At 44.0% G+C, this 243,793-nt stretch overlaps 2 protein-coding genes across 4 annotated transcripts; both read left to right on the plus strand.

Moving 5' to 3' along the window:
• Window positions 1–24,036: 24,036 nt before the first annotated feature.
• LOC122442469 (nascent polypeptide-associated complex subunit alpha, muscle-specific form-like) lies at window positions 24,037–25,216 on the plus strand. Its single transcript, XM_043470342.1, has 3 exons — window positions 24,037–24,147; window positions 24,625–24,847; window positions 24,933–25,216. The coding sequence occupies exons 1-3, from the start codon at window positions 24,037–24,039 to the stop codon at window positions 25,214–25,216; spliced, it is 618 nt and encodes a 205-aa protein (XP_043326277.1).
• SPTBN1 (spectrin beta, non-erythrocytic 1) lies at window positions 24,982–226,066 on the plus strand. 3 transcript variants are annotated; one of them, XM_043468564.1, is made up of 36 exons: window positions 24,982–25,212; window positions 83,405–83,601; window positions 158,318–158,469; window positions 169,498–169,671; window positions 173,355–173,446; window positions 174,885–174,965; window positions 175,328–175,443; window positions 178,616–178,728; window positions 179,852–180,039; window positions 181,015–181,132; window positions 182,149–182,307; window positions 182,924–183,226; window positions 185,003–185,156; window positions 185,766–186,636; window positions 186,736–186,873; window positions 187,643–188,399; window positions 189,211–189,413; window positions 194,168–194,258; window positions 199,248–199,394; window positions 200,231–200,494; window positions 201,697–201,921; window positions 202,537–202,626; window positions 202,779–203,057; window positions 203,699–203,829; window positions 205,248–205,452; window positions 205,825–206,199; window positions 210,122–210,366; window positions 211,468–211,606; window positions 212,428–212,512; window positions 214,273–214,469; window positions 215,574–215,686; window positions 216,371–216,434; window positions 220,762–221,000; window positions 222,211–222,384; window positions 223,929–223,971; window positions 224,735–226,066. In XM_043468564.1, the coding sequence occupies exons 2-36, from the start codon at window positions 83,454–83,456 to the stop codon at window positions 224,951–224,953; spliced, it is 7,092 nt and encodes a 2,363-aa protein (XP_043324499.1). In that variant the 5' UTR covers window positions 24,982–25,212; window positions 83,405–83,453; the 3' UTR covers window positions 224,954–226,066. The 3 variants fall into 3 exon arrangements, with proteins under 3 accessions (XP_043324499.1, XP_043324501.1, XP_043324500.1); XM_043468565.1 differs by lacking the exons at window positions 24,982–25,212; window positions 83,405–83,601 and adding an exon at window positions 115,511–116,071; XM_043468566.1 differs by lacking the exons at window positions 24,982–25,212; window positions 83,405–83,601; window positions 220,762–221,000; ... (1 more) ...; window positions 223,929–223,971; window positions 224,735–226,066 and adding an exon at window positions 115,501–116,071 and having other exon boundaries at window positions 216,371–218,691.
• Window positions 226,067–243,793: the final 17,727 nt, after the last annotated feature.

Below are 243,793 nucleotides of genomic sequence, written 5' to 3' on the forward strand. Positions count from 1 at the left end.
TACTGGGAGGAGCCCTTGGCTCCTCATTTTCAGCAGCATCCTTTCCCCAAATGTTCATTGCAGGCAGGTTCTTCCTATATCCTTGAGCTCTGTGTACACTTATCTCAGCAACATGCTATTCTTTATTCATATTAAGAGATGAGTAACTCAGAACAGCATACAATATTATACCTATCTCAAGTATTTTCATTTTAGAAAGACTTAAGAATGCCCTAAGCCAAAGAAATAAGGCGATTTCAGACAGCAGTTAGCAGTTAGAGAGGGTTATTATCACATTAGTGGTCCCAGGGAACCACAGGCCTATTCCAAAGTCCTTCTCATCTCAGGATCCATTTATTCAGCCTTGGTGCTTTTTTATTTGAACTTTCAGGTATTATATTAGGGTTCAGTGCCACAAGATCACTGGCATCACTGTGGTTATGGGCAGTATTACAACTATTTCCCAGGGCCTATGAGCTGTGACCAGTGGCCATGGTTTCCAGCAAGGTCTTTGCTTTGAACTTCGCTTCACATTATGGTCAACAACTTTGAGTTCCATGGACAGTCATGGAATGGTGCCTAGACCACCTTTGATTGTGTTGGTGGTTCTGACCACGTACACGCACTGCTATATCATAGGAATGGGATTATTTGAACATCTTAGAAAATGCTAGAGTGAGGTACAGCAGAGCTATGGCATTGCCAATGGAAGTACCTGATTTGATTGGCTTAAGCAGTGTATTTAAGATCCTATTTGAAGCTGGATGTAAATATGTAAGTTGATTTGCATGCCATGCTGAACGAGTCCAGCAGTAAATTATAAGCATCTTTGTGACATTTCTTAAAGGAAGTAGTTGCTATGTGTGACTAGTTACCACTTTTTCAAGAGTCAAACATCTGAGCTATTTAAATTGCTCCGCAAAGTATGAAAAGCAAATTAAGTCATCATGGCACAATCACTCAAATCACAAGGATGAGGAGTGCAGTCGATTTGGGGTTTTTGTGGTTTTTTTCTCCTTCTTTTAACTGGTGAGGTGATAGGGGGACATCGAATCTGATTGTCAAAATTCAGTCTCAAAATCTCTGACAATTAAAAGTTTTTAAGAGATAAAATCCCCAAAAGAGTACTAGCTAGGATGCATGTCTTTGTGGCACAATCACAGCAACATGTATTTGATTGTTGACGCTGTATACCACAGAGTGTGTGTAAGGCCAGGGCATGGGGAGACCATTGTACGAGTATGTTGTGGGTGTGTCTGTGAAGCAGCAGGATTATTTTTCTCAACATTCTGTTTATGAAGCCTAATTTGTTGAACAGCTGCTGAGAAGTCCGACCAAAGGATATGATCATTAGCATGTTTCATCCATAAGACCCAATTAGAGTAAATTTAATAATAGTACTATAAGCTATATATTATGCCAGCTCTTTTCTGTTAAAAAAAAAAAAACAACACAGAGATATTGCTAGTTTATTTCCCATGAAGGAAAAGTTTTGATTCCATCCTGAATGTACCTTTGTTTATTTGTAAAGCAATTTCCTTTTTTTCTTATCAAAATATTTCAGCTGTAGCTTAAACTGAGAACGTATTGGAGGCTCTATCCCAACAGAGTCAGATGAATGTGTTTAATTACAGCCCTGAAGCTATGTTAGCAAGTAGAACACTTACAAAAAAATTAAAGGGAAAAATATTTTTATTTCAGTATCTCCCATGGGAAAAAAGGCAGATGGGAAGAATAGCAGTGTTGAGACAAAATTAATATATCCATATTATATAACAACCGAAAAGGCTGCTATGTAACATTTCCATATTCCTTTCTACAAATAATGTGCATTTTTTCTTTGAATATGTGTTTAGGCTTGAGTGGACAGTAGTCAAGCCTTAAAGGCATAGGCTAGATAAGTGATTTCTCTTCCTTTAAGGAGATTTTACTGTCTCGGCCCAGTGCCATTATGTGTTGATTTCATAGTTTATCACTCAGAAAGTATGTTTTTTCCTTATTTCCTATTGCTTGGCTGTATGTATTTATTTCTCTATTTCCTATTTTGTGGCTGTATTGGGGGTGGGGGATGGTTTTCTTACTTTTGCCCTCATGAACCTCCTCAGTTCAGGTCAGTTGCTCAGTCATGTCCGAGTCTTTGCCACCCCATGAACTGCCTACATGTGTGAAATCAAATTCTGAAGCAACGCATTCTAACTCCCTCTAGATGACATACAAAAATGTTTTACTGTTGGAGACTGAATGTATTTCTGATTGCTGACAAACCCAGCTCTGAGCTATCCAAAGTTGGAGATTTTCCCCCCTCTGTTTCTTTCTATAGAGGAGTCAATAGTATTGAACAAGAAAGAAATGCATTACTTTTAGGGCAGAAAAGGGCAGGCAGCACTTAGGAGAGGTAAGAGTGAATCACGTGTCCTAAATGGAGCTGGCGGCCATGTGCCTAGTGCATCCAGTTAACTAATCTTTAATTTGTGTACTGGGCACAGAGCCAGCACCTCCAGTGGACCGGGAGAGATGATTAGGGAGAACATTGTGAAAACTGCTGACCATAATTCACTATCCCAAATATAGGCATCTCTGAAGCTAACATTCTTATTCACAGGAAATGCAATGACATGATCCAAATTGTGAGAAAAGGATTCCAACTTGATTGGGATAGGAAAGTCAAAATGAAAACAACAAAACTTTGGTCCACAAGTCCTTTCTGTTTGGAAAGATTTCTAAAGATTAATCTTAGGCCTACAGTGCACCTAACAGCAAGATCTGCAGGCTGCTATAACGCCACCCCAGAACCAAACCCAGCAGAAAATTAAATGGACAGAGTCTACCTTCTGAAGATGCTTTCATTTTCTTTTTTTTTTATTTTCTTGAGGATGCTCATCTTATCAGAGCTTCCTGAGACCTTCCATAGTGATGGTTTCCAAACTATGTCCAGCTGTTACAGGGGGGTGGGGGGAAGGGGGAAAGGGGAGATTTGTCCAGCTGTGGACATTGGATTCAATTCCTTGCATCCTTTTTTCAGCTTCAGATCAATTTCTGCTTCTACCTTATAACCCACCACAGCACGATTTTAAAGAATCTAAAGTCATTCATTTTTTTGACAGAAAATGACCACAGATAAACCATAAAAAAAAACCCACTTTCAATTATACATATAATATATGTATGTGTATAAATACATAGTGAAAAGTGAAAATGTTAGTCACTCAGTCATGTCCAATTCTTTGTGACTCCACAGACTGTAGGTCATCAGGCTCCTCTGTCCACGGGGTTCTCCAGGCAAGAATGCTGGAGTGAGTTGCCATTCCCTTCTTCAGAAGAATACATAACATTTATTTTATTCACACTAGAGATTTAAATCAAGTGGCTGTTCAGGCTCTTTTCCCTATGTGGAGAGTTCAAAGAGAAGGACCTAAACATGGTATCTTCCTAAGTTAGGCATATTCTTTGGAGTACGTTTCATAAGATGTTACTGAAGTTGTCTAATTAGCTGGACAAAATAATTATCTATACATACAGAAAACAAATGGTTAATTTCCTTAGTATAAAAATGAGTCTTAGAAATCAATAAGTAGCAGAAACAGTTCAGTAGGGAAATAGGCAAAGGATATATACAGATCATTCAGGGAAAGGAACAAAAACAGGAAATAAGCATGTAAAAATATTTACTTAACTTCACTCATAGTTTAAAAATTCAAATGATGAGATAGCAATTTTTACTTCCCATTAACAAAGATTAAAAAGAGTAGTAATACCAGGATGAGATGTGAGGAAACAGTCACTCTCCTGCACTGTTGGTGAAAGTATTGATTGAGGTAATGTTTTTGTGGTGACAAGTTTGCAATATCAAAGTGGACCCAGAAATTTTACTCCTAGGAAGGTAACCAGAAATACTCACATAAGTACACAAATATACATGAATGATGATTGCAGCATAGTTCCTTATAACCAGAAGCTGGAAACAAACCACAAAGAAAAAATGAGGTATATGTATATGTACTCACACAGAAAGTATTCTAAGATATGGCAACCAGTAAAAAGAGAAAGTTACAAAAATGATATAGAAATGGTTCCATTTTTGTTATAGCCAAAGGAAAGAAATCTAATGGCATATATACTAAAATATAAATACTGGTTATTTCTAGGGGTGGCATTTTGTAGCACCTTCCATTACTCCTTATATATTTCTGTAATATTTGATCTCATCTAAAAGGTAAAATAAAAAAGTTTCAAAAATAACAGTATGAACATCACTGAAGTCATTTTTCTGCCAAATATTAAATCTGAATCTCAACTTGAGGAGACAATCCCGTAAATTCAGATTATGTAGTATTCTACAAGACATCCAGCCCAGACTCCTCAAATTTATCAGTGTTATGAAAAATAGGAAGAAACTGTTTCTAGATTAAGAATAAAGAGAACTAACAACTAAGTGCAATTTGTGATTTTTGATTGGCTCCTTCATGCATAAAATATATTATAAAAGACCTTTTAGGACACCATTGCTGTGGTGAATCTAAGTGAAAGAATAGGATTTCTAGAATTATATTTGGGGAAATATTAGTATAGGAGATGCCCCTTTAACTGAAATGTATTGGTGGCCTATAAATGCTAGATGGTCCCATGGATATATTATCTTGCAAGAGAGGAAGATGACTTCCTATTGGAGCTAGAACTCTAATTATTACTATTACTGCTGAGGGATACCAATAGATTCAATTCTAGAATATAGTAACTGGTTTACAGATTTCCAATTAGTGCCTAGATGCCAGTTAGGATTTACTACAAAGTTGTTCAGTGGTAAAGAATCTGCCTGCTAATGCAGGAGCTGCAGGAGATGCAGGTTTGATCCCTGAGTCAGGAAGACTTCCTGTAGGAGGAAATGGCAACCCACTCCAGTTTTCTTGCTAGGATAATCCCATGGACAGAGGAGCCTGGTAGGCTACAGTCCATGGGGTTGGAAAGTGGAACACTACTGAGAAAGCAGACTTGGGGAGTTTCAGAGCTAGAAGGTGTCTTTCAGATGACATGGGCCAACTTTCATGATTTTTAAGGATGAAAAAAAGGGACCCATTTGGGCTATGAGGTACCCATGGTCAGAAGGAAAACTAGGTTTGCAAATCTTGCCTTAATTGAGTACACTTAAATAAAACCCTGTAGAATTATTGAATCCTTGCTGAAACATCAACAACGGACTAGGAATCATAATGGTCCATCCTGAGATGGGCCTCTTCTGCAGAGAAAGAGGCTTAACACTTAGAAAGAAACTGCATGATAATCCTCAAGGCGCATAGAGCCTCTACCTCCCAGTACTTGTGATATTGTCGGCAGAGTCCAAGACGAACCAAGACATGCCCTTTGCTTGACTTTTAAGACTTGCCCTTTGCTTGACTTTTTTATTACATAAGAAAGCACATGGAGTTCAACCCAACACTTTTTTTCCTCCATAAAAAAATACAAAAGCAAAAAGAAGTGCTTGCTTACAGAAGGTGGATAACAAAATAATCCTAAATCCTTTACTATCCTCCTGATAAATGTTTCCCTCGCAACATTCCCAGAGGACTTCATTCCATCTGGCAGAATGATAGGAGAGAGATTAAGTCACTTTTTCTTTATAAAATGTTTGTTCCTCCTTCTTGACTAGACCAAGACTCCAGATTTACATCCCCTATTTTATATTTCCTTCTGAGAATAATCTCCCAACCTACATGGTGAATTAAAGAAAATAAAAACACTCCTCTCTGTAAAATGATTTCCCTGACTGGCTTATCCTCCCCAGGAGTCCTCCAATGGGACGGTGACTTCTTGTAGCGGGGAAGGTGCTGGGGGTGAGTCAGGCAAAAGTCTCTCGGTGACACAGAGGGCACACAGGTGCACCAGGCTAACAACTGGAGAGGGAAGTCCAAGTCAAGTAACTGGAAGACCACATACAAAGTCAAGTCAGGAGTCTACTGAGGCTGGGTCTGCTGCCTCAAGGGTTTGGAACTGAATGGAAGTGGGCTTGTAGGACAAACAGTTCAGAACCAGGCAAAGTTTCTTGGAAGACAGTCCCAGGTTTGAGCTGGCATGCATGGCTCACCAGCTGTGACTGCCGGGGCCTGGTGTCTTGAAACAGGATCAGGTGGACTTGGAAGAATCACTGGTCAGCGAACAATAGTGAGAAGCACCAGGGCCTGCAGTGGGGTCTGGAGTGAAAACTGGATCCCCACAGGAAAGGGGATCAGCAGGATGTAAACTCAAGGATAAACCCATTGTTGCTCTAATAATCGAATCAGAGGAGGAGCAGGAATGGAAGCAGAAAGCCCTGATGGGAAGCAGCCAAGGTTGTCAGTGTTGGAGATGTCCATGTGGTGCTGGGGTGGGACGGGTTAGAGTGATGCCAGGATCAATGTCATCCTCAGTATATGTCATCCTCAGTCTTCTAATTTACCCCTCCTCTCTTATACCCTGATAACCAGGTGGACGGTACGGACACTCTCCGTTCTGTTCCTACTGCTCTGAACGTTGTTCGTCTTGTGCCATCAAAAGTTCTACCAGAATATTTGTTTCCTCTGTTTCCTGGCAATTAACTGGGAGTATGAAGGAGAAAGGAAATGTTTGCTTATGGGGAAGGGTATGTTAGCGTTGACAAGAAGTTTGTCTCAAAAGGAACTCCAGAATTTCGATCCTGTAGGCATTGCTATTGGAATCTGCTGGGACAGCAGGAAGTGGGGAGTAAGGCCAGAAGGACTGCCCCGTGATCAGCTTCACTGAGTTCTCCAGCTAACTAGTTGGGGATCCGTGAGTCAAGTCGAGGTGTTCTCTTTAGAAAAACTCTGTGAGAACGCTCTTGCTCTGGGAAGGGTGGAGAACATCAGCACACACTCAAGAGCTTTAACAGCTCAGCCAAGAGACAGTCATGCAGAAGCCTAGAGAGAATGCAATGGAGGAAGCTAGGGTTCCAAGGAAGGCAAAGTTTCCAGCACGGCAGCCTGAGAATAGAAGGCGCCAACAAGGCAGAGGGCAGAGGGGGGCTGTACCCTAGGGGTGCTCCAGGGCTTGCTTGGAGGGGTGGGAGAGTGGAGCGAGCAGAACGGGTGCCAAAGTACCCACCTTTACCTCCACTTCTAGCACAGGAGGTCAACCTGAGTCTGTTTTGCACCCTGAGTTTCTGTGCAAACTCATTTGGCTTTAGATCACCCGAAAAGCACCCCTTAACACCAACAGTGCGAAGTGTCGTCTATGCTCTCAGCTCTGTGTCAGATGCTATCTTAGTTATTCATGTAGAACCCTCTCCTCCAAGAGTTTATAGTCCCCCTGGAAATGCCCGTTTTCTCTAACGGCAAAAAGGAGAGAGCACTCTAGGGTAGCACGTAAATGCTAGGTGTTAGGGTCTAGAAGTGATTCATAGGTACAAGGAAAAAAAAGAGATCTCTGGCTTATGGAGGTGAGGGGCCATGTCAAAAAGGTACCCCCTCAAAAGTGGCATCTGACCTTTAAAGGAGAAGAGGAGGAAAAGTGGGGAGGGTATTCTAAGCTGTGAGAACAGCACGAGCAAAGGTGCAGGGTTAGGAACTCTCAGGGCCAGCTTGGAAAATAGTAGATGAAGAAAACATATGGATGACTGACTGTTTTCCATTTTTTAAATTACTTATTCAGACTGTATCCTGAGCAAGAACAATTTCCTGTGGTTTATAAATAGGTCTCAGTTATTTTAGTAGAATGTAATGCTGATGATCATTCATGGAATGTTCCACAGAGACTTCAGTTTTCCAAGAGCCAAGAGAAAATGTATAAATGGATAAGACATAAGGCAGTATATGAAACATCATTCATTACCATAAGGTCATCAAACCTAGCATAAAGTTCATGCAGAAACCAGGTACTGGTCTCTGTCTCATTCTCTCTCTTGGATTTGTTCCTGATTTACTATGCAAAGTGCCGAAGGCTTCAGGTGACATGTACCTCTGGATACAAAAGAACAAGAAGAGAAATTGGGAGATTAAAAAAAAAAACAAAAACAGGCACAAGAAATAAAGTCACTTGTTTGAGCTCACAGGGAGGGTGGTGTCAAGGTTACAATTCAGGATGACATGTCAAGTTTCCTTTCATCTAATATCTTGAAAACAGCCTACCCACCTCCATAACAAGAAATCATTAGAATTGTACAGAGTTCCAATTCCTATTAATTCCCAAAATAAGGACTCTTTTTTTTTTTTTTTTACTAGGCTGGTATGTTTCTTGGTTTGTGGATCCCAATAGCCTATACTTGAGAAACATTCCAATGCATATGTACATGTTATATGGTATCCGAGAGAAAGAAGATATTTACAGTGGTAATTAATTAGGTTAGGGATGGATCTGTATTCTGTTGCAATTAGCACTATCCTCAGTGTTCCTGTTCTGTTTTCCAATCTGCTTCACTAGCATTTGCTTTACTATATACTATTCACTTTGGCCTAAGAAAGATTATGAATGAACACATTTAATTTGAATTTTCCTTTGGGCTCCTCTTCTCATATAGACTAAGGATAAAAACTGAACTGATGATAAACCTCAATATCCGACCTTCTCGTCATAATGCAGTTGGTAAAAGAGGGAGCCTAGACTTCACAGCTTTGAGTGATGAAAACTAAGTTTTAGTGGCAGTAGCAGCAGCAGCAGTAAACTACTTATAACAAAAAAATTTCTTAGGACAAAAAGAACACTCAGTTCTGCCTTGGGGCTTCCTAGGTGGTTCAGTGATGAAGAATCTGTCTGCCAGGCAGGAGACATAAGAGACGTGGGTTCAGTCCCTCAGTCAGAAAGATCCCCTGGAGGAGAAAATGGCAACCTGTTCCAATATCCTTGCCTAGAAAATCCCATGGACAGAGGAGCCTGGCGGTCTACAGTCCATGGGGTTGTGAAGAGTTGGACACGACTGAGTGACTAAGAACGCACACATGCACAGTTCTTATATCTAAAGTGATCACTCTCAAACATCTCCTAGACTACAAAATAACACTGCAAGTGATTCTAGAAGTTTTTGCAAAAATTTGAAACCTTCACCCACACGCCAGCTTTCTAAATAAGAACAAATGTTATTAAGTAGCCTTTTTATTCTTAAAATTAGGTCAGCTTATTGGTAACAAGGGCTTCCCAGGCTGTGCTAGTAGTAAAAGAACCTGTCTGCCAATGCAGGAGACATAAGAGATGTGGGTTCAATCCCTCAGTTGGAAAGATCCTCTGGAGGAGGAAATGGCAACCCACTCCAGTATTCTTGCCTGGAGAACCCCATGGACTGAGGAGCCTGGCAGACTATGGTCCCTAGGGTCACAAAGAGTCAGACACGACTGAAGCGATTTGGCATTCATGCACATTGGGTAATAAAACTACCATCAATAGCATTTTGGTCATTCCAATAACCCTTCCCCAAATTCTTAAAATACTATCATAATTGAAAAGGAAATTCCACCCAACTTACCAAATATATTAACAGTTGCCTACAAAAATGTCCTTTGACAGGTAGAATGTGTAGCCAGTCAAAGAGTGTTTAAGATTTACAGAATCCTTTCTTAATGCCTAAGAGTTTGCTTAGTTCAGTCACGCCATGTGTAAATTTTATACTTTATGTGAATTTTCAGAAGGGAGAGGGTGAAGGTATTCTTTTTTGGACATACTATCATATCACTAGTGATATGTCAGCAACAGTGGATTACATATTAAACCACCAGCTAATTGAAAATTAAGTTCACAGGGATAACCCAGTCCAGCATGACCTACATATTTTTTTGGTTTCTGACATCCAAACACCTTTACTTTAGATTATGAAAAAACTAGACTAGGAATTGGGAGATTTCTATCATAGAAATCATATCAAGTTTTTCCATTTTGATCCCTAAAGCAAACAATTAAACAAAGACAAAAACAAAACCAAACATACTGGTTTTCTGAGATGTGGAAGTTTAGATAAGGTCTGTTCTGTGCAGTTCTCAGGAAGTAAGATTCAAGTGCCCTTTGTATTTCAGTGTTGTGTATCTACGAAGAGAGGCCACAGACGCAGGTGATCAGGAAACACACCTTTCCTTCCTTTCTCCGGGATGCTCTGTGTAGGCTTTCCCAGACTAGTCAGTTCCCTCCCAGGGCCATTTTCACTGAAGGTGATCTGAACAAAGGGCTTGGGAGTGGTGGGAGAGGAGGCCATCATGATAAAATTAGCTTCGGAAATGTGAGATATTTACCTTATGAAGTATGGTAGTATATTGACGTCTGAGAAAATCTGCAGTTATACTAAGGTCTGATTTGGATTATCTGAGTGTTTCCCAAGACAGGCTCACCCCAGAAACCCATTCCCCACTAGGCCCTGCACTAGCTTTCTGTGGGCTATGTTTAGATGAGCAAGAGCACTGGCTTTTGCTGGTACATGGGGGTCCTCAAAGGCTTTCTCTGCCCCTTGGCAACACTGAGAATTTGAATAAGTCATACTCTCAGGGGTTTCCCAGGTGGCGCTAGTGGTAAAGAACCCACCTGCAAGGCAGGAGACATAAGAGACGCGGGTTCGAACCCTGGCTCGGGAAGATCTACTGGAGCAGGGCATGGCAACCCAGTTCAGTATTCTTGCCTGGAGAATTCCATGGACAGAGGAGCCTGGTGGGCTACCGTCCATGGGTTGCACATGAGGGTCAGAGTCAGACATGACTGAAGTGACTTAGCATGAATGCACCCTCTCAGGGTCCTAGTTTTCTCATTAAATTATCTAGAAAATAAATCTAGCTCTGCCCACCTGCCCTTGGCTCCACCACAGTGCCAAGGAGCAAGCTGGGGACCCCCACGCTGGTAGACACCCAGTGGAGCCGGCACCAGCTGCCTTCAGACACCCCAATGCCTAAGTAGCACAGGATTCCAAGTCTGTGGAAGACAAAAACAACCTCCTGCCTGCCCTTCTGCCCTACTCTCTGACCTTGCTGGTCTCTCAGGATCTGAGATGCTGACCTTCACTGCTCAGTTAAGGGCTCAAGAACCTGACTTTCTCTAAACCCATCCAGCTGAGTAAACCTGGGATGTTGTTACACCTGAGGGAATTGAGGAGTGGGTGGTCAAGGCACCAGAGCAAGAGCCCTCTGTGACTTAGGCAGAGGAGTGAACCTGTAACCAAAGGGGAGCCTGAGTGAACCTGGGGACAAACTGGGCTGACATAAGTAGAGAAACCCCTGCTGAAGAAGAGGAGGCAACAGATTGACTGTACCATGGTTGATGAACCAATGAACTTTGTGCGCCTGACTCACGTTGGGTCCTTGGAGGTGGCGCCAGAGATGGACTTGCCACGACAGGGGCAGCTCAGGAGCAGACGAGATCCAGGCGAAGATGAGATCCAGGCGAAGATGAGATCCAGGTGAAGCTGAGACAGGCTGGGGAGCAATTCTGGATGCTCCAGACACAAAGGTTCTGCTTTGTGTCTGGCCTTCACTCTGTGTAGCCAGAAGAGTTGCTACCCACCCCGGTTTCCCTCCTCGAATCAGTGCCTCCCAGGTTCCTCTTTCCTGTCTGTCTAATAGAACCTCAAAAGGCTCGGGGGCTGGGCTCCCTGTACTCACTCTGGCTAAAGCCCCTCCTGGAAATGGGGTCACAGTCACAGGACTGACCGAGTGACTGCTGGTTGGCTGGAGGAGCTCTGTTGTAGCCCTGGACACTCTCAGATCTGAGGTAGGAGATTTCTGGGAATCTGGAATGAGTTCCCTTCTCCTGAATGACGGACTAGGTGCCCTGTGTTGTTAAACTCTTAACCTGGAACTCGTTAAATGGGGTGGGTAGTGAGATGACCAGAGCTGAAGCCAGCTCTGCTGAGAAGCCCCCTACCTCCCTGCCCTTCTCTTTCCTCCTGGAATGAACCCAGGCAGAGGTCAAGCATGTGCTGGGAGGGTAACCCCTGGCTAGCCTACTCTTTTCTCTTTAGATCTCAGACTTTAAGCTCACAGTCTCTCTAATCTCTCTGCCAGTACTAGGGTCTTTCTCCAGGTAAGCCTTTAATCCTGTATTTCTGTAGCATTGCTGGCTCCCTAGCATCTTTCCTTTTAAATTAATTAAAAATTTAATTTAAAAAAGAAAATAAATCTGTCATATTTTAAAGATATAGTATCTATTTAATAAACATTTACCTCCTTTTCTTTGCAATTCATGATAGAATAAATCTATGTTTCAACAAGAGTTCCAATATCCTTTCTAAAACAACCACTTTCTTGTCCAGTTTCATTTCCCAGTAACAGGAAGAAATATTAACACTCTTTTAAAGCCAGACTTTCTAGAATGTAAACTTACTAGCTGCGTGAATTGTGATTTAAGGCCTGTTACCTACCCTGTCTTTGCTTGTGTGTTCCCACCTAGAAAATGGAGCTAATAATGGTAACTGCTTCAAAGCATTGTGAAGATTAAAGCACATTGATAAAGCACTCAGAATAATACTTTGTGTAAGGCGCTTATTACTTTGCCAACAAAAGTCTGTCTAGTCAAAACTATGGTTTTTCCAGTAGGCCTGTATGGATGTGAGAGTTGGACCATATAGAAAGCTAAGCACCAAAGAATTGATGCTTTTGAACTGTGGTGTTGGAGAAGACTCTTGAGAGTCCCTTGGACTGCAAGGAGATCCAACCAGTCAGTCCTAAAGGAAATCAGTCCTGAATGTTCATTGGAGGGACTGATGCTGAAGCTGAAGCTCCAATACTTTGGCCACCTGATGAGAAGAGCTGACTCGTTAGAAAAGCCCCTGATGCTGGGAAAGACTGAAGGCTGGAGGAGAAGGGGATGACAGACGACAAGATGGTTGGATGGCATCACTGACTCAATGGACATGAGTTTGAACAACCTCCAGGAGTTGGTGATAAACAGAGATACCTGATGTGCTGCAGTCCATGGGGTCACAAAGAGATGGAAACAACTGAGTGACTGATCTGAACTGAAGTGCCCAATAATCTCATTCATAAAGCTACAGTAGTGTTATCTTCTAATTATATTTTATACTCCAGACATATGTGGCTCTTGGCTACCCAAACTTAACACCTGATGCTTTCCCACATCCAGATCTTTGCTCTTGCTGATCTTTTCACCTGGAACATCCTTCTTCACCTGTTCTACTTGTTGAAATCCTACCCATTCTTCCAGACCCAACCATGAACACCACCTTCTTGATGAAGCCTTGCCAGATTTCCCTTAACCTGGTATCTTCCTCTTCAAAGAAATCCATCAGGGCTTCATAGCTCTCTACTGGCTCTTATCATGTTCACTTTGGATCCAATGAGTTTTATGCTCCTGGAGGAGCAACACACACATACACAGAGCCCTAAGCAGTATGATCTATCAGGAACAACTTCAGGATGGGAATCCGGAAATCTGGAATCTGGTCCCAGAACAACCACTCTGTAATCTTGGGCAAGTCTTATTTATACACACCTAAAGAGACCCTGGTCTCTGGCTGGTAAAATATCCATCTGCAATGCAGGAGACCCCAGTTTGATTCCTAGGTAGGGAAGATTCCCTGGAGAAGGGATAGTCCACCGACTCCAGTATTCTTGGGCTTTCCTGGTGGCTCAGATGGTAAAGAATCTGCCTGCAATGTGGGAGCCTGGGTTCGATCCCTGAGTTGGGAAGATCCCCTGGAGGAGGGCATGGCAACCTACTCTAGTATTCTTGCTTGGAGAATCCCCACGGACAGAGGAGCCTGGCGGACTACAGTCCACGGGGTCACGAAGAGTCAGACATGACTGAGTGACTAAACACAGCACAAAGAGACGCTAGGCAGGTATCTCTTTTAGAGAGAGAGAGAGGCCGTGTTACAATACACAGGAATTTATTTACTTATTTATTTGGCTGCACTGAGTCTGAGTTGCAGGATCTGTAGTTAAGGCATGCAGGATCTAGTTCCCTGACTGGGGATTGAACCCATGCTTCCTGCACTGGAAGCATGGAGTCTCAGCCACTGGAGCACCAAGGAAATCCCTAGAGTACATAGACATTTTAAAAGTGGTTACCTATGGGAAATGGAGGTGGGGCTGTGAGATGAGTGGGAGAGTGAGAGAGAGAATTTCAATACCGTTTTATACCTTTCAATACCATTTTGTTTATTTTAAAATGTGAATGTAGTGCCTTGGCAAAGAAAAAGCTAAAGTTAAAAGAGAAGCCTCTGACTGTGACAGGATTTTAAACAAAACCAGATATTTATCTTGTTGATTTTCAGTTTTCATTGAGCCTAGGAAAGAACTAAGGAATGATTTACCAGTTTATTTCTGCAGCTTTGTACTGGAGTATAAATCCCTATGGCAAGCTTGTCACTGGAAAGATGAAACTTTGGCAGTTGTTATGTTCCTGGAGTTTTCTTCTCAAATGAGCCACATTTGATGTGTCCAGTTTCTGACACAGACGCTCAGAAACCAGAGGCCTTCAACTGTCTGGGATGTGGCCAGTGATGGTGTGAAAGGCCCCTGACTACAGTATCAGCACCCCTACCCTTTATGGAGGATGTGGGAGAATTCAGTTAAGGATGGGGACAGGGTCCATCTAAGCAAATTCTCAGATCCACGTGGAGGGCAAATTAATAGGAATTTATGACTGGAGTCGGCTCTGATTCTTCTCTCACGGATGGGAGACAGTTGCACCTACCTGCCGATAACCAAGATATAATTTAGAGAAAGCTTTTGGATAACCTCCTGATAGAATCTACCTCTCCACATAAATCTTCCCACCAACTGGGTAAATCCTCAGTTCTCAAATTCAGTTAGCCCACCACCGTAAGAAACTTAGACCTCAAAATATTTTTGTTCCTACTGGAGTCCCGCAGCAATTAGAAATCCAATATATGATTTTTCTCAGCTTGCTTTGGTTTCAGGTCCTTTTTGGAGAGACTCCTGAGTGTCAATTACTTGCAGCTGAGAAGGGCCCATACTGACCCAGCAGGTACCGTATCAAACCCCAGCATCCCGCCTGGCTGCTCCTGGGAAGGCTTCAGAAGAGCTTTTCAAAGCAGACCTCATAAAAACAAACACTCCTACCTCTACCCCATCTCCTGTCCCCTTCAAAAAACAAACAACAATACAGCTCTGTTCACTAAACACAGGGGGGTTTTCTGTTTCAAGTATTTTTTTCTTATTCCACATTGGCAGCACTTATTAAGGAACGGATGACTTTCAAGTTGGGTGAACTTTGAAACATAAGCACAAGAATCCAGGTGCTTAACATTTTTTCAAACGTAGACACATCCTGACAGTCCTTGCCTGAAAAATATCTTTTTAACATTTTATTAGAACTATGTCATTTTTTTTTTAAAAGATGACTTTGACCACATATCTCTAATCATTATGTTTGCTTTTAAAGCTTGTAGTAAAATGACTAAGATCCTATTTCTCTTTTCAAACTTTTGGAAACAGCTTTGGTGTCAGATGGGCCTGGGTTTGAATTCTGTTTTCATCACCTGTTAGTTGTAAGACCTCAGGCAACTAACCCAACCTCTTTGTGCTTCAGTTTCTTCATCAATAAGATGGAGACAATTAGTATACACCATATAGATTACCTGTGAGGGTTAAATAAGTACATATAAAGTACTTAACAGAGTGCCTATAAATTGTTGTTGTTGTTGTTCAGTTACTAAAAAAAGACTCTGATTCTTTTGTGACCCAGTGGACTGTAGCCTGCCAGGCTCCTCTGTCCATGGGATTTCTCAGGCAAGAGTACTGGGGTGGGTTGCTATTTCCTTCTCCAGGGGACCTTCCTGACCCAAGGATCAAATCCACATCTCCTGCAAGTCTCCTGCATTGCAGGTGGATACTTTACTGCTGAGCCACCAGGGAAGCCCATGCCTATAAATACATTGTAAAAATAATAATGTTAAAGTAATAACAAAAAATTATTATACCTTTAATCTCATTTGAGGAAAATGCATATTAACTGAAATTTAGCAAATATTTCTCTTTTTTGTGATTTTTAAGAGCCTCAATTTCAGTCTTAAATGAAGGTTTATTATTAAAATTGAACTCATATTTCCAACACGTGTGTAAAAGAAAGAACCCAGAACCAGTCGGCACACCATGAAGAGCAGGCAAGGGCAGAATTTCAATGCCTCTAAGGCAAATGTTCAGATACTGTTTTTGTCATGTTCTGAGAATGAGATGTAACATTTGTGCTGTAACCTCACATCCCCACTCACCCAGTATCTGAGGGCAGAGGATGGGAAATAAGGATGCCCCGATGTCAGAAGTGTGATTAGGGGGACAAGATCCAATCACACAATCCAAACCAAAGGGTTTCCCCTCAGACCAGCTACATGTTAGACTTCTCTGATCTCTGGAAGGAAGTGTTTTTTCTCTCTGTTTCTCTTCGTTCCTCACCCATCAGTTCAGTTCAGGCACTCAGTCATGTCTGACTTTTTACAACCCCATGAACTGTAGCACGCCAAGATCCTCTCTCCATGGGGATTCTCCAGGCAAGAATACTGGAATGGTTTGCTATGCCCTCCTCCAGGGGATCTTCCCAACCTAGGGATTGAACCCAGGTCTCCTGCATTGCAGGATGATTCTTTACCATCTGAGCCACCAGGAAAGCCCAAGAACACTGGAGTGGGTAGCCTATCCCTTCTTCAGGGGAACTTCCCGACCCAAGAATCCTCATCCATCAGCCTATGAATTTTTGCCTTTTTTTTTTTTTTTTTTTTTGCCATTTCTTGAATGAATTCTAGGCATGAATCTAGCCCACTTCTGGAATCCATTACATTGGCTGGTACAATATGTCAAATTGGGGTGGGTGGGTGGTTTATCTTGAGGCAATGGCATGATGTCATTGCCAAGATCATCTTCGGACTTTCCAAAAGAATGACACCAGTCATGAAAACATTAGCCATGCCTACCTTCTGCTTTCAAAAAGAATCATGGCTTGCTGCCCACAGATACCAAGGCCGTTGTGATGGAGGCACTACAGGAAGCCTGGGAGTTGGAAACAACCTCACTTTGGAGTCTTTGTTTTGTGGCATATTCCAAATTCTAGTTGCTTTTCTTCAGTTTCCCAAACCTAAATAGTCAGGATGCCAGTGATTGAAGTCCCTATTGAAAATGTCTGGAACAGAGTTACTCAATAGAATTATAACATGAGTCATATACATTATTTTAAAATTTTGCTACAGTTATATTTGAAAAGAAATAAAAAAGAAAAGGTGAATTTAAAAAACTTTAATCCATTATACCTGAAATGCTTCCCAGGTAGCTCAGCTGATAAAGAATCCGCCTGTAATGCAGGAGGTCCCAGTTCAATTTCTGGGTTCAGAAGTTCCCCTGGAGAAGGGATAGGCTACCCACTCCAGTGTTCCAGGGTTCCATGGTAAAGAATCTGCTTGCAATGTGGGAGACGTGGGCTCAGTCTCTGGGTTGGGAAGATCCCCTGGAGGAGGGCATGGCAACCCATTCCAGTATTCTTGCCTGGAGAATCTCCATGGACAGAGGAGCTTGGTGGGCTATTGTCCATGGGGTTGCAAAAAGTCGGACACAACTGAGCGACTAAGCACAGCACATATCCAAGATAGTATCACTACAACATACAACTGATATTTTTAAAACAGAGATGTTTCCACTTTTTAAAAACTAAGTCTCTGAGTTTAGTATGTATACAAATTTCATAAAATGTAAGTCCTCACCAGCCATGTGTGGTAGGTGGCTATTGTACTGGACAGTGCAGGTTGAGGAGAAGAAGAAAAGTACATGTTGTTACCCGGAGCCTTTGTACTCTGCGCTCTTCCCCTCCTCATTCTCAGCTGCTACTGACCAAAGGGAGATTCCAAGAAATCCTTTTCTAAAATTTCTAGTTTTATTCCAGCAATAAGGACGCAGAATCGCTTTTTATATTCCTGTGATGGGATAATTACAATCAAGCTGCCTGAAAATATGCAAGTGGAATAACTAGCTTACATCTGAGAGGTTAACTGTGATAAACCCTTTCTCAAGAGGAGCATGCAGGAAAGTGTTAAAGAATGTGCAGAAGCCCATTCACCTGATGTGACAAGTGGTTGGTTGGTTGTTAAAAATGATGCTAAATGGGGAATAAAATTTTTTTTCAATTTTTATTTACATTTTAAAATTGAATGAAATTCAAATAATATAAAGGTATCCATTTTAAAGCAACCGTTTCAGTGATATTTAGTATAGTCACTGTTATGCAATTATTGCCTCTATATAGTTCTAAAACATTTTCATGACTCCAAAATAGAACTCCATACCCATTAAACAGTTATATCCCATTCTCATTCCCACACCTCCACCAGGCCCTGGCAACCACAACCTGTTTTCTCTCTGTATGGATTTACCCATTCTGAATATTCTACATAAATGGAATCATAAAATATATGACTTTTGGGTCTGGCCTTTTCCATTTTATGCTAAGTGTTCATATGCTAAGTGTACAATGTACCAAAACACTGTAGCATGTATCAGCATTTCATTTTTCATGACTGAGTAGTATTCCACTGTATGTATCCAACACAGTTTATCAATCCATTGATGAACTTTTGCATTGTTTCCACCTTTTGGCTATTGTGAATAGTGCTACTATGAATATTTATATTCAGGTGTTTGAGTACCTTTTTTCAATTCTTTCGGGAAGATAGCTAGGAGTGGAATTATTTAGTTTAACTTTTTGAAGGACTGCCAAACTGTTTCCCACAGCAGCTGTACCACTTTATATTCCCACCAACAATGCATGGGATTCCAATTTCTCCACATTCTCACCAGTAATAAGTATTTTCTGTTCCCTCCCCCTAATTTTGTTGAGATATAATTGACATATAGCACTGTATAGGTTTAAGGTATACAGCGTAATGACTTGACTTACATGTATCCTGAAATGATTACATAAACAGTAAGTTTAGTTAATATCCATCATCTCTTAAAGATACAAAATCAAAAAAAATTTTTTTGTCTTATGATGAGAACTCTTAGGATTTACTGTCTCAAAAACTTTCACACACATCCTGGAGCAGTGTTAACTGTTGTCATCATGTTGTACATTATTTATTTTATAGTTGGAAATTTGTACCTTTTGATCATCTTCATCTACCTCCCCCACCTCCAACATCTCTGGTGACCACAAATTTCATCGCTTTCATTTTGTTTTACTTTTTATTTTAATTAAGGCTACCCTCAACCCTAATGGTTACATTTCCCTATGACTAATAATATTGAACATATTTTCACAGGCTTGTTGATCATTTGTGTATCTTCTTTGGAGAAAATTCTATTCTTTTGCCCATTTTTTAATTGGGTTGTCATTTTGTTGTTGAGTTGTGAAAGGTTTTTATATATTCTGAATACTAGATCCTTATCAGATATATGATTTGCAAATATTTTCTCCTGTAGATTTTTTCAATTTCTTGATACACCCTTTGGTGCACAAAAGTTTCCATTTTGTCTATTTTTTATAAAATCAGTTTTGTCTATTTTTGTTTTTTGTTCATATTTTTGGTGTCATAGGTGGTACAGTGGTAATGAATTCGGATGCCAGTGCAGGAGATGTAGGTTTGATCCCTGGGTAGGGAAAATCCCCTGTAGGAGGGCATAGCAACCGACTCCAATATTCTTACCTGGGAAATTCCTGGGACAGGGGAGCCTAGAGGGCTGCAGTCCATGGGGTCGCTAAGCATCGGACATGACTGAGCAACTGAACTGAACGGAACTGACCACACATAATCTGATGGTAATATTTTTAGCCTTTCATCAGACATTTCAAAAATACACAACTTCGTTTTCACTGAAAGAACTCTTTCATACTCATATTTAATTGGTTTATATAATGCTTAATTATAATAAATGTAATTATTAGGTATAAGAAGTATAACTGGCATAAACAAGTTTGAGGAGAGACATAACTGCCTTGGTAAATATATAACACAACTGGTGGGAACTGAAATACACAGATATAGAAGAGTATAGTCTTCCAGCAGAGTGTGTTTGTTGTACCACAGACATCAGTGTGCATACAACACAGCAAGTAAACAGTGTGATCCAACATGTGGGTTAAGTGAAGAATTGTTGAGAACATCTAATCTACTATTCCAGAGGTCTAAATTCAGAATTACTTTAACAACTTAAAAAAAAAATGTAGTAATATATACATAGTATTTACCATCTTAGCCATTTTTATTTTATTTTTTGATATGTTATTTTTGTTATATTTTGTTATATGTTATTTTTGATATCTGTTTATTGACAGTCAATTCACAAAAGATTCTATAAAGTACTAGAAATAATTTTAAACATTTTAAAAAATACTGCTTTTTGTTTTTTAATTGGAGAAAAAATTGCTTTACAATGTTGTGTCGGTTTCTGCCATACAACTTGAGTCGACCATAATCATACAAATATCCTCTCCCTGGGAGCCTCCCTCCCCTCCCCCCATCCTACCCCTCGAGGTCATCACAGAGCACCAGGCTGGGGTGCCTGTGTTATTCAGCAACTTCCCACCAGCTATCTCTTTTATACATGATAGTTTATATATGTCAATGCCACTTTTTTCATTTGTCCCACCCTCTCCTTCCCCTACCATGTCTACAAGTCCATTTTCTATGTCTGCATCATTCCTTCCCTGCATCAGCACTATTTTTCTCGATTCCATAGGTATGCATTAGTATATAATATTTATTTTTCTCTTTCTGACTTACTTCACTATGTATAACAGGCTCTAGGTTCATCCACCTCACTACCACTGACTCAAATTCGTTCCTTTTCATGGCTGAGTAATATTTCATTGTATATAGGTACCACATCTTTATCCATTTATCAGAATTTTAATCATTTTCAAATGTACAGTTGAAGGGCATCAGTTCAGTCACACTGATGTGCAGCCATCACCACCATCCATCTCTAGAACTTTTTTCATCTGGAAAAGTGAACTACTTTTTAATAATTAATATGCAATGCTCAAGCACACGGCTCTGATGTACTAGTTTCTAAGTAGATATCACTGTCACTTAGTAGTTGTATAAACTTAGAAACTCAAATTATCTGTCTCAGTTTTCTCATTTATAAAATGGGGTTAATATCCACCTCACAGAACTGACAAAAGGACAAGAAGGTATGTTATTTGCTAAAACACTGTAAAAAACTGGAAAGTACTTTATAGTTGCTACTTACTGGGCTTCCCAGGTGGCGCTAGTGATAAAGAGCCCACTTGCCAGTGCAGGAAACATAAGAGAGGTGGGTTTCATCCTTGGGTCAGGAAGATCCCCTGGAAGAGGGCATGGCAACAGTATCCTTGTCTGGAGAATCCCATGGACAGAGGAGCCTGGTGGGCTGCAGTCCATAGGGTTGCAAAGAGTGGGACACCACTGAGGCGACTTAGCATGCACACACATGATCTTTACCACTGTTAACAGAAAATTTTGAAGATCCTATATAGAAAGCTGAGACTATCTATTCTGACCATGTTATAAATATTATTTCTAAACTTTATATTACCATATAGTCAGATTAATCATCATACACATATTGTACTTGTTTATTGATCATACCCCCTTCTACAATGGAAGCTCCACGAAGGCAGTGATTTTTTTTTTACTGTTTTGCCCATTGCTCTATTTCACAGCCTAGAACAGATTAAGGCATACATATTTCTTGAATAATTGAAAGAATGAATTATTTTACTGAGCAATAAATGTGCTATTGGTGCTCAGAAACTATTCATTCGTGGTAACGATACTTTAAACATGTAAGTCTGTAGGTTTCCCCAGTGCAAAATAAATATGTGTAAATCACCAGATGGAACATTTCTAATATGAGGAGACTTCCCAGACTAGTTCAGCATTAAAAGGAAGTCAAGTTTAAAAATATTAGAAATGAAAAGAATTTATTCAAGTTTTCAAAATGTGTCCTCATTTTAAAATTTTAGCATGTTAATCAGTACAATAAAAGATGGGCTTTCTTTTTCTAAATTTTTATTGTGGTAAAATATATACAACTTAAAATTTATAATCTTAATAATTTTTTTGTTATTTTAAAATATTGTCCGTATTCTCTATGTTGTACAATATATCTTAGTAGCTTATTTTATACATGATAGTTTGTAGGTATACAGGTATTAATTGGGCTAATATAATCAAGTAAATAAAGTACCATTTCCTCTTTTCTAAATAAAACAAATGGTGGCAGACATCACTATTGTTCATCAATCTTTGATTTTAGTTGTAGTCACCTAACAAAGCAAGTCATGTGAAATGCAAGTGGAGAAAACTTTGTGCCATTTCTGGGCAGAAGTATTTCTGATATGAAGGTACCATAGCATCTAAGTATTCCAGAATGCTGAGCTGACATTTGGAAGACAGCTTCCTCAGAGAGTTTCTTGGAACCACAGTTGACTGTGTATAAGCAACCAAGTTTTTGTTGATTTGTAACTAGCATATTATACTGAGATTTGGGAACTGGTGTTACAGCATCATAACCTAGTCTATAGTGACTAATAAGTAGGTTGACAAGATTTCCACCTACATTTCAAATGGAAAATTAAAGTAACTATATATATCTGTAAAAAAAAATTGAAATAAAGTGTTATCTCCAACTTTATTGGAGACAAATCATGCCTGGAGACAAAGCCATATATACTCACAAGGTTTTGAAAACGGAGAGTAGGAAGTTAGAGAGGACACTGATGAGTTTTAGGTTCCTTTAAATCAACTTTGATTCTAATGTGAGGGAAAACGTCAGCAAAGCTACATCTGAGATACTTAAGAATAATCCTTTTGAGTTACCTTTATTATTGCCTAAATGTTTTTTTCTTTTTCTCGGTTCTGTCCTTCTACAGAGATATGTGCCTTCTTCAATGACCTCTCCAGATTGACTTTTTTGGGGATGGGGGACATGTTAATTTTTCCTGGTCAGTGACACCCTGGGCTCTCCTGGGTGATGCTTTTTTTTTTCCCCCCCACCAAAGGGTAAGAATTTGAAATTGCTAGTCAGGTATTCACAGTGAAACTCTGAATCCTTGTCTTTCACATTTTTTGAATACTTGCTGCCACTTTACTGGAGTACCTTGCTAAAGATATGCGTGGCTTCCCTTTCTGAAGGAAAAATTTTAAAAGTAAGGGGGAGTAGACTGGGGTAGGGCAGGTGACTCATCCATCAAATGAAGATTTATTCGAATACTGTTATCTGTGGTAAAGGAAACAGTTAAGAGTCACAATTTCAGAATAACCCTGAAAGAATTTAAACAGACATTTCTCAGTACTGCCATTGTTTTCTTTGGTATTTCATTAACATTGTGGTGGGGGAGGGGCTAGGGGCTCTGGCACAAAATAAGTGAAAGGGAAACAACTTTTATTTCTAGTTGGATTTCGCCTTACCTAATAAGGGCAGCCACAAACATGTTGATTCTGTTCAATTCAACAAATATTTTTTGAGTACATTTTAAATGCCTACTATGTACAAACAATGGACAAAGAAACCTGCCCTTTGAGAGTTCACCTGGCTGTGGTGATCAGCCTTGTGAGAAAAATTTTAAATTATTTGCCTTCCTCAATTTTTTTCATACAGTTCAAATATAAACTTTGGTCAAACATTCAAACATATGGTGAAGGCCTGAAAGGAAGTATCATCTTCACTTTGCTGGGATGATTTGGTTTAGTTTTATTTTTAAATATTCATTAAAACTACATACAAAAATATAGTAAATCTACCAGGTCCACTGATTTGAGATCGCAAATCAGTGGACCTGGTTGATTTATAGATCTCTCATGGTCTATTATTATTGTTATCATTTACTAAAAAAAATTTTTTTTTAAATTTAGGGTTTGAGGGTCATATCTTCAAGAGAAAAGCCTTAGGGCTTTAAAAACAAACAACGGAGAAAGGCCTTTTCCCTCTGAAGGCTTACACTGCCGCCTTGGGCACTTACAGAGCAGGCAGAAAAGTCAGTTTCTCCAGACTGTTTTCTGAAGAGCGTTTCTATTTGTGGTCCTGGTGATGACACCATCTTTTCTCCTCAATAGTGGCGGTTCCAGAATTTCTACATAGCCTGAGGGATTGACAGGGTGAGCAAGCTGGTTGAGAACCGGCTAGCGCACTTGGCGTCCGGTGTCCGTCTCCCGGTATGTGGGTAGGGGGAGAAGCCAGCCCTCCAGCCATCGCGGGGTCGCCAGTGCACCGGGGACGCCCCCACGCCCCGGGAGCGGCTCGGGAAGGGCACCCGAACCAGGCTAAAGTGGGCGTTGGGGCGTTAGGCGAGGGAGGCAAGAGTCGCACGAACCACTTGTGGGGTCTATTACAGCTACCGCGAGGGAAAGGGTGAAAAATCACTCATGAAGGACGAAGAGCTTGACTTCGCCGAGCAACAACCGCCCTCCTTCCATCATCCAGGTTCCGCGCCGGGGGTCACCATCGCTCTTCATCAGGCCGGGCAGAACCTACAAGGCATCACCACCTAGATCTAAAAACTAAACCAACCAAACGGACTTTCCAAAGCCTCCCTCCACACGCTCTCTCCATCGGGTTCCAAACGCTAACGTCGCGGGCAAAAAGAGGCTGCACAAGTCACGTAGAAAATTAGGCTGCCCCTTTCCATGGCGATAATCGAATTAGCCTCAAATGAAACGTGAAATTGGACCTCGCCGGCTGTGGGGACAAAGCCCCCACCGTCCCTTGGCTCGGAGAGCGCGGCGGCTGTGCCCACCCTGCCCAGGCCAGCCCTGGCCAGTCCCGGCGGCAGGGGACAAGGTCGGCGCTGGGCCAGGGCAGAGCCTCCGCGGGGAGAGCGTGGACGCGCCCGAGGTTCGGGTCGCGCGCGGAACAGGCGCCGGGTGGGCGACTGCGGGGCTCTGGACGAGCGGGGAGGGCCGGCGCTAGCGAGCCACCGAGGAGGGAGGAGCGCAGGGGCGGGGTGGAGGCTGTGCGGGAGAGAGCGTGTGAGCGCGCGTGTGTGCGCGCGCCCGGCGCCCGCCCGTCCGCGTCCGCGCGCTCTTCTCCCCGCCCCTCGCCCCCTCCCTGCAGCTCCCTCCCCTCCTCCCCCCGCCCCGCGCTCCAGCCCAGCCCCCGGAATCCGTGCAGCTGTTGCCGTGCAGGCTGCGGATTCCTCCAGTCCCTCCCTCGGCCGCCTCTCCGCCCGGAGCGAGCGCGCAGCCCCGCGCAGCAGCGCCCACCGGTCCCGTCCTGTGAGCCCCGGCCCCAGCCGCGGACAGCCCTGCGGAGTCGCCTCCCGGCCCACCCGCCCGGCCGCCGAGGAGCGGGAGGAGGACGGGACCCCGGCGCCCCCACCCCCTATCCGCGAGAGGTAGGTAGGGGGCCGGAGGCTGGAAGATGCCAACTCACTGGGGCTGCCTCCCGGGCTGGCTTCGGGGCGGCGGGAGGAGGGGCGCGGGCCCAGGCCGGGAGGACGCCGCTGCCCCGCCGCTGTCCTGCGCCCGGGGAGCGGCGTGGGGGCAGGGAAGCTGCAGAACCCGGGCGGAGGCGGCGCGGGAGCCGGGTCCCCAGTGCTTCTGAGTACGCGGGCGGTGCGGGGCGGGGGTCGGCGGGCTTCGCAGTGAGGCAGCTGCACAGCCACGGTGCGCACCGCGGCCGCCCAGCCTCATCACCGGACGCATCGGGGCCGATTCCTCGTTCCTCCCTCCGCCGCCTCTTCCCTCTAGCTGGGGGCCGCTGCACGGGGATGGTTGCGGAGTGGGCAGACGCAAGGATATATTTTCAGGTGCCCTCCCTCTAGCCCCGGCTGGTGGCGAGCGGGGGCGGCGTTGACAGGGCCCGGCTCTGAGCCTAACGGTACGGGGGATGCGGCCAGGCGTGGTCCCGGCTGCGCCGCGCTGCAGCTGAACCGGAGGCGGCGGCCCGGCGCCCCCACTCCCGCCCATCCTCGCTCCCGCCCCCCGCCCTCCCTGCGGTCCCTGCTCTCCCAGGGCTGGGCGGGAGCCGCCTCGGGGCGCGGAGCTGCCTCTGCGCCCGCCCTTCAGCTCCTGCCACCCTCTCTTCAACAGGTTTGTGCCAACGCAAGGACCCTCCGGGCCTGACTTTGGGGAGGTGGGCTGGAAGCCCTTCTGGTCATCAGCCCTCACACCACGCCCGCGGCCCTCTTTTGCGAGGAGCCTTCCCTTTGTTTTTGTGATAGGAAAGATGCCAAGTGCCTGCCATCACATAGGGGTGGGGGGTGGGGGAGGAGTGTTGTGGGGCTCGGTACACAAGATGTGCTCGTTATTTTTCCAGTCAAAAGCCGGGCGAGATAGTGAGTGAGGAGAGGGCGAGTGTGGGGGGTGCTTCGGCGGAGGAGGAAGATGGATTCAGTAGGATTTATCTGGACGGGGATGTGATTTTTTTGGCAAGATGGATGGCTCCCGTTGCCTTCGCCGTGATGCAGCACAATGCAGCAGTATCGCAGCCTCCCCTGCTTTTCGCTGGCGGGGCTTGGCACGGCCACTGGGCGCCTGCAGCCCCCGCCCGGCCCCACCCAGGCCCAGGGCTGCCCTTGGCTGAGACCCGGAGCCGCTTCTACCTTGTCATGCTGCTTCAGCTGGATGGGGCGTCAGAAGGACCAGGTCACCTAGCTGTGAGGCGGGGAGGTTCTCTTGGGGTGACCCCCGGCTGCCTCGCCTGTTGGCCGTTCTGGGATGAAGGGGTGTCCTGCAGTGCTAATGCGGGGCAGAGGGAGTCGGCCTGCGGCTGCGGACCAGAATCTAATCTCTAACCGAGGGACCTGAGCCACCGTAGGGAGGGGCTGCGGGGAGGACCCGGCCCAGCGGTGCGCGGAGGCCATGGTGCAGTCTGAATTGGGAGTCGCAGCGTCTTTTTGTGGATCACCTGTAATCCGTAAACCACAACCCAACTCTCCATCAATTTCATCATATGTGGAAAGTTGATGTTTATTAATTGAAGCGTTACAGCTACGGCATTACAGTACCTCTGTCTTTGATCAACACTGAGTATGAATTTTTCCTATAGGAAACCATTTTTTGAAATGAAACAATTGATATATTTTAGTTCATATGTCCCTGAGATGTTTTTAAAAAATATTAACATGCAGTAGATTGTTTTAAAAGGAATTTACATATGCTTTTGACGGATGGTAAATGATTTCTTTATCCTGTATTTGCTTTGTTTTAGTCGTTTGCTTTTTCTGTATTCAAATGCAATGACATATTTGGATTCTTTATTAAGGATTATTTAGTAAATGAGTGTTATGATTGATGGTAAATTGGTGTTCAGGTTGGTTTTGATAGACGGGTTAAGTCTCCCGTCATGAATAGTGGGATTGTGGTAGTAACTGACTGCGTTTGTTTATATGTATGTATATTTTTATACACACTTTTTTTTTTGCAGATGGGGAGCGGGTGGAGAAGGGCAGACCACCAAGGCCTATGTGGCTGTATCTGGTTAGAAGGAGACGTTCCAGCGTCCTTGTCTATTTAGTCTGGGGTGGTACACAAGGAATTTCCCTTCTAAATGCCACTTCTGCAGATCAGTGTGGGATGGCCAATGGGATACATTTCAGATTGCACCCCCAGGCTCTTCTAGAATGTAGAGGTGAAAAGGGAATTTCAGTATGCTAACTGGAGGGGAAGATTGGTGTTTCAAAGCAAGGGTGTGTCTGCTTTTATTTTTTAGATCTCTAATTAATCCAGGCTAATGGCATTTAATTTTCTGTAGATCGGCCACAGAAGTAGAATCTATTGCAGATTGTGTGGTTTTTATGCCTCATTTTGAGTTTCAGTAATAGAAGCCCATTAAAATATAGAACTTTTTAGATTTGGACTTGATTGTTGTGCTGGTTTTATAAAATCACGATGCATTGAAATGTTTGGGAGTATTGTTTCCATGGATTATCCAAACATTTTGGATTTACTATGTTGTAAGAATATATCCTGTGTCGATGTCACCAGAGGTTTAGCTGTTCTGACTTAACCAGGTGCAGAATTCCATTAGGTCAAGCTGTTTGTAGCTCTGTCGGCTCTGGTCTGACCAGAACCTTCATCAGAGAGAATGAGAAGCATCAGGCCATTGAAGAAAATGTTGTCCCTTGGTCGTCTCCTGCTGTGCAGGCTTTCAGCAAAGAGCATCCCTTGGATGAGAGTAGTAATAACTGTCTGTGATGTTGTTGGAGCAGGGGACAAGACCTGGCTCCCCTTGTGACAGACACATCCTTAGCAGAGACTTCCCAGTGGTAGAGTTTCCCTGGAAGAGTATTGGAGTGGTTATTTTGCCTTGGCTGTACGAACGGATGACTTTTCATGTAGAAGCGCTATTTTGAGATGGGAGGATTTCAAGTACTACTAAACAAACATAGACATGACAAGTGGAAATTATTTGATATTTTTATTGAGATAGTAAACTTTTCATTTTAAAAGCATACTCTTAGAATTTTAAAGCCCAATGTATATATTTTTTACATGCAGTGATGTGATGCTCCATAATTATGTTGTTCTCGCCACCACTCTCTGCATTATAATCAAGGCTTAATTAATGCTCTGTGAATATCGTTTATGGTTGTCCTGGTTTCTTCTATTGAGACTGTTGGGAATGTAAACCATTATTCCATAAGAAAAGAGCTAATGCCTAGGCTGGAAGAGCTACTTCTTTAGATCTGTGGAGGTGAGTAAAACCTCTCGTGGAGTTCTCTTGTAAATTTTCAGTCTTTGCTGTTTTCCCGAAGCACCTTTTCTTTGCAAAAGACCTAGTTAAGCATTCTTGATTTTTCTGATAACAGGTGTCTTGTATCCAAGTTTTTATAGTGTAGGAATAATGTCATCAGTCTCTACTTTGGGGGCAGAATTAAACTACCTCTACTCTTATATTTATATTTTTAAACATCACCAGAGAAGGCGTTTTCATGATGTCTCGCTGTCATCCTGAGGTTCAGCACAGGATCATTTACGAAGTGGGAGCTTGTTGTGTATGCAAATTCTTAGAGGCCCAGTCCTCCTAAACAGCATTTGCATATTAACATGACCCCTAAGTGATTTGTATGCACATTAAATCAAAAAACCGCTCTACACCTTCAGCTAAGGGACCTCCATATCAAAAGTTTCCTTCTAGTATCTTACTTTTGTTTTTTGCTGAAGTATCAGCACATTTTTCCCCCTTGCATCATTAAGAAATTGATGCACATACTATATTTAATACAGAAATACTTTTTAAAGTTCTTCTGTAACTTTTAGGTGGAGGAGTTCTATTTATTAATATTATGTTATTTAGACTAGTCAATTTCTTTAGGTTCTTTTCTAAAATACCTCTAAAGTTGAAAAAACAATCTTCCCCTCCTTCTCCAGAAGATGGTGTTAGCTTTGAGACAGCAAAACTGGAGTCCGGGAAGTGACATCCCTGAGCTCTACCTCTGGCATCTTGTTTTTTCTCATCAGCTGTTTTTCCTTGTATGTTCAATATCCTGACCCTCTGGCCCATTTTTGCCCGCTTACAGTTGTTTTTTATTAAGTGATTTGTATATACAGAATAATGCTCATAAAAGATGTTACTGAATCACAAACCAGTGAACACACAGGCAGTCACCACCTGGTTCAAGAAGAAGAAACTGTCATACATTCAGAGTCACCCTTGTAACCCTCTATCATCCCATCTGAAATAACCACAGCCCTGAATTTTGTGTTTATCATTCCCTTGATCTTCTTTATGGGCTATCCTTTTTAACATTCTTTTTTATTTTTGTACGTTTCTGAACTTTATATTATATAAATGAAATTATACTTTATGTATTCTGTGACTTGTCCTTTTAGATGAACATTCCTGAGACTCATTGATTTTGTTGCTGTAGTTCATTCATTTTCACTGCTGTATAGTATTCCATCATGACTTATTTATTCTTTCTACTGTAGGTGGAAGTTTGGATTGATTCTAGTTTGTTTTTTTCCCCTTTTATAAAAGGATGGCTATGAATGGGTCCTCTGCATGTCTCTTATTTAGTATGTAGGGGTACGTGCATATGCACACAAACATGTTATTTTTCTCTCCTTTTCAGGAATGAAATTTGCCAGATCATAGGGTATGTGCATCACCAACCTTACTAGATAATACCAAACCTTACTAGATAATGCCAGAGTGATTGTACTGATTACATTCCTGCTAGAAGTGTATAGCTGTTATAGTTCTACTGCCTTGTTGAGTAAGAATCAGTTTCTGAACCCAGTGCCCTGTTGCTGTGATGGAGGACCCTGCCCACCTTGAGCCAGGCTGAGGAGGTCACACGGCAGCCGGGAGGCGGGCTGGACACCTTGTGACAGTCGCCAGCCACAAAACCTGGCTCTTACAGAAGAGCAGGTTTGGACACTGGTGTTAGGGTACAGGAAGTTCCCATGATGGAATTTTCCAACAAGTACTTTGCTTTTGCATACAATAAAGTCTTCAACCTGAAAAAAAAAAATACTCTGTATGTGTAGAAGATAAAATCTTTTACTGACCAGGTATATGACTTCAGCAAGCGATTAATCCTTCTGGTCTCAGATCTAAATCTATAAAATGAAAAACTTAGGTGAAATTATGAAGAAATGAAGTGCTAGTTGCTCAGTTGTGTCCTATTCTTTGTGACCCCATGGACTGTAGCCTGCCAGGCTCCTCTGCACATGGGACTCTTCAGGCAAGAATATTGGAGTGGGTTGCCTTCCCTTTCTCCAGGGAATCTTCCATAGTGAAGGTTAAAGTCTGCCACAAGGGCACCACGCTCTGTGTCCCTGGCAGGCATAGAAAATCAGTCAGGGCACTCTTTGCACAGAGCTGATCTAGAGCCCCAGAAACTCTCCACACAGTGTTTGAATCAGGAACTACCAGCTGATCGTATCTGCTACTTAGTTTTTAAGATCCTATACATCTAAAATTCTATTTTGATAGTTGAATAACACAACACTTCAGCCATGTTCAAAACACATGGAACAGAAAGAAACTAGAAACAGGGAGACGGGAACAAGGTGACCGTGGGAGCCCAGAGGTTAAGGGAGCAAGTGATGGTGGAGGCTGAGAGAAGGAGGAGGGAAGGGCTGGGAGAAAGGTCGTGAAGACCGATCCTTTGCTGACTCTTTGTAGGGTGACTGGATGGGAGTGGACCTGAGTGGATGAGAGCTAAAATAAAGAGTTCAGATTTGAATAATGACAAAGAACATGGTCGTCATCATGATGAGAGAAATAGAAAAGTGAAGGGCATGAGTGGATGTCTCATTGGGAAGAAAATCAGTTTTGTCTTTAATCATGTTGAATTTGAGGTTTTGGAAGAACTGTTAGTGGAGGTAATGTTTGAGAAGTTAAAGGAGACAGGTCAGGACTGGAGTGACTGGGGAGAGGCTGTTGGATGCAGGGGTCCCAAGACTCAGGCCCTGGAATTCTTCCATCAGATCCCTCCATGCCCTGATCCTGGGCAAGCTGCATTGACCTGTCTTCAAGCCCCAGTATCTTCATCTGCAAAATGGTAGCATTGTGTTTCTGTCACAAAGGACTAAGAAAGTTAAGTGGAATAATCCAGTGCCCATCACAGTACATTTTAATTGTCATAAAATGTGGAAGTTTTGCTTAGTTTGTGTCACCTTTATGCTTCCTTTCAAATAAGTAGTTTAATTTATTCAGAAAAAATACATGCCCGTAACAATACCATCTTGCAGCTAAATAATACTAAGTTTAGTCTATATTAAACTTGTCCCTATGTCTAAATTATAGGAAAGGCAAACCTGATTACTACTTATTTTTAATAAACAAGAAAACGCTAAAACCCTAGTGCTTAGGGAAAGGATAGGAACATAGTTTATAAAAGAAGGTAACAACGAAGCCAGTAACCGTATTCAGTTGTTCAAACTCAGCAGTAATATGAAATATTAACTAGAACAGTTAATTTTTCACTTAAATTGGTAGATAGGTAATGCTCTCTGGGATGCTGTGAGATTGGACCTCTGCATCACCTGCTGGAAGAATATTTGGATTAATACACTTGTTAATACATTGATAATATACATGTATTTATATATATATATATATATATAACCAAAAACATAAATGTTTATACCATTTGGACTGAAATTCCCCTTGTAGTTCTGTAATATAAAGAAATAATTAAAAATAAGGACAGGTTTTTAAACAAGAATTTTCTTAGCAATATTAATAGTGAAAAAGCAAATGTGGCATAGTCAGATATATTATGGAGCAGTACATAGGATGGAATTCAATGTACTGCTTAAAAATAATGGTTTGTTAGAGTCTTATTGAAAAGGGCAAATGCTAACAATATAATACTCAGTGGAAATATCTCTATGCAAAGCTGTATAATATGGTGTAACTCCTATTTTGTTATATTAAATAAAAGCCTGGAAGGAAATACATGAAAATGTTAATGGTTTGCTTTGGATGGTAGGTTGATGGGTGATTTCCTTTCTTGTATGAAAGGAAATTCCTATGACTTAATGTTTCTCATTTGGAGTTTTAAAATATTTTACAAATGAGAGTGCAATAAATAATAGACAACCATGAGGATCATTTTTTCCATAGCCAAAAAATCAATCAACCCTTTAATTTTTTTAAAAAAAAGAAAAGAAAAAAGTAAGCCTGGCCAGTGGTAGATTATTGTTAGGGAATAGTTTAAGATTCCAAAGGATTGTCTTATCTGTCTTCTGCTCTTATGTGGATCAGTGAGAGACCATCAGCATGTATAAGGCACCCTCTGAAGTGTGAGTTTGAGAGGGCTAGAACATTCAGATATGCTGGAAGGCTAGCTTGACTTCACAGTCTGCATCAGTTTAAAGAGTGGGGAAGACCAGGTTTCTCTTACTATGTCCAAACTGCACAGTTGCTAGAAAAGAGCAGTGGAATTCTGTGACATATGTGTTCTCACTTGTAGAAGCCCAAACACTACTGCTGGAGCTAATTTTGTAACCATTAGACCATCAGGTTTCATTGGAATTGGTCAGAAATGCAGAAAAAATTCCAAGTGAAAATGTTAAAATAAATATGACTTCAGATTTAGATTTTCTTCCAATTAATGGTTTCTCGGCATTTTGGGAATATTCAGGCTAAGAGTAGGAGGAATGAATTTTAATACTATCCTTTTTTTATGAAAAGAGATTCTTATATAATGTTACATGTGATATTTATGTATGCATATAATGATATCTTTTTGTCTGTGTGTCACATAAATGAGAAAGAGATGTGTGTGATTGAAAAATCTCAGCCATAAAGGGAGACAAAGGACTATTTTAAGACTTTTTAAGTGGGGAATTTTATGGAGATAGTGGTTTGAAGGTGAATCCCAGAAATGAGTCACTTTGTCCTTAGCTGGTGAGGGAAATGTTTGAGAGGAAATAATATTATTAACGTTTTCTGTTTTATGGTCCAAGCCCTCAACCGTATTAGTACTTTGTAAAATGTAGCTTAGAAAAATGAACTTAGTTTACTTTCAGGAATTTTGTATTTTTTCCGCCTTGAACTTTAAATGGTTGGTTGAGGAGGGTTTCAGGTGAAGTGTGCTTTGAGATATGAAAGTAAGATGTTATAATTTCAAGATTGCTTTAACATTGGCCCATGTACATAGGCATCATAGTTCCATTCTTTTTGAACTCCAGACAGTGCAAGTAAACACCCAAATGGTTTTAGAACCATTTGGCATCTCTGCTGTAGAATCTGGAGTGCCTTGCTGGTTCTGATCTTTTAACATATTAACATGAAGCCATTAGCTAGACAATAAAATCTGTATCAGAATATAAATTGTAGTTATACAATACAAAAAGTTTCCACCTTTTTTTTAACCAGCAGATGAACTAGGAAATTTAAAATGATATATAATTAGAATTCATTCTTTTGAAGTGTGTATGTTCAGTGTTTAATTTGTATAATTAAATATGTCTCTGCTTAGTAAGTTCATTAGCCTAACAGTAGTTATCTCTGGGTATGGGATTGTGGAGGAATTTTAATTTCATCTCTCCATATTTTGGAAAATACTTAGCAATAAACTTTTGGCCTTTGTCAAGAACATCCTGACACTTCCTGTAACAAACCTCATTTTAGCTGGATAAAGACTAATGAGTGAAATAATTAATCGGCTAAATATACCCTATATGTTTCTACTGGGGCTTTCAGGAATGCAGCATTCATAGTACTGAAGGTGTAAAGAATGCTGAAGTTTTGAAAAGATTTTTCCATTCCTCATTTAAATATGTAGTTTGTTAGAGCCTTGCCATTTCCGTAGAGTGTGGGAAAAGATGTCGAAACTGGGCCACAGGGGAGGCTGATAGGAGCATCCTCTGGGTGGAGGCCAAGCGTTTGGTTCTGGATGAAATTTTCTTGTTGTTTTCCTACCCTCTTGGGTGGCTGTCAGGGATAAATTTTGTCCAGGTATGTTTGCTTCAAGGCCAAATATTCGTGGGCTACACATTTTTCTGGAATGTTCTTCACCAGCTACATAGAGACTTTGAGGTGGGACAATACTTATTTTTATTGTGCTCTAGGGCTTTTTCCCCCTTTTATTTAAAGGGGAAGGAAAACCTAGATTCTTCTTGAAGACAATTCTTATTTATTTTTCTCTGTGATGTTTAAACATTTTCCTTTGTATTTTTTAACCTGTAGCATGGCAGTGCTCTGATAGTACAATTGTCTTAAAAGTTAAAATATTCATTTTTTCCACCTTTTTAGAATCCTTGAATTTTCGACAGTGTCTGCTAATTTATACAGTATGCATAGTTTTTTTCTGAATAATTTATGAAGAATAAATACTTTCAAAAAATGTAAATTAACATAAAATCATCACAAAATAAAAATTTTTTAAATGTCAGGGACTTTCCTGGTGGTCCAGTGGTTAGGAATCCGCCTTGCAGTGTGGGGACATGGGTTCCATCCATGATGGGGGAACAAAGATCCCAGATGCCATGAAGCAGCTCAGCCCTTGTGCCACAACTTCTGAGCCCCAGTGCCACAACTAGAAAATCCCTGCGTGGTAACAAAACGCGGTAACAGTCTTCGTGTTGCAGTGAAGATCCATGTGCCACAGAGAAGACCTTTGCCGTTGTTGTTCAGTCGCTCAGTCATGTCCGACTCTGTGACCCCATGGACTGCAGCAGGCTAGACTTCCCTGTCCTTCACCATCTCCTGGAACTTGCTCCAACTCATGTCCATCGAGTCAGTGATGCCATCCAGCCATCTCATCCTCTGTTCTCCCCTTTTCCTCCTGTCCTCAATCTTTCCCAGCATCAGGGTCTTTTCTAATGAGTCAGCTCTTCTCATCAGGTGGCCACAGTGTTGGAACTTCAGCTTCAGCATCAGTCCGGCCAATGTGTATTCAGGACTGATTTCCTTCAGGATTTAACTGGTTTGATCTCCTTGCTGTCCAAGGGACTCTCAAGAGTCTTCTTTATTTATTTTTTTTATTAGTTGGTGGCTAATTACTTCACAACATTTCAGTGGGTTCTTTAACACCACAGTTTAAAAGCATCAATCCTTTGGTGCTCAGCCTTTTTTATGGTCCAACTCTAACATCCCTACATGACTACTGGAAAAATCATAGGTTTGACTGGACAGACATTTGTTGGTGAAGTGATATCTCTGCTTTTTAATATGCTGTCTAGGTTGGTCATAGCTTTTCTTCCAAGGAGCAAGCGTCTTAATTTCATGGCTGCAGTCACCATCTGCAGCAGTTTTGGAGCCCAAGAAATAAAGTCTGTCACTGTTTCCATTGTTTCCCCCATCTATTTGCCATGAAGTAATGCGACTGGATGCTATGAACTAATTGGACTGGATGCCATGATCTTGTTTTTTGAATGCTGAGTTTTAAGCCAGCTTTTTCACTCTACTCTTTCACTTTCATCAAGAGGCTATTTAGTTCCTTTTTACTTTCTGCCATGAGGGTAGTGTCATCTGCATATGTGAGGTTATTGATATTTCTCCTGGAAATCTTGATTCCAGCTTGTGCTTCATCCAGCCCGACATTTCTCATGATGTACTCTGCATATAAGTTAAATAAGCAGGGTGACAATATACAGCCTTGATGTACTCCTTTCCCAATTTGGAACCAGTCCATTGTTCCATGTCCGGTTCTAACTGTTGGTTCCTGACCTGCATACAGGTTTTTCAGGAGCAGGTCAGTTGGTCTGGTATTCCCACCTCTTCAAGAATTTTCCACAGTTTGTTGTAATCCACACAGTCAAAGGCTTTAGTGTAGTCAGTGAAGCAGAAGCAGATATTTTTCTGCAATTCTCTTGCTAAGACCTAATGCAGCCCAATAAATAAATGTTTTTTAAAATTTCAAAATAATATTTATTAGCAAAATAATAAATATTGTAGAGCATATGGAAAATAAACATAAACACAAAGAAGAAAATTAAAGTTACTGACTCCATTTGGTTACCCCAGAAACATGCAGTTATCATTTTGATGTTTGTCTTTTAAACCCCTTTTCCCTCTGTACATATTTGTTCATCTCATAAATGAGGATCAATTCTCAGATCTTAAGCTCAGTAAGTGAAGTTTTCACAGTCTAAATCATCCCTTGATGTTTATTACCCTTCCAGTTTGTACACAAAGCATGACAGGACATAATATCTTGTTATTACTGTTCATATTTAAAACTGTGGCTTATGGATACTGTCGGTTTCCCTGAGTTGTTTTAGTGGTGTAGGTGTTAAGGAAAATGGCAAAGATTTAGAGAACCCCAAATGTGCTTATTATAGACACTTCCTTTAAAAATTGTTTTACAGTGGAAAAGTACCAGAAATTAAGTTCTCATTAGGTAATGTGTGCTTTCTGTTTTGTTTTGAGAGGAATTCCCATCAGAGTTGCATGAATTCCCTTGAGCGAGATCCCTCTGCTTCAGACAACATCTGGTTTTATTTCTGTCTTCAGATTTCAGAGCCTGAAACAGCTACCCTAGAAAGTGTCGTGGATGGGATGGAGGTGGTTATCATAACCTTGGTTTTAAATGTAATAAATTTTACAGGGCTGGGTTTGGTGGTAACTGTTGAACGCATACAGTAGGGCTCTGATTTCCTAAGGTCTTTCTGTTAGCTGAACTCTTTGAGAATTGTCTTTGGGTCCAGGATCTATTTTTAGGAGAAAAGGCAGTATTGCATACTTGATTCTGCAGACCCGTTCCTTAAGTCGTGGGGCAGCTGACTGATGGATATGATGCAGGTGACTCACTGGTGCTTCTTTGTTGCCTTAATTTTAGTAGTTGGCCTCTTCCTGAAGAAGGTGGTAAAATGATTTCTTCATGTGCTGAGGGAATGAGGGTGTGGGAAGAGCGGAGAAATGCCCTTTCATTGTAAGAGAAAGAAAGCCTTTGCCATCAATTTCTGTGAGGTTCCTTATGGTTCTCACTTGGGTTGGTTGGCCCCAAGGAAAAGTTGCAAATGACCTTCTTCCTGTGTTTATACACTAAAGCCAATGGTAGCTCCTTGTGCAGTTTAGAGGAGAGATCTGAGCTGGGCCCAATGATGGATGGAGTGGGGCTGGGTAGATGGATGGAGCAAGTTTGGGTGATGGAACTCAGATACACTGTGTGGACTTAACTGTCTCCAAATGAGGAATTCTTTAGAAACTCCCAATCTCTTTAAGGGTGGCCAAATGCTTGATGGTAATGTGCCTGGGCCGACCGAAGTGTGGAGCTGGGAGGGATCTCCACTGACCTACAGGAAGCTACAGATGTTGAGTCTTGACACGAGGGGAGGCGTTGAGCCGAGACAGCGCCCAGAGTCTGGCCCTGGTGCCGCAGGTGAGGGAGAGCAGGAGGCTGGAATGTAGTGTTATCTGGCCCTCTTGACTGGGTGAGCACACCGGACACTGTTCTGGAAGGTGAGTGGTCAGAGGTATCAGTCGGGTGACTTCTCTGGAAGGGGTCTGGTCCTTCTCACAGTGAGGTTGACAGCTCTGCTGCCAGCTGTCCTTAAATACCCATCTTATCTCCTGGGGTGGAGTCCAGGAAGCACCCTGAGCCTGGAGCAGAGACATTCGTGTGCCATTTGAGCAGAGGAGAAACCAGGGCACGCTTTGTGTTTTATTCTCTCTTTTATTTAAGGTGGGTTCTGTGTGTGTGTGTGTGTGCGCGTGTGCGCTGGTTTTACGTATGTGTTCCTGACAGTAAGAACATCAGCTTTCATCCTAATTCTAAAAATCTCCTCTGATTCAGAAAGGATGGTAGTTTAATTAGAGAGCAGGCTAATTTATTGTCTTGTTCCTGAGGAAGACTGTTTCTTGTCTGTCAGTTGAGTTTTATATATATTTATATACATATATTTATAAATATATATTTCCAGCTCTGAAGGGTGATTTTGTTAGTATACATTTACATGAATATTTTAATCTAAATTATAGTATATATTTCCTTTGGACTACACCCTTGTTGAAATGAACTTGTTCCCATGAAATAAATGTATCTTTAGTGGGTCATGCTTGAGAACTGCTTCACAGTCTTCTCAACTTTTGAAGTTAAGTAGTTATTTCATGGAGAGCGGGTGTCGATAGCTGGCCTATCACTGGAATGCTGTGCAGCTGTGCAGAGCATAAGGATCAAATGTGCTAATTAAATTTTTTTTTTTTTTTTAGCAAGAATGGAATGTAACAGCGTGTGGTTAACCATTCCAGTTTGTTTTTGAAGAGGACTCTTTTTTTGGCCAAATATTAACAATTAGAGAGTACACTGACTTAGAGGATGTAATGCTGTGTTAAACCATTCTTTTCATGGAGGTAATGGGACACATTAAATACTGATATTATCCTTTAAAATACACTCTGATTAGTAATCTGCGTCAAAATGTAGGCAGTGGCGGCACGCCTGGGGTCTAACATCTGTAGTCAGGGTTTGAACTTGCTTTTGTCCTACTGTATGTATTCTCCTCCTTGGCTGGTGTGTACTCAGCCTTCCTCAGAGCACTGTCACCCAGCATTTCCTCCCAGTTTGAATAATATTCTGATACATCTTTTGGGAACCCATGTGAATTAGATCATTTGGATTAAGATGCATCCACGCAGATGGTGGTCTGATTTTCTTTTGGTCAGACATTGTGCAAAGTGAACGGATGGGAATAAATGGCAGGTTGGTTGTGTAATGTGGCAGCATCTTACTTAGTGTGTCTTTAAAGATAAGTGGGGTGAGATTCCAGCAAAACTGTGCATAAAAAGTTGGAATGTGTTGGAGAACTGCCAAGATTGGGAGCAAGCCGTGTGATGAGCAGTGATGCAGCTTTGTCCTGTCTTAAAATAGCCACCATTTAACAAAATATCTTGAAACTTGTCATTTCACTTGAGCAAATAAGTGAAACAGAGGTGGTGGCTTTCATCTTTCGTTTAGCAAGGTTTATTTTTACTGATTTTTGTTCCAGTAATCTTAAATCTTATGATGATATGGAGGAAAATATTTCTGTGTAACATCAAATCTTGAGTGGTTTTCCCTGGACTAATGAGACCTCATGTGGAGCATCCTCTACCCCACCTATTCCACTCAATGCAAAATATGCAGTCTTTGTGGTTTGAATGAAAATTGGGACCCTGAAGTTTAAAAAAAAAAACCACTCCTATATTTTATATATCTGATAATCATTTGGGTATGAATTATTGATGGTTGGATGCTAAAACATTATAGAAGTAAAGCAAAAGGCATTGGTTACTGTCTTGCAAAATTTATTTTTTCTTTGCTTACTCACTTTTTGACTTTGTTCATTGGCCATTTGTCTGCAGTACTTGATTCTTGTGTGTATTGATGTGCTTTGTAACTGTAGCCTTTCATTTTTTTTTTTTTTATTGAAAGTCTTGTTTTTTTAAGTCAACATGATAAAAACAGGGTGGGTGTGGGCGGAGATGTGCAGTCTTGGCTGTGCAGGTCATTTGGAGCCTGATGGTGACATGAACAGCACATGGGCGGAGCTGAGGGGACTGGATGAAGGCAGGGGGCTGCCCGTGTGGATAATCTGAACAACCTATCAGTTTGGGTTCTATGAAGATGAAATTTTCTAAAATACAGTATTTGGATTACTGAGTGAAAATAAAAATGGAGGATTTAGATGTTAAATATAATATGAAAACAGTGAATGAACTTTATCTTAAAGGGCTTATATACAAACCAAGTTCTTAGTAAGAATTTTCTAAAAGTTTGTATGAACAGATATCTTAATTATTCTCTAATTTAAAATCCATTAGAAGTCTGGACTTAGAACTAATTGCAATAATTTTATAGCTTTTTAGGGGACCGTGCAAATGGCTTTATTTCTTTTGTGTTGCCATCTTCAGATTTATATTTTGAATTTTGCTTTGCCACTTTTATTATCTTACATATATTTCAGAGGGCTTCTCCTTGTATAGAGACATCATTTCTGGCTCTGTGTAGGTGCCTTATACAGAGGCAGATACTTAATAATTCTTAGGCGTTTGGTTAGTAGAGTTAGCATTACTTTTCTAGGTGTGTTTCAGAATCTTTGAAGAACATTTTTTTCTTTTTTACAACATGAAAAAGTTTTGTAGAAATTGTGGAGATATTTCTTAGAAGTATTGATCTTTTTCATTCTTCTTCTTTTTTTTTTTTATATGGCATTCCATTCCACACAGGTAGGCTTGTCCTGCAATGCTCAGGTGCTGTGGTTGCCTTCACATGCCCTGAATGTTTTTTGGTTTTTTTTTTTCATTCTTAAATGACAAATTAATTCTCTATGTGATATGGTTGACATATTTGAAAATTTATGATTTCTAAATTTTTAAAATTATGTTTTTTCATTTCCCTCCTTTTATACATTGTGTCTTTTAAAACATGCCCTTGAATAGCCATACTGGTAAGTTGAGTTCAGAAGGTGTGAAATGTGAGCCAGAGCCAGCAGCCTTCCCTTTTTACTTACACCATAGTCTGATCTGCTTGTGAGACTCCCATTTTGGGTTGTTTTCATTTCAAATCATTCCTTTAATATGGCATAAGAGTTCAATCATTCCCTGTAAATAGTGAAAAGCAAGCAAAAAGGAAAATATTTGAATATCCCTTTTCTGGGTTATGGTCTAAATTAGAAAATCATTCGTTTCAATTTTATACATGCATATTGCATTTTATCTCTCTCTGTATGCCTTGTATTGTCAGAGCTTATAAGACTAGGAACAAATAAGGTTAGCATTTAAAGTATTCCAGACATAAAAATTTACAAGAATTTGCTTATGTATGTTGGGAGATGCACAGAACAGACCCATGGTTTTAATTGGTTCTTTCTGCCCTGTGAAGGCAGATGGAAACATTACAGACATCTGCTGTAGATGGCAGTGGGGTGGACAGGTGAGGACCACATGGAGGTTCATACCAGGGGTAGGTGGAGCAGTGAGTTGGTTTATGAAATGCTAGCTGCCTTAGATGTTTCCACAGCTGTTGTCAGCTAGCTGAAAATAAAGTGAACTTGTTGAAATGGGAAGAATTTGGCTGTCTGAATAGGCTTAGATAAACTACTGCTTCAGATGCCTATAAAAATGTCTATTGTAACATTATTATATTAGAAAAAAACGGTGATAACCCAAATGTCTGTCATTGGTAAATTAGAGGAAGGAACATTATGGAGACAGTACAGCATGGTGGTTTAGAGTGCTCACTCAGAGGCTGCCTGGGTCTGGATCCCAGCTCTACCATGGATTCACTTTGTAACCTTGGGCAAGTCGTTAACCATACTCTGTCTCAGTTTCCTCATCTGTAAGGTGGGGTCAGTTGTAGTACAGAGCTTGCAGAGTTACTGTGAGGATTAAATGCGTTAATATAAGTGATTAGTCTAATACCTGGCAAATACGTAGCTATTAGTTTTTATTAGACTGATGAAAAATACTGTTATTGAAAACCTCCTAATAACATGGAAAAGTTTTTAAAATAAGGGGAAAAAAGCAGAACACGGGATTATATAAATGAAGTGATTTCAACTATACAGAAAAACAAAGAAAAAAAGGAAAAGAGATAAGAAAAATGCAAATATTAATTTTGAGGGGAGAGTGATAGGATGACTTGTGATTTTTGCTTTTGTGTCAGTGCTTTTCTGTATTTTCCAGTGTTCCACAGTGAGTACATCTTACTTTTATAATTTGAAAAAATAAACTTTTTTTGAGAAGTGCCTGTTATCCTTTGTAAGCAATTAGTATGTTGATTATAAGACCATCCCATTTATTCTTTAAAAGCTCAAGGTCTTTGATTTGGAAGTTTGCCCCTTTTTGATTCTATAATGCTTCCACATTCTTACAAGGTGCGTTAGAGTAATGACACTCCAAACTATTTTTTTTTAAAGTTTCCTGATTTAGATATTTCTACTAATTCAGACTAGCAGTATAACAAAAAGGATATAGACACCTATAGTTATATAAATACCATTTATTAGTGATATGATCTTAGGCAAATTAGTAGAGTTTTGGTTTTCTCATGTGAAAGGGAGATGATGTGGAAGGTTACCTACCAACTATCACAGAATCAAGATTAAAAGCAGTATCTGTACACTTTGTTTCTGAGTCTGGCACAGCATGGGCACGGGGTGAGTGATGCTACTGCTCTCACTGCCACCTGTGCCAACAAACTAAACTGCAGGCAAACTAAACTTGGCCACTTCAGTTTAGTCCATGCCATGGTATTTAGTTTTAGCTCACTGATCTTTCGTTCTTGACTTAAGATTCTGTAGACCAAAGTGGCCTTAAAGATGCATTCTTGTTCTATCTATCTTGTTGTATCTATCTACCTTCCCATCCTTCAAATATTTCTATCTCTATATGTATCTTGTCTCTTAAGTCAACTCATTGATTTAAGAAAATCCACCCACCACCTCCCCACAAAGCGTGTTAAGCAAGTTAACTAGTGCTGCAGTAACAAACATCTCCAAAATTTCAGTGACAGAGAGGTGCACTCCTCATTCATATTCTGTGCTCATCACAGGATGGCAGGGGGATCTCCCCCATTTTTTCTCCCTCAAGAACTCTGATTGATGGGTCCATGTCAATTAGTAGCCAGAACTAGTCACATGACCTTGCCCAGGTGCAGAGGGCACAAGGCAAGTGTAATATGGGTACCTATGTGACCAGAAAGAGAAGAGATTGGGTATGTGTGGGCATTAAAAGTTTCTGACCAATCATAGATGATAGTGTAGGTGAGTGAAGAGTGAGTGAAGTCGCTCAGTCGTGTCTGACTCTTTGCGAGTCCATGGACTGTAGCCCACCAGGCTCCTCTATACATGGGATTCTCCAGGCAAGAATACTGGAGTGGGTTGCCATTTCCTTCTCCAGGGAATCTTCCCGACCCAGGGATCGAACCCAGGTCTCCCGCATTGCAGGCAGGTGCTTTAACCTGTGAGCCACCAGGGAAGCCCGATATTGTAGGTAGTATGATCTAATTCGGCATTCCTTATCAAGTTCTTCGGAATACTAGTTTTGCAGTATGTTAACGTGTTATTTAAAAAGAGAATGCCAGGCGAAGCAGACTGTAATGGGTTTCTTTAGTAAAGAACTTCTCAGAGCCTTTATAAATAGGCATTGTAGAAAGAAGAGTGATGTGTTTCCCAGACTTTGCTGACTTTGGAATTCTTTTTTCTTTTTTTCATAGCTTCTCTTAGACTAGGGTTTCATAGGATATGCTTTGAGATGCTCTAGTCTAGTCTGTTCTCCTACAAAGCAAAGCTATTAGAATCATGTTTTAATTATTACATATGCTGAGAAGAAGCTTTGTTTTTATCGTTTGCTGGAAGAGTTGATTATTTGAAGAGTCTGGTTTCTGCTATTATGAATCAAATCACAGGCAGTGTTGTTTTAAAATTTTAGTCATTATTGATTACATGCCTGTGTTGAATCTGTAAGTTTTTGTTTTCATTTAGTTGCTTCTGTGTTCTAAACTTACCATTGAAAAGAGAAAGGTAAACAAACCACGACCACACATCTTTGTGGTGATAAAAGCCTAAATTGGTTTGAGCAGATGGCCTAAACATATATAACTGTTTATTGGTTTCTGCATTTTTCTTCATTCTTTCTGACTTTCCATTACAAATTTTCTAGAAGTTTCAACACTACTGAAATGAGGGCTCTGATGATAAGCAGAGAGACAGTTTTTGTCAAGAGGTATTACTTATTTCTCTACCAGAAGGCTTTGGTCTAGTTTAAACATAATGCTTGTTGCCAGGGATTTTATGCCTGCATATGTAACAAATCTCAACATGCAAGTTTTCACTGAAATGTAAACTTCATGTGGTAAAACTTTGGGTGAGAAGGTGCTCCTCCTGTTTCATAGCTATGCATGAGTAGAACTTTATCACTACTAAGTCCCCAGATCGTTGAGCTTATGGGTTATTTTAAGTGATGAATTCAGTTTCTGTGAAAAATCATGTGAAATCCAGGCTGAGAATTCAGTTTTCATTTTCTGTTTTTTTTTTTTTTTTCTTTTGTGAGTGACAAGATGTGAAGGGCCATTGCTGTTACGTGACAGAAAACACACTTTTAACTCTATCAGTTGAATCAACAGCCCCTGCCCCGCCCCTTTCCCACTGCTGTTAGAATCAGGACCTGACCAGTGTATGTGCCTCCTGGAGGTGACTTGTGAGGATTTGAGGCAGGAGAAAAAAAAACTTCTTTGGAGCCATGATTCCTAGTTTTGTCCTTTTTGTTGATTTTACTGTCATTGTAGAAAAAGCATTCATGACCCGTCACAAAAATAAACATTGGAAACCATTTTTCACATGGCCTGGGGATGACCGGAGTCAAACTTAATATATCAGGGAGTACGATGGACATGAGAACACAGTTGTTTACCAAAGGGCTGCTCCCGGGCCAGGTCACAGGACTGCCATCTCTTAAGGTCTTTAAGGTGTTTGACCCCCTCCGATGCTTGTGTTGGCTTTTCCCAAAGATAACTTTGGTTTAAGTCTGCTTTTAAGAGAGGAGTGTTGATTTCCTCACCTTTGGGGACTTGTGAAAAAAGGGAACGTGTTAGTCGTTCAGTCGTGTCTGACTCTTTGCAGCCCCATGGACTGTAGCCTACCAGGCTCCTCTGTCCATGGGATTCTCCGGGTGAGAATATGGAAGTGGGTAGATCCCACTTCTGCAGGGGATCTTGCCAACCCAGGGATCAAACCTGGGTCTCCTGCATTGCAGGCAGATGCTTTACTGTCTGAGCCACCAGGCAATGCTGTGCTTCCGTGGATCGTCCTTGTGGACCAGCCAGCTGAGAAGCCAGAGGTTAGGAGGGTTTGTGGTGGAGCAGAGTTTTTACATTGTAGGTTGCAGTGCACGGTCAGGAAGACTGAAGGGAGTACATAGAATTAAAAGTTTCAGAATCAGGCTGGGCCCTGTGGACCTTAGTCCATCCACTCATTTGTATAAGGAGGAGATAAGCTGGCAGAGGCCAGGTAGAGTCATACAACTTCAAGTGTAAAGGGCTGAAATTACCATATTGAGTGGGTGACAGTTTTTGTGAAGCACTTGCAACTATGTGGGAACACTCAGTCTGCTTGTGACCATTTTCTTATCCCGAGCCTTGAGAGGCATCTTACCTGTCCTTAATGGGACCACTTGTCATGCATTTCATGATTAGGTATATGAGGGGAGCCTACAGGTTATTAAAGTTCCTGTTCGCTTTCTTGATGCTGTCAAGCTAGCATTAATGTTTATTGGGAAGTATTTTTCGGGAAAATCATGTTTTATTGAAGATTTTATTAAAAAAGAATTTTTATTATTATTATTAGGGAAAGAAGGGAAGTTCATTGTATATGCAACTAAAAACCAGCACAGGGCTTCCCCAGTGTCTCAGTGGTAAAGAATCTGCCTGCAGTGTAGGAGACTTGCAGGAGATACAGGTTCCATCCCTGGGTCAGGAAGATCCCCTGGAGGAGGAAACGGCAACCCACTCCAGTGTTTGTGCCTAAACAATCCCATGGACAGAGGAGCCTGGTGGGCTACAGTCCATGTGATTTGCAGAGGAGTCAGACATGACTGAGCGACTAAACAAACAGTGTGCTCACCTTTGTTTTAATAAAAATAGCCACAACTGTGCTCTGGCTGCCTGGACCCAGCTGAAGGTAGATGAAGGTCATTCCAAAATAGAAAAAGATCTAGTTAAATATTACTCTGATTAGTTAAGTAAGTTTAAAAATTTTCAGACCCTGTGATGTGGCTATAGCTTAGCTGAGGAATTCTGTCTGCTCACAGATGATTTGTGCTGTGTATTATCAGTGACTTAAAGGCAGATAAGGGACAGATATGAAAAACATGACTCTCACCTCTCCCCTGCCTTTACCCCACGTTGACTTGTAACCATGTAGGAAGCCTAGGGTATAATGGATAGCCGTGAAAAGGTTAGTCCTATCTCATTTTGGAGTCCTCTTCCTGGAAGTTAGGACTGGGTCGCTATGTTTCAGTGGCTGGTTTCTGCTTTTGGAGCCTCACTGCCTAGATGGAGCCCCACCTTTGCTGCTTACTGACGGTGGGGCTTTGGGAAGTGACCATGTGCCCATCATCCAAACTGGGTGATTCATGAGCATTTTAATAACTGTACCAGCACAGCGGGCATAAACTGGGACTGTCTGAGGCAAGCTAGAAAATACTGTCCCCCTAGTCTTATCAAATTACCTAATCTCTGTGTCTTGGTTTCTTCACCTTGTAAAGTGGACATGATAACAGTACTCACTTCTTAGGGGATTAGAATTAAGTGCACTGACATTTGTAAGGGGTTTGGAATGTTGTTTGGCACATAGTAATTGTTCAATAGGGTTAGTTATTTTAAAAAATATTATTTAGGGTACTTAATTCACATAATAATCTCTTATATATTCAGTTTACTTTCTGTTGACTTCATATGATTTCTCCATAGCAAGTTTTGCTTTTAATTTTATCTAATAAATAATAGCATTTACTAATGACTTCTTACATTTAGGGTACCGTCATACTTAATGACTTGTTATATCTGAGCCCTTTACCCCTGGCACTGTTTTATCTTCTTAGCATCTGTGGTCCAGAGAAGCATAAAATTAGGACTCTTGTTTATCAGAAGGTGGCTAATTAGTAGCTGTACTAGAGGGCACGGTTTTCACAGTTGACCTTGAGATATAGGAATCGTTGGGTGGTTGAGTCCCCAAACTAGACTTCTTCCTTTCCTCTCTCAAATGGAATTTTCCCAGCATACTGATATGTAGGGTTGCCAGATTTAGGAAAAACAAGCAAGACTACTTAAAGTTTAAATTTCAGATAAGCAGCGTATTGTTTTTAGTGGAAGTGTGTCTCGTGCAATATATATGGGGTGTACTTGTACTCAAAGTTCATTGTTCGTCTGAAATTCACCTTTAACTTGACATCCTGCATTTATCTGGCAATTCAGTTATATAGTTGAAAAAGGTCTTTTATCCTGTAACCCACATTCAGATGTGTATACAAAAGTATAATCCCATTCCTGTTGGAAGTACTGTGTCAGCTTTCAAAACGTCCATGTTTTTTATCCTCCATTGGAAAGGAGAGTTGAGAAGTTGTTGCTGAGTGGCTGCTGCTGGGCATCCACTAAGACCAACACAAAAAGGACTTCAGTCTGGTTTGCCACAGCCTCAGGGGTTACATTTGTTCCATGAGAACTTCTTGGCTGTGAGTGTGGGTGGACTCAGTCCAGGTCTTTCTCCTTGGAGGGGAGTCCATTTGTTAAGGTGACTTACTAAAGTCTTGACTGATTTTGGAGAGTTCTTAGTTTGAGATTGAACTACTTTGGTGATAATTTGGGAAAGGGGATTTAACTTTGGATCATTTATATTTCACTTATAGAGGCAACAGCTGTTAAGAGTGACCTTCAAATACTCTTCTCATTAAAATCACTTCCTCCAATTTTTGACTTTCCCGTAGTGCTGTCTAGAAAATGCTGATGAAGTTTTTTGCATCAGCCTTGGAACTCTGTTAGCATTCAACCTGAAGGGCCCTGCATACCTCTGGGAAATGCTGATTGGAGGATTAGAGGTCACGGAAACCCGAGTGTCTTGTATTTTTTCTTTTTTGCACTCTGGATATGATGTCTCTGTTAAGCCAAGTCTCAGAGAAAAGGCTTCACCTGGTTAATGATACACTGGGTGAAATTAGTAATGGCAAGTGAAGGTTGCCACTGTCTGCTGGAGGACAGTGAGACAGAGCGAATGGGTTTTGGACCAATGCTGGCATCTTAATTGCTGCCATTTAAAAACTTTAACATACCCAGTGAAAAAGCACAGGTTTCAGATTATCTTTTGAAGAAAAATGCACAGTGGTGAGAGCTTACTCTGAGACACAGATAGTGTGTGGGTGGATTAGCCAAGGGGAAAAAATCCAATTATAGAGCTATTTGTTCAGAATATCCGATTTTGAGGTGGATTTTATTGTTAACTGGTGGCTTTCCAGAAAATAAATTATTTATATTTAAGGACTCATGCTAGCCAGGCTTTGAATGCTGATGGTTATTTGGAACAACTCTTTCTTTCCTTTCGGAGCTGGTCTCCTCATCATTACCTTTGATGGTCTTTTGCCTTTGGACAGAATTTACTACTCAGGCTACAACAAGCCTGAGGTTTATCTGACTATAGTAGAATTAATTTGCAGGATGGATTGAATATTCGGCCTAATTGTTTAAATGGTGTAGTACTTGGAGTTGTCTGATTGGATGAAGGTTGGCTCTTCATGGTAGGAATTTTCACCTTTTAGAGCAGTGATTTGCCATCTTGGCAGCACATTGGAAATCCACTTGAGATTTTAAAAATGCAGAAACCTGGGTCCCACCCTTAAAGAATTTGGTTAAATTATCTGGGGTGCAGAATGGGCACTGGGACTTTTAAGGGTTCCCCAGGTGATCCCGGGGCTTCCCTGGTGGCTCAGACAGTAAAGAATCTACTTCCAACGCAGGAGACCCAGGTTCAATCCCTGGGTTGGGAAAATCTCATGGAGAAGGGAATGACTACCCACTCCAACATTCTTGCCTGAAAAATTCCATGGACAGAAAAGCCTGGAGGGCTACAAGCCATGAGGTCACAAAGAGTCAGATGTGACTGAGCGACTTAACACTTTCAGGTGATTCTAACCAAGTTTGCACGTTATCCTTTGGTCTCCTCAGAGTTATGGCTATAATCGGTGCTGTTTGGAAGGGAAGCTAGGAGCCCTGTGTGGCTACTAATATTTAAATTAATTAAGGAAAACCAAAGCCTCAGGTCCTCAGTCACTTAGCCACGTTTCATACGACTGATAACCACTGTAATGGATTTTGCAGATACAGAATATTTGCAGCATGTAGAAAGTTCTGGTAGACATTCTGCATTTAGGCTGTCTTAGGATGTCAACAGAACTGGGGTGGGGGTGGGGAAGCTGTGAACATTTGAGAAGTCTGACACAGGAAGGACAGGGTTGGAATAGAGCTAATCCAGCAGGACTTGCCAGTACCAAATTGCCACATACATTTTTAGCAGCCTTTTTGTCAATGGTCTTTTGGCACCAGAAGCCCTGCCACAGTTGGTGCGATGGATTAGGTATCGCATCTTGCTGAAAGGCCCGGTTTAGAGCAGGCTAGCCTGAAGGGGTGTGGTAAGCTCTGAGGGCAGGAAAATGTGAACCTGGGGAGTACAGGGCCAGGGAGGGGAGAAGTAAGCTTTATTCTTGCAGAGCTAAGGAAAGGCCCTTTTGGGGACCAAAGCCTGAAATGTGGGGTAGAACTGGGTAGTAGCTTCTGTCCCCTCTGTTCAAGAGACACCTGCCTCAGTCACTTGCCTCTCCTGGCTCATCGCTAGTGTGTGGGGGAGAAGGGTGGTACTGGCACATATTTCCAGAGAAATAAAGTTCCATGTGGGCCCCTGTGTTCTTGGAGCATTGAGGAGATAGGGCTTGAGAGGATGGGGATGAACGAAATCATGTTTATTCAGACACCTCACCTAGACAGCCAAGTCGGGTAGGGTCTGGAAAAGAGAAGGGATAGAGGAAAAGAGGAGGATGCTAAAGGCTTGGATTTTCCAAACCACTCTCCCCTCGGGCAGGTCCTCTGCAGGAGTGGGAAACCCGCCAGGTGGAGAGGCTGTCAGGAGGCTGGCACTCTTGTCTGTACCCTCCAGCCTCAGCCCTCTCTCTCATGTTTCTCTGGACATTAGCACCTCCCCAGGAACAGATTTCTGTTGGTTTCTGTGAGCCCACCCAAAAGAAAATGCCAAGTATTCATGGGCACAGGGCGAGCGCTGGAAGAGCTCTGATAGCGGGAAGAGCTTTGATAACACATGAATCAAAAGAATGCAAGTGGTTCCCGGGTGTGTGTGTGTCCCAGCAGCTCAATAGGGTCTCTGAGTCACTTGAGTTTTTCCTGTGTTATTTGTCATTGTCTGCTGTTAAATCAGGGTGAAGTGTCAATGCCTGTCACAGGCCTCATTTCCTCACTTTGGGACACTTGCCAGGTAAGTGTTCTTGACATGGTTGCGTCTAAATATCTGTATTACCAAATTATAACCACACAGCACTGCCTGCTTGCCCCAGTGGAGTAAGTGGTCAGGACATTCCCCACCCCCTCACCCCCCGCCATTACTTCCACTCTGCTCCTTGGAGGAGGGGTTAATGTTTTATTGATTTTATTTATTTTTAATTTTTAGGATTTTTATTGAAGTATAGTTGGTTTACAATGTTAGTTTCTTGTGTACCGTGCAGTGATTCAGTTTTATGTATACATACACACATACATATATTCTTTTTCAGATTCTTTTTCCTTATAGGTTATTACAAAATACTGAGCATAGTTCCTTGTGTGTGCAGTAGGTCCTTGTTGGTTATCTGTTTTATCTACAGTAATGTTTATCTGTGGGCTTCCCTCGCGGCTCAGTGGTAAAGAATCTGGCTGCCAATGCAGGAGATGGGGGTTTGATCCCTGGGTTAGGAAGAGCCCCTGGAGAAGGAAATGGCAACCCACTCCAGTATTCTTGCCTGGGAAATCCCACAGACAGAGGAACCTGGCAGGTTATTGTCTTTGGGGTCACAAAAGTCGGACATGACTTAGCAACTCAACAACAACAACAGTGTGTGTGTGTTAATCCCAAACTCCTAAATCATCCCTGCCCCTGCCCCCACTTTGCCCCTGTGGTAACCGTAATTTTGTTTTCTCTATCTGTGGCTGTTTTTCTGTTTTGTAAGTAAGTTCATTTGTATGATATTTTAGATTCCACATAAAAGTGATATCATAGGATATTTGTCTTTCTCTGACTGACTTCACTTAGTAGGATAATCTCTAGATCCATCCATGTTGCTGCAAATTCATCGTTTCCTTTTTATGACTGAGTAATATTCCATCATATGTATATACCACAACTTCTTTACCCATTCCTATATCGATTGGTCGTTTCCATGTCTTGGCTTCTGTAAATGGTGCTACAGTGAAAATGGGGGTTCCCGTGTCTACTCTGCCTTTGACTGTGGGAAAAGAGGTATGTTTTCTTTTTGTCCCATTGTCAGTAGTTCATATACACTTTATTAATGCTCATCTTTTATTTTGAATTACATCCAACACCTACTTTGCCTGATTTTCTGTATTCTCTTTTCTTAAGCTCAGAGAGCTAGAAAGGAAATGTTAACTTTTTTAAAAAGCAGGAAAATGGTAGATTAGAAAGACCAAAAATAAATGCTAAATGCTGAGAAGATTAATAGAAAAGCAAGCATTGATTCATCAATATCTTGTGTAGTAGGAAGCCATTGGGTAACTCATGGAGTGCAGCTGGTCCCTTTGCTTGTGGATTTCAGACGTCTTTATAGAATTGAGCTTTAAAGGGCAAGTAGAAAACTTACCCCCAAACTACTGAAAATTTGTGTTCTGTAATGCTGTAACCTTTCAGTTCTTAGTGTACTAAGTACACTGGAAATCTTCCAGAAATAAATAGACCTGGATTCTTGAATTAAAAAGATGAGATGGTACCCCAGAGATCCTCTTGTTTGGTGGTTTCCAGACGTGTACATCAGAATCACCTGAGGAACTTATAAAAAAAAATCACAGATTTAGACCACATCACATCCCTGGTGAACAGAATTTATAGACACTGGCCCAGGAGTCTGTATTTAAAATTCCTAGGTGATTTTGGTGAGTTGCTAAGTTTGAGAACCATTTCCTTCAATTTTCAGAAGAGGAAACTGAGCACTAGGGAGGTGAACTGATTTCCTTGCTGTTAATGGCAGCCAGAAGGAGGACAAGACCAGGGACCTTCCTAAGTCTCCCCCCGACCCCGAAGAATCAGTGATTCTCCAGTTTCACCTTAGTCAGATGTGATGTCTACCTCACTCTGTAGTCTTCTTTCTGAAATTGACTTCATTTTACTTTTTAATTTTGGCTGTCTTGAATTCTGCTCCTGTTTCATCCCCAGAGTCCTATTTTTTTCCCCTTCATTTTAAAAGGTGGCATGTTACAGGTCCTTTGTGGTCACACAGCTGGTGTGAGCTTTGAGGGTGATCTCTGGGACCCCTTTTCTCAGATTTCAGTGTCATTCGTTGTCTCATCCTAGTGGCAGTGAGACACTTTGGGATTTACCATTTCTTCTCACCATTTAAAAAAAAAAAAAGCCCTATCTCCTGATATATTTTTGGCTGCAAAAATAACTCCAGATGGTATGTTTTGTATAGGGAAAAAAACAACAGAATTTTTCACACTTTCTCCATGAATTATTTTCCAGCTTTCAATTTTGATGAAGTTATTAATCTTACAAAGGACTCATTCTGTAGAGAGACTAAGCACTGAACAAACGCACTTGTATACAGCATTTAATTTCACTGGCAAAAATTAAGAGAATTGTTACTCTTGCATCTTTACATCATTTGTTACTCTTTTACATCTTTAACACCAGATGTTAAAATAACAGTCCAATTTTCTAGAGATAGAAAATTAACAAAAAATTTTAATCCTTGGATTTGTCATTGAGAAGCGAGTGCCAAAAATGGGATCAAATAAAATGACATAATTGAAAGTACCTTGAAAAATACATGGCAATATACAGATGTAAGATACTGATTTTTTAACTTTAAATTTATTTATTTTTTTTAACTGAAGAGTAATTGCTTTACAAAATTCTGTTTGGTTTCTGCCAAACATTAGTATGAAACAACCATAGGTATATATTTGTCCCCTCCCTCCCATCTCCCCAAGGTACTTATTTTTAAAAATCACAATCCTGATTTGATATTTTTCAGATGATTGAGAGCTTTTACAAAGAGCATGCATACGGAAATCACTAATTGGGGCTTTTTTGCAAAATAGTATGTGGGTTATTTATAGATAATGTTCTTTGAAGTGATCTTTTCACTGGGGTGTTTAATTAGTTGGATTTTTCTAGATCAAGGAGAGGACCTGTGATTATTCTTCAAGCCTAAAATATTTTTATTCCTAGCTGTGTGTTTCCATAGGAATATGAGAGCGCCTCAGCGTTTCTCACTCAAGATGATCTCTCAGGGCCACCTCAAATCTGTTTAATTTTGCTGGATTGATGATGCATAGAATAGAAAACAACTCTTTGGAGACTTTATAAACAGATCTTTTTAATTCTGAAAGTATTTAAGGGGTCTTCTCTGGTAATGCTTTAATTCAGGTAGGGGCCACCAAAAAGGGAAAATAGGACATTTGAACAGTCTTCAACACTGAAACGGTGATAAGAGCATTCTTTCAAAAGGCAATTTCTCCAGAAATTTTGGATTGAGAATGAGCCCTTTAAGATAACTGGATACTTTGATGAACTGACAATGTCTGGGTTCCCTCTGAGCAGCAGAGGTGTTTTCTGGGACTTGGTGGGGCCACTGCCTCACTATCAGCGATGGACGTGGAGCTTCAGTCAGAACGTTGGGTGCTCCCCTTTACAGACTCTGTACGGGCACCTGGGCACAGTGACGAGACAGTTCTGCCCTTACGGGGCGAGTGCTCAGGAAGGAACCAGTAACACGTCTTTGTCAGGATCCGTGTAAACTGCAGGCACAGAACTGCTGTATCTTGGGCAGGTAGGTGATAGATAGGGGCAGGGACACCTTTCTGAAGAAGGATGATGCCTGAGATGACTCTTGAAGAATGAATGGTGTTAGCTGGAAAAATAAGGGTGTGGGAGGTCCCAAGCAGAGGAGGATCTCCCTGCATAAAACGAGGGAGAAAGAAGATAGTGTGCTTTGGGCAAAGGGCTCTGTTACAGCCAGAACGAAGGGAATATGTTGAGGACGAAGGGAAGTGAAGCAAGACATAAGGTCATGTACACCCTGAAAGGAAGTTTTACACAAAAGATGAAAGGGGGAGGGTGTTGAAAGATTTTAGGGAAGTTTGTGTGTTTTTCAAAACTCACTTGAGCTCCAGTATGGAAGAGGATGAATTTTAGTGGGAATAATGGCAGAGCACGCAATAACTAACTCAAGAAATGCTCTAACCAAAGTCAAGGTTATAGTTCATAATTTTTGGGAGAGCCAGAGAAATTGCTAATAATAAACCTGACTGACAGGAAACACTGTATCCCAGGGCATCATGGTCCATTACTGTGAGGGTGTCGGGTTAAGATGCTTCAGTCACATCTGACTCTTTACGACTCTGGACTGTAGCCTGCCAGGCTCCTCTGTCCATGGGATTCTCCAGGCAAGAATACTAGAGTGGGTTGCCATTTCCATTTTGACCTTTTCTCCCATGTAGTCCTATATTGTGAAGAGTCTCCAGATCCATATTCAAAAGTTCAAGATTTTTTCTACATGATTAACAAGACTTTAGAATTTTCAAATGTGTTCTCTTTTGATTACTGTAGAGTTAGGTAGAAAAAAATTTTTCATCACCTACTGGATATTAAGACTTGAGCTATTGTGTAGTAGTCAACATTCTTGGTGAAGAACTGGTCATAAATTTTTAGTCATATTATGTTAGAATAATTTTTTGGAGTAACATATTCCTGAAGAGTTGTATGTGAAGTAAAATTTTGAACATTATGTTTTAAGTGCCCTCTGAACATGCAGCATTTAAATTAATCCTTTTGAAACTTCTGTGGTTTAAAGAACCACTTTTCTGTAATTTGCTTCCTATTCTCTTGTCTAAATCCAGATTTTCCAATTAGCCTTTGTTTACAGGCCCTTGAAGAAATTGACATTCGGCATCACTGGGGAACTTAGGTATTTCTTTAGATGTTTCCAGAGAAATAACATGGTACTATAAGAGCTTAAAAAAACTGGTAAAATATTTGTTTGCGGGTATATTGTAATTAAAAATAGCTTCTGATTATGACAGCAATAGAGTTATATAATCCCTTTTAACAGTTTAGTATACTTCTTCCTGGTCTTGCTTATTTGAACTTGCTCACACACACTTATGTCCTTATTTAACACTTTTTAAATTGTGCTCATCTTGTTACATTATGTGTCATATCCATGTTTAAAATGTTTTGTGAAAACTTTTTTTGTGTGACTGTAAGATCCCTTATTGGGGATTTAAGTGGTCTTCAAATTTTTTCGCCCCTATAAAAAGTACAATGATGTGAGCATCATTGCACTCAAATTTTTATCCAAATTCAGCTTTTCCCATAGATGCCTAAGAAAGGAATTGCTGAAACTGAGGAGTTTCATTGAACACCTGTTTCTAAAGCTGTGCGTTCCAGTAATCTCCTTGCACGTATCTTACTGCCCCTGTGTTGACTGACTGACTTGTGTGGCAGATGTCTTCAGACTTAAGCAGGCTGGTAACATTTATATGGGATTTGAGTTTTGTTACTTAAAGGTTTGCTTCTGGAACATTATGTAAACCAGTGATTTTCATGCTGAGGACACATGGGCAAGTGTCTTATGTCTCAAGCAAAGATACTCCTAGCCTCCAGTAGAAATGTAATTGAATTTCTACTGGGTGGGTTTCCTTTCTTTTCATGTGGAGTAAGAATGAGATTTATTGGCTTGTATCAACTAAAGCAGCAAAGTTAATAGAAATAATAAAAGCTGTCAGACTCTGTTTAGCTCTATTATGCTTTTATACACAGATTCTTTCAAAACTATGTTTAGAAAATTATTGTTCCGTTTAATGCATCTTCAGAATATTGAATACAATATTTACCAGAAAACCCAATCCTTTGAAGTTTAGATGGGGCCAAAGAGCAGTTTTCTTATAATTTTCTCTAGGCTCCATATTACTTTTATAATCTATAAACCATATGCTTATATGTGTTCTGAATTTAAATGGGTCTAAATCAAATCCCACCTAGAGCCAGACATCCTGGAATGTGAAGTCAAGTGGGCCTTAGGAAGCATCACTATGAACAAAGCTAGTGGAGGTGATGGAATTCCAATTGAGCAATTTCAAATCCTGAAAGATGATGCTGTGAAAGTGCTGCACTCAATATGCCAGCAAATTTGGAAAACTCAGCAGTGGCCACAGGACTAGAAAAGGTCAGTTTTCATTCCAATCCCAAAAAGAAGGCAATGCCAAAGAATGCTCAAACTACCGCACAGTTGCACTCATGTCACACACTAGTAAAGTAATGCTCAAAATTCTCCAAGCCAGGCTTCAGCACTACGTGAACCATGAACTTCCAGATGTTCAAGCTGGTTTTAGAAAAGGCAGAGGAACCAGAGATCAAATTCCCAGCATCCGTTGGATCATCGAAAAAGCAAGAGAGTTCCAGAAAAACATCTATTTCTGCTTTATTGACTATGCCAAAGCCTTTGACTGTGTGGATCACAATAAACTGTGGAAAATTCTGAAAGAGATGGGAATACCAGACCATCTGACCTGTTTCTTGAGAAACCTGTATGCAGGTCAGGAAGCAACAGTTAGAACTGGACATGGAACAACAGACTGGTTCCAAATTGGGAAAGGAGTACAGCAAGGCTATATATTGTCACCCTGCTTATTTAACTTATATGCAGAGTACATCATGAGAAACGCTGGGCTGGAAGAAGCACAAGCTGGAATCAGGATTGCCAGGAGAAATAGCAATAACGTCAGATATGCAGATGACACCACCCTTATGGCAGAAAGTGAAGCGGAACTAAAAAGCCTCTTGATGAAAGTGAAGGAGGAGAGTGAAAAAGTTGGCTTAAAGCTCAACATTCAGAAAACTCAGATCATGGCATCTAGTCCCATCATTCATGGCAAATAAATGGGGAAGCAGTGAAACGGTGGCTGACTTTATTTTTTGGGCTCCAAAATCACTGCAGGTGGTGATTGCAGCCATGAAATTAAAATACGCTTGCTCCTTGGAAAAAAAGCTATGACCAACCTAGACAGCATATTAAAAAGCAGAGACTTTACTTTGCCAACAAAGGTCTGTCTAGTCAAGGCTATGGTTTTTCCAGTGGTCATGTATGGATGTGAGAGTTGGACTGTAAAGAAAGCTGAGTACTGAAGAATTGATGCTTTTGAACTGTGGTGTTGGAGAAGACTCTTGAGAGTCCCTTGGACTGCAAGGAGATTCAACCAGTCCATCCTAAAGGAGATCAGTCCTGGGTGTTCATTGGAAGGACTGATGTTGAAGCTGAAACTCCAATACCTAGGCCACGTGGTGTGAAGAGCTGACTCATTTGAAAAGACCCTGATGTTGGGAAAGATTGAGGGCAGGAGGAGAAGGGGACAACAGAGGATGAGACGGTGGGATGGCATCACCGAACCAATGGGCATGATTTTGGATGAACTCCCAGAGTTGGTGATGGACAGGGAGGCCTGGCATGCTGAGGTTCATGGGGTCGCAGAGAGTCGGACACAACTGAGCAACTGAACTGAACTGAAATTGGAGATGGTCCCAGCATAAGTGCCAAGATAGGATATTTCTATGTAGAATTGCTTTCTTTTTTCAGCTTATGTTGTACTTACTGCTGAATAGGCCTCTTGCACAGAAGGCCTTTTAAATCTCCCAACTCATTTTGGGTGCTGATAGGGTGGCTGTCAAAGGCTTAGAAAGTTACTTATACTTCCCCAAAGTCACATGAGTGAGTTACTGTCTTTTCTTGGAACACATACAAAGAAGGATCCTTCTTCAAGACTGATACAGTCACCACATCATGCTCTTTCTCACAACACCGCTGTAGAGACTTCCAATGAGACAAGCAATTAAATGATGCCGTCCAAATCCTGAAAAGAATGAGGCTCAGTGTAGGGGAATTGGGCAGTGGACAGAATGCAGATTTTTATATAACTGTAATTAATATAGACATGACTCATTTGCATGGTAAAAAAGCTTCATATGTGAAGATTGAACTTTAAAAGTCACAGAGAATGTTCACACTGTAAAATGACTCATCTCTTATAAAAGGATTTATTATCTTTCTTTAAAAAGGATATTCCCCTGGTGCATTTGCTCATTGATTTCTGCTTTTTAAAAAAATTTTATTAGAATGTCCTGTCGTGCAGTTTCTTTAAAAAAAAAAAAAAAAGATCACTTGACCTATAGTATGACCCAGGGATTCCTAGGCATTTACGCAAGAGTAATGAAAGCACATTTCCACATAGTAACTTGTACACAGATGTTCATAGCAGCCTCATTTGTGGTAGCCCTAAATGGAAACAGCTCAGATGTCCATCACAGGTAAGCGGATACATAAGTGGAGTTATATCCATACAGTTGAATACTACTCGGCAATAACAAAAGAATCAGTTATTGCTGTATGCAGCACATGAGTGAACCTCAGAATAATTGTGCTGAGTGAAGAGGCCAGACAGAAAAAGAGTTCGTACTAAATTATTCTATGTATGTAGAAGATACAGACTATAATCTGCGGGGACAGAAAGCAGATTGGTGGGTATCTGGGGGTCAGGGTTTGAGGGGGGTTAGTGGAAGTGGGCTAGGAGGAGTGAAACATAGAGGGGAAAGAGAAACTTCCTGGAGTAATGAATATGCTCATTTTCTTCATGGTGGTGATGGTTTCACGGGTTGGTATATTTATATCAGAACTTACCAACTCATGTAGTTTATGTATGTGCAGTTCGTTATAGCTATTAATTGTCAACTATCCCTCAAGGAGTTCTGTCTCCATCTGCCTATTGACTCTCCCACTCTTGTATCCCTCCCAACTCACTCACAAGAAGGTGGGCAGGAATGGGCCGAGGATTGTGGTTCAGGGGTTACTGTGAAGGCCCCCTGTGGGAGGGGAGCTGAGCTGAGTGTGAGTGAGGGGTGCCTCAGTGGGCATGCAGAGTCTGGGAACTGCAAGAGGGTTGAGCTGCCGAGAATTGAGGGTGTGCAGGTTTGTGGCAGGGGCCGACACTGGGGGAAAGCAGGGGACTTGTGTGCTTATCATGTAGTTCGAAGCTTTGTTTTGAAAGCCTGGGGGCATCATTGCTGGGTAGTAAGCAGGAGAAAGACAAAATCATCTTGGGCCTTTCCCCGTGTCTAGGAGGATGGGGAGGTGGAATTGACAGCTTGGAGCTCAAGGAGCCCTGATGAGATTTCACTCCCCAGTCTGTCCAAAGAATGTTCCTGCCAGAGAGGACCTTGTTATCCAAGAGGGGCTGTCCTGCCAGACAGCTCTGCACTGTCCAAGAAGCTGGACACCACATTGGAATCCCACCTGTACAAATACTTAACATTTCTCATTTCAAAAAATGCAATGTTCTTTGCAGAAACTAAGGAGAACATGGTTTTCTTCCAAAAATAAAATTTAAATTACCTTTTATACCACCACCCAGTGCTAAGAACTACTTTTAACATTCTGGTATGTGTATTACTCCTGATTAATGTATGTTTTCAAACAGAAGTAGAATCATCATCTGCTTATTTTGTTACCTGATATTTCATCTGAGCATCGTTCCATGTCTTACACCTAAATATAAAATATTGTTTTTATTGATGCATGAAAGTCTACATATTACATACATCATGATTTATTTAACCAAACTTTGTTTTGGAATATTTTTTGTTATAAGATTTTATTATAAAGTTTTTAAAATTCTGGAAAAATACAGAATTTTATTAAAATTAAATCTAAGACTGTGCAGTTTATTAAAATTTTATTCAGATGTATTTTTTATTTATATTACAGAAAAATAGCCTTGGTCTAGTGGATATTATAACTAAATGAAGGAGAGGGAGGTCCACTGGTACAATTACATGTGGGTACATACAGTGGTTCTTTGTTATCCAGTGATAATTATTTCATCTGTGCTGTTGAGAAAAAGTAACCACCAATCTGAACTCTATTGTTTCAAAGAAAGATTTCTTCCTTATCAGAAATAAGTTAAAAAGTATAAATAGTAACAGTTATTTTTAATGTTCCATGAATTGTTTTAAGCTTTTTATATGCATTAACTCAATTCTCTAAACAGTTCTTTGAGATAGAGAATTTTATTATATTATATATTACAATATTATTATTATTATTATAAATTATTATTCCTGTTTTACAGATAAACTGAAGCATAGAGAAGTTAGTAATTTGCCCAAAGAAGTGATCAGTTTAGATAATGAAAACATATTCAAGGTCACATCATTAGTAAGCAAAGACATGCAATTAATTCTCCTTATTTCTTATCTTAACCTACTTGGTGTGATCAGGGTGAAAGGAAAACAGGCCCTCTCCTGCAGTACTGGTGGGATAAACCATTTTTCCAGGGTAGTAGGTTTCTCATCTGAAATTGACCCTAGCAAAATAATGGACACAGTTAACAATGATATTACCACGTTCATGAAAATATTTTTGATAATAGTGAACAAAACTTCCCTGGTGGCTTAGAGGATAAAGCATCTGCCCGCAATGCAGGAGACCCAGGTTTAATTCCTGGGTCGGGAAGATCCCCTGGAGAAGGAAATGGCAACCTACTTCAGTACTTTTGCCTGGAAAATCCCATGGATGAAGGAGCCTGGTAGGCCTACAGTCCATGGGGTCGCAGAGAGTCAGACATGACTGATCGAGTTCACTTAGTAGGGACTTGGTTAAAAAAGTTATGGTACATTCATATTGTACAACAGTACTCAGCAACAGTCACAAATGATGATGTAAGCACATGTCTGTGGAGATAGTTATTCAGGAAACTTGTATTCTCATCTCCCGGTATCTGGGGGCGTTGGTCCCAGGAACACTCTTCCACTCCATACAAAATTCTGCAGATGCTCTCAGGTCCCTTATGTAAAGGGGCATAGTAGAGGCGGCCCTCTGTGGCTGAACTCATGGATGCAGAGGGCCAACTGTAAATGGGGACAGACATATAGCATGGAACATGAAGATCTGATGTCTGGCCACACGTTGAACTCCTAGTTGTGGTTATTTGACAGCACCACCCCCACCCTGGGCCAGGAGGCCAGCATACCTGGCTCCGTCCTCTGTTTACTGCCAGAGAAACTTGTCATCTGTTGACCTATATGATGCATGGGTGTCAAGAAAACCCTGGAGTTTCTGTGGGGAACCCTCTGGAGTTCTCTGAAAGTAAGCATCATTAAAAAAAAAAAAAAGCCTAGTTTAGAAAAGGGAGAGAAGGAATGAGAATATAATATTTTGTTATAGATCTTTTATTGACTTCTTTTAACAAACAGAGAATTTTACAACTGGGATAGCCACAACAGAACTATGAATTCATTCTGTTTTATTTTTTTTTTCAGTCTTCCTACTTTTATTCTTCTTCCCTTGATACTCACTCCACCCAAAGAGTTTTCCTCTTTACTTCTTTATTTTCCTGGCCTTTAGTTCTGGGACTTGACTCTTTTTCTACCAAAGTTTACCCGCCCTCTGTCTCATTTCCCCTTGAGTCTTTTTGGGTTCCGATGTTATATTGAACAATGATGTGATGTGTTACCCTTCTTAGGTAATTAAACTTTCACAATTTCTATTTTGGGAGTTGTAGCTGTTTTGGGAGTTGCAGAAATAACACCCCCTCCATCCCACCCCTCAATGGCAGCCCACTCTGAATCCTCCTCTGAGATAGAATTTAAAGCTGCCTTGATACTAAAAACTTTTGCTTCCATGTTACAGAAAGAACTTTATGTGTTGTGCTTTTTGCTTTTTTTTTTTTTTAATGTCCACGAATATTTTGGGAGCTGAATTTTGGGAAGGGCTACCCTCTGGCTGAACTCTACTTACAAAATCTATAAAACAGAATTTCTGCCCTTCACAGCAGGACAGGTGCAAGTGTGCACCAGTGACCTAACAGCCAGAGACCATTTCTGCAGACATCCTGCCAGGAGAAGAATAGAGCGTAACAAAGGGAAAAACAAGCCCAGCTTCCTTGTTGAGGACATCTATCAAGAGTCAAGCTGCTGTTGACTTGTTTTTACATACTTTTGCTTGAAGAATGAGTGTTACAGAACCCCAGTTGGAAAGCCCCTCTGTGTTCTATTTTGCTGCGCTGGGAGCTCAGCATGGAGGTGGGAGTGCAAGGTCTGGAGCCACAGCCAGGTGGAGGGGCAGCAGTGGAGACCGTGCTTCCCGTGGGGCTTTCTGCTGGGGGCAGTGTTCCCCGGGCGTGGTGCAGCACTGTCGCCCCTGAACTGTGTGTGGTTCCTGAGTGCACATAGCTAGTACATTGAGGGGTTGAATTTTGATTTTCATTCAGTTTTAATTTATTTAAAGTTAAATAGCCTCATGTGATGCCTGGCAACCATATTGGACAGCAGAGGATAGACTCAGGAGCTAGACTGCTTGGTTTCAAATCCTAACTCCACTAACTTTCTTTGACCTTAGGCAAGTTCCTTAACCACTCTGTGTCACAGTTTTCTCATCTGTAAAATGTGAAAGATAAGCATGCCTGCCTCAAAAAGGACATTTTGAGGATTAAACGAGTTAGTATTTGTAAAGGTCTAAGAACTGGTAGCATATTAAAAAGCAGAGACATTACTTTGCCAACAAAGGTCTGTCTAGTCAAGGTTGTGGTTTTTCCAGTGGTCATGTATGGATGTGAGAGTTGGACTGTGAAGAAAGCTGAGCACCAAAGAATTGATGCTTTTGAACTGAGGTGTTGGAGAAGACTCTTGAGAGTCCCTTGGACTGCAAGGAGATCCAACCAGTCCATCCTAAAGGAGATCAGTCCTGGGTGTTCATTGGAAGGACTGATGCTGAAGCTGAAACTCCAATACTTTGGCCACCTGATGCAAAGAGCTGACTCATTGGAAAAGACCCTGATGCTGGGAGGGATTGGGGGCAGGAGGAGAAGGGGACAACAGAGGATGAGATGGCTGGATGGTATCACCGACTCAATGGGCATGAGTTTGAGTAAACTCCGGGAGTTGGTGATGGACAGGGAGGCCTGGCGTGCTGTGATTCATGGGGTCGCAAAGAATCGAACACGGCTGAGTGACTGAACTGAACTGAAGGCCTGACACATAGAGTTCTTAATATAAGTGTTTGTTAAGTAATGCAAATATACATACATACATGCAATTAAAAATTACAGCCAGATCCATGTTGTATTTCTTTCAGGAAGCTACCAGACATCAGTCATCAATGCATCTTTCTTAAAATCCTTGAATACTGCAGAGGTGAGAAAAGTCACTATCCAGTAAATATGGATTGAACCCTTACTTTGTGGCAACTGCTGTGCTGGGTGCTGGAGATACACACTGTGGGGCATAAGAGACATGGTTCTTATCCCTCATCTTAATAAAATAGGTAACAGTCTAGCAGACTGTTCTCATCTAATGGTTATTGGACTTCAGAACAGGAAGGGACTTCAGAAGTAATGTCCAAGTAGAGATGCAGATGCCTGGAGGAGCCTTGTGCCTGCTCCTGATCAGATGACTTGGGTTTCAGTGTTCATCATCTGCCTACCAGCTCATGCTTCCCTTTGCACCTGTGGGACCAGGTGTGTCGTGGGTCGCTCACTGCCCACTTCAGAAGCCTTGATGGAAGACCACCATTTGTCATCTTCTGCAAAGGGTATAGATCTTTCAATTTTCCGATGATAATGGTGATGATCCTTGGAGTCTATAGAGTAGTGGCAGTATCACATAGTAGTCTTTCTTATTTGTTTTAGTTTTTGTTCCTTACTTAATAGAAGTTAGAAACCTGTATTGGTCTCTCTTTTTTTTTTTTGTTTAGCTTTAGAGGTTCATGTGATTGAAAAGTCTGTACTGGACTTGTACCACTCCATTTGGCTTTTATAAACTTTTCAAGAAAATGATGCAAGCCTCAACATTTATGAAGTACTAAAAGTAAGAGACTTTTGAACCATAATTGACGTGACAAGAAATGGACATAAGGAAAGTAGGGGACTAGTTGTCGGCCTGTTGGTTTCTTTTCCGCACTTGTTAAAAAGTGGAGCAAGAGGGGAAGAGCACTGACCGGTTTGCGTTACATATGAAAAATATTAAAACGTCAGCATGGCCCAGCCACTGACATAAGAAAAATTGTTTAACGTTAAGTATCTAAGTGATGTCCTAAAAATATAACATTTGTAATTACCTAATTAAATTAATAAAGCCTCCAGGTAATAGAAGTAATGTGGGAGGCATTTTCTGGCAAATAAAACTTCAGAAACGTTCACATCTGCACACGATTATGAAGCCCCTGTTGTTACTTCGCTTTCTCCCTTCCCTAGCCCACGTTTCTCACTATGAACTAATGGTACATAATAATAAAACCCTGGATGTCAGCCAGTCCAGAGTTCTGGCTAACTTTTAGAGTGTTTGTGAAAGTCGAAAAAGCAATGCAGCTGTTACCCTGGGTACTTTCCAGAGGAGGATATGTTTTCCAGATGAAAGCGTAAATAGTGATTGAAATGTAATCAGTATTTTTGGCATCCTGGTATTATAATTCTTTTCAGTTTTTTGTTATGTTAATTGTTCATTTCTTAGGACTTTTATGTTTTTTTCTGCGGTCTGTTATCCACTGAAAGTGAGGAGATGAACGAATGCTTAAGCAGTTTTTCATTCTTTGTTTAAAAACAAATCAACAATGGCAAACAGTCTCATTTGTTAGCTGAAGACTTATTTAAAATAACCACAACATTTTCGTTGAAGGTATAGTTTATTGTGAGATTTGTGCTTCAGGCAGCAGAGGGAAAAAAATCTAAATCCCAAATACAGTGTCCACATTTCAGAGCTGATTGGAAACTTCTAGATCCTTCAGGGCGGCTGCAGCCTCCGTGCTCATTCAGTGTTCCTGGGGCCGGGATGGCTTTGACAGTAATTGCCTTTCTTAGCAATGCACTTGGTTTTTAAATCCCCATCCACTGCCCTTTAAGGGGAGGGGTGCAGATGACTTCACTGATATTTGGGGCTTAGGAATTTTTTGTTTCTGTTTAAGTTAGAAGGGGCTCTAGTTGATCCATTATTCTCAACACTTAAGTAAAGAATCCCCCTGCAATGCAGGAGACCCTGGTTTGATTCCTGAGTCGGGAAGATCCGCTGGAGAAGGGATAGGCTACCCACTCCAATATTCTTGGGCTTCCCTTGTGGCTCAGCTGGTAAAGAATCCGCCTGTAGTGCAGGGACCTGGGTTTGATTCCTGTGTTGGAAAGATCCCCTGGAGGAGGGAAAGGCTACCCCTTCCAGTATTCTGGCCTGGAGAATTCTATGGACTGTATAGTCCATGGTGTTGCAGAGTCAGGACGTGACTGAGCGACTTTTACTTTAGTTTTACAGATCTCGCTGCCTGAGTCTAATTTAATCACAGAATCACCAAAAGTGATTGTAATGTGTGCACAGGGCTGGGAACTGCTGTTCTGACCCAGTCCTCTCTATAGACAAGGCAGCCGAGGCCCGGAGCCTCTGGGTGACCTGTCCCAAGCTTTCCCCGGTTCTGACCTGAATGTGGAGTAATTGGTTTCTGGAAGGGACGACAGAGTCTCTGATTGCAGATCCCTGGTGATCTTTCCCCAGAGGCCTTTGAACTGCGCTGTGCGGAGTCAGGCCAGGAGACTTCGGAAAACAGGACCCAGTGCAGAGGACAGGGCTTGGAGCTCCCTGTCCCTTTCCCCAAGTAGAAAGCCCCTCTGTTTTCCCACTGGAGCTACCTCATTCCTCAGTGAGAGGGGAGGTGAACTGCCTCAGGTTCTTCTGCCCCCACCCTGGATCCCCACACCCCCCCCCCACCCGGATCCCCACACACACCCCCACCCCCGCCCCAGAAACAGATTTGTAATTAGCTAAATGAGATGGTAGCTTCCAGACCACTTGCTGTTTACCACCAAATAGCCGGTCCCCTCCTGCCTCTCCCAGATGCTTCCTTCTCTTTTAGGGAACAGTATGTATTAATTAGGCACAATGTTTGCTGTGACTGACCATGGCTAATGCGGTGTCTGTCCATTAAAGATAATTTAAGCCAATTAAGTGCTAACCTGCTGGACAACAGGTCCAGTGTGTGGTATCCAGTGCGAGGGGACGGCCCATGCGCACTCTGAGTTGGTCGTTTCCAGCCCTTCTCATGTCTGAGGCTTTGTCTGCGAGGCCCTCCTCACCTGCACTTCATCCTGGTGCCTACTGCTGCGGCAGGTGGGGGCTCTAGCCGCGCGGTGGGCTGTGGTGCTGGGGATGGTGACCCGGCTCACCCTGTCTCCTCACACCGGGCACCCCACCCGGGGGAAGACGCCCTGTCTTCTAGAGGAGAGGAGATCGCGAAGGAGGGGGCTGGGGAGTTGTGAGAGGAGAGGAAGCCAGGGGCGTGGAGCAGTTTATGTGCACGGAGACTTTTCTTGAGGAAAGTTTGAAGAAATTTTGGTAAGTATGTATAGCTCCCTGAAAATGTGTGCTGCAGTTGATGATTAGCATATTTTGGAATGTGTGATAGAAAAACATTTGCATTGTAAAGCAAGACTGGACTAAAGAGCTTTGGTTCATTTCCAGACCTGCCGTCTATTCTTGTAATATGACAGTTATCTGTTTCCAAATGTGGAACTCAGAGAAATGGAGCAAATGAAGGAAAGGAAAACGTGTGCGTTTTTATTCTCAGGGTGTCAGTTGGAGAATTCACACATCCTTTATTTAAAATACTCACTGGCCTCTGAAGTGACCCTGCACCCACACCCCTCTCAGGGAGACTGTGGCCGTGGTGGGGGAAGCTGGTGATTTTCTGCTTTCTGGACCTGAATGCCTTACCGCTGCTGTCATGGAGAAGCTGATGTGAAGGTTTGTGACTCTAGGAGCCGGTCACAAGGACCTGAGAATTGTAGGCTGTGCTGGGCGGCGTGCGCTGAGCTGCTGTGGGATGGTCAGGCCGCCAGAGTGGTCTGGTTTCCCTGCCTCCCACCTGCTGCTCTGTGAGGAGCTGGTTTCCATCAGAGAGGCTGCTCCTGACCTCACTGTCTATTTCTGGCAAGCGAGGCACAGCAGAGATGGAAGAGACCTCCTGCCATTTAGAGGAAGTCAGATAAAGACTCACTTCAGAGAGTGTGTCTTGAGCCAAAATGCATAAGTAGGTGACAGCTCCCAGCCCGCGTTGCCTGCACAGTCCTGGAGGTAAAGATTAACGGACTTTTAGCCCTCAGTCAGAGACGTGTTAATGAAAACTCTCCCTCAGTGCAAAATCAGGGGCAAGTGCTGGCCTTGCCGATTTTGTTTTTTTTCTTCTTCTTTTTGAAATGTACACTGGGAGCAAGGGGGAGGGGGCTCCTCATCCCTCACCTGGTAAAGCCTGTCGAGCTGGTTAGCAGGAACTTTCTGGAACTTCAGAGAGTTCCTGGAGAGTGTGTGAGTGGTGAGCAGTCAGGTTGAAGAGGGTCAAGAGGGAGCTCTGCACAGACTCCGGGGCTGACACGGCAGCCAGCTCACCCCTGAGGACAGCGCGCGTGACATCACTGCACGTTCCCTCTGTGGGCGCGAGGAAGGCGAGCCGGCCCTCCCTGCCCGCGAAGCTGGCCCTGGATTGTACACTAAGAAGGGCTTCAACAACTGAGTACATTCTTCGTCTTCTGGTAGTGATCCCTAAGTGTAAAACAAATTTTGTTCCCTTGTAGAGCTTATTCTACTGAGCTTATTGGTTTAAAAGAAGAGGCATTTTTGGACCCTGGTCATGCACTCTCCACCTGCCCCCAGAGGCTGGAGTCTCCATTCTGATGTATTTCACTCTGTTTCTTTCCATCTGGAGATAGGAGAATAATCTCGCGGGAGCTCGGCCAGTCTTTCAACACTCTGTACGCTGAACGCTAGGCGTCATGTGAGGGGCCTGTTGGCTCACTTGCTTGGTGCCTTTGCAGTCAGAGCAAACTAAGAAGACCAGCACCCTTCCTGTCACCCTTCTACAGACCAGTGTGGGGCAACGTGCATTTTAGAGGAATCTCTTCGACAGCGGCTCCCTAGTCCCTCAGAGAATCTGAGGAATTTCAAAGTATCCAAGGTGAAGATGCAAAAAGTCTCCATAAGCTTGAGAATGATCATCATTGTAGGTCACCATGTTGATCCATGCTCTCATCACTGGTCTTACAAACAGGCCTTCTCTTTCTGTTTTTGAATATACCAAGCCGTTCTTTTCAAGAAGCACATCAATGTCAGAGACCCATCTGACACTTTGTGACCCCATGGACTATACGGTCCATGGAATTCTCCAGGCCAGAATACTGGAGTGGTAGCCTTTCCCTTCTCCAGGGGATCTTCCTAACCCAGGGATCGAACCCAGGTCTCCCTCATTGCAGGTGGATTTTTTACCAGCTAAGCCACAAAGGAAGCCTCAGAGACCCATCACCATAAGACAAAACCAACCAGCTTCTGGCTTAGGAACTGCTAAGTGCCTAACTCTTCATTGTCCCATAGCTTAGTGTGATTGCAGTGAATGGCTTTCTCGTGTTTTCTTGATGCTTCCAAATATATACATTCACTTTTTTTCAGACATGCTTTGGTGGTATCATGATCTGCCTATAGAAAATGGGTGAGATAAGGATGCTTCTGGGAACTGCATTTTAAAATAGCCAAAATAAAACCAGCAGTGTGGTACCTTGGTTGTTTATTTGGTTTGTCACCAGCTCATCTTCTGAGTATCCCCATCCTTATGTCACAACTAAGCTGCAAAGTGACTGATGCTGGATATGTGAGCACCTTTAAGTGTAGTGGGTGGGACTGATGCAGTCCAGTCCCCTCTGTTAGAGCAAAACTCTGATCAGGAGAATCACACAGTAATTTCTTAGGGAAATTTGAAACACAGGTACAGTCTCCTCTGCAGACTGAAGAATCAAAGAAAGGTTTTCATATAAGCTGTATCAACAGAAGAATTATAATGCACAAGCTGTTTCATATTGTGATGTTCTGTGACTTCCTTAAATAAAAAACTTTTTACATTTTCACATCTGTTCAGATAGCAGGAATGTCTCCACTTTTTGTGAAGGACAAAATCCCTGACTCAATAATAATGCCCTCAAAAATATGTCACATCAGCATGGGCACTATTTTCTAAGGAAAAGTTTTTTTTTTTTTTTTTCAATGAACAGATGTTTTATTTGCTATCTGTGATATTAAAGAGTATAAACTTACCTAATAAAATAGTTGCAATGATAAATGTTTCCAGTGATACTCTTAAAATTAATGTTTTCATTAAAATATAAAAGGCATTCTCAAAACCTTGTGCCCACTTTTTTCCATGGGGTTGTGAAACCCAATGTGAATGTTTATAAATGTTTGCAGAAGAGTACTTTTGTTTTAAAGAGAATGCAGACATTCTCTTAATATGAAAACACCCCAACAAAAAACGGTTGTAGTTAAAGTAATAAAAGATTCAGTTAAAAATAGGAAAAACCATTCTTTTGGAATATGCTCAGCCCCACGGAAGGGGGTATGGTGCATGCCTGGGGAACCACATCGTGAGCACTGTAGTTATTACCACAGTGTGTGATCAGAAGAACGGTGAACGCTTTGTGGTTAACCAAATCACAGAGGCCTGTTAGTTGGAAGGGATGTTGGAATTCCTGCAGCCCCTCTTTGCACCCAGTACTGAGTCCACTGCGGCTGCTCTGTCAAACGATACTTCCCCACCCCGGGTGAGCCTCTGCCGGTGCTGGTGAACTCCCTTGCTCTCTGGCCAGCCCTTTGCATTTTTGGACAGCTCTAGTTGTTAGAAAGCTCCTTCTAACCCTGAGTCACTATGAATTTGTTGCTCACAGCCTGCCAAGGACTCTGTGCCAGCGCCCACATGAGAGCTCCTAAGCTACTTAAAGAGAGTTGTCTGGTGGCGCTTTTAAGAGTGTTTTCCCCTCGGGGGTCCTAAGTTTTGGCCTGGACTCCCAAGGTGTCTTACAGCCTGGCTGCCTGCTTCTGGACACTCTGAGCTGCTCAGAACCCCTGGTGATTATTTTATTTCTGACAGTTGCCCTTCCCTTCTGCTGGTGCTTCCTATTGAGCTGACCACGTTTTCTTTACACTGCTGTCAGTTTGCACCTCTTCTAACTTTGGATAGTTACAAAATCTAAATGTAGGATGTGTTCTTAAATAATTATGAGCCCCTTCTTGGTCCAGGGTCCTCTGTGTGGCTGAGTGTGCCTTCTGATGATGAGGAAGGTGTTGACCAGCCTGGGTGCTAGGCTTTGAATCTCTCCCACTACCTTTTAGTTTTGCAGGCAACCCTCTTTGAGTATTGCTATTCAGTCAGCAATAAAGACTTGACTTGGGAAATCAGCCTTTGTAATTTAGATAGAAATTTGAGGTTGCCATTTGAAGTTTTTCCTTTGGTAATTATGGGAAATCAAAAATTTTAATGTTATAGTAGAAAATGTAAAATGTAGATAATTCTTAGGGGATTTATTTCAGTTTTGTTTGAGTTTTTACTATTTATGGCTTTAATTTGAACAAAGTTACTTTTGGATAAACTGGAAATTTTTTCTTCTTGATACAGCTGCTCTGTTAGGGAAAGTGCCTCTAATACCGTTGGACGATTAAAAATTTTTCCCTATGAAGTTTATTCATTAAATGTTTACCTGTTGTCTACCATGTGCTAAGCATTATACCTAGGGATATGTTGTAAAGAGATACCTAGTAATTCATAGAGAGTATGATACATAAGGTGAGCTAATCTTTTAACAGGTAATTTTTAAAACACTCTTGGTACATGCCATGAAGAAAAGATTCCAACAAGAGCATTTAACAGGATTCCCTGGGCTGGGGGCTTCAGAAGAGCCTTCCTGCAGAAAGGAATGTTTAGGCTGACTTGGTTCTTATTTGTCTGTTTTCCCTATCTTTAAAGTCACAAATGATTGAGAGAGAACGTCTCTGCTGATAAGAGATTAGAAAGCCTTCCTGGGACTTCCCTGGTGGCCCAGTGGCTAGGCTGTGCACTTCCAGCACAGGGGGTCCCGGTTTGATCCCTGGTCGGGGTACTTGATCCCACATGCCACAACTGAGACATGTCACAGCCAAGTATATTAATCTTTAAAAAAAAAAGAAAGCCTTCCTAGTTACAGGATACTTTCTGGGTTGAAATTCGCATTTAATGCAGGAAAGACAGCTTTAGAGTTCGCTCAGACACCACTAAAAATCGAGCCACTGCTGGGGTGCCCACTCCATTTTCTCTCTGCACAGAATCAAAGGATTCTAACATAATTTGATTCCCTCCAGTTCTCTAAATTGTCCTCCTGTCCTGTTCATTCTTTACTCTGTTGCTGAGTTTGACAAAAGAAACAGCAAACTTCTTTGAAAGTGTTTGGAGGATGGAAAAACAAAGTGTGTATTATGTTGTAGATATTTGGGGAAGTAGAAAATTGGTTTATTAATAACGTATTTTAATAATATGTTATTAATAACATAACGAGATGACAGTACAGGCTTGACTCTGGTCAGATAAGTTCAAAAATACAGTTTCCAAAATCACATCACCAGGGAACTCTTAAAGAAAGAAATTGAAAGCTGTCTTGATCCTCTGGTTCTTGTTCTTTTAAGCCTTTATCCTTCTGCTGCAGGAATAGGGAAGGTTGCTGGTTTCCTTTGCATTCTCTCCTTAAAAAAAATTTTTTTTTTTTAGTTATCAATATTTTAATTTAGGTATAGTTAATTTATAGTATTATGTCAGTTTCAGGTATGTAGCATAGTGATCAGTATTTTTGTAGGTTATATACTCCATTATAGGTTTTTATACTTGTTCCTAGGAAGAAAAGGCATGACAAACTTAAACAGTGTGTTAAAAAACATAGACATCATCACTTTGCTGACAAAGGTTGGTATAGTCAAAGCTATGGCTTTTCCAGTAGTCATGAGTGGATGTGAGAGTTGGACCATCAAGAAGGCTGAGCGCCAAAAAATTAATGCTTGGACAGCAAGGAGATCAAACCAGTCAACCCTAAAAGAAATCAACCCTGAATATTCATTGGAAGGACTGATGCTGAAGCTCCAATTACCTTGACCATCTGATGTGAAGAGCTGGCTCATTGGAAAAGACCCTGACGCTGACAGAGATTGAGGGCAAGAGAAGGGGGCGACAGAGGATGAAATAGTTGGATGGTATCACTGACTCAATGGCCAAGAGTTTTAGCAAATTCTGGGAGATGCTGAAGGACAGGGAACCTTAGCGTGTTTCAGTCCATGGGGTTGCAAAGAGCTGGACACGACTGAGCAGCTGAACAACAGAAAATAAGTTATTTCAAGATAATGGCTGTAATTCCCTGTCCTGTACGGTGTATCCTTGGTGTGCTTTTGCTTTTAAACCTGAATGAGGACTTCAGCAGCCAAGACCTCATTTTCATTTTGAAGTAGTTTGAGCAATAGAGGGGGAGCCAAGCAAAACATGGACAGGCTGTGCTCGCTTCTCTGCCTTTCTGCCCAGTTTGGAGCATTGGGTTGCTGGCGTGGCTGGGTTATGGCCTGGCCCTTCAGTGGATGTGTGTGCTTGTATCTGGTCACCTGCAGTGAATGCATACTTGTGGTTCTGTATCAGAGAGATCCTCTGTGATTTTAAACTTAGGATTTTAATCAGGGTGGCTCATTTTTCTCCTATGCCATGTTAAGTCACTTGGTCGTGACTAGCTCTGCGTGACTCTATGGACTGTAGCCTGTCAGGCTCCTCTGTCCATGGGATTCTCCAGGCAAGAATACTGGAGTGGGTTGCCATGCCCTCCTCCAGGGGACCTTCCCAACCTAGGGATCGAACCTGTGTCTTATTACGTCTCGCATTGGCAGCTGAGTTGTTTACCACTAGTGCCACTTGGGAAGCCCAATATCAGTGTTTAAATATTACCAAAAGCTAAAGGGAATCTCCACATTTGCTTTAACTGACCTTTGTTACCAAGCTTGATGTTGAGGACCTTTGTAATCAAGTTTTAAACAGTAAAGTGTAGGGTTCTTACGGTTTTCAGTCTGTATTGTTAAAAGTTTTTTTTTTTTTTTAAAAGAACAAGCTTTTTTTTTTTTTTTTCCAAATTGAGAAAGTTTAAACAAATTTTAGTAGTAGAGGTTTGATCCTGTTAAAATGGTGATTATTTGAATGTTTCTTTCCGGGATTGATGTTTTCAAGTATCGTAGGCCAACCTTTACTCATTTTGTTTATTTGAAAAGTTGCAGATTTCTAAATAGTTTGGGGAACATTTACCAACCATGCAGAGGGGAGGGTTTGCTGCTAAAGTATAAATCCAAGCAGTGAGGCTTGTTTGAACTGCTCTTCAAGACAGTTGAATTCATATTATAACATTTAAACCTTTGGAAATTGGTATTATTAGACAAGCCTAAGATCTCAGCCATTTTGCAAAGGGGAATGATTCTCAGAATATGACATATTTGTGATCAGTATGTTTATTTATCCCAAATGAGATTTGTAAAATTTGTGATTATTCCATTCCTGTCCAGATAGGACCCTTCATACTCTCTGGGTTGAAAAGAAATTTCTTATAAAAATTCATTCTTTCCTAAATGAATCTTGAGTTAGGAGACTGTCACCTCTTACATAACAATTACAGTTTATCCTGATCCAGGATTCGTATAATTTAGGCAGAAGGAGGCATCATGCCCCAGCATTAGAATGTTCCATGGTGACACTGCCCACGCCTCGCTGGTGCTGAGGGTATAAAGGTTAGCAGGGCAGGGAGGACTCTAGTTCTCATGGATCTTAGTGTGTGTGCCTTGTTCATCATTTCCTGTGGCGTTGCCTTGCATTGTGGTTTTACATTTTTCTGTCATTTGATCATTATTCCAGAAAATTGAGATATGCGTTTTCACTTGATAAGATTTGCAGAGGATTTTGGCAATGGGCTGTTCTAGAAGTAGAAGTCAGCTTCCAAATAGCATGTTATTGCTCCTCTGTTGTTCAGGCATTAATACCTGATACAGTTTCCCACAGAATAAGGCTGTGAAATGCCAAGCTCACTCAAAGTCAGGATTGGCGTTTTGGTAGCAGTACCATTAGACCAACATCCTAATGTAACTTAAAACTATCTGGAAGTAAAAGTAAGACCAAAGTGGTTATTTATAGTGGCTCAGAAACTCCACGTTGGCTATAAGACCGTGATGTTAGGTCCGCATTGAGTTAATGATTTCAATTTTAATTGCCTTTCTGTGTTAATAGAACAAAAACAAGGATACCTGTAAAGTATATGAGGAAGCCTTGTATTTTAATAGGAATTATTTTTAAATGTTTTCAGTTGGTTCACATTAGGTGATTTTCAGGCTTATGGATAGATACTGGAAAAGCTGACCTTACTTTGCAAGTCTTTTTTTTTTTTTAAATAAAGCTGGTGTTAAAAAATTTTAGACCTTACAGATTTGTATTTAGAATCTAGATAGTATCATATGTAGGTAGAGAAAAGAAATAAGGTACTTTGTTTAAAATTTTAATGTATGAATAGTACATAAGGATAAATTTCTATGCAGTATATAAAAATTTTTCTTTTGTTTAAAGACACTCATAATAAATCTGTTTATAATTTCACTGTTCATTGTGAAGTTTATAAAATGGAGGGTCAGGAAGATGCCTTGTTATTCTCCCTACATTATAATTTTCCTTAGAGAATAATATTCTTGGCCATACTGTATAGTAATGATAAGTTTTTAAGCCACCTTGATGTGATATTTTAAACAGATTGTTATAAAGTGAATTATGGTCAGTGTATCTTCTGATAGTGAATCTTTTAAATATGTAATTTTCTTTATAGTAAGGGTTAATTTTGCTCCTCCAAGTAGTAGAACCTGTTTTAACTTGCCCACATTAGAAAGTAAAATTTATCTCTAGAACTTTATTCATAAAATTAGACCTGGCCTTCCAGTGGCATCTTTCATCTGGATAGTAAAGAAGTTACTTCTGAATATTGGGAATGAAAGGGTCTTAGTCTATGTGGGCTGCTGTTACAACATATTATAGTCTGGGTGGTATATAGACAACATTTATTTCTTGTAGCTCTGCAGGCTGGAAAGTCCACGATCAAAGTGCTGGCACATTTGGTGTCTGGCGAGGACCTCCTTCCTGGTCCTTAAACTGCTATCATCCTGTTGTGTCTTCACATGATGAAAGTAATGGCTACACTCTGGGGTTTCTCTTAGAATCCCATTAGGTGACTTAATCACCTCCCAAGGCCCCAACTCCAAATGCCATCACATTGGGTGTTAGGGTTTAACATGTGAATTTTGGGGGGAGGGAGCACAAACGTTCAGTCTGTAGCTGAAGGTTTGTCGTGAGTGCTTTAGTCTTTGAGTATTGTAGACAAAAGATGGCTAAACCATCACCTCTTCCCTGAATTACTTATGTTAGTGTGAGGCAGGAGTCACCTACTGTGAGTTTTTACATCAGAGACGTGATGAATGGGACCCATGGTATATGTAATCCCAGTTCTTTAGTACAAAGTAATGTGCTCTTATGTTCTTGTCTTCTAAGGCCCACCTTTAAGTCTTAATTTGCTTAAAGGTAGTACACATGCTTTTTTTAGCCTGGACAGTGGTTTCTTAACCTGTTTTTCATATTCCTTTCCTTCACCAGAAGTCTGTTACATAGTCCGAATTTTTAATACCGATGAAATTTTAATACCACAGATATACCATATCTGTGCTTACATGAAAGAAAGTTTTTTTCCCCAACCCCCAAGTGAATTTTCCTTCTTTGGGAACAATATTGTCCCCATTTGGGAATACGTGAGCTAGGACACCTGGCTACGTGGGTTGCCTGCCCTACATGGTAATTAGGCTTTGAAGGAGGCTAATCTATTTTCTTATTTATTAAAGAACTTTGGGTCCATTAGATAGTTTTCTGATATGGATCACTATTAAAGGGTTGTTCCCCAAAGCACAAGCTATTTGTTTATTCATATAGTCATAAATACTTGGTTCAAACCCTCCTGGCTTCCTCAGTTCCTTGCTCCACCACCACTGGCAGAGCAATTAATAAATTAATTAGATTAATAAATATTTATTTGATAAATTTATTAATCTGTAAAATAAGGCAATAATGGTATCTACCTCTGAAGGTTACTGGAAATGACTAAATGAAAAAGCAAATAAAGCACGATGCTCAGCATAAAGTAAGTCAGCAAAAAAATTAAGTTGTTTTTAATAGTACTAGAGTTCTCATTGATTGCTAGCCTTATCAGCTCTCTACATTTTAAAGATCAGATGATTCTAATGGCTCTAGATTCAATGGTGAGAAAAAATTACAGATATTGGGTTCATAGCCATATGATTTGATCCTATTGTTTTAGGTCTTCAGGCCCCAGTTCCCACATTTTGTTAATTAAGATAGAAAGCAAAATAATTTGGTTGAAACTTCAAATATAGCAGTAATCCTAGTAAATGTACATGGGCTATATTTGCCCACTAAATGACAGACTCTTGGATTAGAATAAAAAATAAGAGACAGACCTAAAACAAAATGACATTAAAGAGCAGAATGGGCGTGGGGAGGGACAGGCAAATATTACTATCAATAAAAGTAGAATTAATATATGCATAGGGATAAAATAGAATATTTCATAATGTTGACAACCCGCCAAGAAGATAATTATGATTTTGCATGTATCCAGAGAGCTACAAGGAAAGTCTGTTAAATCCACAATCACAGTGGTAGATTTTAATATTCTCTGTCACTGATAAGTAAAGCAGACAGAAATTAGGATGACTATAGAGTATTTGAAGACCACCTTTGTTAGTGAGATTTAAGTTTAAACAGGTCTTTGAGCACTCTCCTCTCAAGGTGGTCTGAGTGGATGAATTTTGGCTGCTTTATGTAGCCATATCATACTCTTTGTACAGTAGATGTGTTCCCATAAAAAGTTTCAAGTAAACTAGATAATTGTAAAAGTGAATGGTAAACGTTTCTAAAGGACTTTATGTGCTTTTTCTTACGTTGTCAGCTATCACGCTAGGACTTTTCCTGGGCGTCCTGGTGTTTGTGAGCAGAGCGCGTTGTAACTTAGTATGGACTTCTGGGCCTTTTTGTGGGACTGGCTTCATGAACCTGAGCAATGCTTGGTTAGCCAGATTTATTCATCACAGTGATTCTAGGTGTGGCTTCTTGCAGAGACTCCTCCCTCTTGGCTGACACGTGCTGCCCTGCAGAAAGCTTGGGGGGCAAACTGTAAACAGGGTGTGACTCTCTTGCTTTCTGGCCACTGGAGAGTTGAGACGGTTGAGGCAAAACTCTCCGAGGTCCCTTCCTGCAACCTTTCAGACTTAGTTTGGTCCCTCCAGAGTCCCTGAGCAGGATCTTTTTGTTTTTTTTTAAGATGACACCACCAGCAGTCCAGTGTATCCTTTTTTAAGTTTTTTTGTGAGTGAAATGAGAGGGTTTCTTAAATGTCTGAAGAACATTTGGATTTGTGAGTCCTGTCGAAGTAATGGTTAGCATATGGTTTTCCTCCTCAAAAAGGGTTGGCAAATGTTAAGTCACCTTTTTCTTTATTTAGTTTATTTAAGTCTTTAATTAATAGTGGGTGCTAATGAAGTATGTTTGTGCATGTATGTAGCGCCAATGGAAATTCCATTTATTCTCTCTTTGTTGCTTTGCTGTTTGATATCTGAGTAGTTGGGACAAAAAATAAATTACTTTCATGGACAAAAACTAAAAAAGGGAAACATAAATTTTAATATGTGTGTAAAAAAGCACTTTATTAAATGTATGTTCATTTTCATTAAGTGCCTAGTCTAAAAGTGTGACTGCCTTGAAAACAGAGAGCCCAGCAGATCTGTGTAGCTCAGGAGAGTGTGTGTTCTGGGCTTTATATGACTGATGGAGATGGTACCAGTGTGGCAGCTTGAATTGCCATTGCTTCTGTGGCCTCACCTTCCCACCCTCCATCCAGTCTCCCACTCACCCAGCCAGTCCATAGATAATTGGCCAGCACTTAATGCTTCCAGGTACCTTGCTGGGAGTTGAGAAATATAAGGATATTGTGATGGAGACTTGAACTTAAGAACCTGTGTCCTACTGATGGTTAGTAAATAGATGTTTTGAGATTATGAAACAGTCTTACAGAGTGATAGGGTAGAAGTATATGAGAAGTCTAGGAGGGAAGACATGGGTGGGTTGTCTAACTCAGACCAGGTGGTGGTGGTGGAGGAAGCAGGGCTGGCTCCCGGGATGAGGTAACAGCTCAGCTAGCATTTGTGGGAAGAGCAGAGAGTTGTTCTAGGCAGTAGTTTGGAGGTGAGACCGGAGTGTGACTTTTCCTTCAGGAGTTGTAGGACTTGAGGAGAAGAATACTGAAACCAGGCTGGAGAGCTGGGCTGGCCCCTCACAGACGCTCTCATTTCTCTTCCAAGGGTTCTGGACGTTATTCAGAAGGCATATGGATTTATTATTCTGAAGGTTGGGGGCATTTGGTGGATTTTAGTCGTGGGAATAAAGTGATTAGAATTACATATTAGAAAGGTCCCTCTGGCGGCAGTGTAAGGGGAGTGGATTAGGGGTTGAAATCAGAGGTGAGGCTCTGGAATGAGAAACTATTGCTTGGGCCAATTTGAGATTTTTCAGGAGGTGCAGGCAACCTGGGGGCCTGAATATGGGAGGAGAGAAAAGTGAAGGATGACTGCATGGTTTCTAGCTGAGGTCGGTGAGGAAAATGAGGTATCGTTCAGTGAAAGAGTGAGAGAGCGGTAAATGGGATTTGGAGGAAAGAATGAGTTTAGTTAGACACTGACTTGGTGATCCTTAGGAGACTCTGCCCTTAGCCATCCAGGGAGTGATTGTTGGCACAGAGTAGTGGATAACATCACCCCACAGAACAGAAGAGGGCATTGGAAGGAAACCTGGAGATAAACCATAAAGAACAAAACCCTGTGCGTTGATCTAATACCCATGTGACAGGGAAAATAGATTTTGGTACCTTGGAAAATAAACAGATCATGTTTTCCCTCTAGACTTTGCCAGGTGTTGACTTTCAAAGAAGAGGAGAACTAATAACTTAACTCCCAAAGCTGGGAGTGGTGAAGCTCCGGTTTCTTTTCTGTTGTTTGTGACCTTGTGGCCACACAGGCCAGAGCCAGAGGCACCTCTTTGCCTCGTAGGGCGACAATAATAGTTTCCTCATCTATTTCTGTCTTTGCCAGCTTGAAGGAATAAAGTTGTCTTCTTCATGAAGTAGAAAATGATAAAGCTTTGTGGAAGGTCTGTATAATTGGAGAATTCCAGTTCATAGGAATTAGAGAAGGACAGAGGACTAGAGCAGACTAATTTGTGGAGGGGGGTTGGCTTTTTAACTTATTCCTTACTTATACACACACACACACTCTCACATGTTAACAGAAGAGCAGAGCAGCCCTTCTAATTATCTCCCCAATGTCTAGCCACAGAAGACATGGGTTTTATTCATATCACATCTGGGGTATCAGTGACTTTTATTCACTCAAGGATTATTTAATGGGTTCCTGCTGTGGTGATCAAGTCGGAATTCAGGCCCTCACCGAGCCAGGGAGGCAGTGAGACCCCTTCTCAGCAGTGGAGGTGGTTTTATCTCATGCCAGCCTTAAACAGTCCTCTCCAGCTTTTCTGATGGCAGACCCACCACCAGGCAGAGTTCCAAGATGGGCAGCCCTCCTCTCGTCTCTCCTCCTAATCTTCCCACAGCCATTGAAGTACAGATTGCTTCACTGGCCCTTGGGACACATGACTGATAGCACCTTGGGAAAATCTAGCCCTTTATAGATAACCTCCTGGGGACATCTGTATGTGTGCTGTGAGTTGGCCTTGCAGCTGACACCATTGTCCCTTATTGAAGTGGGTTATAGGATAGTGATGTGTGTTGCTTGCTGGGCTTTCTGGAATCCCTGTGTCATGGATATGTGCTCATCCATGCTCTTGCCTTGTCTCTGATGTTCCCTCACCATCAGGTTCCTGCGTCGTTGCTCTTGAATACCTAGAAGCACCTTTTCCCTACGGCCCTGATGGGGAGGTGGGATTTTCAGCTGTGACATACCCCTGAAGTTTTTTTAAAAAATTTATCATCATGAACACTCTATAGTTTGGGGCGGGTATTGTCTTTGGACAGAGAACGTTGAGGAAAAAAATGCCCCTGGTATCCAGGTTCTTAGGAGCTCGAGTGAAACAATCAAAAATAATATGATCGTATTTCTTTTGTTTATAGACTCATAAGAACTCTTGCTTCCCAGTCCCCTCTTGAGGTTTTGAGGAGCAATGGCATTATTAAAGAACACCATTAAAGAAGAAAACTTAGAGGGACTTCCCTGGTGGTCTAGTGGTTAAGACTTAGCCTTTTAATGCAGGGAGTGCAGTTTGATCCCCGGTCGAGGAGCTAAGATCCCACATGCCTTGTGGCCAAAAAACTAAAACATAAAACAGAAGCAATATTGTCATAAATTCAATAAAGACTTTTAAAATTGTCCACATTAAAAAAAAAAGAAGAAGAAGAAAATGTAGAAAACCTATGCTTGTATTCTTGACATTACTTATTTTAAACTTGCGTCAAGGACCCAATACTTGCTTGTTGAGAAATTTGTGGATAAGTCAGTGGTTGGAAGATTCATGGGTTGTAGTTGGTTTTACTCTACAGTCAGAGGTTGAGGGGGGGCGGCGGTTGGTGGAGCAGAGGTTGGTCACTGCCCTGGAGTGCTGTGGCTTGTTCTTATTGGTCAGCAGGTGGCACCAAATAGCCAAAACAAAACTGGAAAGAGGTACGTGGTAGTCAGATTTCACCTTGGGTTGGCTTAAACATTTTGAAATCAATAGTACTTTCACATTTTTCCCCTTAGAGATGGCATCCTCCAAGGCTAAATTTTGTAGAAATCTTTGGTTTTAATGGAGTCCTAAAAATTAACATCTCCAAGGTTAAATGGTACATAACAATATTGATTTTCTTTTTGAAGAGATTATGAGTGTGGATGTTGAAAGCAACAGTAAGATTCCTCTATAGATACTCTCATGGGCTTAAGTGTCTGAATTTTACTGTTTTTATGAAATCTTTTAAATACATTGCTAATGGAGGTGTTAAAATTAATCTTCTGATAGATTTATGTTGTTGACATGATAATGTCTGCCTTGATGGGAATCTAGGAGTGTACTGCCATCCAAGAAGTGTCTGTCTGAGCAGAGGTGGCCGACTCTGTGCCTTACAGCTGTTGTGACTCAGTTGGAGGTGGACACGGTACTTCTCACTTAGGAACATGGAGGATGTGCTGGTGATGTTCTTGGACAGCTTGTGAGAAAACAGCTAATGACGAGAGGGGGTGTCTGTGCTTTTGCCACCAACTGTTACACGGCTTGAGGTGCAGTTCAATTTATTGTCCACAGAAGCCTGGTTGCATGGGCCATGTGTGGTTCTGTGCTGCAACTGGAGAAAAGCTACCTTTTGAAGAACAGTAAGAGGAATGTTTCTTTTCCGCGTTTGTGGCTTTGTTTATTTTCTTTGTTCCGTGCCACGTGCGGGGAAGAATCAGCTCCAGTGGTCCCTTTGTGATTGCCAGGTGGTGTCTGGTTTGATTAGTGCATGAGCTCCAGCAATTGGGTCTGCTAACCCTGGTCTCTGCACACTGAGTGAGGTTTTCATGAAATGAGCGTCCAGGTACAAAATCTTATAATTTTTGAATCTTAAGATGGGGCAGGTGGGGCAGGATGGGGGGGAGATGACAGACACCTTTTCCCTGAGGACAGTTTCCCACAACTAAGTGGGGGACGGTATGCATCTTTCTTCCTCTTCCCTTTTTTAATTTACTCAGATCGTTTTGTATATAAAACATGCAGGAATTTGACTACACCGATACAACGTAAGCACAGATTCTTGCCTCCTACAATCTGTTTTTCACACAGTACCAGGATTGATCTTTTGAAAACATTCGTCCAGTGACGTCAGTTGTTAGGTTAAAAGCCTGCTGTGTCTTCCATCACACTTAACGGCCCTTCGTGTCTGGCCCCACCTGCTGTTCTATCCTCATCTCCTTGTCTCTCACTCTGGCCACAGAGCTCTTCATTCCTCCAACAAGCTGAGCTGGTCTCACTGTAGGGCCTTTACACGTGTGGTTTCCTCTGCCGAGAACATTATTCCTCTTGATCTAAGTGTGCAAGATCATTGAGGTCTCAGTTTAGATACTGACTCAGGCCTTTCCTGACCCACCACCAGCTCTAAAATAGCCATTCATCCATTCTTCTCTGTTTTATTTTTAAATTAAGATATAACTGACATATAAGTTTAAGCTTGTAAGTTTAAAGTGTAAGATACATTGATTTGATATGTTTATATATTACAGTATGATTACCACTGTAGCATTGGCTAAGAGCTCTATCACTTCACATAATTATCATTTCCTTTTTGTGGTAAGTAAGAATGATTAAGTCTAGCTTCTGAGCAGCTTTGAACTTTATAACAGCATTATTGATGTCATCCTCTGTCACATCACTCTAGCTTCATTTTATTTTTTTTCAGCTGTCTTGGACACACAATGCTGTTTGTCCAGCTCAGCCTACTAGTTCGTAAGCTCCACTAGTGCTGGGTCCTTAGCTTGTTTACAGTTATCCCCGGCATCTGGAACAGTGCTGAGCATGTACTGGGTCCTCAGTACATTTTGGTTCCGTGAATGAATAATAGCTATATTGAAGGGAGAAGCTATATATTTACAGCTAAATGTGTTTCTCCTAACTCTCTTGAGGGCCCTGTGATAAAGCAAAGATGGCAGTGGGCCAAACATTGAGACCAAAGTTCTGAGAATTCCCATTTATCCCTGTAAAACACTGTGGCTGTCGTTGGGTCCCTGAGGTGGGGTTATTGGGGTTGGTAGTAGAATTTGTAATAACACAGTCATATGCATAATTTCAGTCATCACTTAGTCATTTTTTTGATGTCTGTTAAACACCACCAGTACTGTCATTACTGCTGTATATTTACTATGTCATTTAATATTAGGCATCAGTTTTCTAACATGAAAATGAGATGGTTAGATAAGGTGATGTTAGTTCTCTCACATCACGTTGTATGAATTTCTGGGAGAAGCTAAAAGCTTATAGTTTATGGTGACACACAGTAGAAATAAATTTTTTCATTCGGAAGCCTAAGGGAGGTGTTCATCCAGCTCCAATGAAATTCTTAAATTACAAAGTTTAAACATTAGAAAGAAGGAAGAACCCACCCTTTTTTGGGCATCTATCATTTCATTCAGTCTTCTCAACAATCTGTAGAGTATCATCCCCCTCTAATGTCTGGGGGAAACGGAGTCTCTGAGATGTTAAGTGCTGTGGCCAAGGTCACACTCGTGTTATGAGGCATTGCTGACGTTCCAAACCAGCTCTGACGGACCCCCGAGACCTACTCTTGGCACGTAGAACCTGTGTGATGTTCTGCTCACCTTTGCCCAGTAGGTTTGTAGGGATCAACGGCTTAGACATCTGACTAGGGTTTTCGTTTTCTTTCTCAGAGACCTCTAAGAAGGCGCTGATGTGGAGGAGCAGCTGAGACGGTCCAAGATGACAACCACAGTAGCCACAGACTACGACAACATTGAGATCCAGCAGCAGTACAGCGATGTCAACAACCGCTGGGATGTGGACGACTGGGACAACGAGAACAGCTCCGCGCGGCTCTTTGAGCGGTCACGCATCAAGGCTCTGGCAGGTAGGTCTCCCTCCTGCCTGTCATCGAGGCCTGGGATGCCTTACAGATCCCTTTGAAATGAGTCATTCTGTTGCCCTCGCACGATAGACTCGTATCTACTTGAACATGTCCTACGAGAGTAAGCTGACCATTTCAGAAGATGGCCAGTCTCCTATTTGGAGAATGGTCGGTCTCAAGGCCAGAATGATTCCACAGGGTGTTTGTATAGCCCTTCAGAAAGAGTTGCCCTGTGTTTGTCAGATTGTTTTATTTTTAGCACATCTTGCATTTGAAAAATATTGAAGTGTACTGTACCTTAGACATAAAAATACAGTTGACCCTGGAATGACGTGGGGGTTAGGGACACTGACCTGCTGCACGTTTGCAAATCCACATTTAACTTTTGACTCCCCCAGAACTTAACTTCTAGTAGCTCACTGTCAGAACTTAATACTAATAGCCCACTGTTGACCTGAAACCTTATCGATAATATAAACAGTTGATGAATACATATTTTGTAAGTTAAATGTATTACATACTATACTCTTGCCATAAAGTAAGCCGGAGAAAAGAAGAAAATGTTAGTTAGAAAATCATAAGGAAATACATTTACTGTGTATCTGTATATTTATTGAAAAAAATTGGCGTGCAAGTGTACCTGCACAGTTCAAACTCATGTGTGAGGTGGGGGTCCCCAGCCTCTGGGCCATGGACTGGTACTTCCTGTCAGATCAGCGGCAGCTCTAGATTAGAAATAGAGTGCACAACAAATGTACTGCACTTGAATCATCCCAAAACCATCCCCCACCACTCCTGGTCCATGGAAAAATAGTCTTCCATGACAGTGACCCCTGGTGCCAGCAAGGTTGGGGACCGCTGGTGTAAGGGTCAACAGAATACAAATAAACATGTTTACTTACGGACTGTGGTATATGAATTAACCAGACGTGTTGCAGTACTTCCTTTGAGTGGCTAACCCTTTGAGTGACTAAGGTTAGTTAGTATCACGTGCAGAAGTTTTTGATCTGAAGAGCAGTAGCTTAATCTGGTGAAGGCACATTTAATGCAGGTAAGTCTGCCATTGATCAAATTAGCAGGCACGTGTCCCCTACGTTGTGATTTCTCATGCCCTCGTTGCTGTTCATTTCTTAAAACACACTTTTACCAGGGCCCTAGGTGGGCAGGGCGTGTGTCCTGAGATGGCCCTGAAGATCAGGAAGGGGCTCAGTCACAGTGAAAAGTCAGCAGTGCTGAATACGTGTAAACCATGTGGAGTTTATTCACAACCTTGCCTCTGTACTTTGAGATTTCAGATAAAATGATTTCTGAGTGATAAAATTAGGTTTATGTATTTTTTCCTAATATCTTTAATTATGACCTATAAATTGAAGTCACAGCTTAAAAAGGTAAGTTTACTGTTAATTGTGACGATCACTCACTTTTTTGTTACCTTTACAGTATAATGTGATTAAGAGGCATGTACTGCTTAGAGGAGAAACTTAATCCAGAATGGTTTAAATGACAAAGGGAAGTGACAGAGTAGACAAATTCACCTTTAAGCTTAAATGGTATGACCAGGATCCATTTCCTGTCTCTCTACATTTTGGCTTTGCTTGCTGGTGTAGACTCCATGATCAGGTAGGTGTTTGGGTCCTGGAGTCCCAGGATGGCTGCCCCAGGTTCCGGATCTGTCTGAAAGGACATCCAGCAGAGAAATGCACCTCTGATTGCCCAGTGCTGTGCTTTCACCGAGGCCCTAGGTTCAGTCTCACCAGCTTAATTGATTATGCTCGTTTCAGTGCCTCTCTCGGAACCTTTCTCCACTGGCGTCACAAGAGGTTATGCTGGTTGACATCAGCTAATCAGGGTGCACCTTGGAGTGCAGGGAATGGGGAATGGTGGGGTTGATGAGGGGTCAGTCCCACCCAGACAGCTTGGCTAGAAAGTGTGGAATATAATGGGAAAAGAGGAAGAGGGAAATGGATGTTGGGGGTGAAGTCAACTGAATGCTGTGGGAAAATTGTTCAGTTGCCCTTAGGAGAGTCTGTTTCTTGAGTGGTGGTGACTTAAAGATCTTTCTTGAACTTACCTGATTTGAGGGTACAAATAAATGATTAACCAGATCGTCACTCTAGAATTGGAGCGTTATTTTCTAGCTTATTCACTAACATGGAACCTCATGGAAACCATGATCCTGTCTTGTGTTAGTGGCTTGATCTGCACTTCAATCTCTTACCTCATTTTATTGTGGAGAAAGCAGTGGCACCCCACTCCAGTACTCTTGCCTGGAAAATCCCATGGACGGAGGAGCCTGGTAGGCTGCAGTCCATGGGGTCGCTGAGTCAGACCCTACTGAGCAACTTCACTTTCACTTTTCACTGTCATGCTTTGGAGAAGGAAATGGCAACCCACTCCAGTGTTCTTGCCTAGAGAATCCCAGGGACAGGGCAGCCTGGTAGGCTGCCATCTATGGGCTCGCACAGAGTCGGACACGACTGAAGCGACTTAGCAGCAGCAGCATTTTCTTGAGTTTTCATTTGAGCCTTTAGACTAGTGTGATACTATAATGACCAGTTATCTTTGATCACCAGTCAGTTGCTTTCTGGTTCCAGACGGCTGTGTACAGTTGACCTTGAACAATGGGGATTTTTAACTGTATAGAGAATTGGTGTTCCTCACCCATGTTGTTCAAGGGTCCACTGTAGTATTTCTTTTTACTTGCCGATTGCAGAGCAGATCCTTATTCTTTGTTTCTGTAGTTCCAGAGAACTACAGAATCCCAGCTGTTCCTAGGATTGATCAGTTGTCCTTATACTTCCTAAGATGTCTTTACTTCTGTGTTATCCAGGTCCTTGAACAAATGATAATGGAAGTAAGCATGCTTACTGTGTGTCAGGCACTGCTCATGGCATATTTTAACAGTTAATCCCATAGCAGTTGTCGGGGAGGTTATTATTACCTGCAGGGTAAGCCCATGGTATTGTGGAGTCAGACACGACTGAGCGACTGAACTGATTGAACTGAAAGGTGAGGAAACTGAGGCACAGGCAGATTAAGTAGTTTGCCAAGGTCACACTGCTGACAAGTGGCTGAAGGCAGACCAGCTCTGAAGTATATAGCCTACTATTTTTTTATATTCAGTAAAATGCAAAATGATTCAGAGCCCATGGGTGAGAGGAATGATAATGGGTAATTCAGACGTGTTAGATCTTTAGAAGGTTCAGGAATGCATCCTGTGGCTTGAAGAAGCCATGAGTAACTGTGAGGAGTCATTGAAAGGAAAACATGATGCCTCCAGGATATATAACGTGAAAAGAAAAAAGAAATTATTTTTAGTGAATCCAGAAGATGCCAGGAAAGCCATCTGTTTATGGAGGAAACTATCTTGCTTATTTTCTGACTTCCCAGGTCTGTGTGACAAAACAATCTCTGAGCTCTCCAGAAAGCCTAACATGCTAATGGCAGGAATAACAGTCCAGTCCAGCAGTGTCTAGAACCGTGGTTCTGGAATTTGAGTGGGCTTCAGAATCTTGTGGAGATCTTGTCAAAGCACAGATTATGGGCCCATTCCCAGAGTTTCTGACTCAGTAAGCCCCGGATGGTACTTGATGATTTACGTTCCTAACAGTTTCCCATGTGATGCTACTGCGGCTGGTCTGGGGAACCGTGGGCTGAGACTGGTGTAGAGGACTGATGGTCGTCTGGTCTACTTTGTCAGGTGTCTGAGGCCATTTCATCTAGAAGCAAAACAAATGAACAAATAAACCAGAAACAAACTCACAGAGATCAGATTAGTGGTTACCATAGGGAAAGGGGGGTGAGAGTGGGTAATGGGGGTGAAGGGTGTCCACTGGTGGACGGATGGTAACTAGAATTGTGCTGGCAATCACTTTGTAGTGTATATAGATGAGGAATTCTACTGCTGTGAGCCTGAAACTTACATGCTTTTTTAAAAAAACCTTTTACCCTTTTAAAGAGATGTAAAAGGTAAACATTTTCTTTTTACAAGTGATGGGTGTTTATGGTTTAGGTTATATTTTGTGGAATCAACACCAATTAAGGCAGGTAGAAAAAGTAATCTTTTTAAAAGTGTAACATTTAGCTTGATGCAGTAATTAGAATTAATATCATTATATCAATACTCATAAACGGTGAATTAAAAAAAATAGGCTGTGTACCAAAATATTCCATGTTTCTTTCTGAGTGATTTTTTTTGTATCTGTATTTGAACTTTTTCCTGAAATAAATCTGAACAGTTTGGTAATTAGGGAAAAAGCATAAAAACATCTTAACCTCTATTATCACATCCCAAAGTTTTGATTAATTCCCACCCCCAATATAATGGCACAGCAAAGTAGTAGGAGAAAGCCTGTGTACGAATGAACATTTCAAAAAATGTCAGAAATTAAAAACAAAATGACTTTGGGAGTTGTCACTCATCAGCATTTATGAGCTAAAATGTTGCAGGAGAGCCTTTCTGTGAAGCTGTGGGAATGACAAAAGAAATTGACCTTGAGTTTATGTGGTTGTGGAGAATCAAGGAAGCTGAGAAAATGAGGTGAAAGCACCTAATTGTATCTTTTACATTACATGGATAGAGTAAATAACACTTATTTAGTAACTGTATGTATCAACTAGATTTCCTTTAAACATAAGTTTTCATTGGAGTGACCAGGCATTTCTTGCTGAAATCCCTGCCCTCATTATAGGCCCCTTCAGGGTGGATCCTCCTCCAGGAGGTGATTGAGGTTCTCCCCAACCCCCACTCCTACTCCCAGGCCCTGTGGTTGTATGGGTCTTTTAATTTGTAATCTCCAGGAGAGCAGGAAATTTCTTAAGGCACTAAATGAGCTCTCTAGTGCTAATTAAAATTAGTGGGGACATTTCAAAAGTATATCCTAAAAACACTGCAGTTACAGATAAAAAATTCAGGCCGAGGTTTTCTCCAGAAGACCCGGATTCTGTACAGTGAGAGTTAGAGCAGAACTTGCCTCTACTTTCTGCCCGTTGATTGCAAATTTCAAGCTATCCTTAAGGTTACATACTTATATGATTTAGTATACTTAATCCGCAAACGGATAGACCTGCACAGATGGTGGAAACTTATTTTGAAACTGTAGAAGAGGAGATTTCCCTGGTGGTCCAGCAGCTGACTCTGAGCTCCCAGTGTAGGGGCCTGGGTTCGATCCCTTGCCAGGGAACTAGGTCCCACATGTGTGTGCTAAGTCACTTTAGTTGTGTCCAACTCTTCGAGACGCGATGGACCCTAGCCCACCAGGCTTCTCTATCCAAAGAATTCTCCAAGCAGGAAGACTGGAGTAGGTTGCTATGCCCTCCTCCAGGGGATTTTCCCAACTAAGAGGCTGAACTTGTATGTCTCCTGCATTGGCAGGCAGGGTTTTTTTTTTTTTTACCACTAGCTCTACCTATGAAGCCCAAATCACATATATCATAACTAAAAATCCTGCATGCTGAAACTGAGACCCAGTACAGCCAAATAAATAAATTAATTAAAAGCAAAAAAAATCAAAAAGAAAAACAGTAACTCTTTTTTTTTTTTTTTAAAGGTAAAAGATTTTTTAATTTACCTTTTTTGAGAGAGATGTCCTATTGTTCTTTCTACCAATAATAATGAATTTTTTAATTAGATGGTTTAGATACTGGCTTCATATTTTTTAAGATCTCCTGTACTACAGTGGTTTTACATAGAATTCTACTTCCCAGAATACGCCTGTTAATTTACAATCCATCTCCCCTGCCAGGATGAATACACAAACAAACAAATATATATAAAATATTTTACTTCCTTCTAGTGAAAGTATGGCGCCAGCTTGCTATTGAATATGCAAAGAGATCTATAAAACATGGTCTGGAATGATCCAATTAGGAAGATAAAAGCCTGTTTATTTGTATGCCAGTGCCAAGAAAGTAGTGCAGGCAACTAGCACTCTAGTAATTTAGAGGGAAAGATTGATTGCAAGAGGGAGAAAAACCAAAACCATTTTTAAGAGTCTGAGTCGAGTAATGTAAAACCCCTTGGAACTTGGAGAGAGACTGAGTCTTGGACCTTGGTGCGGTTGCTTCCATTTCCACTGCAGCAAAAGAGAAGAGGCTGGGCTGTAGGTCTCTGAGGATCCCTTTCATGAAAATAGAAAGCACTTTGGGCTTTCCAAGATGGTACGCCACCTTGAGCTCGGACTCATTCCTTGAAAATTAAGCTAGAGCTTTTCTTATTCACGTGCTCACCACCCTGTTCAGATGGAATACTTTTATGCCCCAAGAGAAAGGCTTTTTGCATGGTGGAGTTGGGGCTTCTCTGGTAGCTCAGTTGGTAAAGAAACTACCTGCAGTGCAGGAGACATGGGTTTAATCCCTGGGTCAGGAAGATTCCCTGTAGAAGGAAATGACAACCCACTCCAATATTCTTGCCTGGAGAACCCCATGGACAGAGGAGCCTGGCAGACTACAGTCCATGGGGTTGCAAGAGTCGGACAGGACTTAGTGACTAAATCACCAATCTCTGTCCTCATCTACTCTTGAAGCTGTTTGCCTAAATTATGCATTATTTGGGATTATTTCTGAGAGCAGCATGGTCCCTAGTGCCCAGTAAATACACTACCCATTTTTTGTGAAATCTGAATCTGGAAGAATATTTCATATCAAAGGGGTTTATGCAAAACTATTGAGAGAAAGTCTGTTTAGGTCATTACATGCAGTCCTGGATTATATCCCCAATTTATTTTCTGTACACATAAAGCTTCAGTAGTGTCCCAGCCATAGGACTACAGGAATCTTTTCTTTGTCTTTTAAGTACAGGTTCCTCAGATTTCCCTCCCCTCTCTTTCTCCTTGCTGCTGTAGATGACCCCCTCCTGACTTTTGAAATCAGCTTGTATTTGTGCTCCTGATCCTGATAGTCTTCAAATTCTCTCTCATCTCAGCAGTGGCTGGAACTCCATAGTAGCTGAGCTGAACGATCCTGCCTGGGAGCACCAGCCTCTCCTTTATCAAACCTCTTAACCACACACCATTCCTCTTCCTAACCCAGCCCACACTCCTGCCCCTCAGTCACTTTCAAGTTTTATTCCTTTGGCAGAGAACTTCTCGATCCTAATTCCCTTATCATCTCTTGCTGCATCCTTGCTGGCTCAGATGGTAAAGAATCTGCCTGCAATTCAGGAGACCTGGGTTCGATCCCTGGGTTGGGAAGATCCCCTGGAGAAGGGAATGGCTCCATACTCCAGTATTCTTGCCTGGAGAATGCCATGGATGGAGGAGCCTGGAGGGCTACAGCCTATAGGGTCGCAAAGAGTAGGACATAACTGAATTCCGATCACCATTTTTAGGGGAAAATTCCATATATTTTATGGTTGATTTATGATTTAACTTAGGGAATGTGACCTGTCTTTTGTTGGAAACTATCTAGGTAAGCAGAAGAGGAAAACATGATTTTTATCCAGTCTTCTGCTTTTCCTACTCTCTCTGCATATGTACACCCCTAACCCACAGCCATCTGTCTGTCTGTTAAGTATCAGCTTTACTGAGATATTACTTCAGTTCAGTCGCTCAGTCGTGTCTGACTCTTTGTGACCCCATGGCCTGTAGTACGCCAGGCCTCCCTGTCCATCACCAGCTCCCGGAGCTTACTCAAATTCATGTCTATCGAGTCTGTGATGCCATCCAACCATCTCATCCTCTGTTGTCCCCTTCTCCAGCCTTCAATCTTTCCCAGCATCAGGGTCTTTTCCAGTGAGTCAGTTCTTTGCATCAGATGGCCAAAGTATTGGAGTTTCAGCTTCAGCATCAGTCCTTCCAGTGAATATTCAGGACTGATTTCCTTAAGGATTGACTGGTTGGATCTCCTTGCAGTCCAAGGAGATATTACTTACATATTGTAAAATTTACCCCTGTAAAGTATGCAGTTCAGTGGTTTTTAATACACTCACAGTTATATCTAATAACACTAATCTCAGAACATTTTTATCACCCCCAAAAGAAGTCGCATACACGTTAACAGTCACTTCCCATTTTCATTCTTCTCCATCTCCAGGCAGCCACTAATCTAGTTTCTGACTATGGATCTGTCTATTCTGGACATTTCAACTAAATTGAATCCTACAATATGTGGCTATTTGTGACCAATTTCTTTTATGTAGCAAAATATTTTCAGGGTTCATCCATGTTGTAGCATGTGTCAGTACTTCATTTCTCCCTGTGTTCTCTTATGTAAGTAATAGTAGTAGATTAGTGGGAAAGAACAGAAAAAATTCTGTAAAAGTTACTAACACCATAATACTGTGATTTTATTTGGCAGTTGCCTTGGAACAGATGGCAGATCCCTCATAGGCATCTGATAGGATAGCACTGTGGAGTTAAGTACTTCTTCACTTACTTGGATGTGGTCACCAGAAAAACCTACTGGTGGGTGTTTGGTCATCTTGTATGGTCATCTTTGTTCCCTCTGTTGAATTCACTTATACCGTTCAACTCTAGCCAATTTTCTCCCAAAGTGGACCCATGAGCAAGTAGAGAAGAAAATATAAGAAAGTAAGAAGATAATATATCATTTATATGCAAGGCATTTATAGAGTCCCTGTCCACTTAAAAAACACGTCCCACAATGAGAAGAAACTAAAAATATCACTGAGTCAATTCTACAATGAAATTCAGATAGCTAAGGTTTTTATTTAACTACCATTTTCAGCAGTACCATTCAGTTTAGTATTTTAATTTGTAGAGAAAACTGATCGGGGGAGATGTTAAATAGTTTCTTGAATTACGGTTTTGATGTTTGACACCAAGCTGATTTAAGATGGCTTTGGTTATTAAACTGTGTATCTGTCATGAGTTTTGACATAATCACATTCAGTATAGTAATCCGGTGGGAGGTTTCTGGGTACCACGGTAACAAGCATTTGGTTTATGCCTGCTGATGGGCTTCTCTGGAAAGAATTTTGCATTCAGAATTTTTCTGGCTTCGCCCTTTCTGGTTGTCAGAAACAGGGACTCACTTAAGTATCTGAATAAAAAAAGGTAGAGTGTGGTGAAGTAGGGGGGCAGGTTACTGCGAAGCTTCCAGCTTGGGAGACCCAGAAATTCATTAGTGACTGAGGCTGCAGTAGGGCTGGAGGTGATCTTCATCTTTCAGGTGGGGTGGGTGCCTCGCTGACGGGCGCCCTTTGCACAGTGCTGGTGTCTGCTCACCATACGTCAGCTCACACGTGGCTTTGGTGTGTTGTAGTTCCAACTCCACCTACTGCCAGTCTTTTCTGACCTCATTGCTAAATGACTCAATATCCTGGCTTCTCTAGTCCACATCTCTGTGAGGTTGTGTATGGAGATGGGGCTCCAGTTGGCCCAGAGAATCTTTTTATACCAGATCATGACCAACTGATTACTTACAAATGACTGTCTTTAGGAGCGGTATCCAAAACATTGGTAAAGAGTAGGAAGCTATATGGATAAAACACACCTGCCTCATCCATCCATGGCTTAGAGAGAATTCAGCTGGCAGTTGGAGGCTGTGGTTGGCATTTCTCATGCAAAATTGTGGTGTGGTGGGGGAAGGCACTTTATGTTAGGACTTTGGAGGAAAGATACTGGTGTATTTTGTGTGACCAAGGGAAGAGCCAAACAGCCAATCAGAAGAGAAGGCAAGGTGCAGACAGGCCCCAGAACAACAGAAAGTAAGGGTTTCTCTCCCTCAGTCTCTTGATTTTAGCTTCTATTTCTGCTCCTGCAGGTGGTCTTCCAGGTAGCAGGGACTGTGTCTGTCATGTGCCCCTGAACTTTGCTATCCACCTCTTGCCTCATTTTTCTAGCTTCAGTTGGAAACATTGGTGGCTGTTTGATAAGGAGGCTGTAATTTACTAGACTTTGGTCAAGGGGTAACTCCTGAATGGGTGAACTGTGATGTGGGGGTGCAGAGGGATGTAAAAACGTGGTAGCTCTCCCTGGAACCACATGGAACTCTTCCTACAAAAGGGGGTGGGTGCTGGGCAGATGGCAGTGCATAACAGTGGATGCTCATGGCCTGTTTTCAGATAGATTGATGTTCTTGATTCAGAGATAAAACTATCTTATAAAATGGCACGGTGACTTTCGCCATTGACTAACTGCTTCTTTTAAAACAAAGCATCCAGTAACCTTATAGCTTCCTTTTTGTTAGTCGCTTAGTCATGTCTGACTCTTTGCAACCCCATAGACTGTAGCCCACCAGGCTCCTGTGTCCGTGGGATTTTCCAGGCAAGAATACTGGAGTGGGTAGCCATTCCCTTCTCCAGGGAATCTTCCTGACCCAGGGATCGAACCAGATCTCCTGAATTGCAGGTAGATTCCTTACTGTCTGAGCCTCCAGGGAAGGCTCAACAGCTTCCTTTAATACCTTTGAAAAAATATAGAGAAATGAGCATTAGCGTGTCAGTCTTTAGAGTGTGCCTTATTAGAGTTAGCTGTTCAGTTTGTACCTAAGTTAACTTGTGAATTTGCTTGGCGATTTAGTGACTTGTCTAGACTGTTGTTTCTTTTGGGGCCTCAACGACCAGGAATGTGTGACAGGTGCCTGGTAATAGCATGTCACTCCATATTTCTTAGCAGTATAGTGACGTAAGTACATTAGCATGTTCCTTACCAATATGTTTTCTATTTTTGGGAAATAGGCTATATAATATAAGACAGTCAGTTCATGGGACTGTTATATAAAGGTGTCACAGTTTCCCAAAACCTGAATCCTAGTCTCCATTTTCTGATTGATAAACAGGCCCATTTTCCACAATTCTGATTTCAGATCATCATTACTTAATTTTCAAGGGAAGTTTTGATCTCTTTTCTGTAGACCTGTGAATTTTCAGAACCCTAAGGTAGTGATGTGTTACTGGGTGAGGCTGATAAAAATTTTGCCGCACACATTTAAATGTCTTCAGAGTCCTTTGGTTTTTTGAACCTGTATGTGAAATGGCTTTATTAGCCACATGCTTGTGTCCGTAGGCATCGTGAGAAACAGAGGGCTGAAGTCAGGGAGATGCTGGGCTGTTTGCCAGGTCCCCAGGCACTCCCTGTATTGCACACTACCATTTGGGTCGCCTTCTTAAGTCTTCGGGAATCCCAGGCTCTCACCTGAGTCTTATTAATTTTGTGTGTGTGCTCAAGGTGGATGTATCTGTGCTTTGGCTCTCTGGCTGCTTTCTAAAAAGTCCTCAAAGACAGAAACAGTGCATCATGTTTTTTCAGCATTCTTTGCATAAGTCAGAATGTGATCATGTGTTAACACTTCTACTGGTTGCGCTGAACAACTGGTTCATGGTCAGAACTACTAAGTGTCACTTCATTGGGGAAAATTTCTCCCTAATTTCTGTAATACCCATTGAAAAATTAGTTCTATGTATTTAAGACTGTTAGCTTAAAATATATTATAAAATATTAACATTGCACTGTATATCATACTTTACAATGCATGCACTGTAAAAAAAAAAAAGAAAATCCAAACTCTATGGAAGTAGACAGTGAATGTTCCCCTCCCCCAAGCCTGTCTCTACTCCTAAAGATAATTCCTTTTGAAAGTTTGATGTATGTCTTGATGACTGTTTTATACAGTCCATTTCCTCAAAACAGATTCCATGTTGATGAGGAACATGCTGATGTTGTGCTTAATGTCACCATACTGGGGAAAAATCTGGAATGGCACTTTCTTATGGGGCACCTGTCATATTCTAAAAGTTTGAAATATTTTCCATGTAAATTATTGTGAACAGTAGCAGGACCAGTTGATGGTTAGAATCGGGAGTTTAGTCTTCCCCCACCAAAGAGTATTGCTTTAGACTTCTGTCCTTGCAGGATCTGATCTCCCTACTGCATTGTTAATTGACAGTGAGGCTTCTGGGGGTTTGGGGCATTGTTTGGAAGCTGGTACAGACCATTATACAGTGGATCAGACATTCTTCCACGATACCGTCAGTGTGGCCCCTGCCTCCTTTTGTGCTGCACAGGTCTGCCCCTAGGTTTTTTGTCTGTTTGTTTATTTGTTTTTTGGCCAGAAGAGTTAAAGCTGAAGATTTCTTGTTTTGTCTGCTCCTCCTTCAGGTCACTGCAGTGTTTCTGGACCTCTTTCCTCTTTGTCTCTCTTTCTTCCATGTTTCTGGGATACTATAGATGCTTGAAGTGAAGTGAAGCCACTCAGTTGTGTCTGACTCTTTGTGACCCTGTGGACTGTAGCCCACCAGGCTCCTCCGTCCGTGGGTTTCTCCAGGCAAGAATACTGGAGTGGGTTGCCATTTCCTTCTCCAGGGATCTTCCCAACCCCGGGATCGAACCCAGGTCTCCCGCATTGCAGCAGACGCTTTAACCTCTGAGCCACCAGGGAAGCCCAAATAGATGCTTAATGGGGGGCATCTCTAAAGAGGCAGGCACTCCTGGATGGGCCTGAAGTTTGCCTGTGTTCTCCTGTGTGTCATTGTTAACCTCAAGTGGGTGCCAGCAACTGGCGTTTGATAATTTAATGGTTTATCACAAATTTGTATGTCAGCCACAGTTTTCCTCCTGGAATACTGTATCCTGACTTTAAGGACATAGGGAATTTGGCAAATGTGGTGAACATGCATGACTGAGAAGGGAATGCTGTCATTGTAGTGTATGGCTCCTAGGTTACCTCCCAATTTGCTGCAGTGGCTTAGATAGTAAAGCATCTGCCTGCAATGTGGGAGACCCGGGTTCTATCCCTGGATTGGGAAGATCCCCTGGAGAAGGAAATGGCAACCCACTCCAGTATTCTTGCCTGGAAAATCTCATGGATGGAGGACCCTGGTAGTCTGTTGTCCATGGGGTCAAAAAGAGTCAGACACAACTGAGTGACTTCACTTTGGCTGCGACAGCCAAGGACCACGCCTCTGTCCCCGAGACTAGGCTCCAAGTGAACTTGAGTGCTGTTGTCATGGTGGTTGTTTTCACTGTTGTGTAATTTAAGCCTTTTTTTCCCGGTGGTTAGCAACAACAGAAACAATCTAGTAACTTTCTAAATCCACAGGGCTAGTGGCCTGTCATTTAGCCATCTTGCCCCACCCCCGAAAGTCAGTTTTACCTTTCCTCTAGCCAGTATGTGGGTTTGATAGTTCCATGGATTGATAGTCCCAAAGCTGTGTTATATACTGATGTTGGAGAAATAAGAGTAGAGATGAAATCTGTTAACCTCTGTGTGACTCTGCGGTGAAGATACAGACTTTTGTATCTGGAACTGGTCACTCTGCAGAGGATCAGTGTATGCCTCCGGCGTTTGCCCCGAGCACACCATCCCTGGAACTGCCTCCAAGCATATGAGGGAAAGCCCATGTTTGTAGGATGCTTGTAAATAATGGAGAAGTATTTAAGACTGCCTTGAGAAATACAGGATGGCGAGGAGGCCACGCTGCAGGAGGCACTTGATACTAATTTGAAACCCCAAACCCCTGGCACTGAATTAACAGGTGTGCTTGCTTGTGCCTTCTTTGTGCATTTAATTAGCCATAATCTTCAGGTGCACCCACATGTAGGTTTTTTTTTTTTTTCTTTTTAACTCTTTCACATTCAGGGAGCCATTTTAATTGGCACCCTTAACACCATTATTATCTGAACTCAATTTTATCATGAAGCATGTAGTTTCTATGTTTTAAAAACTGAATGGAGGACCTTAGAGTAATCACGTTGATCTAACCTATAACTGACTTAATATTTTGAAACAAAAAATTTGAGGGAAATAATCAGTAAGAACTGAATTTTTGTAGCAGCCCAGTATGCACATAAATTTATGTCCAGATCTTCAACGAAGTTTTGTCCTGATAAACCCATCAGCAAGTTGAATATGTCACAAGTCAAAAATGCATTTAATACACCTAACCTACCGAGCACCATAGCTTAGCCTAGCCTATCTTAAATGTGCTCAGAACCACTTAATATTAGTCTGAATCTAATAAAGCCCATTTTATAATAAAGTGTTGTCTGTTTCATGTAATGTATGGGTGTATGCTATACTGAAAGTGAAAACCAGAAGGGCTGTAAGTATATTTACCCTCTTGATCACCTGGCTGACTGGAGCTGCTGCTCAGCATCACGAGACAATATCATCAAATGATCAAAATTCACAGACTGAAGTATGGTTTCTACCTCATGCATATTGCTTTTGCAAAATCGAGTTGAACCGTCCTGAGGGACTATATATGGGTATATGTGTGTGTGTGTCCACCCACATTTGAATTTTGCGAAGTAGTGTTTACATGTATTTCATGCGTTGCTCTGATATTTTCAGTTCCTCTTTTTTAATGCTAGTATTGATTTCCTAGTTAGAGTTTATAACAAACAAGTGTTGGAAGATCCTGTGGTGACAGGTTCATTTGAAAGTACATCTGCGTGGTCTCTGTTTTGAAGCTTTATGAATCACGATGATTAGAGTGATTATTTCATGTTTTGTTTCATTCACTCATTAGTGAATGAATGAATGAAATAGTTATTGAGCATCCATTATGTGTCAGGCACTGAGAATAGCGTTAGAAATACAATTGATCCTTCCAACAATATGGGGGGTAGTGATGCTGACCCTCCATGCAGTAGAAAATCCGGGTGTAACTGTATAGTCAGCCTTCTGTATCGTGGTTCCTCTGTATGTGTGGTTTTTGCATCTGCTGGATTCAGCCAACCATGAATCATGTAGCACTGTAGCATCTACTGTTGAAAGAAATCCACGTATAATTGGGCCTGCACAATTCAGACCCATGTTGTTCAAGGGTCAACTGTATAGAGATAGATGATGAAGTGGAAAGAAGCCTGTGGTCAGCAGAAAAGATTTTCTGTAGTTCTCGCAGAGGAGAGGCAGTGTCAGTAGATGCAGCAGAGTTTCAGGGTGAGCAGGTGGCGCCCTGAATGGCATGATGGTGCCCAGCTCCCTCGGGGAGACACCAGAAGTGAGAAGGAGCTCAAGTGAGAGCCGTAAGAGTAAACGAGGAGGGCCTCGAATGTCATGCCAAGGAGTTCAGTCCTTCGTCCTTTGGGCTAGTGGTTTTCTACACTTGAATTCGGGAGAGTTTTTATTTTTAAGTAGAATCACATTTGTTATTTCAGTATGTATAATGGCAAGCCTGGAGCCACTCTGCATGAAACAGAATGCCTCACCTGGTTTTTTTAGCCCCAGGGATCCTGAACCTTCTAGTGACTTAACCTGAGGACACTGGTAGGTGGGACTTGAGCCTTCCTGGGGACACCATGGAGGAAGGCCAAGGAGAACAGCTAGATGGAGGGAAGCCATTTAAGGAGACTGTCCTGTTTGTCTGGAGACGAGGAGGAGGCCCTGAAACTGGGGCGATGGCCAAGGGTTTGAGAAAGCAAGGATTTAAACTGAATCTCTAGGCCTTGCTCTCCAGTGGACTGTTGGGGGCGGGGGTGGGAAAGGGCAGCTGGAGGAGTGGGAGCTTGGTTCTGGTTATATGAAGCCTCATGCTAAGTTGTTTGCTCTGGGTGCTAGAAGCTGGGGTATCTTCAGAGTTGTGTGGGGTATTTTGGTCACGAATATGCAAGGCTGGTCACTGTTAATTTTTATTTGTTTTTGCTCTATCCTGTGGCCTCCAGTTTTCAGGACTGTATTATGTTTTCCTTAGTTTGCATTTGCCTACATTCTCCCTGGCTTTTGGGAACCATATGGGGGGCTTTCTCATCTGCTTCCCCACACACCCATGCACAGGTCCTTCTAGGGCCTGAGCACCTGGCTATTCCTAGATTTGAATTCAGGCATCCAGGACTGTCCATCTCAGTTCTGATGCTGAGAAAGGAGAGTGGCTTTCGAGGCCTGGAGTCTGGGACTAAATGTCTATTCTGTCCCTTACCAGCTATAAGGTAGTGGACAAAGTTACTTCTATAGGATGAGAACCATAATATCCTCCCTATGGGAGTGTTGACAGAACTTTAACATGGAAGGTGCCAAGCTCAGCATTTGTACACGGTAGGCATACAGTAGGGGCTGCTAATTATAACAATGCAGTAGGAGGAAGGGCATGGCAACCCACTTCAGTATTCTTGCCTGGAAAATTCCATGGACAGAGGAGTCTGGGGGCTACAGTCCATGGGGTTGCAAAGAGTCGGACACAACTGAGCAACTAAGAACACACACACATTTGGGAGATCAATCTTGTGAAGAGAGGGCTCCTCTCTCCTCCTGCAAGGAGGGCTTCCATATTGAGAAATGATACATGAGTGCACGGTGGGTGGATCAGAAGTCAGGTGGAAAAGCAGGAACATGGGCATATGTCTGATGGCCTAAAGATGGGGCTGACCTGTGGCCTTTTGTGCTGTGGTGTTCACAGGGCTTTTGTGACTCCAGGTCTTCTCCTGGGAGTGGGGGTGAGGGTGGGGGGAGGGCATTGGAAAAACCTCATTTTTTTAATTAAAAAAAACTCTTAAGACATTCTTCACATTTGTGTCTTCTCTTGCTGCGTTTTCCTATTTTGGGGTTTTTGCACTCAGTGCACATTACGATGATCAGAACCCTGAACATTTATTGGGACAATGATTTAAGGAAAGCGTGTCATAAAAAATATTTTAAAGCTTTTCTTGGAGTGGAGGTTGAGAAAGAAATTTTTTTTTTCCTCTGCAAATAGCCAAGATTGGAGGGAGCAGGAGGGATGGAGATGTAAGTGGGAGACTCGTGTTCCTCGGAGGGAGACAGATGAGCTTAGCATAGAACATGCAAGTCAAGGGACTTCCTGGCCATCCAGGGATTAAGACTCTGCCGTCCAATGCAGGGGGCATGGGTTCAATCCCTGGTTAGGGAACTAAGGTCCCACATGCTGTGGGGCACAGCCAAAAAAACAAAAAAGAACATCCAAGTCAAGTTGCCTGCACTTGCTGGGAGAGGGTTGGTCCTCTGTGGGGGTTATTAGCTTTAGGGCCCTGTTCCCTCTTGTTGAGACAGCTGTAGTTTGGTATCAGGGGATAGTAAAGAAGAAATATTGCTAGATTTTCAGGGGGATTGTTTGTAATATTTAAAATTTGTGTATCACTTTCATCTTGGGCAAGATTATAAAAATATTACTATAATATTAAGAGCAGTCTTCAGTAGGGGGCATTAGCCCCTGTTTCACAGATTTCAGTCTGAGATTTTCTAAATTAGGTTGTTATTTGCCCAGCCTGCCTGCTTTAGTGGTGGTATAAATACTGCATTCCAAGGCAGTAATTGAAAGCCTCTGATGTCTATCTGTAACCCAGCTTCTCTAACTCCCTTGGAAATTGTCCTCCTTCCCATAAGTATTCGTTGGCCTCTGAACACCCTTTAATTCATGGAAAAAGAATATTGTACCTCTCCCCGTGATTACCCCATGTTAGAGAATTATGAGTAAGACTTTGAGATACCTTCAGTAAACTTAGAAGATTAGAACTGCTGGAGGAACAGATATTAGAACAAAGCTTTTTGATTTTTTTTTTTGAAAGTAATGAATACTCATTTGTGACATCAGTGGTGATTAAGCTGACTTTATTTATTTTAAATTAAGCTGACTTTAAAACCTTTCCTGATACAGCCAAACATCACCTGTGTTTAATAGGAAAGCTGAATAAAGAATCAGATATTATAAGCATTCTTTCTTCTGGTTGTCAAGCACAAGAGAAGTGTGACCAGTTTTAAAAGGGAGACCTAAGTGACCTATTTTTTTTAAAAAAAGGTCAAACATTTGTGTTAAGTAGTATACTAAAAAGGTATGATGGTATGAATTACCTTATAAGGTATGGAGGTGTAAAATATATCCTAGATATGACTGTTGGTAGGTTGTAGAAACAACTTGGAAAACATCTTTTGAAAAGCGGTAAGTTTTATTTAAGGAAGGATGAAATTAAATTAGTAAAGGTATCCTAGGATTCTGCAAAGTGACAAATACTAAGTGGGCACTTTATTTAAATACCTACTGTCCCACTCCTGTTCTACTGTTATAGAAAAGCCAGACATTAAAGATGGGCATTAAAGTCTAGGGAAAATTTTTTTAGGTCCCAAAGCTGTTTATGGCATTGACGAAAGTGCTGCTGTCAATACTGTTACTGCAGTCCGGAGATTGGGATGCTGCTGGGCTTGGCTAATTGAGACTTTAGAGAAATCATCTAGCCTCTCTCAGCTTCACTGTCCTCATTTGAAAAATAAGGAGGTGGACTGGTTAGATATACTAAGGTCCATAGACCTCCATAGGCTTGTGGTGCTGGAGAAGACTCTTGAGAGTCCCTTGGAGATCAAACCAGTCAATCCTAAAGGAAATCAACCCTGAATATTCATTGGAAGGACTGATGCTGAAGCTGAAGGTCCAATACTTTGGCCATCTAATGTAGCCAAAGAGCCAAAATGTGAAGAGCCAACTCATTGGAAAAGACCCTGGTGCTGGGAAAGACTGAGGGCAGGAGGAGAAGGGGGCGACAGAGGATGAGATAGTTGGATGGCATCACCGACTCAATGGACATGAGTTGGAGCAAACTCTAGGAGATAGTGAGAGACAGGGAAGCCTGGCATGCTGCAGTCCATGGGGTCACAAAGAGTCGGACACAATTTAGTGACTGAACAACAATAATAGGCCTCCAAGAGTGTGTGTGGGCCCCTGAGGAGTTAGCAGACTGCCTTCCTGCGGTTGCCAGGGTGAGTTAGGGCCTCTTTTCCCAGTGGTTTCTGTGTACACGGTGAGATGTAGACTGTGTATGGTGATGATAGCAACCTTTGTCCTTCTCCAGGAAATACTAAATGCCATGTGACTCTGACTCAAGTCCTAGACTCTTGTTAATTTTTTGTAAACTTTTTATGTTTGATGAGTCAGAAATGCAGGCTCTTATAGAGTGTTAACAAGACTTTGAGTATAATCACTTCAAATTACAGGCCCTTCTTCTATGTAATGATTTTTGCCATTTGCCCTTCCATAATCTTACATAGGCAGGATGGAGGACACTTTAATCAGTCAGAGCTGTGATCCATTGCTTCATGGGCCCTTTTTACACGGAAATTATTCTTGACAGAAAACTATGGATATACCCACACTTAAGAGGGTATCAGTGAGTCTGAATATTTCAGGAGAGTTGATGATGGAGTATCACAAAACCTTAGGAGTATGGAAAGCCTTTCTGTTCATTATCTACCAATGTGATCCTGTGCACCTGTGGGATGGAGACTCTCACCCACATCTGTACCCACACCCAGATTGTGTGGGTGTGTGCGTGCCTGCCTAACTATGATGTGTTGCCACTGATTCTTCCTAACATACCAAAAACTGCTATTACAAATTTGTGATGTGGGGATTCGACCTCAAAGAGGCTGACTGAAAAAATAATTTTTGAACAATTTCATGAAAGTTGGGCGTGTAGAGATCAGAAGGCCTGACATTAGGGGTAACTGGGGTGAATGGAAGTGACTCTGGAGCACTATGTACAGAGACAGACTTGGAAGCAATTTGGAGTCAATAAGTAATTTATTGGGACTTTTGTTGTAAAAATGGGAGTTGGCAGAATTCTCATCCAGTTTTTTCTTTTTTTCCTTCTTAAGGGTTAAAGAGAGGACTTGAAGGAATCAGTGTGTTGGTTGATAGCGTTTGAGAATGTTTTGTTCAAGTTGAGAGTCTAAGCACGAAACTTGGCCTTAGATCTGCTCTTATAGCCATGCCCAGGAGTGGATTCCCCCTGAGACTGTACCAGACCTTTTTAATTTTAATTGTGGTTAAAAAAACTCATTACATAGAGTTTACCATGTTAACCATTTTTAAGTGGACAGTTCAATAGTGTTAACTATATTGACATTGTCTTGCAGTAAATCTCTAGAACATTTTTATCTTGCAAAACTGAAACTCTATTCCCGTTAAACAACAGCTCCCAGGTTCCCCCTCTCCCAACTCCTGGCAACCTCCATTCTACTTTCTGTTTCCTTGAGTTTGACTGCTCTAGTTACCTCATGTAAGTGGAATCATACAATACCCATCTTTTATTTTTAACTTTTTTATTTTGTATTGGGGTATAGGTGATTGACAATGTCATGATAGTTTCAGGTGAATAGTGAAGGGACTTAGCCACATGTATACATGTATCCGTTCACCTCCAAACTCCCCTCCCATCCAGCCTGCCACATAACATTGAGCAGAGTTCCATGAACTGTAAGTACCCATCTTTTTTATGACTGGCTTATTGCATAATGTCCTTGTAATGACAGCATACTGTCCTCAGGGTTCATCCATGTAGAAACATGTGACAGGATTTCCTTCTTTTTTAATGCTGAATAGTAGCCCATTGTATGTATATACCACATTTTCTTTATCCATTCACTCATTCATAGACATTTGGATTACTTCCACCTCTTGGCTGCTGTGAATAATGCTGTAGTGAACATGGGTGTGCAGATATCACTTTGAGATTCTGCTTTCAGTTGTCTAGGGTAAACCCAGAATTGAGATTTTTGGATCATCTATAATTCTATTTTTAATTCTTTGAGAAGCGATCATATTGTTTTCCATAGCAGCTGCACCATTTTACATTCCCACTAGCAGTACACAAGGGTTCCAGTTTCTACCCATCCTTTATTGAAGCGTTTATTGTTATTAAGTTAAAGGTGCAGTGGAAAAAAGGTACCGTCATGGTCACAATGCCTGGTTTTCCTGGTAGATGGTAATTTTAAAAAGTGATAGAAATGGTAGCAGAAGATGAGTGGAGAGGTGGTTATAAGTGAGCATAGCTGCTGCTAAGTCACGTCAGTCGTGTCCAACTCTGTGCGACCCCATCCCTGGGACTCTCCAGGCAAGAACACTGGAGTGGGTTGCCATTTCCTTCTCCAATGCATAAAAGTGAAAAGTGAAAGTGAAGTCGCTCAGTCATGTCTGACTCTTCGCGACCCCATGGACTGCAGCCTACCAGGCTCCTCCGTCCATGGGATTTTCCAGGCAAGAGTACTGGAGTGGGGTGCCATTGCCTTCTCCAAAGTGAGCATAGCAGGTTTTAGAAAAGAACCTAGTCTCTCTCCTCTCTCTCATTCTTTACCTGTCATTGAAGTGCTGGCTATAGTGAAGAAATCCATTGGTCAGATTAAAAAAAAAAAAAGCCTCCTGAGTAAACTGTTCCCCCTGAACATCATAAGAGCAATAGAGGAAAGTCCAGTGAAGAAAACTGAGAGAAGGGGGGTCTTTGCACAACAGGCCTTGGGATTCAGGTTTCTGATAGCTGACTGCGTCCGGGTCTCTACTAGGCTGGGAGGGTGGTATCAAAGAGGCCAGTACCATAGTCCAGGGCCTCCTTGTCTCTCTGCTGGTACAAGTTGGATATCAGAGAATACTCGGAAAGATATGGACCATCTGCCACTTAGTACCTGCCTGTAGGCTCCGTAGGCTTGGTGTTGGATGCTGGACAGGAGGCAGGTTGGATGCTAGAAGGGAGGCAGGTTGGATGCTGCAGAGGAGGCAGGTTGGATGCTGGAAGGGAGGTAGGAGAGGGGATGAGGGTGCCCCTTCTCTGATTTCAAGCCCTGGACCCACTTCCCTGACTACAAGGCACAAGAAATGCGTGCCACTGCCTTTGTCCTCAGCCCCTGATGCCTTCAGGTGTTCCCTGGAATGAGAGAGCAGCGAAGATTCAGAAGGCATGCTGATTGCTGGTGTGCAGTAACCACCCGTGTCTCTGGGCACACTGCTCTGGGCCTCGTTTTCCTTCTCTGTCGATGAGATGGTTGGCTCAGATGGGTGCATGTTGAGGAGGCCCTTTTTGACCCCTGTTTGGAGCTCTAGCTCTCATCCTCTTGTGAAAGATTAAGGTACGGACTAGGGAGTGCTACATAAGGTGGACAGGCCCTGCAGTTCACCTTCATGGAAGGTCAATTCCCTTCACAGAGCCCTGGCTCTGTTCTGTGTTCAGGCTTCTGACATGGCTATATCGCTTTTGAACAGTTGTTTCTTAGAGGATACTGGACTAGGTGTGGAGTGAAGACTATGTAAGACGTGCATCTTTCCTAAAACAGATCATGATGTATGTCCAAGAGCATTGTATCGATAGGACCCTAGAGCTTTATTGCTTCAGATCCATTGGTTTTTAGGGAGAACATTGTTAGCAGCCAAGGGACTTGAGTCGGGTCAGCAAGGCCAGTCAGCGTCAGAGACTGCAGCCCACTTTTCATTTCTCTGTAGCTGGTGCATTCTCCATTATTTTAATTAGGTAGATAAGACCAGTGCCTAGGAAGAGATAAGCAGTCCTCTAGGGCAGCAGCAGCCCATGAAAGGTGCCAGACAAGGGGGGCTGACAGTGCCAGTGTAGGGTTTCTGAGAAAGAGCCAGAATCCCAGCTAGGATAGTCTGGGAAGCCTTCCTGGAGGAGGGAAGTTTTGAGCTGGGCTTGAAGGATGGGTGGACTTCAGACAGAGGGAGAGGAGAGGGGAGCGCCAGGACTGGAGGCGTGGAGATGGGAAAGCCTGAGACAGGTGGTGGGGCAGGGACCGGTCTGGCTGGAGCAGACAGACAGGTAGGAGGAGGGACAAGGACTGACATTTATGGAGCGTCTGTCTGGTGTCAGGCACAGGGTCGGGCCCTTTACCTGTGTGTCTCAGCATGCCGAGCAGGGGAATGACACCCTGACCAAGTGCTCGTTTGAGGATGTTGTTCCCCCGCCACTCCACACCATCTATACTTGGGACCCCGTCCTCCTTAGAGTAAAAGTCAGCTATGCTTTGATCTGGTGGAAAAGTACATGGTTTCACTTGAGGAGAAAAAGAGCATGGGGAAGGATTGTCGGTTCCTGTAAAGAAGGTCTCCGAGGTAGTTGATAGTGTTTCATTCTTTCACCGTAGGCCTGGAGCCTGCCTCCCAGTTAATGGCAGCTGGCGGGCCTTGGCACTGCTGAGTGACTGGGCGGACCATGAATTATTCAGGGCCTGTGCCCAGCGGGTGGCTGCCTGGCCAGGCCCTGTGGGAAGGAGGCTGTGCTATCTCCTTGAGAGATCGGCTGAGGCTCAGGTGCTGAGGATGAAGAATGACTGCTCCCTTAAAGTATTTCACGCTTCATCATGCTGGGGCTGTGAGCACTGTTCCATGGCCTTGCAACTGGGTTATCGGGGCCTGTTTTTCCAACAGCAAGAAATCACGTTTCTGCACCCCCCCTCCCCCCCGCAATTAATAAACGCACTTACACTCGTGTTCATATGGCACACGTTGGCAGAGATTTGGTGAGAAGCCACATTAAAACTGCCGACAGGATGGTGTGGCAACAGAGAGCATTTGGGTGGAAGGAACCCCGCTCTGCTCTGTTCTTTTCTCAGCCAGGGAGAAAAGTACTGTTGTTGATCCATTCAGAGTGGCCCTCACTGTGACTGTCACTAACCTCACTGTTATACATTACCACATCTTTGCATTTGTGTGTGTATGTGTGTGTTCTGAAAGTGCCTGCAGAGAAGAAATCACTTATAACGCTGTAGGTCCCTCCAATGGCCGGAGGTGAGCACATGGGGGGGCCGAGAACTTGCTGGAGGGGATGGCTTTTGCCCTCCCCAGACCAGACCAGGAGGGGCAGGGCCTATGTCTTAAATGCAGTTTGCACCCCCCCTCCCTTTTCCTCCTTTCCTCTCCAGGTGCCTGTTCAGCCTGCTGTATTCATCTTATTACAGCCTGGTCTGTGTTAAGCTCCTGGAAAAGATAAACTGGGTGTGAATACCGGTGGGCAGGGTCCAAAGGTCTATTTTCAATATTTCCTCTTTTCCCGGGTCTTTCCCATGAGCTGTGCCACCAGGAAGCAGCGTCTTGTCACTGTCCCTTCTGCCCCTTTGTGAAACGCTGGTCTGATGGCTCTGAACACCTGTGTGTCAGCCTTTCCTCTCCAATTTGGAGGTGGGGAGCAGAACCAGAAATCCTGGGCAAGAGCAGGCCTGGCCCCAACTGCATTCCTCAGATGTTCTTTCCTTTGAACCACTCTGCCTGTGTACAGGGGCCTTGGCTCTGCCTGGCGTTGTATATTCACAGGCATAGCAACACCTGTTTGCCAAAGGTGGGGCCTCTGGACCCGGGCATTCTTTTGCGTGTATGGGGAAGCTTTGCATGTACAGATAACAGATGCGATAAGAATGCAGGATTAGCTTTGGCTGGGTTAGAAGATTCAATAAACTGCATTCCTTCCTTCTCCAGGACCTTGGGTGCTTGTTACTGAGTGTAACTTGCCATTTTTTCTCCTTCTCAGCAGAGATGTTGGTCCTTTGTATTCAGTTCTGCTGTGACCAGTCAAACAAGAAACAGGAAAAGGATATAAATAAAAATTAGGTTTGCCCTCTTATTTCAGCCATATATAACTAGATGATTTTGTGGGAGGGGTGAGTGAGATGTGTGTAAAGAGAGAGATCCATCCATCCATCCATCCATCCATCCATCATCTTCAAGGCACAGAGACAGCAACTGTTGTGGATGCAGAATACCTTTAGCCCTCCCTTTAATCTTTGTTCTAGTTACTCTTAGTCTTGAAGTATCATATCTGATGTGTGTGTGTGCTCACTCGTGTCCGACTCTTTGTGACTGCATGGACTGTAGCCTGCCAGGCTCCTCTATCCATGGAATTTTCCAGGCGAGAATACTGGAGTGGGTTGCCATTTCCTTCTCCAGGAGATCTTCCCGACCCAGGAGATCTTCCCGACCCAGGGATCAAACCCATGTGTCTTGGGACTCCTGCATTGGCAGGTGGGTTCTTTACCACTGCACCACCCAGGAAGCATCAGCCCCACCTCAAATGAACATTGGCCTTTCTAAAAACATAGGCCTTTTGTAACTTGTTTTATAGTGAGTACTGTGTTCTTGCTATCTCTGAGATATTATTACTTTGACTATAAAATATGATTTTGAATATGCCTTTCCCGGTGCATAATAGGGTGAGTTAAAAGGGAATGGGGTTTGTGAGTACTTCCCAGGTGGAGGACTGGTCTTGCTCTTCCAAATTGCCCTTGTCCCCACATCCAAAGGGATTCCCAGCCCGAGGACAATGGTTCCACAGGGAGCCTGCAGCACCCTCCAGCTGGGAGCCGCCTTGGTGAAGAGGTGGGGCAGATTTAGTTTTGAGATTTCCTCCATGAGATGTTTAAAGACTATTACTCATAGCTGCTATGATGGTGCTAAGATCTCTAAACATTTAACTCACTTAATTATACTCGCTCAGTGAGGTTGGTACCATTTTTGTACCAGTTTTTCAGGCTGAGAATCACGACAGTTAGAAAGTGGCAGAGCCAGCTGCCTAGATTCCAAGTCTGTCTTTAACCACTTTTCCCTCCTCTAGCTTTGCATTTCCAAGCCCTGACCCAGACCCTCAGTGGGCTGTGCTCCAGGGGGAAGTGTGGGGGTGTTCTCAGCCCTGATCCAGGAGTCCTGTGGGTTGTGAGGGAAGGGGAAGTGCTGCTGACTGCTTGCAGCTGCCCAGGCCCTGAAAATGGAGACATTCTGGAGAGGCTGGCAGGCAGGAAGCGATGGCACAGAAATGCCAGCGTCATAGATGTGTCTGCCAGTGGGACTTTGTGAGAATTGCTCTTTGGGGTGGGAAGAGGAGGTTTCAGATAATTTCTTGTTTCAGGGTTTTGGCTGGATTAAGGTTGTATGCTTGGTTGGTTGGTTGGTTGAGTTTTCTTCTAAGTGAGGCCCTTTTGACTGAGAAAAGGGATGGTTTTTTTGTTTTTTTTTTCTGAGAGCAGCTGCTTGCTGAGCAGGCTATGGGGAGTAAGGGCAGCGATAATAGGTAGTTATTGTGTGGGAGGCTCTCCAGGCATTATGTATGGAAATAGAAGAAGAATGAAGACTGGAGGAGGTGGGGAGGAGGCACCTGGAGGAGGGAGTGGCTGGACCAGAGAGGTAAGACAGACTGAGAATCAGGCAGATGAGACAGAAAGATAATATAAGCTTCAATCTCACAGAGCATAAACACAGTAGCATGATTGGGAGCTCGCTGGTCTGTCTGGGCATACGCTTGGAAGAGGATTATTTTTGTAGTAGTATTTTGGTTTCCTGTAAAGAAACGCTTGGGAGAAATTGGCTGTGGTTGTCCAACTGTCAAGAGATTTGACAGCAATGAACACGAAAGACAGATCTGGAAACCACAGAAGAAAGTGGCAGAGAATTTGGCAAAACAGTTTGTATGTGAAACCTTGTTGTTTTCTGTCACTCCCTGTCCCTACCACTTCTTTCCCAGCTCTTTGGGTTGGCTTTTCAAGTCCTTGAATGTGTACAGATCCCATCACAGCTTAGCATTTTGGCCATCCTTCCCAGACATTTCAATCTCGCTAATGTTTTGATGTTCAGGAAATGAACACCCCGTGGTTTACCCTGTCAAGCTTGCTGTGATGCAGGAAAAGCATTCCTTTTTTTTTTTTTCTTCCTTTTGACCTCCCAGACTACGTAAAGCCTTTTGGCACAAACAGAGGTTTAATCTCACCCCCCTCCCCCGCCTAATGTTCTCACATGCTCCATGCTAAATCATACAGAATGTTAGTTACAGGTCCACCAATTATGAGAAAAGGAAGAAAAACAAGACCAAACAAAACCTGTTCACAACAAGAGGACCCTCCAAGTAGCAACTTCTGTGTGAACCAGCAGAGAATGTGCCTGATCTTGACCCAAACTGAGTGTTGTCTAGGTGTGTGGAGGCTGTCTTGGGTTTTAGGTTCACCTTAATACCATTTTCCAGAATCTTAGGGCTTCCCCCATGGCTCAGCAGTAAAGATTCACCTGCCAATGCAGGGGATGCAGGTTCAATCCCTGGGTTAGGAAGATCTCCCAGAGGAGGAAATGCAACCCACTCCAGTATTCTTGCCTGGGAAATCCCATGGACAGAGGAGCCTAGCGGGCTATAGTCTGTGGGGTCGCAAAGAGTTGAATGTGACTTAGCAACTAAACAACAACAACAGGGTTTTTCTGAGAAGTGCAGACACCATTAGTAAGCTGATATTGCACTCTGAATACCTAGGAGAAGCAGTGCTAGACCAGTAGGTCTGCTGTCCAGGTGCTGTCTGCTGTCTCAGCACCTGTGGGCCCTGGGCCCACTATATCTCTGAACCTTAGTTCCCTTGTCTGCAAAATGGGCACCATACCTACCTTACTTGGGAAAATGCATGTGAAGGCTACAAGGTGCTATAATAATGTGATGTTGTTGTTATTATGGCCACTCATTTTATGTGGAGATTGAACCCAAGTCACTCATAACTTTTAGAACCAGAAGGAGTTTTTATGACTATAGATTCCAACCTGTTTGATTTGGGGGCGAGGATGGCAAGGTCCAGGGTGGTAAGGCACCCATGCAATTACTTAGCTCCTTGGGGGACCCTCAGGAGTTGAGGTGATCCTGAGTACCTGTCTGTGGACTTGAGTCTTTCCACCACACCCTAGCACTTCTGATTTGTGCTGTCTGCAGATATCCATAGCGACTGGGCTTTCCCTTTCTGTCATCACAAGGATAGCAGATACATGTTACTTGGGCTTCAGTAGCTTTAGTCCCATAGCTGACTTGACCAGTTGTATCCATTCATTACACCTTGGAACCCCCCCCCCCGCCTTTTTTTTTTCTTGGCAGCACCATAAGGCTTGTAGGATCTTAGTACCCTGACCAGGGATCGAACCTGTGCCCTCAGTAGTGAAAACGACGAGTTCTAATCACTGGACCACCAGGGAATTCTCACACCTTGAAATCTTGATGCAATCTGAAGGCAGGCACAACCAGTTCTCAGGGATGGCCACATGTGTTGATATCTTTGGCATGGGGGAGGGACAGTAATTTTTTAAGTTGGAGAAGATTGGGCGGGGGCATGGATAGGCCAAAATGGCAGGGGCTGTTTCTGTGGACAGCTTGACTGTTGAGCGTTTTGACCCCCCCATCTGATGCTCCCATTCACATGCTGCATGGTTCTGCCATAGAGGTGTGTCCTCAGGATTCTTTTTTTTAGGTCACTATAAATAAAACTGCGACTTGGACCCTTGATTTCTTGCTTTATCAAGTTAGAGTTGGGTAGAGAAACTGAAAGTGAAGTCGCTCAGTCGTGTCCGACTTGGCGACACCATCGACTGTAGCCCGCCAGTCTCCTCTGTGCATGGGGTTTTCCAGTCAGGAGCTGGAGTGGGTAGCCTTTCCCTTCTCCAGGGGATCTTCCTGACCCAGGGATCAAACCTGGGTCTCCCACGTAGCAGGCAGAGTCTTTACCATCTGAGCCACCTTAAAGAGCCTTAGAGATGGGCAGACTCCTGGCAAGCTCGTTTAAATTCCTCCTTTCCTCCTCAGAATGTCTCTAGCCCTCTGGCCTCTGAAGGTAAGGGGGCCTCCTCTTGGCTAAGGCAGCCTGTTCTGTCCACACCTGTGAGCCGTTTCCCATCAGCTTTTTCCTGCCTACAGCAGCTCAAGGTTGAAGCAAAGGACATACCAGCCAGACCAGCCCTAGAACCCTTTCCTAGTCCTGAAGCTCTCTTCCCTCATCTTAATTTCACCATAGCTACCTTATTGTCCTCCATCTTCCCTCTTGTTCTCCAACTCCCTGTGGCCTTGCTTCAGCTCGTATTATCCCCATGACCTAATTCACACACTGGACCACCTGTTCTTTGTTCCTTGCGCTTTCTGCAGCACGTGCTGCCGTCCGTCTGCCGCCTTTCCTGCTTGAGTATCTCTTCCCCTCTCCGATTCCCTTGGTATCTCCACTGTTGTTTCTCCTTCCTCCCAGACACCAGCCTTCCCCAGGACTCCCTGCTTGGCCCCTTGCCTCTTATGCCCTTTCCTAGACTTCAGCTACTGCAGTCTCCACTCTGACTCTGTACATGGGCTTTATCTTCAGCCTTGAGCTCTCTTTCCACATCCCTGACCGCGTCTGGACTTATCACCCTGTGGAGCTGCAGCCTGTCTGGAAGGAAGTGTTCAACCCACCCTGCACACCATGGCCATCTCTAAAATCCCCAGAGTCTGAAGTTCAGCCCTGTCCTTTGAACCTCCCAAAGACTTTGAAGTCCTATAGGACTTGAGTTGGTTACTAAAGTCCTGTGGATTAACTCTTGCATCAGCCCATTCCTTTCTGCTCCTATTGCCACATGCTGACTAGCCTTTTGACCTGGACAACTGCAGTGATCACGTAAGTGACCTTGCTGCCTTCAGTCTCTGCTTTCTATTCATTCTACCTATCCTACCCTGCCAAGTAATCATCCCTACAGCCCAACCCAGACCCTGTCCACCTCAGGTTCACAAATCTCCGTGGTTCCAAGCCTGACTCTCTTGGCTTCCCTCTTGCCCTATCCTCGTTCCTTATGCTTAAGTTAAATGGTTGCGTCCGCTGGTGCAGTTCCTCTGACAGTGCAGCTGGTACTTTACCTGGGCTGCTTCCCCCCACAACTAGGAGAGGGGCTTCCCCCTCATCTCATTCTGTAGAGGGTCTGCCTGTGCTTCAGGGTCTGGCCAGATGCCTGTCTGTCCTGGAGTTGTTCCTCCCCGCCTCCCTAGGCAGATGTGCCCTTGTCTTCTGAACTCTAGAAGGTCCCCTGCCTTCTGTTCTTCTGGTTTCAGACTATTGGCATATGTATCTGTCCCATTTCCTTTGGCCACCAGCTCTCCCAGTCATCTCTGATGCCTCCAAAAACACCAGGCAGCATGCCCTGCACACAGTTGCTGTCTAGGAGATACTGCACGGAATAAAGACTGAGCGCCTCTGGCCTGCCTTTCCCTGCTGAGGTGGAGGTGGTCACGTGAGCCATTAGGGTTGGGTTCTTTCTTCCTTGGCCTCTACACACCAGACATTCTCACGTTTCACGTCTTGCCCCTGGGGGGTTATTTAACCCTTTCTAGCCTCAAAACCTTTCTGATATATACATATGTTCACTCTGCCTGGCTTGTTCTAAGTCTGCTCTTTAGGATCAAATGTGGCTACACTAGTCCCAGCCACCCCCTCCGCCACATCACATGTAACCTGGCTAATTAGAAAGCTTATTTTACCTAGTTCCCTATATCAGAGGGAACTGAAAGGGAGACTAAGAATGGTGACTCATACTCGATTCACTAAGTGGCTTAAAGATTTAAAATGTGTTGTAAATTGGCAAGCACTTTGCAGTCTTTTTCTGTACCGGTAGCTAGACACTTAAGAGACTTACCACATCACCAGTATATTTAATAGTGAAGAGGGGCCTGTTAGGAGGACATTTTCACTTCTGCCCTCTGTAGCTTTGATGTGATATGTAGGGGGCAAAATCAAGTTTGCAAAAAGTACTCCTAATTGTGAATACTATGATTACTTTTAGGGCATTTTCACATCATTCCCTCGGTAATCTTGTGGGTAGGCATTAATTATCCCTGTCTGACAGTGGAGGTTTATAAAGAATCCAGGGTTTCTTTTAAGGTCATAAGTGATTAAGCGCCTTGGCCAGGACTAGAAACTCAAGTCTTGGGAATCCTCCTCAAGTGCTTCTTCCAGGATCCCACATTTTGCCACCTTGCTGTCAGTGTTTTGAACTACAGTAAAGTGGCTTTAGAAAATGCTCTACCTCTTGAGGAGGAATAGCTTCGAATCCTGGGCCTGGGTTTAGCACGCTAAAGGTTGACACTGGATGTATTAAAAACCCAGCAGTGTGGATGGGAGGAATGGGGGTTGTTCCAAGTTAAGCAGTTAGCTGGATGCTGGGTTTGTTTTAACTTTAGCCCTGAATAGGATGCAGTTGCTTGAATTACAAGTGCCCTGGGACTGAAGTAAACCTGTGGTGGAGGTCCACCTCTTTAGTGCAGATTGGAATCACTTAGGAATGAAATTACCTTCTTCAGCAAGTATGGCTGCAAGGCTCCACGCTTACAAACCCTAAGTTTGTAATTTGTTGTCTGCCTGTAGTTACTAAAAAAGGGGGTGGCTGGGCGCGGGGTAATTAGGGTCAGTTATTTTCCAAGAACACATTTTGATCACTGTTCTATGTTGGGGGCTTCCCTGGTGGCTCAGGCAGTAAAGAAGCTGCCTGCAGTGCGGGAGACCCGGGTTCCATCGCTGGGCCAGGAAGATCCCCTGGAGGAAGGAATGGCAACCCACCCAAGTTTTCTTGTCTGGAGAATTCCATGGACAGAGGAGCCTGGTGGGCGACAGCCCATCGGGTCGCAGAATCGGACACAACTGAGCACCTAACACAGACACAGACATTTTCTATGTAGAGGATTTTATTTTGGGTTGAGATTGGTGGGAGAGGCTGGGGAGGAGAGTTTTAAATTCCTGAAGAACTCAAAAATTGAAAGGTTTCATTTTAAAAATCACAATAGGATTTGAGCGGGGTTTCTTTTATCTCCTCACTGGTTCCTCAGCTCATCCAGGTCAGTGATCCCGGAGGTGTTTACCTGTGTACCCTTCTCCCACAATGCCTTGCAACACGGTGCTCCCAGAAATCTTGCGTCGAGTTACTGTTACGGGGCTGGTGTTACCCAGAGACCCTCCGCTTAACATGGCGTGCTGGCAGCAGAAGCCTGCCGAGAAGATCCTTTCGTGAGACTGAACTTACAGCGCTCCCCCCACCCCCTCGCTGTATCCCTACCCGGAGCCCAGAGGGAGTTTGTTTTACTTTCACCCGCCGCCGCGTGGTCGGCGCCCGCGCGCTGAGGACGCCGAGCGCCCAGGTGCGCGGTCCGCGTGGCCTCCTCAGACGCTGCCTAGTGGATGAGCCGCCGCGGCCCGGGACCTGCGCGGCTCCTGACCCTCCAGGGCCGCCTTCTTTTCCTGTGATAGTAATCGGAGACTTTTCCGTTACGTGAGGCTCTCAACAAAAGATTGTAATTCCAGCAGCTTTGTTCGGGAAGGTACCACCGCGGCAGGCGCGTCCTGGGCCCGGCCTGGGGGTCGGCGGCTCCGCGGCGGCCGGTGGGTGGGGGGCCGCGGCCCGCCGGCCTCCCCCGCGCCCCTCGTGGTACAGCCTGCGTTTCCTCTACAATGCTGTTATGCTAATCAGGTGACATCACCGCCCAGCGCACGGCGAGTGGCTCCTGATTAAATTACAAACCGGCGGCCGCCACGGGCTGCGGGGAGGAGGTGTGTGCGCTGCGCCCGCGAGCTCCCGGGCTCGGCGACTAGGGCATGCTCAGGATTGGCCGTATTTTAAAAAAATTTTAAGTGGGACTTGCGGCCTCCCTCCCTCCGCCCTCCCGCCCCTTCTCGGTAATTTATTTCAAGCCTAGAGCCAAGGGCCACAAAAGGAAGGAAAGCCACAGGAATTGGATGCGTGAGTGACCGGGCTAAGGTGGACTCTCCTGCGGCCAGCTTCCTATCAGGTCACGCTGCTGGACTTTCACACCGGCATGGGGCTTGCCTAAGGTCCAGCCCTTTTCGCCGGGGCCGAGAGCCAGGCGTTGCGGAAGCCGCTGCGTGCTGAATGGGGGTAGGAGGGGGCCGGAGCGGGATTTCCACCGTTCAGCCCGCCGGGGCGTTACGTTGGGCATAATGGAATTGCAGAGGACGTCTAGCATCTCCGGGCCGCTGTCGCCGGCTTATACGGGGCAGGTGCCTTACAACTTCAACCAGCTGGAAGGGAGATTCAAGCAGCTCCAAGGTAAGCTCCGCACTCTTAAGGCCGGGCCTGCCCTGGAGCCGTGCCTCCGTGGGTTCTGAAGCTTTATTTGTGCCATATGGTACGTGACCCTGCTGAAGCCCGGCGGCCGCACGCCCAGCCCCAAAGCCTCTGGTTGGCTGCAAGCAGCCCATGCACTACTTAAAGGAGACGGTTTCTCACTCGACTCCAGAGAAGCCACCATTTGGAGTCTACCTCTCCAGTTTCCTTTGGGCTCTCTCGGTTGTCAGGTATCTACTACCCACAGCACACACATTTTCTTCCTTTTTAACTGTCCTTGCATTTCAGTAGACCAATGCTAATAGGCCTACTAGTATGCAAGTATTTGATTCCAGGACGCCTGTATCTCCCAGTCCCCAGCCTCTTACCTCTGGGAACCTAAAGGTGTAAAGTGCACTGCTGGACACCCTGTAGCACAATGGCAAAGGGGAGGAGGGAGTGGTCTTTTTGTTCCTAAGCCTTGGGTAAATTACAGTTTTGATTCCGGAGCTTAATTTTAACTCTTTTGATGTTTTGTGTTGGGATAGAGCCTTCCCATCAATTTAGTGGGCTATGTAATTTATAATGAAAACCAGTTATTGTCATTCCAGCGCTATTGGGTTGGATTAGTTGGATCAATTGCAGGTTTCTTGGAGTCTTTATTAGTCTCAAACAGTTGAATGAATCTAATATTTTACTGCACATATTTTTATGGGCAGCACTTTGTGGGGCTGATGGGCCTGCAGCCTGCGGCTGGGGTGGGCCTTGCCCTTGGCGGTCCCTGCCCTGCCAGCAGGCCTGGCTGGTGGAGTCTCCTAGTTGATGCATGAAAAAGGATTCATAACTGAAAACACAACTCCTTCCATTAGGAAGCCCCCGGAATCAGCAGTAGACTGGAAATGACTCTGGTGCTCTGAAAAGTAGCCTTTGCAGACCTCCTTTGTGTTTCTTATTTTAACTCCTCTCAGTGCCACAAATGTGGTTCCTGTGAGGAGGAGGAAGGAAGGAAGCAGCCCAGTCTTCCAATGTTTTCACTGGAAGGAGCGGGGAGGATATATTTCATTCACAGGTTTATTTGTCTTGTGAAATAGTTGACAGTAATGACACTCTTCTGGAAAACAAGAGGCAGAACAGGACGTGATTTTAAACATTAGCTAGGCTGTGCTGCATTCCTCTGGCAGTTAGCTAAGAGGAAGCTCCATCCCCCCTAGGGAACAGTTGTGGGTCTTTGCCTCCTTCCTCTCCAGCTCTTCGAAGGTAGAATTTGCTTTTGGGTGCAAACTTAGCGGGGCAGAGCTGGAACTTGCAGGTGGAGACTGGAGGGGTTGGGTGTGTCCGTTATCTTCTGGGTGTGTGATCAAAGGCCCCAGTTTGAAGTTTGAGGTTCTGAGAATTCAGAATGCACCTCTTCTTCAAATGACCCTTTCTCCCCACTTCATTGTGTCATACTGCTCAGGAGAAAACACCACAGGGTGTCCTCGACTTGAAAACCTGTTACTAAAAAAAAAAAAATAAAAAAAAAATAAAAAAAAAAAAGAAAACCTGTTACTAAGGTCCAGTCAGCACCCTCCTGTAGTCTCAGGAGAAATACAGAACCAAGGTGAAAATATACAGACGTGTGGGGAGGAGTGTGCCCACAGGGCCACCCATAACAAAAGGCTGTTATTCTGAAAGGTTTGAGGACGGTTGTAAAACTGCTCTCTGAAGAGGGTGGAGCTAACACACAGGAAATGTCTTAAACTGTCCTCTCTAGAAAAGTAAAATTTAAAGTTAAAAAAAAAAATCAGTGTCCCTTTGATAGTTTATCTCATAAGTGTTTGCCAAGGAAATTCCTTCAAAAGGGATGAGCTTCACATTTTGTGTGGTGATTTTTAAAAAAAAAAAAAATGACCTTTGTCCCCTAATTTAGTTCCAGATAGCTTTCTTATTTCTAAATATCGTGGTTTAGAAGTTGCACAAGTTTAGTGTTGGTATTTCTATAACAGAAAACCACTCGTGTTGAGGAACTGAGAAAGGGTGAATTAACTCCCAAGTGTGGTGAATCCCAGGAGAATTACAGTTGGCATCGTCTTTCGTTCCCCAAATGGGATTGATTGCATTTTAAGCAACTTGAGGAATTTTTTTGATAAAACTTTTCCCCATCCCCATCTGCATCCCCTGTGTGGTGTATATTACTAGTTTTTTAGTATTTGTAGTTCTTCCTATCATCACATCTTTGATAACATATAGATTTTGTCTGCTGATTTAATTTTGTTCATGCCTATTAAGCAACCGTTTCCCTCTTTTTAATCTTTCCTAGTACTTCCAACCCAATACTAGCAAACAGTGCCTCTGAATCCATATTGATTTTTTTTTTCCAGTGCCTTTTGTACTAACTTATTCATTTAGCATCTATACCTGAGAGTACTGTGATCTTGTAGGAGATATTTCTGCATTTTTGTTGATTTCAAATATTTTCACACTGGATCCTAAAAATCTCAGGAGGGACTGACTTTTTATGTTCTCACATAGGGAAATACAGTGTTATAAAATGAGCTGGGTTTTTTAGATAAAGTAGTTTATAGAGATTTATCATAAGTAAATAAGTACGATTAGAAACAAAACCTCACTGACTTAAGGGACTGAGATCTCTGTCACACTGATGCTCCTGACAGAGGCAGGCCCTTCCACCTGTAATGGCTTCAAACATTAACCACCAGCACACACCTGACAGACACAGCACTGCACACTGAGATCTCTTTTGAATTTTTCACCTGTAAGATCTAGTTACCACCTTTCTCAGAATTTGTTCATGTAGCTTATACAGTTGGATTTGTTGTGTTCTTTTTCTTTGTTAAGTAAGAGAGGACTGCTGAAACACAACAAAACTCAGCCTCACATGTTTTTCAAAAATGTGTTTGTAGTAGCAGAGAAGTTCATGATGATACCTTTTCTCCAGTTTCACATCAGCTAGCTTCCCTTCTTATCAGCTGGATACTCCTGCTCCTCCCCTACTCAGAACCTGTCTCGCCTGCCTCTTGCATAAATTAAATTCCAGACTCCTTAGCCTGGCATTCAGGACCTTTCTCCAAATGGCCCCAGACCACGAAATTCCTATACCAGCTCTTACATTCCTACCGAATAAATCTTCCAGGTGGGCGGCCTGCAACTCTTCATGAAACCCAGCCCTGGGTTTTGCCTTCATCATCTACTTTCTGCCTCAAAGGCCCCACCCTTCCATTTACCAATAGAAATCCTTCCTACAGTTATGTTTTTTAAGACTGTGCTTACATTCTATTATTCCAGAAAGCTGCTCCTTGTCTCCTCTGTTGAGTTGGTGGGAAAAAGATTTCATGGAGTGCTCACCATGCATCAGACACGTTAGTAGGAGCTTTGTCTATATCTTATCTTGTGTGCACACCTGTAAGGTTTTTTTTTAAATTGAAGTATAGTTGATGTACAGTATAAGTCACTGAGTCGTGTCCGACTCTTTGCGACCCCATGGACTGTATAGTCCATGGAATTCTTCAGGCCAGAATATTGGAGTGGGTAGCCTCTCCCTTCTCCAGGGCATCTTCCCAACCCAGGGATTGAACCCAGGTCTCCCTCATTGCAGGCGGATTCTTTACCAGCTGAGCCACAAGGGAAGGCCCGTATATAAGTTACAAGTGTGTATGGTGTAGTGATTTGCAGTTTTTAAAGGTTATTCTCCAATTATAACTACTATGAAATATTGGTTCTGTTTTCTGTGTGTTACAGTACATCCTTGTAGCCTTCATCCCTTATCCCTATATTGCCCATCCCTCTGAGGTTTTAAAGGTAGAGTGAAATTGCTTATTCCAGGTACCAGGCCATAGTAAGCTCAGGCTGCATATTGTTATTCTCAAACTTTCTCCTCCCAGACTTCTAGATACTTAGATAAATTAATACTTAATTTCTGCAAAAAAAAGAAGAGACAAGGTGACCTTGTGAAGTGCTTCCCTCTTCTTCCTACCTGCCTGCCCCCTCAGAGCTCTGATCCTATCAGTTCTGGCTGTGGAGTTGTAACGAGGACAGAATCTAGTTGAAAAACATCAGAATGAACTTTTTTCTGCCTCTTCATCGCGTCCTGACCCTGACGTCCAGCGCCTGACGTTTCTGGAGAAGGTACTTTGTCTTAGCGGCCTTGGTTCGTGAATGTTTCCGACTTTCTGGAAGGAGAAATGGAGAAATCCCGCACCTGCCTCTGTGCCATGATGGGGCGCAGGCGCAGCTGCGGCCGTCGGAGCGCGCCACTCTCAGGTTTAGTGCCTGCTGTCTCAGGGTTGCCTCCTTGAATTTCTTCGTCTTTTGGTGTTGATTTCTAAGCTGCTAGGGAAAGAATATTGCTGCTTTATGCCCAAGGGTCATGAGGCAAACGCATTCTTAAGTTTCTAAAAAGAACTTTCTAGTTTGTTATGGTACCTAGTTGTTTGTCTTGTGTGATTTCATAAAGCTTATAGAGAGATGATTGCTAGGTTTACAGCTGCTTGTCATGAAGAAAACTTTTAAGTTCTTAGATATAAAGTAGTAGCCTTCAAATACTTCTCATTGTAACAGTGAAGAGAGTTGGTGACAAATGATAACCCTGGTTGGTGGGTGGGTGGGGAGCAGCAAAGATTTATAAGAACATTTCTGTGTTTACTGAAAGCATAAAAGATTGGGGTTTTGGTCTGGATACCTTCCAATATTGTACTATTATACTATAGATTTTCTAAGCCCAGATAACTATGTGGGACAAGTCATCAGTTAAAATTATTTTCACCAGTTTGCTAGAGTTTCAGCTTAAAATTTAGAAGTTCCTAACAGATTCATGAATTTTAATCCTTTTTGAGTGATGTGCTGCTACTGCTAATTATTAATTTTTATAGCACTTTAATATGTACCATCTTGCTTAATTAACTAAATGAGATTATTCAGAGTACCCAGCATGGGATCTAGTACTTTGTTGTAAATAAGTGGGCGTTTCCTTGGTACTAGTAATAATCCTGTGGGGTATTCTTTTCCTTTTTATAAAGAAATTGATAATTGGGTTAATCAACCAGTATGACGCTGCCTCTCCCAGAATCCAGGTTTTCTTTTTTGTTTGTTTCTTTATTTTTTAATTGGAGTATAATGGCTTTACGTAGAATCCAGGTTTTCTGACTCCAAGTTCAGTCTCATTCTGTAGGACCATAGATATTGTGAATATGTTCTGGTGGCATGGGAAATTAACAAGTCCAGAACCGCTCAGATTTCCGAACATGTGACACCCTTAAATTTTGATGAGCTTGAAACACTGATTCTTTTAGCTTAAGTCCAGTGTTTGACTGGGATGACTGTTAAAAGGACTCTTGGAGACTAGTTAGGAAAAAGGAGGGACATAGATATTCCCTTTGAGGAAAAGATACCTCTTCTCTTAAGGGAGTAAAAGAATGGGACTGTAAGCATTGTGGCTCAAGGAAGCTTTTTGGGTGACTGTTGTTAAGTTGTCTCCTCTTATACTTTGAACCTAGAAAGGGGTTTGTCTACAGCCCTGCTGCCTCCTGCTCTGTGTTCATCCCTTTTTGTGATTTCCTTTTGCCCAGTTGGCCCCATGCAGCTGCCCTAGGCTCCCCAGAGTCAGGCCCTGATAAGAGATCTCCCTGCACAAACATGTGGGATTTGACTCTAGCCACCCTTCCCACCTCCAGCTTTTCCTACTCCTTGCTCCACAGTATTCACGATTCCCTAAAATTTCCCTGCATTTTCCTGGCTTTGAGACCCTGCTCACCTGGTCTCTTCCCCTAAGAATTATTTCTTGTGTCAGGATCTTTTTTTTTTTTTTTGAGGTTCCATTCAGATGCCACTAAATTCTAAGTATTCCTCAACGGAGAGGTGATCAGAATCTCTTCTTGGGTTCTTTTCCTTTAAGATTTAAAGTCTAAGTACTTGGTAATTCTTTTGGGATTTTCACATCCTGCCTTTGGTTACAGTTTGAGGATCTGCCTCTGCTTGCTTTACATTTAATGAAGGCTGGGAGGGTAAAGATGAAAGTCAGCCTGTCTTACCCGTAGCAGTCACTAAATATTTGTTAAAGGAGTAAATGAATGAAGATAGTATTATGAACTACATTATGGCAGTGGTTTTCAAAATGAGGTTCCTAGACCAGCAGCAGCATCATGACCTGGGAACTTGCTAGAAATGTAAATTCTCAGGCCCTGCTTCTGACCTAGTGAACCAGAAACTCTCAGGGTGGGGCCTGTTCATAGGTTTTTTAAAAAATTATTATTAATTTATTTTTAATTGAAGGATAATTGCATTACAATATTGTATTGGTTTCTGCTATACATCAAAAGAAATCAGCCATAGGTATACATATGTCTCCTCTTTCTTGAACCTCTCTCCCACTTCTTAGCCCTCCGCATCCCTCTATGTTGTTACAGAGCCCGGATTTGAATTCCCTGAGTCATACAGCAAATGCCATGGAAAATACACTACCATACCTTCAGAGGTTTTTTTTTTTTTTTTAATTAATTAATTTATTTATTTATTTTCAGTGGGTTTTGTCATACATTGACACGAACCAGCAATAGATTTACACGTATTCCCCATCCCCATCCCCCCTCCCACCCCCCTCTCCACCCGACTCCTCTGGGTCTTCCCAGTGCACCAGGCTCGAGCACTCTTCAGAGGTTTTTAACTAGCCTGCCAGGTGACTGTGATGCACACTCAGGTTTGAGAAACACCTTCTTACTGGATCATGTGTACCCTCTTTGCAGTTTGGGGGTGGAAGGCTTTGGGAAGAACAGGCTGCATGATTTGTTCCTAGATATCAGTAAATATTGTTATCTGATTTGTTACCAAAGAATGAAGAGTTGGGAGAAAGTATGTTTTAGAACAAAATTGTGTAGTAGCGGAAAAATATTTAGCTAGTCAGGAATGAGCTCTACCGTGCTCAACTAGAGGAGCTGTTTAGCATCTGCAGGCCTCAGCCACCTCATGACTGCCAAATGGGTTCAATCATGTATCAAGGCTTCAGTTTTCAGGGAACCAGAGCTTCACAGCCATTCATCTGTTCCTTCTAGAATCACACTTATGCACATTATCAAAAATACACCAGGTAGATCCCAGCTGTTTTTAGATCTTAGTGCCTGGGCTTCCCTTGTGGCTCAGCTGGTAAAGAATCCACCTGCAATGCTGGGAGACCTGTGTTCGATCCCTGGGTTGGGATGATCCCCTGGAGAAGGGAAAGGCTATCCACTCCAGTATTCTGGCCTAGACAATTCCATGGGGTCGCAAAGAGTCGGGCACGACTGAGCAACTTTCACTTCACTTCTTTCTCCCTTTTGCCTGACAAGCTTCTATCAACTCCTTGAAGCCTCAGCTATGAAAAAACTAATAAGGGGGGGAGATAAGTGATAGAGGCATTGTAATGCCTTTTTTACACTTCAGTATTTTTTGCTTAATTGGCTTAATTAAAAATCTGGCAGTTGTTTGTATATTATGGGTGCAAAGGACTTGTCATTTAAAAGCAAAGTTGTTTAGTTGCTAAATTGTGATTGACTCTTTTGTGACCCCATGGACTGTGGCCCACCTGGCTCCTCTGTCCATGGTAGTATTCTCCAGGCAAGAATACTGGAGTGGGTTGCCATCCTCTTCTCCAGGGGATCTTCTCAACCCAGGGATTGAACCCGCGTCTCCTGCATTGGCAGGCATGTTCTTTACCACTGAGCCACCAGGCAAGCCCATAAAAGGCCAGTAGTTGGTTACTAATCTACGCTTTTTTTAAGCAAGAAGACTCCTAAGAAGTAAAATGATAAAACTGATTTAAATAATATAGGGCTTGCTTTTGGTTCTGTTTATTAATGCGTAATACTTATTGATTGCCTGCTTTTCAGTAAGCTGCTTTCTCTGGTTAGGAAGCCTGTGAGAAAGCATGGTTCAGCTATGCTGGAAATGCCGGCCGAGCTGACTGATGAGTAGAAGCAAGTGGAGGAATAAACATGTTCTGGTGAGAGCCCAGGTAGGCAAAGCTCAGAGTACAGAGTGAGGGAGGATTGTTAAGAGGGGTTCTAGAGGCCAGAGGATGCATGGTGCTGTAAGTCCAGTCAGGAAACTGGGAAGTCAGGAAGGCAGTGGGAGACTGCTGAAGGATTTTAAGTGAGTGACTTGTTCTGATTTCTTTCTCCTTAAGGGAAGGCTGGTCTGCTTCCTGAGTGTAATAATTGTCTTGGAGGGTGGGTGATGGTCAGGTGAGGATGTCGAAAACCGCTTAAGCTATTGCATTTGCTGTGAGGAGAAACAGGAACAACATAACCTCCCTGAATTTTGAACTGCAAGGTATTTAGAACCTTATTACTCAGTGTGGTCTGTAGATGGGAATTTGTTAGAAATGCAGAATCTCAAGCTCACACCCCAAACTCACTGAGTCATAATTTCATTCTAACAAAATCCCCAAGTGGTTTGTAGGCACAGCCAAGTCTTCTAAGAAACAATGTCTTGGAAATAAACTCTGCCTGCTCCTCTAGCCCTTGAGCTGGGAAGGACGTTGCCTAAAGAGGCTGTGACCCTTCTAAGGTTTAACGTTTGTGTTTCATACAGAGTCTGCTTTAAAGGAAGGAGTTTTGGGGGTGTGTGTTTTAAGTAAACTGGATTATTTTTACTTAACTGTAAAAATAATATAGTATCTAGATAAATAATAGTTGATTAAAGCAATTTATTATTATCCTAGGAGATTACAGGGCTTTAAAGCATGGTTGGTTAATTCCTAACTTTATAAATCTTTGTAGAATTTGGCTAGGATTCTCTTACTTGACAATCCTGCAGTTCTAGACATTTGTGAGATTTTTTAAAAATCCCGCAAGTTTCTTTTCATTTATCCATTTGGTGTTAATGGAGAATTAAAAACATACTCTGGGCTACCTTCTCTAAGTTCTTCCAAAATTTCAACATGGTGTCCTAGGAAGTAGAAGCTTATTAAGACCATTCTTGCTTCATGACTTAAACCTTTTATATATTTTTAAACTATTTTTTTAAGCAAAAATACCCCCTCTCTCCCACACTCCATCTTAATAAAATAATCCTAATTAAATGAATGTAAGTGTTCTTATAGTTGGTTAGACTTCAGTCCAGTTTCATATATATCAGACTTACCTAGCAGTGCCTTTAGGTTTTGGTGTTAAAGGTGGATTTGAAATACATTAAATATCTGTTACTTGATAAGTGCTTATTTCCTGTGAGCCTGCAGGTGAAGCTTTAAAATGACTGGTTATTGATTAGGTAGAGGAGAAAAAGCACCTGCTGAAACTTGTCGGCCAGAATTTTTCCCTCTTAGAAGAAAGAAAAGGGGTGGGGAGAAAAGTGACTTCTGTTCTTGACTGGCTTCCGTCCAGAACCTTTGTGACCAGGGAAGGGGCGTGGGTACTGAGAGAGCAGTAGTCAGGAGGTGACTCAGATGGTGTTCTTTCAAAGGCAGGGTTGAAAGTTATTAATAGACAAAGCTTAAAATGTTTAGTTGTTCTTTGTATTACTTCAAAAACTTTTTTTATATTTATTATTTCATATCCATATTAGGTCACCTCCAAAAGGAATACAAATGAAAGAGTAATCCTGTAGTCCCAACAGATCTTAACTTTTTGAGAGTTCTTATCTACATACAGTTTAACAGTTATAGTCATTATGTTTTGATTTTTTACTTATCATTATATCATACACTTTTCATATGTGGTTATTTCTATGCCTCTTGCCAAATTGCTTTCCAAACCAGGGCAATTTATCTAACAACCCAAGCCTACTGTCTCTGCTATGGGGTGGGGTTAATACAAGTTCTTTGTAACAGGATTGTAGGAAGAATAAGGGAGATTGTCCATGGAAACTGTCCCGGCACATAGTGGGCCCTCAGTAGTCAGTGACAGCCTTTATTATTACAGGTCTAGGTGGGAAGGCAAAGCAGTACCCAGCAGGGGCGAGTCTTTTGAACCTGAGTGCCTCAACCCCCACCTCCACCCCGAAACCTGCTCTGGGTGTGGCTTCCTTTACCAGGTTTAGAAAAGTGTCAAGTTTGCCTGAAAATGCACCCAGCCGAAACACAGCCTTTTATGTTCCCCTTTAGAAAGTACACGGGGTTGGCAGCAGTCTCTTGAACCTGGTGACTTTTGATGTAGGTTGAAGACACAGTAGTGGGGCCTCTTCCGAGTTCATAAAAAGCATGCAGGGCAGCTAATGCTGCGGCCAGAGCGTCCACCCCATCGTCAGAAGAGACTACTGTAGCCAAACTCACATTAACCGCCCTCTGTGGATTGTTGAATGCCTCTTCTGTGTTTGCTTTTGAAAGGCCTTTCTTAGCCTTTCTCTCTCTCTCCCCCAACCTTGTTTTCAAGCAGTATAGGACCTTTAAGTCGCAAATCCAGTAATCACACACAGTAGCATGGAGACACAGGCTGGCCTATATTTGGTCTCACAAAGGCCCTATGAAAGCTCTGGCCTTAAAGTCTTTTTTTAATGCTTAAATGATGCAAGTGGAAAGTTAATTTGAGGATCACTGAGGCACGCTTCATTCATGAAGAATGTGAGCAAAACATAAAAAGTCTGGAGGCTCTGTTCTTCTCTGGTGGCAAGGAAATGAAAAAGGCTGTGTCATTACTTGGGTGAATTTTACGCCCCTGCTGAGGGTGCAGTTGTGTTGGAATTTTGGAATGAGAGCTGTGGGTTTAAGCACAACCAGTTGCAAAAGTGTGTGTGTGTGTGTGTGTGTGTGTGTGTGTACTGCCTGAAATCCTTATGCAAACCATAGACATTATTTTGGCCACACTGACAGGACTGACAGGCAAAAATCATGGTTATCCCTTGGAATGTGGCCTTGGCATTTTGAATTAGGTTTTCTTTTTTGCTTTTTTTAAAGAGAAACTTTGAAGGTCTGTTTTAAAGTGGATGGAGCCTTTGAAAATCTGCCTAGTCTGTTTGAACTGTTAAATGCCAATGAGTTTCTGTACATTGCTAGCTTGAATGTATAGTGGTTGAGAGGTGAATACAACTTGAGTGCAAAGTATGTTTTTGGTGCTTGAAACATACTTTTCCTGATTCCTATTGAGGGAGACGTTTATTCCTACAGAGGTTTAAACGACTTGCTATTAAAAAAAAATCCAGCCTTACAGTGGTAGAGGGAGATTACGTGTTATCTGCGAACAACTGCCAAGCAGATGAAATCCCAGCTGCACTCAGCCTGTGGTGGAAGGTGGGCAGCAGCAGCCAGGGGAGAGCGCTCAGGGAAAGTGGTCAGAACCTGGAGGTGGAGAGAAAGGCTGTCGTGTTCAGAAGTAGAACATTTTCTCTGTCATTTCAGAAACACAAGGGTGGTGGAGAGCACACGGGCTGTGGATTCATAGAAGCCAGTATTCACATTCTGGCTCCACTAGGGACCTCACTGAGCCCCATTTTCTTCATCTATAAAAACTGTGAAGAATAAGTAGCCCCCGGAGTGGTTGGGAAGCTTGAATTAGTATTTTGTCTAAACGGTGACGACTCATCCTGGTTTGACAGACCCTCCCAGTTTAGCACTGGGTGTTCCACATCCAGGGCATCACCCCAAGTCCCAGGCAGGCTGGGCGCTGGGTCACCCTAACTGTGTATGAAGGCACCTGTTATTATGTATGGAGGACAGGGATGATGTCTCTGTGTGTATGTGTTAGTTCATCCCTGCATTCCTTCCTGGTGCTTGGCACATAAACAGATGTTTCACGAATGAAGGAACGTATGAATGGATGAGTAAAGGAAGGAAGGCAGTGATACCTATGGAGTTGTTCTAAAGTGAGTTAGCAGCTTTTCTTCTGTGTTGCCTCTTATTCCCTAAGAAGAGGTGGCCTCATGGGCCACATGGTGAATAATGTGTTGAATGAAAGAATGAATCACTCACAGTAATGACTTTAGCTCTATGACATGCCTAAATTATAACTTCAGGAAGGGCTTATCTGGATCTTTCTCCTTTTTTGATAAAGTGAATTTTGGTAAGATGCTCGGGATCTCCCTTAAGTAGCCCCCGTACCCTGCAGGGCGCCTGGAGACTGACTGAGCTTTGCTGGGGAGGAGAGGAGAAGGGTGCCCACAAGCACTACTACAGTGCTTGCAGAGAGAGGAACTGGTGCCTGGAAATTAATGTAGGCATGAGGCTGTCTCTTCCTCTTGTGGTTTTTCTCTTTCCTTGACTGGGCAGCTGAGAGTAGTTGGACCAGGAGAAAAGTTTAAGAGTGACACTAATACACAGCAGAAGAGGTAAAAGCGCACCCTGAGAGACCGCCATCCATTCTTCTAGGTGTGGCAGCCACTCAGAGTTTTACATTGTATGGCTGTAAATAAAACTCATGAAATGTCTTTCTGGGAGTGATGTTGCATGAGTAATGTTTTTCTAGAAGACAGGCGGTTAGTAATACTCTGAGCAAATAAAGGCAGAGCCTCAGAAATTTAGATACCAGATAATATGCAAGCTTGGCCTCTGAAACGGAAGAAACAGCCGTGGAGAAAAGTCGTTTTGGCCCAAGAACTACTACTTCCCAACCCTCAGTGCCTTCCAGTTTCTACCCACCCCCCACCTCCCCACCCCCCCCCACCCCCCGCCGAAAAGAAAGAAAGGCACAGTTTTCCCCTGTAAATATATATGATTTTGATTTTGAGATAGGTTATTTTTTCACTGGACACACAAGGAAGCAATTTTTAAAAGTCATACTTATTCTGCAGTGGGCTTGACTGTAGCTGGGCTTAACTAGGAGTTAAGTCCTTGGCCCCAGAACCACACGCACTCTTCATCAGGGTAGTAAATTCACATGGCCCTTGAAGGGAGAGGGTTGCAACGGAGGGAGGGACACTGGACCCGACTGCCTCTGTGAGGATTTGCCCCCACCCCCCGGTGTGCTGGTGGTCAGAGGAGAGGGCAGGCCCAGATGTTCATCCCAGCCATTGTCACCAAGGGATTCTGAAATGACCTCTCTTACCTCATTTTCCTATGAGCTCATAGTTGTCTGCACACATAAATTGTGTCCTGGGTCCTGGCTCCCCCTTTGTTTGATCAGGAGCCGCTCTGATGCTCACTGCTTTTTGGGAGAGGAACGTGAGGCCTAGGTGATGCATCAGTTGATTTGGGATCCTCTCTCTTTTTCTCCCCACCCCCACCATGGAAATTCACACTATAAGTCATCTGCTAAGGTTCCATGCATGAAAAACCCACAAACAAACTCCTATTGGAGCTGGAAACCTGCTTATTAGAATAATGAATGGCGTTACTCAACCACGGTTGAGCTTTCTGCCTGATTCGGGCCTCTGTCTGTAGTTCCTTGCTAGGCAGTGGGGTATGGTTTCCATCCGTGTCCTCAAGAAGCTCAGAACGAGAGACAGGAACACCGTCTTCGTAATAGGATTTGATTGGGTGTCTGTGAGGAAGGGGAGTTGCTTTGTCCACCTGCCTAGTGGAGAACACCAGCCCTCCCCAAGCTTCCGGGGTTGCTGTAAGAATCAGTTCACATGGTAATGTACAAACTCCGTGTGAAAAATGCAAATTCATAATCGATTCTAAGAAGTTTTGGGTGAGAAAACAAATGGCGAGACTCTCATGCTCAGATCTACTCAACTGGCCTGGTGTCCCTGGAGGACAGAAGCAGAGACCTTTCAGTAACAGTAACCTAACCGTGCCATTTATCATACACATTACCTCATTGCGCTCGTGAGAGAACGCAAGAGATGGGCACAGATGTTATCTCTGTGCACAGGTGAGGAAAGCAAGCCTTGGAGAGATGAAGCAACTTGCTCAGCGGCAGACAGCTAGTATGCAGTGGGCCTGGCAATCACACCTGGCTGTGTGTCCACAGAGCCCTCCTCCTCACCGCCTCTCCAAGATCGTTATCATCCCGAGAGGATCTAGGTGTGGCAAGGTGTGGAGGGAGCAGTTGGACCACATCTTCCAGAAACAGCCCACATGGTTTCTTGTCTGCTTTGAAGCATCTCTCTCAACACTGGCTCCTCAGAAAGCGTCCTCCCCTCTGGGAGTGAGATTTATGATGTGGTTTCCTGCCTCCTGCCTTCGGAGGTCAGCGCTTCTGCCCCAGGGTCAGGAAGCCCCTCTGCTGCTGGAGTCACTGCCCACCCTGTGTTCAGTATGGGTCATGCCTGTGTCACCCTGCGGTGAGCTGGGGTGCTGTGAGTGCTGTATCGGTGTGGTCTGGTTTGGAATTGGAGCTCACACCCTTTCCCTCATGTTGTTCATGAGCCTGCTAATGCCGGTGATAGAGAACTTCAACCACAAGCTGCTTTCTCTTGCCCTGAATGTAACTTTAAAAAAAACGTTTTTGTGGGCTTTCTAGCCTAAGGTCTAGGTATAAATTAGGTGCCGTCACCTACAAAGGATTTACCTGTCCAGTAGCCCTGTGAGATAGGTGGTATCACACCTGCTGAGCAGATTGAAGAGCCTGAGGATCAAAAAGGTGCAACGAGGTGGCAAGGTTCTTATCCAGCATGTGGCAAAATGAGTGACTTTGGGAAATTCTGTAGCAGGAAGGAACCCTTTTCAGCATTTCTTTGAGCTTAAAGCATATGCTTTTTCTAAATAGGCGGAGGCCAATAGCACGGCTTGTGTACATGTCTGTCAGCACAGAGGTGGACTGCATTGATTTTTATTATTGTTTTTAATTTTGTTTGAAGCCTGTATTCAGTCATTTTTATTTGAGATCTCGCCCAATTTACAGGTGTTTAAAAGTGTACCATTTAACCTAGCAACAAATTGAACACACTGCTTGAAAACGGAAGGCTCACTAATAGTTTTCTCATGTGTCAATTTCTGATAAGACTATTGTTATTGCTGAGTAAATCCTTCCATTAAAAACAGTGTAATCTGCTGATTTGCTTATCATTAATATTTCAAGGGGCATAACATTCTGGGGACGGGTAATGTGTCTGCCTGTCTTAAAGTAATGGTCCTCAACTCTTTTGGCACCAGGGACAGAATTTGTAGAAGACAGTTTTTTCACAGACTGGGGTTAGGGGAAGGTTTCAGGATGATTCAATTACATTTATCACACACTTTATTTCTATTGTTTTTACATCAACTCTACCTCAGATCATTAGGTATTAGATCCCAGAGATTGGGGACCCCTGTCTTAAAGGACAGAGCTAATGCTCACCCACATATGGATACAGTGTTTGGTAAATGCAGTTAGGCTCTTTGTGGGGTATTGAGCCATGTAATAGCATAAATTCAGGTGATTTTTCAGCCTTGGCATATCAGGGTCCTTTTGAATGTAGTTACAGACATGGATATAGATCCACTGCTAGTACTGTAGGGCATTGGATCCTGAGTTGTTGGCCATGAAATACCTGCAGCCAAGCCTCTCTTGTGATACAGTGGTGTGGTGGTGACTCAGTGGCAACCAGACTGCTCAGCTTCCTATATACCAGCAGCTCACTTGAACCTGCCCACAAACCTCTGAACAGAAGGGAGAAGGAAAAACATGCTCACCTACATTTGGAAAACTGGGTCCCAACACGCCTCTGCTTAGGCCGTCATGGAAACCTTGTATTTCTTCTTCTTCTAGGTGAGATAGGAATCGACCTGTAGCACTAGAGAAACATGTCTGGGTGGGTGCTTAGGACAGCTTCCAGAGCCTGGTTCAGTTCAGGTTATGGCAGCAGAGTTGGAGGGAAAGGTGGATATGTTGATGGCCTTTGTTAATTCCTGTCATCACCCAGATCTGTCTTTTTTCTGCTGCTCCCTTGGCTCAAATAATGACTTAAAGCTAGAACATTGATGGGAGGTTTTGAAGATCAGAAAAATTGCTCTTGGCTCTAGTTTCTTTATTTTGGTGGTAAATATTATTATCTAGAATTTGTCTTGAAAATTCAGCTGAAAGTCAGTTGCTTAGAATGCACTCTAGTTGTTTTCCCAGTTCATACTGGTGGTTGTAATAGAATAGCCTGCGCCTCTTAATTAATAAGAATAAGGGCTATGGAGGGCTTCCCTAGTGGCTTAGTGGTAAAGAATCCGCCTGCCAATGCAGGAGATGCAGGTTCCATCTATCAGTGGAGAAGATCCCCTGGAGAAGGAAATGTCACTCCACTTCAGTATTCTTGCCTGGGAAATGGACAGAGAAGTCTGTTGGGCTATAATCCATGGGGTCACAAGAGAGTCAGACGCGACTTAGCGACCAAACAAGAAGTTCTGTGGATGAAGGCGGTTAAGTGTTTAGAACACCTTTATAGGTCTGAAATCGCTAAAGGAGCCATTGAATCCATTTACCCATTCAGTCTGTAGCAAGCACAAATGAACAAGTTACAGTACTAATAAGCAAACACTAGAGACACAGGACTCAATGGACATGAGTTTGAGCAAGCTCTGGGAGTTGGTGATGGACAAGGAAGCCTGGTATGCTGCAGTCCATTGGGTCGCAAAGAATCAGACATGACTGAGCAACTGAACTGAGAGACACAGAGGTATAAGAAGGTAGCCACTGTCTGAAATTATGTTCTGAAAGAGACTACTTGGTGGAAAGTGGCATGTGTTCAGAGACATGCAGGTAACATCCCTGGGTTGTGGGATCTGAGAGAAGCTTTTTGTAGGAGTTGTCATTTGAGCTCATGACCGGGATCAGGTAATGAGGTGGTGGGTGCCTAGGGGTGGGAATGGGGGTTCAGAACCTTGAGGTATGTTGGAGAGCCTGGACCTCTGCCTCAGATATGATGTATACATTTCAGTTATTAATGCTTATTATTTTTAGTTGGGATTTTTGCCTCCTTTTTGTTAGCCAGCATTCAGCTGATGTTGGCACAGGTACAGGGAATCAGGTGCCTAGCAGCTGATGTTGGTGAAATGACCTTGCACATGCAATTTGCATCTCACTTCTCTCACCTCTTGGGAAGGGTTATTACATCATCATTGAGTGCAGATTTAAGGGCCCCTGCAAGTAGATGCATGGAAGGTGCTACTGGTCATCCATGATAACTTTCATTTCACCAAAAGCTCCTTTGAGGTCCCGCCAGGTAGATGCCCACTGCCAAAAACATGCAAGCGTTTCTCACTACTCTGTTCCCTGGCTCACAGGATCAGTCCAGTAGTGGAACATACAGGCTAGTGAAGAAAGGGAAAGCAAAACCAGCTATATATCCTGTTGCAAAGAGAGAAGAAAAGTAGGTCCCTCCTTACAGTCTAGCCTAGCAGTGGTTGTGGCTGTAATGGTAATACAGCTAAAACCTCTTGATCTGTAACCCTGGGCCAGCACAGTTCTACAGTAAGTCCACTGCATGTGTTGATTCACAGGCTCCTTCCAGCATCCCTGTGAGATGAGAATCATCTCCGTTGTAGAGGTGAGGAAACCGAGGTGTAAGAGACCCTTAGCCCAAGGACACATAGCTAGTGAGTGGTAGAGTCTGCATCCCAACCCAGGCAGGCTGCTTCTGGACTCTGAATCCTTAGCCCTGAGCTGTGCGGCCTCTCAAGAGTATTTCCCACATGATGAGTGAGGCCTGTGCCTGTGTAGGTAGATCTTGGATTAGCATTTGTTAAGACCTGGGAAACCTTGATGTGGTGAAAGTCATTGCCAACAAGTTGAAATTCCTGATCCTATTCCAACTGGTAAGGATTTGCTGCCTTTTGCTCTTCATTGGCAGCAATAGTGAGGGGCAGCATGATAGATGTGATACAAAATTCAAGCCTTGCTTAATCTTGAAAGACTTTGTTTCCTTTTCTTTGATGGTAGTTTACTTTGGCCATTCTGTCAGAGTAAGAGGAACTGAGCTGACAGTGCAGACTCTGAATTTTTTCCCCAGTGGTACAAGTTATTCATCACCGTATCATAAACTCACCATTTCTATTCTTGCAGTATTGAGTTTTTGTTGTTTAGATATTTTGGTTTGGGTAGTGGTGTTTTTTGTTTGTTTGTGCCTGGTATCTTGCTAGTATACAAAATTATTTGTAAAGGAACTTTGAGAACATAGAATGGACACCAGCCCTTAAGTATTACTGATAGAATTTTGGAGTTTAACACCTGATATGGACTCCTTGGTGCAGGCTGTACAGAAGGTAATCCTGGAGCAATTTTCAACAGCAATGGCATTACCTAGGAGCATGAAATTGAGCCCAGACCTACATTTTAAGTTCAGATTCTTGAAGTTGGCAGATTTTTCTTGACTTTAAACATTTTCAGCTGCTGAAGCATTTGTGGGTATATTTGGGCTAGGTTAGTTACCTTTTGTTCTGTGATTTCCAACGTGTGAATGAAGTAGATAATCCCTGTTTCTGGTTTGCTTGCTGCCAAGTGTATGTGAAGACTTCCAGCTGCTGTTCAGATATTTTTTTCCCCAGGCCACCTTTTGAGTTTCTCTGTAGTAGATAGAAAAGTAGGTTTTTAAGAGGGCCACTTGTTCATCCTTACTTGTTCTACCCTAAAAACACAAGTTTGATTTTGTTTACCATCTATTGTGAATTTAGCATAAAGGAAGCAAGTAATTTGTTTGTTTATACCCCACCTAGTTCAAGAAATTATTTAATTTGGCCTGGGCAAGTGTCTCTTGATGGTCGTGTGCTTGTGTGTGTGTGTGTGTGTGTGTGTGTGTGTGTGTGTGAGATGATAATTCTACTGCTGGAGAATCTAGAATCACAAGACTTGTCGTGGGATCATTGGTTTGGTGAATACTAGGTTTGTTCTCTCCCTGGACACCTCTATCCAGAAAAATGTGAACGTCTTTCATCTTTCTTGGCAAGGTCTGACATTATTAAACTGAACGGTGCCGTGTCCCTGCTCCACGTTTTCCCCAAGAAATTTTCTGTTGAGAGTGCCATGGAAAATTCTCATATGGCAAGTGTGTGTGTTGTCAACACCCATTTTGATCTGAGAGTAAAGCTTATTTTATGGATTTTTATATAGTTCAAGTGATCTCTTTTTACCTTATCTCTGCAGAGATGTGGTGTACTTCAGATGTGGAAGGAGCATGCAGTCAGAAACAAGCATGCAGTCAGAATGAATGATAACAGCTTCCCTGAAGCCTGTGGTACCCCACAGGTGAAAGAATGTCACCCAAAGAGGCAGAATACATGATTATCAGTTACAGTTTTTTTTTAATTTTGTAGAGATGACAGCCAGTGTGTTTGTGATATTATGTGATATATGGGTAAACCATATAATAGCACAAACCAGATGTTTCTGAAACAACCTAAATTCGTATTCTTTCACATTTCACATAGAGGGACTGTAGCACCCAGTAAGGGTTCCTTCTGATCTGTGTCGTAGAGAGAGCACAGGAGACAGGAAGCTGCTGCTGTCTTAATACCAGCGCTCTGGGCGGACCAGATCCTCACTGGCTGAGGTGCATGTCCAGAGCGGGCACGTCAAGGGAGCTGAGCACCGCTGCTGGCCCTGCTTTTGAATGGGGAACACGTATCTGCCATGTTCAGTTCTGAGTGTTGACCTTTGGGTTTAGATTAAAGTCAGTCTTAGAGGATTGATGAGAATGTCGGAACCGGTTCTAGCCACCGCGTGAGGACTGGAATGACTGTATTGTTTGTCAGATCTTTCGAGAAAGTACTGTGTGACAGTGATCCTAAAACTGTAAAATTAAATACCCTCCAGCAGTTAATTATATTTACTTTGGAAGCAGGTTATAAATTTGAATCTCTGCTGAACTAATGAGTGTTTCTTTTCTCTTCTCCCAGAGTCAGAAAGCTGTTGGCGAGAACTGCTCTCTGGTGTTGCTAGGACAAACGTGTATGACCTTTTTTATGTCAATAATTAACAGGGGAATAATTTCATTTACATTAAAGCCATCTAAGAAAGTGTTCTCCAGGCTGGCTCTGACAGCCTCTGGTCCTCGTGGGGAAGGAAGCAAATGCTGAAAAAATTCAGGCTTCCCCCTAGAATACCCACTTAATGGCAATGATGGCTGCAAGGCTGTTTTTCTTTAAAGTAAAAACCCAGTGTGTCAAGGTTACTCTGGGGTGACTATTGTTACATAAGGAGGAGATTTTGTTTCTTGCTGATATGCTGAGTGGTGGAGGTTAAAGGTAGAACTAACTATGTGTAGAACTAAAATAAAGCACCTGAAACTTTTAGGAAACCAGCAACATTTAGAGGCTCCTGACCCACTTTGGCCATGCACTTTTCAGTTTTAAGGCCCACACTGGTGCTTCACAGACTGTTTCTTAAAAATACAAAGAGCAGATTCATCCACATTATTGAGAAGGCAATTGGAAGCACAGGCCTTGTCAGCTAGGAAGATAACTAGTATTGCCATCAGGGCTGTGTGTGTGTGTTAGGGGGAGTGTGTGTGTGTGTGTGTGTGTGTGTGTGTGTTAGGGGGAGTGTGTGTGTGTGTGTGTGTTAGGGGGAGAAGATTATATCCCAGTATAGTCAGATTCTCCTTGAACAAAAAAAAACTGTCCCTCCCTTGTTGTTTCTTGATAAAAGGAGAAACTTGCTGCTTGTTATTCAGCCGCTTAGTCGTCTCTAACTCTGTGACCCATAGACTGCAGCATGCCAGGCATCCCTGTCTTTCACTGTCTCCCAGAGTTTGCTCAAATTATGTCTGTTGAGTTGGCGATGCCATCCAACCATCTCATGTGTGCTGTCGCCCCTTCTCCATTTGCCTTCAGTTTTTCCCAGCGTCACCATCAGGGTCTTTTCCAGTGAGTCTGCTCTTCACATCAGGTGGCCAAAGTATTGGAGCTTCAGCTTTACCATCAGTCCTTCCAGTGAATATTCAGGGTTGATTTCCTTTAGGATTGACTGGTTGGATCTCCTTGCAGTCCAAGGGACTCTCAAGAGTCTTCTCCAACACCACAGTTCAAAAGCATCAATTCTTCAGCACTCAGCCTTTTTTATAGTCCAGCTCTCAGATCTGTGCATGACTCGTGGAAAAACTATAGCTTTGACTAGATGGACCTTTGTTGGTAAAGTAATGTCTCTGCTTTTTAATATGCTGTCTAGGTTTGTCTTGCTTTTTTTCCAAAGAGCAAGTGTCTTATAATTTTGTGGCTGCAGTCACTGTCCACAGTGATTTTGGAGCACAGGAAAATAAAGTCTGCCACAGTTTCCACTTTTTCCTGATCTATTTGCCATGAAGTGATGGGATTGGATGCCATGATCTTAGTTTTTTCCAAGTTCAGTTTCAAGCCAGCTTTTTCACTCTCTTCTTTCATCTTCATCAAGAGGCTCTTTAGTTCCTCTTCACTTTGTGCCATTAGAGTGATATCATCTACATACCTGAGGTTGTTGATATTTCTCCTGGCAATCTTGATTCCAGCTTATGATTCATCCAGCCTGGAATTTCGCATGTTGTACTCTGCATATAAATTAAATAAGAGGGTGACAGTATACAGCCTTGACGTACTCCTTTCCCAGTTTTGAACAAGTTTGTTGAATGTCCAGTTCTAACTGTTGCTTCTTGACCTGCATACAGGTTTCTCAGGAAACAGTAAGGTGGTGTGGTACTCCCATTTCTTTAAGAATTTTCTACTTGTTGTGATCCACACAGTCAAAGGCTTTATGTAGTCAGTGAATCAGAAGTAGATGTTTTTCTGGAATTCCCTTGCTTTCTCTATGATCCAATGAATGTTGATAATTTGATCTCTGGTTCCTCTGCCTTTTCTAAACTCAGCTTGTACATCTGGAAGTTCTGGTTCACATACTTTTGAAGCCTAAACTTGAAGGATTTTGAGCATAATCTTGCCAACATGTGAAATGAGCGCAATTGTATGACAGTCTAAACATTCTTTGGCATTGTCCTTCTTTGGGATTGGAATGAAACTGACTTTTTCCAGTCCTATAGCCACTGCTGAGTTTTCTAAATTTGCAGGCATATTGAGTGCAGGACTTTAACAACATCATCTTTTAGGATTTTAAGTAGCTTAGCTGGAATCCCATCACCTCAACTGCTTTGTTCCTAGTGATGCTTCCTAAGGCTCACTTGACTTCATACTTTAGGATGTTTGGCTGTAGGTCAATAATCACACCATCGTGGTTATCCAGGTCATTAAGACCTTTTTGTACAGTTCTTCTGTATATTCTTGCCACCTCTTTTTAATCTCCTCTGCTTCTTTAAGGTCCTTGCAGTTTCTGTCCTTTATTATGCCCGTCTTTGCATAAAATTTACCCTTTGTATCTCCCAATTTTCTTGAAGAAATAACTAGTCTTTCCCATTCTGTTGTTTTCCTCTGTTTCTTTGCATTGTTCATATAAGAAGGCCTTCTTATCTCTCCATCCTGTTCTCTGGAACTCTGCATTCAGTTGGGTATTTCTTTACCTTTGTCCCTTGCCTTTTGCTTCTCTTCTTGCCTCAGCTATTTGTGAAGCCTCCTCAGACAACCACTTCTCCTTCTTGCATTTCATTTTTTATGGGATTGTTTTGGTCATTGCCTCCTGCACAGTGTTAATGAACCTCTGACCTTGGTTCTTCAGGCACTCTTGTCTACCACATCTAATCCCTTGAAACTATTGGTCACCTCCACTGTATAATCCTAAGGGATTTCATTTAGGTCATACCTGAATGGTTTTGTGGTTTTCCCCATTTTCTTCAACTTATGAATTTTGCAATAAGGAACTGATAATATGAGCCATAGTCAGCCCCAGGTCTTGTTTTTGCTGACTGCTTAGAGCCTCTCCATCTCCGGCTGCAAAATACATAATCAGTCTGATTTTGATATTAACTATCTGGTGATGTCAATGTGTAAAATCATTTCTTGGGTTGTGGAAAAGAGTATTTGTTATGACCAGAATGTTCTCTTGACAAAAACTCCATTGACCTTTGCCCTGCTTCATTTTGTACTCCTAGGCCAAACTTGCCTATTATTAAGAGTATCTATTGACTTCCTACTTCTGCATTCTAGTCCCCTATGATGATGAGGGCATCTTTTTGGTGTTAGTTCTAGAAAGTGTTGAGGGTTTTCATAGAACTGGTGAACTTCAGCTTTTTCAGCATTAGTGGTTGGGCATAGACTTTGATTACTGTGATGTTGAATGGTTTGCCTTGGAAACAAACCAAGATCATTCTGTCATTTTTGAGATTATACCCAGGTAGTGCATTTTGGACTCTCTTATTGACTGTCAGGGCTACTCCATGTCTTCTAAGGGATTCTTGCCCACAGTAGTAGATAATAATGGTTATCTGAATTAAATTAGCCTATTATTGTCCGTTTTAGTTCACTGATTCCTGAGACATTAATGTTCACTCTTCCCATCTCCTGCTTGACCATGTCCAATTTATCTTAATTAATGGACCAAACATTTCAGATTCCTATGCAGTATTGTTCTTTACTGCAAAGAACTTTACTTTCACCACCAGACAAAACTGAGTGTCATTTCTGCTTTGGTCTAGCCACCTCTTTCTAGAGCTATTTGTCTTAGCTCCAGAAAAAATGGAGCTCTTTCCCATTGGCATACTGGACACCTTCCAACTTGGGGGGCCCCTCTTCTGGTGTCCTATCTTTTTGCCTTTTCCTACAGTTCATGGGGTTCTCTAGGCAAGAATACTGAAGGGGTTGGCCATTCCTTCCTCCAGTGGACCACGGTCTGTCAGAACTCTCCACCATGACCCGTCCGTCTTGGATGGCTCTGCACAGCATGGTTCATGGCATCATTGAGTTATGTAAGCCCTTTCGCCACGACAAGGCTGTGATCCATGAAGGGGAATTTGCTGCTAGTAACTAGTTAGTTCTGAAAGGATTTGGGTTCCTGCTGTGCAGTTTTTAAAATGATGATCCAAGCACAGGATGGAGAGCAGAAGAGTTTCCCATTGTTATTAAGTGCTGCTTCTTCATAATTAATAGGCTTTTATATATTCTTAGTTTTGGGGAGGAAGGGATGCTCAGAGTTGAGGATTCTCTGTAAGATCTTCAGTGAGACATAAGATGGTGACTGTCCAGTTTTCCCAGGGCGTGGTCACTCTTTGATGTTGACAAAATTTGGTGCCGCTCCTCAGGGAACTGTGGCTGCCGCTGAGCTGCCACAGCCTCTGGGCTCCCATAGCCACTCCTCCTCAGCTGGTGAACCAGCTCTGGGGAAGCCAGCATTCATGCTTTGGTTTCTTTGCCTTTAAAAAAGGAAAAAAATTTTAATATGCCCTGGGACTACTTTGAGGTTTTCAGGAATTTTCCTGGGGTTATAGCCTCACAGTTGAGGAGAACTGTCCAAGGCCTGGGCTCGTAACAGGAATAAAAGCCCCTTTCCCTTGTCATTACTACTTTCCTCTTCACTGACTAATTAGCCAGCTGCTGTGGGTCTCATTAAACTTCATTAATCCTGAGCATCTGTCTATTGGAACTGCCTCAAGATGAAAAGGGAAAACTCAGCTAAACATTTTTGTTGCTCCTGCTAATTACCCCGAGCTATATATTTTTATTAATTAATTGCTCTACTTACTTTCAAATCTGAATGAAGACCTTTCCCCACGCCAGACAGCAGGCGTTTCTCTCTCCCCTGGCTGAGGAGGCACTGCTCTGTGGTTTGGTATGTGGAGTGCCTGTAGTTATCAGGGCCAAAAATAGGATGGTTCTGGAAACCAAGCTAAAAGGAACACACACCTGGAGTCTGGCTGTGTGTAACCTAGGCCTGTTCAAAGTTTTGAGTTGATATGGATGCTTTAAAAAAAAAAAAAAAACAGGTGCAATGTTAAATGATCTAATCTCTGAAAAAATACATGATGGCAAAACAATCACAAAGCTATTTTCTTGACTCAGTGGTTCCAGAATCTAAAAAATAATTTAAATGGGGTTTGGGATAGGGGAGAATCATGACATTTCTGGGTAGTAGCTAAAGGTGATGTCAGAAAGGAAGGTGGTGATCTTGGGTTTGGATTGGTGGTGACTGAGGGCACGGTGAATTACACCCCTCCCCAGCGGGAGGCAGGGAGAAGAGCATCTCCCTGATGCACCTTGAAGAGACCCTGGTGAAAGGGAGAGAACAGTTGACAATACGGAGGGCTTTCTGATGAGGACCTCTGCCATCATTGAATTATAAGTAACAGTTTTGGTTTTGGAATTGTCAAAAATTAAGGTGGATGGAACTAAGAGAATTAGTTCTACGTGGTCCCTGTCAGTCGGGAATAAACTAATTGATCATTGAGACTTGAGCCTAATTCCATATTAATTGTGCTGGTAAGGTCTTTGCTAATGTAGAATTCTGTTTGGAGTAGTGAGGGCTGTGGCCCCAGTCCTTGGGTCTGGCTTCTGTGACTGTGCTTGCTTTGTGACTGTGGGCAAGCCACTGAACCTCTCGGAGCCTTATAGTTTACTCCTAGGCAAAATATGTCTGATGATAAGAGTACCTGCTGCACAGTGTGGTTGTGAGAATTAAATAAGTTTGGGTGAAGTGCTTAGAAGGGTGTGTGGCCCTTCTGATAAGTGCTCCATAAACTCATAAGTATGGAGGTGGATATGGGAGATTCCCGATTGTTCAGGATCACGTCCATGGAACTTCCCACTTGCATGACTGGAGTGCTGGTAGATCAACCCCAGTGGGCTCTGATCCTCTCCTTGCTGCTGATTCGTGATGTCATCTTGAGTCAAATCTCAATTGTGAAGCTTTGACCTCTTGACTCATGTCTGATCAGTTAATCTCTCTCCCGTGCGTTGCTTGTTCCTCATTGCCGTTCAGTGTAATTACCTGTCATCGAGGCTGGTGTGTCATTAAACAGTAAACTGCACAACATCTCTCTTTATTTCCCGTTGCTTAGTACAGCAGTTTGCAAATACCTTTTAAAAATGGAATTTGTTTTTCCCATAAATTAAATCTGAGGTGGAACTCCGGTAAATACAGGGTGTGAAATGGAGTGTTTCTGACCAAAGTACGGGTGAGAAAGTGTGCTTGGACATGCCCTTGGGGATCCTGGTTTGAAAACTAGTGTTTCTTCAGTGATTGTCACTTACTTTTGTGTTATAATAATATCCTCAGTTCCCTATTGAAAGGGAGTATTAACATTTGTTTGCCTTATTTTGCTTATAAGTGTTGTATAAGGTTAAATACTGATTTAGTAGTGTCCAGAAGAAGGACATGGAAATTCAGGTTGGTGTTTTATTTATTTAGGAGTGCTCACTGAAGACAGCATTTCACATTTGACCTTTTGTGGTGCCCAGGGAGAATTTGTTTTTCTCTGGTGAGTGCCTCTTTTTTTCCCCCCATACTCATCAATCTCAGACCCACTGGTGAACCTTAGTTCTCTTATCAAATAAAAATGAGTTACGTGTTTTTCTCTTCAAATGGAAATGCCCTTAACATGTTTGAAAAATGGTATGTGCTTATTAACAACAACAAAAAAACCAGTGCAGAAAATACAGAAACAGATGCCTTCCACATCCGCTTCTGCTCTCTTGGGATAATTAGAGTTAATGGTTTGAGAAGTGTCTACCTGTACCATTTTATATACTTACACTTAAATAAATACTCATAGGATCATGCAAAATATATATATGATTCTGTAACTCTTCATTCATTTCCCTTACTCTATTTTGGCATGTATATAGTGTTCTTTTATATGAATGAATCATAGTTTAATTAATCAGTCTTTTAATATACAAAGTATGTAGAGGTGTGATTGGTAGATGGAGGAAATGCATTTAAAATTTTTTTATATTGTCCACTTACCCTCCCACCCAGTACATACTCGTATGTCCATTTCTCTGTGTCTTTGGACAAGATTTGTTTTTCAAGTTCAAGGAACAGAGTTCATTTTCACCTACTTTCACCTAGTCCTGGAAGTGGAATTTCTGCTGTCTACCACCCCAATGGAACCTCTCTGAGCCTCCAGCCCTTCCCACCCAGTTCCAAGATTATTATCTTTATAGAGTCTGTTGAGGAGAAACGGTCTGTTGAGGAGAAACAGCCAAGGTCTTTATTAAGCAATAAAATGTCCCAAAGACCAAGTCAGCTATAGCAGTAGAGTTCCCAGGCCACGTCTAGGTAACCAGGAGTCAAGCTTCTCCTGTGACAGGCCCATTCCCTCACAGATGGGTAAAACCGCAGCAGCCAGGTCAACACACCTGTCATAAGCCCTTGATGTTGTGAAGTGAGAGTTAACATCTTGCTTGTAGTGATGGGAGGGGAAAGGGATGGGTGAGGGCCTGCATGTGGGGTGTGTACTTGGGGACGTTGTAAAAGTTCTATGGGGAGACTTCCCTAGTGGTCCAGTGGCTAAGACTCTGTGCTCTCAATTCAGAGGGCCTGGGTTCAATCCCTGGCCAGGGAACCAGGATCTCAGGAACTCAGTTCTCACATGCTGCGACTAAGAGTTTGCATGCTACAGGTAAAGATCCAGCATGTCCCAATTAAGACCAGGTTCAGTTCAGTTCAGTTCAGTTCAGTTGCTCAATCGTGTCTGACTCCTTGCGACCCCATGAACTGCAGCACACCAGACTTCCCTGTCCATCACCAACTCTTGGAGCCTACTCAAACTCACATCCATTGAGTCGGTGATGCCATCCAACCATCTCATCCTCTCTCGTCCCCTTCTCCTTCTGCCTTCAATCTTTCCCAGCATCAGGGTCTTTTCAGATGAGTCAGTTCTTCACATCAGGTGGCCAGAGTATTGGAGCTTCAGCTTCAGCATCAGTCCTTCCAGTGAATACTCAGGATTGATCTCCTTTAGGATGGACTGGTTGAATCTCCTTGCAGTCCAAGGGACTCTCAAGAGTCTTCTCCAACACCACAGTTCAAAAGCATCAATTCTTTGGTGCTCAGCTTTCTTTATAGTCCAACTCTCACATCCATACATGACCACTGGAAAGACCATAGCTTTGACTAGATGGACCTTTGTTGGCAAAGTAATGTCTCTGCTTTTTAATATGCTGTCTAGGTTGGTCATAACTTTTCTTCCAAGGATAAATAAATATAAATAAATAACATAAATATAAATAAAAGATACGTAAATATAAAAAAAACAAGATTCTGTGGGAAGACACTTGCATTTAAGTTATGCAACACTGTGCAACAGATTTAAGTTTCTAAGACAAGTAGAATAGCAAAAAAACTAATCTTCCTATTTACGCCCCTCCTATTTATGCCCCCTTTTTGTTACTTTTTTCATTTGAAGAAATTAAGGTAAATGACCAGTGGTAAGCTAGGATGATTCCACCAGATCCAAGGCATACCTGATGCATTGTCTTCTGTAAAACTTTACTTAAAGCTTTGATGAGGGTTCCCATCAATGAGAGAAAGATACTGATTTTAAAAAAAAAGAACTAGTTAACTGTCCTGCTCTCCTTTGATTAGAGTGAGGGCCTGTTCAGGGACACCCTCCGCCTAGCTGTTTGACTAGGTCATTAGAGGAGTTGACTGTGAGGCCATCTCTTCCTCCAGTTTTTCTGTCCTCCTTTATTAAAGCAAGGTACTGTACATTGTGTACTTATAGAATCTGCCCACCAGAACTGTACAGTTTGGCTTTGTAAGAAATCTGTGTGACCACTTATTCTATGTGTGGGGTTGAGGAAAACCACAGAGGAAGTTAGCAGAATTGTTAAGTGTTTGACCCTCTGAGTGATAATTTTCTCTTTTTCATTTGGACACCTAAAAAATAACTAAATGGTGGTTGAGCGTGGGCATCAGTTATCTAGTGCTATGAATTGAATTCTTAAGGAATTGAAAATTGCTGGTAAGCTTTTTAAAATTGAAATGCAGTTGATGTAAAGTATTACCAGTTTCAGGTGTTCTACATAATGATTTAATATCTGCATGTATTAGGAAATAATCACCATAAGGTAAGAACTCAGGACTTTTAAGTGTTCTTTCCAATGTCTTCATAGCACTTACTCAATAATTTGTTGCTCATTGGTTGATAGATTGACCCAATATGGGGGAAAAAAAAAATGACCCTAGACCTGTATGACTGAATGTCAGATACTAGAGTGTAGAGTGCTGTTCTACGTGGAGTCAATTTCCAGCAAAATAGTTGGCTGAGTTAAATATATAATCGAAGATTGGGTCAGAATTTATCATTCAGTTACTGCTTCTTGGATGAAGACTATACAGTAAGAAGTGAAATTTGAGTTTGATGCATTATGATATCATGTAGAAAATAGTGCTAAGCTCTAAAATTATTTAGTGCAGTCCAGAGAGCAGCTTATCTTTATAGCATTATGCATTTTGTATCTTCGTCTTGGCACAACTGCTAGTTACTTCTGAAATCCAAGTATAGTTTGGAAGTCTTTCCCCAAACACACATGAAAGCTTGGGCTTATTTAATTTTGAAGTTTGGCACTGAAGTTGAGACAGCCTTACCTAATTTATTATTCTGCCACTTCCTCCCTGATAGTTTCTGCCGTGCATCATGGTTATTGGCAAGAAGGGGTTTAGGTGACTAATTTGTAATGCTCTTCAGGAAAGAAGCCAGTTTTAAAATTCTTTTGTTTCATTTGTTTTTATATATAACTTCTCACTAAGTGAAACCTTGTCATCATTATATAGATACAAGTGATAACAGGCATCACTGTGGCTTCTTTGTTTCAAAATGCCAGTTCTTTTTAGATTAAATCTACACACATAGCCTTCTTTGGAGGCCTTCCATGGCACCTTAGATTTTTGTTACATGGGTGCTTCCATAGTCAGTTCATTCAGAGATGATTATTTTAGTAAACACTATTGTTGTTTTTGTCATTTAGGTGCTAAGTCATGTCTGACTCTTTTGGGACCCCATGGACTGTAGCCCACCAGGCCTCTCTGTGCATGGGATTTCCTAGCCAAGAACACCGGTGGGCTGCCGTTTCCTTCTCCAGGGGATCTTCCCGACCCAGGGATGGAACCCGTGTCTCCCGCACTGGTGGGTGGATTCCTTACCAGTGAGCCACTGGGAAGCCCAGTGAACACTGTGCATACATCCTAAGTAGCTTCAGTTGTGTCCAACTCTTTGCGACCCCATGGACCGTAGCCCGCCAGGCTCCTCTGTCAGTGGGATTCTCCAGGCAAGAATACTGAAGTGGGTTGCCTGCCATGCCTTCCCCCTCCCTCCAGGGGATCTTCCCTGTCCAGGTGTCAAACCCACGGCTCTTACATCTCCTGCATTGGCAGGCTGGTTCTTTACCATTAGCGCCACCTGGGTTTTCTTGTTGCCTCTGACAGTAAACACTATACTATTTATGAAAAGCAGACAGCTTTAGGGTGACTTTTAGGTCTTTGCTCCTTCCTTCTTGTTTGTGTGGTTTAAAACAAGAGTCTTTTGGTTCTGAGCTTTTTGTCTTCAGTGCATTGCAGTTAATTTGGACGTCCTCGTTGTATAGACCAGCTCTCAGTAACTGTACTGAGAGGCTGGAGTTGGTGCAGTCATCTTGTTGGCAGCATCAGCCTCTGAAAACACCAAGTAGCAAGTATCCTTTTGTATCTTGAGTATCTGACAATGTGACTCTAGTGTATGAAAGACATTTCTATTTTACTCCCTGCACCATTGACCTGAAGAATTCTGGAAAACTAGAGAAGATAGAAAAATCATCAAGAGCCAGGGCACATGCTATTTGATTTTCAATGTACTGTTCAGAATGGCTCCCTTTTTTGCTTATTACATGAAAAAAGATGCATAGCAAACTCCTGTCTTACCACATGTACCTGAGAGTTCTGTGATACAAACTTCCCTTTAAGCCCTTGAAAATGAATTGCAGGAAAAGCCCTTGACAGTCAGTTGCAGAATTTTACCTTTACCTGTGAATTTGTGCCACATAGTAGTCTGGTTTAGAATATATTATTCACTGTTTCTTTAGTTGTTACTTAGAAAAAGTAATACCACACAGACACACACCTTCATATATTGCAATTAAATTACCTTTATAAATTCTTACTATCTTTAGTGTACCTATTATGTTTACCCCTTAAAAAATTCTCTCCTAGTTAGTCTGTATTAATGTGAGCATTCTGCATAAAAGTTTAATAATTAAGGATGTACCATCTTTTTAGATCCAAACCTGCTCCATCTTTTGAGTATATTACAAGTTACCCTCAGTTCACCTTGACCTAATATTTTGTCATATCCCAGGAAGGATTGGGGAGGAGAGGTGATGGTGAATAAAATGTCCTTCAGGGTAAGAATCGAGGACCTGAGGTGTGTGTGTGTGCACGTGTGCAGGGGGCAGGAGGCGGGGGGTGTGGAATCTGGGCCCAGCCTCCTGGTCCTTCCTCACCCTTTGAACAGGAAGTGAAGGTATGGCCCTGAGTTCCAGCGTGCGGTGCTCACCATGCCTTGTCTCTCCTGACAGCTGGGATAGCGCTGTTAATCCTATTGTGTCGTGGTAACCAGATAAATGCTCCTCAGCTGAGAGGGTCCCCCCACCTCCCCACCCCGCCCCTGCCTGACCTGACGTGTGGGCAGAGTCCTAGTAAAATAACTTAAAAAAGAAAGTGCATGTGGCTATAGCATGTCAGCCTAGCTGCATGTCCTTGAAAACAGAAGCTAGCAAATGGGGTGTAGGACCAAGGATATTCTAAAAGATGTTTCAAGCCTGGACTCAACAAACCTTTTCTGTGAAGGTCAGATAGAAACTATGTTAGGCTTTGCTGCAGGGTCTCTATCTTGTCTCCTCATCCTCCTACAGTGACCCTTCCCAACCCTTAGTTCAGTTCAGTCACTTAGTTGTGTCCGACTCTCTGTGACCCCATGAATCGCAACATGCCAGGCCTCCCTGTCCATCACCAACTCCCGGAGTCCACACAAACCCATGTCCATCGAGTCCGTGATGCCATCCAACCATTTCATCCTCTGTCGTCCCCTTCTCCTCCTACCCTCAATCCCTCCCAGCATCAGGGTCTTTTCAAATGAGTCAACTCTTCACATCAGGTAGCCAAAGTATTGGAGTTTCAGCTTCAACTTTAGTCCTTCCAATGAACACCCAGGACTGATCTCCTTTAGGATGGACTGGTTGGATCTCCTTGCAGTCCAAGGGACTCTCAAGAGTCTTCTCCAACACCACAGTTCAAAAGCATCAAATATTTGGTGCTTAGCTTTCTTTATAGTCCAACTCTCACATCCATACATGACCACTGGAAAAACCATAGCCTTGACTAGACAGACCTTTGTTGGCAAAGTAATGTCTCTGCTTTTTTAAGATGCTGTCTAGGTTGGCCATAACTTTCCTTCCAAGGAGTAAGCATCTTTTAATTTCATGGCTGCAGTCACCATCTGCAGTGATTTTGGAGCCCAGAAAAATAAGGTCAGCCATTATTTCCACTTTTTCCCATCTATTTGCCATGAAGTGATGGGACCAGATGCTGTAATCTTAGTTTTCTGAATGTTGAGCTTTAAGCCAACTTTTTCACTCTCCTCTTTCACTTTCATCAAGAGGCTCTTCAGTTCCTCTTCACTTTCTGCCATAAGGGTGGTGTCATCTGCATATATGAGGTTATGGATATTTCTCCTGGCAATCTTGATTTCCAGCTTGTGCTTCCTCCAGCCCAGCGTTTCTCGTGATGTACTCTGCATATAAGTTAAATGAGCAGGGTGACAATATACAGCCTTGACATACTCCTTTTCCTCTTTGGAACCAGTCTGTTGTTCCATGTCCAGTTCTAACTGTTGCTTCCTGACCTGCATACAGGTTTCTCAAGAGGCAGGTCAGGTGGTCTGGTAGTCCCATCTCTTTCAGAATTTTCCACAGTTTATTGTGATCCACACAGTCAAAGGCTTTGGCATAGTCAATAAAGCAGAAATAGATGTTTTCCTGGAACTCTCTTGCTTTTTTCTATGATCCAGCGGATGTTGGCAATTTGACCTCTGGTTCCTCTGTCATTTCTAAAACCAGCTTGAACATCTGGAAGTTCACGGTTCACGTATTGCTAAAGCCTGGCTTGGAGAATTTTAAGCATTACTTTACTAGCGTGTGAGATGAGTGCATTTGTGCGGTAGTTTGAGTGTTCTTTGGCATCGCCTTTCTTTGGGATTGGAATGAAAATGAACCCTTTCCAGTCCTGTGGCCACTGCTGAGTTTTCCAAATTTGCTGGCGTATTGAGTGCAGCACTTTCACAGCATCATCTTTCAGGATTTGAAATAGCTCAGCTGGAAAGAATGAAAAAGCTCTCTAGCTCCCAGGCTGTACAGAAACAGACTCTAAGGCCAGAGTTTGCTAATGCCTGTTTTAAATCTTGGTCGTGAAGAAACTGAGCTGAGACAGATGGCTGAGGTTTTTGTGTTGTTTGGGGCGATGACGTGTTTTCCGCAAGCGCCATGGGAGGGGATGTGAGTGGGAGCTTCAGGATTCCTTTAGGTTCTGATCCTGGGTGTGCCTTTGCTAGCTGGATGCCCTCAGCAGAATCCCCAGAACCTTTCTGGGCCTTGTCTAGTCAGAACTGGCAGCTTATAATAAACAAGGTACTGCTGCAGCGTCTACCAGTGCATAGGAGTGGAGGAGGACTCACTACATCCCTTACCCTCTTGATTTCCCTGGCTCCAGTTTCAGGCTGGTTCCTGCTGACCTGACCCACAGAGATGGAGAGTAGCAGAGCCAGTGGAATGGTTTTCTGTCTATGAAGGTGTTTTGAAGCATGCCACAAATTTTCTAGGCAGGTTGAGCAGATGATTTCTGAATATTTCTTCCTGAGGTTGTGTCTCTGTGTTTCAAGGCACTCACTCGTCCCTTCTGGTTTGGTGGTGTTCACCCTGGTTCTCATCTCAGGGGAGTCAGAGCTACTGTTCTGCCTTGGTTTCAGAGTTGGCCCCCACCATCACCTCTGGCTCCTCCACAGCCTCGGCTTTCGGTGTTTGTGACTTTAAGGGACTCACCTTAAAGTGAGTCCGGCAGGGCCGGAGCCCTGGAACATGGCCTGCTTTCTCAGTTCATCACTGCAGCCTCCTCCAGAGCTTCCCTCTGTGTGCCTTGGTTTCCACCCTGGCAGAGCTGGGGTATGCTGCTCACAAGAAAGACCCTCAGGAAGCTGCAAGCCCTGCTCCCTGACATAAACTGTAGGCGCCAGGTTACGGGGAGTTCACAGTTGTTTTATAGTCTGCACATCAGAGTGTTAAGTGTTAGCAGAGAATTTCATATTTACTACACATGCATTTAGAACAGATGTTTACATGTTTTTTATCCATGAAGCTGGTTAAACTGTTGGGAAAGTATTTTAACTCAAGTTCTATTTATATACAAATCAGCAAACATAAATTAAAGGCCCCCAGACTAATCCGTCACAGGGCCTTCAGTCAAAAGATTAGTTTCCTTCCTTTTGCTGCCTCAAGATAACAGTTTGATTCTCTATTATCAATTCAGCCAGTTGCCTGTTTCCGGTTTCCTGCTCTGTGTATTTTGCATGTCACTCTTGGGAAATGATTTATTTATTTTTTCAAGCCAAGGCACATATGGGGCCTCCACCCTACTGTATTCTTTTGTTTTGAGTTAGAATTCTTTAAAAAGGAAAAAAAAAAAAAAAAAAAAACACCTCAAGAATTGGGCTTTAATGGCTAAATTGTTAAAGTTAGTATAAATTAAGTCTTGTAACTTTTGGCTTGTTTGGGTCATGTTGAAATAGTGTTATAATTATACCCTTCTGTGTTTTGCAGCTTCACTCTTATTGTATGGGCATGTGGTGGCAATTGTCCCCAAACAAAGCAGAAAAAAACAAAATTCTGTGAAACTACTTTTTAGATTAGCTTTTGGACCCCTTCCTATCTGAAAGACAATATCACAAAAATGCATTTTTATCATTTATCAGACTCTGAAGAACAGTTGCAATTCAATTTTCTTCATGAACAGTTGGAACCAGCAGCGGAAGCCACAAGACTTGACTTGAAAGCTTATTTGTTGGGCACTGGATTTCAGCAAACGTTTATTGTGCATCCTCTACCCCCCAGTCTCCAGGCACATGCTAAGGCTCTAAGCAGATATGGAGTTGGGTCCTTGCCCTGGGTGCAGTTACAGGCTAGTTAAGGAGACAGGACACAGAGTACATAATAAACAGAGAGACAGAGACTTCATCCCATCAAGTACATTCCTCTTGGAAGAACTAATCTTGGCCTGGGTCTTCAAAGAAGTACTTTCCGGGTTAGGAGAATGGTGTAAGCACAGGTGGAGGAAAGGAATGTGCAAAGTGAGTGTCGAGAACATGATGAGTAAGGACCTTTTGGGTGGGATTTGAGCAGGGAGATTGGTGGGTATTGGGAAGGATCCCAGAGAAAGCAGGCGTCCTGCTAGAGGCTGTTTAGGACCCTTGAATGCCAGGCTCAGATTCAGACTGTCTTGTCGTTGGCTGGGGGACATTGAAGGTGCTGGTGCAGTGGCGTACTTTGAAACACCACTGTTTGGAGGAGACAATTCTGCCACTGATGTTTAAGAAGGGTAAGGATAGGAAAGGCACGAGGCAAGGGATTTCAGTAACTGTTGGAGGATGGGGCCTGAACCCATCCTAACTGTAGTGGGTTTTACCTTCCAAACACCCAAAAAATACATTGCTGAGATCATCCTCATGGCAGCTGTACTGCTTTGTGATATTTTTTGTTATTTTTTAACATTTCCTGTAGTTTCCCCAGCTAGACTTTCAGTTCATCAAAGGCAAGTCTTACATAGAGAGTTCTGCATGAAGTATGCACTTTGTAAATACTGGAGCTTATTAATACTCTCAACTTCAGATGAGTCCTTTTTCAGCTTGCAGTACAGTATTGTTGATTTAAGTAGCTACCTATGGGATGTATTCGTGGAGTGATTGTCTTGTCTCCTTTTGATTTCTGCTTCCATTCTGTACCTCATTTCCTTCTCTGAACCCAAGGCTATACCTAACTTGACTGTGTGTTTATATGGAGAAAAATTACATGGTTGCCAACTCTTGCTTAAGATAGGCAACTATCTTAGCACAACTGAGGAAGATCCTGATAGAAAATACTGGGTTACACCAACAGGTTCTGACTGTTTGAAAAGTAGAAGAAAGATTTCCCCTCTTTCAGTCAGGTATAAATTCAGTCATTGAGAGAATAATAAATGGAGTCATTTGTCAGTCCTTGTTTCTGTGTTTCGCTTATTTTTCCATCCAGAGATGGTTTCATGCCTCCAGGCCTTTCTTCATCCCTGGCTGCCATCCGTCTCATTCCATAGCTGGAGCTGAAGCATATGGTGAATGTGGTTATGTTTAGCTTTCTGTACAGAGGGTGTTGTGGAAAGATACTATACGATCATTTCCATAACACAATGCCCTTCTGTTTGTCAAAGCTATTTCTATAACCTGTAGCTTAACTCGTGCTAACACAGTGTTCATTTTTCCAGTTAGAGCCAGTTCTCCAGAGTAAGTTAGTTTTAAAAAGTGTTCCAGCCTTCCAGTACTGATCACAGTTATTCCCTAAAAAGAAAGTCAGTTGTGTGCTTCTAAAAGGGGATGATGAAGAGGATATTCACAGCCCTTTGGTTGAAATTAAGAAGTATGTGTTTCTCTGTTCTACATATCTCGTCCTCCTTCTGTGAGACACCTTCTGAAAATTTCAGATTAGGCTATAGTCCATGGGGTCACAAAGAGTTGGACACGACTGAGCAGCTAAGCACGTACACACACACACACACCCCAAAAACAAAAGACAGTCACACACACACACCCCAAAAACAAAAGACAGTGAATCTAGATACTCAGAGGAAAAGATCCTAATCCTTCGTGACCTAAACAGTGGAAGAGAGAGAAGGACACCTAAGGACACCCAGTCCAGCCAGTGTCACTGGTGTCTGGTGACACTGAACAGCCCACCACCCCGCACGCCTTGGGCTTTACTGGAGAGTACGCTGGTGTCCCACGTCCCTGACTGGGTTAGTCTTCTGAGTTAGTGAGCTTTGAGAAAGTGTAAATTATTGTTCAGAGGCATGATAGTGTCATCTTGTAAAATTCTATTTTCAGGAAAGAGCGCCATGCTAGAAAGTCACATGTAATTCACCCATTCCAATCAGAGGCCAGTGCAGATGTTGCTACTCACTCAAGGTTGGGTTTCTTACTTGCTTCCCAGTGGTCCCCACTGACCTAGTGGTTGGCTAGTTCATGTCTGAGCCTGTGGAGCTAAGAAGACTTAGCTGGTTGGATCTTTGTGTTTGGAACCACTTTTTGGTTCTAGGTTCTCAGGGTTCCACGGTAGAATTTGTGGTCCTGGCAAACTTATTTTTGAGAGCAACCTTACAAGTCCTTTCTGACTGCCATCCCTGCACCTACACGCTGACTGCCTCACCAGACTCTCCCCCTCAGAGGGCTAGGGCTTCATTTTGCCCTTTCCTCATGTGGTTCCCCACTTTCCTTGAATCTGAGGGTTGCTCCTCTAATATGTTTGTTGTTGTTCAGTCACTCTTTTGTGACCCCATGGACTGTAGCCCTCTAGGATCCTCTGTCCATGGGATTCTCCAGGCAAGACTACTGGAGTGGGTTGCCGTGCCCTCCTCCAGCGGATCTTTCCGACCCAGGGATCAAAGATCCCCACTTAGGCTTCTGGACTGCTGGTGCTGTAGCTGCCACAAGTCTGAGCTTGTGTTGGTAGGTGTGCGGTGATGTTTAGGTCACCAAGAGGTGGTTAAGTCTTCAGGTACCATCTTGGGTTTCAATCTGTGCACCACATTGTGACCGTCATGCAAAAAGGGATCAATGAGGAGTGTTCAGACCTGAAGGCTTTTACGTGAAGGAGTGAGGAGATCTATTTTCCATAGCATCAGAGGTGGAGCAGGCTTCCTCGGCAGGCCACAGAGCCATCTAGTCTTGATGGAGACAGCACCCCAATAGTTGGAGCTGCTCAGTGATGGAGTGGACCCTTTAACAAAGTAAAGACTTGGATTACAATGATGAGATTAGGGTGATTCTCATGATATTATCATTGAAACTTTTTTTTTTTTAATGTTGTGGTAGAGGCTCATTGCATAGTGATTGAGAACTGGGCTTTGGAGCCAGCCTGTCTTGGAGAGTTAATAGGTCCCATGTCTTGGAGTAGTTAGGGGAATAAAGCACACAGATCGGTACCAGGGACACAGTAAGTATGTGGTGAATGGTATTGTTATTTTAAAGAGAAAGAACAAGTTGTTTTCTTTCTGTACAACTATTAGCCTCCTGCTCTACTGTATACACACAGTTCCCCCCTTTTAAAAAATTTTTTTAAATGGCTGGTCCAGGTGCAGTAGAAGGGAGTTTTTGCTTTTGAAAGAAAGTCGACTCAGGGACTGCCCCAGTGGTCCAGTGATTTTGACTTTGCCTTCCAGTGCAGGGGGTGCGGGTTTAATTCCTGACCAATAAAAAAATAAAACGGAAGCAATACTGTAACAAATTCAGTAAAGACTTAAAGAAAAGAAAGTTGACTCAGTTGACTTGCAAGGCCTTGTTGTACACTGAGATATGATTCCATGATCCTTGGTAAGTTACTTGAATGGTTGGAGTTGTTGAACAGGCTACTTTGCTGGGAAAGGGAGAGGGTGAGAGAAAAGTGTGAGAGTTAGAACGTGCCAGGCACTTTGATGTCCTCTCATTGAGTGCCAGAACAACCTTCAGGTGGGCCCCTCTGCGTAAGCGTAAGGCTGGAGGTGCAGGGCAAGCATGGCTGAGATACATTCACAGGGAGCAGCTGTGGGGTACCTGTTCCTTGCAGACAGCTCTGCTGAGTTTGGGGCAGAGATGGATGGGAACTTGCCACAATGTCAGGCTCCTCAGGGTGAATTCTTAGGCGGAGATACAGGTGTGATTTGGATCGAGTAACAGCAGTACGTGGCCCTGAAAGGGCAAAGAAGGGTGCAGATGGCGTGGGGGACAGAAATGCCCATGCCACACTGGCCGCCACTAAGCCCACTGCCTGTCCTTCTGCCAGAAAGTGGCAGCTCGTTGTGGAATTGAATGGACAGGGAGATTCTGTTGCCATCAGCCAACAAGTACACTATCCAGGTCAAAAAGCCTTTGACATGAGCAGAGGGAGTAATGACGGAATAGTATCCGGCTGGGGTGTCTTAGTGTCAGCCCAGAGGTCTAAACCAGGGTTTCTCAACCCAGCTTAGGCACCGCTGTCATTTGGGGCTGGATAATTCCTTGGTGCAGGGGCTGCCCTGTGCCCTGGAGGATGTTTAACAGCATCTCTTAATCCACGAACTCGATTCCCGATATTGCCTTATGTACTCTCAGGAGGAGAGTGGCGAGAGTGGCCCCCAGTTGAGAACCACTGATCTCAATAAGCAGATCAAGTGGTGCTTGTAAGGGCTCCCTTTTCCAGAGCTGCTCCTACTTGTAGAACCAGAAGTAGGTGCTCTTTTTTTCTAGTGCTCTGGCTGCCTCTTTACTCAGCTCAGGCCCAGCGAAAGCAAGTTTGAAGTGGGGAACACGCCTCTGAACTGTCTTCCATTGTCTGCCTCTAGGGCCCCCAGCTCCTCCTCGGGCAGGCGTCTGGCCAGGTCTGCCCTGGCCTTGCTGGGTTGGGAGTGCAAGGGTGATGTCATTGCACCTTCCTGGGAAGAGCAGAACAAAGGATGGAGTCCCCAAAGACAGGAGACCTCATCCTCAGCTGGCCTGCTGGGGAGATTTTTTTCCCCCTCCCTTTCCCTCCTTCCGGCTTCAGAAGTGTTTGTTGTTCACCAAGTACTCCATTGTAAGAGGACACGCTAAGCTGGCCCGGCTCTGTGTCTCTCGGCTGAGCCCATTTCCTGCCCCTCGTGTGTCGTAAGGGCGTTGGTTCTGGACCAGTCCCTGGATGGAATCTTCCATGCCTTTTCCAGTGAGTGGTGCAAGCCTGAGGAACTTGAACCCTCTGGTTTTTGCTAGCAGGCTCATGCCACGCAGAGCTTGCTCTTGAGGCTGGAGGCAGAGGAGAGAGCAAGATGTGGGAGAGAGGGCTAGAGAGCAGGTTCTCCTTTCTGTTTAGATTTGGTTTTGAACTTCTCGTCCTCTTCTTTCCCTGCTTCTTCCTGGAGGTCCTGAAGACCACAGCCGCCCTGGGGAGCCTTCCCCTCACAGAGCCTCAGCCTCTTCTCTTCCCACTCAGCTCCCTGTGTTCCACCCCCGTGACCTCGTTGTTTGCATCTTCCCAGGGAAGGGTTTGGGATGGGCTCTGACCCCTCAGGACAGGGTGCTATAGGGCTGGCTGGCTGTCTCTGGAAGGAGATCCTCGGAGTCTCCTTGTAAAGGAACCTATTTGTTCAGAACCTGAAAGAAGCCGGAGGTGTTGCTATAAGGTGAGATTCACCCGAAGGAGTGACAGTTGGCTGGGGACACATGTGGTACTTGTTTATTTAGGAATAACTTTACCCAAGCAGGTTTTCATTTCCATCTTGTTCCCATGAGAGGCTGGGTGTGGCAGTGGCATGGAGCCCCAGACCCTTTCATTACAGCCTAGGATACCATCAAGAGCTTTATTAAAGACATTTCCAACCATGTAGCACATAAAAGATACATAATTTAGAAAGAAATTAGCTGACCCTGAACACCTCTGAACCACAAGTCACTCTCCATCTGTGGCATGCGCCTAGGGGAAGCCTCATGTGTCTGTGTGCTCTGCTCTGGACCTGCTCTTTCAGAACAGCCAACCTAAGGCCAGAAAATGCAGCTACCATGTCCCTGTTGTAAAGATACCAGCCATCAGGATGATTATGTGATTAATAATGCATGGGGTTTTTTCTCTGCCACCGATCATGATGTTATTGGCGCAGCTCCTTTTTTAGTCTCCACTTTGGCCCTCACTGCCTTTTTCCTTGTTCCCTGAGTCCTGCCCTCTTTGATCTTTTGTGTCTTTTCAGTAGGCCTTTGTCGTGGGGGAAGGCCCTCTTTTCCTCTGGTGGGCTGTTCTCTCAGGGGAGGTTGGAGCCAGGCGAGCTGTTGGCTGTGCAGATGGGCGCCTGTCTTGGAAGGTGCCCCAGTGGTCTCACCTGCCTGGTTGGCAGCAGTAAAGGCTCATCTCTTTGTCTCAGATGGTAAAGAATCTGCCTGCAATGCGAAAGACCCAGGCTTGATCAGGTCAGGAAGATCCCCTCGAGAAGGAAATGGCAACCCACTCTAGTATTCTTGCCTGGAGAATCCTGTGGACAGAGGAGCCTGGTGGGGTATAGTCCATGGGGTCGCAAAGAGTCGGACACGACTGAGTGATTGACTCAGACTTGTCTCTGTCTAGCTTCCTCCCTGTGGTGGGTGGAGGCCTTAGCAGAACCTTCCAGGCAGATATTCCCAGGGCCCCCTGGCCATCCTGGGAACCCAGAACACCCAGGCCACCAAGTACACACCCCATCAGCAAGGCTGCTTTTTACCTGTCACTCTGTACAGAGATACAGAAAAAGTTGTTGGGGTCTCCTCCCTTTCTTGTAGTTTCTTCTTGCTTGGCTTGGGCCTCACACAGGAAGGAGGAAGTCTTGGGTCCTTTCAGGACTAATTCATGCTGATGGCAGTGGGGTGAGTATGTGATTAAAGGGTAGCTTGGTAGAGAACAGTCAGGGAGTTTGAATCAGTGGCTTGGGCACACCTCCATGGCTCTCCACTGAAGATCTGCAATGGCCTGTGTTTAAAACACTCGGCAGAGCAAGGAGATGGGAAACCTGTTTGTATGGGGTGCGAAGGGCCTGTTCTAGGTAGCTGGGTCTAGAGTTTCTGGCTTTGGCTTGGACAGACCTTGATCGCTGAGGCTTGAAAAGCTTAATCTTTTTTCCTTGATGATTTAGATGTACAACTGATTTAGATGTACAGCCACCCCACTTTAGACCGTAAACCAGCAGTGGCCTTTTCCACGAATGCTTGAAGCTTGGAAATGATGGTCGTCCACTCATTCTATGGAAGGGGATGCTGAGCCCAGAGTCTCAGCACATATTTGACAAAGTCTCCTCAGGCCCATGCCCTGGGCTTCCAGGCTTGGCCAGCGCTCCTTGTACTCTGCCACATTGCCCACCATCTTCTCTGTTCACTGAACATCCAGCTAAGCAGGCGAAAGGGTCATAGCAGATCAAGGTCACGGGTGAATTTATCTTGTCAGGTGATGCCTGGTCCTTTGTATGTGAGAGAAGCAGTTTCTAGCTGTCTCCTGAGCTTTTCTGCCCCGTGTCCTTCGGCACACTGTGTGCCTCTCCTACACTTGCCTCTGGAGGAGTAACAGCTGTGACACACATGTTAGAAACTTTACCAGCCGAGTATTATATTAGTGGGCAGGACTGCCCACTGTGACCCACATCCTGCTGCCTCAGCAGAGGTGGGAGAAAATGAAATGAGTGCAAGCAAAGGGTGCTCTGCTGGTGGTTATCTTAGGGGCTCAGACAGTCAAGGACTGTCCAGTTCTTCTGTTTCCGAGTTGTTGACTATGAGGTTCATTACAGTTGAGCTTTGCTCTTCTTCCTTTGGCTGGCATCTCATGCCCTTCACCCACTGCCCCCCAGGCTGTGATTGGTGGTAAAGCAAGTTCTCCTTTGCTTACAGATGAACGTGAAGCTGTGCAAAAGAAGACCTTCACCAAGTGGGTCAACTCCCACCTTGCCCGGGTGTCCTGCCGGATCACAGATCTGTACACTGACCTTCGGGATGGACGGATGCTCATCAAGCTACTGGAGGTCCTCTCTGGAGAGAGACTGGTAAGGGGGGGGTGGAGGGGAAGCGGCTGTGAAGTGTCTTGTACCGTAGGTGGGGAAATGGTTTTGAAAAATCAAGTGTGGGCTTGTCTCTTGTAGATTTATGCAGTTAATGGCTGATACTTCTGAGGCGCAGAGGCTTGATGAGTTGATGAGCACGGTGTGGAAAGCTCCAGGGTAGCATTCTGAATCTGGATGATTTTCTTGAATTGTAATGAAGTGGCCTTGTTCTGGTTATTGGCGAAGTTATTGTCTTTGGTCAGAAAGATCCTGGCTGGTGTCCCTGTTAAATAGCATGATGCTGGAAATTTAAGGACTAGGCTTGGGCGCTGGCCTCTGGGATGAATCTGTATCCCTTGAGATCATGGAATAATTCTAAACTTGTGTCTTAGTGATTCTCTGGAAAATCTGAGCTGCTGTTTTAAGGTAGCAGGAACTGAGTTCAGTGGTCTCTGGCGTTTTTTTGTTTCTTCCACACACACTTTTTATTCTGGGATGGAAGGAGAGGCTGGTGTTTTGTCTCCTTGGAAATGTGGAGCTTCTGATGAACTCACCCAGCCTTTTGGGGCAGAGGAGTTGTCAGCCTACTGTGAAAATGTTCTCCCCATTCTGTTTCCCCAGAGCTCCCACGGCTGTCTCTGATGTGACTTTTGTTTGTGAACCTTAGACCCAAGAATCTTAACGCAGTCACTGTAACAGGCCCAACAGGTTTTGTCTGGCTTTGGTGCAGAGATGGATGCCGTCTTCTACCGGAGTATAGACAGTTCCATAGGTGGCGGTGGGGCTGAGCCACAGGCTGACGCCCAGGGATCGAGCCCACATCTGCAGTGACATCACCAGGAAAATATGATGCTGGTGGTTGGCAGGGCTGCCAGAAAGCCTTATTTTTAACTTGATCTCCACCCTGCAACTTGACAGCCGCAGTGGGTCTGTATGCAGACCAACCCACACACCTCTGACCATAGGCAGAGGTTGTCCCCTGTCCTAACATTATACCACAGACAGAACTGCCTCTTTGAACCCAGGTAGTAATAGTCAGGTTTCTGTCTCCTGACCCCTCCGTTCAGGAACAGGGTCCCCCAAACAGAGCAAAGCCCCGTCTCTTCAGCACCTCTGGTCCACGTTCTTTGTTCCTGAGCATGCACGTCTTGCTGCCTCATTTTCTTTGAGAGGTTATGGGTCAAACTGGACAAACCAAATAGACAAAGGAGGCTCCTGCCTCTGGCCGTGATGCCTCCTTGAAGGCAGTCTGTGATGTGGGAGTCGGGGCAGTTGGTTCACACGGGGAGGGCTGATCATTTACTGCATTTTGATTTGTTTTTTGACAGTGAGTCTAGACCAGAAATATTGTGATATGCACCTTTAAATATAATTGTTGTAACCAGACTTTCTTACCAACACCACCCCCTCCCCCTATTTTTCCCTCTTAATGTTTAACTGAGTATAATTGTATTGATTTGGGGTGGGGGAGTGATGTTTTGAAAGTAGCTAAAAAAATCATTAAAGGTTATGTGAAAATTAGTTTGAACATTTATTTTTGTCCCAGTAGGGTCTCATGGGGAGCAAATGGTTCACCCTGGAAGGCCTGTAGTTCTTTTATACCAAGAAGATTGTTGTCTGTGATAATGTCCACATAATAAATGGGGTCAAGCCCATTGCCCTTCATTCTGAACAGGGCAACAAAAATATGAGAAGAAAAAAGCAGCCAACAAGGCATAATTCTTGGTGGTTTGTAGAAACCTCCCATTCCTGTCTTTATTTGCTGCCAGCAGTATATGTGTTACCCTTTTTTTTGCAGTGACCCAGAGGCCTGGGGGAGCAGGGGTGAAGGAACACGAGGGGGCTGCTGTCTGCGTCCTCTCAGGCAGTCAGGGGCAGAGGTTGTCTTTAGCAATGCCCTACCGCTTCATAAAACCCTGAGTGCCTGGACTTCTTTTATTATCCATTCCTCCCAGCCATCTCTAACTGTTGGCTGGGGAGTCTGATCAGTCTTCTTATTCCAAAAGTGAAGATACCATGGGGAGTTCCCTGGTGGTCCAGGTGGCAGGGCTCTGAGCTCTCACTAAGGAGAGCCCTGGTTCCATCCTTGGTCGGGGAACTGAGATCCTACAGACTCTACCACGGGGCAAAAAAAAGTAATAATGTTTAAAAAAAAAAAGTAAGGATACTGTAGATAGGCTTCCCTAGTGACTCAGATGATATAGAATCTGCCAGTATGCAGGAGACCCAGGTTTGATCCCTAGGTTGGGAAGATCCTCTGGAGAAGGACATGGCAACCCTCTCCAGTTTTCTTGCCAAGAGTATTCCATGGATAGAGGACCCTGGCAGGCTACAGTCCATGGGATCTGGAAAGAGTCAGACATGACTGAGTGACTAACACCATGGAGAGAGCGAGCTACAGCTCTTATTCCTTTGTACTGGAGATTTTTGGCTCTTTTGGCCCTGTGGCTTATCTGGTTCATGGAGTCTTCTGGAAAAGACACAGACCACACTCTGCTGTTGGCCACAGATGCTGCCAGGAACTCATGTTAGAGATGCTCCCCAAGGAAGAGAAGATTCATCCGTGAGGGCTTGCCCCAAATGATCCTTGAATCTTCAGATTCCAAAATGAGTGCTGTTGCTAGAACTTACAGGCCTAGGTAAATTAATGTCCACAGATAAATGTGTATCATCAGATAACATTCAGTCAGCTCTGGGCTTTCTGCACCAGTGATCCGAATCCCTGGGTTACACAAACATTTGCACTCCATCTGCAGCTGTGTCTCCGGCAGCATTTCAGCACAAGCACGCACCACCAACTTGGCAGTGGGTAGGACATAGATGTTTGAGGGACTGGAGTATCTAAATTTATTTTATTAGCAGATTCTTGAAGCCAGCTCATCCTTCTTCACAGAGGAGGAAGTTTTCTTGATTTTTACTGCGCAAAGTTCAAAAAAACGCATTCACTTAATGATCCACATCATTTCACCCCAATCCCACCCTGCATTTAGACTTAATAAAATCTGGGTTAGATTTGAGCAGGTTTGCGGTAGATGTTGGAGTTATCAAGACACTTGATTCTTACGTACTGTGGAACATGAGAAGGCAGGAATCCCCCCCCCACCCACCCACTCCTAGTCATGACTTGGGTTGGCTCCATGTCGCTATCTTTGCCTCAAGGTGTGTTAGCTTATGGGGCAGTGAGGCATCTCTGAGGCTGAGCCCGGAAGCTGCTGCAGACTGGGATTGGGTTAATGACAAAACCATTCCTTTCCAGTGTGTTACTCTGAAATTACCATGGGCTATAACTTCATAAATATCTGACTTTAAAGTTCCATAAAGAATATAGACCACCCCTTACATATATACAATGGAATATTACTCATCCCATTATAAAGGATGAAATAATGCCATTTGCAGCAACATGGATGGGCCCGGAGAGTGTCATACTGAGTGAAGTAAGTCAGAGAAGTAGAAATATCGTATGACATCCCTTATATAAGCAACCTCAAAGGAAATGGTGCAAATGAACTAACAAAATAGAGACGCACAGACTTAGAAGACTGACTTACGGTTGTCAGGGAGAAGGGCCAGTCAGGGAGTTTGGGATGGACGTGTGCACACTGCTGTGTTTTCAATGCATAACCAGCAGGGACCTGCTGCACGGCACATGGGTACATGGATACATGTATGTATGGATATGGATGGATATCCATGGATACATGGATATGTATGGCTCAGCCCCTTCACTGTTCACCTGAAACTGTCACAGCATTGTTTATCACCTGTACCCAATACAAAACAAAAACTTAAAAGATAAAGAAGGCCCCCCCAAAAAGAATATAGACCACCTTTGACTTTGGTGTCAACTGACCACATAGAGGCGGTGAGTACAGAATCTGTGCTGGTCACTTTGTCATTAATCGCAGGTCCCAAGCCAGATTAGAAATGGGACTTGAAGGGTTGAGGTTGCATGACCCACTGATATTTGGAAAGAGTGGGGCCTCTGGACTTTGGGAGTGAAGTAGAGCCCACAGGTCCTCATCCATTAGAAGCTGGCCTGTGCCCCCTTCCCTCTGTGGGCCTTGGCGTGAAGAATGGTTCTGTGTGAGATGGTTTCCTGCCTTGCTTCTGCCAGACTGAGCCCTCTCCTCTGACCGAGAGGACAAGGTTTTCTGAACACCTCTATTCTCCCCCAGCTCCCACCATTACCAGTAACAGGTATCACTGATTTCTGCCTGCCTGTTGTTTTCCTAATATTCTGTCTTCTTATTCTGTTAATCAATCTCAAAGAAGACAAAGCAACAAAAACAGGATTTTTTTTTTAAACCACCGTTAATTCCAAAACAGGCTAAACTAGGTGGAGAAGATAGACTTACCATAAGATTTGCTAAGCCTTAAAGAAATCCCATGTTGAACTACCCTGAGTGCATTTTATATAAAACCTTTGTTAGGAGAGCCGTGCTGGCATGTATTGTTGTAGAGACAGGATTTTATGGACTGGCCACAGAACCTGCCTGTTTTTTATATCTCTTGTGAGGGAGAATTTGCTTTGGTTCTAAACAACCAGCCAGAGGAGAATGTCCCCGTTAAATTCAAGTCTAATTGCACAGATACGAAAAAATGAATTAATAGTAACAGGTAATAGTAATACCATGTGATAAAGAGCTGAATGAATGGCCCCAAAGCACTGGCATTCAGAAAAGGAAGTGGCCTTCTGGATGGAGTGTCAAGAAACCATACCCGGTGTGTGGGGTTGCAACTGGATTCAAGAGGAGAGGCTCAGGTGTGGATGCCATAGAATAGAGGGGTCGTGTGTCAGCGTGAGGAAGAGTGAAGAGAGCACATGGAGTGGCCGTCAGGAGGAAACCGGTGTAGGAAGAGCACCCTGGCTGAGTTGGAGTGTGTTTTCAGAAGGAGTGGTGACAGTCAGCACTTTCAGTGTTTGCTGTCACACACACGATCTGTTTAATTCTCACAGTCTGATGGAGTGGACAGCTTACACTTCAGAGAAGAAGCACTGTCGCCACTGAGGAGCATGACTTAGATTCCAGCCACTCCCCTGGAGTTGGGCCCCTCCTTTCTCATTGAGCCCTATTGAAGGAGAAGATTGTCCTGGGGAGTGGGTCCCCACCAGGAAGGAAATGGGCAGGAATTAATGAGACGCGGTATGTTATTTCCCCTTCAATTTTAATTGGGCAAGAATCATTTTATACTCTTCTTAAAACTCAAGAGTGTGATGTGTAGGGAGGTGTTTGGGAACTTAATGTGAAATAAGTTTGACTGTTGTATCAGAGAAGATTTTGGAATTAGTGTTTCCATCCTACTCTCTGTATTAAGCAGAGGCATGCATGTGTGTGTAGCAGACATTGATTTTTTATTAAAAGGCAAAGACATAAGCAAGTGTCCATCACTCTGGCACACTGTGACCAGTAGTGTCTTTTTCTCTATTTCTTCTCCACCTAAATGAGAGATGAGCAGGCAGTTTAGACTTCACCTGGTGTGCTAGTGAGTCTTTCACCCTCCAGCTCACAGACTGTGTTTTATAGCTGGAAGGGACTCGGGACCCCGAAGCTAGATCCCTTGATTTCACAGATGCTGAAACAGAGAGTAAGCAGCCAGCAAAGCCATCCAGCTGGTGTTCAGCAGTCAGCTTCTCCCAGCTCCCAGGATTGGCCTTCTGTCCCCCTGCAGCCCTGGAGATCTATTGCTCTAGGTGGCTTCAAGGTGGCTTTGGACACACATGGAGAAAAGTCAGAGGGAGCGGGGCTTAGCAGGGTGGAAGAGTGGCCCAGCTCCCCTGGGTCCTCCCAAAATACCCTGCCAGGAGTCCTCCTTAAGGTCATCCTCCTCTATTCACGGAAGCTAAAAATAGCTCCAGGAAACATTTGCTTTGTCTTTTCCATCTCTAGGCTCTGACAAAAATCCTGCCATTGTAGTCACTCCACCTTTCTGCAAACCCAGATGCCTCACAGCGTGTAATTGGTCTAAACTCAGGACTGAGTCCACTGTGGACCTGGGAGGGGCCATCCAGCTCCCTTTTCCCTTTCTAAGGCGAATTTGCCCAGGACCACCCCACTTCTCAGGGGTGGGGCTTGAACTGGCTGCTCTACTAAGCAGTTTAAAATTACCTTGTCAGTTGCTGGAGGTTGGTTACTTAGCCATGTCATTCCCACACCTTTGGAGCTGGAAAGACAATGTTTCTGAAGCCGGCCCAGATAAGTTGGAGCTGTGGTTGATAGAGATTTGGGACCAGAAGGGACTAAGGAAGGGAAACAGGAAAAGCGACCACAAAGCAGAGGAACACGGCCCTGGTGTGGAAGAGCAGGAACCCTTGTTAGGATTTAAAGGAGGAGCCATAAATATAGGCATTTCCTCAGAGGAACCCAAGCCTGCAGAGCACCCCACTTTGTTTGAGTTGCATGTGAGTCTGGTATTGATCCTTGACTCCACATTCATGGCATCTCAAACTGCCCCATCAGGAAGGACAACAGAAGACAGAAATGTGCATGTTGCCGTGGGAACGGACCTTGGTCCACTAGGAATTTGACAATAATTAATGCAGACAAGACGGGGAATGTTCCTCCTCTTGGCAGAAAGAGCCACTCTTGGGGTGAGGCTTCAGAAAGTGTTTATTACTAAGAGATGCACCCCTCCCCCAGATTCTGTGTGTTCAGTTTTCTCCATTGTTATCTCTTCTTTCTTTTGAGAAGGTGGAAGTTGAATAAAATAAAAATAGCTCTTCTGAAAAAAAAAAAAACGAAAACTGTCTGCCAGGTGGGAACCCAAGCCTCGTTATTTTCTTTCACATACTAATGTGTTTGTACCGCACTTGGTTCCTGGTGTAGCCTGAAGGGGGCGCATCATGGAATCCCAGCTCACCACACCAGCCAGCCATGCCATCACCTCACCCCTCTAAACAGACATGTTCTCATCTGTACAATGACAAGAATAATAATCGTTACTACTATGTAGTGTTAGTGTGAAGATTAAATGTGATAAGATAGAAACCACCTAACAGGTTTAAAAAAATAACATAGTTGCCCAGAAAATGGAAGCTAGGAATTCTTAGATATTGAGAGCTTTGCTATTTTCATGACCTAATATATGTTTCTGTGTATAGGTCTGTGCAATCATTAACCCTTCTAAAATTAATTCCCTGTGATGATTCTCCCTAAACCTGCCTGAATACCATTTAAAGCATTAAAATACTTCAGAGACCCTCTCTGAACACCTCTTAGGAGTTGCTATTCTTGAGTTTTAGTCTTAATTCCTACTCCTCCTTGTGACACCAGTACATCATCTAACCTCGCCACATCTGGTTTGTTCTTTTGGTTTAAAGGAGATTCATGTGCCACTGAAGCTGATTGAGTTTCAATTAAGACGAAATGTGGGAAAGGTTTGAAAAACATGGAGAGAGGTGTAGTGAGGCGATGAAGCAACTTTCACTGCCTAACAGTTAACCTAGTTTGAATTACTAGCTGCACAGCATAATAGTAATATTTAAGCTATCTCTGTAAATCATGCTCTCTAGCCTTGTTTCCTAATGTACTTTGAATTGCAGAGGTCTCACTATGTCTAGACGGCCCAAATGCCAAGGTTTGGGTGAAGATTCACATCCTCGCCCTTCCCTCCTTCCATGTCCTCTTCCCTCTAGATACCAGCTAGTCATAAGTTTTCTCTACCACCATTTCCTTTTATTCCTGTTCAGAGTACCATTTAGGGTGTCAGGATTAGAAGAGTAATATCATTACCATCATTTGGAGGCACATTCCACTCTGGTATTAAATTTGTCTTTCAGTTGACGTGTATCAGCTTCTCTGGCTCTCAGTGGGAGAGTTCTATCTAGACCCTGAACATTTCCTGTTTGTCTACAGAGAAGTGTGTTATTTCTAAACAATTTGAAATTCAGGTGGGGCATGCTCCCCCCGCCACCCCCCCCTACAACTTTAAGAATAATTGTTGGGAGGAAAATCCTTGAAGTGCCTCTGTTTGTAGATACATTTTGTGGGTTTGAGAACACAGTGATGATTAGTTCACCATTTCATTTATGGAGCAGCCCTTTAGGATTATTACTGATATTATCCTCATGTTATAGGTAAAAGTTGAGAAACAAGGCGCCAATTCACTAGAAAGTGGGGTAATTGTAACTTAAATTGTGGATATTTTAACATTAGCAGCGTCCTCTATACTGAATTGCCCAGCAGAAGCATACTCATGGATCTGGTTTGTTCGTGTTTGATGTTTTAAAAGATGTAATGGCCAGGAGCAGTAAAAAAATTAAAAATAAAACAACTTTAGGGAGAGAAGAGCAGAGTATCAACCCCTGCCCAAATCTTGGTTTGATTTTTAGAAGAATTGCAAAAATATAAAACCAAAGTGGGGTGAGGGGCCTCCTGAAAACTTTCCATTTCCTCTGAGTTTTGGAAATTGGTGAGGTTTGTTTTTTTAACTATTTGAAGAAGTCTAATCGTTTACCCAACTGAAGAGGTTTCTCTGTCATTATTATTTCAGTTCCTTCCCTTGTGTTCCATGCAGTAGTGTTTCTGATGGCTGGTATTAACAGGAACTTGCGTTGCATTTGGATCAGGGTGAACCATCCTTAGCGCTCACCTGGCATGGCCAGTCAGCATCAGCCTGGGGTTCCTGCCACTTGACGATGGGCTTCTCCAACCTGCTGGAAAGCATTTGGAACCCTCCCATACTTCCCCCTCCCAGACCCCTGCACCCCATATTCATACGGAAATGAACACGCAGTCCACTGGGATTTTGTAGCAGAGAACAGAGGCTTGAGAGGTCTCCTGTGTGTTTGAGGTTGTTTTTCAAGATCAGGTCAAAAAGAACTGTAGTTATACCTGGAGCAGCCTGGAAAGGTCCTGACAGCCCCCAACCTATTCCCTGTCTTGCCGCTCAGATTCTGTCAGATGACAGAACTAAAACAGTTTGGTAGAGAGTTTGATGTCCTCTATTCAAGGGGACACAGTCCATGGATGGGGCAGTGCTGCCTCCCAAGCAGTGGTGGAGCGCTCTTCCCAAGGGAGCGACCCTTGTGTGTTCAGGCTCCTTGACAGGCGTTTCTCTCCAGAACAGGCTGACTTAGGTTTGTGATGTGGGCGACCTCTGTTTTGGGAGTCCTGATCCTGGTGGCTAAGATACTAAAGAATCTGCCTGCAGTGTGGGAGACGTGGGTTCGATTCTTGAGTTGGGAAGATCCCCTGGAGGAGGGCATTGGCAACCCACTTCAGTCTTCTTGCCTGATGAATCCCATGGGCAGAGGACATGTCCATGTCCCATGGACAGAGGATCCTGGTGCGCTCCAGTCCATGGGGTCACTGGCTGAGCAACAAACACTTACACTTGACTTTGTACACAAGTTAACTTTACAAATGCTAATTCCACCCACACTGTTTCTCTCACAATGAGTTAGGATGCAGCCTTTTCTGGCCACTCAGAGGTGAACTTGGGAAACTATCTGCCAGTGTTAGCACAATATTTGCATCCTTGCCACTCTGCAGCTCCAGGCCCAACCTGCAGTGTGTGGTCATGGGCTCGCTGGTCAGGGCACAGGCCGCAAAGAGGAAGAGGCCTCAGAACAGCCCTGAAAAATGCCAGGAGCCCTCCGCCCAGAATTTACACACTTTCTTCGAGGCAGTGAGTCCACACCCCTCGATGTTGGTCAAGTTTCAGCAGAAACCTCCCTTGTCCACCTTGACAGGAGAACAGGGGGTCACTGTAGGAATCTTAGATGGAGTTCACCCACTTTAATGGACATTTTAGATCAGACCTTTTTCTTACCTCACCAGATTACTTGATTTTCCTGTAACATTGTCACTTGACCTAACATGAGTCATGGATCCTAGCATTCCTGACATTCCTGGAATGTAAGTTGTGAGTATAAAGCATCATCCATGCTCCCAAACCAGTAGTCGGGTTGAAAGTGATAAGAACAATACATGTGAAGTAACAGCACAAATGTAAGATACTTGATGAGTTCCTGAACCCTGCGGTCCAGACCACAAATGTATAGGTTTGGGGGGAAGGGAGTCCTGTGACAGTTGAAGTGGTTGGAAATGACTTCTTGAAGGAAAGATGTGCCTTGACCTGAACCTCAGTGGTGGGTGGGGTATGATGAGATGTCTCAGGAGAGAGGATGGCAGCCAGATAGGTACATCTCTGGGCTAGGATGGGTGTGCGCAACCTGGTGGCAGCTTTGTGGGCTTGTGAGATCAGCTCGAGGTGCAGCCTCTGTAGAGGGGGGAGTGATGGGTGATAAGAGGGGTAGGAAGGGTGGAGCCAGGCAGTGGAAGCATGAGCTTGCTCTAGACACACAGGAGGTGATAGTGACCCATTGAAGATTTTTGAGTGTGTATCTTTATATAGTGCTTTGTTTATTTAAAATGTTCACCTTGAAAGGGCCTTTTTTGGATTTTAATATGACTAAATAAAAGGAACAGACATTTTGGGGTATTCCAACTAGACCACTGTTGTATTTTCTTTCCTTTGTCTTTCCAGCAAGTCACCCCCTTTTACTCAACCCCCTCCATCATCCTCACAAACCACCACTTGAAAATTCTCCTGATTTTGTAGCATGTCCTCCCTTTCTCATTTTGAGCCAACTTTAGGAAACAACCCAAACCAGCAGGTGGCAAACCTGTTTTTTACATTTAAAGCAGCCAGAAAATCCTCAGCGGTGTTCTGCCATGCATCCGCAAAAAGCCCATGAATGGCAGTGGTAGCTATGAAATTCTTTGTGAAAATTGGGCTCCTTTTTCTCTGAACTTCCAGCTTCCATGCTCACGTAAATTATGTCACTTCCATGATAAAACAAACCTCTGAAGAGTGATCAGTTATCATCCCTTAAGTAAATTTTCTCTTTTAAGACTGTTAGATAAACACTGTCCTTGGACTGAATGAACATATGTTTTTTAACGTTGTGGTGTGGGTTGGAGAGCGCTGCATGAATGGGCCCGTGTGAACTCTCTGGGCTGTAGCTCTGAGCTGGTTTATGCCCTCCTGGATGATCTGTTTCTACCTTCTGCTCTTCTCTTTTAGCCTAAACCCACCAAGGGACGAATGCGCATCCACTGTCTGGAGAATGTGGACAAGGCCCTTCAGTTCCTGAAGGAGCAGAGAGTCCATCTTGAGAACATGGGGTCCCACGACATCGTGGATGGGAACCACCGGCTGACCCTCGGCCTCATCTGGACCATTATCCTGCGCTTCCAGGTGAGGGACTTGACCTGGCCACCGGGCCTCCCTGCCGAGTGTGAGCATCCCTGCAAAACTGGGCTCCCCTTCCAAGGGGACCAGAAGGACCAGGTTGAAATGGCATCTCAGAGTCAGGTGTGCTGCACATCACATTCAGCTGCCCTCTGGGCATGTGGCAGCTGCCCCTAAAAGTCTTGACTCTCTTGGCGGTTAAGGGGATTTCTGGGCCTAGTCTCAGCCCACCACTGGTGTCTGCTACTCAGCTTTCAGGAGCAGAGGTGTAAAGATGTAGTCAACGCTAGGTTACTACTAGTAGACTATCTGAACTTTGACAGATCGTGGCGTGCATCGCAGAATATTTTAGGCAAAGCTGCATAGAACCGTGACACCTGTGTGGGCTGTTTTCACCTTCTCATTCTCCTTCAGGTGTAAGGAAGCAGTTTTCAGGGGGGTGTGCGGAGGCCTTATGCATGTTTGAATTGACGAATTTATGGGTTTGTTATGCCCAGGGGTAAGGTTATAAGCATAGAAACACTCTCAAGGTCATTCTGTCAATTTGCTTCACCTTGTGAGGGGAGGGAGGAGCCTTGCAAGGATCACGAGGCCAGTCAGGGCTGCCATGCTTGCTTCTGACCCCTAAGGAGAGAGCTCAGCCTTTCCTGTCTGTAGCACCTCCGGCCTGATGGCTGGTTCTTTCTCCAGGCTGTTGCTTCATGCTTCTGCTTTTCAATTAAAATCTGAAATGCAGGAAACGCTTCTTACCTAGCATCAGGTTACTTCGCAAACAAAAGTCCTCTAACAGTTCTCTCTCCTCAGAAACTGCTTTCTGTGCCTTCCCTCTTTGTTAAGTCCCTCTGATGAAGTTTGATTGATTTTTTTTCCCCCTAGGTAAATAAAAATCTCACCAACAAAGGGCCACACCAGAAATCATATTATATACCTCCCTTTATATTCTTACTAAAATGCTGAAATCACCCTCTAACCCGTCATTTTCCTTCTCATTTCCCTTGGGATTGGACTCTAGCTTAGTGGTGTCGGTGGGTATGTGGTGTCGGTGGGTATGTGGAAGGAGGCTAGGGGTCTAACGCAGAGCTGTTCAGAGACACTCCCTGAATGGGGGTTCCTAAACCTGGACCGATCGATCATCTGACTTCTTGGGAAAGCTTTTTACTCACTCAGGTTCCCAGGTTCCAGCCCCCAGTGCTTCTGATTAAATAGGTCTGAACGGAACTGAACTGAGGCCAGGAACCATTGTTGAAGATGATATTATTAATGGAGTGACTTGATTTTGCAAACAGAACTCTTCTATAGGTTTCTGTCATTTGGTTCCTGAATGATTTGAAAATGGAGTGTGTAACACCATTAAATTTACTGATCACTGCTCTTGGCCTTAGGCCAACAGAGGTGAAATGAGCAGGCCCCTCCTCAAGCCTTGCCTCGATTCCCTAGAGTAAGAAGTTCTATTTCTCTTGCCTTTGGCCTATAATCAGAGCATGGAAGGACATCCTGACAATGGCCTCCCTTGACAGCAGGTTGGTGCCCATAGCCCTTGGGTTGTGAATTGGGTTGAGTCACTGACTCATTAATTTCCTGCCAGCTTGCCTTTTTCTGTGCTTGAACCTGTAAATGCCAATATGCACTTTCTCCCTTTCCTCTGAGGAAAGAAACACAGGCTTATGTCACTTTGTGGCCTGCGGGGGTTGGGGGTTGGTGTCTGCCATGCCCCTGCCTCCCGAAGCAGCTTTATCAGTCCATCCCCTGCTTTGCAAACACTTACTGACTCCGCTCCAGCCAAGGCCCAGCTCACATTCTGCCTCCTCTGTGAGGCTTCCCCACGTACCTGCAGAGACCTGTCTCTCCACTGCCTCCCAGCTCCTGAATGTACAAACCTCGTCTTACATTACCTGTGTGTGTGTGTGTGTATGTGTGTGTCCCAGAGCCCCCAAGGTGTGGCCAGCCCTGATGTGTGTAGCAGGTGTGCATTAAATACCAATGGTGACAGACAGGTTTTATGCTGCTTTCCCTTTAAAAGAGAGTAAAAGATGATGTGAGAAACTGGAATAAAGGTCTTCGAGTTTGCTTGGTCCACATAGGGAGATGTCTTCATTTCAGAAGGGTAGGTTCTGTTTCTGAAAGACCATGTCTGAAAACAGATTCCATTCCCAAGATAGAGGAAAGCTGATAGGGGTTAATGTGTAAAATTCCACCTGCTTTCCTGATAAGTCTGTGTCTTACCCCTTGAGCGAGGGTTACTCTTGCATACTCTGTAGTTTAGAATTTATGCAAACTCAAGATTTCTCTTGGAGAATTTTTTTAAAAGCGTAATAATTTCAATTTCTAGGTGTTTTTCCTAGTTGAAAGTTTCTAACTTTTTAATCTTACACATGTCTCTGTTTTATCCTCTTCCTACCTCTTTTTCTTAGAAAGAATTCCGGGGTATGTTTCTAGATTAGATGGAAAGACCTTTGACAGGGGCCATGACTGGGAAGCTTGGAATGGTTAGAACTGAGAGAGAATGGATGGCTTTCTAGGCTGATACCATTGTCCCCAACTCTGTTCCACATGTTATTAGTATAGTCAAGGAAACTGAAGACAGAAGGGCATTTAGAACATTTGTCTAAAAACCACATAACTGGTAGGCAGCCTGTGATCCAAAGAGCTGACATGTAGATTTCCTTACTAAGAGCCCAGCCCTCCATATTTTGCATTTCTTCAAATGTACAGCAGTGCTCTGAGATAGCCACTCCTCAGAGGGGAAGCCAAGGAGCTCACCCAAGGACACAAAGTATGTGGGGGAACCTGGATTCAAACCTAGAAGTCTGACTTTGGTCCCAGTGAACCAGGCTCTATGTCCTGTTGAGAATCAGCAGACTGTGAGTGACTTACGAATATAGGCTGTCGTCGTCCGTTCAGGTTGCTAAACAAAGTACCCCAGGCTGGGTGGCTTCCAAGCAATAGACATTTATTGTTTACGGTTCTGGGACTAGAGTGCCAGCATGGTCAAAGGAGGGCCCACTTCCAGGTCGCAGATTTCTCATTGTACCCTCACTTGGTGGAGGGCTCTAGGAAGCTCTCTGGAGCCTCTTTTATAAAGCATGCATCCCATTCATGAGACCCAGGACTCCCAAAGTCCCCACCTCTTCATAATCACTTTCTGGGGGGATTAGGATTTGAGCATAAGAATTAATGAGAGTTGGGAGCACAAATATTCAGACCATGTAGCACAGAGCATGGAAGCACAGCATTTAAGGGCACTGTTTCTCTGAGAGTTTGGGTCAGTTTTCAGGAAATGGTGCATACACAGTCCTCATCAACAAAGGACTCACTGACTCTGGTGTGGAAAATCTTTGGTTGTGCAAAAACAGTATTTTCCTCGAGTCTGCTGGGATTCAAAGTGTACCATACCAACCACCATTCTAGCCTGTCGTTGAGAAAGATGGGCTATGCTGGGAGTAGAAATAACCCCTAATAGGTTCTAGGAAATCATGGCAGGTAACTAGTCTTCACTTTACTCTTTGTGCAAAGTAGAGAACCTAGTTCTGGTCATTATTTCCAAGAAGTGAACCCTGGCTTCAGAAAGCAGTTTTCATTGACCCTCAGAGTAGACATTCTGCAAGGCTAGGTGTTGACCTAAAGTTTACTCATTATGTACATGCAGACCTCACATGTCTGTTCATCTAATATTTCTCTGTAAACCTTAGATCCAGGATATCAGTGTAGAAACTGAAGACAACAAAGAGAAGAAGTCTGCCAAGGACGCTTTGCTCTTGTGGTGCCAGATGAAGACTGCTGGGTGAGTATGAACCCAAGGGTTTAGGGGCTGCTTCTCCCCAGACTCAGTTTTACCAGTCATCACTTGATCAGTGTTGACAAGTATCTTTTCCATTGCTTCCACTGAGATGTCTTGTTAACTTGTAAGCAGTTGAGACGCTGACATTTCAGCTAGCTCTTGGGATGGAATGAGTTGATTTATATTCTGGACCTGTCATCTGCACAATCAATTTCCTTCTATTTGTTTTTAAGGAAGTTCCAGAGAGAAGTTTATCTTGAATTTTAAAACCCTGAAACTGTGTTTAAAAATCTCATCCATGGTATTTGTAAAAGTTGTGGGCTTTCTCCTCTCTAAGTTCTGTGCTTTGGGAAGCTTTGTGCAGTAAACTTAAGTGGACAAATGTAATGTACAAATGTACATTGTACAAATGTACAATGTTATCTGAGTTTGCCTGCTTTTTTTTCTTTGATTGAAATTTCAGTGAAGATATTTTTTAGAGAACTGCATCTTATTTGTTGCTCACTGAAACTATTGAAACTCTCAGGTAATAATTGAGAACTGATTTTGTCCCAGGTTGATTTTTTAAGTTTCTATTGAATTTGTTACCATATTTCTTTTGTTGTTTATGTTCTGGGTTTTTGGCCATGAGGCATCTGAGTTCTTAGGTCCCCAACTGATCAGGGATGCAGGGATTGAACCCGCATCCCCTGAATTGGAAGACAAAGTCCTAACCCCTGGGCCATCAGGGAAGTCCCCCCAAGTTAATCTTGTAGGTCAGGGCTACATGGAGGACAGTTGTAACTGTAAGGGGTGTGATCAGTCAGTGATAACTGTGGAAACCATGAAGAGTGTAAGGCTTAGTAAGGGGATCAAGTTAGAAATGAACTTTTAATCAACCATGGGTAGAAAGTTATTAATAATCAATGTGGTGTAGAGTAGCTGATTGATTATTGGTTAGTGTTATAGGGAAGTGTTTCAGGAAGGTACTTGATTTATGAAACTTCATCCAGTTCAGTGATATAAGGAAGAAGGAAAGCTGAGTGTTTGAACAGGTAACCCCAGCTACTTCCTCTCCCAAAGTGATGTGTGCACTCAGGTATCCGTGTTTGCAGGCTTCTCATAGCTGCACTGGGGGTATGGAAAGCCATTGAAGCAAGGAAGCCTTGGAGGCATCTAGTCAGGGTTGCCTTTTTCTCAGTAAGCATGGTGTTTTCAATCGAGGACACAGATCACAGGTTGAAATTACCAAGAAAGAAAGCCATGTGACACATATATGTGTTTGTTTTTATTTTTCAACAAGCAGAAGTTTAGGCGATCTTAGCTTCAGCTTGATTGTCTTCAATGTCTTTATTTTGTTATTATCTCACATTTTCGCAGTACCAACAGGCTTTTCTTTAAACACTGCATTTAGCAAAGCACAGACCTTTATCTGGTAATTGCCTTGCATTGTATTTCTTAGGTACCCCAACGTCAACATTCACAATTTCACCACCAGCTGGAGGGATGGCATGGCCTTCAACGCACTAATACACAAACACCGGTGAGTCCTTCGCGGTCACGCTGACCACGTGGGGGGAGGACATTGACACCCTTGTATAGCCGACCTGGGTGATGTTCCATCCTCACATTCGTTGCCTTAGATGTTGCACCACGGTGGAAATCCCTGCCTTCCACTTGAGGAGAGTGGGAGAGAGAGTGTAAAGTGTCCCAAACAAAGGAAACGAGTCTGCCAATTCTCTTCAGTTCTCTTAATAAACTTTGAGGTTGTTTATTAAAAAATTGGGTTTCGTTGTTTGATGGTTAAATAATATCGTAGGCTTTTACTCCTAAGTGGACACCATTGGTCTCACAGTGTGTTTTCAAGCTGCAGTTTCCGTTGTGTTCCACTGTTGTTCTCCACAGGCCTGACCTGATAGACTTTGACAAACTAAAGAAATCCAATGCACACTACAATCTGCAGAACGCCTTTAACCTGGCAGAGCAACACCTTGGCCTCACTAAACTCTTGGACCCCGAAGGTAAGGAGCTGAGGGGTAAGAGGAGTAAATAGAAAATCTGCTTCATGTCAGTTTGTTTATGGGCTCCATGTGCTTTGGGAATTATCTAAGGAAGAGGAGCTTAATGTTGGTATATGAATTACTTGAGGATTTGTGTAAAGGATTATACCTGAAATGGCCTTGAAAGATGAGTATGATTTAAACATGTTGTAAAGGAGAGGTCGTGGTAGGCAGAGGGATTTATATGAGTAAAGGAACCAGGAAAGAGGAAGGCGTAACAGGGGACTAACAGTTCATTAGGGGTGGTGTTAGCTTAACAGTAGGAAACATACAACCAGAAAGGTGAGTGGGGCCCAACAGGTAACAGTTTTTCGAGGTTATTTAGCAGGCAGTGGGGAGTCACCATAGGTGCTTAGACTCTGTGTTTAAGGAAGAGGGCATGAGCAGGCTCTTGCTGGTTGATAGTGAGTCTGGCAAGAGTGTGGTTTGGCCTGGGGGCAGGAAGGTTTAGGAGCCTCCTTAGCAGACTGTGCAGTCTTTGCTTCTGAGTAAGAAGAGCTTAAATGAGGACAGTGCACCAGGAGCCTGTGGGTGGCAGAAAGAGTAACACGCAGTCCCTCCTTGTGGCCTGCTGCTTGGCGGCACAGCACCCTACTCTGTGCATAACCAACCTCTGTCTGCCCCGCAGATCCCTGCAGCAGAACCTCAGAGATTGACTGTGGACGGCACAGAGCAGACCTGTGGGGGGCAATCCAATGGGCTGTAACTCCTTTATTAACAAAATCCTAATTGTAGGCTTCATCTTAGCATGAGCTATCATAATGTTTTCTAATGTGGAGAAGTATTCAAAATGCGAAAGAATTTGTTTGTAGGGCTGGAGCTTTTTAGACCCTCTCAGCTGTGAGCAGATACTGAGAAAAAGCTGCATGTGAGTGAAAGTTTAAAGTGCTTACAAATATAGAACAGGAAGTTAAACTCCCCAAGGGCAGGTCGAGGTCATGAGGCTGCCAGGCAGGCTTCTTGCTATTTTCCAGTGCATCAGATTCACTGATAGGTTTACTGCAGGAAGCTGAGATAAAATTATCTTTGTGCCAGCCCGTTAAGTGATTTCTCAATATAAACAGAAAACTAAAATTCCTTTGGCTGTGATAAATCTTTGTACTTAACCCCTGCCTTACTGTGGAAAGACATCCTCCCTGAGCCATAGATCTTTGTGCTGAGATATAGACTCTTTTTTTGAAATCACTGTGATAAAAAATTTAATAACTCACTCATTAGTTGATCTTTCTAATCACCACCCACTATGAAAAGGGGATTGATGTTCACCAGGTCATTTGAAGACAAGGAGCTAAAAAAAGCAGTTGCTGTCATTCATCCTGTGGTTTTGATCTTGATTATTAGTTGTCCTTAGCTATTGTTAGTTGCCTGGTGTCCCAGAGAGCATCCGTTTAAATACAATTGTAAACGAGTTTAAAAAGGTCTTGCCTGCTCACTCCTTCCCAGTCATCTCCCATTTTGTGTTTATTAAATTATACACAGGGCCAGGGCTGGCACTTTTCCCCTGCCCTTCCTCCAGTTCTGCCTCCGTGGGGCCCACGTTGACAGAGCCAGACACAGGAGTGGGTCACAGGGGCCCTGGAGTGGGAAGAGTCACTGTGGCCCCCTCTTCCATTGGCTGCCTCGGTGACCCTGGGCAGGGAGCTTTCCCACCCTGTGCCCTGGTGGTCTTGTCTTTAAGAGAAACAACCCTTCCCACTTCTATCCTCCTGGCAGCAGTGGAGGTGCACGAGTGAATGCACTTTGAAAAAAGAGCCCACCATGTCAGCAAAGAGCCTTCTGTGTGTTCTCTCCTCGGTGTACCCTGAACTGAGTACCTCCTTCATCATTGCCGTATATACCCCAAAGACTGGCCACCTTCATTCGTTTGCTCCCTCCCTCAATAAATATTTATTGACCACTCACTCTCTATATATACAGCACGTTAGGAGGGGAGAGTCAGAGTGGCACTCAGTCTTATAAGACTAATGAAATGTGCATAAGTAATCATAGAGCCTGACAGAAAGCGGAGTATAAACGAAGTCCTTTAGAGGACAGAGGAGACAGTCTTTCCAGCTGCAGGGACTTAGAAATGACTGTGAGGAGGGAGTGTTAACTTCTAAACTGGACCTAGAGGATAGGAAGAATGTGACTGGGGTAGGGAAGGCCCTTTCAGGCGAAGGGAAGTTGAAAGTGGAAGGAATATTTGAAATGGCTGAGGTAGTGATGGTGGTGGTGATGATGAATAGTTCAATTTGGTTCAGATCTATGGCACCTTAGAAGAACTAGTAGGCTATAGAATGAGAAATGTCTAGAATGGTGCTTTCCACTTAGAGGAAGCTTGATAAATATTCGATGGATGGATGAAAGGAAGGAAGGGAGGGAAGGAAAGTTATGGGAAGTTGTAGAGGACTTCGGGACTTATTTTTCAGACTGAAGGGCACTTTTTGAGTCGTTTGGGCTTAGAGGAAGTATGCTCACAGCTCTGCTTCTGGAACATCAGCTGGGTGCAGTGTGTAAAAGGAATTGAGTAGCAGGAAGACCCAGTGAGGAAGCCATTGCTTCAGGTCTGGTTATGTGACCGTGAGAGTCTGACCTGAGAGTGACAATAGATTCCATGAATAGCATCATCTGGTCTCAGCCTTGGTGACTGACTGGATTGTGAGTAACAAGGAGATAAAGATGTCCATAGGCGTAGTGACTGGGAAAAACTCTGGTGCTATTGGCCAAAATAAGAAGCACAGAGCAACTTGGGGGTGGGGGAAGTGAACATGGTGTGTCTGGGTAGTACCCACATTGCTGAGTTATCTGACTCAATTCTAACTATGTTATTCATTTCCACGTAGTAGTTTTGCATGTATTTCATCATCTTAGTGGCCTAGGATTCTTGAGAGAAAGGATCAGGTCTTTTAAGACTTCTATGTCTTTATTGGTAATAGGAGGCAGTTTTGAATGTTCATATAATAAAAGAGGTGGTGAGGTGGTTTCATCCTCTTTAGTTAGCCTTACAATCAGCACTCTGATGGCAGAACTTTCAAGCCCCCCAAAAGGAAGGCATGGGCCTGTTGAGGTTTGAGCAGCGCTTCTGGGTTGTTCCTGCTGCCTGGGTGGCAGTGCAGTGAGCAGAGCACTGAACAGAATCTTCTCTGGGTTACAGATATCAGTGTGGACCACCCCGATGAGAAGTCCATTATCACTTACGTGGTGACTTACTACCACTACTTCTCAAAGATGAAGGCCTTGGCTGTTGAAGGAAAACGAATTGGAAAGGTGAGCTCACACCAGTCCCGTAAGTTGTGAGACGTAATGAAGGTTTTTGTCTAAATGTGTCACCACCATGCCTCAGACATTGAGGTGCTGGGAATTCTTGATGAAGTTCTCCAATGGCAGGGAAGTGGGCAGAAGCCTGCCATCCCAAAGAGTAACAGGATGTGGGCATGGTGGCTGAAATACTTAGGAAGAAAGTTTAGGGGGGATCTCATACCCAGGGCTTCCCAGGTAGCTCAGCTGTTAAAGGATCCGCCTGCAGTGCAGGAGACCCTGGTTCGATTTCTGGGTTGGGAAGATCCCCTGGAGAAGGATAGGCTACCCATTCCAGTATTCTTGGGCTTCCCTGATGGCGCAGATGGTAAAGAATCCTCTTGCAATGCGGGAGATCTGAGTTTGATCCCTGGGTTGGAAAGATCCCCTGGAGGCGGGCATGGCAGCCCATTCCAGAATTCTTGCCTGGAGAATCCCCATGAACAGAGGAACCTGGCAGGGGCTGTAGCCCATGGGGTCGCAAAGAATCGGACATGACTAAGTGATGCTACACACAGGCACACAGACCTGAAACAACCCTCCCCTAAGCCTTGCCAGAAAATTGGGTATTAAAAATCTGATTGAGTTGCCTGATGTTATGGGTGTGAAAATCCTACTTAACATAATTGGAAAGGCCTTAGAAAAGGCTTTTTAAATTTTTTTGTTTGGCTAATGTTCCCCTGCCATATATTCAGAACACCTCAGACCAGAGGACCTTGTCTTCCCAGTGCAATGGAATAGAAAATCCACGGGCGTTCATGGAATATGACCAAACCAAATAGAGCCTTTTTAGTTTCTCTAGGAATTTTGGAGCCCAGGCATCAGGAGTCATTCAGGATCTTTAAACCCTTTGCCTGGGGGTTGGGAGGTTACAGAACCAATTACAGTTGAGTTAAGCTGTCATTGCTCACAAGTAATAGCCACAGTCTGGGCGCCTATTAGCAAATGCTTCTTGGAATTTAGTGCCAAAGTCTTGGAGAACCATTTCAAAGCCAATCATTAAGCATGTGCTGGCTCCTGGAGGACTGCAGTCAGGTTCCCCTTACGTAGTGACACTATCTTGCTTTTCTACTTTTCTAACCCTTGTTTACAGGTGCTTGACAACGCTATTGAAACAGAAAAAATGATCGAAAAATATGAGTCCCTTGCCTCTGACCTTCTGGAGTGGATTGAACAAACCATCATTATTTTGAACAATCGCAAATTTGCCAACTCACTCGTTGGGGTCCAGCAGCAGCTTCAGGCGTTCAACACTTACCGCACTGTGGAGAAGCCCCCCAAGTAAGATGCAGATTGGAATGCATTACCCTTCCTACAGCCACAGACCCCTCTTTTCTGACTCACATGGTCTCATCTCAAAGTGAATGCCTTTTCCCAGCGGCCTGTTCTTTTCATCTGAGTCTGTGTTGCTGAGATTTATTACAAATTGTACACACTGTGAGCCCTTTCCAGTAGAAATGTGCTGCTGGGACATGTGATACATGAGAATGCTAAGAAATGGTGCAGGTCCCCAGTTCCTTCTGAGCGCTTGTGCCTACTGTGTTTCAGAATTCCATCATTTCTGGATTTTAAGAGAAATAGCAGATATGTTGTGTGTTATAAGCCTCCAGGTGGTCTGAGGCTGTTATTCATAATCAACCCCACTAACGTATCAGTAGCAAAACATGTAAATGTTCACAAAGTTTCATATCAGTTCAGATCAGGTTTTGTTGCCCCCCCAAAGTTTGATTGTTCACATATTTTAAATATTCATAATTGCCCGATAAGCATTGTGGATCTTATCTCTTGCTTATTATGACTAGAGTCATTGCTCCTTTTTTCTGAAAACTCCACTGTAGTAAATTCCTGGCTGAAGTCCCTGCAGCCTGTTGACAGTGATACTAGGTGTTTGTTTGAAATAATCCTTGTTGAATACATTCAACTGTGAAGCAAGTTCATGGTCCAGGGTTTGGTGTCTAAATCTTGATGGAGTTGATTAACAAAAGAGTAGCACTCTGTGCCCCCAAATGTAAATCTCAGGAACAGTAACCAACCGCAAGAAAAACCCCATAGTTGGGCACATACTGAGGTCTGCAGTACCCAAAAACTGTGGTTTCTCTAACACACATGTGTTTCACATAAATCGGGATGGAGAGAAATGGCTTTTAAAATTGCGAGGCTGCATGAAGTGTCTTTTTCTCCAGAAGCAGATGAATTTTCTCCTTTGAAGAAACAAAATATAGTAGATAATGTTTATGGCTGGTTTTCTCTGTCTAGATTTACTGAGAAGGGGAACTTGGAAGTCCTGCTTTTCACCATTCAGAGCAAGATGAGGGCCAATAACCAGAAGGTCTACATGCCCCGGGAGGGGAAGCTCATCTCTGACATTAACAAGGTATAAGACCCATCCATCTGGCCTGCTGTGTGGGCCCCAGCCTCCTGTAGGTTTTCTGGTGCTCTCAGTAGGTCTTGATTGCTGAGAGATCTTGGAAGACCCCTTCCTGGCCTGTCGAGTTACTGAGGGACAGTCGTTGCTCAGATAGTACTCAGGATCAATGGAGTGCTTGTGGTGATTTGGGGGACTTTACTGGAGGTTTGGGGGGTGTTAGAGTTTATCAAACCAGGTTTAACCTGTTTACCTTGCTACTCAGATCCACAATCAGTTTACCTCTTATCTGTCCCAGGTGCTGGCTCAGCCATCTTTCAATTGCAGAGGGGAGAATTCAAAACCTTATGTATCTGGAATTCCTAGAGGTTAGGGCTTAGAATTTTGACTCTTTCTGTCAGGGAAGCTGTCAAAAAAATTGTTTCTATACCTGTTACGTCTGCAAGTATTTCATTTCATTATTGCTAAGCAGAAACTTGAAAAAAGTCTAGAACCGTGATCAGTTGTACACATTTAGATATCTTTTAAGAGGACTTTGTTAAATAATGTGAAATAAGATATTTCACAGGAATGAATTTAATTGGTGAGGATTTGGAAAAAAATACTCAGATCTATGAATTAAAAATAAGTGACTCAGAGTGCAGTGAATGAAAGATTGATAATATGATTTCTTAGAAGAAGTCGTTTATCTTTTTTATATGCTGAGAGCTGTTGGAAGATACTTTGCTTCCTCTCAATGAAAGTTAAGAGATTTGTAACTTAAGTTACGTTGTTCCATTTATCTTCACTGTTTTGTTTTCCAGATGTAACATAGAATCTTTAAATTTAGATAGAGAAGAGTGTTCCCATGGGGCTCAATTGAGAAAAAATGACTTTTTTTTTCCCCAAGGCTAAGAGTCATTGAGGGTGGGAATGGGATTTCCCTTTTAAGTTCTTAGGTCTTTTTGAGAAGCACTGACTGTTAACTGCAGCCTAGGAATGGTTCCTTAAACGTAGCCGGAAACCATTCTCTTTCATTTCCATAGGCCTGGGAAAGACTGGAAAAAGCGGAACACGAGCGAGAACTGGCCCTGCGAAACGAGCTCATAAGACAGGAGAAACTGGAACAGCTCGCCCGCAGATTCGACCGCAAGGCAGCTATGAGAGAGACCTGGCTGAGTGAGAACCAGCGTCTGGTGTCCCAGGTCTGCTCCGGAACTGTGTCCCCTGGAACCTAGGCCACCCCCAGGGGCCTTCAGACAGCTGTTGTCCACATCCAGCATCCCATCTCATCCACTTTCTGTGGAGAGGATGTTTATGATTTCCAATACAGTTTCTCTTCTATTTATCTAACTTTTCATAGATCTGGAAGTAGCTCAAACAAAGTTTGTTTAGAGCTAGTGAGTGTGTGTGAACCATTCATATTTGAATAGTTTTTAAAAAATTCCCTTTCTCCCAGCCTTTGGCCTTCAAGGCAGCTAGACTGGCCTTGAAATAAATAAGTGGCTCCTTTTCTTCTTGGCTTAACATAAGCCATCACCTGCTCCAGTCTTGTAGGTCAGGTGCTGCATACATGCCTCACCCTTCTGTAAAGTGAGATGTCACTGATTTGCTTTGGGCCCATGAGCAGTTCTGTGGGCCTCAGGGAAGGCAGAGGCCAGTGGGGTCGGGACTCTGGATTCAGTGTTTGACTTTGGGGACCCCCCACCCCCAAAAATTAACAGGTGTGCTCAGGACTTCACTTCCATTTTCTGTTTCTTTGTTCCACACTGGATGGCTTTTGAATTTTGTGTTCGTTCTTTCTGTTCCCTTTTCTCTTAGGACAACTTTGGATTTGACCTTCCCGCTGTCGAGGCTGCCACAAAAAAGCACGAGGCCATTGAGACTGACATCGCCGCATACGAAGAACGGGTGCAGGCTGTGGTGGCTGTGGCCAGGGAATTGGAGGCGGAGAACTACCACGACATCAAGCGCATCACAGCGCGCAAGGACAATGTCATCCGGCTCTGGGAGTACCTGCTGGAGCTGCTCAGGGCCCGGAGACAGCGCCTCGAGATGAACCTGGGGCTGCAGAAGATATTCCAGGAAATGCTCTACATCATGGACTGGATGGATGAAATGAAGGTAAAAGACACGCCTGCCGACAGGCTGGAGCACATTCAGTCAGTCCTCTCTCTCTCTTCTGGGCCCCGCCCACCAACCCCCAACACACAGTGATGCCCCTGGTCTAGTCACCCACATACAGCCAGGGAAGGGCCACATCACTCATGGGAAGGCTGTTGGCTCACACGTTAAGTGAGCTGTGAAGTGACAAGTTGTAACAGGACCAGTTCCGTAGCTGAAGGTCTGCTGCTGTGACTCAGGTCTGATTTAGATAGATTCCATGGTAGGCGATCAGTAATTGTGATTTTCTGTGGTTTTAATTATTTAGCATTGAGCCAGATCACTGTCTCATTGGTCTATGTATGAGTGGCTCTGCTTTGGGGAAGGGCCCAGGCAGGTGGTGTGAAAGAGCAGGAGGCAGCGTGGACAGAGTGCAGCCCTGCCACCAGGCAGCCAGAGTCCAGATCATGAATGCCGCAGCTTCTCTGCCTTCCTCTGCAAGTGGAGGATGTGCTTACTGTCTCCCTCATGCGGTTACAGAAAGGATTAAGTGCAGGACACGTGTATGTGTCATAGGACGGGGGCTGGAGGGGCTCCAGTGCTCCCCTTCCGTTACTGACAGCTCTGAGTGTGGAGTTCCCAGCTCCCCCCGACCCAGGAGGAGCCCTGCCTGTCCTGTCCTCTGATGCAGGCCTCTGATGAGAGATCACCCATGCCCAGCCATTCTCCTCCAGCTGGGAGGCGTTCAGCCCCATAGCCAGGGCAGAGTAAGGCAGTTTTCAGATAGGACCATGAAGCCTTCTTTATCTCGCACACTGTGTTCGTTTCCAAGCTTGACCTCCTGTGAGGATTTCCTTCCTGGGATGTAAGCCCTTGTCTTGTGCTTTACCTCTTGAACTGTTCCTGGCAGGGGGAGCAAGGTCACTTCATACCATTAGTTTTTCCCTTTTATGGTCCCAGATTTGTGATGTTCTCATATATGTTCTCATTAGTCTTAACCACCTAAAATAGAAATGTTCATAAAATCTAGTAGAGAGGTGCTTTGCACTTTAGAATTCATCCTCTATTTTGTAACTCAAGTTGGACCAGAGACCTCCTCATAAGTAAGAGTGAAGTAGAAATTCCATCTGAAGAGGATGTCTGATGAGACCACCCTTCTCCCCAAATTGGGGTGATGGAAGAAATGAAAGAAAATATTAGCAGGTTCAAACTTAAACCAGAGACATTGCTTGGGGCATTGTTCTAAGGGTAATAGTCACCTGAGCTGACCGTGTTCTCCTTATTTGATTAAAGATGTGGTCTGTAAGCTTTTCCACTTGATGTCTTTTCCCATTGACTGTAAGTACAGAGGTGTACTGGTGAGCTCTCAGACAAGAAGAGCATCCAGGTAAGGGGTCAGCAGCTTCGAGGAGATGTCTTTAGACTGTGATATGAAGCAACTGTCACCTTTATTGTCTTTTCTTGAATAGTTGTTACTGCACCAGTTTCTTCTTGGAGGCCCAGTTTATTTCATACTGGTGCCCCCTCCCTTCCTTTTTTTTTTCCTATTCTATACTTTTTAGTGTTGGTTTGACTTCTTATTCAACATAGATGATCATTAGTTTATTACATCTCTCCCGCTGCTTTTGGGTTTATTCTGCTCTGATTTTCTTGCCATCATCTTCCTCTGAAGATACGGGGAGGGTGGCTGGAGGGACGGTACAGCTTGGCTGCTGGCTCCCATCCTGTCCACAGATTATGAGATGCTGAAGTCCAGGATGTACTCACGGTTGTCTTCTCTGTGCCTCTTGTGTACAGGTGCTGTTATTGTCTCAAGACTATGGCAAACACTTGCTCGGCGTGGAAGACCTCTTACAGAAGCACGCCCTGGTTGAAGCAGATATTGGCATCCAGGCAGAGCGGGTGAGAGGTGTCAACGCTTCTGCCCAGAAGTTCGCGACTGACGGGGAAGGTAAGGATGGACCGACCCCAACGGTACCTCCTTATCAACAGAGGCCCGTCTCTAGAGACGGAGTGCAGCCTTGAAAGGTACCAGGCATTTGTGGGTTCCCAGTGGGCCATGTTGGGGCTATAACAAGATGCCTTCTAAACAGTTTTAACTCCGTCTTACTTTTCTGAAATGGACCTATCTTTCCCTTCAGTACCCAAGTGGTACTTGGTTATGTTGGGCAGTGAACTTTGCCAGACCGCATTCTGCACACCCACTGCCTGGCGTGGCTCTCTTGGCTTTCACACCTGGTCATGCAGATATTTGTCCTAAGTTTGTTTGGAAAGGTTTGGTTTTGTGCAGGTTCAGAAACATTTAAATGCAGCTGCCTTCTTTCTTATAGTTTACCTCATTTTTTGGTTCCTAAGTGACCCAAAAGAAAATAATACTTGGGGAAAAAAAAATAACATTGCTCCTCCCTCCTCTACCAATCAAGATCCTAGAAGGTGGCCCTGCACTTTGCATGAGTGGGGGACCTAGGAAGGAGAACAGGGATGTGGCCGACTGCCTGTCTGTGCACGGGAGCCCATGCTACCGCTGTCACACCCATGTGCCTGCCTTGATGTTACACAGGTTACAAGCCCTGCGACCCCCAGGTGATCCGAGACCGAGTGGCCCACATGGAGTTCTGTTACCAAGAGCTTTGCCAGCTGGCAGCTGAGCGCCGGGCCCGCCTGGAAGAGTCCCGTCGCCTCTGGAAGTTCTTCTGGGAGATGGCAGAGGAAGAGGGCTGGATCCGGGAGAAGGAGAAGATCCTGTCCTCCGATGACTACGGCAAGGACCTCACAAGCGTCATGCGCCTGCTCAGCAAGCACCGGGCGTTCGAGGATGAGATGAGCGGCCGCAGCGGCCACTTCGAGCAGGCCATCAAGGAGGGCGAAGACATGATTGCCGAGGAGCACTTCGGATCAGAGAAGATCCGGGAGCGGATTGCCTACATCCGCGAGCAGTGGGCCCACCTGGAGCAGCTCTCAGCCATTCGCAAGAAGCGCCTGGAGGAGGCCTCGCTGCTGCACCAGTTCCAGGCGGATGCCGACGACATCGACGCCTGGATGCTGGACATCCTCAAGATCGTTTCCAGCAACGACGTGGGCCACGATGAGTACTCCACCCAGTCCCTGGTCAAGAAGCACAAGGACGTGGCGGAGGAGATCGCCAACTACCGGCCCACCATCGACTCGCTGCACGAGCAGGCCGGCGCCCTGCCCCAGGAGCACGCTGAGTCCCCCGACGTGCGGGGCCGGCTGGCGGGCATTGAGGAGCGCTACAAGGAGGTGGCCGAGCTGACGCGGCTGCGGAAGCAGGCACTGCAGGACACTCTGGCCCTGTACAAGATGTTCAGCGAGGCCGACGCCTGTGAGCTCTGGATTGATGAGAAGGAGCAGTGGCTCAACAACATGCAGATCCCAGAGAAGCTGGAAGACCTGGAGGTCATCCAGCACAGGTGAGCCGCTGCCATGGGGTCGCCCAGCCCACCCACCCTCCCACCCTGCGCAGCTTCAGTGACCAAGCAGGTGACCGCTCTGTCCAATTGCCTTTGCAGATTCGAGAGTCTCGAACCAGAGATGAACAACCAGGCTTCTCGGGTGGCAGTGGTGAACCAGATTGCTCGGCAGCTGATGCATAGTGGCCACCCAAGTGAGAAGGAGATCAAAGCCCAGCAGGACAAGCTCAATACGAGGTGAGCGTGAGGCCAGTGGCAGCAGGCTGGCTCCCTGTGCCTGGCCAGGAGGATCGGGGCTGCCCCCTGAGCCTCATGGTCAGGAACTTCCTGCATGGGGTGACTGACACTGTGGCGCCATTGTCATGGCATCAGCGTCTGTCTTTCGACATACCGTGGTTTTCTGAGAAGTATCTCTGGGGGCAACATGGTTCAGGGCACCCCTCCCACATGTGGGAAGCGAGAGCCTGCATGAGACCCATGCCCAGCATGGTGGGTCGTGACATCAAGGTGGCTCTTCTGCTGTCCCTTTTAAAGTGATTTCTGAAACAGGGTTTTAGCATGTTTGAGATGAATTGGTGGACGAAAGTCCTAATTATCAAGGTAGACTTTTGTCCTGGTGTTATCTTTCTATTGAATAAATACATTTGAGTGGGTCGTGGTGGCAGCTGAAGCCTTGGGGTATGGGACATGTTTAGTAGGTACAGCTTGGAGGTGAGTAAGAGGTGCATTGCAGTCAGGAGTTAAGTGACCCTGGAGGACAGATATCTTGTCACTGCTCATCTTTCCGCTCTTTAAGTCCCTCTCCTTGTCAGACTTCTTACAGATTAGAGTGTGTCCCTGAGCTTTTGCGATGGTGATACTTGGTGTCCATATACTGAGGGAGGTGGTTTTCCAAACAACACAGAGTCAGAGCAGAGGTGGCAGGAGAATGGCAGCTGTGACCGTCACTATGAATTTCTTTGTCCACTGTCTCACACTGCTTTCTCTGCCACCCTGGCACCCACAGGTGGAGTCAGTTCAGGGAGCTGGTGGACCGGAAGAAGGATGCGCTCCTCTCCGCCCTGAGCATCCAGAACTACCACCTCGAGTGCAACGAAACCAAGTCATGGATCCGGGAGAAGACCAAAGTCATCGAATCCACCCAGGACCTGGGCAATGACCTGGCGGGTGTCATGGCCCTGCAGCGCAAGCTGACCGGCATGGAGCGGGACCTCGTGGCCATCGAGGCGAAACTGAGTGACCTGCAGAAGGAGGCCGAGAAGCTGGAGTCCGAGCACCCCGACCAGGCCCAGGCTATCCTGTCTCGGCTGGCCGAGATCAGTGACGTGTGGGAGGAGATGAAGACCACGCTGAAGAACCGTGAGGCCTCCCTGGGAGAGGCCAGCAAGCTGCAGCAGTTCCTGCGGGACCTGGACGACTTCCAGTCCTGGCTCTCCAGGACACAGACAGCCATTGCCTCGGAGGACATGCCTAACACCCTGACCGAGGCCGAGAAGCTCCTCACACAGCACGAGAACATCAAAAATGAGATCGACAACTACGAGGAGGACTACCAGAAGATGAGGGACATGGGCGAGATGGTCACCCAGGGCCAGACAGACGCCCAGTACATGTTCCTGCGGCAGCGGCTGCAGGCCCTGGACACAGGCTGGAACGAGCTCCACAAGATGTGGGAGAATAGGCAGAGCCTCCTCTCCCAGTCCCACGCCCACCAGCAGTTCCTGCGGGACACCAAGCAGGCTGAAGCCTTCCTGAACAACCAGGTAACGTCTCCCACCGCTTGGCTTCCTCCCCATTGGGCTGGGCCTCGGCTGCCTGTGGGCTGCTGGTTTACACCTACTTGTGTGAAGTTAGAAGAACAATGGACAGACATTTGTTTTCCCTGACTTCTAAGGCACTGAAACCCATCACAATGAAGGGGATAGAACTGAAGATTCCTATGGAGGCTGCCTTGCCTTGCAAAATACAGTTCCACCACAATAACGGTCTAGGACCTGTTAATGTCTCATAGTATATCATCATAGTAGTTCATTACATTGGCAACGTTCTGAGATGTATTAATCCAATTGAAAAGTATTTGGGGGGAACTTTTTTTTTTCCTGAAAGGTTCTGTCTTCCTTGCTCTTAGAAAAGTCAGGGACTTGATCAAGTGACAATGCAGAAATTAGAGAAAGAGCTAAGGATGGTCACCAACAGCAGGGTTGATAATGTCTCTTGAAAGATTAAGTTTGAAGGGTCTGTTGCTATCACCTTATGGGCACATGAGCAGATCCTTGTGGCTGATGCACAAACCTTCATTTACTTCCCTCACTTGCTTTGGGGGAAAAATGAGAGCATTTGACCACTTAGGGGAATCTAGTCACTTTCGGCATCTCATTGGGATTTTTTCCCCTTCCCAACTTTTTCTGTTATCTGACTCCATAGATAATTTTATCTAAGTGTGATAAAGCAGTTGTTGCAAAGTGTGTTGCATGGAAATGGGGAAAACTTTGTTGTTGTTGTTGTTTTATATTCTGAAGGCAAGTTGTATCTCATGATTTTTCATCCTGCTGTGATTTTCCCTTTTTAATTAAGGAGTATGTTTTGGCCCATACTGAAATGCCCACCACCTTGGAAGGAGCTGAAGCAGCTATTAAAAAACAAGAGGATTTCATGACCACCATGGATGCCAATGAGGAGAAGATCAACGCGGTTGTGGAAACGGGCCGGAGGCTGGTGAGCGATGGGAACATCAACTCGGATCGCATCCAGGAGAAGGTGGACTCCATCGATGACAGGTGCGGAGTCCTGACACTCTTAAGGGAGTCTTGCACCCTGGGGCTCTCAAGCATCTGTATCATTGGCCAACATCTTTGGGGCTATGGGTTTAAATTCCAAAGTGGTCAGGATACGGGCTTCTAGTAAAATTTAATCTACAAAAGAAAGCTTGAAAGGCCAAGCTAATCCCTAATCAAAGACTTACAAAGCTGGAGTGCTGAGTAGCAGTGGGGTATAAGCCTGCCCTGTAAGAGGTGACACACAGCACATCACCCAGTGGGACCCTGAGAACCAGACGCTTCCCCATCCAGCCAAACCCACATTCACCTTCATCCAAGCAAGACTCCTCTGAGGTCTCAGGAGGGGTAAGGAAGAAGGGCAAGGTTGCTTGTCCTGAGTACCTGGCAGAGCCAAATAGGGAGCATCATTAGGCCTTTACTAGAAGGCCTAATGGATAACACTGTATTGGCATCTTGTTTATGAGAAAAGACCTTTTCCTCTTCAGCCAAGCTCTCTCCACCATTAGATGCTATTGTTTTGTTTCTTATTTTCAGTTCCAAGAGATTTTTCTCCCTGGCCACATTCTGTGTCAGACCCTCTCTCCTAACACTCACTCTGCCTAGGTTATTACTAAAGCAGGAGGTCTGGTGGATCTGGTTTGGACACACAGCCTGGCCTGGTTCTGGCCTGTTCTGAGCTGGCCACTTCTCTCCAGGGATGGCTTATCTGAGTCAGTCACCAGTCTCTGTTACAGCTGATCTCCTCTGGTCCCAGTTTGGGCCAGATTTACAGGCTCATTGTGAGATGATGTCATCAAGAAACAAGCTCTTCCTCAAGGCTCCTCTGACCTTCCAGTGCAGTGAGGAGGAAGAACTGCCGGTGGGGAGCAGTTCCTTACTTAAACCGTGTCTGAGAGGGTGTCCTGGGACCCTGGGCCACATAAACTTGTCACGATCTGCAGTGGAGAGGGGAACGACTCGTTGCCTGTAAAGATCGGGCTCCTGGCTTTAGCCAGTCCTGTACACTGATTCAGATCCTAAACCATATGCTCTATGGATGGTACTGTGGGAATAGGGTATAAGATAGATTATAATTTTGTATCTGTTGCTTTTAAAACAGCTACCAAAAAAAAAGTCTCTCCACCTTCAAATTAGTATGAGAAACAAGGATTGGGCAAGACAGTTTTAACAAGGAGAAAAAGAATTTCCTTTTCTCCTGGTGTTAAATCTCACTATTTTGTAAACATGATATCCCACGTTCCTCCACGTTAGGTGCACACAGCTGGTTTCCTGAAGATGGGCTGGGCCACTGGGGACACTTGTGTTTAGGTGGGCGCGCAGCTGCCTGACCGCTTCCTCAGTGTGTTGATCTCCCCCCCGCCCCCCCAATGCCACAGCTGCAAGGGCTTGTTGGAAGCAGGTGATGCTGTCAAGACTGGAGACTCCTGGATAAGAGAGAACGTTTTAGAAGCTCTTTGTTGCAGCTTAAGCTTCCTTTTGTCCTTGACTCAGAGCCTGGGCACCTGGGGTTCCCAGGCCTCCTGGGGATTTCTGTTGTTAAAAACAGTGGGGAGATGATCCTCTACTGTCCTTAAGCTTAACACAGAGAGAAGGGAGCGGGGCTTTCTGGTGATCTACCCTCAGAAGGATTACATTTTCTACCTTGCCTCAGCATATGTTCCCCAAATTCTGCTTTCACTTTAATATCCCTAGAGACCTCAAAATCTGAAACCTGACCCCAGAGGATACTGGTCTGTTATAAAAATATACAAATCTCAGTTCCAGGTGGTGTCGGAGCACAAGCTAAGTAAATATCTAAACCTTCAGGATCTGATCCCCATCCAGAAATATTCTGACGCTCCCATGAAGCTATTTTTGTAGAATGCAAAATCATTATAATGTGCTTACATTCCGGAAATCTTGTCGATTACCGCTGAGTTTGTTGAAATGAAAAAGTGCTAGAACAAAGACACTGACTTAACAGATGTGGGTAGGGTTTGAGTGGCCTTTATAGTGTCTTTGACATAGTGGGATGGAGCCTGCAGTCCAAGCCTGCTCAAGGGGAGTATGAACGGGTGAGCTTCCTGGCTCAGAGGAAAATTCCAGCCACAGTGCAGTCCTGGGAGAAAAGGAAATCTGTCCAGTTTCGTAAAGCCAGACCCTATCTCACATGGGAACAAAACTTAAAAATTACCAGCATGCTTTACTCACTTACCTGTGGTTCTTCACTTTTCATAAGAACCAGAGTTGAACCTAGTATCTGCCTCTTGTGGTTAGGAGCTTTTGAGTCTCATTATAGGGGTAGGAGGTGAGGGATGGAAAGAAAGCAAGAAATTTAACCTCATCCCAAACAGCACTCTAAAGGGTAAGAGAAACTATGGCCAAGTTCTGGAAGGCCCTTCCCTTTAATTAAATCCGTGATCCAACCTTGAAAGACCTCCCTGAGTTTCACGTCCCATGAACACCAGGGTGGAGAAAAATTGTCCAGGCAGAAATCTATTGGGTACGTGTGAATCTTTATCTTATAAGAGATACATTCAAGATTCCTTCTGGTGGTATTTCTCTCTATGTTGAATTTTCTTAGTGTCTGAGGTTATTTTTAGCTGTTACTTCAGTGAGTTTCAAGGTTGCACGACCTGTTTTAACTGCCTGTGTCTCTGATTACTCCTTGCCATGACAGCATTTTTGTGTGATACTCGGGAAGGAAATGAGATCTTTTCTTCAAGGCCTTTGACTCAAAGCAGGACTCTTGCATTTTGTGACTTAACTCCAACTCAGATTACCTTCCTCTGGAAGATTTGCTTTATTTTTCTTAAACCCCCGTACAAACAGTGACTGGAACTTGAGGGTTGGGAACTTGAAGGACTTCGCTTGACATTCCTTCCCCACCCACATTTTTTAGATGACTAATTCCTTTAATCCGAAATCACAATCTTTAAAAAAAAATTTTTAAGTTTTCATCTTTGAGAAAGGATCGCACTGAAGTAAAGGGACTTAGGCCTTTTAATTTACTATTATAAAAGTCACATTGTTAAAAATGTGGGGGTAGAGGGTGGAAACTACTACCTTTTAATCTCACCCTTAGCACATGCCACTTTGGTCTTTGCTTTCCAATCTGTGCCTTGGAATTTTTTTTTTAATCATTGATTATGCATAAACTTTTTTTTTATTTAGCATTATATAAGAAGTACTTTTCTATTGTTGCATTTTGCTTAAGTGGTGTAAACATATTAAGACCCCTTTGCCTGAAGCTACAGAATCCCTTTCAACTTAAAACAAAAAAGTAAAATGTTACCTTCTGTGCTGAGCAGTTCCCTGACAGTGTTGTTTCCATTCACCTTGTCCCTGTGATCGGGGACCTGAAGGAGCAGTGAGGGATCCCCTTTGGTCCTCAGGCAGGTGGTGGCAGCATGCTACCAGCGTCACTTGCCAGTGCCCACTGCAGACCTGTGTGACGCACCGGTCGTTACGGTCTTCCTGCACTTGAAGAAGGTATTTTAAAAGCCAGCCTGTAGCAGGTGCTCCCTGAGCTGCCCTTTCTTGGCTTCGTGGAGAATCAGAGGTTGTGTTCTTCCTCCTCCTGGCCATGGGGGTTGGTGGGGTTGGTCAAGAGATCTTGCGCAGACACTGCAGCAAGAACTTGCCTTGGGACTTGGCAGGAAAACCCAAACCTTCCCATATGCACTCTCCATTTGGGAGACCTGGGTTCATCTCTGGGTTGGGAAGATCCCCTGGAGAAGGGAAAGGCTACCCACTCCAATATTCTGGCCTGGAAAATTCCATGAACTCTATAGTCCATGGGGTTGCAAAAAGAGACACGACTGAGTGATTTTCACTTTCACTTTTCGCCATTCTTCATACCCTGTGTTTAGGCCAGCTGGTGCTTGGGTTCCTTGGGTGTATGAGGAGCTGTGTTATGGTGATGCTTCTCCTTTCTCAGTGTAGTATGGCTCTCCTCGAGGCAATAGAACCATGTGAAGGCAGCTGTGTCCATGGCACTCACAGCATTCATGTGGCTCTTCTTCACAGTTCAGTGGAAAAGCCCCTGGGAGTGGAAAGAAGTCTTGCAGGGGGCTTCCTGTACCTGCACGGTGTGTGCCAAGAAGCCCTGTGGCTGCATCCGAGCTGTGGAGTGAGCGCCCGATGTTGCTTGTCGTTTTACCAAGTTCAGCAGCTCCTTCTAATTCTTCTAAGTTTCTTGGTTAAGGTTTTGTGCTCTAACTTTTGTAAGCCTTGGTTACCCTTATGTATTGATAAAGATGGGGATTGGGTAGGTAGATGATCTCACAGGTCTAAAAATTTTCATTCTTGGTTTATTGTTGTTTGGGACAAGTTTTTCTCATGATGAGAATCTTGTTATCAGGAAATGTTCTTTGAAGCCAGTTACATGGTTTTCTGTATTTTCTTAGCCATGTACATGGTCTGTCACCCAGGTATGAGTTTCTTAAAGATCAATTTTATGTTTTCCCAGTTCCTAAAATGGAGAGTTGTGTGAGTGCCTGCTCATGGTGTTTTTTCCTAGCACCAGACTTACGAAGCTCTGTTGCCTGCATCCTGGCTGGCTGTGTGGCTGGGACAGGTGTTCTGGCTTCTTGTACCATGGCTTACTCATTTGAATGCTCGACTCCCTTGTTAAATTTTGTCTCCTTGACATAATCAAGAACTGTCAGCAGATTGTTTTCAGCATGTAGAGAAACCCATAAAAGAAACTGAATTGTAAATTCTGTATTTCAAGAATTCCTTTTTTTAAATCATTTTTATTATCGTTATAACAGACACAGGAAGAATCGCGAGGCAGCCAGTGAGCTTCTGATGAGACTGAAGGACAACAGGGATCTTCAGAAATTCCTGCAAGACTGTCAGGAGGTACATCTCCCTTTAACGCCTCCTTTCCTCTTTTCTAACAAGAACCACCAAGCATTTGGCAGAAGAGCCCTTGGGATTGTAAAATGAACTGAGGCCAGAAATTCACATCACTCATACAATTTGCAGGTGGAGCAGTGTCAGTTCTCCAGCCTACAAGATACCACTTAGAGTAACCAGATTATTACAGTCTAGAACTGTGCTGTTCAACACAGCAGATACTAACCACATGCGGCTGCCTCATTTTAAACGGAATCAAGACTGTAGTTGTTCTGTCACGCTGGCCGTAACTTTAAGTGCTCAGTAGCCGACTGTGATTCGTGGCTGCCATGTTGTATGGACAGTGCAGGTGTAGAACATTGCCATGGTCACAGACAGTGATATTCTCAAATATTCTATAGCCTAAAAACATCTACTATTTAAAATAAGGCAGAGTTACTAGTAGGGAAGGAAAGAAATAAAAGGAATTGCAGTTGGCTACCCAGGTAAAAAGAAAGATTTCAAGAAATATACACAGTTTTCTTACTCAAGTAAGAAACTTCAAGTTTTGAAGACCTTGAAATATCCATCCTTCAGGCTCCTCAGGTATGTGTCTGAAATGCCAAGAGCAGTAATCCTGATCTCAAACTCTTGAGTTTTAACATGTGGTATTCATCTGATGATTCTCAAACTATTTCATACTCCCCTGACACGTGCATAAACAAACTGGGACAACTAAAGTTAGCCAGTAAAATGCAATCTCTCTGCAAGCTGGTTGGAAGGAAGCATCTAGCTGACTTCACATGCATGAGATCACAAGCACATCGTATTTCACTATCCACCAGAGAACCATGGTGAGACTCGGTCCTCTCTGGTTTATTCGACTAAATCTCATCAGAGGCAGAAGTGGGATGAAAAATATCCAAGGGAAGCTGTAGGGATCTTGGGGAAGGGGAACTGGAGATGGAGAGGGGAGGATCAAGGTCATATGCTAAGAATACGACCAGACTCTTCACGAATCCTTTGCATGCAAACTTGTAGCTGTGTGTTAAATATGGCTCTCATAACAGTTGAATCAGAGTCGGTGACATAAGCAATCCTTCATGTCCATTAAACTGCTGTCTTACTGTGAATCTTAAAATGTGCTCCAGCAGCTAAACCTTATGAAGGAAGAAAAGCCCCTCAACTGTGTGCTTAGGGTCTCTTGACGTTCAGGGCCACGCTGATGAATCTGGGTCCCTGGAGGGGTTTGCCTGGAGCCAGACAGGCGAAGCCAGGAGTGCCTCTTCAAGTCACTCCTGAGCATGAATAACCCATTTGAATAGGATGCTCATTTAAAGAGGCATTCATGTCCCCAGACAAGACCCAGGGAAGAGTAATGGATTCAGGGTTAGCTGTGTAGAGTCGCATGATGTGCTGCAGTGAATACCAAGTGGCCCTTCAGCCCTGGAGGGAGTGAAAAGTTGTCAAGAGATATTTGCAGCCTGGGCTGTGCCCTCCCCAGATTGGAGGTCCCTGAAGTACCTTAACGTTGCCCTTGAGGCCCCGCCAGCTTGTTTTAACCTCAGATCAGATGGGAAGGGGTTGTGCTGGGGAAACCAGTGGGACCCCATCCCTTTGCTTAAAGAACAGATTACTGAGATGAAATCCATTGACCTAAGCATGGTGAAATCTGGACTGAATTTAGGGAAAAGAATGCCAGGAAATAAGCAGGAAGTGAGGGAACAGAGGAACCTTTGAGAGAGGCTCAGTTGAAATTTCCAGCCCCTGATTTTCCATTCACATCCGTGTGGATTCATAAATAGAAACATGTGGGAAAAGTAAATAGATAAGACATAGTCCTTCCAAGTAGAATCACAGGAAATAGTTTCAGTAGATCTTTAGAACTTTGTTAATTCTTGTTCCAGATGAGCGTCCTTGGTTACAAGGAATTTGCTCCCTAACACACACCAGTGACTGATAGGCACACCCAGAGGGCTCAGCCCTGTGTGATTTCCCCTCCAAGAGCGCCCAGAGGTTTTGGCCAGGCTTCTTTGTCCTGGAGGTGATTTGTAGGCCTCCTTCCAACTGCTGTGCCAGGTCTCCCTGGCTTATCTATTTGTTCTTTCCTTAAACCTTGTTAAAAGTTAGTACAACCATAGGATCTGCTGGGGGTACCACATCAGCATATATAGTTTACAAATAAAGACTAAATTTAGGTCAGGTTTGTAAAAATGTATCAAGATGTCAGTCATTCAGTGGTGTCTGACTCTTTGTGATGCTATGGACTATAGCCCGCCCAGCTCCTTTGTCCGTTTAATTCTTCAAGCAAGAATACTGGAGTGGGTAGCCATTCCCTTCTCCAGGGGTCTTCCCGATCCAAGGGTCAAACCTGAGTCTTTTGCATTACATGCAGATTCTTTACTGTTTGAGCCACCTGGGAATCCCAGTAGTTTCCGCATAGTGACAGAGTTTAGGTCAGGTTTGGGGGCTTCAAAACCCTTGGTGTAGAAGTACCAGCAAAGGGTGCTATTATTATTAAGGAATATTCTTCTTTGTTAATATTCCATTATTTAGCCTTATTAAAATATGCCCCTTTTTAAACCGGAATCTCTGAGAATGGAGTTTGTGGGTGGACTAGCGCTACATATGGAAACCTACTTCTTATTGTGTTGGTGGATATTTACAGAGCACCCAGAAGTCAGATTTAATGCTGCTGCTTGCTGTCAGTATTGTTCAAGGTCTAGGAAATCCAGATGGTCTCTGCCACAGCCCCTTCCTGGTTGGTTGGAGGCTAGAGGACGCTGGGTTGTAAGCTCTGCCATTGTTGCCACCCACCATGAATACTTCTGGAGGGGGAAATTTGTTGCCACAGTGCAGGGAGGTTGAGCAGGGCCTAGCTAATCCCAGTTATAGATGGTGATGCAAAGAGCATCATGTTTTTTGTGTTGTTATTTTAATATGATAACCTGAAAAATTAGTGATTTAAAAAGCCCTACTTTTCTATTCTATTCCCTGTCTCCATACCTCCTGTTTTCTGAAACTGATTTTTTCCTCGCCTGGAGGGCAATATAACTAAACGTGGTGGCACTGGCATAGCGGGTTCAGCGCTTTGCTTTGAGCTTAATCCAGTGATCAAAGCATTTGTTCCTATCCTTTTCCAATCTGCACAGTGTTCTGTTCTTCAGAGAATGAGCATATTCTTAAATGACCTTTGTAAATGCCCACTGATAATAACTGTGGGTCTGATTCCAGAATGCTGATGGAGGTCTGATGAACTAGCACGTTCCACAGCTCCGTTTCATTGTGCTGTGTCACATGCTGCTTTATCTGTAGGATGATGTGTTCAGCAAAGAGCAGATTTGTTTATAAGCCTCTGATTTTTATGTGGCTCCTTTTTTTTTTAATCTCTCTTGGGTAGGTGGTTATGAATAGAGCAAATATGTGGATGTCCTTTGCACTTTGGATCATTGCCTTTTATGTTTAGTGTGCACGTGTGGAATACAGGGTAGTTTTTCCATTTGCTTTCTTCTTAACATCTTTTCTCCTTAGATTGAATAGCCTTAGCCTTTAAGGCCTTAGCTACTCAGATAACTGGAAGGAAAGTAGGTGATTCTTTTAAAGTAGGAAATTCAGTGCCTTGGTTGTTGTGTAATGGATCTATGGTCCTTGCTTACCAAGGGCTTGATGGGACTTGGTGTTTTTTCCTTAGTAAAGCGTGACATCAAAAATCTCACTACTTTTGCTTTTGATCCCCCTCCCTCCCATACATGGTAGTTTGTATCCTGAGAAGGGTAGGGAGGGTGCCTGGGGGTTCACCCATAGGCAGAGCTGGGGTCCTCCCGGGACCTGCATCCCCCTCCTTGACGTGGTTCCAAGAGAACAGACTGTGTTGTGGGAGCCCTCTTATGGGGAAGCCTCTCCCAGCAGCTGCCCAAAGTGCAAGGGAACGGCCTCAGAATAGTTGGTTCTGTAGGGGTTTATACACCATTTCTAAACCCTTGGTGGTGGGACCATGACACAGTTTGGGTGCAGATTTGTTATGGCAGCAGCTGGTGTAAGAGTGACTTCTTATGGTCATGTGGAGTAAGGGCACTGCCCCTGAAGACTTACTGGCTTCTGGTTCCAGGCTGACCCTGCATTTGTTTGCGTATCTTCCGACTGGGCAAACGGAAGCGCTCTCTTCCTGGTAGGAATTAGGACCCTGGTGTGGCCAACTGCCGGCAGGCAGTGAGGAGCCAGTCGAGTTGGGATGAGAGCCAGCAAGGGGAACGTGTCCAGGGCCTGGGCTAGGCTCAGATCTGTCAGTGGCCAGCAGGGTTTGTGAAGAGGCTTCCCAGAGTTCAGATCCAAGCAAACATGCTGGGTCTCAGAATCCAGTCCTGTGAAGTGTTCTTGATCTTAGTCAGCCCTGTGAAGTGTTCTTGGTCTTCTACAGACAGAGGCTGTAGAAGAAAAGATGAAGGTGACTGAGAAATGAAGGGGGCTAAGAGGGCATCATGGTTGTCTCACCCCTATAGCAAGCAAGTTCCTCATGCTGTTTGTCATCCACATAGATAATGTCTGTGAAGAAGAGGGAGGGATGAAAGAACAGGCGCTTTGGTTTCTTTTATGGTAGAACTAAAACTAAAAGTAAAAAGATTACCAAATGTAGTAAAGACAGTTAATCTTGTTTAGCTAGCCATGCGTATTTGAAGAAGAAAGGTTGTGACTTAGCTTGCTTAGGACAGAATTTTAAACACAAGTGTCTGGAGGGAAAGCTGGTTAAGAGTGCCAAACAGTTTGAAAGCTGGCTCGACGTGCTTTTTACACTTCTGGATTTAGTGTTAGATTCATAGTTTGGAGCAAGTCTCAAGTACAGCATCCATACAATGGAGATACCTGTTGTGATGGGTCAGAGTTGTAAAGTAAACGTTTGGTTGTCTGTTGACGTGGAAACGTGGTGTGCATGTAACAACATAACAGCTGTTTCCAGGCAGAAAAAGGCTGATGTCTGTGATCACAATCTCTGAACCTGATTTTTTTCTTTCCTAGCTGTCTCTCTGGATCAATGAAAAGATGCTTACAGCCCAGGACATGTCTTACGACGAAGCCAGAAATCTGCACAGTAAATGGTTGAAGCATCAAGCCTTTATGGCAGAACTCGCTTCCAACAAAGAATGGCTTGACAAAATTGAGAAGGTGAGTCAGGGGGTTGATGGTGCCCCATCGGTGTGGCTATGGTGAGAAAACTGAGTGGAAATGAGCTCCTTTGTACTTAGCATGTTTTCCAGCGTATTTGAGTCCTATGTGACCACATATGGAAGTTACACAGCCAGGAGCAGTCCCACTTTTCACCTCCCAACTCCTACCTTCAAACCAGCAAGAAAGCAGACAAGCAGAAACCCAACCAGGTGGCACAAAATGCCTGCCTTATCTTGTAAAGAATTCTAGGAGTGAGTTTCTGTTGTGTGTCTCCTCTGCTGCACTTGATAGACTGCCAGCCCCCGGGGCAGCGTCCTCACTCTGTTGATCTATCATGTGTGCTGGACTGTGACACACATTGAGCGGATCCACAGAACTTAGAAATACTATGTATTTTAAATTTCTCATTTTAATAATTTAAACTGTATTGTTTTGGCACAGCAAGATTCTCTGCAGCATAACCAAACATGAATGTGACATTCCCCACCCTCCCTTCTCTTCCTTCATACACTATATTATTTCAAAATCTAAACAGTTGAACTGTTAAGGTCTCTTGGGGGTGATGCGGAAGGGATGAAGTTTTAGGTTACTGCCAGTAAGTATCCCAGAGCCCCAACCATCACTTGGTGCTCCATGCCTTTGAAAACCAGTCAGGCCATTGGTGATTTTGTCGAGCAGTAATTCCATGTAGAAAGACTGCGTGCGTGCATGTGTGTATCTGGTGTGTGCACATGTGTTTGTTCAGTGAATAGGTAACTCATAATTCAGATATGTCAGGCTTGTTTTTCACTGTGACACCTGTTCTGCAAACTGTATTTATGTGTGTTTTCCAGGAGGGAATGCAGCTCATTTCAGAAAAGCCAGAGACAGAAGCCGTGGTGAAGGAGAAACTCACAGGTTTACATAAAATGTGGGAAGTCCTTGAATCCACCACACAGACCAAGGCCCAGCGGCTCTTCGATGCGAACAAAGCCGAACTCTTCACCCAGAGCTGTGCAGATCTGGACAAATGGCTGCATGGCCTGGAAAGTCAGATTCAGTCTGACGACTATGGCAAAGACCTCACCAGCGTCAACATCCTTCTGAAAAAGCAGCAGGCAAGTGCCGGGGCTAGCACACCCTAGGCCAGCACACCACAGGCTGTTTCCCTGCTGTGGTCCTGGTGGTCTTAACTCGCCCACCGTGTCCTCAGACATTTGCTTGGAGTGTGAAGGGATTTTAACACACCCAGCACAGTGGGCTCTGGTGGCATCAGGGGACATTTCCAGAATCGATTTGAAAAGACACAGTAGGAGTACTGGGGTCCATACATGGCAGTATATTTTCATTATCATCTTAGTTGACAGATATCACCACTTAACAGTTTAGTAAATGTTCATTTCATCTAGTTCCACAGTTTACTTGAAGAAAAGTTACCATGTTTGCATACCTCACTGTAAAATGTCTAAATATGTGATAGTTATTTGAGTGGTTCAGGGCACTTTTAGATAATAAGAGAAATTTGGGGTTTTTGCAAATCAATAGAGTCCTTCTAAGGGCAAATGAATTTACATTGATGAGAGAAAATAGCTGTGATGAGGTTGAGCCAAGCAGGTTCGTGGCAGTAGCTTGCAGGAGCTCCCCGGGCCGAGTTTGCAGTGTGTGGCCAAGTGCTTCCCTAGCTAAGAGAGCGGTCAGTATATTCGCCAGCCCCTTGTCTCTGGGGACAGCAGTGTGTGATCTTCCCAGGGTTGTGATCCCTGAGCAAGACACCTCTGCTGTGCTTTTGCCCTTTTCCCTCATGTAAATGTACAGTTAGGCTGTCTTCAGCTGATTATCGAGTATTTTTAAAAAGAAGAATCAGCTTTCTGATTAAAGCAATTGAGAGGAGATGGTTAATGTTAGCTATCCTTCTGGCCTAAAAGAACTGGAAACTGAAGACCTGACTCCTTCCTGGTGATTAAGCTGGTTTTCAGTGTCGTTGTGGCTTCTGAACAGGCAGATGGAGACCATCCTTTCCCCATAATTAATTCTTATTTCCCCTGTCATTTGCCTCTGAAGTTCCTAGGTAAACTTGACTGTTGCTCCCAAGTTTAAAAATCCTTAGAAAGGGAGGTTTCGTTTTGGAAACATCAGCTGAGAAAGTGGAGCACTAGGTGCTGGCTTGCTAGCCATGCAGAACCATTTCTTGGGCTCTCCACTGTATCAGTTAATATTCCCAAATCTTCTGTTTTGGACAGTGCCAGAGGGGAGCATGTAGAATCACTGTCTGTGTTTCCCTTGCCTCGGGTGTGAAGTTGGGTGTGTCTTCCGCCCTCAGATGCTGGAGAATCAGATGGAGGTGCGGAAGAAGGAGATAGAAGAGCTCCAGAGCCAGGCGCAGGCCCTGAGTCAGGAGGGGAAGAGCACGGACGAGGTGGACAGCAAGCGCCTCACCGTGCAGACCAAGTTCATGGAGCTGCTGGAGCCCCTCAACGAGAGGAAGCAGAACCTGCTGGCCTCCAAGGAGATCCATCAGTTCAACCGGGACGTGGAGGACGAGATCGTGAGTGCCTCCTCCCGTGGCCGACCTGCAGCCCGGGTTCCCACTGCTGTGCCTGACCCACCTCAGTCCCTGGGGGCTGAGTTGTCGCGGTCCTGCACTGTGTGTCCACACAGAATACACCTCCGGGTTTCTGTCTGGTTTTCTAAAGATAAATTGAGGGCTTTAATGCCCCGGGACAATCATTTTAACAACAAAGAATAGGGACTCCTGGAGAGTCTGGCATTGTGGATAAAAGTAAGGTCTGGAAGACTAGCCTGTACCCTTCATTGGAGAAGAAGGGCAGGCTCCCTGGGCCACCCCTCCCAGTGGGGTAATTGTTTCTTCTTTTTTAAAAAACTTTTATTAAAGTATAATTGATTTACAATGCTGTATTTCTGCTGTGCAGCAGAGTGACTGACTTACAGATGTGTGTGTTCTTTTCCTTTATGGTTTGTCACAGGATATGGAATGTAGTTCCCTGGGCTGCACTATAGTATCTTGTTGTTCATCCCCCACTAGGGTTGCACATGCTTCCCCTCCCATACTGGCCTCCTTGCTCTCCCCTCCTGCCCTTGTCTGCATCAAATATTTGTTCTTTTTGAGTGGCCCTGACCACCTGTTTACAATTCCTTCCAGTTGTGGGTTGGTGAGAGGATGCCTTTGGCGACCTCCACGGATCATGGCCACAACCTCCAGACTGTGCAGCTGTTGATAAAGAAAAATCAGGTAAGCGTGTCTGCTGGGGCCAGCTCCATGTTAGGAGGCAGAGAAGGAGGAGTTCGGAGGACAGGCAGGTTCTCCTTGGCCCCAGGGCCTGGCACAAGCAGTGTGCTGCTGTGGCTCAGTGAGCCTTGGGTGTGTGTTTCCCAATCACATAGACCCTCCAGAAGGAGATCCAGGGGCACCAGCCTCGCATCGACGACATCTTTGAGAGGAGCCAGAACATCATCACTGACAGCAGCCTCAACGCCGAGGCCATCCGGCAGAGACTGGCCGACCTGAAGCAGCTGTGGGGCCTCCTCATCGAGGAGACGGAGAAGCGGCACCGGCGGCTGGAGGAGGCGCACAGGGCCCAGCAGTACTACTTTGACGCGGCCGAGGCCGAGGCCTGGATGAGCGAGCAGGAGCTGTACATGATGTCCGAGGAGAAGGCCAAGGTGAGGACAGAGGCTGAGCCCACCCCCCAATCCCGTCCCTGCACCCGGGGAGCCTCTGACTCAGACCAGAAGCTTGTGCTGCTGGGGTTGGCATCCTTGTGCAACGTCTGACTGTTGCCTTGTTTATGGGGGCAGTGCGGTGCACATAGTTGACTGGAACCTGGCTATTTGCCCCTTGGTACAGAATTTTCTTCTCGGAATCATGGTATCTATCTGCTCTCCCCTTTTTTAAACAGAAATTTGCCAAAGTCTTTCTTTTACAATATACTAGATGCTTTTGAGACAGTTTAAAAGTACTTGAAAGTACTCCGACCAGAATGCTATCATCTACATCTGTTAGACATGGAGAGTTTTTCCAGCCAGGACACACTTGGTTTGCCTGGGCTTTGCCTCATATGTCGGAAGGTCCTCGTCACTGTGCGTCACTCTCATGGCCATCTTTCAGAGGCTCCCACGGCCCAGTCCGCCTTGCCACTCTTGAAACGCTCCATACTGCACTGCCCATGTTGCACTTGTGGCTTTTTTTCTTTCTACTAAGTCTTCCTCCCGCCCCCTGTGCTGTGCAGTCAGCCGGTCCCGCTTTCAGTTTGGATTCAGGGGTGGGGGGCGGCTGTGGGTGTGACGGTCCCCTGTCTGTACAGGATGAGCAGAGCGCCGTCTCCATGTTGAAGAAGCACCAGATTCTGGAACAAGCTGTGGAGGACTACGCGGAGACGGTGCACCAGCTCTCCAAGACCAGCCGGGCCCTGGTGGCCGACAGCCATCCTGAAAGGTGCGTGCCGCTTCATCAAATGAGACTGGGCTGGCAGTTCCTCCTGGTCAGGGCCTCCTGCGTGAGTCTTTGGGAAGCATTTTTAAAACAGACCCAGTAGGCCTGTGCTGAACAGGAAGGGTGAACCTGTTAATATTACAGGCGCTTGCTCTCATGGGATAACTATCTCCTGCTGGCCAAGTCCTATTGAGAGATTATTGGTGTCGTGAGTCAGGGGTGCAGATGCATGGGTACAGGGTGATCAGAGCACCTACGCTTAGGTTTAGAAAGTCACCTGTTTTAGGGAAGTGTTGTAGTAGAGCAGTGTCTGTGTGCTCTTAGTCACTCAGTCATGTCTAACTCTTAGCAACCTCATGGACTGTAGCCAGCCAGACTCCATGGGATTCTTCAGGCAAGAAGACTGGAGTGGGTTGACATTACCCTTCTCCAGGAGATCTTCCCGACCCAGGGATTGAACCCAGGTCTCCTGCATTGCAGGCAGACTCTATACTGTGTAAGCCACCAGGGAAGCCCATTGTGGAGCGATGGGTAAGGACCTGTGGACTTGTGAAATAATTAGAGCTTCCAAGAGAACAAAATGATGCCACTCTTAACTCTTATACTTGGAGTCTTGATAATGCCTCAGAAATAAGAAAAAAGAGTGTGTGGCACCCTGCCCTGTTACATACCAAACTGACACACTCACTGCAGTGGTAGTCATTTTAGGCTTTCTCTGTAACTGCCTTTTGTGTCTCAGACAGACAAGGATCAGCTTTGGGCATTAACCGAGGCAAGCTGGAGGTGAGGTCCTTGGCTGTCTTGGGATGGGGCCCTTTCAGGAAGGTGGCCTTCCTCATCTGCAAGGCTGGGCATCGAGTCCTTGTCTGACCGCTTACCTGCTGGAAGGCTGTCCTTCTGAGAGAAGTGAGAAGCAGGGTGGCGGGGTGGATGCTGCTCCCCCAGGATCCAGGAAATGGGAGCAATAGGGCCCCCCTTCCTGAAAGGAAAGAGCATACAGCCCAGAGAAGGTCAAATGCTTGCAGACGGGGATGTCATCTGTCCCTTTGGCAATGTGGCCCCTGAGCACAGAGGATGGCTCCCTCTTCCTAGGCTAATAATTTTTTAACATTAAAGGAAATCCTGACGGTCAGAGCCATCAGTGCAGAGCATTTCGATTTCTGTCCCCTCCCTCTCATCACAGTCAGGGTGGCCTTTGTCCTTAATAACTGTTTTGTTACATGTTGGCATTCCATTACCTGAAGTTGAGGTCAAAGTTGACTTTTATTTTTGGGGCTAACTCAGCTAACCTTCAGATTCCTTTGAGAAATTTTGTACAATGTGACCTCCTGGCATTTGCCCTCATTTGCTATCTCCCTGAAGAAAATGTGGCATTTAAGGCTCACCCACACCCACCCCCCACCCCGTCTCACCCCCCTCAGTGAACGTATCAGCATGCGGCAGTCCAAGGTGGACAAGCTGTACGCAGGCCTCAAGGACCTGGCTGAGGAGAGGCGGGGCAAGCTGGATGAAAGACACCGCCTGTTCCAGCTCAACCGCGAGGTGGACGACCTGGAGCAGTGGATTGCCGAGAGGGAGGTGGTCGCGGGGTCGCACGAGCTGGGCCAGGACTACGAGCACGTCACGGCAAGTAACACAAGCAGAGCTCGGGTGGGCCTGTGGCACGCGGCAGACTGTGGGAAGCTCTTCTCATTCCCTATCTGCGAGCAGAGGAAACACCCCAGACTCGAGTCAGAGGTCGTGGGGTTTCATTTCAACTGGGCACTTTTGTCATCGAGTAACTTGGAAGTTGTCATGTTTGAATCTCTGTGCCCGTTCCTCTGGTCAGAGGCGGTGGAGCCTCTGCTGCCATGAGTGAGAAGGAAGTCTGATTGACATGAGGCTTTGGATCTGACATCTCTTAAATCAAGTGTTTTTTTCCAAAGGGTGTTTGAGTGATCAGTAAATGAAGTGTTCATGGTGATCTCACTGGTTTCTTTATGCTCATCCCCGTTTCAGATGCTCCAAGAGCGATTCCGAGAGTTCGCCCGGGACACGGGGAACATTGGGCAGGAACGCGTGGACACAGTCAACCACATGGCAGACGAGCTCATCAACTCCGGACATTCAGATGCCGCTACTATCGCTGAGTGGAAGGATGGGCTCAACGAGGCTTGGGCTGACCTCCTGGAGCTCATTGACACTAGAACACAGATCCTCGCTGCCTCCTATGAACTGCACAAGTTTTACCACGACGCCAAGGAGATCTTTGGACGCATCCAGGACAAACACAAGAAACTCCCCGAGGAGCTCGGGAGAGATCAGAACACAGTGGAGACCTTACAGAGAATGCACACCACCTTTGAGCATGACATCCAGGCCCTGGGCACTCAGGTAGGCGGGGCGCCACCCCAGGCTGGTGGGAGGTTCTCTTTCCATACAGCATCTTTGTGCCCCTCTCAACATCTCTCTCCACTCCTTGGCTCCTCAAGCATGCCTCAGAATGGCCCAAATTAAATGCATATGCGTGTGCACGCACACACGTTAGACATTGTTGTAGTGCTCCATTTAGGAGAACTTACCAGTCCGTAGTGTTCTCTGTCCCATTTGCAGACACTGTCAGATGTCCATCCTCCATGATTAAGATAGTAAACCAGCTGCACACACACATTTACAGGTTACGGACCTTCTCAACAAAAATGTGAATTCTGTTGGCATGTCCATCCAGAGTCAGCTTCCTAGGTGATGCTAGTGGTAAAGAACCCACCTGCCAATGCAGGAGACATAGGAGACATGGGTTCAATCCCTTGGTTGGAGGATTCCCTGGAGAAGGGCATGGCAACCCCCTCCAGTGTTCTTGCCTGGAAAATTCCATGAACCGAGGAGCCTGGCAGGCTATAGTCCACAGGGTCACAAAGAGTCGGACACGACTGAGCATGTCCATCCGTAATAATTTCCAAAATGATACCTTATTATTTTGCATCAACCAGAGTCTGAGTTATGTATCGGAGAATAGAGAAAACAAGATTCTAACGTTTTAGTGTGCCTGGTCCTTTCACCTCTCATAGAGTGGTTAACACTCAGGTTTTGTAAAAGATTTCTGATAAAGTGATAACAATATAACAGCAAGGGTCTGTAGTGTAATCACTTTCTAGTTCATACACTCATTTCTGCAGTTTCCTGCTCAGTCTTATATCTGTTAGATGAAAAATAAATTGTTATCTTTTTTTCCCTTAAATTTCATGATCTTAGAGAAGTCTGTTTTATTAAAGATACCAGCCCTGAGGACATCAGAGGATTTGTTTTTGTCTTTCAGAAGCACATCAGTGATCTAGTACAGGGGTCAGCAGACTTCTTCTGTAGAAGCCCAGATGGTCCATATTTTTGGCTTTTGTGGGAGATACAGTCCATTACAACTACTCTGCTCTGCCATTGTAGCATAAAGCAGCCATGGACAGTCTGAAAATGAAGAGTGTCTGTGTGCCAACAAGTCTTGACACAAACAGGCAGCCCAGGTTCTGCCAGCCCCTGAAACCTAGTGTGTCCACCTCCTTTGGTGTGCTCTGGGGGTTGCTGTGTGGAGGGACCACCTTTACTGCCATTCTCTTCTCCTTAATCTGCTTGTTATAGAAGGAAAGGTGGGTCACAGGTGCAGCTCCACTCAGATTAAGTGGCTTCACCATGTCCATCAAAGACGTGGAAGATGTGGAGGGAATATTTAAAAGAAATATGTGGAGTGGCTGAGGGTCTGCATCAGGCAGAATTTAGAAGAGCCCACCGTGTGGTGTGAGGGTTTCCAGTCTTTCCTTCAGAGCTGGTGGTCTCCCTGTTCAAAAGTTGGTCAGCTTCCCATGGAAGGTCCTGGAGTACCATGTGAGTGTGTCAGGATGCTGAATGCAGTCTGATCTGTTGTGCACTTGAAGCAGGGTCACCAGAGAAGGTCAGACCCAGGCCTGAATTGAGCCTGTTTCACTATCGCTGGGAATTTAATTTTCCTCCCTAACCTTGAGTTCCCTAATGCTTTAATGATTACAGTGTGTATAGAGCATATGCCATAGCAAGAACTCTATTTGTTGTTGTTTAGTTGCTCAGTTACATCCGACTCTTTGTGACCCCATGGACTACGCACACCAGGCTTCCCTGTCTTTCACTAACTCCCAGAATGAACGGTCCTTAATTATTGTTACCATTTCTAAAAAGCTTCAGAGAACTTTCACAATGCTTAGAAGGCTTACTAGCAGCAGGTCTTTCCTCTGCACCTATAAAATCATTTGCTTTTAGAACTTCAAGAGACTCCAGAAATGGGGAGTTGCTCTCTCATTGTTTCATTAAATTCCTTCACCATACGGGGCTCAGAGAGATGAGGGAGCCCACTGCGAGTCCAGGAACACCCAGGGCAGGAATCTACCCTGTCAAGCCTGATAGTGTACACCTCTCCATACCCAGTGGGCCAGGCCATTTCAGCCACAGAAGTGTCTGCCCCACCCCTCGTGCACTAACAGCAGAACCTGTGAAGGGAGGGCTTGTGGGTGGACTCCAGAAGCCGGCAGAGTTTGGGGCCCTCTGACCCGCCACCATCCTCCATTCTGCAGGGGAGCAGAGGACTGAGGGAGCTCAATGATGCTCTGCAGGGACTTCTCAAAGTTCATTCTTGTGCACATCCTGCTGTTGCTGGCCTCATCCATCTTGTTTTCTTGTTGAGAGAACAAATTAAAAACAAGTAGAGGCATAGGAAAAGGTGGTTTTTTGTTTTTTTCTTATTTGGAAAGATTAGGTTAGCCACACAGGAGACTGGGCTTCCCAGGTGGCACTAGTAGTAAAGAATTTGTCTCCCAGCTATACTGGGAGATGCAAGACAGGGGTTCAGTCCTGAGTTGGAAAGATCCCTTGGAAAAGGACCCACTCCAGTATTCTTATCAGGAGAATCCTATGGACAGAGGATCCTGGCAGGCTACCGTCCATGGGGTCACAAAGAGTCGGTCATGACTGAACACGAATACACACATGGCACACACACAGAGAACATTATTCAAATAGTTTCCTAGGAACTTGCTTATTGTCATTTGAGTGTATACCTGAGCCATAATTGCAGAATATTTACAGAAGTCTCTTACGATATGGAAATCAAATCACATATATGGCATTACTATTATGCACTTTATGTAAAGCATAAGAGAGGGTAATTTTTGGATATCAGATAAGCCATGATTATGAGTTTCTCTTGTAATGATGTATCCTCCCTCCACCCATCCCTACCACCCCCGACAAAAACATGAAAGCCTTTTCTTGTTTTTTTCCCCTTTTTACACAGAAACTTGATATTCTGTACACTGTATGCTTTGCTTTTTCTGCATAGCCCCATCATCTTGGAGCACTTTTCCTAGAGCCTGTCCCCTTTCTTTATCGTGCCTGCCTGGGAGCCTGTTTGCCACATTTGCAGACACTGTTGGATGACAGTCCTCAATGATTAAAACAAATAAACCAGATGCACTCATACACATTTACAAGTTAAGGACCTTCTTAATAAGAATTTGAATTATATAATTACTGTTGACATAATTACAGACACTGCGACGATAAATAACCTTACATGTATATCATTTCCTAGAAGTGTAAAAGTATATGTAGGATAAATCCTGCCAAGTGGAATCATAAAGTCAAAAGGCACACGCGTTTGTGGTTCTGGTGGGTACTGCCTGTGCCTTGTGCAGGAGCTGTAAGCCGTTCGTCCCGTCAGCGGTGAGTTAGCTCACTGGCATAGACATCCTGAAGCTTCCATTTTTGCCAAATGAGAGATGACAAATTACAGTATCTCCATGTAGCATCTTCTCATAAGACTCATTTTCATTCCTGTTCCCCAAAGCTTCTTGTTGAAATTTGACTGTTAAGATTTTATCTTCTTTGGCATCATTTTTTTTTTTTCAACTACGTTGAATGTGGCATTTTTATTATTAAAGTTGCAATATTCTGTTGTGGGAGCTCTTACAGGTGATATGTGTGTACTGTTTCCAGCAGCAACATCACATAGCAATGGAAAAGGTGTTTTCAAAATGAGTTGTTCTTAGCAGTGTCTGTTTTGTGATCAAGAACACCTTCTATACCATGCAGGAGCAAATTAGGTATTTATTTTTGGTGGTATGTGAAGGCGTACCATGTGTTTCTGTACCAGCTTCACCTGCCGGGCCACCTGCAAGGACCTTTCCTGACCAGGGCTCCTGTGACTGTGAAGGGGGACAGTATACAGAGGGAATGGGTGGTGGTGCTGGTAGCCCAGAAGCCCAGCTCTGACCTGGCTCACCTCCTGGTGGTTCCGCAGGTGCGGCAGCTTCAGGAAGATGCGGCCCGCCTCCAGGCAGCCTACGCAGGCGACAAGGCCGACGACATCCAGAAACGGGAGAACGAGGTGCTGGAAGCCTGGAAGGCCCTGCTGGACGCCTGCGAGGGCCGCAGGGTGCGGTTGGTGGACACAGGAGACAAGTTCCGCTTCTTCAGCATGGTGCGCGACCTCATGCTATGGATGGAGGACGTCATCCGGCAGATCGAAGCCCAGGAGAAGCCCCGGTAACGCTGCCTGCCCCCCTGACCAGGCCTTGCCCCAAAGCTTCCTGGCCAGAGGAGGGGCGGGAAACGGTCCGGGGGCGAGTGGGGCGCCATTGTTTCACCCAGATGACACAGTTGTCAGGGAGGGAGGAGTCCAGCATCATCAGGAGCCCTGTGGAGCCCTCCCTGGTTCTCCCCCACCCTGTCCCCAGGGTCCACGCTCACCTAGGCCCTCCCACCCTCGTCTGTGGGCCTCATGCTTCACAGCAGCCATGGATTTTGGGGCTGATTAGTGAATGTTACCCCTGGAATAAGATGGGTTTTCTGTGTCTGTTAGGTTAAAAGAATACTCTGTCCCTTCTTATGCACATTACTAAAGGTGCCTCCAACCCTCCACATCTGCTTTAATGGGGTCCTGGCATTTGTATTTAGTGTTTGTCCTATATCTTCTCTTTGGCCGTGTTTCATGCAGAGCAGTGAAAAGAAGCTCATAGGTGAACAGGCAGGCACATCCACAACCTCCTGTTCACCCCTGCTGGCTCCAGCCCCCACCATAATTAAGAAAGGGACTGTGCCCCAAGAGGAGAAATATGGTTATTACATGTATGAAGCTGTTACGTTTCCTTTGGTCATGACTTCCCAGTCAGTAGGTTTTGATGGATGAGAAGTCTTCATAGTGTCATTGATTTCTTAGCTGGTTTCTGCTCTGTGTCTTCATGTCTAAATAAGGAGACAGTATTTACTGCTCTTTGAAACACGTCCTGAACCTTTGGCAGCTCAGTAGGGCATGATTGGGGATGGCTGTTACTCCTCTGAACCTTCTTGAAGAGGATGAACTGGATTTTAAAGTAGAAGTTTGAACAGAGATCCAGTGGGGTTTTTCTGGTCTCCATTGAGAAGAATGACTATAGCACAAACACATGCAAAGAAAAGTGGGCAGGCTGCAAAGCTGGCCCTGAAATACTCCTTCTTTACGCTGCAGCTCTGTGACCCAACCTGGGCTCAGACTGTGAATCAGACACTGTGCTGTCAGTTTCCATCAGAGTAATTACGTGTTTAGAAGCCTGCACGAGCATTTGAAAAGCTCAGTCTCATAAAGAAGTATTATTTTTATAATTTTAGGGATGTGTCATCTGTTGAGCTATTGATGAATAATCATCAAGGTATCAAAGCTGAAATCGATGCTCGTAATGACAGTTTTACGACCTGCATTGAACTGGGGAAATCCCTGCTGGCGAGGAAGCACTACGCATCTGAGGAGGTATGTGCTGCTTTGCTTCGGGGCCCAGGGGTGAGTGCAGCTGGTGTTCAGATGTAGAATGCCTCTCTTGGGTGTGTATGTATATATTGTACGTATGTATGTGTATGCATATATATTTACACACACAGAGAAATCTGTGTTTGCATTCATGCATACCTAAGCACATGCTTATGTATTTCAAAACTGCTTGCTTCTTTCTTGTGTGTTAGAATAAGGCATTTAGGCAAGACTGTAGGTCTAAAACCAATCAATATGTGGCCCAGAAGACAATTTTCAAGGACCATGGCTGAGGGTTCATCCACTCTCACCTCCTCCATCGGTCCTCCACATGGGTGACACCCCTTCTCTATCCCCCATGCCCTAGATCAGTTTGCTCCTTAGTGCATGGTCGCTAAGTCAAGTTAGGATGCTGGTGATACTGAGGTAAGTGGCTGTCAGCGTGAGGCCCCCTTCGAGGGCTCAGACATGCCCTCAGAGAGCGTGGGGCTTGGCCCTTTCACTCCCCCTCTCTTCCTGCATGTGTGCAACCCAGGAGCCCCGGAGTCCGGAGAGGGCTTGCTACCTTGCTGGCCACCTCGCAACAGAGCAACTTCAGGTGGAGCTTGGCCTTCCTCCCAGCCCCCTCTGGAAGGCACGTCGCCATGCTTTTCTCTCCTCTTCTGGCACACAGGTGGACTGAGTGGTCCTCACATCTTTCCTGCCTTAGTGGTGATCTCTCTGTAAAATGTGTTGTTCCTACATAAAGTGGCCCATCAAGGGGCAGACTAGGAGGATGTGGTCCAGCCTATTAAGATGTTCCTGGGGTCCTTCTTTTCTCACAGATCAAGGAGAAGTTACTGCAGTTGACGGAAAAAAGAAAAGAAATGATTGACAAGTGGGAAGACCGATGGGAGTGGTTAAGACTGAGTAAGGATATACTGAATCTCTGATCTTTCTGGGTCCCCACTGAAAGCAAGCGAGTTTATTTACCTGCTTTAATTGGTTTGATACAGTGTTATCTCTTACTGATTTTTGGAGCCTTTCTGAATGCTTGTTTGTTAATATCTTAAATATTTAACTCTTTCATGCTAATAAGTATTTTTAAGTGGTTCTCCGTGTCACCTTCATTATCTTTCATTCCCATGATTGCCCTCAGGGCTGTGAGTGGTATATAGGTGTGTAGGAACAGCCCACAGGATGTGCATCCCTCTGGGGGAGTGCAGCAAAGAGACCCCTACCCCCCAGTTATCTTTAGGAAGAATTGTTACTGCAGAGTCAAGAAGATGGAAAGTTGGCTTGGTTAGGTCTTAATGAAAGCTAACAATAATAAAGAATTTTCAGTGAAGCAGGCATTATTCTAAGTATTCTATATGTTTTTTCTTTATTTACTTTACACAATAATCTTCTGAGGTAGGTTCTATTTTTAGTCTCATTTTATAAAAGAATATGTGAGCTAACAGAATTTATAACATACAGTATTGGGAGTAGTATTTATGAACACCAAAGGTAGTCCAACTGAAGCATTATTTACCGTATTTACCATATTCTGCCATTCGGTGCTTGGGGCTCCAGACTCTGTCTTTACAGCCTTATTCTCAGGTATCAGAAGTGCTTTCTAGAAGCAGAACCCAAGGGTCCTTTTCTAAAAAATGTTAGGCCTCATTTCTTGAGCACCTCATCTCAAGAAGTCCCACTCTTGACCATTCTCTGGGTGAGAATTTGGTCTTTTAATTTTGCCCATTCCCTGGGCAGGTTCATTTCAGTTCAGCAAAGCCCAGGGTACACCCCACACTGTGAACTAGACACCAGGTTGTGTGCTGAGCAATCCTGATGAGGTGAAAAGTCCCTCGTGTGGTGCAGTGTTGGGGGCACCACAGTGACACCGATGCTGCCCACAGTCTTTTTCTTACCTGAATGGCCCCAAGCACTGCTGCTTAATGTGTAATGAAAGTGCCAGCCAGCCATAGCACAGACGGAGCAGGCTCTGACCTGCCTTCTCACAGTGCAGTCGGTGGAGGGCACGCTGTGTTTTCTCGAGTGGAGGACAGAATGAATAAAGCAGAAGCCTTTTAGCCCATACCATCCCCACTTTGTATAGGGCTCCCAGACCCTTCTCTCCCTTTCAACCCCCAAAGTAAAACATAGCACTTCCAACCCAGAAAGTGTGATCGGTGAATGTCTGCTCCATCAGGGCCATCTGGTTGGACATAGGTTGTAAATTCCTGCAGGGCTCCAAGGCTCACTTCACTGTAGTAGGGCTGAGTGAGCAGAGCGTATATTCTGGTCCTACATGGTCTTGTGGCAGCCACTGTTCTCATGGGACTCTCTAGAACCTGTACTGTGCTGGTCCAAATTGAGATATGCTCCAAGTATAAAATTTCAAATATGGAAGAAAGAAGATGTAACACAGCTCAGTAATCTTTCATTTTTTTTTTTTTTTACTGATTACATGTTGAAATAGCACTTTGATATATCAAGTTGTCTAAAATGTGCTTCTAAAATTAATTTCACCTGTTTTTAATGTGGCTAGTAGAAGTTACATGTGTAGCTCCCCTGATGTTTATATGGACAGAGGAGGTCTGGACTAGACTAGGCGGCTTGTGCAGGCCGCTGCCACTAGAGGGCAGCACCACCCCCGGTTGCCCAGTCACCTGCCCACATACTCACTCTCGGCTCTCCGTGTGCAGTCTTGGAGGTCCATCAGTTCTCAAGGGATGCCAGTGTGGCTGAGGCCTGGCTGCTCGGGCAGGAGCCCTACCTGTCCAGCCGAGAGATAGGCCAGAGCGTGGACGAGGTGGAAAAGCTCATCAAGCGCCATGAGGCTTTTGAAAAGTCTGCAGCGACCTGGGACGAGAGGTTCTCTGCCCTGGAAAGACTGACGACGGTGAGTGACCACTGGGAGCCGGGATGCTCTGTGGTGGTTCCCATGGGAAGCTCTGCTTCCTGCTCAACTAGACCTGGGAGCTCATGTCATTGCTCTGTTCTTAAAAGCATGAAGGGTCTTCCTGGACTTGGTGTTCCTCCTGGTACAGGACCTGGGGAGACGGCCCAGGGCGACTGCTCCCTCAGTCACTTCCTCAGTCCCGGGCACAGAGATCCGTGATCACTTCCTGTCTGGGCATTGATTGATTTGGGTTTGCTTTCTTCTTTTGATCTATTTTTTTTTCCTATATCTCATAGAAGCTGTGGTTCCTAGGGATCATAGCTGTACAGTTATCTTCAGATTTCAGAATTGGAATTCCCATCAAGCAGGAGTAGCTTATCCTAGACCACCAGGCTCTCCCCAGTCCTGATGATCTCTTCTGCCAAAATAAAAGCTTTAGAATAGGACTTGCTCACTGGTGATCTCTCTCCCAAGACACTTGCACTACCGGTGGAAAGCTGATTCTTTATGCTGTACAGAAATGGTATTCTTCTTAGAATTCTGGGCTTCTTAGCTATATCTGTATACTTCTGTGCTAAAATGGAATACTATGGTACTCACATACTGCTCATGAAATGGGTTAGTTTCAGTTGGACTAGTTTATGGCTTTTTAAAATGTGTTATTGGGATTTAGCTAAACCCAATCCCCACAGCAGCAGAAGAAGCCTCGTTGGGAGTTACTGCAGCTCTGACTTAATGGTGTTTGAGCTCTGATGGGAAGTCCGGCATGGACCTTGCCACTCAGCTGCTTTCTTCCTCAGTGAATTCAAGGGCTGCAGAGTTCATGTAGCAATTAAACTCAATGTCCCAGGGCCACACACAACTCCCAGGGATTCTGCCAGCCCATACAGTGGATCTGCTTCATCATGCAGACCTTGGTTTCCTGTGGCTTAGAGTTGTAGCCTCAGTTCCTATGATCTGAATGAGCTTTTGCTTAGGATGTCAGAGCTCCAGGTCGTCCTATGTGATCCAGTGTAGAACACACAAATAGGGCTCACCTGGAACCCTTTCCTTAAAAGAGGCAGAGTTTGGGGCTCTGCCAGACATCACGGTGTTCTTCCTCAGTTGGAGCTACTGGAAGTGCGCAGACAGCAAGAGGAAGAGGAGAGGAAGAGGCGGCCGCCCTCCCCTGAGCCGAGCACGAAGGTTTCCGAGGATACTGAGTCCCAGCAGCAGTGGTGAGTCACAGGCAGCCCGCCTGCCCTCACCCAGCTTCAGTGACAAGTGGGGTTTAGGGAGCACGTTTCTAAGCCTGTGCTGTGCTGTGCCCTTTCTGTCAGCCATTCTGCAGACAGTGTGGACCCCATACAGTCACATTTGAGGACACTGACTTGTCCATAGTTACGTTGCTGGGTTGGCAGAGAAAGTGGAATGTAGACAGCACTCTCTGCTGTGCACACGTGTGTACACAAACACACACACACAACTTCCCCAGGAGTAAATGGATGGAGTGAACCACCCGGATTTCAGGCCAGGGACTGCATGGTGAGGCATTCTGAACGTTCTGGGTGATTTCAAACAAAGGGCAGAAACTACTCTCTGTTTCAGAAAGGCTGAGTATTTTGCTGTGGTTAAAGCTCCGTGACAACTAATGCCACCTCTGTGGGCACTGATGCCTGAAGTCTCACTCTCTATCTAGAGTCCATTTGAAACACTTGAAAATCTTTAGAAAGAAATCCCATTATGTGAAAGAGGGCTGTTTATGTTTTTCTGAGAGAGGCTCTAATAAAGTTGACCTGTGTTCTCCCCCATCCTGCCTTGCTCTTCTCTTTCTCCTCTTTTCTTCTTCCCCCCTTACCTTCCCTCCTTCCCCCTTTCCTCCTCTCCTCTCCTCCATCTTCTCTTCCCCTTTTTCCCAACAGGGATACTTCAAAAGGAGAGCAAGTTTCCCAGAATGGTCTGCCGGCTGAACAGGGATCTCCACGGGTTAGTTACCGCTCTCAAACCTACCAAAACTACAAAAACTTTAATAGCAGACGGACAGCCAGTGACCAGCCGTGGTCTGGACTGTGAAGTTCGCTACTGTTTGTCAAGAACCAGTCTTTCCAAATCCCATTGGTTTGACCTTTTGGCGTCCACTTCACCCACAGTGTTAAAAATTTTACTGACTTCGTAGTCTTCTTTGATTTCATATTTGTTTGCACTTAATTCATGTTTATTTGAGTCTTTTAACTGATGGATGCTCCATTGCCTGAAAGCAACCTACATAATTTTTGTTTATTTATCATGAGCTTTTTACTTTATTAAGATGTTGCAGCAAAAGCCTTACGTGAGTAATTGAAATTAAATGAGATTACAGCAAAATGAAGAAGAAAACTAGAATCTGACAGGTATGGCACATCCAGTTGTACTAACAGGGTGCAGTCCTGCACCATATGTAGCTCCCTTCACAGATGTTATTAACCTGCAGCAGTTCACCAGGAACTAGGAAGACTGGTGGATGAGGAGGGAGACCTCCGGTACTAAGATTGAAACCTAAGGTCAGCTGTGTAACATTCCATGAAGGATGTAGTCATTTATTGAGAAACAATAGAAAAGAGTTGAAGCTGTTGTAGGTACAGAATCTGAATGGTTTTGAGACCCTCGGATCATTTATTACCTTTTTACAAACCCGTTCCTCTATTTTTTTCTGCCAAGTCCTGAGCTGAGAGTGGTAGGCTCGCTAACAGCTCATTAACGCAGCTGGCCTCAGGAGTCTGGTGCCCCCACCTCCATCTGGGTCACTGTCAGTGCTGCTGGGGCGTGGATCCTCGTGGGTGAGGCAGCACTTCTTGGCTTGGCATGTTTGGGAAGCCTGCCCAACCAGATTTCCATGCCTTTCCGTCCAGTTGATGACTTCAGGGTGTCAAACTGTTTAAATTTTTCCAACCAGTGGAACAAAAGCCATGCTGGTTCACCCTGATTACTTGAACACTTGGGAGACCACCCCAGGAGCCATTGCCTGCCTTCAGGCTCCAGAAGTTTTCAGTGTCTCTTTAGACAGAAATTCCGTTGTGTGTCTCGTATGGATCTTCCAGTTCATTTTTCATTTTCTTATGACTTTTTGTGGCACTCTCTAATAAGGAGTCTTTTAGGATATTGTTTATCAGACCACCAGCAGGGATCGAAATGTTTTATTAGAAATTCTATTCCTTAGGAATAAAAGCTAAAGAAAGAGATGATTTCCTGGTACCAATAAAGGCAGAACCAAAGCAGGTCCACATTACATGAAAGCTGTGTGAGACATTCACTTACTCATTTGCCATATTTAGATGTTAGTGGAATCAGAAGACCTGTTTTGATATGTGTTCTCCATGAGTTAAGTCTAATTTGTCTTTTCATTTCATGATGCATGTCTTTTTTTTCTTTTGTCAGGATAACATCATATAGCATCTTGTTTGTTTTTTCCTTATTTCTATGTACATATCTATCTACTTGCGGCTGTAGATGGGTATATAGATAGATGCCAAGCTTCTTATGTTCTGGGAGTAGTATGCACCATTGTTGGGTCTCTGCCTTAAAACATACCAAAATTCATTTTAGAAAAAAATACTGCTTCATCTTTGGTCATTAGGGAGCCCAGTTCCTGGCTCCAAATAGTATGTGTCATTGATCTCTATGTATATATGTGATGTGTCCATATATATATGTTTAAATTTTGTATCAGTAGGACTAATACCCAATTTTATGCCTTTTGTATTCAGAAGACCAAAAAAAAACAGAAGCCACATAAGCATAGAGAGGAGTGCTGTGATGTTTCTGGCATTTGTTCTCATGCCTATTTTTAATCTAGATTTTTAAATTGTAGCTTGCCAGAACAAATTTTTAGTTGTAATTGGATTGTATCAGAAGAAGAAAAGCTCTTTTCATTCTTCTGAGTTACAGTGCAGAGACTCAAGTTAATGAACTTTTGACAATAGTGTTGCTTCATGCACTTAGAAAACCAATCAGGCATTCCATGTGCTACTAGTTGTCACGTTGCATTTATGTTCACCTTCTGATTGAACTATCTCAGGTGTATCCAGCCACTAAAGCACTCTGGACTAATAGCTAAAGAGAAGCAATGTCAGGTGGGGGTGGGGGGGATCCACAGGTACCCACTGGTCACAGCACTATGATTTGCTTTTGATGTTTGTCTCTAGTTGCGTGTTGTCTGTTGGCATGCTTAAGCACATGTCCATTAAAATTCATTTTGTTCCTTTTATTTCCCTTGTTTTCTTGGTTAGTGATTCATTTGCATAAACATTAATTATCTCTGCATACTGGTTTGGGGTTTTCTCTTTCCTTCTAACGCTAAAGAAAAAAATTTTTGCTGCAGAATTTCCCCCAGCTGAGGCTTCCCCTGGCCTTCACTTGCCTTGGAGTCTGACCAAGTATGAGAAATTTTAGCCTTTTCCCAGTAAACATTCCGCTGTCCAGGTCATCGCTGTCACTTGCAGTTTTTGAGTCACACCTGCAGCACTAATTTTTTTTTTAACCTGGTTTCTGTCCACACTAACCCCATGTCTCCTTGGACTCACGCCTGACACAGGCCTTCCAGACCAATCGCATACTTCTCCCCACTAGAAGTCTCTTGAAATCTCACACCAAAACAGATTAGTCAACCTTAAAGTCCACTCACTTTCTTTCGACTCAGGGGTGTTTTATTGTTTGGTCATTATCTCCCCTCTGTCTCTCCTTTAAAAGTGAAAGGCAAGAGAGGTATTTAAATATCCCATTCCTTATAAGCACATGTCTGCAGGCTGTCACTTGCAAGGCCAGGATAATCACCATGCATCTCGCCCATGCCTCTCCTCCCTCATGATCCTGTTTCCACATTGCTGTGTGGATAAAGAGGTCTAATCACAAACACCCTTCCAGTGCCTCGCCTCTGCTCCCACCCTAAACTCCAATGCGGACAGTGATAGTTTGTTTAGACAGAATATAAACTTGACTCCTGCCCCATCACTTAGGTAAGATCCAGCAGAGACATCCAGTTCCCAAGAGTTGACATATCTGATGTTCAAGCAGTGGTGGCCAGTCTCCCATTGATCCTGTTGAGGTTGTTGCTGCTAATTTGGTGTCACTCGGTTCTGGGCAGCAGTGGTGGGGGACATTACCTAATGAGCGTGCCATTGACACCTCCATGTTTGTCCGTGTATGAGGGGTGCAGGTTGTCTGTAATCCACTAAAGCGTCAGCCACACCCAGCTTTAGTAACTCGCTAATCCCACACCCTGGGTGTATCAGCCAGGGGCCCGCTACAGTTCATGGTACACAGTTGATGGCACACAGGCTGAAAGCGATAATGAATGGAGAGACCCTACCGCATTTCCCAAGCCGAAAAGCCGTGAGGGTTACCATAGCAATGAGCTTGGGAAGAAACAACTCCCGAAGACGACTCCAGCCTGAAGGGTCAGAGCTGCTGGAAGCCTGGCTGGCTGGGCTTCCTCGTCTCAGTGCAGCAAGGCACCGTGATCAACCAGCACGTGATGGGGAAGGCCCTGGTTCTGTCTTTGTTTGGGGGTAAATAGCTGTGTGGTGTTGAGTGACTGTGATTGGCTTTTCCAGCTCCTTTAACACAAACTACAACCCACTCACGATACAACTTCTGCAGACGTGGTTACATTGATGTTCGTTGACTTGCCTCATTTCCTTCCAGCTCTTAAGTTCCAAAGTCTAACGGGGATGGTAGACATGAAGTGCATGATTGCTGTCTTAATTTCTGCATGTGTTTATGACCATGTGTCGGGGGGTGGGCGGGGAGGGGAGCCGGAGAGCATTTTCAGAAACGGAAGGTCTTTTTTGTCTGACTCTGGGGGAATGCCGTGTAGCTCTGATAGAGTTGTCTCTCCATCTGTTTGTGAATGCCCTTTCGCTTCAACTTCAGCCCTCCTGGTGGCGTCCTTGGTTGTAAGGTGGCTGCTGTATAACGTCCGCTCTTTCACATTTAATGCGTGTGATTGTTACTGTTGTCCTTTTGTTTTAACGTAACCATAAGAGGAAATGATCTGAGTTCTATTAGAGAAAATGGATTGATCAGAGGAGCAGAGTGCAGTAAAACTCATCCTGGCATTTCGCTTTTCTTATCTCCCCGTAAACGGGCGGGTATTAATCCACCCCCACCTTCTAATGTCCTTGGTGTCCAGCTGGCTTTGTGGGATGTGCAATGGTTTTACTGTACTGCCTCGATCTGTGCCAGGCATTTATACACAGCCACGTGTGCGAGTCAGAGCGTATGTGGTCCCCCCCCAGGGCTCATGGGGTTAGCTGAATGGCCTCTCCACTGTCCCTAGATGGCAGAAACAGTGGACACCAGTGAAATGGTCAATGGCGCTGCAGAACAGAGGACGAGCTCGAAGGAGTCCAGCCCCATCCCCTCCCCGACCTCCGATCGCAAAGCCAAGACTGCTCTCCCAGCCCAGAGTGCCGCCACCTTGCCAGCCAGGACCCAGGAGACGCCCTCGGCCCAGATGGAAGGCTTCCTGAACCGAAAGCATGAGTGGGAGGCCCACAATAAGAAGGCCTCAAGCAGGTAACAGCGCAGAGGCCGGCGGTCCTGGGGGAAGTCAGCCCGTTAGAGGTGGAGGTGGATGGCTCTCGACAGAGGAGAGTGTGTGTGTGTGTAAGTGTCTGTCTGGTTGGTTCTGTAGCTTCTTGGGCATCACATCCTTCTTGGGAAGTGGGAGTAGAGTGCTTTTTATTCACCGAGACAAGGAAGAGTTAAGTGTGTGAGAGAACAGTGAGAAGAGGCCTTAGTAGGCCTGAGAAGGAAGGCCACTAGAGAGGGAGGAGTCTTCCCTAGAGTGAAGTGATTTCACTGCTATTTTTCCTCTTTGTGGGTTAAGTGGGTTGCTTAATGTGGGTTGTTTAAGTCACCTTTTCTCCTAGCAGTCTTTGTACTGATTATCTCCCAATAGCCCTACTTTTATTATGTTCATTTTACAGATGAAGAAACTGAGGCTCTGGGAGGTTAAGAAAGCTCACCCGTGTAATACTAGTAAATGGCACAGCTGGCACACCCTAGTAAAACTACCTGACTCCACAGCCTGTGTGCTTAACGAGTAAACTAAACTGCCTGGGACCCACCACGTACAGTTGTACAGGTTGTACACTGCACAAGGGAATCCCATCTAAGAGCTGCCATCCACATTGAGAACAGTATAATTTATTTGTTAATACAGGAAGGTGGCAGTAAAGTGTTTTCTAATAAAAGCAGTGTATTAGGGCAGTTTGCCATATCCTGAGAGGAGGAAGGCTACCTGTTTCTAATTCAGCCAGTGTACCATAAGTGCTCATGGCCCTGAATCTGCTTTGCTATCAGGTTGCCAGGCCACATTACAGAAAGATGCTGAGATTGAAGAGCTACTTAAGGACAGGCACATTTCCAATAAGGAGCCTGGCCTGTACCCCGTTACCACAAGAGGGTACCAAACACCCACAAAAAGCTTTCCGGTCAGAGCCAAGAGTCTCTATTTAATAAAAGAGGGCGCTGTATTTTTCTTCAAAGTCAGAGTAAAAAGTATCCTTCAAAACCTGCCATTGTAGCAACATATGGTTTTGTCTTGGGAGTCTGCAGAGGAATTTTGTTGCATTGTTTATTTTTAACAATTTAGGAAGAGCTTTTATTATAACAGGGAATCGTACCATGTTGTGCAGGGACCATTTTCGTATTGAACAGACTCAGTTCTTTAAGGGGATGTGCAATGGAGGAAAACCTTGTCGTGCCTTTCTTTATGGCTCAGGTCCTGGCACAATGTTTATTGTGTCATAAATAACCAAGAAATGGGTTTCTACAAAGATGCAAAGACAGCTGCTTCAGGGATTCCCTACCACAGCGAGGTCCCTGTGAGTTTGAAAGAAGCCATCTGTGAAGTGGCCCTTGATTACAAGAAGAAGAAGCATGTGTTCAAGCTCAGGTGAGAGTTGCCAGAGAGTGGGGGTGTGTGTGTTGATTTTTCATTCCAGGCATTGGTTTTCTTAGATGCTGTGATCAGTTGGTTCCTTTCCTCTACCATCTAAAAAGTTACCAAAAGAGTGAAGATGGAATAGGCACACATCTCAGTTAGGGTCCCCAGCGTCTCTGTGGTGAACGGCACAGCTGAACATTGCAGAAAAGGAGCTTTCGTTTTTTATCAGATGGAATTTAGTATTTCTAAGACAAGGTGAGCTCGTCACATCTCACAGTTTAAGGGACACTTAGAAAAATAGTTTACCCATCGTGCAGTCCACATTCAACTCCCCACAGAGTGGATCCAAGCTCAGAAGTTCTGATTATCCTTGGAAATGGGCAGAAAAATCATTTTTTTTTTGTAAAAACATAAAAAGTGAGAATGTTAATAGATAGGATGACTGATTCTAATCTGATCTGTTGCTCTGGGATCTGGAAAGCTTTGGTCTTCGGTTATGGGTGTGTCTGACGCCAGCTGGACGAGGCCAAGGACCACAAGTGAGAGCGATTCAAGTGATGTGATTTCTTGAGCTCTTGGTGAGCACAGGAGGCAGGTCCCGACCTGGGACACTTTACATACTGTAACATCCAGCGCAGACAGCCAGGCTCCCTGGCTGCCTCCCTCTGTGCTTCCCTGATGCAGTGTCAGAGGGTTGGGACGTTGGCAGAGAGCACCTGACTCCTCTGCACCAGTGTTGCCCACTTCCTCTTGACGCAGCCCTCCCTGCCAGCCCCTCCGTGTCACAGCAACAGCCTCACCAGGGCAGTTTCTTCGCTTCTGAGATGTATGTAAGAAGAGAAATCTAGGAGACCTTTTCTGTGACTTTCTGTCAGTTCAGAAAATCTGGTATTTGTTAATGTGGGGCATATAAATGGCAGTGGCAAGATTTCAACAGGGCTAATGATTTTCAAAGAACTTTCTCTTACATTCAGTTTAGAGCGGTGATCAGTTATCCAAGTGATCTTTGCCACAACAAATCCAGGTATAGCTACGTTTGGAACATTTTTGATCCTTCCAGTGAGTGAAACGGGGCTTCTCAGGTGGCATTAGTGGTAAAGAACCCACCTTAATAAAAAAGAACCTGCCTGCCAGGAGACCTTAGAGACGTGGGTTCGATCCCTGGGTCAGGAAGATCCCCTGGAGGAAGAAATGGCAACTCACTCCACTATTCTTGCTTGGAGAATCCCAGGAACAGAGGAGCCTGGCGGGCTACAGTTCATGGGGTCACAAAGAGTCACACACGGCTGAAGCGACTTAGCACACATGCGGTGATTAAAACACTCAAGTCACTTGTGTATATGGGCCCAATTTTTATATGGCCTCTTGATGTCCGGGGGGTGGCTGCCAATCCCACGCAGGCCCTGAACACATTGAGTGGTGTGTACAGGGTTCCAACAGGCATTTCTAATGTGATCCTGTGGCCTGCTTATGTCCCACAGAGGATGTGAGAGTTAAGGGGTTTTTTTTTTCTTAAGTTATATTGTGACTGACTTTCTTCTTTCAAATTACAGACTAAATGACGGCAATGAGTACCTCTTCCAAGCCAAAGATGATGTAAGTTTTTAAGATTCTTTCTTTTTTTCAAATGTTTGTGGCCTGATGAGCATTATATATGATGCTCTTCACATGAGTGATGATCAGCGGTGGCTTTTGTCCTCTGGTCTCCACGGTCACAAACGCTGGAAGGTTTTCTGTTCTTCTATGTCAGTCAGAGGCAGTAAATGTCATCTCATTGTTCTCCCACCCTGGCAGGAAAGCTAGCACAGGGTCCCGTGAAGAACTGTGGGTGACGCACAGGAGGTGGTCTCCAAACCGGTGTGGAGCCCACGACCCAGCCGGGAGCCGCCCCTCTGCGCCCACCGCACTCCACTGCCTTCAGCCAACCATCGCTTGGCTGTATGGTCAGCCAATGAGAAAACAACATGTGTAGGGCGTTAACTCAAAAAAAAGCAACTTCTTTAAGTTATGTGGTATATCAAATAGATTTCAATTTCAAAAAAGAAAAAGCACTTTCTGGGGTAGGACCTGACCCCCATGCTGTAAGCCAGTCTTCCAGCTTGTCACCTTTGTAGGACCATATACTACATGGGGACCTTCAGGTACTGTAAACTGAGTTCTGGTGAGCATCGAACCATGGTCACAACTGTCCTGGTGAAGCAGGCGTTTGTTAGAGAGCCACTGTCCCTTCTCAGGCAGCCATGCTATTCCCAAGCTTTCCAACCCACAGCAGCTCAGACGGTCACCCAGGTGGAGTGAGAGTGTCTCATGTCCATCCACCTTAGATGAGTCTCACCTGTGTCCCCCCTCCTTCGTCCAGGAGGAAATGAATACATGGATCCAGGCCATCTCCTCTGCCATCTCCTCTGATAAACACGAGGTGTCTGCCAGCACCCAGAGCACGCCAGCATCCAGCCGGGCTCAGACCCTGCCCACCAGCGTCGTCACCATCACCAGCGAGTCCAGTCCCGGCAAACGGGAGAAGGACAAAGAGAAAGACAAAGAAAAGAGGTTCAGCCTTTTTGGCAAAAAGAAGTGAACTCCTTTCTGTCACTTCTGCCCTTCTCTTCTTACCTTTTCAGTGAAATTCCAGCATGCAAGCTCAGAACCAACACATTACTCTCTGTGCCTAAATGTTCCTCCATGTGGTTGATTTTTTTTTCTTTTAATTTATAGAGCATTTCTTGGGGAGGGTGGGGGAAAATACAACCTAAACACTTTATCTCCAAGTTAACAAAAGTTTGAGGTGCAGAGGGAAGACCAGATTTTTTTTTTAACGAAATTATATAGATTAGATCTCAGTATTTAAACTGTTCCTCAATTTTGTGAGGCTGTGTTGGAAATAACCCGCCTCTAGTGCTGTTGGTATGCAAGGCAGCGGTGCTTAAACAATATTTCCTGTGCTCACCACAGACAAAACGTACCAATGTCCCGACACCATTCTCTCCCATTTACTACCAGTGGTTACCTTGAGTCTTGACTATTAGAAGCGCCCATGATGGGTCTAACCTGGATTAAACAGATTGTGTGTTATGATCTCGCTGCAGCCACAGTGCAGCCCCATTGTTAACTCTACAGACCAAGCCACTTGTACCTGGCATCACTTACTAACACACGACATGCAGCTTTTCTGCATCAACCTGGACAGCAGTTAAGAATGTCGGGATACAAGGAGGAATAGAAAACTGATACTGTTTTAAATAATCTGTAATTTCAATTTTTTTTTTTTTTTGCTGAAATACATTATATTGTATGTTTGAGATAATTCTAGTACAAAGTATAATAAAACTAGATGTATAATAAACCCTTTAAATCATTGGTAAGTGTACAAGTGGAACCGAGGCATTTACTGGACAAAGTCATGTTACCCTAATGGTTACTTGCTTGTGCGTTACCACACTGTGTTATAATTTGCTTCATTACCTTGCTCTTTGATACATAGTGTGCATTTCTCTGTCACTGTAACGATTATAATGACAAATTTTCATCTTACTGCACAATCAAAATGGCATTGATAGGAATGAACTCCAGAGGCTGGGCCTGACAGGGAGGTTGGTCACTCAGGCCCGGTGCTCAGTTGTATGACCTGTACCTCTCAACTTTTGCCCTATCTGTTAAATATATGCGATGTCATTAAATGCTTTTAAATCTAGCACGGTGGGTGACTGTTGTTTTTCCTCTCCTCGCGTGCACGCCATGTAGGGAATCTGCACAGTGCAAAATAGCAAACGGGAAACATGAGACTGTCCATCTGGGTTCCTGTTGCACATTTGTGTGTATGTCTGGTGTCCCAGCTTTGAAAAATCACAAGAAACAGAGCAATAAATATGGAATGTTTTGTAGCCATACATCCAGATTTTATCTTTTATTTATGAAAATGTTATCAGAAAGCTCGCCAAACCTGAGCTCTGAGACAAAGGTTCAAAAACATTTTCAGGAAATAGAGATAAGTAGGTATTTTAGGCTTTGTAGGCCATACTCTGTCTGTTGAAACTCCACCACTGTGTATTCCAGAGGCAGCCGTCAATGATGTGTGAACCCATGGGCACGGCTGTGTTCCAGTAAATCCGTGTACATGGACACAGGTTTTAATTTTATATCATTTTCATGTGCCACACAGTATTCTTTTCTGATTTTTAAAAAACATTTACAATGTAAAATTTATTTTACACAGATCATGCAAAACCAGATCACAGGCCACGTGTGGCCCATAGACCAGTTTGCTGATGCCAGTGGAAGGGGTCATGGCTTAGATACGTGTGTTATACTTGTCCTAGTTTATTGATTCTGTACCGCTTGCATATTTTCTAATGTGCGGTAGCAATGAAGGTTAGTATTACAAACGTTCAGTAGTTTATTCCCCAGAGGATATGCTTAACCTGACATCACAGCTGACAGACATCAGGGGTGTTACCCTTAGGTGAACTGAGATCTCACTGTTTACCACCCACTCCCTCCCCTCACCCCCTCAATCCCCATGTCCCTGCGTACCCAGGGTTGTGTATCTCATGACGACACTCCCTTACCCTTGTCTTACTCAGGATTGGAATCAAGTTGTTCAATTCTCAACAGGTAGACCTCTGACCAAAATGTTTAGTTTAGAAAAAGCGTCTTGGGAAATAATCGTGACTGACTAAGGCCTACCTGACAAAGCCAGGCGTGTAGCAGGCAGATCACCCTCGGAAGGAAACTAAGCAGCGATCCCAGATTCCCATAAAAAGTAGATTTGGCTGGAACATTTTGCACATAATTCTAGAGGCTTGCAGACCCCCAGTGCCTGGTTTTGGTGGTTCGTGATTGCATCCCTCCCAATGCTGAGGAGGCCTGCGGCCTGAAAGTGGAAGGTGATGGGCAGCAGGAAAAGCAGCCGCAGAAGATGGGCTTCTGTGAGTCAGGAGCCGATGGCAACAGAAAACCGGAATGAAGGTATCATCTCAGGCTACATCTCAGGCCTCAAGTTAGAGGCCACATAGGATCACAATCTTCAATCCTGTCAGGGTAAATAACAGATTTTTTATAAAAATCATGCACTACTTAACGTTTTGAGAATTGTGCACGTTTATTTTTGTTGCTACAGTGTGCTATTTTACTTGAATTTTTAGTGATACGGGACAGGTAATACAACTGGTCTCACATCTGAGAAGAAGCAGAAAGAAAGACTCTCAGGACACGAAGGAGACATTGTCAATTAAAGGTCGCTTTTGTCACATTTGAACATCTCTACAGTTGGAATGCACCTTCAGTTCACAAGCCTCAGTGTTGTTGTTTTCTTGGCAGTACTTAGAGTGGTGGTGTTTGTACCACCTACAGTTCTTCATTCAATGCAGTAGAGTAAGTATATCAGAGCAGTGGACACATGGTTATCTTCTCACAAAGTTTTTGGCACTTTTCAGGGAAGGGTGGCTATAATACTTTCTTATGCATACATTCTTTGCATTTATTAGTTGGAATACTTGAGTATTTCATCAAGTGGTAGAATTCATATAGAAAAGGTGGGATAAATGCCTGAGTTTTTACTATGATTTGAGCTGGTCTTTACAAGCATGATTCATAACCCCAAAAGCCTAAATTAAATAAAACTTCTGTCCACCAAAGCTCAGGGTTTCTCACCATTGAAAGTCATAGGGAAATCATTCACTTTCCATTTCCCAAGACCAACCATTGGTGAAATTACCCTTTTGGAAATTTAAAAATGTTCCATCTTTGGCTGGTGGAGGCTCCTTCAGGTTGGCTTCTGAGCCCTTCATCTTCCTCCTTATCTGGCTTGACATGATCGCTGATTTCTTACCCCCAGACTTGCAATCAGATTCCTCTAAGAAAACCTGGTTTCTTTTAGTGTAAAATGGTATTTCATAACCATTATTTGTGTGCTTGCAATTCTGTTGCTACTGAGTTTATCCTTGTTTTCCAGACATTTCAGAGATAAGAAAAAAAAAAAAAAACTTGATTTCAGGATTGCAGGGGTCTTTCCTGCCTTACATCCTGTCATTTTCACTCAGAATCATGGCTTTCAAGGATACAAGAGGCATAGAATGGAATATGATACAGTTACTCATGTGCTTTATCCCAAATTGCATGCATAGAAACTCCAAATTGCATGCATAGAAACTCAGTAACACCACCACCAATATAATTACTGAGAACAGTTTTTATTTGTTAATTAAACTTTAAAATTCTGTGATCATCATAGATTCATGTGTGTACCCTTTACCCAGTTTCCCCCTGTGGTGTCATCTTGCAAAGCTAGCAAGGCATCGCCTCCAGGGTGTTTGATACAGTCGAGATACAGGATAGTTCCCATCTCCCCACACTCCTTCCTGCTGCCCTGTTACACAGCCACACCTGCTGCCCAGCCCCCGCCCCTTTTACCTCTGGCAACCTCCAGTCAGTTTTCCATTGCTATAAACTTGTCATCTGAAGAGTGTTGTATAAATGGAATCACACAGGGTATAATCTCTTCAGAGTTCAGTTCAGTCGCTCAGTCGTGTCCGACTCTGCAACTCCTTGAACCACAGCATACCAGGCCTCCCTGTCCCTCACCAACTCCTGGAGTCCACCCAAACCCATGTCCATTGAGTCGGTGATGCCATCCTACCATCTCATCCTCTGTCGTCCCCTTCTCCTCCTGCCCTCAATCTTTCCCAGCATCAGGGTCTTTTCCAATGAATCAGCTCTTTGCATCAGGTGGCCAAAGTATTGGAGTTTCAGCTTGAACATCAGCCCTTCCAATGAACACCCAGGACTGATCTGTTTCAGGATGGACTGATTGGATCTCCTTGCAGTCCAAGGGACTCTCAAGAGTCTTCAACACCGCAGTTCAAGAGCATCGATTCTTCGGCACTCAGCTTTCTCTATAGTCCAACTCTCACATCCATACATGACCACTGGAAAAACCACAGCCTTGACTAGACAGACCTTTGTATAGTCTTTTAGGACTGGGCTTTTTTCACTTGGCATAATTCTGTAGAGATTGATCCAGGGAAAGGCTACCCACTCTTATACTCTGGCCTACAGAATTCCATGGACTGTATAGACCATGGGGTTGCAAAGAGTCGGACATGACTGAGTGACTTTCACTTACTATGTACTTATTCTGTACATTGTGTGTATCCCTCCCCTTTTTTACTGCTGAATATTATTCAATGGAGTGGATATACTACCATTTGCTTAACCGTTCACTTACTGAAGGACATTTGGATAATTTCTAAATTTTTGGCTGTTACGGATAGAGATGCTGTAAACATTTATGTGTGGATTTTTATGTGAACACACACCTTTATTTCTCTGTGCGAGAGTGCCCAGACGTGCTGAGAGCAATTTTTTTTAAAAACGTTTTATATGTGGTCTCTCCATTCTCCCCTTTATCCCCACATGTAGGTTGTTTTATTGTATCTGAAATGTCTAAGTAGTTCTCGCTCCCTCTAAACTCTTCTGTAGTCTTAGTTCTACAAATAATTGTATATATAACACCCCAGTCCATATGTGGGTGTTCCCTAGTCATTTTGGTTGTCTAAAGCTTGTTCCCTTGGTGTGGTTTGTGTGTTAATTAGTTTCTCTTTCTTTCCACCCCTCCACACCCCACAACCTTTCTTATTTTTGGCCACTTTGCTGGGTCAAGCAGTAAAGTGCTCTTCTGTTATTAATACTTTGAGAACTGAGTAAAGATTTTCCAAGGGAGAAATAAATGTGAACTTCAAAGTATTTCAAAGGTTAAAGAAAGCAGGCTGTCCTAGAAAAATGAGTTTTTCAACTTGTTCTTAAAAAAAAAATTCCCATCTGGCCCAACTTTGAGAAAGAATGTTACATCCTGTTTGGAGCTCTTTTGTTTTTGTAAAAGGCCAGACTTCTTCCAAAAGGAGGGATTCAGGAAGTGGAATTGGCGGGACCTATTCTCTGCTTTTAAATGAGGGGTCAGGATGTGTGAGAAACTGATGCTTCTCTCCCAAGCTGTTCAGGAACTTTTCACTCAAGTTGAGACAATGCCACCAACCCTAGACTCATATGACCTGGTGTGATTTGGGAGGGGGAAGGTTGGTGACAGTGGGTAGAATTATTTGGTAGAATTCAGATTTTTCTGAGGTGGCACCTCATTTGCCTGTTTGCTCTGCAGTGGAGCTTGGAAGACCAGAGTCCTCAGAAACATCCCAAGTTGCTCAGTCAGTAAAGAATCTGCCTGCAATTCAGGAGACCCAGGTTCGATCCCCAGGTCGGGAAGATCCCCTGGAGAAGGGAATGGATGCCCACTCCAGTATTCTTGCCTGGAGAATTCCATGGACAGAGGAGCCTGGGGAGCTGCAGTCCATGGACTCTCAAGGAGTCAGACACGACTGAGTGACTAATGCTTCCCCTTTCTGCAGAGGAGCTTGGAAGACCAGTGTCCTCAGAAACATCCCAGTTTCTAAACCCTAAACATGGGGTTCATTGTCTGAGCTGCCTTGATTGTCAGAGTTCACTTCAAACTCACGTAAGCTCTGAAGGGCTGGGGTCACAGCAGGGCTCCCCTTTGTCCCCTGCCCTGCTCCCCACACACAGCTGTCCTGCAGGGCTCCACATCCAGGCCCCAGTGCGAGTTTCCACTCATCCCTTCCATTGCTTATCACACTCTGGGGACCCACTGTGTCTGGGAGTGGGAATGAAGGAGGCAGAACGTTCATGGAGTTTCCTGGAACTGCTGCTTTAAAGGGAAAGGGGGTTTTCTCTGCCCTAAGCCCACAGAGACTTTCTCCAGTAGGGGGGCATCCTGCCTTCTGGAGCCTGGGCCTTCCTCCTCTGAGCTGAGGCAAGCCTTGGCTCACAGCCTCTCCCTGGAGGATTTGCTCTGTTCAGTCACCATTTTAGTTTCCCTGTCGCAGGGAATGACTGCCAGTGTTAACTGTTCTTGGAGCTCTGGTTTTGTGAGGGAGAAAATCTCTCAAGGTTTTAGTTTCCCACCAGGGCCTCCATCTCAGGGACAGGTCCCAGGGCTGCAGCTAAAAAGGCCTTGAACAGTGTGTAGATGTCTCCCCCGTGTTTGCTGGCGTGCGGGGGCGGCCCCTTCCCGCTGCCATCTGTTCCACGCGTCTGTCACGTCTCTCCCCTGGGCTTTCCTGGGTGCCTGATCTGAGGACTGCATCTGGCTCACCCAGCCTTTGCTCTTCCAGGGCAAGAGTGTGGGCTCTGAACCCAGGCTGGTTTCTGTTCAGCCAAGAGATGAATATTCCCTCGTTGCCTTGGCAGAGGCTTACGAAGTGCCAGCTCTAGTGGAGCTTACAATAGTCCACTCCATACTACTCCATACCAGGCTTCCTCAACCTGATCATCATCTCTTTACAAGAGGGTTGAAGAAATGAGATGATGAACACAGCACTGCATAAATCAGTTCCTCTTCTCCCACTGCCAGGAGGCTCTCTGTACTTTTTTTCCCAAAGATGATTTTATTAGAGTGCTTATCAACTCAATAACAAAAATGCCACATCCCACTGGTGTAAATGACAGACTCTGTCAGCTCATACAACTAAAACATCCCGAGGTAGAGCCAGTCCTTGGGTTGCTTTGCTCTAGAAATTCTCCATCTTCTCAGGACTGCAGGTGATATCTCTGTGTTCTGTCAACCCCACCCTCCTCCATGGGTCAGTTTTGGCCTCAGCCCGGCCTCCCTCCCCAGATGGCGGCTGCTGGCACCTCCAAGGCCATGTCTTCGTTCCCAGCTAGGAGGAAAGAGAGGGCTTCTCTCTCCCCAAACATTGAATGAAACCCTGGATTTCACTCTGAATGGATTAATTTAGGTTTTGCACCATCCCTGAACCACACTGACTGCAACAGATATCACCTCAGGCAGCCAGGGTGCCCTCCGAGTCTATCCAAACCATAGGCCATTACAATGAACACGAGTGGGATGGGCCCCCAGCATTCATTACAACAAAAGATTGAGAAGACCACATCAGTGAATGACAACCTCAAGGAGGTGGCTTGGGTGAGGAGGGTGGGGGAAGTTGATGGAGATTATGCATAAGTATGGGAGTGCTAAAACCCCTACTTTCTTCCTGATCCCCCAAATGTTGCATATCATCATGAGAGTGCCAGCCTCCAAAGAGGAGTGTTGTTCAGTTGTTCAGTCATGCTGACTCTGCTACCCCATGGATTGCAGCATGCCAGGCTTCTCTGTCCTTCACCATCTCCTGGAGCTTGCTCAAACTCATGCCCATTGAGTTGGAGATGCCCTTCTTGGCCCGCCTTAAATCTTTCCCAGCATCAGCTCTTCTTATCAGGTGATCAAAGTATTGGAGCTTCAGCTTCAGCATCAGTCCTTCCAATGAATATTCAGGATTGATTTCTTTTAGGATGGATTGGTTTGATCTTGCAGTCCAAGGTACTCTCAAGAGTCTTCTCCAACACCACAGTTCAGAAGCATCAATTCTTCAGTGCTCAGCCGTCTTTATGGTCCAACTCTCATATCCATAGATGACTACTGGAAAAACCGTAGCTTTGACTAGATGGGACTTTGTTACAGAAAAGGGAAGCTTCTCTGAAAGTCATATTTTCTTTTAGAAAGGAGAAATGATGATTCTAGAAGAAACTTTCTTTGAATGAGGCCTGAAGCTCTCTGCATTTAAAACACACCTGCTAATGTGTTCGAACTTGCCTCCTGACTGCACGGTGTCCATACCACCCCCAGGCTTGCCCTCCAAAGTGCTTGTTTGAGGCACACCTGGCTTCAGAGAACAGATGTCGATTAATGAATCAGAAGGTCCCCTACAGGTCTAGTCCGGCTTGCTCCCATCTGCAAGTCTCCCTTCTCCAGCAGCCAGTTGGGGGTTACTTCCCACATTGGTTCAGCTCAGCAGGGAAAGGAGCTGATGTTGGGATGCTGTGAGTTTATGAGTTAACCAAATGCTTGGCTAAAGAATTGGTTTCTTTTTTCTTTTCAAGTAAAGCCCTCCAAAAGGTGCTAATTATCTGTTTCTTTGGGGAGTGCTGAGTGCCTGAGTTAGTGGTTGGAGCCTCACCCGGCCAAAAGACAATCCGTGTGGGTGCACGCTGTTCCTGGGAGCCCCACCCCGTGAAGGAGCTGCTCCCTCACCACTCAACACCATTTTTCTTACAAAATCTCTTGTCATTGAACAGGAGGTAGATGTACCCAGAATATGCATGACTCAAAAGGCCAAGGGTGTCCCGTGTGACTGGGCTGGGGTGCTGAGGCATTTGCTTAGGTCAGAGGTCTCTGCAGGAGAGGTGGCCATTGGTCTTTGGAAAAGAGGGGAGGCAGAATGCTTGGCATTCCTCAGTGAGGAGGGGAAAGGATTTAGATTCCAGAGCAGAACAGTTTGCAAAGCTGAACCTGTCTGTACGTTATCTTTCTGTGACACTTGGCATTTCTGTCATTTCTCTTATCACAACTGCCCCTCAGGGGAGCTGCCTGGCTGTGGGAACATAATCATGTGGTTCCCCTTGTGTCTCAGATCTTTGGGGTGTGAGCTGGGCACAGCGGAGGGCTCGCCTTCCACCCCAGGGCTGTCCTCATAGCTCTCCGGGCCCAACTGAGAGGAGAGTCATATCTCTCCTGGCGGTGACTGGCGGCTGCTTGCTGAGCTCTGACTCTTATGTATCAGGTGCCGCCCTCAGCTGTTCACCCCATGAAGTGAAAACCCTTGCTGCTGGGGTTTGTTTTGGCTGAGACCAGAGCTGTCCCCACGGGGAATGTAAGATGGTGAACCCTGCCTGAGCTGGGAGCAGCAAGCCCACAGTGTCTCAGAGTGCCCTGAAGCTTTGACAAGGTTCAGCTGATGCCCCTACCAACCCATCCCCCTGAATGGGGGTGACCATTCAGCTGTGTTACCTTCAGCTCCTACAAAGGGCGTCTGCCCACATCTCACTGACATCCTGCCTGGGCTCTGTGGATGAGGGTGTGTGAACGTGGACATACTCCAGAGGAAAGGGAGAAGGTCTCTGCTGAGAAGTGAGGAGCACAAGCTGGATCTAAATGTGCCAAGGTGGGAAGGAGAGGCTGGGACGAATTGAGAGAGTAGCGCTGACATATATACACCATGTGTAAAGTAGGGAACTAGTGGGAAGCTGCTGTATAACACGGGGAGCTCAGCCTGGGGCTCTGTGATGACCTAGAGGGGTGGCATGGGGAGTGGGGTGTGAGGCTCAAGAGGGAGGAGATATATATACATCTGATTCGTGTTGTGCAGCAGAAACTAACACAACATTGTAAAGCAATTAATGTGTTTGTGCTCACTCAGTCGTGTCCAACTCTTTGTGACCTCGTGGACTGTAGCCTGCCAGGCTCCTCTGTGGAATGGAATTTTCCAGGCAAGAATACTGGAGTGGGTTGCCATTTCCTCTTCTAGGGGCCTTCCCCAACACAGGGTTAGAACCCTCATCTCTGTGCGTCTCCTGCATTAGCAGGCAGATTCTTTACCACTGCGCCATCTGGGACTCTCAAAGCAATTATAGTCTAATTAAAAAAAAAATAGATTTAAAAACCTGCAGTAGAAGAAAGTCAGTAAATATTCACATTTTACTTCCAAATAATAAATAGATGAATGCGCCAGAACAACTGGTTGTGTAAGAGGGGCGGGGCCGGCGTGCAGCTGTTAGCGAGGGACTTGAGCACGGGGTCAGAGGTCGCGGCCACCAACGGTCAGCTTGGTCAGTTCGCAGTGGTCCTCCCGGGTGACATGTGGGCACGGGTGGATGGCGGCCTTCTCACCCCAGGCCCTCCCGGCCCTCTGGCCTTCCGACTAGCTGGTGAGCTGGAGGACCGGGGACAGGCGGAGGGCTATGTCCCGCGGAGACGCAGACCCCTCGCCACGGCCGCCGGCTGGCGGGGCCCAGGCCTTGCAGCAGCAGCGAACCTCTCCCCACCCCGCCTCCGAGACCTAACAGCAGCGCCCCTGGGCTCCTTGGCTTGCTGTCCACGGAGGCCTCAGCAGCTGGAGCGTGTGGACATGGGCGCTAAGGTATGCTTCAACCAGCTTCCGTCTCGCCATGCGAATTTCAAAACCTGGTCCAGCTTAGGCCATTTGTCTACCCCAAGAGGTGGCCAGAGGCCAGGGTTAGGTGGCAAGGACGTGGCGTGTCATTACTTCAGGTTCCCCTCGGGTTGGGGCAGTGCTCTAAGAGGGGCGACTGTTGTGAGCTGGGAATTCACCTGACTACTATTTGCTACAAGTATTCCTACTGATCCTATTCAAATGAATTTATTCTTTCCAGTTTAAATGAAAAGAACCTGAGGGCCTGCTGAGTCCTGGGCACTTGCTCCCTCAGTGATGATAGCTAGGGAAGGTCTAGAGACAGGCTTGTGAGGTGTGTGCCCTGTAGCCAGGCGTGTGATTAAAGGGGCCTGTGGCCTGTGAAATGCCCTGCCTGGAGGGCGTTTGTGCCCTCAGAGAACTGCCATTGAAAAGGACCAGGTCAGAGCTTGGTCAGCTCCACCTTCATGCAGATATTCTCTCTGGGGATTCACTGCCCTTTCCAGCGCTAGGTCTTCCACCTTGACATCTCCAGGAACTTTACATTTCAGGAAACTGAGTTGGGTCTTTATTCCTTGGTTCCCTGAAATCTCCTCGAGTCCTAAAGCAAATTTTATCATCCTCGACCCAACACATTTCAAGCCTGCATCAGTAATCTCTCTCACAAATACACAAATAATGAAGTTTCATCTTACCACACACACTTTGCTATGTTTTCCTGGGAATTGGTAGGTCAAGAGCTAAGAACATGTTTACAGATTTTTTTTTTCATTTTCCTATTACCACTTTCCATACAATGCATCCACATAGTTACTAGCTATAAACAAAAGTAACCGTCTTGCCACAAAAGCAACTGCTTTTAATTTTAGTAATTATAGTATTGCATCTCAACCCTGCTTTGAGTTTCTTTGACTACCAGCTAGGGTAAACTTCCTCTCCTGAGCTTGACAGTTTCTTTCTCCTTTTGAATAAATTATCTATTCATACCTGGTTTACTGAGGCTTCTGAGTTACAATCCACAGAAACCAACTCTGGCTAATTTAGCAGAAAAGGAACTTATTAAGCTCCCAGCATCTCCATGAGGGCCAGGGCACAAGGCTCATGGGTTTTTTACAGCAGGTGCATACAATTGGTAGACACAGGCTCCATGACCTCTTGCCCTCTTTCACTTCAAGAGAAGCCAGGAAGAGGTATCCTAATTTTCTACAGGGGGCTTCTGCTTCTAGAGGGTGTGGATTCCAACAACATAGGAGTGGAGTTAAAAGACTGGGTGGCTATATCAATTTCTCTTTGCTGCCTTAACAAGTTACCATAAACTGGAGACTGAAAACAACACAGTCTTATTCTCTCAGAGTTCTGCAAGTCAGAAGTTCACACCAGTGTCAGTGGGCTGTGACTGAAGTGTCTGCAGGGCTGCCTTTCCGGTGTTAGGGAAGAATTCATTCTCTTGCTTTCTCCAGCTTCTAGAAACACCAAATTGCTTGGCTTGTGGCCCCTTCCTTCACCTTCAAAGCCAGCAATAGTGAATGCAAATCCTTTTCACAACACATCATTCTGAACATCGGAATCTCTCTTCCACTTTCAAGGATCCCTGTGACTACATTGCATCCAACTGCATAATACAGGATAATCTCTCTATTTTAAGATCGGTTGATTGGCAAACTTAATTCCTCTTTGCTGTGTAATGAATGTAATATATTCCTGGGTTCTGGAATTAGGATGTGGGTATCTTTCTAGGGGGGCATTATTCTGTACAACAGTCAAAAAGTATGTCTCCTAGGTCACGTATGTGGAACCTCACAGACTGATTAGTCTTTAATTTCATGTTTATAATCAATACCATCTAACCCACTGATGGTTTACAATATGATGGAAATTTGGGGGTAGAATTTGGGCCTGCTGAACTTATTTGCAGATTTCTCTTCATAAGCATATGTTACACTCTAGTCCTGGGTATAAGTATGATAAAAATAATTTTATAAAATGTAATAAAATAATTAAAAAGATAATAAAATAGAAAACATAAACATATAAAATAATTTTACTTGGAAAATATAATAAGCATAATTTTATTTTTTCAATTTTTACATTTATCTTAGTTTATTTACATTTTTGATGAAAATATGTTTAAATTTTGTATCCTTTTATAAAATTATATTTTATTTTCAATCATTTAGATCATTACCATCAACATGAACACCTTGATTATAACATCAAAATTAGTAATTTTACTAAAACAGAAGTGAAGAAAATATATTTTATGGAACAAAAGTATACCTTATGAATTATATGTGTTTTCACTTTATTATTCATTTAAACATAGCCAATCCATTAAAAGACTGCCCAGATATACAGAATAATACTTAAATTTAGTCATCTTGGATGTTTTTGCATGCTCTTAGTATTATTAAAAAACCAAGGCTTTGTGTGTATTTAACAATTTTGTCCTTATGGAGGTATATTTATCAAGGTAGGAGGACAAAGCATATTTTATCTATCAATTTTCTAGATTGATTTATAACTTTTAAAAATCATTTTAATGATATGTGGCTTCCATCTGTACTCATGCTCCAAGCCCTGCAGGTGTTAGTGGCAATACTGTCTATTGATATAATCATGTATTTTTTCTCCTTTGATTTGTTGGAAGATGAATTGTAACAGTGATACTATTATTTCGCCCAGCTCACATTCCTAAGATAAACTGGTCATGATGTTCTGTGCTGTGCTTAGTCACTCGGTTGTGTCTGAGTCTTTGTGACCCCATGGACTGTAGCTCACCAGGCTCCTCTGTCCACGGGGATTCTCCAGGCAAGAATACTGGAGTGGGTTGCCATGCCCTCCTCCAGGGGATCTTCCCAACCCAGGGATCGAACCCAGGTCTCCCACATTGCAGGCAGATTCTTCACCATCTGAGCCATGAGGGAAGTCCAAGGACACTGGAGTGGGTAGCCTATCCCTTCTCTAGGGGACCTTCCCAACCCGCGAATTGAACTGGGGTCCCCTGTGTTACAGGCAGATTCTTTGCCAGCTGAGCTACCAGAGAAGCCCCCATGATGTATTATTTTGGTTTTTATTTTTGCATAGCTCGATTTGATTACTACGTTTTTTTTAGGACTTTTGCAGTCATGTTCATGAGGGAGAAAAGGCATCATTTTCCTTTCTCATACTGTCCCTTTATGTTTGTGGTGTCAAGGTTATGAGAGCTTCATATACTGAGCTGGGGATTATTCTATCAATTTTGTTTTATGTTGCTTCAAGTTTTATTACTAAGTCTATACAAGTTTAGAATTTTTATTATTTTCCTGATAAATTGAAGTTGTACAATTTTATGTAGCTACCATCTTTCTGTCTAGTAATGATTTTGCCTTAAACTTTATTTTGTCTGATATTATTTCAGTTGGTTAGTAAACAAATATCATTTGGTTAATGCATATTTTTCCATTTTTTGTCCCCCCAAAACCTAGTCTTTCTATTATATTGTTTTAGGTATATTTTCTGTAACTAACATTTATCTACTAACATTTACATTTTTATTCTTAAAAATTTAGTCTGGAAATCTCTGTTTTAAATTCTCTTTATGTTTGCATAACTACTCACATATTAGATTTATTTCTACCATATTATTGTGTGTCTTTAAAACAAAATTTCTCTATGTGGCTATGTTAGTCTGCTGAGGCTGCCATAAGATTTGTTGGAATAAACAACTGAAATTATTTTCCTCATAGTTTCAGAAGCTAAACATCAGATCAACATGCTGACAGATTTTGTTTCTAGTGAGAACTCTCTTCCTGGCCTGTGTGTGTGTGTGCATGCTTAGTCACTCATTCATGTCGCACCACTTGTGACCCTTTGGACTATATAGCCCACCAGGCTCCTCTGTCCATGGGATTTTTCAGCAAGAATACTGGAGTGGGTTTCAACTTTCCTTCTGCAGAGAATCTTCCCAACCCAGCAATCGAACTCACATCTCCCATGTCTCCTGCATTCCAGGGGGATTCTTTACCCACTAAGCCATCAGGGAAGCCACTTCCTGGCTTATAGATAGCCAACAACTCACTGTGTGTTCACATTGACCTCTCTGGGCACACAGAAGCAGCTGGAAGGGGAGATGTTCAGTGTCTCTTCTTATAAGGACACTAATCCCATTGGATCAGGACCCCACCCTTAATCACTTACTTAAAGGCCTCATCTCCAGATACAGCCACACTGGGGGCTAGGGCTGCAACATAGGAATTGAGAGGGAGGGGCACACCTTGAAGGGGAGCATTCCATCCATAACAGTGGCATTCTGCATAATCTCTCTGTATTCCAGCTTTCAGATTCTTTCTTCTGTTGTACCCTGTCCTGAGAGATCTTACATTTTTCTGGTGAGACACAGACAATTAACAATAGAATACATAATAATATTAGGTACTAATAAGTGCTGAAGAGAGATTAATGAGATGTATGTATTTGGCAGGAGTGGGTAGTGGGTTACAATTGAGGTAGGGGTGTGTCCAGCAATGGTCTCACTGAGAAGATGACTTTTGGGAAAATATCAAAGAAGGTAAGGAATGGGTCATGCAGCTAAATGAGGGGAAATTGTTCCAGAAAGAGGGAACAGCCAGGGCAGAGTTCTTGAGGACAAAATATGCTCAGGATGTTAGAGCAACAAGGCAAGGCTAGGGTGGCTGGAGAGAAGAGAGCAAGGGAAGAGTAGGAGGGAGAATTTAGACAGGTAGTGAGGGACTGGACCACAGGCAAGATACAGGGAGTCTAGCCCTCTCATTTTGTAGTCCAACCCATGCTTCTATTTCAGTAGGTCATGGGAAGGACTTTGGCTTTTACTCTGAGAGCGATGGGCGTCATGGAGGGTTCTGAGCAGAGAAGAGGTGTGGTTTCGTTTCACAGCATAATTCTGGCTGCTGAGTGGAAAGTCAACTTGGGAGGAGGTGAGAGTGAGAAATGAGGCTCCGACATGGATCCTGGGGAGCACTAGCATTTAGTAGGAGGATGAGTCAGGCTCTCAGGTATTCATCTTCGTCTGATGACCTTTCTGCCTGTTGAAGGCTGACAGGAAGTCGTCAGCCCCAATAGGCTGCTTAACTGCCTTGAGGCAGAAATGGAAAGGGTAGACCTTGGAAGGCTGAAGTCTCCAATAAATTTTGCCTCTTCCCAGCCAGGTTCCAAGTCAACTGAGAAATAAGACAGGAAGTACTCTTTGGAGAAAGGCCAAAATATCAACTTTATTACTGGGTCAAGGCTAGGTTACAGGAAGTGGCTTTGTTAAGGCAAATGGGCCTTGTCAAGGAATCTGAGCATTAGACGTACTTACCTGCCCAGATACAGAGGTGCCTCCACCAGTGAGGGCAGGACATTTGTTGTTAAGCTACAGCTCAGTGGGGAACAGGGAGACAGAGCTCCACGCAGGCAAGGTGGATTTCCAAGAGCAAAAACGAGAGGGGCTAAGCTGAACTTGTATTCAGACAGGGAGCAAAACAACCATATTAATTTAGCTCCAAGAGGAGGTGGGTGCGTTTCCTCTTAGCATTACCCAGCTTTTCATTCTGTTGACTTCTCAGGTTTAATCACTGTTATATACTCTATAATTTACTTTAAATTCTTCAGCATAGGCACTGTGATGTAAATATGCATGTTTGCTTTAATCTACACTCTATATTCAGTTTTCTTAATTCAAGAATAGACACTGAAAAATGCTTCAGCTATCTTTATCTTGGACTAACAATAGAGACACTGTTAATTAGACAAATGGGTGATAACAGTAAAAGGGGAGGGATAGAAAGTGGGTGTGGGACATTATAGACGCTCACTCGTACCTAAACAGGGTTTGAGATTTTAGTAATAATGGATAACCACCTATTGAATAACACCCTGTGAGTTCATAATGAAGTAAATAAATATTCTTTCCTATAATAGGAATTCAACAATAAAAAAATTGAAATGACAGACTTAGAAATTCATCAAGGTTGCCCAAAATAGTAGATGGGTTGCATGATGAACCATATATTTACATAGGCTCACAGTGCCTTCCTGGCTATTGTTTAATTACCAAGGGGGAAGCAGTGGCTTCATAGTGAGGAATCTTGGAGTGTCCCATCTCAACCAAGATGTCAAATTTAACATCACCCAATAATGGAGCAAGCCGTTACCGTGCGCCTCCTGAAACGATGCGCTGAGGACACAGCATCACTTCTGCAGCATCCCTGCCAAAAATACAGAACCCTAATCTAATCATGAAACATCAGACAAAGCCAGAAGGAGGAACAGTCTACAAATAAATTGGTCTTTATGCTTCAAAATGTCAAGGGCACGAAAGGCAAAAAATGACTGAGGAACTATTGCAGGTTAAAGGAGGCAATGTGTTAGTGACTGACTGCAGTGTGTGATCCTGGAATGGATCCTAGAACAAGGGGGGAAAAAAAGCTATAAAGTACATTACTGAGACAATGACAAAATCTGAATATGGGCTGAAGATTAGATAATAGGTTTATATCAAAGTTAAATCTCCTGATTTTAATATTGGTACAGTAGGAAAATTGCCTTATTCTTAGGAAACAAAAAGCCAACACTGAAATGTAGTGGAGGATTCTTGTGCCCCAATCTACCTCTATCCTGTCAACAGAACGTTGTCACGTTTGCATTTAGATAACCTTCCAGTTAACTAGAAGTTTAACCTTCTAGTTAATCTCCCAGAACAGAACTGGGCCTTCACAGAGGTCCCAGAATAGGTCGCAGTACTATTTGGCGTCTGCCTGCTCATCGGTATTTGCATGGGTAGCAGAATCCAATCTAAGAATTACTTTCACTGTAGCTTGGTAAGGGGGTTACAATGGAGGCCATAGATATTCATCAAAGGAATCTGTTGTGAATAAACAAATCATTTTAAGTGAGTTTGCAACCATTAAGCCTGTCCTCAGCCAGGACTATGGCTATCTTGGGAGCTACCAGTAACTCATCAGGAGGGTCCTGCTCCTGTCTTCACAGACTAGCCACTGTTTTGGCGGGTCCCCTCCACACCACCACTGGTGGCAGCAGAGATGGATTTATGACAAAGTTGAGGATGTTCATGCTTCACGACCCCACACATGCTCAGGCCCCTTCCAAGGCCCTAAACCTAATTTTGTATTCATCAACTTACATTCTTTTATCCTTAAACTGCTGCCTTCCTGCAAATTGTATAAGCTTCAGGCTCCAAAAAATCTGCTGGGCATTTTAAGTTTTGCTGCAGGAGGCTCTGAGATGGGTCAGAACCATACAGTGAGCTCACAGAACTGGACATTTCACTCCCCGTTCTGTTTGTGAGCCCCATTTAAATCAGTCATATTGTCTATCATTAGAGGTTCTCTGATGAGAGCCTTAAATGATCACATTAAGATACTCCACAAATAAAGTGCAAACATCAGAAAGAGGTCCCCAATGTGAATATAAATCCCTCTTCCATTACAGATTTCTCAGGGAGAAATGAAAGTTTAAAGATCAGACCTACTTGCACATTAAAAATCCAAAGACAATGAAGTTTTGAAGGAATTAAATTTCAAAATAAAATTATCTTGCCCTTGTGAGCTGAAGTTCAAATAAACAAAAGTCTAAAATTGATAAAAATCCATCTCCCCACTTCAAACCCAATTGCTAACGACTCCATCTTGGCTAGAGGTGTCTCAAGGTCTGGATGGCATTGAGACCCTTCTGGCAGCTCTAGCCAGGACCAGCTCCTCTAGGAAAAGAGGTGGTTTCTTAAGACCCAGCCTTGCTTTCCACCAAATTAAGAAAATGACTGACTCTCCAGTCCTAGATCAATTTTCAAAAAAACGAGTGACTCTCCAGTCCTGGATCGATTTCCTCAGGATAAAGCCTGTTTTTGGTGTGTCTAGAGATCACAGCAGAGACTCCACAGTATTTGAGGAAAAGAGGATAGAAGAGAAGCCTCTTTTCCCTCTGTTTCAAACCCTGGGTCTGAAACAATGTTCTGAAGGAAGTCCTGTGGAGCCTCAGGAATGAGCAGAGACAAGTTGAAAATACAGTTTGATTTAAGACTTCTCTGAGATTGTGTTCAATGGTGTCATGCACTGCGTCATACTCCAGGGGCAGTGGTGAGCAAGGCAAGTAAGGTGTTCAGTCACTGAGTGCTTTCCAACTCCTGGCAACCCCATGGATTGCAGCATGCCAGACTCCTCTGTCTTTCACTGTTTCCCAGAGTTTGCTCAAATTCATGACCACTGAGTCAGTGACGCTGTCTAACCATCTCATCCTCTGCCACCCTTCTCCTTTTGCCTTCAATCTTTCCCAGCATCAGGGTCTTTCCCAATGGGTCGGCTCTTCGCATCAGGTAGCCAAAGTATTGGAGTTTCAGCGTCAGTCCTTCCAATGAGTATTCAGAATTGATTTCCTTTAGGATTGACTGGTTTGATCTCCTTGCAGTCCAA

Source organism: Cervus canadensis, chromosome 5 (genome assembly GCF_019320065.1).
Source record: "Cervus canadensis isolate Bull #8, Minnesota chromosome 5, ASM1932006v1, whole genome shotgun sequence".
Classification (NCBI taxonomy): Eukaryota; Metazoa; Chordata; class Mammalia; order Artiodactyla; family Cervidae; genus Cervus; species Cervus canadensis.

Bases quoted from the DNA above. Each gene is read 5' to 3' on its own strand.
- LOC122442469 (XM_043470342.1), top strand. From the start codon at position 24,037: ATGTGGGTAGGGGGAGAAGCCAGCCCTCCAGCCATCGCGGGGTCGCCA. The intron at 24,148-24,624 runs GTGGGCGTTGGG...CACCCTGCCCAG, and splicing joins GGCACCCGAACCAGGCTAAA to GCCAGCCCTGGCCAGTCCCG. The intron at 24,848-24,932 runs GTGAGCGCGCGT...CCCTCCCTGCAG, and splicing joins GGCTGTGCGGGAGAGAGCGT to CTCCCTCCCCTCCTCCCCCC.
- SPTBN1 (XM_043468564.1), top strand. From the start codon at position 83,454: ATGACAACCACAGTAGCCACAGACTACGACAACATTGAGATCCAGCAG. The intron at 182,308-182,923 runs GTCTGCTCCGGA...CTTTTCTCTTAG, and splicing joins ACCAGCGTCTGGTGTCCCAG to GACAACTTTGGATTTGACCT. The intron at 188,400-189,210 runs GTAACGTCTCCC...TTTTTAATTAAG, and splicing joins AAGCCTTCCTGAACAACCAG to GAGTATGTTTTGGCCCATAC.